Below are 243,793 nucleotides of genomic sequence, written 5' to 3' on the forward strand. Positions count from 1 at the left end.
TGTTGCCAGGAAGCTGCAAACAAATAAGTCTCTCTCTCTTGGTTCTTCTACTTGCTGTGTTCTTCTGTTCTATGCTGTGTTGTGAGCTTCCCCTTCTCCAGGAAGGTGTCCTCAAACTGTTCTTCAGTTGCTCTGGTTCCTCTGAATGAGACCAAAGGCATATCGTATTTTGGGCTAATAATCAATCCTCCTTACTCTGGTACTATTATGTATTGTATCCATTCCATTTTTTCCCTTAGTGGAGAGAAGCTAATCCCTGTAAGTTTTATCTAGTGCCTTATAATTCACGTTTTCTTTCAGTGTTAAAAGTATTTCTTTTGGCAGCATTTTAGCTTGAGAGCCAGTATCCAATTTAAGAGTGACAAAGGTTTAATTTGCTTTCAGTCCTTTCCTCTGGAATTTTTTTGCCCATTGCCCCATGAACATTTCCTCTAAGCCACTGGTACTGTTGTCACCTTCTTTGTTCATGGCATACACCCGCTATTGGCACTCTCAAACTCTTAAAAACTGATGCAATCCATGGCGGTTCCTTGAACATTTTCTCATTCAAGGTCCGAGTTCTAACTGATTGGCTTGTGTAACACGAGTCTCTGTTCAACGCTATTCACTCATGATGGCTCTTAAAAATATAGTTCCCAACTGGAACCTGGGATTTTTAAAACTACCTAAGGGTATGTGTATCTTTACTAAATGAAAAAAAAAGCCAGGGAGTGAATTTACAGCATGTTCATTACTTCAGCGTAACTGCTTGTGATAAATGTGAAGTAGGTCACCGTACTTTTATTAAGGGGCAAACTTTCTCTCCCATTTAGCACAGTACAACTGTGTGTCCACAGGCAGTTGCTGTGGAGTAGATCATACATTGTAAATTCATGCCTTAAAACTTACCTTTCAGTCTTAGGAATATCAACTCCATGCAGAGTTAATGGGGTTTTTGTTCCTAAATCGCATAGGCACAGTGTAAGTCTGGGGATAAAGGCCACATTGAAGGGAAAGGCCAGATTATTCTACCTCAATCCCATTCAATGGGACAGATCAACACTGTTCATTCTGCTTGTGATGCTCTGGGAGTACAAAGCAGATATAAACCTTGTCTCAAGTAACCAGTAAAATATCTCCCTTGCAACAAAGAGCAAGGTATAGAAACCTCTGTTTAGTTTAGTACTTTACACCTTTAGTTTAGTACTGCCACAACCAATATTGTTTTTTTCATTGTAATTCAGAGTGTAGTAGGTGCAAGTGTATGAGGTCCCTTCCCCCAGGATATGAGAAGCAAAACCGTAAAATTCCCACCAGAGGAAGATAAGAATATACAATGGTAAAGATATTTTCAGCCGTGTCTTCTGTTTTCCCCTTCTTTGCTCTGCTTATTTACCCCACAACCACAAATAAGCTCCTTTGATCTCCCTTACTGGTCCTGACTGCCTGTCTCTGTTGAGTAGAGCAGCAACTTTCCTCTGCTTTTCATCTCTAGCCAGGCCACTCTGAGCTCTCAGTTCTGACTATGCTGGTTTTGTCTAGCTTCTCTTTTTTTCCCTCCTCCCCCAGCCCGCCCCCAACAACCAAGGGGAAAGTAAACATGCTGCCTTCATGCTCAGCGATGAAATGAAAGCGTGGCCAAGAGTTTTTATGTTTTAGCTGGTGGCAAGGATTCCTTATGGCCTACAACCTGTGACTCTCCAAGCACTTTTGTTAGGAGAGTTGTTCTCCTCCTTCTGTTCTAGTTCTTGTCTAAATGGTCAAAACCAAGGAGCTGTGAAAGGTAAGCCCCTGCCCTGACAGTGACCTTGCTGTATATTATACGTTGGAGGGGTCAAAGATACGTCCCATGAGCTGAATCTAGCCCATGGATCCCCACCATCCAGCCGTGTTCCAGCTGCTTGCCAGGCTTTTGCTGCAGCTGTAGCCCCAGGAGGCCCCCAGGACCCCTCTTCTGCTTCAGCTGGGGTAACTTGCATGCCACAGGCAATCCCTGGGGACAAGCAGTAGTGGTACAAGGTGTACTGCTGCTAGTTGTCCCTGGGGAAACAAACGTCTGCACTCATCTAGATGTGGCCATGGTGTTTAGAGCCTGTCTGTCACAAGCTACATGCAGCATAGGGGCTGAAGCCAGCATGCATACTGCATACAATAACTGAGGTGAGTCCAGGGTGCATGCTATATGCAGCCCAGCGCCGGACTGGCCCTGTGTGCCAAATCTGGCATGTGGGGTGAGTCTGTGGCTTTGATTCTGGCCTGATGCTGCTCACCTGGCCCCGTACTGCTCACCTAACCTGTGGGGCTGGATGAATTTGACACCCCCACTGTAAATGAGACAAGCTTCCAAGGACTGGGCTCTCCTCCATTGGACCAGAGCAGAATACAGCAAGAGATGTAACAGCAAGGAGTTCATTCAAAACTTGTAATTAAAGACAGAGATGCACAAGATCAAAGGTTCACATGATGGAGATTAAAAAAAATAAAGCCTACCTAGACCACATTTGCCTCTTGAGTAAAGAAGAATATGATTTTGGACAGTTCTGTGCACTGGTTCAGGGAGCCTCTTACCTCTGGTTTGAATTTAACCTGAGTCAGAAAAAGATGAATGTAGTTACAGTCCAACCTCAGATCCATGACGTGGGTTTCCGACTTCAATTTCTTTCGTAGCTTTTGAAACGCTGGTCATTGAAGTCAATCAGAACCTTTCCATTAACCTCAGTAGGTGTCAGATCATGTTGCTAGAGGACCCATTGGGTCCGCAACATTAATTGTCATCGTCACAGTTGGAAGCATTTGTTGAGCAGCAGACACACCAGAGCCTGACTGAGCCTCTACAGTATCATGGATACAGATGATTCTGCCAGTTCAGTTATGAGCTAAAGTCTGCTGGTGACTCGGCGTAAGAGAGTATGCCCTACTGCAGCCGGACTTGTAGATTTGAACACCAGTGGAGTGTCCATGCTGTACTTTCCACTGGCACTAGAAGCTGCTGAAGCCAAGAGAGCACTGAATACATAGGGCAGGTCAGTGTTTTGCATATTCCTGGTACTATGGAGGAGGAGCACTGGGACAAATTTAAGCCTAAAGTAAGCAAGTATGACTCATACTAGCTTCAGTGGGAGTAGCAGCTGTTTCAACTAGTATAGAAACTGGTCCAGTGTTTAGCATGAGATATTTTCTGAATCATAATGAGAATCTTCACTTCCCCTGAGACTGTTCCATCAAGAATTCTCTTATGCCAGTTCCTGAGATTTCCCACAACCCTAATTCAGGGAGGCGGTTCACAAGGCATAACACACAACTCCAGAGTATCTAGTAGGAGATAAGGATATGAGGCAAATAAGCGGAATTCAGAGAAAAAACGCATACTTGATTTTGTTGTTGTAAATTATTCTATATTCTTCCTATGTAATGCAAGTTGCCAAACCATCCAGATGGATCCTGAGGGCAAACAGATGTCCTTAGTAACTATTGCCTAGTCTAGTTAAATCTTAGGCCAGTTCAAAAGTCAGCAGCAGTAGTAAGGGAGGCAGTAGCAAAGTGAGGTGATTGTACACGAACGTACATATCAGTGCCCAAACTGGCCTTCCAGCTTGCAGCTGTTTCAGAGCAGTGCTAATGATTTCTGAGCTCTGAGAACAAAGTGACAGATTTGAACATGCATGTCTATGGACTGAACTCTTTCTGGGCCAATTAAAAATAATACTTTGAAATGCATATAGCAATTGAAAACCATGCCTTCACAGCTGTAAAATCTTTAGATATACTAAATCCTCTGAAGTCCTTGCTGCTTCATTGTTTCTTCCCAGCCTCTGCATACACTGAGCTTTTTCTTTTTGAAAGCAAGAGCAATAAAAAATACTAATGTCTTCAACAATGCTCCAAAGTGGACCTAAATCTATAGCTTCAGACTCCACGCAGAGGTTTTTTCTGTCTTTCTTGATCTTAGCACAACCACTTTGAGTGCTCAAAATTCAGGAATGTGCTGTACATCCAACTATACTAGTAAGGAGCAGAGATACCCAGGCAAGGAATAGGAATGTTAAGAATGGCAAAACATTATGAAATCAAGAGCATAAGTCAACTGCAAGAGCCTACCGCAAATCTGAGGCAAATTCACTTTAAATGCCATCTAGTATGACTTCCAGTTCCTAACATCTTAGATGGAGCTCCAGGCAGACTGTTCATACCAGTGTTCAGACCCCTCTGATTATACAGGACAGCATTAGGTAGCCTTGAAGAGCTCGAGAGCTGTGTCCTCATTGACCAGAGTTGCAGAGAGACCCACCACAATTCTGCAAAGCCCTTACAGTACTTTGGAGGTCAGTGCTCCAGCATTGGACAACAACCAATCAGTATCTCCATGCATGCTTGCAATATCACCATGTAATGGTGGGACTCTTCTTTGTGATTATTGCATTATTATAGGGTTATGGTATCCATCTTTCCTGGACACCTCTCTCTCCTTCCTGACTCCTTGCTCTCTCAGGCTAGGTACAGACATTCAAAAGGCCCAAGCTGGGATCGATCTCAGTTACATCGTTTTCTGTAAGTGGCATAGTTTAGATCATTAGCAAAGAACATGCTATTGCTCTTGGGGGAGTGGGGGTGGGGAGGGGGCAAATTTTACACTGATTTCTGTCATTTTTAAACCAGTCTGTGTGCTGAACTTCTGTCCTGCTACGGGGACAGACCAGTTTTGCATGCCACGCTTCTGTTCTGGTATGGGTACGGACTGGATTCTGATCACTTATACTAGTCAAAGCGTAATGTCTACACCTGGCTTCAGTGCCTCTGTTCAGTTTCTTCAGTGCTGTCTCCACAGTTACAGCTACTGAGGATGTGGCTGTGCCATTTGCTGTGACTAAGCCTGAATGGCTTGGATCAAGAGCCATCACAGCTGCAACATAAGAACTGCAGTGAAGCCTGGATTCCTGGGGAGAGGATCACCATGATAAAATATTCAGTGCTACTTCATCACATGAGCCACTACTCTTCCAACTTCAGCCCATGTATGTACTGCCCTGTTCTAAGTCCTTGGGCAATTCCCCGACTAACCAGAAACCATTTCCTGAAGAAGCCATGACTTCTCTCAGCTGGGGATCATGAGTGCTGTGTTGTTTTCAGGCTTTTGTTTCTGCTAAAACTTTAAGAATAATCCTCCCTTCTCCATTAGATAGCTCTTAAATGTTAATTGCTGGTTTATTGGATTGCTTAGAATTGTTTCATTGTTTACACAGCTGAGCTATGTATCTCAAGAAAAATAAATGCCCTTTCCCTAGGAAAATTAGGTGGCAGACTTGCAGGTGGTGATCAGTTTGTACTGGTTTAGAGCAATTGCCTTTTTCAAAGGAATGATGGGATAGTTCTTTTTATTGCCAAGTCACCCTAGTCAAGGGGGCACAGGACACTTGCATTTGAGTGTCGCAGAGCCTGGGCCTGGGTGCAAGAATCCTCCAGAAAAGCTCGTCGAAGCAGAATGTTTACAAATTAACGGTACAATTTCCAAATGTGTTAAGGAACATGTCACAATTAAAGTTGTTGTCACCAGTGGCAATGCACAGGGGGTGCACGGGGGTACACATGTACCCCCTGAGAGCACTGGCACATCCCCTGACAGCAGCGTTCCCTGCTTAGGCGACAGGCAGGGGGGCAGGCGAGAGCCCTGAGAGCGCTGTCTGGGGAGTGCCAGCAGTGTGCCCAGAAGTGCCAGCAGTCACTGACTCGCTGCTGGGAGGGCAAGTGCCCTCCCTGACTCAGGAGGCACCAGTCACCCATGTGTGTCAGCTTAATTCTCTGCTTCCTCCCCTCCTACCTTGTGGTTATGGATTATAAGTGAGTTTTTAATTGCATGTGATCATGTGCTGTTTTTCCCAGAAGACCCCTGCCTCATGCAGTGCACAGGATGCATCTGACTTTGAGATGAGGGAAGATTGCATATACCAAGGAAGGGAGCTTTGTTTATGATTCCTACATTGTTGCTGCAGCTGCAATATGTGTAGTGAAAGAGGCATGGGACTGCAGAACAGGAAAGGTGTCTAACATGTAAGGCAGCCAAATGCTGCAAGAAAGAAATGGCTTCTATCCCTGCTTTTCCTACAGCGGACCTATGTGACATTTAGCAAGTCACTTGAACCAAACTTTTCACAGGTGACCCCTAAGTGAGTGTTCCTCATTATCATTGGACTAGATGATTTACTCAGGTCCCTTCCGACCCTAGAAACTATGAAACTATCTGGATGCCTAACTTGAAGCCCTGGGGTCTGATTTCGGAAGTGCCATGTACTCACAGTTGCAGTTGAAGTGAATGGGGTACCATGATGTGGATACACAAAGTGTTACATATAATGCTAAGTGCTCTGAAACATCAGCCCTAGTAAGGTAAAAACGGGCAATCAGAATTTTGTCACTTGACGTTCTTTCAGTGCCTCGGCCCCTTGGCTGTAAAATGGGCATCATCATAACCCATGGAATCCACAAGGGTTTTGTAAAAATGAAGTAATTTATGTTTGTGAAGGACTCAGATACTGTAGTGCTGGGTACCACAGAAAAACAAATGACAAAATTAACAATTCTAACTTTAGAGCAGGGCTTGACTGTAGCAAATAAGGTCTGAGGTCACATGTTGAAGCATGAGAATGAAAAAAAGGCATTGTCTAATGGGTCGTTAACTGAGTACTACCTATTCTGGGCACTGAATGAGGCAGGGCTCCTATGGAAAGATAGGAGGTTAGTCTCTAATTAAAAACAGCATTATAATGTGTATGAGCAAAGGATTCTCAGCCAACTATCTATGAGGGAGAAATTTGGTTTCTTATTGTATAATCTACAAGACAAAGGTAAAATAAGATCCAGGCTATGTCTACACTGGTAGTTGGATTCAACCTTAAGACTGCATCTGGGGCCATACCAACAGCCTGCACAGTAAACCCCTAGGCTCAACCTTTGATGGAGGTGCAGCCTGAACAATTCTGCTGAACTTTGGGGGCCTACAATCAAGTCTCCACCTACCCCCTCTCCACCTACCCTGTCCCTCCTTGCTGTATGTTAGGAGCTCACTTGGTCTCTGTAGGCCTCCACCAGTAATCCCACAATACACTGCACCTGAGCAAATTGACATTCTAGGCTGCGTGTAGATAAAATGAGAGGCATGTGTGCATGACACTTTAAAGCGGGCGAAATGGTTTTGCACTGCTTTAATGGTGTCAGTGTTTGCAAGCCTTGGCAGCGTATTGTGCATTAATTCCAGCCACTGTAGAAAATTCGGCAGTGCACTGCGCTTTAAATGACTTGGTACGCAGCCCCTACAGCTGCGGAGCAAAGCGCTGGGCTCCATGCAGCTCCGCAGCTCTGCAGGAAGCCCTGCAGGTAGCCTGGCAGCCTGTGGTGATGCATAGGGGGTGCACAGTGCGCCCCCTGAGAGCACCAGTGCACCGCCTGACCAGCTGCGCTCGCTGTGTAGTTGACGGGCAGGCGAGAGCACTGGTGCCCCCCCTGCAAGCACCAGCAGATCGCTGCAGCCACTCCTGTGATTGGCTGAAGCAATTGGCCATGGGGGATCCCCCCCCCCAGTCAGCAGGATCGGCCATGGGGGACCCCACTCCCCATTCGGCGGGACTGGTCACAAGGAGGACACTAAGGTGGCACCAGTTGCCCATGCTGGCAGCAGCCCAGGAAGGTAGGCTCCACACAACAAAAACAGCGAGCCTGATCTTTTTTCCCCCCTCTGCTTCCTCCAATGGAGCCTGCCAGCCTGAGCTGTGCGAAGGCACAGCGCTTCCCCACGTGGCTGCAGTGCCCCTGGGGACCGCCTGAGCCGGGTACTGCCTGTGGCTGGGCGGAACGGGCTGCTGCTGCCAGGGAGGGAAGCACCAGCCCCCCTTGCAGCCCAGGGGGCTGCTCCACCTGCTGGCAGCTCGCCCTCCCTTCCCTGCCAGAGAGGTAGGTAAGTGGGGGGGGTGCATGACATGGGGGTTTACTTGGCCCTAAATTTAGGGCCCCTGTTTCATTTACACATGCCCCTATATGTCACTTCTTGTCTCTGTTGCTGTAAGCAGAGCCAAGCAAAGGAGAGAGAAACATCAGGCATGCTGGTTCCTAGAATGGCTCCACTCAGGAAACAACAGGTAGCCTAGGTATGGCTGTAGTGTAGGTCCCAGAACAACTTATAAACAGGGAGGATTAGCTTCTGTGTCTGGTGCTGGTTGAGTGATGCTTGGCGGCAACCCTAAATAGCAGTGTAGATATACCACCAATGGCTATGAACTGAAATCAAACAAACGCAGAGTGGAAATAGGTGCAAATATTTAACAGGGAGAGTAAGCAACCACTGTCATAGCTTCCTTACTGATGTAAGGGCTCCTCTGTCTTTGGGGTTTATACATCTTAGTTAGATGTCCCTTCAACCAGAGCCTACAGGCTGGAAGCAGGAATTATTAGGGGACAACTCCCTGGCCCGTGAAATGGAGGAGGTCAGGCTAGATGATCATAATAGTGTCTTCTGGCCCTAAGATCCATTAGTCTGTCAACCTTGTTCCTGACATTTCCTAACTTTGGACTAAATAATTTATTAATTTAATTCTGTGTGTGATATAAAAACACCTATGTGACTTGTCACTGGCCTGATGTGACTCCAGTGGAAAAGTTCCTATTGTCTCCAATGAGAGTCACAGGTTCTGTTGTGCCAGTCAGTCACTGTCTCACATTGGAGTCACTGTGCATCTAACCACCCCAGAGAGGGCAGGAGGAGGGATGGCCTCCTGGAGAGAGGGGCAAGCCTCCTGGAGTGTCTAGGTATACAGGGGATTAAGTTGTCCCACAAGGGAATCCCCACTCTCAGCCTTAATGGGCCCATCCCCTGCCCAATTGAGGCACTTACAGGGGCCGTTCTGAAAGTCTGGCTAGTGTCAGTCTCCCCCTGGCAGGGTGTAGGGAAGAAGGAAAGGATGATATGGCTCTTGGGGGCTGGGAGCAAAGTATGAACCATAGAGACCATTGAATGAAGAGGAGGAAACACCATGGGTGTAGGAAGCCTTGGCCCAGCGGGGGAGAACTTCGCCCCAGATCCCAGCTGGAAGTTGTCATGAATTAGGTTGAGCCATCTCCCAGGACTACATGCAGGAGGCCTGGCCTGCATAGGCCCTTATAAGCCCAGAACAGCCAGGAGCAAGGTGTTTGAGCCAAGACTGTTGTACCTCTTGTCTGGCTGGACTGCCTTGTTCAGCTCCTGACTTCATCTCCTCAGCCCAAGACCCTGTCTCAGCTCCTGGACTGTACCCTTGTCATCCAGGTGACCCACCCCGATACCCATGCCCTGCTTCTTACAATGGGCCACTAATCGCTCTCCTTCCAAATATGCTGTGGAAATGCTGATGTAAACAAAAGCAGGCCCCTGAACTGAGGTGGTTGCACGTCAAAAAGAAAACCTGTGTAATAAAGGCTGGTGTGTACCTGAGAGAGCATGAGAGAATCCTTTAAATCTGAGTCAAGAAATTTTAAATATGAACAAATCTGTGATTAAACACTAATAGTTCAAAAGTAGGTGGGGAAAAATTCTGGAAAATATACTGCAGGGGAGGAGCTGTGTAGCTGGCCCTAATGGGCCAACAGGGGACTAGATAGTTACAGAAGACCCAGCAAAATGTAGAAAGAAGCAGTTAGCCATGTTGGTATGAAGGTAGGCAGAAGGTGAGGTATCTTAGGTGGTCTCTAAGGGCACCTATACATGTGCTGGATGTTTGCTCCAACACATGTTAATTAGCACACGTCAGTAGACTCGATCAATCAAGTCTGCTGGAGTGTGCTAACTAGCACGCTCCAGCAGCCTGTGTGTCCCATGTATTCAGTGTCACCGTGCCTCAAAATGGCGGCAGGGGTGCTTTAACTAAAGCTCATTAAACCAGCTTTAAACCACCCCCACTGCCATTTTGAAGTGTGTGACACTGCGGGCGCTTTAATTAGAGCGGCTCTCAGAGGTGCCAAGAACCTTCAGAGGATCTCACAACCCCCGCCAGTGCCACACAACCCTGCACAAGAGCCGCTCTAATGAAAGCGCTCCCCACTTCCACCGGCACGTGTATTCAGATGCCCTAATGTGCATATCTACCCTGCCTTCTGTCAGCAAAATGTGCCAGGCTGCCCTTTTGTGCTTGCCAGTAGAGTGGCTAGGTTTGCAGACTGATGTGTATTTTGCAGGTAGATTTGCAGCCACCAGCTGCAAATGCAGTTCTTTCCCTGAGCTGGCTTCAGAGGCACCAGCCTCTCCAAGCTGCCAGTGTTGTTCTCCAGTCCTGCTCAGGCCTATTTGGTACGTGTGGGGAATGCAGGCCTGGGCCCACACAGAAACTGTTACCCCCTTCTGTTATCAGAGGGGTCACTAAGCGTATACCAGCAGAATTCTTGGGACAGCTAATGCAAAACCAGGGACAGGAGTGGGGATCAAAGGTTCAAAGTGGGGATCAAAGCGAGTGCTCCGGCTGGGACGCCAAGCAGAGCACGCCAGCTAGTGCCTGCTGGCCTTTGAACAACTACAATCATAGTCAGGAAAACATTGCTTCCTGACAGAGGTCTGCAATTGCATGATACCCAGGTCCAAGTCATCCCACTCTTGGCTCCATGGGCGTAGTCAATGTTGCTACCCCATCCCAGGCTAATGGTAAGTGAGAACAGATTCTGTGCTCTGAACATTAACTAGCTGCTATTCCCACCTCCACAGGCTGGGCTGTCTTCCCACAGCAATAGGCAGCGTGCGGGATTCAGCTGCGGACATGGCGATCCCCACTCTGTCTCCTCTTGATTCATTGTTCATTGAAAGAACCGTTCCCTGTTTACAAAAATTGCAAGTACTTTTTGCCAGGAGCGGCTCCACCCTACTCCCTTTTCCTCTCCTCATCTCTTCCTAGCTCTCTGCTCTCTGAAGACTGCCTCTACCCCAACTGATTCAGAGAGGAAAGCTGCTTCTAGGAAAAGACAGAAATCTCCTCTCTGCTCGGAGCTGCTGCCCCTGGAGTGACAGGCACGGGCCATGCTGAGAGCTGTTCAGAAGCCGGTGGCCAGGGCCAGTGCACACAGGGCTGCCTGGCGCCTGAAAGCCGGCTCCCTCCCTGTCTCTGTCTTCCTCTCTCCAGGCTTGGGAAGCACAGGAGGGGCAGAGCAGGGGATGAGAGAAGGTGCACATCTTCTGGTCCCGTTCTTTTCTGAGGCTCTGGTTCATCATGAAAATAGGAGGCTTTTGTTTTGGAAAGAAGCTAGCTGTCTGCAGCTCCAGCTCTGTGCCGGGTGGAGCCGGGAAGCCCCATAAGAGCCGAAGAGAGACAGACACTGGACTGGAGGCGGATTCGCTGTCCCTTGACTGCAACCCAGTTTACTGTGTTCCAGCATCCAAGGGTCCCCTGAGAAAGCTGCGCTCCTCCAGTCACGTGTGGCAGACAGGCTCTGCTTCCTCAGCCGGCCCACTGAGACTTGCACTTGCCTCTTCTGCAAACAGGGCTTGTTACTTTTTTCAGCTCTGTCTCAGAAGAAAGCCCTATACAAACTGGGATCTCTGTGCCTTTGCCAACATAAACCAGAATATTTTTCTAGCCACTCAAAGCAAAATTTCAACAGGAGTCTTCTCATAAAAAACGTATAGACTAGAACAGAAGCTCTAAGATTACAAGTGAGGCTCAGAGAATGGTGAACTTTATAAGCGGCATTAAAGGGAAAATAGTACATTGTCTACCTTTATGGGATTTCACTCTTGAACAAATGCTTTGATGCCCAAGAAATACAACCTAAGGGTTTGAGTTTGCATTGAGTAAAGCTCTAACCACGTTTCATTTTATTGTAAAAGTAAAACTATACCAACCTTCTGTAAAAGATAGTGTTCTTTAAGCAAAGCTTGAACAAGCCTGAATCTATGTTGCCTATCAACGTATTATGGGTGTCAGCTCGTATAAATCAGCTTAGCTCCAGTGGCATCAGTGAAACAATTCTATTCTACATGGCAGAAAATTCTATCCTTTATTCATTGGTAAAATAGGTGAAAATGCTGCAATTCTAATTTTGTAGCATATACAACCCATTTTGTACTGTTCTGTGGTGTAGATGACTGTTGGTAGAACAGCAGAGGAGACTCAGACTTCCTATGTTTGTATCACAGAGTTGTTATTATTTTCTGGAGAGTCACAAGAAGTCAGCAAATGAAAAGTTGGAGGTTGTCACCTGTGGTTCCCCCCTTTTCTTTGGGCTACTGTGACAACCATCGGTCCTCTTGGATCATGGTGTATGCATGAGGACCTCCCAGTCCTTCGATGCATATGCCTGGGCAGGAATTTTGGAGGAGGGGAGGCTGCCCACACCTTCCAGCCTCCTTTTAGGCTACTGAGACACAACTGAGTCCAGATGTTTGGTGCCTCCATGGAAGTAGTTGTATAAGTGTCTAGGACTTGAATGCAGGTCTTGTGTGTGGGAGACAAGGATTCAACCACTGGACCACAGAGGGCTCCTGAACTACTGTTAAACCCAAATATATCACTTATTTCCATAAGTGTATATGTGAGTATGCATGGGTTTTCTTTTGTTTTCATGATGGTGAACTTACCAAACAAACCCAGGCTATGGGGGCAGGGTTCAGGACTTGAATGTGTAAATCTCTGAGCATTCTTTCTGAGACGCTTGGGTCTAAGACTCACTAAATTCTTCTTCACCAAATTAGTAATAGCAGCCTTAATCTGCTGTGCATAGATTCTGTCTCTAAAATCACATTCCTTTTAAGCATCAAGTAAAGCAGCAGTTTTCAACCTTTCTAAACTCAAGGCACCCCTTAGCAAATGCCAGCTCTTGGATTTCACACATTTTTTGACTATAGAAAAATAATAAAGCAATTCTTCCATTGCAAAGAACTCAAATTCTATAACTGGTCAAACTGCTTTTGCCACTAGGGAGTCCTGTTTGAAATCTTTGGATTTATCTTGTGAATTGTGTAGGTGTTTGTACAGCTAACAGTGCTAATGTTCAGCATCGACAACCTTCAGAGGATCTCGCAACACCCCACGGTGCCACAAAAATCTGATTAACAATCACTGGAGTTAGGTGTTAATATTTTTGGTGGAGTGGAAACCCGACAAATACCTTTGACATCTAGATTGGCTGCGTTTCTTGTTGGATCTGCCAAGCATTCTTCAGATGTCAAGGTCTGGGATTTATATGCTGGGAAGCTTGTAAGATTTTGAGGGCGTAGAATTGACCGTTTTGCACAAAATGTACTTGGTTACGTAAAAGCAACGTGAATTTAGTGCTCATGGGAATGCTACTGACAGAACTGGAAACTGCAGACCTCTTTTAATCCACAAAACTTGTACAATACAGGGTGTCTAGAACTCTCTACTCTTAATGTGCTACTGTGCTTCAACCCTCACCTGGAGGACTCGGCTGGAAGATTGCCGCCTAGACTTTCCATATCCACTTCGCTAACAAGCTGTGGTAGTTTCTGAGTTTTTTCCCCTATTTTAGGTGGTTGGTTGAAAATGTGATTTTTCTGTACTTTGCGACTTATGCAAAAACAACACCCTTGTACTCCTTCCCCTGAATCTGTTCAAGCCCTAAATGCCACTCAGTCTAGTAAGCTATCTCAGTGCCTTGGGGTCTTGTTCGTGACATGAACATCACACCACTAGAAAATACAAAGGGTGCCAACACCTTTCTTCTTCAGTGTTGCCAGTCTGAGGCATTCAAAACTCCTGAGGCAAGCCCCCTCAGAAATTAGATTGACTTACCTTTTATTTTCTTTCTTGGTTTTTTTTATCTTTAAGGCTTCAGGATGCACCTAGGACACATTTGCAGCATCATATGCATGATACAACTTACTTTAAGAATGATACAGAAGCTGAGATTTCTTCAATATCACATGACTCCAGCAGCTGGAACAAGTGCTGGCAGTGCTGCAGCTGGCCTAGTAACAGATAGCTCTGACAGGAAAGGATGCATCCATCCTCTGAGGATGCATCCATCCCCCAAGCCTCTTGCTGCCTAGACTGCAGTGTGAATGAGAGCTTGTGCCCTGAGCACAGCAGTTTGGTCCCTGCTGGAGTGGAGGGTGTTACCAGCAATGGGAGCAGCTGCTGCTGTTTCTCTGTTTTTTTACTAATATAAGTCCCCCCAGCATTCGACTGTCACTATTTAAAATGAGACAAATGGAAATTTTAATTATAATAACAAGCTCAGGAAATTGCTTGTGTTGGGGAAACCAAAGTGCATGGCATACAGAGGTTGACTCTTCCCCATCCTTTTAATGTACGTGCCCTGTGGCAAATTGTGGGAAAGAGGCCGCTTGAAAGGGAGCTGTGCAAGCCAAGTTGCAGAGGCTGTAGCTTGGGGGAGACGAGAGCCCTTTCCAGGAATGCCGTTACTTCAGAAAATGCTCTCTTCCGAGCAGCGCAGCTTTAGAGCCTTCAACAACATTATTAGTAAGCAGGCCAGAAAGGCAGTGTTTCAGCAGCCGACATTCCTGAGCCATCTCTTGTGTCCCCTGCTGCGGTGATTTCAAATGAAGTGCGAGATTAATGAAAATGTGCATTTGGAGAATGACATTCCCTCCCCTGCCCCTCACAACCGGTCCTTCATTTGTCTGAAGAGGATCCATTGAGGTTTATTGTGATAATAAGTATGTAGCTGTTGTTTCTAACACAGCCTTCTGTGTGCACATATGAATGTAGATTGCAGGAGGGTGCTTGGGACAGAGCCACGCTGTGCCTCTGCCCTTGAGAACAGACAAGTGGGAAGGGCACAAGTTTTTCCCTCCCTCTCTTTTCTCTCCCAGAGTTTTCTGAAGTAGGACACTAGCTCTTCACTGGAGGAGCAACACCCATCAGGGCCCTAAGCAAGGTTTTAAACCTCAGACCTTCCACACCAAAGCATATGTCTCACTCACTGAAGTTTGAACTCTAGCTGTAGATGGCTGTTTTGTATGTAGACTATCTGCCAAAGGGGAATGCGATGCATGGCCATGCACAGCATTGTTGTGGTGCTCCTGTACCTCTCAAGTGAATTTTAACAAACCTTGTAGCAGAAGGATATGGCCATCACAGTCTTGCTGCCTTATGTGTGGTGGATGAGCGTGTCATATCTTGTAGTTGTGTCAGGGCTGACTGACTAGGGACAGACATTACACATAAGCTGGTTCAAGTGATCAGAAACTGGCTTAAATCTGTAATAGAACAGACATTCAGTGCACATAAACCAGTTTGAAAACAGCTAAAACCGGTTTAAGTAAAACCTGGTTGAATGTAGTATCAGATTTAGCTGATTTGGGTCAAACCAGTTTATGCAATGTCTGTCCCAGACCCCTTCCTGGTTTAAGTTAAACCAGACTCCCACAGCATCCTGGCACGGTCTCTGGGCTGGGTGGGGCTCTCTGCTCCACAGCAGGGCTGGCCTCTCCCCTCTTCTCCCTTGCTGGTGCTCCAGCAGAGACTTGCAGGCACAGAGCATCTGCCTGGCTTCCTCCTGCTCCCCCCCACCCCTCCCTCACTGCTCACAGCTCAAGTAAGGATCCCTCTCTCCTCCCTCCCACAGTATGGATGGTAGTCAGCATGTGGTATGCTAGCTAATGCTGAGAGGTCTGTGTAAGGCAGACAGGACAGTGTGTTTAGGGCTTTTTGGAGCTAATCAACAGGTCAGCTAGTAACTGGAATGTTCCCTTCCTTGCAAAAAGTTGTTTAAGAAGAGCTTGAACTAATGAGAGCTTTGTTTTCTGATGGGGTGTTAAATGCTGATAACAGAGCTGATAAATGCTCTATTATCAAGGAAGGAGGAGGAACCCCTCCCTAATTAGAGCATCTTGCTGAGGCTTGGCCACATACCCCTTTCGCTCAGTACTGTAGAAGGGAAGGGAACACCCCACCCCCAACTTCTAGCCTGAGCCACTGCAGGCACGTGCCTGCACTTCTTCAGTCCAGAGAGGATGTCTGTATGGTTACAAACTGGTTTAACCTAGCCACGTTGAACTAACCTCTAAAGATTGAATCAATTCAGGCTCAGGCTGTTTGAATGTCTGTCCCTAGCCACTGTGTAGTTGTACTAATAGGATGGACAATGGATTTGGGGTGGTTTGGGTAGAGATGAGCCTGCCTCTAGCAAGGGGTTGGACTGGATGACCTCTGGAGGTCTCTTCTAGCCCTATTTTTCTATGATTCTGTGACTCCTTGGGTGCTAGCTGGGCCAAAGTGGAGAAAAATAGAGAAGAGGTAGAGCCATCAAATTGCCCTGCTCCACACTGGCTGATAACCAGAAGGCTAGTATTCTCCCTGAACTCCAGGAATCCTAGCACCTCCCAGAGTTCTCAAAAGATGCTGGACCATTATGTAGGCAAGAGAGAATAAAATTTAATCAGCAGTCATTTCATGCAGAACTCTTCCCATGGAAGCAGTGGGAACATAGCAAAAGGTGGGACTGAGCAGAAGCAGCAAGTAAATAAATTCAGTAAATATAAGTTTGTAAAGAACTAGACTCCTTTTCAAAGCAAATAGTCCTAACTGTTCACAGTCTCCACACCTACTGGGTAAAGACCTCATAGTGAAAGGGAAGAAACAGTGTTTTATTGTTCATTCCTGAAAACAACTCATTGAAGCTGAGTTATTTTACAAGACTCAGACAAAAGTGGGTTATTTTATACCTATTATAAACCTCTTGAAAACTCTTAAAATAAGGGTTTATGGTGGCCAGACAGGCCCTTAACTGTAGTGTCTTTACTAGCTGTCGTTAAAGCACATGCAAGACAAAGGGGATATTTTTCTGACCTTATTTTTTTTTAATGGAGAGCAAATTATTCTTAGACCATAGCTAGGGGAGTTGAAGCTGAGGGCATCGTCCTTACCATTGACTTCTCTAAATTGCTTCAGAGACGTAATTGGAGTCTTTGTTGAAGTGGAATTTTAAAAGACAATGTATTACCATGTCCCTAGCCCGAAAAAAACAAACAGAATTTGAAATATTACTCGGCACTTTCCAGAGAGGAAAGTCTTCCTTTTTAGCTGGATGTAGATCCACCCTGCATATATCTTTTTTATTTGTAAGAATGCTTCCTGTTTTTCTTATCATAAGCTTTCAAGCGTAAATTAAAATAAAGAGTCAGGGTGTGACTCAGTTACAGGCTTTTTAACCAAGCGATGTGAGGAGTTCTTTGCACAGAAGATTTCATTAGAATAATAGTTGGATAATTATTGCAAGGCAGAATAAAGGGAGAAGAAATCTACTGCTTTTTGGAACAATTCAATTTTCAGTGTAACTGCACTGTAAGAGGTGGAGTGAGACCAGGGATGAATTTGATCCCAATTTATAGTATATTTTGTGTATGTTACAGTTGTAGGACACCCCACCTGCTGTTGGATTATAAAATGCTAAATAAAAGATGTCCCTCATCCATGCTCCTTTCTACTGCCTTGAACAGAAAGAAGCTGCTGGTTATGACTCGTATATGTGTAAAACATATCAGGATGGGGAGAAATCAGGGCCAGGAAGATGCAAGTTGAGAGGTGTAGTCAAACTCTCTCTCAGCTAGATGTATGGGTGAAAGCAGAGTAAGCAATACCGTTGCGTGCACCATAGTTTGTATCTTACACCTGTTGGGGGTGTAAGATGAAGGGGGTATGGGAGATTAACTTGCTCTCAGGGGAACAACGATCAGGTAGGATTGAGGGCATGACTGGTTATATGGGCCTCCACAATGACACCCCTTGCTTCCACTCAGGGGTGGATCCAGGATTTCCCAAAGAGGGGTGCAGGAGCAGCAACCCACACTGCAGGAGCAGCTGTACCACCTGCTCCCATCAGTACAGGTAGACCATGCCCTGGGAGGCTCTGGGGACTGTAAGTCCCTAAAGCAAGTGAATATCTTCCCTCCCTTCCCTTCCCTGCTCAGAGGCATGACCCCTCCTCTCCTCTCTCCCTTTGCCCTCCACTCTCCTGCTTGCTGTTGCTATTTTATCTACTGTTCGGGGCGGGGGGGATCTGGAGGCAGTCAAATGGGGCCAGGGCTGGACTTAGCTGGGGAGGGGAGAGCAGCAGCAGGGCAGCTGGAAAGTAGTTCCCCCCCCCCCACACACACACTTTGCAGGTCAGGGAGAGGGGAAGGGGAACCCCCGGCCATCCCTGTTGCTGTTTGTTCCTGTCCCCAGCTGAGCCCAGCTCCTGTATGGTGATCAGGAAGGGCTTGGTGCTTCCCTGTCCCTGGGAAGTGGGGGAAAGGGTCAGGGAGGTAACATGCCTTTGAGCAGGGAGGGGAAGGGAAGAAGGATTTTCACCTGCTTTAGGTACTTTAAAAATTACCCAAAGGCTCCTACAGTGTGATGCAATCCAAAAGGGGGGAGAATCCATACCATTGCCTGCTTCTGGCTGATCTCCAAAGATGTATATAGACTTCAGGGTGGGAACCATCAGCTTCTCTGAGGGGAGGGCACAAGTTCCTCCAAGCTGACAGAAAAGTCACAGGAAAACCTGCTGCTGAGGTTTTTCTTTTCCATCCCCTGCTGGGTTATTCTCACCCAGGCAGAAGGCAGACCACCCTAGACATGTATGTGTGCAGACTAGCACAGTTTCCTGATATATCCCAAAGTGGTAGCAGGTGTTGATCCTGCTGAGAAAAGGTTAAATGGTTTCTGCCTGAAGCCTGTTTACCCTCCCTGCATCCAAGGTAGGTGGGAGGGATTTATATGGGCAGAGCAGTCCAGAGCAAAAAGCAGCCAAGCCCTGGGGAAAACACTAGAAGTAATCTTTATATTAATATTCATTTCCTGTTTAATCAAGTGAAACCCCGCAAAAAGGAGCAAATTTGACTTTGCCTGGTGAAGATGGACTGTATTTTTAGTGTACCGAGGGAAGAAATGTGCTTATTAACACAGCACCACAGAGGTGCCGTCGTCTTGGAGTGAAGTACAAGAATCAGCCATCGCATGACAGTGAATAAAAAGAGGAAACTTTGGCTGAAGACCCCAGGGCCACCCACTGGACTTCAAAAAAGTGCCCTAATGGTATCTTTATTGGGATCTTCCTGAATTAGTATAATAAGATCTTCTTGTCAACCTCTGCTCATGTAGAGGACAAGAAGTTATATGGAATGCAACCTGGTTAACTAATAAATCCTTTGATATACCTAAAGGGTGGGGCCTTTCTCCCAGAGCCCAGTGCTTTTATGCTGGCTTTCTTCCCAGAGTCCAGTGTTTCCATGATGGCTTTTCAAATCATTGCTGCCTCCTTTGGCTTGCATGTCAGCAGGAGTCTACAGAGGCTGTACTGCTAGCCGCTGATCTCAGAACTTCCCTTGATATGGGCGTGGGTGGCTGTAAGATGGGGATAAACATTATGCAACCCCAAAGGTTAATATTGAGAACAGCACCACAGCTATAGCGCTGTTGGAAGGCCTGCAGCCCTTTGTTTAAACAGGGATCTGGTGCACTACTAAAATGGTACAGCAGAAGGTATCTAGCAAAGGAGACATCACTTGTTAAAGTCTGATCCAAAGACTGATGCTGAGTGAAGGGGGCAGGATTCCATTGTTCTGCCTTGAGACTATTTAGGTCCAAGTCGGCCCCATAAAATGGTGAATCTGTGGTTCTTGGCACTCAGGATTTAAATACTAGGAAGGTATGTCATGTATTTTAAGGTTATCTGGAACCATTAGGATGACCAGGGATCCTGGTTTTCTCTGTTTAAAGAACTCCAAATTCTCTGATTTAAAACCCCCCAAATCCACATTTTTCCACAATTAAAATGAAGCGCCACGATATATATGTAGGTATCAGTTGAGCACAATGTTTTATTGATAAATATTGCAATGTTAAAACAATTTGGAGGCCTACCGGTGCCTCAATCATTATATGAAATATATATAAAATATATAAAATAATAATATGTGCAAATATATAAAATAATATATTTTGGTGTTTGATCTTGTTTTTTATCATGGAAAATCACAGCTCCCCATGCCCACTTTGCTCACAAGGATGTGAGTCCAGCTGTGGCTGTTCTGTTCCCCCTACCCCTCTCTGCTTTTGGCTCTGAGCAGCCCTGATATGGCAGTGCCCTGTCCCTGATCATGCTGTTGCCCCTCACTCCCAAGCTACAGCCCCCCCGCTCCCCCTAGCCCTACCCTCATTCCTGACTTGCAGCCCACTCCCCCCTGCCCTGCTGGAGGAGGTCCCCAGCTGCCAGGGCTATAGGACCTGGCAGCTTCTGTGGCCAGACTAGAGCACAGAGCTCCCCTCCACCTCCTGCAGTGGCATGGCTGCAGCAGAGCCAAGTGGAGCCCATGCGGGGCAGGGGAGCATGCAGGCTGCCCACTGAGGGCTTAGGACTTCCCATCCTGCTTCCCTCCCCCAGGGGCCTCCTTGACCTAGCAGGAGCACAGGAGACAGAGTGGGAGGGGAGGCTTAGTGCTGCTACCACTTCTACAAACCCCCATGCCAGCCACACTGCTACGGCAAGACATCCCCTGCACACCTGGCAGCATCAGAGGTGGTGGTGAGGAGTTGTGCCCCTTGCTGCTGGGTGGGCAGGGGGTGCCTTGCCTTAGCAATGCAGCTGGTGCAGAGCTCCCAGCAGTGGTGGGGACAGCAGCCGAGCCTCTCTGCCTTCCCACACCAAGTCCCACCCACAGATGCCCCCGGGGAAGGGCAGCAGGGTCCGGAGCTCTGAGCCCACAGCAGGCAGTCCGCATCCTCCTCTGCCCCATGCACAAATCTGTGTGAGTGTGTGTGGGGGGGACATACACCCCCTGCATGCCCACCCCCCTGGGAGTCTGCACAGTGGTAGGGAGCCAGACCTGCTGCTGTACCCTGGACAAGCTACCTGTGGCTCCGTCCCACTCCCCCAGCCAGCCCCACAGCCACACATTTCAACCCCAGCTGGACAGAGCCCCCAGCCTCAGCCACCAACCCTGCTCCACTCCCTCCCTCACCATGTCTACCCTCCTGCCCCTCACCACATGTTGCCCTTGCCCCCTCCCTCCCCACAACAGACTTACCTGCAGGCAGATGGGGGAGCTGCTCTCTACCGCTGCCTGGCTGTATTGCTGGTCACGTGCATGTGTGCACTTGAACACATCCACATGGTGACCTCTGCATATTGCTCCTCCCAGCCCCTTGCAGGCTGGAACTCTGCCAGCCTGCAAAGGGAAACCCACATTTTTTTCCTTTGAAGGGGAAAATCCATGTTTTTCTGCAGCAAGCAGAAAACCCAAATCCCTGAGGATTGCTTAGTTTGACCTCCTCATAGAGTTATGTCCCATATTATTTTTTGTATTGAGTCTATCACTTACGTTACAGCGTATCTTTGAAAGCAACCGCATGGGTGCATTAACATCAAGCCCAGACTGTGCTAGGAAGCACCCCCGTGAAACCTAGAACACCACTCAGCATGTACCTAACTTCAAAACAGATGTAACCTAGCTGCCTTAGAGTAGAGGTGGGTGTGTGGCAATAAGCTCTGTTTTGGATACATTTTACTGACACATGCCCAGACACTGTAAGATGACTTCTGTCTTGGGGTTTTGCTTACCTGAAAGGGGCATCCTAATAAGCTTAACTGCTGTGCTCCCTACTGAGGTCAAGAAGAGGTATATATATGCCTCTGATCTTGAATCTCTCCCGTCCCTAGATACATTGTTCTAATAGACGAGTTCTCAACCTTTTTAGATTGAAAGCAACCCGCCCCCCCTCTGAATTTAGCAGCTCCCCATTTCAAAAATGTAATTATGGTAATTACCTCCTCACACAGGGTTAGGGTGGAGATGAGCAAGTGCTTTCCTCTTTGCACCCCAGGGCACCCTGGCAGAGAATCGCTGTGCTAATAGTTAATTACTTCCACTGTTAAAAATGCAAACCTTCAAGTCTCTAGCTTTATGTAACTTCAGCATTCAGCTCTTGGATTCATTATGCCTTCTTCTGAAGTCAGTTATTATCACTAATATCTTCCCTATGTGGGTTTATACAGATTGTGATAGATTCACCTCCTAACCTTCTCCTGGATAAACTTAATCATCAAATTTTGTAAGTTGCTTATTGTAAGGCATGTTTTCAGACCTTAAATAAGTTTTTAACCTTTCCCAATTTTTCAACAGCTTTTTTGAAGTGAGGACAACAGAGGTAGAGAGAGTACTCCAGTAATGGTCTCACTCATGTCAGATGCAGGAGAAATACCATCTCTTTCTGCTGAAACGTACGGGAAAGGGGGGATAAGAAAGTGACTCTTTTGTCAAAAAGGGAGTGCTAACAAGGTCTGGAAATACAATGTGGTTTTTACATCTAAAATCATGGGGCAAGTTCACCTCAGGAAAAACTAAGCGCAACTCCATTAATTTCAAAGGGATTTCAAGTGCTGATTTAGACCAATGATGATAAAATAGTCAAAGCTAATGGCTTAGATGGAAAATAGAAGGAAGGCTGGTGTATTAAATCCACTTTAATAAGAGAACTGAACAAATGACACAATTTTCAGCATACAGGCTCCTGGGATATCAACAATCATGGGGATATTTTTCTGCTCTGACCCCAAATCAATTGCTAATAAAACAAACTAAAATGTGGTGAAATAAAATGATCAATTCTGCCCACCAAGTGAAAACCAGAGGAAAAGCACAGTTCAGATTAGTTCACCAGCTGTTCAACACAGAACTTTTTGTGTGATCAGTTATAAGTCAGGAAAAAATAGAGAAATAGAAAGTTGTTTAGCCTTTTTCTGGGTTTTTTTTTTTTAAAGATACAAACTTTGTTAAGCACTTTATTACAAATCCTGGAAGTCAGTTTAAAACTTCCACTGAGATTGGTTCACTGATAGAATGAGTTGTCAGTCTGTGTACAGGATCATGTAGTGATTTACATGTGGGGAAAATTATCACCTGAGGCATATAAATGGGATGGAGATATTATTTACATGCTGCTGTGATTCATTAATTGCAACTGTGATTGTCTAAATTCATTTATCAGGCCTGAGTTTGGAAGATGGACTGCAGATAACCAGATGGAGTTTGCACTATTGGGACTTAAGTCCACCCTTTGTGACAGATGGATTCTGGAAATGATACTTGAAGGATTACTACCAGTAATATAATTGTTAAAATGAGTATAGGCCCACATACCTACTGCTTTCTAGGTAGCACATATATTTGCAGCAGGCTGCACTGGGATCTTGGCTTCTCATCAAGCATTATATGAATATGATTGTGACGGGCTAGCTGGCAGTGACCTGGCCCAGGGGTTTTGAAAGGGGAGAAGATGATTGGAGGACTTGGGATTCCCTTTCCTCACCAATCTGGTAATGATTTGGCCCAGGGGTTTTGAAGGGGTAAAAGATGATTGGAGGACGTGGGATTCCCTTTCTGCACCAATCGGGCCCCAGAAACTCACCCCCCACGCCCATGTCCCCTGATTGGCCCCTTGGGTCCCCTGGAGGGGAATAAAAGGGGCAGCCTGGGCAGGAGAGACCAGTGAGGGACAACAAGGAAGGAGCTTTACAGAGCAGAGCTAGCAGGGTAGGAGCAGTGCCCTGAAAGAGCAGGATCTGCAGGCAGCAGTGGGACCCTCAGCAGTGTGGTGTGTGGCCGGCAGGAGAGGCTCCCCGCTGGGCTCCAGGATCCCCGAGGAGCGGCTGCAGCCAGCAGGAGAGGCTCCCCCGCTCCAGGAAGGATCTGAGCAGCAACCTGAGAAGTTCCCAGCTCTGCTTCCAGCTCCTCCAATCAGAGGCCAGGCAGCTTGATGTGAGGCTGGGGCACTGGGAAGGTCAAGATCCCTAGCAAGCTGGAGCATTGTCACCAGTGGTGGCTGTGTGGCAGTCTTCCTACCTATTGTATGGGAAACCTGGGTTTAGTCCCCAGCTGTGGGGACTTGGGGTGAGTGAGCTAACAAGAAGCAAATCTTCTTGCAGTGGAAAGGGGCCATTGTGTTTTCCCTCCTTTCTTCCCCTCCAGGTACTAAAGTCCTATATTTCCTTGTCACTTGACATTTTGCATTTTGTGCCTCTTATATTTCACCAAGTGGTATTGTTTGTTCTGCTGTCTGTTTTTTATATTTTGTTAACCCTGTTTTTGTCAATGATTGTAAGTGTCTAACCTTTGTTGAATCTTGCCCCCTTGAGGCATTGTAGTGTCTGCTATACCCTCTAATTTATGCCTGGCAAGACTTCCAATGACTCTACAGTACATGTAGCTCAGATTCCATTGGGAAGAAACCGCCATGCATTGATGGTGACCCCTGGCACAGTTGTGCAACCCTGTCCTTGCACAGCTACAAAACTATCACTGGAGTTCACTGAGGAGTAGTCCCTGCTGGGTCTTTGCTATGTGGGAAAATTTCTCAGTTCAGGCCCTCAGTCACCCAAGCTACAGTATTTCACTATGGTTATCTCATACCAGTTAATGCCCATCACACTTTCACTCTCATACACATGCAGATACACATTAGTCACAGGTTGAACACTGGGAACTGAACTGGACAGGGCATATCTGGAGGAAATCTGCTATCGCTTGAAGAGTATCTATGATTTTGGAATTTTGTTGCAATCGTTTTCCTCAGACTGGCACTTTAGATGACAGTCCCAAGCCATGAAATAGCTAATTAGGCTTCCTAAACCCAGTTGTCCAAAAGAGTAAGTAACAAATATGACATCATAAAAAAGCAATCAAGAAATGTTCTTTTAGGAAAACTAGGCAGATTCACTGCTAGCAGGAGACCCAGGGATGAACCATTGACTTCTGTGCTACTTGCTGGGAAATCAGAGTGATTTGTGAGTCACTTGCCTCACTACTGCTGTCGTCATATCTTCCTGACAAGTCTGCCAATGATGACACGAATCATGGATCATGGAAAGCAGCAGGAGTAAGGTCTTTTTAGCTACATAAAGGAAATGTTCATGATCCCAGCTGGATGGGTTCTCCAGCTGTGGAATTCCTTTTTCTGGTGATCATAAGGCCAGACTGTGGCCAGATTGTTTGAAGAAAGAAGCAAGGGACCCAGACCCATCTTCCCTAACTTTTGATCATAAGACTTCTTTTTCAGAAATAGAAATGAGTTAATTTAGTACTTACTGGCTCAGCTGTGTTGTGAGAGGACCATTGCAGAGGCAAAATACTAATTCAGTCACTGGCCTTCCTGCTGAACCTGCCTGTAAAGCTACTAATTAATTAAATAATTAACTGTCAGGTCAATGACAACAGTGGCAGTGCTTTTGATATTAGGCACACCTGATTTCTAGGGATTGGTGTCTGGCCATATGAGTCAATGACTATTAACAACTTCTAATTGCTCAGACACAGAGACATAACTGGCTAGCACTGTGCTATGTGCAGTTCTCCTCCATCCACCCTCCCTATACCCTGCACCTTCCCTGCAGCAACTCCAACTCTAGCAGTGGGGATGGCAGAGAAGGGCTGGAGCAGTGACCGGAGGTTTTCTGTTCCTGGGGAAGATGCCACCTCCTTCTTTTTTTTCTTTCTTTTTTGTTCTTTTTTTGGCTAGGGATGCTAAAGCCTCCCTCTTGCACATAGACACTCCTGCCCTTCTGCTGCTGCTCTGCACTCCCTGTTGCCTGTGTAGGGGCTTCTGCAAGGGAGAGCGAGTGGACAGGAGAATGAGGCACCCTACTAGCTCCATTCCTGGGTGTAATAGGGAGCCAGAGGGTTCCCATTACTTTTATAAGAGAAGCTACAGTAATCTGAGGTGGCTTGAGGCAAGGCAGGTAGCTAATATTTGGGCAACCAGATTGTATTTGATCAGCTGGCAACCATCAGGCAGACTTGTAGCTACATAAGAGGTAGCTGTTCTAGGGAGTAACTTCCCAAGAGAATAGCTGCGGAGCTATAAGTTGCGAACAGGGCATGTCCATAGGCAGTAGAAAGCCCAGAGCTGCAGGCAGCTAAGCCAAGCCCTAATAGGGGAAAAAAATACAGCGAGAAATTACCCTGGCAGACTAGCCAGCTAGCAAATCCAACCAGAGACACCTCTGTGTGGCTGAGGAGCCACATGACTGATAAGGGCAGGGCTGGAGAGAAATATAAAGTCTCAAAGTCTGAACCAGGGAGTCAGTCTGGTTTGGCAAGCTCTCTGGGAAGAAGCTCTGACCTCAGAAAGCTGTAGTTTGAGCAATGGACTGAGACCCTATGACTATGGGCAGACTCAGACACAGGCATAGGCAAAGTGGGCAGCTGCTCAGGGCCCAGACAGAAAGGGGGCCTGAAAACAAAACAAAAAGTTTACGTTTGCAAAAATAAATTTCCATATTGCGCATAAATGGGACTGGCAATGTTATCAATTGAGAATGAGCTATTTAAAGGCATCGATACCACAGATATGATAAAGACTTTTGCAACAAAAAATCATCATCTCTGGTGAATGGGGGCCCAATATTAGAAGTTTGCCCGGGGCTGCCAAGAGTCTAGGTATGGTACTGACTACGGGAACTGTGAGTAAGGGACTAAGAGCTTCTAAGGAGTTAAACCCAGGGTGAGAAGTGCTTTTCCATGTAGCCAGCATGCATAGAGTTTTGTATTATAGTCGGTGAGCTAAATTTTTGTTCTGGTTTATACCAGTGGACTAGGTTGGGACTGAAGGACAGGTGGAGGTCCCAGCAGTGCCTGAGGGGTACACAACTATTTTGAGCCTTACCAGGGGCTGGACTTAAGGTGCAGGCTGGCAGTGATCAGGAAAAAGTTTGCAGCCTAGAACAGGGTCAGGGGGCCTAGTGACCTGGAAGGGCAAGAACTAGGGCCAAATAGGGTGAGACTGGGACTGGGGCCTAAGAAGCCAGACCAGTACAATGGGTCTAGGCTAAAAAGGGGGCAGCCAGAGCAGAGGGGAAAATGTGAGGAAGTCTAAGGCCCCCAAAAGGGAGCAGAGGCCTGAGGTGGCTTAGTGGGTTTTGGGGCAAAGTGTCCGTTTATGTGATGACTGGTAACACCTGTGAGGCATGGATGTGGTTGTAGAGGAGGTCAGAGCCACAAGATTAGTCATTGAGGAGATTAGTGCCCTGGGGCACGGATGGGCCAGGAGGCCCACCTAACATTTGAAAGCTCACTCTGGGACCCTGGGAAACCTCCCTTTCTCCCAATAAGATTATAACTGCAAGGCAGGGCAGGCAAAAGGGTAAAAGAGGGAGGGTACCCAGGAAGTCAGAGCACAGCAGGAGTCATGAGGCCACCAGAAGATGTCACAGCCATCTTTGGGGCCCAGTTCTATTACATGGGGGCCCCCAAGACTTGTGCCTTGATTGTCCACCCCTCATAGAATCATAGAAAATTAGGGTTGGAAGGGACCTCAGGAATTCCAGCCATCTGCTGAAAGCAGGACCATCCCTAAATATCTCATCCCAGCCAAAGGCTTTGTTTAGATGGGTCTTAAAAACCTCCAAGGATGGAGAATCCATAACCTCTCTGGGTAGCCTGTTCCAATGTTTTACTACCCTTACACTGCATCCTTACGCCGCTCTACTTAGATGTAAATGATGCTGAAGTGAGTGTCTAACAAGCAAAATAGAGATACAAAATGGGTCCTATAATGTTTATTAAAGGATACTTTTTCCTCCCAAGGCTCATAGCCTTGATGAGGTAGAAAGGCTTGTGTGCCACCAATGATCTGGAGTTTTGAACTTCTAGTAAAGTCATCCATGGTGGCAAGCTTGAGAGCAAGATTTCCAAAAATTAAAGGTCCTCCCAGGTGGAACAAGGTAAAGAACAAATACTTCACAACAGTTACAAAGTTAGATGAAGCTGTAGCAGAATAGAAACTTCTAGTCATCTAGGTTTTCTTGGCCATTGGATTACTTTTTTCTTCCTGCAAAGTATCCTATAGTTGCTCATTGTGCAATAGCATCCCTACCATGTACAGACTGTAACAGAGGATCTGGGGATCTCTGTTCCTTTAGAGAGAGAAGCAGTCCAGAGAGGAAGCACTGAAAGCCAGGCAGGGCACAGCTGCTGCAGGTCACCACAGCAGTTGGGCAATGAGGCTAGTTAGCAGGCACCTGCAGGCAGCCCAGGGTAGTCTCTTGACAGGAAGAGGGCAGGGCCTAGAAGGCATATAAGCCCAGTATCAGAGCTAGTAAGGGAGTTTAGCCCTGTAAGCCACAGGGGTATTAACTCCTGGCCAGGCGAGCTACCAGAGAATGCTGGAGGGACTGGTGTGGCCTTTGGATCCCCAGTGAGGCTCAGGGACATCACAAGGACATGGCTGGGTGGTTATCCTGGCAAGAGGTGAGGGAAATTTTTCCCTCTTAAAAGGACTTAGGGCTGCTTCCCCTTTCAGGTTGATGTTGATGAGCCCAGATGGGACTGTTTATGTTATAGCCTGGGGGCTTATAGCTTAAGTTGCAATTTAGCTCTGGTGGCTTGGGTTGGGACTGTAAGGGGCAGTATATGGCGGTCTCATTTGTGCCTGAGGGTCGTACAATTGTCTTGGGTCTTGAACCTACCCCTAGCGGGGCTCAAGCAAGTGTTGAGCCCAGAATGGGACAGAGCATGGGGTCACAGAGCCAAACAGGGGCCAGGTGCCCAAGAGAGGTGCAGTCAGACAGGGGCCAGGGGCCCAAGGGAGGCACAACTTAACAGGGGCCTGGGGCTTGGCAGGCAGGGGCCAGGGCCCAGACCCCTAGTGAGCTAAATCAGAGCTGGTAGCTCAAATCCAGATCCAATACAGTAGGCCGGGTTAGAAGGCCTAGCTAAGAGGAGAGGGATAGTGTTGGAGGAGGCCAAAGCCCCAACAGGAAAGTAATAATACCACAACACCCACGAAACTTGGGGCATGGTATAGGGAAGGAATAGAGCCACACAATTAACCTTAAGACTGTAAGAGCCCTGCAGTGGCATGGCTAAGAGAAGACCCAGCCAAGGACCTGGGAATAGTGAGGCAGAGACCAGTAGGGTGCCAAGGAACCCCAGTGTGGATTCAACTGGACTGGGGCCCACACTAAGGCCCATGGATAGCCTCCCTTTTAATCCTATTATTATATCAAGGCATAGCAGGCAAGGCAGAAGGCAGTATACCCTAGAAGTAGAGTGGAACATGGTTGTGGAGCCACCAGGGACCTCAACATGGTACACAGACCCCTAGTCATGCACCTACAGGGAGACAATGATTGCACAATGGTCATTTTGTACTTGGAACTGAGACATGCGTGCAACTCAGCAACTGCAATCATGACTGAGCAGCTTCCCTGCACTGGCCCTGGCCAGAAGGCGGGAATGCTCCATCAGCCTCCAAGGAGGCTGCTGAACTGCCCCTTTCCCTGCCCCCTCTCCAGCTCTGGGGCTGTCAGCACGGGTAGGGAGAAGGGAGCAACATGGAGCTGCTGGCTTGCCTGGCCTGAGCTGTGGAGGGGTGGGTCAGACTCCAGTGGGTCAGGCAAAGCAGTCGACACCTCTGCTGCTACTCTCAAGAGGCCTGTCTGGGGCAGGGGTGGTGTAGAATGGAGCCCCCTCCTCTTGTGGGCCCAGCCCAGCTCCCCCCAATACCCCAGCCAGGGTTGCTGGGGGGAGAGGAGGCATGAGGTAAGGGGGCTCCATTCCACCTCCCCACTTCCCTCCAGCTCAGCAGCAAGCAGGTAGCTTTGTGTTGTTCCCTTCTCCCTCCCTCCTTGCTGACAGCCCCACCTCTGCATGAAACATTAACCCTCAAAGGAACACAAGGGGTGCACACAGAAGTGCAGCTCCCTGCTGTAACTGAGAACACTTTGCCGGAAGCCTTCTAAGTTGTAACAATCCCCCAGACCAAACAGAAGTTCACTGTTGGTTCCAGGTGGGAGGGGAATCTAGTTTCCCTTCCCAATAGCTCATGCTGTTTTCAGAAAGGGAGCAGAGGGAGCTGGCTCCCCAGCCAGCGCTGGAGGGTGGGTGTGTGAATTGGAGCCATTCAAGGGGTGGGCAAAAGAAGGACACCTTGAAGGTGAATCTGATGAAATGTAATATTAACATCAGTACATGGGAGATTCGAGCACTGAATTGTTCCCAATGGAACTGTGAAGTACAACAAGGCATCAATCTTTTCAACTTAACAAACTTCACTCTGGAGGCCAATAGATAATAAAGGGAAAGGGAAAGAGCTGTGTCCCAACATCAGCAGCATCTACTCTTTCCTCCTGGATCTGTTTACCATATCTGCAGTTGAATGTGCAGATCTCAGATTGGCCTCTTCTGTCAAGTACAGACTCTCCAAGGATTTCCTTCTCCATTTACTGGAACTCAAGTCGTACCAAGGGACTGTTAACAATGAAAGGTTATGTTTTATTGTTGATTTATACTCTACATATCAGGGTGACAAACAGAAGGCATCTTTATGCTCAGCACAAGTGCCCTTCAATTAATCAATATTGTTCTTGTCTGTCTTAGTTTAGGAATAACATATCCTATATTCTAATCCTATAATTCTGTGATGTTTATTTTTCTTTTTGTGGCACAGAATAATGCAAGGCTGACAGAAATAGATGTATAAAAGTACAAAACAAAAAGGATAATGCAAATAGAAGAAAGTCCCTTCAAGAAATTGTGACCTTCTGACCCTATGTATTAAAATAGTACAATGAAATCTCTAAGGATGTCCTTTGCACCCACCTTTAACCCTGATAGTCTCTTACTGTTGCATTTTTTAGCCAGTATGCATGGTTTCCCCATAGTGCTTAGATATATACCATACTGAATTCTTCTATTTGACTAGAAATACATAGTTCACATCCCCAATTTTCACTGTGGACCAGGTCCCAAGTCCATTGAAGTCAGTAGGAAACATTCAGTAGACTTTAGGTCAGGCCCTGTGTGTCATGCACGCTGGAATCAAACTATAAGTGGTAGGAACACACTGAATTTTCCATTCCGTAATTTTTTCTTTTTCAAAGGACGTACAGTGTGTTCTAGGTTTCTTTTTTTAAATCATATATACAAGTGCATCCTGACCAAGTGCAACTTCCTCTAGTGTAGACAGAGCTACAGTCTGTGTCTGTAGTTTGTAAGTGTTTATATTGCTGGGGCAAAATCACAATAAGCACTGGTGAATTCTTTTTATTTTCCCTTTAACTTTCTCCAACAACTGTTGGTCAGTGTTTGGGGTCCACATACTCAGCTACACTTGTGCAAATCTGAACTGATTTAGGTATTGTTCTAGATCAGGTTATGGATGCTGCATCTCACTAGTCTCCCTGAAGAGAACAAGGTTGGTTATACTGGAATTTCTATGTAATCTTTTCATTGGATTGGTCTCGTAAGGGGGGCGGGGGCATGAATGGTAGATCTCCCTTCTGAGAGTAATTCTTGCGTGTTCCCCTTGTGGTCTGGTCTGGTCTGGTCCGGGTGGGGAGGGGAGCAGTGCAGCAATGCTCCCAGCCTGTTCTGCAGATCAGGAACTACGCAGTTTGGAGGATGAGCTCCACTGCTCCTCCTTCCTTCCTGAATTGGTTGGCAAGGAGAGGGATGGTCAGGCATGCTGCTCCCACTGCTCCCTGCCTCCCTCCCCAAATCTGGGAGCACCAATGGGGTAGTGAGGGTGGTGATATCAGGGCCAGGAACTGAGCTTGGGGAGACTCCTCCCATCCTGGTTGCTGGCCCTGTAGGCTTTAAATGCTGCATATGCCATGCAGCTGGCCAGTGTATGAGATGGTTTAAAAGCCCACAGGGCCAGAAACCAGGGCTGAGGAGGCTGTCCCCCCAGCAGCATGGCAATGTTCCCCACACTTCCCCAAGCCTTCTGTGAGGAATGGGCTGGGGGCTTTGCCCACTGCTGCCCTCCCCAACCAGACTGGTCTATGGGAGGGGAATGGAGGGGTAGGGAACAAGAGGAGCAGAACAGCCACTGCCCCCATGCCTTCCCCACCCGCTATCACCCCAGCCTGGGGAAGGGGAGAGGGGGCAGTAGCAGACTGGACGCTGTGCTGTTCCCTCTCCTAGAAGCACTTTCTCAGAAATTTCAGCTGCTAAAAATGGACACTTGTTCATGGCCTCAGTTTATTAGTACAGTGATGTTCAAACTTATTCCACTCGGGCCCCACTGAACTTAGGGCTCAGCTCCTTGTGTGTGCAATATATCAGCTACTCATACATGCCTAAAGCCTACAACAGGTACAGCAGCCTTTACCTGGGCCTGCCCAGCAAGATGGAAGGGCTCTTTTCTCTACACAGAGCTAAGTGGAAGAGTGACTAGATGTGACAGTTGAATGAGACCTGAGTCCCCAAAAGGGAATATAGACTCTGAGGACCAGACTCGTGGGATGCTCAAAGGCGCCTGTGTGGTCTAGCCCAGCCACTTAGAGAAACCTCCTCTTGCCCCGCTCATGTTCCACCAAGGAAACCCTGAGGTACTTGGCTATTGCCTGCTTCCTTCGCTCTCCTTCCAGCTCCACCTGGGTTGAGAGCCAACAGCGGGGGCAGTAATACAGCAAGAGCAAAGGCAGTTTTCTTGCTTTCAGTGTCAGCATCACAGCAACCCTCAGTGTCCAGAAGTGCTGGCAGGAGTCCTTGCTCAGTTCCTGAAGCCTTGCTGAAGGGATGAGAGAAGATTTTGTTGGAGCAGATACAAACATATGGGTAATATAAATAGAAAATCCCATGCAGCCATTTCCATCTGCATGTATGCAAGATTGTAAATAAAAATATAAATCTCAGGTCCTGCCTAGATGTTTTCCAGGAGCCACCTGGTGAGGCATATTTAGTATAAATCTATGTTGCTGTCAGTGGTGGGACTACAGTTTCTCTAGATGCTCCCAAACTAGTGTTAAACTACCTAGCTCAGATACCAATAATAGTGTCTGTAGCAGCCTCGAGCCCACCACAGGCTGCAAAGCCTGCCTGAGAACCAAGGGTAAATCCTTGGACAGTTAGCTCTGTGCTCCCATGGCTACACTGCTCTCAGTACCCAAACGAACTAGTTCATATTTTAGTTATGTCTACACAAGGTATTTATCTACATACATGCTCAGATGTAGTGAAGACTAAAGTGCAAAAAGTTTTGATTCATGAGCTGCTGTTTTTGCATGACGCTACAGTGATAGTCCACACTGAGAACGACCTTCAAAGCCTCATCAGTTGCTTTGCTGATGCTTGCCAAGAGTTTGGTCTTATAATCAGCATCAGAAAGACCAATGTTACGGGCCAGAAAACTGATTTACCACCAACGATAACAATAGGTGGAAACACATTGTATGTTGTAAGTAAATTTATGTATTTTGGCTCCATTGTAACCAACACCCTGTCACTTGAGGCTGAACTGAATAACTGTACAACAACCGCTGCTTAGCGCTCTTAATTGGTTCTGGAAAAAATGAGCAGCTAAGTGAAATGGTGTTAAGTGAAACCCAGTTCCTTGTAGGATTTCATGTAAATAAATATTATTGGTTCTGCACAACTTGCTGGCCGAGACCCCACGCAGTGGAGCTCCGGCCAGCATGGGGGAAGCAGTGGGGCCACCTGCCTGCCAGCGCCCATGCCCTACTCTGCCCAGTGTGGGCACCCTCCCGGGCACCTGACATTGGAAATATCTGCTGCCACTGGATTGCCTGCAGGCTCAGGACGGTTTCCATGCCCTGCGGGTGAGTGCCTGACTGGAACGGGGCACGGGCTGCAGCCCAGGGGTGTGGGGACTGCAGCCCAGGGGCAGGAGGGGCTCTGCAGGCTCAGCACCACTGTGGCCTAGAGCGGGGGGCAACGCTCATGTGTCCTGCCACCCCAGGCCTCACTCTCTTGCCAGCCTGGGTCCTGTACTCCTGCTCCCTGCCCCTTCTTGCTGTCAGCACCCCTCTTCCCCACCTGCCTGACCACCTTGGGCTCCTGCCACACTCCTGCTGCCCCACCCTGGGCACCCAGGCTATGTGGTCATCCCCCCCCCCGGACTTTCTCACTGCCACCGCTCCTCCTAGCCAGCTCCAGCACAATGTGTAGGAGCAAATCCTGCTCTCCTGCTGCCCGACCCTGGGCCCTTGCTGGCTGTCACTCATTTCTTCACTCACTGCCACCACCACCACTGCTTCTCCCCAGCCCCACACTGAGCATTATAACAAAATGCTCTGAGCGCTAAGTGAAACCAGGTGCATATTTTAAATGAACACTATAGCAAAAACTGCGGTAAGCGAAACTGCATTAAGCAGGAGTTGCCTGTATTGGCAAAGCATCAGGTATTATGAGCATGCTGAACAAATGGGTATGAAACAACAAACTAACTGTTAAGATCAAAGTCAAAGTATGTCATGCTTGTGACATCGACACCCTTATGTACAGCAGTAAATCCTGGACCACATATCAACTCAAGAAAAGCACCTCAACATCTTCCACCTATGTTGCCCTTGCTGCATTCTAGGAATTTCCTGGCGGGACAGAGTTGCCTATGCTGAGGTCTTGGAACATGCCAACATTTCCAGCATCCATTCTCTTCTTACTCAGCATTGACCTTGGCTTTGTCCTGCGTAGAGAATGGTGGATGACCGTATACCTACAGATCTCTTGTGTGGAGAACTCTTTACAGGAAGAAGATGACATGGGTGTCCTTATTTCTGTTTCAAAGATGTTTGCAAGAGAGATGTAAAGGCAATGAACATGGAGCCAAATGACTGGGAGAAAATTGCTGAGGATCAAAGTGCTTGGAAACTTTTATTCAGCACGGAATGAAGGCTGTTGAAGAGAGAAGCGTCTAACATGCAAAGGAAAGAAGAAACCTCAGGCAGAACCACACACCACATTCAAGACTGTTAGATATGAACTTCATATGTAATAGGTGCAGAAGGGCCTAACATTGAAGAATTGGGCTCTACAGCCACACTTGCAGATGTTCAACAAACTGATGCCTCACTCAGTGCAAATCTATTGTCTCATGAGACAGGTGCCTATTACACAAGTTCTAATTGCACATTTGACCACAGTGAAACATATCCTTATATCCATGAACATATCCATACATATTCATGAATGCATCTAGCCACAAACTCTATACATTTCAAAACATTCTTCCTGGCACAGCTGTGACAGGATCAGTACCACATGCTGAAAGCTAGGAAGTGCCACCACAGGAAGACTTTCTGTCATGTGCACCAAATGAACAGTGGTGAGGGTTGTTAGCAAATACATTCAGACAGACCTGACTCCACAGGAAGCTTTAAAGGATTCTCTTTGTAATGCTTCTTTGGTGCTGCTCAGCAACATCTCTTTCCCTTCTTTCCTCTTACATTTGACTATAATTTTACTCTGCTATTCCTAGGTATATTAGATGCATACATGTTAGGCCTTTTGGGCCATACTGAAAAGCAATTCCTACCTTTGTTTAGATGGAAAAAACAGGAGCAGACCATCTATGAGCTAACAAGGGTGGAACTAACAACCCTTCTGTTGTTTGCCCCCAGATTTTAGCTTTGTTTAAAAATAAAGCAGGAGAAAGGGAGAAAAAGGAAGTGGAGATGTGTCAAGTATATGAAAACAATATTTTTTCCAAAGCTTTCTGTTTTAATACTGGACAAATTAGACCTACCTCACTGGGCTAATACAGGACAGCCAAAAAATGAAAGTAGCCAACCTGATTTAATCATGTTTGTCAAGAGAAATACACAATGCAAAGAAGAACTAGACCCCAAGCTCCCGAATCACCTTTTATGCCATTGTTACTCTGGAAAACATCCTGCTTGCTTCATGGAACTTGTGGCCATGTAAAAGCCAAACAAGGACCTCAGGATCTATTACGATGAACAACATTTATAAAAATAAATTAGACTTTAAATGGCTTCGCTTCTAATCATCTAAGCCCTGATTGTCTTCCATTTTTAATCATCTAGGCCAAGATCTTATATTCAGATCCAGAGGAGGGGACCATTTTGACTCTGAAGGGACTCATCTGATTCAGTGGAGTTCTTTATGGGCATGAGGGTCCACATGCATGGCACCCACTGCAAAGGAAAAACCCAAGAACAGGATTAATTAGTAGCACAGGTAAGAATTATTTTAAATGAGTTTTGTAGAGACACTCCTCAATATCATCAATTTCAGCACTTCCAGGCTTTGATGCAGCAGATGTTTAAACGTTCCAATGGTACTTCTTGCACAGGTAAAGCTACTCACATATGGTTTATAAGATTAAGATCTCAAAATTTAATTTTAGGACAGATTTTAAGATTTCCTTTTCTTCAGTTAAATGAGATCCCTCATCTGTTTTTATGAAATATTATTCCCCCCCCCCCCCAAAAAAAAAACACAAACACCTGGGCTCAGGTGTGTGCCTCTTAAATATGACCTTGTAGTAACTAGAGGGACAAGAACAATGATTTTTCAGTGGAACTCTAACAGTCTCTGAATGGCAGGAAAGGGACCGTGCCAGCTATGAAGAGTCCTTTCTTTTTTGAGTTTGTCAGATGCTTTGTCTGACAAGCCAAAGCAGCCAAGCAGAGTAGGCCTTAAGGGCTTGGCCTACAAAGAGCAGGGCTTCCCAAATGGCATTACAATTAGAGCATATTTTTTTATAAAGATGGTCTAGTTGCCCTTCCCCTTTGCAATCACATAATAGCTTGCACTCCCACAACTGCCTAAGTAACTTAAGAGCCCAAGACTCATTTTAAAGCCTTACATTGGTACTTAGATCAGCATGTGCAAGCCTGGGACACTGGCTCTGCACAGCTTTTGAGGCTGCTGTCAAAAAATAATCCTGCCCTTCCACTCCTGTTCCATATACTCCCAACCTGGAAATGTGGCAGTAAACTGTGTCCCCACTGCCACTCTCAAGCCTGCCCAGGAACAAGGTTCTTGCAAGCAGTGATGAAGGAAAGACTCTGGAGCATCCTCACTACCTAATTTTCAGGTTTGGAGGCTGCAAAGCAGAAGCTGATTACCTTGAAAATGGCACAGAGCCATTGCAGACACACTCATAGACTCCTGCGTCACTTTTGAACATGAAACCTGGGTTTATAAATCACTTTTGGACTTACAAACCTAGGCTTTTGCAAACTTACTTCAGTAGGTGCAACACACATTGACATGGGGAAGTGATATTAGGGTGAGTGTACTCCGTTTATTTTTAGCTCTTTTGCATACAGTTTATTGACTGGAAAGAAGAGCCAATTTCACATATCCAGGCAGTTTTCCATTAAGTGACAGTAGTGCTGACAGATGTGACAGTTTGTTGCATGATCAGCCACTGGAAGTGCTATACAGCCATGCACTGACAGAAGTTCATGGCTGCAGAGTGCTTTAAAAATGCCTGATCAGGCAACAATCTGAACCTTCATAATATGAGGACTCAGATGAAGGTGCTCCAAAGTGGAGAGCCTTCCTTAACATTTGTCAGAGCAGCTGGGAGATGGGCTTAGCTGACAGCTAAGCTCTGCTCCCTGCACTGTCTTTGGAATGGGAGAGGGGAAAGGGAGCAGAGGGAGCTCATTCTGGGGGTTGCCCAGCTGGCACTGGAGGGTGGGGTGGCTGGATTGAAGCCCCCCCCACTTCAGGGGGATCCAATCCACCCACCCCACTCTCCAGCACTGGTTAGGCAATGCCAGAATGAGGTCCCTCCACTCCCTTTCCCCAGTCCCCATTCTGAAGACAGTGCTGGGGTTTGGAGTGCAGAGGAGTGGGGCTTGAGGGAGAGAAACGGAAAAACACAGGTGCTCTGAACTGTAGTTCATCTCCTATCCCTGGGACCCAGCAGGGAATGTCTGTTGGGTCCCAGGGATAGCTGTAACTCATGGTGCTTCCTGCAAACCGTCATGAGTTTCAGTGGGAAGTTGCACGTCTGTTAGCACCTTGAATGCTTGTTATGTAGGGGATAGCACCTCCCTAATGAACCTGTCATTAATGCTTCCCCTACGTACCTACACTGGTTATACCACATCAACATGAGTGGAGCTGAAATTTCATATACTCCAGCTGATCCTGAGGGTGAATTTGCTGCAAAATTTAAGACTCAGAAAAGGTGTTTGGGGACATGGCATTTTGCAATTGTGACTCTTGCTCACCTTTCAATTTCAGCAATTTTTTCTTATTGCTAAACAGTTGCACAATAGGTGCATGTCTCTTGTTGCACTTCAAGGGACACTGTAAAAAAAACCCCAAAACAACCAGTGTCTCATTTCTGGCTCAACTCTTTGTGTCAGCTCTTGCTCCAGTTAAAACCTAGAAGGAAGACAGCAAACATAGTTCTATTTTTCAGTTTACTTAATCTGAATTAGACAGTGTGCTTATGCATGGCCCAGAACATGGTGGCACGTGCCACCTGTGCCATCCCAAAGAGGCACAATACAATGCCTCTGTTCTCTGCAATTTATTGCTGGCCTTTTCCATGGCAGTGAAATCACCTTCTACCCTAGAACTCGCTCTTTTACTCTTGCCAGCAAATAAATAGGGGAGTGGACCCAAAGCTTGGTCCATTTCCTGGTCCTCTTCAGAGAAGATGTGCTGGCAAAAAGCCCACCTGACCCCTATGGGCCTGGATCTAAGGTATCCCAAGGAGAGATAAATAACAGAAGTCCCTTACAGCTGCATTACTAGATGTGGCAAGGCTGGGGGATTTTGCTTTTCAATTCTGATAATATTCTGATACTAGCCATGCATCAAAGCTTGGCAGATTCAGGCCATCTGTTAGAACTTTCATCACAAAATAGCATCATTTGAGAGGTGAGTGGGAAGTTGCATTGCATAATAAAATCATAACTGTGGGATTATTCCCTGTAGATGTTATTTCAAAATCATCTCAAAATGGCAGTAGCAGGCTACAATGCTCCACATCTTCTGGGATGCAATTTTTTCCATCACCCAGGCTAAGAGAGAATTCCAGTGCCCGACACACTCATCTACCGAAAAAAGGAAAACCATCCAAAACTGAACAAGATTTGCACAGGGGATGACACATTGTACATAGTGACTCTCCAGGAATCCCACGTTCTAGAAAGCAGCTTTGTTCAGAATGACTGGAGGATACAGCTCCATGATGAAGGCTGTGGACCTGGGTCATCATTCAGTTACATCAGTTGGAATCAGTGGTGTGACATCAGTGTGAGATTTATGTGACAAAGCAGTGAAGCAGGGTCTACCCTGTAAACCATGGACCATAACAACAGCAGCTAATGGAAACCCTGCAGTGTTCCAGCTAGCCAGATTCAGGAATCTCACCTGCATATCTTTAATTATCTTCTTTCTTTTGAAATTTTTCTAAGCTGCAGCAACCACTGCTAGGAAACATTGTAACATCCCTGTTCTTGCTTATCAGGATAATACCATGCTATCTGATACACTTAGGCAAAATCAGTTCTAAAGCGATCGGGAATTCTTTGTGGTAAACGTAAAAATGTGTGACAATTTGGATTTCATAAATGAAACACAGAAACCTTCCTGACTTTGCAGATAATATAGTTCCTGGGGGTTTTTTGTTTTCTTTTTTAAAGATGTTTGATCTCAGGAATGAGGATTGTAATGGGTAAAATACAGGCAACCCCCACTTAGTGCTCTTAATTGGTTCCTGAAAAACCGAGCATTAAGTGAAACTGAAAGTATTTGATGACCCAAGATGGTGATCACAATTGTTTTTAATGACCCAAGATGGCGACTGCAAGTGTTATAACAAAACTCGCTGAGCGCCATTTGCAATGTGTAGGGGGTGCACGCGGGTGCACGTATGCACCCCCTGGAGGCGCCAGCCGTGAAACTGGAAGTGCACTTCAGGTTTTGCCACTAGCTCAGTTCTAGTTCCCCACCCCCAGTTGGTGATCAGCTCCTAGAGGACCCCTCCTCCCGGTCAGCGATCAGCCACTGGGGGACTGCCCCCCATCGGTGATCTGGCACCCTCCAGACTTGGGAGGCACCAGTTGTCCCTGCTGAGTGCTAAGTGAAATCAGGTATCAATTTCAAATGAGCGTTATAGTGAAATAGTGCTAAGTGAAACAGCATTACGCAAGGGTTGCCTGTTCATTGTCAATGACTGGGCTGACACCCAATCAGGTCTATGACAGGGTACTTGAAGCACCCTGCCATGAACAGAATGAAAAAAAAACCAAAAGAGAAAAACTTACCCTGAGGAGCCAGAGAAGCTGTGGCAAGCCTGGAGACATCAAATGCCACACTCAGAACAACAGGAGGAGTCAGTGGGGGCCACGGCAGATTAAAAGCTGCCGCAGCAAACCCAGCCACTGGGGTTTAAGCTCAGGAAGAGAAAAACGGAGAGAAAAAAAAAGAGACTGCACTGGAGAGCAAAGGACAATCACCTGGGTTCAGACAGGCAGTGAATGGGAAGCCGCCATGATAGACCCAGCTGGAAAAAGGAAGATTTAAGGGATGCCGAGGAAGCATCCAGGGGGAGGAAGAAAAAAGAGAACAGAGAGGAGGAGAAGAAGAGGAGATCGGAAAGCAGGCAAGGGGCCCAGGAGCTAAAGTAAAAGCTCTGGCCTTGGGACCTACCTGACAAGACCCAGTGGGAAATTGGATCTGCCAGAGAGACTTGATTGGTCGGTGAGTCCAATACTGGAGGGTGGAAAGAACCACTCCAGGGACCTAGGAGAAGAGGAAGGCATAGATGGAATTACTCCCCAAGGAGGGGGAGAAGAAGAGAGAAAGGGCTGCAGTCACAGGAGAGCAACAGGGGCAACAGAAGGGCAAGAGATAGCTGCCTTGGGTCCCGTGCAGGGAAGAATGCAGCAACCAGCCACTTAGGCAAGGACCCTAGCTGAGGGTCCTTTGAACAATGGTAGCAATTGATCTAAGAGGCAATTAACAATGCTCAGAACATCAGGTGTAGTGAGGGCAGGGGATGGGGATGGTGGAGCCCTGTGAAGAGCTGCCGACACCTTGAGTCCATAGCCATTCTCAGTTGCCTTCCAGGAGTACATAAACATATCTCCCATAACACTGAAAGCATGACAGGTGATCTACAACAACAAAGCACTACTATTCCAGCCAGGAGGCAACATGACTCTGGGAGGCTCGACTACCCCCTTACACAGTCCCCCAGATTCTTGCAGGCCCTCCTGTTATACTGTGTGGAAAATGTCAGCAAGAAAACAAAGATCAGAACATAAAGATTGTCTCAGCAGACAGATTAACCTTATTTTAGTGGCTTATAGACCAGAATTTGGTTTTGCCTGCTCTCATACTCAAGATATTACAAAGCACTTTACAGATCAATGCATTAGAGTGGTTCAATTATCTCTAGCAAATGGAAGCTTAGAATAGAAAAATTGGCCTTTGTGCATGAAGACAGAATCTGGTGTTAGTATTTCAAGATGGGAAATCAAATGTGAGCAGGGAAGTGGGAGGATTTGTAGATTCCACCTGTACATCAAGTGTCTGGAAAGCACTTGGAGAACTTATACTATCACAGGTTTCCCTCGATTGATGTGAGTTCTTTATATGCTAATTCGCTCTTGGCAATGAGCATATTTAGGCCCATTATTCATTATATGCAAGGTAAATTCACTCTTGTACAATCAGCATAGATGCACCCCCATCCAAGCAGGTAAGTTTGTGGGGAAAGGGGAAAGGGTCGTGGCCCCACTCACCCCAGCCCCGGCTGCAGCAGCCCCAGGACTGACTGGCACCAGCTGTCTGCAGCCACTGGGCTGCACCATGCTCTGCCTTTCCCCCCACCCTGGGCATACCCCAGCTCCTGGGCTATGCCGTACGGTGGTGCAGGCAGCTGGTGTCAGCTGCTCTTGGGGCCACTGCAGCATGGGCCGGGGTAAGTGTGGACAAGCAGAGCCCCGAGCAGTGCGGGGAACAGCACTCACCCCAGCCCTGGCTGCAGCAGCCCTGGGAGCAGCCAACACCAGCTGTCTGCATTAGGGCATGGCACAGCCCAAGAACAAAGGTGATTGGGGACAGGAGGAGCACAGTGCAGCCAGCTGGCACCAGCTGCTCCTGGGGCCTCTGCAGCCAGAGCTGGGGTGAATGCCACTCTGTTTGCTCTGCTTTGCTGCCTTGTGCAACTCCAGGAGTGCACTCCTCCCCTCACCCCTTCCCTAGTCCCAGCCTCCCTCCCTCCCTCCCTTACCACCATGGGAACCTATCCCTATTTGTTACATTGCAAAGTGGGTTCGCTTTATGCAAATTCGATTTATGCACCATTCTCCAGGAATGCATGTACAACATAAATTGAGGGAAACCTGTATTTAAAATATATATTGCTGCAACAATGGTTTCCATTTACAATATTTAGATTTTAAACAGAAGATTCCTGGAGTGATTAGAAGAAGTGATTAGAACCAGTAATTTGGTCTGATACTGAATAAAACCAAAACTATGGATTAACAAAAAGATGATTTCCGGTGTGAAAAATAGGAAGCTAGAATGGAAGGGATGACAGCAAAGATTATAAGTAATCAATTATTTTACATGGCCCTTTCTTTTGCAGGATGCATAAAGTGTACACTTGTAATTTCTATTGGAAGAGCAATAATTCATTCTCCTGGTAGAAATGTAATGCCTAACTCCCCTGTGCTCTTGAGGAATATTTATGACCAGCCTCTGCAGTATGCAAAGCTTGTGAGAAAATCTTAAATAAGGGTTAATCTAGGGGAAAGGAGCTGGTCTGTGATAATCCTTCATCTAAGGGAGGGCAGGATATCTGTTTCTGTCAAGCAGACAGATAGGCCCTTGGTTAAAAAACTGTTCTACTGACCAGGACAATCACTTGGTATCTAACCCTTTCATTTGGGACAAATGAACAATGATAGCAACAGAGCTCTTGAGTAATATGGAATATATGATGTTCTAGCATCCCTATAAGTTGGGTTTCTGTCCTGGTTATGATGTGGACACTGTGGATTTGTGTGTTTGACACCCCCCTAGGAATGGCAAAGACTAAGTGTTAACGTTGATTTTATATTCACCAACAGCCTTTGATTCCTCTTATCACAAAGCTTTTATGGCTAGACCCTGCAAGATTTGCCTAGGACTGCATTGAGTAGTTGGCATAGAAAGCAGGCTCTGGTAGCTAAGACTTTGAACAGATATATTTCCCATTCTGATGCAGAGTAACACCGGGACCTGGGCAATTTACTTAGACTCTCTCGGTGAAATCTCTACTTCTGGTTCAACCCTGTTGAGCTATGTAAAAGGGCTAGGTAATGACAAGGGGCTCTAAAGGGCCCATATCCAACCAAGGGGAGGGGACGGGGATTTCTGTCAGTCAGGCATTGCTGACTATGGTCATATGGCTTCCTCTTAAGGACCCTTTTGCAAACCTCTATATCAGGGTCATGGCAGAGATGGGGTGGGGCATATCAGGTGTGGGACTGCAGCATGCAACATTGTAGTCCACAGGGCCTAAGTCATGCTGGGAACTTTTGCTAGAGCAGACCAGGCAAAGATGAGCATCATAATCTGTGCTTTCCCTGAGCTGCATCTCCAGAAAGTGCAGCTCAGAGCATCACTTCATGTGCCTACAATACATTCCCCCCTTTGACAGGGGAATTGGAAGAACTATTAATTAATTTGTGATGGCTGATGAGAGAGTAGACTTGTGTGCGTAAGGGGGTGTTGCATGTAAAATATTTAGAGAGAACCAGATACTGTTTCATAGTGTGCATGTGCTCTGGGGCTCCCAGGAGGCAACCATGGCAAGCAATATCTTTTTTTAATTTGAATCATGCTCAAAGACTGTGACTGTTTCTCACTGATGCAGACCTCACCTCTTGTCATCCATATCATTCACACCTTTAGATCATATTACTGCAATGTACTCTACATGGAGAAACCCTGAAAGAACATTTATTACTTCATTCAGATGGTAGAGGCTTGCCAGCATAATGGGCTGGCTGAAAGGAGAATTACACCAGGGATTTACCTGGTTCTTATTCACTCCTGTGAATTCCATCTCAGTCTGTGCGCAGTGAATTCAAGTGTGGAAAAAGGAAATATGCTTGTAAGCAATGCATGGGGAACTCATTGCCACAAAGTGTTACTGAAGGCAAGAGCTTAGCTGAGCTCGTGGTAGGTATAGTGCAACTCAAAATAACTGGTATATTATGAAATATTATTAACTGAAGTGGAATAACAAAGTAAAACAGTGTTAGTCCTTGATGCCACAAAGACTTCACTTCATGCATGTGAGTATTACCATAGGGAGCAACAGGACTACTCCAGTGTGTAAAAGTAAACACATATGTATACAATTATGTAAGTATCCATGATTACATTAGATATGATAAAATGTACAAAAGAGAGAAACCCTGTTGTTTCTGGGCACAAGCCAATAGCAAACTAACACAGGGTAGGAAGAGCTGTACACACACATCACTGTTGCATCATTGACATTAACAGACTTTACTCTCAAGCCTGTGGTCCACACCACTGTTGAAGTCTGTGGTCCTGGGCTCAAAATCTGGGATGAGGAGTCTAGGGTGAAGAAAGGAGTGTTATTGGAAGTGTGCATCCCCTGCTTGCAATGGTGACTGATTTTGTGTCGTTGGGTCACTCTGGAAATCAGTTCAACAGTTTTCCTCACATCTTTACCAACCAGCAGGCATGCTATATGGTCAAGTATAGGTTATTGCTAGTAAGTTTTTACTTTCATTTTCTTACTGAATTGTGATGTTTTTCTCTCTCGGAATTTTGGCACCACCCTAAAATAACATTTGTCCAGATTTTTATTTGCTTAATATTGGTGGCTCTTATATTTTCTTTTTGTTTCCTTTTGGAAATGCTGTACTGTAATTTCAGTTTGAATGAAGGCATACCTGAAATATGAGAGACATTGCCAAGACTAAAATTGCACACTAAATCCCTTTGCTTTATTCCGAACAACTCATTAGATTATTGAAATGATTCTTTTTCATTTTAAAACTATATTTTACAGTTAGGCTTTGATCCTGTACAGACTTAACAATGTACTTACCTTTACACACTGGAGTAGTCCTGTTGCTCCCTATGGTAATACTCACATGCATGAAGTGAAGTCTTTGTGGCATCAAGGACTAACACTGTTTTATTTTGTTATTCCACTTCAGTTAATAATGTTTTATAATATACCAGTTATTTTGAGTTGCACTTTACTCCATGAATAATCCCACATAATTCAGGCTGAATTAAAGGAATCAGAATTTAGCCTTTAGTTTGAGGAACCTAGTCTGTTTAGTTCATTTCATTTGTTGGCATTATATTATAGCCAATTTCACTTGTTGATATTCTCACTGTAATTTGTGCAATGCTGTCGTGTTTGGCTTTCTCATCCTGCAAGGGGATAGTCACACTAAACCATAAAAATGTTTACATTTATGAAAACATATGTTTCTCTTACAAAAAGGTAACACTTAATTTAAAAAATCAGAACAAAATCTATATTTAGCTATTGCATGATTTACTTAAATCCAGGCAGCTGAAGGAAGGAAACAAATGTGAATGACTGGTATAACTGGCAGGAGCCCACAGTAGCGATGTTATTCTGGTTCTTCCATCTCACAGGTGTTCATTCCAGCTAGCTATTTCCACAATAATCTTTGGCCCACCCTTGTTTGAGCTATGTAGGTTAAGACAGCCAGAATCTTAAAATATGTTGGATGTTCCTGCCTCCTCTCTCCCATACATTTGGCATCTTTTTTTCTTCCCCTGCCTACTTGCACAGGAGATATTAATAGTTGGGTGAAGCATGGAATTTTTCCAATGTTTTTTCTAATCTGTAATAATAAAATCCTTACACTTGAGCATATATATATATGTGTGTGTGTGCGTGCACGCGCACTCAAATGTAAGGATGTTATTATTTTTATTTTAGTAAGTAATTATTGTTGAATTTCTGATATTATATAATATGAGAAATACAACAATACTAAAATTTTAATCTCTTCTCCTTAAACAATGTAGTAAGCATAATGGCAAAGCACTATTATACCTCCTTATTAAGCTTGAGATGTTTTATCACACAAGACTTGATGACTAAAATCTATACTTTATGAATTGCTGAACAAAATCCAAGTGACTGGATTCATGCTAATGAATGACAAAGGGATATTAGTTATCTAACCCTGATAAAAAGAAAAAATACATTAATAATGCAAAAACCACAGACCCCCTCAATCCCATATTTCACATTTATCATACCCCTCTAAACTTAAAAGGCTACAAAACAAAGAGATGTTGCATTAAAGGAACTGTTACTAGGCTGGTAATATGAAACGAGCATGGTAGAAATTCCTAACAACTAAACAAGTTTGTTTTTCAGAAAGGCAATTCAACTTAGCTGCAAACTAATCTTGAGGAAAAACTTCCACATTAAAATTACTGGTAAACAAAATACATCGTTCTGCCTTTATTTAACTCTGAATTACTATTATTGATGATCAGAGTAATTTAAGCAACGCTTCCCACACTAATACACAATTTGAGGCAGGCTTGCTTAAATCTGGGAAGTGATATCCATGTTAACAGAGTGCAACGTGCTCTACAACAGATGCTTGGACACTTGTGTGCCTTTATTCAGGGTCAAATATTTGGCCTTTACCCTCCTTTGGCAAATCCCTCACTGAGATGATGGGAATTTTATTTTTAGAAATATCATAAAATTTAGTCCCTGTATTAAAGAAAATCTAGAGTGGAAAGCTATGTTTCCTGTAGAACTTTTCAAATGACTTGGATCAAATTCTGTCAGCCTACTCATACTGAGTAGTCTTTTTCCCTGTGGGAACAGATGTTAATTGCAGTATCTCTATATGGAAAATTAGGTTCTATTGATGGTTGGGAACAGTGGAATTATTTGGTTTGTCAACTTTATGGCTTATTTTGCTTGGTTGCTTTTCTATATATGCAAACTTCTAAAATGCTGTTTCCTTGATGCATATGTCCTATACTTCATTATAAGAACAGCTAGTAAGTTTGTGAGTTTGGTTTACTATCTCTTACATAGTAACCCTTATTATCACCATAATCATTGTTTATATGATCATAAGAGCTAGGATTGCTAATCATGGATATGGTCCCCATTGTGGCAAGTGCTTGCAAAAAAAGAACAAAAAGACAGCCCCGCACCCTAAGAAGCGCACAGCCTAAGAATAAAACATGAGGCAACAGGTGAATAGACTGATAAGGAAGCACAAGGAGACAATACCAGTCAACATCATGCGCAGTAGTCTCAGCAGATTTACAGCTTAACTGTTGTCAAGTTTTCTGTAGGCCAAGTGGTAAAAGGAAGTTTTGAGGAGTGAATAAAGGAGAGTGATGAAGCACTTCTGAGATCTTCTGAGATGCTTAGAGGGAGCTTCTCTGAAGCATGGGAGAAGCATGGAAGTGCTTATTTGAAAACCTAACAAGGAAGCTATAGAGGCAAGTGTCACGGACTGGCATCAAAGGCAGGAGTCAACCTCTAGAAACTGAATGAGAGATGATGGAGAGGCAGGGTGTGTCATAGAAGGCCTTGAAAATTAAGACAAGTAGGTTACGTCTAATGTGATAGAGAAGTATAAGCCAAGGGAAGCTGGTAAAGGAAGAAATTACATGGTGCAAAGTGGTAGGCTAGGAAAATTATTTTTGCAGCAACATTCTGGATGGATATGGGACAGTTTGCATTGTCAAAGCCAGAAAATGGGATGTTGCAGTCCACTGAAATGATTGGTGGGACAAAGAGAGCTTGGACATGAGTTTTAATTGTGCGGATGGATAATGAAAGATTAGATCTTAGCTGTAGCCTGCGTGTGAGGACCCAGAGTGAAATCTGAGTTGAAAATGATGCCCTGAATAAAAGGGCTGAGTGACAGGCAGGGCAGTGATATTGCCCACACTGATCAAGTAAGGAGGTTGTGGGCACCTATCCTTCTGGGGTGTGTGTGAAGAATAAGAGTCATGTTTCAGCGGTGTTCAATTTGAACTAAAGGTTAGGCATCTGCAAGGATGGAGGGCCTATCTACATTGTCATTGTGATACTTTTCAGACTGCTTCCAAAAAGAAGGTGGCCTGTCCACCTACTCTCATTCTGCATGCTGCAAACTTGCCCCTGAAGCAGCGAGGACTCTTTGTTTCTCATTGCCATTCTCCATGTCTCTCTGGCTCAAGAGCTGTGGGGGGTGGTCCCCCAGAGAGCCCTTACAGCCTGTGTTCTGGTGCTACTGAGTGGAACCACATAGGAGGAACTTTTTTTTCAGCAGCAGCAGCCTGGAGAGCACACAGAGGCAGTGTAGACATACCCTGACATTTTACTTTGAGCAGAGGCACTGGAACGTTCATGAAACTGAAGGTCTACAAAGCCATCATTCTCCCGAACCTCCTTTATGCCTGCAAAACCTGGACCATCTATCTACCAGTCATGCCAAGAGACTAAACCACTTCCACCTCTGCTGCTTGTGAAAGATACTAAAGATCAAGTGGCAGGACACGATTCTGGATACCGAGGTGCTCAGAAGATCAGCTCCCCCCAGTATCCACACACTACTGAAACTGGTGCCGCTAAGATAGGCCGGCTACCTTTCAAGAATGACCAACACTCGCATGCTGAAGCAAATCTTCTATTGTGAACTGCCAAATGGAGTACGCTTTTGCAGCCCACCAACGAAGAGGTACAAGGACACCCTAAAGAGTTTCAGCATTGACCAGGAGTCGTGGGTGCAAATCACTTGTGATCATCTATCCTGGAGGTCATTGGTCCAGAGCTGCTCATGGCGGAGGCAGTGAGGAAGTGTGTGGCCAGGAAATCGAGGACCTCTTGTGTCCAGTCCTCGTTGCTCTCCTGCCCCTGCTGCAGCAGATTGTTCAGGGCAAAGATTGGGCTTATATGTCACCTGTGTACTCACGCAACCTAGCCTCCACCCCCTTCCTCTCTCTTCTTTCTCCTTTTTCCTCATCTTCGCTTGTGAAGGACAAACAACAGAAGACAGGTCTAGAATAGAGGGTGAGATCTGTGAGTTGCCTGTAAAGCTATGGGAGCTGAATTTGTGTTTGTGGTTGAAGTCACCCAGCGATAAGATGCAGAGAGAAAGAGAAAAGGACCAAAGACAGTGCCCTTTAAAACTGCCACATAAAGTTGGAGGGGAGGATGAGGGGATCCTCTGAAGGACATGATGAAGAGAGGGAGGAAAAGAAGCAGTCATGGAAACTAAGGGAGGACAAGATGTCAACAGGAGAAAGCACAACTGATGGTGTGGAAGGAGGATGAGACTGGAGTGTTGTTCTGAGATGTGGCCTGGAAAAGCCCATTCCAAACTGGCAAAACCTGTCTCATCTGAGCACACAGGTTGAAACTAGGATGGAGTGGCTCTAGGATGGAGCTGGAGAAGAAGCTAGGGTGAAGGGGTGAAAACAGCATGTACAAAGAGCTGAAAAACATGAAGGAGATTGAACTGCAGCGGTGGGGACTGACTGGAGTCAAGTGTGACAGGTGAAAGCTGCTTTGTTGTGGGTGGGAGAGGAAAAGAAAGAGGTTAAAGAGAAGAGTGAGGGAGAGGGTATAATAAGATTTGGGGGATGGGACAGGGTTACTAGATCTCCTGGAAAAAAGGCAAAGGAGGAAAGTGTCTCTCTGACAGGGGGTAGAGGAGGATAGAGAAGGGGAGGAGGAAAGGCCACATTGCATGCGAGTTGTCTCTTGAAAGGCCCCTGGGCAGAGAGACAAGTGGAGATGGGAGATGGTTAGAGAAATTAGTCAAAAAGGCAGCCGGGATTGAGACTGTGGAGCCTGGAGGCGCGTTTAGCTAGGAAGACGGCACAACTCACGAGTCACAAGCCACCGAGAGCAGCAGGAGAGCAGGGCCGAAGGGAGAGGAGGGGGCTGCCTGGGTGGGTCTAGTCAGGGGTTGGTTACATGGGCAAAGCTGAGGGGAGCAGAGAGGCCGCAGCAGGGGAGATGAGCGGCCCCTAAAAGTCAGCAGCACTGTCTAGGGGGATCACAGAAAGGCTGGTGGGGGGAGCTGGTGTGAGGCCGGGGGAGGCAGTCGCCCTCTCCCTGCCAGGCCCAGGCTCTGCCAGGGCCATGCCCGTGCACCTGCGCCCGAGCCAAGCCGGGCCGGCCGCCTCCCGAGCGAGGGCCAGAGGCTGCACGGGGCGGGCCCGCCGCCGTCCCCGCCCCTCAATCAGTGCCGCTGCTGCGTGCGGGTTGCGCGGGGGCAGGCGGCTGCGGGCTGCGCCGCGCCCTCCTCCCGCCTCCGGCCCCGCCGAGCTGCTGCATCTGCATCGCCTCCACCCGCCGTTGCCGCCGCCGGGAAGCAGCGCAGCCCCAGCGAGGCGAGGTAGGGGCGCGCGGGGACCCGCCTGCACGACCCCCGGCCGGGAGGGAGGCGCGGGGGGCTCGTGCAATGGACGCTGGGTTTGCAGTGTCTTGCTCAGTCATGGTGCTGGCGCGGGGGGTGTCCCCCGGGCCTGGGGTGGCAGCGGGGGCGCCGCAGCCGGCGGCGCAGGGATGCAAATAGGCGTGGCCGGGCCCGGCTCTGCCCGCTGCGGGCGTGCGGCGGTGGGTGGGTGGGTGGGTGTTTGTGTGTCCCGCCCGGCACGGCAACAGGTTTGTGCATCCAGCCCGGCTGGGACTGGGGCCGGGGGCCTCTGCGCGCTGCAAGCTGCACTTGGGGTGGGGGTCCCCAAGGCGGGGCATGAGGGGAAGGGGGCTGGGGGTATGGGGGAGACTCGTGTGTATGTGTTGGGGTGGGGGGTATGGGGCTCACTGGGGGATGTTGTGTCTGAGGGATGGGTTTTATTGTGTGTGTGTGTGTGTTAGGTGGGGGCTGTGGTGGTTATTGGGGGTGGGGGTTGCCTGCGGCATGGGGGCTGTTGAAGTGTGTATGTGTAATTGGTGAGGTGTGGGGGGAAGGCATGGGGGTTATTGGGGAGGCTTATTGAAAAGTGTGTGTGGGTGTGGGGAGGTAAGGGGGTAACAGGGGGTTAGTGTATGTGTCTGTCTGTCTGTTGGGGGGATGTATGGGGAGGTATGAAGGCTACTGGGGGGGGGTGTTTGTGCCTGTCTGAGGTATGGGGCTTACTGAAGTGTGTGTGCGTGTCCCCTGGCGAAGCCCGGGTGCTCTTGTGCGACACACCGCTCCTTCCATGATGTCTGGGCGAAGCGATGCAGCACAATGCAGTGCTCTGACCCCCTTCATGCCGTGCTCTCTGGCTACATCTCGCAGGAATCCCCATCTCCCTTGTGCACTAAGCAAAAAACCCCACCCAACCAGCTGGGTTGCCTGGGGTTTGGGTTTTTAATGCCTGCTTCTCATAATTTTTTTCCCGTCTCGTCATTGTCAGGTTTTGGGGGGCATCTTTTTTTCTTTGGATGTTGTGCCCAGGGGGGCTGTGTGTGAGGAAGAGGCAGATGGCAGTTTTGCATGGAGATGTTGGGTGGGTTTGCTGGTTTTCTGTTTTTTTTTAATTTGCTTGCTGCCAGTCTGTAATGGGGGGGGGGGCGGTGGGGAGCTGTGCGATTGCAGTTCTGCAGCTCTAATGCGGTCAGATGGAGTCCAGCCTGCGGCTGTGGAGCATTAATCTGATACTACAAAAGTAGCAGCATTAGGGAGGGGTTGCAGGAAGAGTGTTTATTGTAAAGGAAAGGAAGGAGTGCACCTTTAGACTGACTGGGGCAAATGTGTCCAGATGCTGCATGCACCACTGAAACCCAGACTTGTGCATCTGCTGGGTGCATTCAGGCTGGTGGGTGTTATGTGCCCTTTTGTATTGTGAAGGAGAAGGTATTTGGTTTTTTCCTTGTGCCTCTAAGGTACAATAAACCTCAGCAGTCCTTGTACCCATTTTCCAATAACAGTAACATTTACTGATTTGGGAATGGAGATTTTCTGCTTTTTTTTTTTTTTTGCTATCAGCAGTACTTTATTCTTTATTAAGTCTACTCTTATTTGGCTCCCCCCAGTTAAATGTGTCATTGTCTTTCAGATGTATTACCGAATGCAGTTTTCTATATTTAGATGTGAAACGTTGGTTGTTTGGAGAATTACATCCCTGCCTCTTATTTTTAAATGCATACCACATTAAGTTGCAAAATAATAATCCTTGGAGGTGTTGATTTTTTAAAAAATTTTTCATTTAATGGTTGGAAAGGGTTTACGGCTGTGAAATGATGATATTGAACACACAATTGAACGGACATCATAAATGGATTTGGTTTCATTATGTTTTCCACGTAGATGTTGTAGATATGGGTAGGCCTGCTTTAATACCAAAAAAAATGGCAGACTTATGCCCAATATTGCAAGACTGCAGTATCTCTGAAAAATCCATCTTCCATAGCGCTGAATCCTGACTTTTTTTAGTTAAGACAACCTGCTGTTTGTCAGAAATCTTTGATTTTTTTTTTTTAAATGCATAAAATATTAATCTGTTGGATGCCTGCCGTGCCTGCGAAAGCAGAATCAGCAATTGAATATAGTGTGAATACCATTTCAGTTTGCTAGTTGTGAGGAAATTTGCACATGTACAGTGAAGAGGGAGGGAAGAGGTCTTTCTTTATAGATAATGTCTACACGTAATCAAAACTATTGTCCATAGAAATATGTTTTTAATAATCAGTGTTGAAAGAATATCCTTTAATTTCAAATAACCCTAAACAGTCTAGGTTTATAAAATTGTTTGAAGCATTAAATGCAGCATTTATGATCTGTTAGGACTGGGGATGTTGAAAAGTCTTTTTACATAGCTAGGTGATTATTTTTCAAAATTATTTTTGACCTTTAGATGTATTAATTCATAAAGGCATCTTGGGGAATAGTAGTTCCACACCTTTAAAGATTAAGGCAGTTTGCATTCATTACTTTATTTAAAGAAATATCAATGTAGAAGTGTTGCAAGGAATTTTGACTCATCAGGCAAGTGTGAAAACCTGATTGGAAGAAGATCTTGCATGTATGGGGAAGACTCAGATACAAGCTTACGATGGTATTGTTGATCAAGAGAAATAGGTGATGAAGGAATTAGTTACTGTTACTAAACTCTATTCTGCTGTTTAACAGCCTCATCAGCCAGCTTTTCTGGATAAAATATGTAAAAATGGTTATTGAAATGCTGACATAACATGGCAACAGTTGATGGTGTATAGCTGGTTGGTAATGTGTTGCAACCAATATTGGGATGACACTAAATAAAATTGATAGAGCCAAGTATTTTTGTAATAGTAAGTGGCATGGTTTATTCCTTGGATAATACAAACTTGGTACCGGAAATAGAATTGGGTTGTAGAGCACTAGCATTTATGTGCTTTTAACACATCATCGGTGAAGTAATTTGTCTACAGTAAAGAAAGATGCAACAATTCTGGACACAAGAAGAACATGCAGTATTCATCTAACAAGGATCACAATGCTGTTTCATCTGTAATGGGGGATGAATCCTGCAACCCTTGGGATTACTGTAATGGGGGATTACTGAACACTACCTGCTTGCAAGAATGGCACACAGAGGCTGTGAGACATTCATACCACACCTGTAGGCAGCCCAGAGCATTGCTGCATGAACAGATTTCAGGCACATGTCCCTTTGTGTCGGACATATAGCTTCAAAAGAAATGGGATGAAAGATTTCTTTCCTTCTGCACCTAAATCTGAAACTCTTAGAACCATTTTTTTTATTGGAGTGCCCCATGATATTTAAGTTACATTGTATAGGGGACATATTTGTAATCACATATGTGATATTTATGATATATTTACAAAAAAATTGTAATTTGCTTGTGAGGAAATGCCCACCATAACCAGCTGTTTGGAAGGGAATGCCTGGAGCTCTAGGTATTAGGCATGACCTTAAATTCTGTTCAGAAGTTGGTATATGTCCCAGTGGCCATGCATCGTCTCTTGGATCTAAATCCCAGAGAATGCCTGACCAACAATCAGTTCTCTACTCTGAATTTATGAAGGCCTTTACAAATAGATGTACTTTTAGGCTAAGAGATCTGTCTGCTCTTGGACCAGTGTGAGGAGCTACCGAGAAGGTCTTACACATCGGCTACTCTTAGACTGTAGAAATGTTGAGTAATACACATCATCACAATGGCTGCAGTATTTCCTGGCAACCATTTAGGGTTTGATATACAGCATTCAGTGAGAATTTTCAATGACAGCTGGACTGTGCTCTGTTAATACTTGTAATCTAAAAAATGCACAGGGTTTTCTAAAGCTGAAACCTACCCCAGTGACCTGCTTTTATTTCTGGGCTTGTATGCTAGACCTGTGCCCAGTCTGTCTAGAACTGACTTCCACAGTGAAACCAGGAACCAGGATGGCTCAGTGATGATAAAGATCACACAACAGACTCATTCCTTTCTCCTGTTTGTATTGTGGGTTTACATCTTCACCTCAAAAATCTCATTGTGGTTAACTATAATCCCTGCCAATACTCAGTGCTTGCCTGGTAACAAGAGTGCTAGAGGGGGCAGTGTATATCATACAGGTATAATGAACTTTCTGCAGATGTGTTCTATGCCTTATTTTGTGTGTCTTTTCTTTGACATATGGTTTTCATTTTTCAGATTTTATTATTACTCTTAAAATGATCTGTTGTGAATTTTGTTTTTCTAATGAGCATGAGTATTGTGTAGCAACAGTTACAGCTGGACATATCAAAGATTTACTTTTTCTTTAATAACAAGTGGCTATTGCACATGAGAAACTTTTAGCGCTGCTTAGTTTTATCCCATGTCATGGATGTAATTACTATTACTCTTAAACCAATTCTGCCTATTTAAGCATACAACTCTTTAAAAACATTTTTAGCTTCTTCGTTTTTCAGTTTATTGTTTGTTTAAAACATCAGTTTTTACTTTCTTTTCCCTGTATAAAAAGCCTGGTTTGTCTGTAGGAAATCATACAGTTGAGTTCATAGGAAACTTTTCAAGTTTCTTTATGGCTTGCTAGAGAAAGATGGATTTTTCTCATTTTTTTTTTATTGTGTGAAAGAGCATGGTTTCTGTATAATTCTTAATATAAGTTCCAGTAAAAAGATTTCATTCTTCTGTAATCTTGCTTTCAGGGCTGGTGTATGCTTTTTCTGTGCCCAAGGACAGATTAAGGTTGACGAGTAACTTCAACTGAGTCTTTAGCACCATTAACATTTCTTTTTTTTTCTTTTCTTTTTTTGACTCTCTCCCTTATTAGTAATTTTTGTTGGCCTGAAACTACAACATAAGTTTAGATGCTTTTGGTTGGATTGATCTTTTGCTTTTCTTTTATGGTTTTCTTATATTCTCCACCATTTTAGGTTTTCATCAAACTGCATCACTTTCTGTTGCACAGAGAAATTCCTTTGAGTTCTCACAACTGCTGCAACAGAAATGAATTATGTTGCCATTCCACAATCTCTTTAAATGTGCAAAAAATAGGACTTAAGTTAAAAAAAATAAAAGCTACATTAGTTTGACTTGTTCTTCAGCCTTACTACACCAGGAAAGTGGCATAAACTGAACAAAAGGGCCACTCAGTTTGAAAACCAAATGTCAGCAAATGTTAATTCACACCTGTCAGCTACTAGCAATAGACTAGAAGATCATTCCAGTCATGTAATTGAAACAGAAGGTGTGCCATTTAATCTACTGTTTAGAGACATAAAAATGCATTGCAGTGAACCTATTGAGAGGTAAATATTCCAAATTAAGTGGCATTTCTGTTTGTTAGCGCCCTGATAGATTTTTACCATGGACAATTCTTTCCCTGATGAAAGAGGCTGGATGTAAGGTTCATTTTGCAGGATCCTGGAGTTGTATTAGTTTATGTGTGCTGAGCAACTGGACTTATGCAGCCAGTAAAATCGATATTTAATTTGATGGAGATCTCAAAACTGATATTGTAGAATTTGGTCTCCTGTTCTGCAACACACAGCATGGAGGACTAGGGAAGAAATGTCTCATCTCTTAAGATTGATGTGATGGTGAAAGAACGAAGTCTGAAAGAGAAAATACTATCCTGTGTCAATGAAAGGAGCTGATGCTTCACTTCTAGTAGGGAGGAGACTAATAAAGAAATATTATTAAAGTAAAAATGATTATGACTTGATTCCCTTGTCTTACTTATCTGTGTTATCATGTTTACTTGAATATAAGATGACCCCCCCAGTAATTTCTGTATATAATTTTCCAGGTATAGAATCTAATTATTGGAGGTTTGCCTTGAATTTTCCCCTTCCCACTGCTACAGCAGGAAAAATTAAATCTGGGGGTCAGGTAGCCCCTTTGCACTCTGCCCCCCACAACTTCTTCCCACTGTAGGTTCTTCATTGCCTTTCCCATCTCTTACTGTCAGACTCTGCTCTCCCTAAGCACATGGAAGTGAGGAACACATTTAAAAAAAATATGCTGAAATGAACATAACTGTAATAATTTGCATTTTGTGCGCATAGATTTAGTTCACTCAGAATTAATGCCTGTCACCTTTTTTGAAACTGCTACAAGTTATAGCACAGATACTCCAGTTTAACTGGTCCTTTGGCATCTACTTATACATAGCACAAACTTTTCTTACAAAACATATATATATTTTTTTTAGTTCCAAGCCATGAGTCAGTCCAGAACCATAAGTGGCCCTACGACTTCTACCCCCACCAGGGGCTTCAGATATTTTCAGCATCTTTTGGCAGTTATCCTACAGGCAGGTCTAAGCCTGGAAGCTGGGGGTTCAGATACCCCCAAATTTCACCTGTCCTCAGCCGTATAGCTGCAGGAGCAAGCCCCAACACCTCAGCAGGTACTAAACCACACCAGAAGAACAGTTATCCCTAGGGGGGCTTAAGTAAAACTACCTTCTTGGACCTAGATATATGGTGTTTCCAAACATAACAGTAGTCTAAAGCCAGAGTTCATTGGGCTTGGCTGCATGAGAGTCAACAGCATTTCAAGCTACACCACAGTTCAGCACTGTTCAGAATATGTGTGTAATCCAGGTACCTTCCACAAAGGATCCCTGGGCTAATTAGTCCTTTAGTCATAACTAGAACTGGGTGTCCTTGTCACAAGTCCTAAGATGCTCCAAAAATTGATGTGCAGATGAGGGTCAGGGTAGTCTGGTCTGGCTTTGCCTCATGGAGAATGCGGCTGCACTAATCATATGCGACAAGCTGAGAGGGATTCTGAATAAACTGTTTGGTGATGTTTGCCAGATACCTAAGGCTGATGAAGAAACAGGATTCATTGGAAATGGGGAAGAAAGGCATATCTCAGCTGAGGGAGTGTAAGAGAAGTCTAATATTATGCAGTATAGTGGCTCACCATGACTTGAAAAAGAGTAGATGCTGAGAGGTACTGTGCTTAATGGGCACAACTATATCTCAGAGGTGGGCAAAATGGCAGATCCAGCCAGTAGCTGGGCTCCATTTCCCAGCAGTCCATGCCTCTGTGGCTTGTGCCAGTCTCCATGGAGACCCTAGCTGCACCTGTGGGGGAAAGCTCAAGTTGGGGTGCCATGGAGACCAGCCTCAGTGCAGCAGAGCATTACAGTGGGCCACTTTGGAATGGCTGGGAACTTAGGATGGGGGTGGCTTGATCTGGAGCCAAGGCAGAGCTGTGATCTGTAGCCTACATGCTCTGGGCAGGGTGCACAAGCAGGGCATTGTGGCTCTGCCTTGGCTCCAGACCAGGCTGTCACCATTGCAAGGAGCTGGGGCACAGCTGCAATCCCCTGCTTGTGCGCCCCTGCCTGGAGCATGCAGGCTACAGATCACAGCTCTGCCCTAGGACTGGAGCAAGCTGCCCTTGTCTCTAGTTCCCTGTGCTGCTCTGCCGCATGCGCTGTCCACACAGCTGAGGCTGATCTCCATGGCAACCCCAGCCTGAGCTTTCCTGTGCAGGTGCAGCTGGTGTCTCCATGGAAACCGGCACAAGTTAATTATGATTTATGCCAAAGAAAGAGATGGAGTAGTGTGAGGCTTTAAAAGATACTTTACTTTTGCCGGTCCAGAATTGTCGATCAGAAATCTCATGGGTAGTTATACAGGTTTATGTGCGGATGTGCAGTCATAAATAGGCAAGTGTTAGTCTTGAATTAGCAGAGGGATGATCAAGAGTGAAGATGTATAACTGGTAAAAACAAACAAACCAGACAACAGTCTTCATCTGTTTCTTTGTGGTTCAGATGAACTAAACAGCCTGCAGGTTAATGTATTGATATAGAAATAACAGGTTTTTTCAGTCTGATACATGCCACTATAAAGCGCATATGCACCATGCATTAAGTAATGTAAAAAATTATTGGCTGGCTGTGGTGGTCCTATCTGGCCTTGCCGTCTGCAAATGTGAGTCATCCCTTTCCATTTCGGGCCCTGACCATGTTCATAACACTTGCATGTATTTGGATGTTCATCCCACTAACAAATGGCTGTTTTGGTCAGGAAACATGTTTTTTTAAATCCTCTTTGATTCATAATTTGGATACTGTGTTAGTTTTGTTTCATGATGTGTTTTATTTTGTAGACCTTCTGAAGGGCTGGAGCTTGCCAGTGGCTGCAAAGGGGATACTGAACTGGTGGGCCAGGGCTCTGAAATGGTACAAAAAAATCCTTCTAGTTTGTAGTATTTTCACTGGGAACTGAGGGCTCTCAAAACTGATTGTTTCCCCTGCTCAGTATCTAATGTCCTCTGTCAATGCTAAAGTGATATACTGTTAAAATGCATTGTGAAATATATTTCAGGCTCTTCAGTAGAAAATGCACCAGTGTTGTTGTATTTCCTATTGCAGCAGAGATATTGAGTTAATGTTGTTATTACATTAACAAATTTATATACCTTTGAGTATCTGATAATCAGGAGAGGAGCTTAATTGGCAGACTAGTTTCCACTGCAGTGAGTCAATGTAATGGATTCTGTGGTGGAGTGCGATTAAACCACCTGCCTTGATACTTACTGCTGTGTTGGTAAAGTGCAATTTTGTTGTATATAACATCATGGTAGACCTAAATATGCCATGCTTCATTCAACACTGATTGCAAAATATTAGTTGACTATAAGTCCAAGACCTTAGCTAGAATGGGCCTGTTTCCTAGGTATTACACCCAAAAAGAATAGACAATGTAGTTTTTGTGAAACTTGATTCAATTTTCTAGCTATGCAGTGCCATTTTGTTAATGCACAGCTACACGTAGCAAGTGTGCATCATTATGGCCAGTGGTTCCTGCAGATGCTTGGTGGTTCCGCAAATGGTGGCTATTTATTTAGGAACTTTCATTTAGATTTAGTTGCTTGTCTGAGGGCATCCAAGTTTGAAAATGTTGGCCTTTATATGTATTAAGTAATTATGAAGGATTTCCTTGACTCTTCTGTAGATGAAAAATTGCTAATTAAGGTATTGAAAATGTTCTGTAGCTGGTATCTGCAGATGGAATGCTTTGCAGCCTCATGGAACTTGTAGCGGGTAGCTCAGGCATGCTAATTAACTATACATTTATAGCATCAGTGGAATGCAACATGAAGCTAATCATTCTAGTTTGTTCTTGAAGAAAGCAGTTTTTGCTATATACCAGTAAGTTATTGATTGCAGTGGTTTTTGAAGGGTACATTGGGCCTGAAGGAAATGAGTGGGTGTTTTGACACTGAACAAAGTGGAAACATCAACCAACATGCTGCCTTTATTAAAGGCCATTACAGTCCAGTAAACAGGGCATAGATATGGAAATTCCATCTGTGATGCTTAACTTTGCACAGGTCACCAAGGCTAGGGTTTCTATAAGGCAACTGGGATTTTGGGTCCCCACCCTTATAAAAGGCTTGATTTATCTGAAAATACCTGCCCTCTGAAAATCAGAAATCAAGCTAGGTAGTCAGTCACTCATTAACCCTCCCCTCCACTTGTCTTTAATGTAATTGAGTTTAAAGTTCACTACAGAATGACAATGTTTTTTGTTTTGTAAATTGGTTAGAGACTCATGCATGGTAAGTGTAATGGTGGTGATAAAGATTTCATAGACATCAGGGCTGGAAGGGACCTCGGGAGATCATGGAGTCCAGCCCCCTGCCCAAAGGCCAGGAAGTCAGCTGGGGTCATAGGATCCCAGCAAGACAAGCATCCAATTTACTCTTGAAGGTGTTCAGTGTAGGTGCTTGAACCACCTCTGCTGGCAGACTGTTCCAGACCTTGGGGGCTCGGACAGTAAAGAAATTCTTCCTTATGTCCAGCCTGAAATGGTCTTGCAGGAGTTTATGACCGTTCGACCTCGTCATCCCTTGGGGCGCTCTGGTGAACAAACGTTCCCCCAGATCCTGGTGGTCACCCCGATAAACTTATAGGTGGCCATCAGATCACCCCTGAGCCTACGCTTTTCCAGGCTAAAGAGTCCCATGTCTCTCAGCCTATCATCGTAAGATCTGTTTTCCTGACTTCTGATCATGCGCGTGGCTCTCCTCTGGACTCTCTCAAGCTTCTCCACATCCTTTTTGAATTGTGGAGCCCAAAACTGGACGCAGTACTCCAGCTGCGGCCTCACCAAGGCCAAGTAGAAGGGGAGAATGACGTCCTGGGATTTGCTCGAGAAGCATCTATGGATGCAAGCCAGCATTTTGGTCGCTTTACTAGCCTCAGCATCGCATTGCAGGCTCATGTTCATCTTGTGGTCAGTGATGACCCCCAAGTCTCTTTCTTCTGTAGTGCTATCTAACGTAGCACTTCTGAGCCTATAAGGATGCTGCAGGTTTTTCCTCTCAAGGTGGAGAACCTTGCATTTTTCGGTGTTAAACACCATCAGGTTCTCGTCCGCCCATTTGCTGAGCTTGTCCAGGTCAGCCTGGATCACCCGCCTATCTTCTGGCGTGGATGCTTTGCCCCAACGTTTGGTGTCATCGGCGAACTTGGCCACTCCACTCCTGACTCCAGTGTCCACAAAGATATTTATTACCATCTTGTATTTTTCTTTTTTCTGTCTTGAATTAATTAAACTAACATTCAGCATACTGTATACATTAAAAAAAAATGTGGTTTTGTAGGCACAGCACAACAAACAGTTTATAACTAGTCCCCGGTAGTTTCTTTCTTATGTTTTAATCTGATTTCCAAATCTCTTCTGAATTCTTTTAACCTTGTTTTGGAGTTGCACGTTCTCCTTGTTGTTTTAAGTACATGTAGTAGCCAGCTTCTAAGTCTACAATCATTTGTAGGCTTCAGTGAGGTTACTCTTGATTTATACCTTCTGAAGGTCTGCCCTGCAGCTTTTAAGTTTGTTAAAACTTTTTCTGGAACCTATTGTAATTACTGTCCTTTGTACTTTTGGACTCTCAGGGAAGTTTATTCCAAATGTTTTTCACATTTACAAGCTACACTTGTGAAAAATGACCTCATATGAGTGAAGGGTGGGTCGGTTTATAATGTGGGAAAATCTTAGTCAGTGTGTCTTAGTGATAAGCAGGACTGAATCCCAACTAGACCTGTGCATTAAATGCTGGAATTTGCTGGAGACTTGGCAGCAGATTGGAAGCAGGACTATGTGACAGACACTAATGCAGTCACACTATACCTAAAATAGGACACTGGATAACAGAAAACTTGGACGGTTGTCACTTACCTCATGTTAGCACAAATGTCTGCCTTTAAGAATGGGGCATGAGTCCTGCAGCCCATCTTGGGCAAGAGAGTCCACTGCTTTCACCAGTCTGAGAATGGAGTAACAGTGTGCCTCAGGAACTTGCATGATGCCCTTCAATTTGGCTTCATTTGTATGCAGGTATAAAGGCAGAGACAAGTCAGTCAGATGGACACCAAAGTTACTTGGAGTAGGTGTTAGGGGCAGCATTCAGGTTTAAGATTGTGGACTTGAGCAATCAATATTGGATGTTAAAGATGAATGCTGGTTTACCACCAGACATTGTAGATGTTTTTATTCAGGGGTAAAAATAAGTTTATACAGTTTTCCACTCCATATCAAATTTGTCAGCAGAACAGTTTGATCCTGCAGCTTATTATTTGGCATGAACAATTTAAACTTAAAACCTGTGATGCTTAAATTAGTTTCTTGTGGAAAGAGGATGAGTTAGCTTCTAAAAGTGTACCCTGGATAAAACAAAGGGGTGGGGCTGATCCTTTGGAACAACAACCTTGTAATAAGGAGCCAGCATGCGATTCTGGTCAGCACTAGTGAACTGTAGGAAAGCATGGAATGAAACACCCATTCTCCTCACACACATTTGTGTTGCTGTGGGGACCAGAACAAGAAATGCCATAAAAGGAAGAGTCAAGTGGAAATAAAATGGAATAATGAGGATACAGAATGAAATGTCCATATGTAAATCATGACCTTTGGATTTGTGTAGATTTCAGGCCTAAAAATTGGGACTGCATTTAAAAAAACAAAGTCATTAGCTTTATTTGAGAGAAATAACTTTGTTTTGAGCTGCAGTTAACCAGGCTAGTTTCAAACCTGGAGTCAGGGTTGAGGCAGTACTTTTGTTCTTGGTGAACAGGAGTGGCCTGCCTCCAGTTTTTTGTATCACAGTCAGTGGTGTCAGGAATAGGGCCTCTTTGGGCTGTGCTTGAGGCAGAGGAAGAGGCAAAATGTGGCTTCACTCCACCTTTGTACCCCAGAAGTCATGGAGATTTTTTCAAAGTGAGGGGTTGATATAGCTCACAGCATAATCCCCAGAAGACTCAATGGTGCTTTAAGTAATGCTAGCTGGTAACATCCTCAAGGGGCCCTGACCAAAGGGAAGGCTGGAGCCCAATAGTGTTTTGCCCATGCCTTCTCACCTCCTGTGCTGCCAGGATCCCCCAACTGTTGCTGACTGGTAATACCAGCTTTGTGGGTTTGGTTCCTTTGAGTATTGCAAAGCAGGATCTGGATCAGTAGAATTGCACCCATATGAAGCTGTGGTAGGAAATGGAGAATAAAGGTGAAAAAATCAACTTGTGTTTCAGTAAACACTATTATTGTGCCCTTTCTTATTTATTAGAAATGTAGCATTTAAATAAGCTATGTAAGTCACGGCTAATAAAACATTAGGTTAGTCTGAATTAAAGGAGTTGAGAAATAATGGTAGCGAATTATTTTTAGAGATGTGTTCCAACTGTATGCAAGACAAACAGGGGTAAGATGACTTCCAGGTAAAGGAAAAATTTAACAAAGAGGATTAAACATATTTGACCCAGACAAGTATTTAAATAACATTAATGCAGTAATGAATATTTGATGGATTAGTAAGTAAACTCTCACCCAGACTTTGCTTTACATGCCTCCTAGCCTAGCTGCAATACTCTTGTTCTCTTTCCTGCTTAAAAATTAATGGGATGGTTCTTTAGCTGGTTTGCTGCTACATAACTCCATAGAAATCTGTTAAGATTTGTTAATTTTAACCATTTAAGGGTCTGGCCTGGACTGTAAAGTTCTCTCAGTATAAAAAAAAGTGGGTGGATGTGTTTTGGGATATGTAGTGATCAGCTAAATTTCAGGTCAGTGTGAGTAATCCGAAAGTAAAGATTTGTTAATACCCAAAACTGAAACAAATTCTTGAGGATGAAGGTTCCTTTCTTATGGACAGGTTTGATTGATACAGAATACAAAGCTCTCATCTTATCTGTGTTTTGAGTCTGAAAGTAATCTTAATTGTGTAGTAAATCCTGTTTTGGATTGTGCCATTGAAGTATGTATAACAAAGATCAATATTTTGATACATCTTAGGTGAAGAAACAGGTTTTCAAGACTCTTGTTTGGATGATACTTGATAGTGATGGCTCTCATGTAAAACCAAGGGTTGAAATTGCTTTGACCACCATTTTCTTCTAAACAAACTGACAGCATTTCAGAAACAGACATCTGCTCACTGATATGCAGTTGGACAGGTGAGGACCACATGGACATACCAATAATAGGTGGAGCTGTGTGTTGGTGTGTGATATGCCAGTCATTTTAGAGATGTTTCTACAGCTGTCGTCAACTAGCTGACAATAATGTAAATCACTTGGGATTGCAATAGTTTGGCTTGCTGAGAGAGTTCAAAGAATCAAAAAGTTCCTTAGATTCCTGGTATGGCATGGTGAACCTACATGTCCTCTTGAGGGCTATTTGCAAAGTAATATTTTCAGGTTCTTTAAGAGAGTCTTCAATTGTAGTGGAGACAGTACAGCTGTTTTCATTTTTAACTTATGGTTGTCATAAGCGGTGGCATGAGGCCAAGGAGCCATTGAAGGGATTTGGGCCTGAAATTAGTTTTCGCCCAACCTGATTACAGTGGCGCCTGCTAGCACTCTTATAGCTAAAAGGTTTATGCATTTTTTAAGGAAAAATACAAGTCTTATTTGTAGGGTAGTAATATGGCTGTAAAATATCTCAATGCCGTAATTTGAAATGGAAGGTAATACACATTTATAGAAGAATTGATTGTTTACAAGGAGTGTGAAAAAATATATCTTGGAGGCATTTAAAAATGTAACTCCAGAAGTCTGGGGTTTAAAAATTAACACTTTAATCAGTTTATAAAAGACTGAAGTGATAAATGACCAAGACCTGAGATGTTGAAGACCAGTTGCTATACACATGACATGATTTTGTTAAAAAGGGCTTACAGATTGTATTACCAATGTATATTTTATCAGTAAAAGGGTTGGGACTCTTCATCCCTGGCTTTACTCTACTGAAGTGGTGTTTTGTGTCCTATTGTTACAGCTTATACAGCTTGTACAGCTTAGTTGCATACATGGACAGAAATAGTTTTTCTTTTCTTCTAATGACAAATCAAAGTTAGTTTTGAGTAGGAGGCAAAATGGGGATGGAGCTGAGGTAGGAGGGGAGTCAACTAAAGAAAAAGAGACAGATTAAGGCTCAGAACCTGCAATGTACTCTACACTGTCAGAATGCAGGGTTAGGCCCTTACAGCTGAAGTTACTCCACTTCTTTGTGCCTCAGGACAGCAGTGTCTATATAACTGTGCAGTGCCACACACGGGTCAGAAGCATTGCAACATTAGATGAATAGATCTCAAGGGACGATGTATATTTATACTGAATGTCTGTGACCTTTGGGTTTGTTCACATGTAAATCTTATGTCCAAGGACCTGACTTTTTTCTTTTAGGGTAGTAAGCACCTCCTATGAGAGGAGATGGGAGCACCCAGCAACATTCAGGAGTACTTTTTGTGTGTACAGGGTTGAGGGCCCCAAGCTTTCAGCCATTTCAAAATGCATATGGGTCCAGCAAGTGCCATTTCCTGAGCAGTCCTGCTTTCAACAGTCTGTCGTGCTGTTGTAACGAGCAGGCGAGTCTCCACTCTTGGAATTCGAGAATCTTCCATGTCTTCAAAACCTTCTTCTCTATTTCTCCTTGTCCTGTAACAGGAGTGTAGGGAGGATGGCATTTCCTTATTTCTCTGGCTGTTATCAACATACGTGCTTTTTAGTTCTTGTACAAGAAAGCCCAGTTTACAAACTGTTATGTATCTGAGCAGTCTTAGTGACTTTGGTTGGCTTTGCTGTGTGAATAAGGACTGTTAGCTTCCACCTGGCATTACAGTTTACAGTATTGCTTACTGAGATAAAAAAAAAGAAAAGAAAAACGCAAAATGCTCCTATGACTTCATCACAGAATAAAGCTTTGTTTTCATAGCTTTGTAGATTCAAGTGAACCCTTGTAGGAGGCACAGGCCCTAATTTTGAGAGCAAGAATGTATTATGTTACTACTATGCCATTCCAAACTGGGGAAGTGAGGTTCCTGAGTTAAATTGCAGAGCTGTGTAATTAATGATTTTAATCTTGACCATTCAGTGCCCTCTGCCTACTAATCTGTCTCCCTCAGGATTTTTACTCTTAACATTCCTCCCCCTGAATAGCTTCATAAAGCTGCCATTAACATAAGAATCAACATGCTACAGGATGTTCCTTTATTCTTCTTCCAAATAGAGAATAGGTCCTAAAAATAAGCCCTGCTTGAGGCTCAAGATGGGCTAGATTTACTTCTGGGCCACTAACAACTTTTCTGTACATAAAAACAGAGTTAATTTTATCTCATGAACCTCTGGGGCTAGAAATAGGGCTTTAATCCTATTATGGGTCCCTTACTGCAGCCCTGGAAAGAGCTGAAATATTGCATTTTGAAGTCATGACACTTTTATGTATAGGAAAGCTGTAGTGGGTCGGTCACTTTTATGCTCCCTCTGAACTCTATAAACTTGGACTTTTCGGGTCTGCACCTGCAACACTGAAGTCAGAGAGACTTCAGCTCTAGCAAAAGTAAGCTTTAAAGGCAGTGGAAGAATGATAGAAATCTCAGGAAAAAAAATTAAAGCTTTGTTAAAAAGCCCTGAAATATTTTTTTCAAAACATGTGACACATACAGATGTATTGATATTTTATTGGACTATATTTAGGATGGCAGTTTGGGCTTACCTTTAACTAATGTCACATGATCTTGTAGCATATATAAATTATAAAGAGAGAAATATGAAAGAATTGCATTTCTTTCTTGCTTTCACCCTATGGGAGATTCTCAAATGTTTGTTTGTTTAGCTTAATTTTTCACAACTTAAATCTTATTCATTCTATTTGAAGTAGAAGTGGATAGAGAAAATGTTACATTAGCCTGAGCAGAGAAGTTAAATATCTAACTTATTTTTGTGTATTTTAATATTTCCTCCCCCATTCAGTTTTCCATGAAAGAAAAATTCTTCTGTTGTATGGTAATGCTAATCGGCAGTGAAACCGAAGTGTTACTTGACTAGCAGCAGACAATGGAACTGAGTTATTAAAAAAAAAATCTCCACAAAGTATTTGATTTAAATACAGGATCAGCTCAGCAGGGGTTTTTTATGGTTGATGGTTTCCAAAACATTCAGTAAATCTAATTGTGAAAGCTTTCACTTGATGCCTATGCTGCTTGTGCCCATGAGAGTTTGGGATAGTCTCCTCCTACTTTTAATAGTTTAATGACATGTAAGTTTCATTGGCAGAAGAACATGAGATGCATTCAGAAGAAGCATTTTTGGGTAGGTTTAAATAAATAAAACCAATTCTTTACTTGACTGATTTTACAAAGGAATAGTCATATTTTTGACTTCTCAACTGTTGTTTGTAATTTTTTCCCCTCTGTATTGACCTGAATGCATAGTGAGATACCAGAATACTTAATATATTTTTCCCCCTGAGTGTGCTATTAAAATTGCAGGTAGCTTCCCATTTTTTAAGGTCATTGGGGAGTGATGCGTTCTTGTTCCTTTTTGCAAAGCTGCCCTTCCTGTTTTCTTACTGTCATTATCTGCTGTCTGGAAAATGCTGGTATTTCTTTTCACTGGAGCTGGAACTTTTTCAACATTCAACCTGAAGGGCACAGTATATCTTTGGGAAATGCTGATTGGAAGATTACAGCATGCTGAGATCGGAACATCCACAGTTTTAACATTGTTCAAAACTGATGTCTCCCAAAACCAAGTGCCAGGAAAAAAAATTGCATCATCCTTTTGTACTCTGGATAAAATGAAAAAAAAATGTCAAGTAAAGTTTTGCATATTTGTATAAAATATACACAACTAGAACAAATACAGTCTCTTGTTTTAAACCCTATCCTTTTTCATGGTGATCCTCATTCCTGATATGGTGTAACACCACGTAGCTAATGTTCTCAAGACACTTAGGAATCTTTTCATCACTCCTTGACTAGGTAAGTTAGAAGTATTATCCCCATTTTACAAATGAGGAAATGGTATTGTAGAGAAGTGAAACAGTTTGCCAAAGATAGTACAATATCTATCTGTAACAGAGCTAAGTATAAAACCCCAGAGTCCTGTGGTCTACTCTCTTGATAGTACCCTTGGTTAAGGATAATAATATTGTGTGTATATGCACATGTGCACATACACTTTTAGTATTGAACTTCCTTTTTTAGTGATGTTTTAAAAAACCCCCCCAACAAGACTGGACATGGTTTCAAATCTAGCAGTCCTTTAAAATAGTAATAGATGCTGACACTGTTACTGATCTTCAGTGCATTGTATTAGCAGAATAACTAAGAAACCAATTATGGCAGTTCCTTTTAAGATGGAAATTTTCTTGACCCACATGTAGCATGCAAGTGTATGTGGCAATACCAGAAAAATTGTATTTGTGGAGATGATACAGTGTTTTTATTTTGGATATTAGCAGTGAGCTGCTTTGAGTGTTGATGGTTGTAAGGGGTCCTAGGCCTCTTTGATAACTGAGCATTATCGTCTGCCCTTAGAAAGCAGGAGTTACCACTTCACAATCCCAGTGAGCATTTTTGGTCATGGTAGTCTTGAACGCATGCAATACAGCCCTGAGAGAGGCTATAGGAGAAGTAATAGGATTGATTTGCATGGTCAGTGATGTAATTGGCTTAATTAGTATTTACACTGTACTTGACAGTATATTGTTTAAAGTTTTAGTTTCCTATTAGGAAAAAAAAAGTAAACTTTCCTGGCTCATTCCTGAGTTCTGGTCTCTCTAGAGTGAAGCTACAGGCCATCTGTAAAATGTCAACAAAAAGGGGGAGGAGGCCCAGTAACTTGAGAAACCAGGCAAAAAAAAAAAGGGCTGGAGAAAAGCAGCTGAGTGAAATTTTTTTGCCTACTGATTGTTGAAGTTAACCAGTTTATTTTCTTTCACCTTTCTTTTCAGTTGGTGAATGTATGTTGAGGTGCATGAGAAAGGAACCAGTAGCCTGGCTGGTCTGACATCCTGCAAATTTTTATTTTCCCCATCAGTTGTGGCTCCTTAATCTTGACTTAAAGCCACTGGACAACTGTGGTTCTGGGATGCCTGGACCAGACTGCTAGGAGTGATTCTTTTGTAGTTTTTACTGTATGGTGCCTTTTTTTGATAACTAGAATAAGTCCCACAAGCTTCATCTCCACGTTCAAACCAAAGTAGGATGTGAAGTGTGGTCGATAATGCTGGAAGTCTGGCACTTAACTTGCTGTGCCAGGTGCCTTCCATTGTATTAAAGTGCTGTGATTGTCAGTCACCCATAGGTTTGTTTGCCTGGAATAGTGGTTTTCAACCTGTGGTCTGCAGACTCCTCGGGGTTTTTAGACTATGTCTAAGGGGCCTGCAAAAAATGGCTATGATCAATCAAAATTATGTGAATACCCACACTTACAATTCAGAGGGGTCTGCACCTCTAATCAAAAATTTTTAGGTGTCTGCAGATGGAAAAAAAAGTTGAAAACCATTGACCTTGAGTTCAGACTACTGGTTTGCCAGATAGCAAGCCAAGTAAAACTTGAAAGTTACCAGTAATCTTTTCCTTGCCACATGGGCAATTGTTGCCACCTTAGTCAGGTGGAGCACATGCCCCACCCAGTGACCAGTCAGCAACCCCTGTGGCAAATCTTGCTGACGGCGAGGGCATTTCCCTGCGGTCAACTAAAATAACACTGACAGGGGGCGGGGGGTCCCTTGTGGCCTATCAATCACTGTGGCTGCTTCTGGGAGATCTGCTTCCTGCCTGGTACTTGCAGGGGGGCACTGACGCTCTGCCTGCCCCCCTGCCATCACCTAAACAGTGAGCGTGGCTGCTCAGGGGGTGCACATGCAACTCCTGTGCGTCACCATTGGTCTGCCATCGATTGCACGTGGAGTGGATGTGGAGAGTGTTTTATTAATCTGATCAGCGAAATTAATAGTACAGCACTTCTGTGCCCTTGCAGGTCAGTGGTGAAGCTAGGAGTTGAACCTAGGTTTCCTGACTTGTCTCATTAGACAGCATTGCCACCAGCTGATATGGTGAGTGGGGGGGATGGGGAGGTGGATCCTAGAGGAGATTAAGAGTAGAATGAGGAAAACAATGTAATCAGGAGAGCCACAGGAAAAGAAGCAAGAAATAAAATGAGAAAATTAATTCTTCCCAGAATAGGGTTGAATAGAGTAGGGGATGGGTTCAGGTCTTGGCCTATGCAGATGGGTCCAGGCAGAGCAGTGATTCAGAGTAGCAGGCAGTGTAAAATATCACTCAGGTGGCTTAGTGGCAGAGGGGTTAAGGCAGGTGTGGGCAGATCCAGCCCACCAGGTGATTTTATTTGGTTTGTTGCATGTTCCTCAACCTGGCTCAGCTCTGGTACTTGGGGCAGTCTGGGCTGTGGTGCGTGTGGTGGCAGGACTCTCCTTCCCAGCACTCCTGGCAGTTGTGGCTTCTTTTGGCTGCTGCTGCTAGTGTTGCCGCTGCCACCAGATCTGGCCCTCCAGCCGGGCGCCCTGGCCCGTCTGCCCCACACCTACCACTGGGGCAGTGGATGGAGTAGGTGGGCAGGTCTCCATGGACACTGGCCAGGACCCCTACAGGCAGGGCTGGGCAGATGGGATGAGGCCACAGGCAGGCAGGGAGCAATGTCGAGGAGTGGGATAGGTGGGCACTCTCCTACCCATCCCATTCCTGGACACTGTTCTCCGCCTGCCTGTGGCCCCGTCCCATCTGCCCAGCCCAGTATCCCCTGCCTGCAAGGGGTATGCTTGGTCTCCATAGAGACCCTTCCTGTCTGCTCTGTCCAGTGCCCCCCAGTTGTGGGTGCAGGGCAGATGTGCCCAGGCCAGATAAGACTAACTGCTACACCTTCCCCTCCCTCCACGCATCACACTGGGCCAAGTTAGCACCCTTTTCACCCCCCAACCCTCCACTCTCACTGGCCCACAACAGCTTACCCAGATTCCTCCATCCAAAATGATTGTCCATGCCCGAGTTAGGTCCTGCCATCCTGTGCCTGGTGGTTGTGGGCTCAACTTCTATGCGACTGTAATAGGCGGAGTGAAAATTGTAGCATGCTACTAATTGCTTTTGGGAAGCCATCTGCTGGGCTGTGCCTGAGCTGCCCAGGCTGAAGACTTATAAATTGTGAATGCACATGGTGAGTGATAACATCCTTACCCTGCATGCCCTGAGACTGAGTAAACTCAATTTGCTTTTTTTTTTCCAAATGTTCTTGTGCATTAACTAAATGTAAAGTCACTAGGGAAAAATATGCCTGAAAGAAGAATTTCCTCTGAGATTATATAAAGAAAGGGCAAATAAACAAAAATGACAAATGGTGATTTAATGAATGAAAGAAATGTGTTTTTCTTATGGCTTGAAGGAGTCAAGTACATCTTAACGACATTAGTAGGACAAGGGAGGAAGCAAACAATGCACAGCTTTTATCATTGAAAGGGAGTCCAGAAGGCTTTCAGCAAATACTGTGCAGCAAAATGAGTGGCTGAAGCACCCTGACTTGTCATCTGCTGCTCAAGGAAATTTCATTTGTCCCTGTGCTTCTGCTGAGCCAGGTGAGTGTAGGAATGCTCCTGTGCTTTAATTATCATTGAGTTTTAAAGGGAAAATGTGTCCTTTTTCTGTCCTGTTTTCTAGCTCCTATTTTGCGGACAAGGATGAGACTAACAGTAGCAGTTCATTTACTGATTTAATCTTTAAAAACAAAGTGGCAACATTCCATTTGAAATGGATTCGGATTAGTTTACCTACATTATTATCTGCTGTCCACATTAAAAGTAAAAAAGAAAGGGGAGAATTTCTTAGCATTTTTTCAGGTTGTGTGGTGACTGCCAAGAGTACTTACCTAGTACTTTTCAGCTCTGTCTCCCGAAGCACTTTACTAAGGTTGGTTAGCATTCCTGTCCTCACAGTGGATGCAGTGAACCCGAGGCACGAGAAGCCAAATGATTTCCCAAGACCGCATGCCAAGCTAGTTGCAGAGCTGGAAATAGAGCCCAGGCCCCAGGACCCCAGTCCTGGTGCCCTGTCCGCTAGGCATGCTGTGTGACCCTACTGTTGACACTGTGCCTGGTACTCTTCACACAGAGGTGAGCGCCTTTTGGTTATTGACTGCTGGTTGTGGGCCAGATGACATTCCAAAGAACAAAAGCCATTATTAGTATTATTATTAGTAGTAGTATTATTTAAGTAGGAGAGTGACTTCCGTTACTTGTTGCGCTAGTATAATTCAGAGATTTATCAGGTGACTCTAATCACTCCAGTTGAAAAAGCAGCTACACCTCGCCAGATGGGAGTGTGATCTCCTTTGTTCTGGCTATCAGAGGGGCTTGGTAACAGTGTAGAGCTAAATCTGCAGCCTGCCCAGTCGAATGTCATTGGGAAACTGAGCATCTGTGGCTCTGCTAGGGTGTGGACACACATTTACTATGAAGCATATTGACTTCGCTCTGTTCACTTCAGCAGAAGAACTGGCAAGGTTAATTCTAAGTAACTCCCTTGGCTTCCATGAAATGGCACCAGGTATGAATTTGAGCCAGTCGCCATCCTGCTTTCTATCTTACCAGTGAACTATGTGTAATTTAGCAGCTGGATTTTGGAAGGTAACTTGAAAAACAAAGGTTGGTTGTTATAAAGATGGTTGTGCAAATGGAACCAAAAACAGTATTTCCAATTCATAGATTTCATAGACATTAGGGCTAGATGGGACCTTGCAAGATCATTGGGTCCAGCTATTCAGTATATCCTTCAAAACAGTGGCTGCATCATTCGTATCTTAAATCCCTCCCACACTTACCTCTGTTGACTACTTGGTTAATACGTGGTTGCACAGTCAAGCATTAAATTAAAACCTTTCTGAACAGTTCTTTTTTTTATTGCAATTAATGAAACACTTCACTGAAATTCAGTAATATCTTGAAAACATTAATGTTAAAGTTGTTGCCACTGCATTCTTTACCAAAGCAAAATTCACATCAGGTTAGAAGTGCCGGATTGGCTCTCAAATAGATTTTTTTCAATATTTTTATTTTCTTTTATGTTTGATCTTTTACTTACCAGGTAAAAGAAATATGGCTGAAGGGTTTGGCTTTGGATAGTGCAGACTGTGGTCTGTGCATTTTCATGAATATTTGATGAAACTGTACAGTTTGATTAGTGATGCATCTTCAGATATGCGTCCCATGTGTATAACAGCTATAGCCTTATCTCCATTTGACATCCACAGCATTTTCTTTTGCCTCATTTTGTCTTCATGTAAATTGATTTTGGAATATTGGGAGGTTTTTTTAATGGAGGGATTGAGTGCGTCTGAAGGCTGCAGAGGGGAAAATATCAGTGGGAAGGCTTTAGAAGACATTAGTAGTTTTAGCCAGTTAACTTCCACATCTAATTTCTGCTTGGAAAACTCTGGTTGCACTGATCCCTGGTAAATATACAGTGGCTAGCCATCTTTAAAATGTCAGCTTTTGTTGACGCTACCACATCTAGAGTACTGCAGGTTTTTCAGTTTTAAGTGTAAGAAAAACTACAGCTATTCTAGGGAGGCACCTGATCTTCAAGACTCATTTTTCACTGGGTACCTCTGTAAGCCTTTAGAAAATAAAGTCTTTTTCCCCCAGAATCAGTCTACATTTATCTTCAACAATAATATGATATGTTGAAGAAAATGATTCTAAATAAAGAACCAGTAATAAATAAATAACAATATTTTCTAGGTTACTTATAACACTAGTTGCATTCTCACCATGTATACACATCCTGTCTTGTAAGGAGTTATGCTCATGCTTAAAGTTAAGCATCTGAGTAGTTCCACTGATCTCATGACTGCTCCAGTGTTCAAAGTAAAGCATCTGCATAAGTCTTTGTAGGACTGAGGCTTTAGTTTGATTGACTGAATCTTGGCTTCTGAGTTACGTTTCCTGCCTTACTTCAAAAAACACCTCATTTTTCTTTACTGTAATCTCTATGATTACCTTGAAACCTGCCTGTGAAGGGCATGTCACAAACGGATTCAGTATTTTAAAATAGCTTTATTTGTTGTCTAAAAGTTCAAGCTGCTGGTGAAATATCAGCTTACCTAAGTGTAGCCTAAACACAGAGATGGATTGATACTTGACAGAGAAACTCAAAGAGGTATTTTGGTGGGGGTGAAAAATGTCTCCTTTTCATCGAGTTGCTTGGTTTTCATAAGTGCATACCTCACATTTTCAAAGAGCTTAAAACCAAAACCAGCTTTGTGAAAGTGAATGAAGAATAGGGAATGTGATGGAAGAGAGCAGTTATTATTTTGGGGAAAAACAATAAGGGACTTTGGACTCCTGATTTGACATTCCCCTTAGGTCTGCTCAAGTGTCACTTATCCAGGGACACTGCTGCAATCAGCGGTAGCTTTGCTTCAGGAAGGAGAGAGATCCTTGTCCCTTATGTGGGGAAACCTGCCTAAGGGCCAGGAAACCCTGAGTCCTTAGCTTCTAAGCTTACTGGCCCATAACTGAGCCTCATTGCTTCTCATGGTGGCATTGATTTTTGGCAGTAGAAGGGTGCTGTCAGCCTTTTTTTAATGCACTGCATACATAATATAAGGTGGGGGAATGGGGCAGGCAAAGCCTTGGGCCCTTTGGGGACATTCAGGTAAAGGCACCATGGCCACTGATGCATGATCCCATCAGTCATGCTTCCCGCCATGCTGTATGTTCATGGTAGGAGGCACAATTGTGGGACTGGGGATCAGATCCCCATTACGTCATACTGTTGGTGCAGGAGAAGCCTGGGATAATGATCCTGGACTCCTCCTACACTGGCAAGTAAGAAGCCAATCAGATAATTCCTGTTTCCAGTCTCAGGAGCATATTGGAATCCAGGGCTCTGCTGTGCTTCTGGGGTTGGAAGCTTCTGCTCCCAGTTGTGGGTGTGCATAGGAGATCTTGACTGTCATGTGCACCCTAGGCTGGGAGCCACAATCAGCCTGGCCATGTGCAGTTTATGGCTGGTTCCCATCACACCTTAGAGTCACTTATAATAATATTATATTATTTATAATAACTTTGTGGCTTATTCCTTGTTTTTATCATGCCGTTAGTTGCATTAACATCTGGCTGAGTTACTACGTAAGAGGTGATTAACTGGTTAATCACCTCTTAAGTGTAAGGTTTGCCAGGGGCCTTGGTGTTCAGGGAGTGAAGAGACTTTCTCTTGCTACTACCCTGAGTGAGGGATACGTATAGAGAGGGCCATGACCAAGACTGCCCTCTTCTTCCCCAACCATTAGAGCTGGCTTGGTGTCAGGAAAGGTGGGCCACAACACCTTAAGATCCTACGCTTTGTACTATGGGGCTTAGTCAAAACCTGTCCTTGGGCTCTTCTTGTGACAGTACAACTCTGGCTAAAGGCCATAGTCTGGTGAAGGCATGACTAATTGTACTCCTGGATTCTCTGGGAAAATCCCAGAGGATCCAGTCTTTGTGCTGTTCATGGAAGCATTGTGCCATGCATGGAGGCTGGGTGTTTGCTGGTTGACTTAGTACTGACCATTCTCCTTGGGCCCCTCTCCCCAGTGAGCTGTTGTCTCATGCCCTCCCTGTTAGCAGTTGTTCAAGGCCTTTTCTCTCTGGTGGTAATAGGGAGTAGTTTGCAGAGGTTTATAATGAGGGTTAGATTTTTGAGAGGTTTAGAGGTATATTCATTGAAAAATCTCTGGGTGTAGAGTGGCTCCTCCGTGTTTCTCTACAGGGAGCCTTTAGAGTGGACTTGGAGCAAAATCGTCTGCAGAGATTATTCTTCCCTTTTTCCTGCCAAGAGAGGTTGACCCATGCAGGTTGGGGACAAAGATATACACAGGGTATGCATTTTGCTCCTCAGTCCTGATTTTTAGTGGTGCCAGTTCTCCACAAATCTAGTTCAAATTGCTTTTAGATGTAAGTATCTCTTATCTCTGGCTACAGTATAAAGGGAGCCTGGCATCTGGCAGCTGTTTTTTGAAGCTCCTCAGTATTCAAATACTAGATACTTCAGGTATATTTACAATTTTTAAAAATTCTCTATTTTAAGCACGCCCAAATTATGGCGTGCTTAAACCTGTTTGGTTTTTTAAAAAAAGAGATCGTTTTGGGTGTTTTAGCCTGCTCTCTGTTACCAGAGAGATGATAATCCTCTTCCTTTTTAACCAGGCAACTGGGGTAGTTGCTGATTCAGTTGGTGCTTCTGTTCCTGTGCAGTTAACACACACGATTCCCAGACACCATTCCACAAACTCCTGCTGACTTTGATTGTGTGTGCATGGAGAAAGGGAGCCAAATAACATCAGGCAGTGCTGGCTGTTGTTAATGGAGAAGATCAGACATTTATTTTTTTCAACAACAAATAGAACAAACATGAGCAGGGAAAACTGTTTTTATTAATGTTTGGATTAACAAGAGAGGAGAAATACACATGAAAACATCACTTTATAAAAATCTATCTTAAGAAAGGATGTAAAGTGATGACTGTAAAGTTTTACATCTATTGGTGACAGAAGAAGGTAAAAACATGTAATTTGTGCCACGTATTTCACTATTGCTCTTGAATTATTGCATTCACACAAAATGCATAGTCAAGGAAAAATATATTGATCTCTGAATTTCTGTAGTTTATTCTCTCCAACGAATTTGAGATTTATCTTGATCAAATTCATTCTGGCTTTTGAGTTGTACTAAGTCTGCCATAGAGTTATTCTCAATTGCCACCCATGTAAGTGAGATCAGACCCTCTGCTTAAAGTTATTTTATATAGGGAGTAATGCACCTTCTGACATATGGATGCATCTGTTAATAAAACTTGATTTTGTCTGATAAAATGTCAAATCCTGCTATCTGGCTCGATAAGTTTAGGAGGGAAGGCTGTAGTTGGCAACTGTTTGCCTATGAAGAATTTTTGTGAATGTCTGAGCCTCTCTGTAATTTCCTTCTGTTCCTGGATTCCCTTCTCTTTCTGTAACCCCACACCCTTACACTTGCTTGTTCTGGTTTCAGCCAGTTCAGGGTAATGCCTTGCTGTGCTTCATTTACTGCTGTGGTCTGAAAGCTTTGCTGAACAGCACAAATTCATCTCCAGTGTAACTCGGTTGAAGGTAATATGGGTACACCAGGATTGAATTTGGCCCACGATGATGATACTAAGACTATGCATCTCTGGAACTGTGGTATAATATGCTTCGGGGACATATGCCTCATTTAAATCAAAGACCATGTTCAGTGCTTGTTATGTACTTGTGAATGGATTCTCACCCAGCATTAACTCAGGATTGGATACTCATCAAAAATATGATAGTGATGGTCTATTTTTACCCCTCCCATATTCACTATGCTAACTTCTTTTAATCTCATGCTTCACTAGGGTTGGGTATTTGACTGGTCAAATAAAGTTCAGTCAATCGACTGGTTAAATATCAGTCAAAAATTGTAAACAAATTGCCAACAGGTCAAAATAATGCACAGAAAAAGCACGTTTTCCATTAAGAAATGTGTCAAAAAGAATTTTAAAAATTGTGTTTATGCTATACATTTTTGTAGTATTCTTGACAATCTTGCAAAAAAAATCTTTGATCAGTTAAAAAATATGCAGTCAATTGACCAGCTTGCCAACCTTATGCTTCACAGGGTTATAAAAGAATTTGATAGTTGCTACTGGTGAAATGAGCAAGAAAAATACAAAGAACTTTTGTGTTAAGTGTCTTGTGTCATGTATTTTGAGGCATTCAGCAGCTTTTAATAATGCATGGTTTTCATTATAAATCATGATTTGTATTCACCTTTCAATGAGCTTACTTTGCCCTTGGTGCACGAATGCAGGGAGTAGCTGCAAATTGACAGTGGAAGAATCTAGCACCAGAATTCATTCACCTTCTTCACCTCCTTTGCTTATAATGGAATATGGAATAAACTATAAACTGAAATATATAATACAACCATGAGTTGGATTGTGGTTGGTTTGGTTCTGTTTTTTTAAGTCTGGGAAGATTCAATTAGAACTTTTGATCACTCATAACTTTGACCTTGATGTTTATAACTTGCATAAGAAGTGTGCCTTGACTATTATGTGTGGCTCTAGACATGAATATATTAGTCAGCACAGTATATTTTATCCAGGTTAACCACAGTATTTTCACGGTGTTTTCACCTTTTAACAGTTAGTTGAGCTTCCTACTATGTGAAGGGACCATATTGCAGTCAGTTGAGGAGTAAAAAGTATTAAAGTTGAGTAGTTCCTTGAGCTGATTTTCAGTTCATCTGCATTAATGGGCAGAGATTCAATTTTGTCTGCCTGAGTCTTGCACCAGTTCTATGGAACCATAGAAAATAATATTTTTTTAAAAATTACTGTTGATTGCTGTGTTGCCTTCATCAGTTTGTGTAAATTACAAATGCTTCCTTTTAAATGCTGGAGGAATGGAAATAATAAAAAAGAAAAGCTATTTGTTAATATTGCAGGTAACCTTTTCTTTTGTGGCATCTTTCCAAATCTAAAATGATGCAGTGAAATACATGTCTGCAGTTACAAAGGAAGCAAAAATATGACTGTGGCCTTACTTTGCAGCTCCTGTCTGAATGGAAGAAGCCCCAAATCATATGATAGCTCTCTGTATTGTCAGGATCACTTCTAGCCTGTGTACTTGTCTCACTGTACTTGTGTACTTGTCTCTCCATTTTATGTAATAGGTATGGCTATCCCTGTTAGGCAGTTCCCCAGTGAGGGGTATAGGCTCCAAATCTCTTCCTCCCTGCTAAGATCCCCATGGCCACTGGTTGCTCAAAAGGGGGTGGGATGAGAGTAGGACCAGGATCCTTCCCTGAATCACAGAGGACAGCATACCATGTGAAAGGGGAATCTCCTGGGCCCAGTTTACTGGCCTGTGTGCACTGTGTAATAGCCTCCAGGAGGAATTGTGGGGGGTAGGTCAACCTGAAATCCTTCCAGAGGCTTTGTTGCAAGTAACAGCTCCTTCTACAGTCTGTGAGCAGATTGTGGCCCCAGAGAGATCTGTCTGAAAACAGAAGTCTCGTTGTGAGGAAGTCTTCTTCCCTTTCTTCCCCTACCCCCGCCCCCCCCCCCAAAAAAAAAAAAAGGGCCTCATGCTTTTTTCTGAAGTAACAAGTAGTCAAGCACATCCATTCTAGGATAGTTCAGAAAATTCAGCAGTCTAATGTGCTCAGTCTTGTTTCCATTCCCACCCTGACCTTTAGAAAGGTCTCTCTGCTACTGCATCTGTGTGCTTTATGCCAAACAGTTCCAGCTCCCAGAACAGAGAAATGCTGCTGAATGTGACGTGCACCATCATCCTCTGGAGACAGAATACTAGGTAACTGTGGATTTTAAAATGGCTTCATCCTTTTTTTGTGAGACATTGTTTCAAGATGGAGTTGGCCAAACAGTTGATTCAGGCAGGCAGTACAGGCGGTTTGGCTAGCACTTGCAGGACTTCTCTGTATATGGGGGTCTGATGTCACCATCACTATCAAATGTTTTACTAAGATCCTTGGCTCTTCACACTCTCTTTTGGCTTGCCACAATACCAACAGCATTGCACAATTAAAGACTACACAGCAATATTAGGAAAAGGAGGGGCTAAGGAGTGAGCATTTATTACTTTTGTAACCCCTTCACAAGGCATATATTTTTAATGGAGAGCTATACTAATGAAAAAGCCAACATAATGTAATCCCAGGATTTATATTAAAGCTTTTTTACTAGCGCATTATTCATTTCAAATTCCCCCATTAATGTATTCACTTTAGAAGAAAATGTGCTGATACATTTATTTTCTACATCTCTCTGTTTTCTGCTGGTACAGTTTATTATCCCAAACAAGCCTGCTTTAACTTCCTCTGACCTGATTAAACACAGACTCAATTGATTTCATTTTAAGTATTGATTGCCATGCATTGGTGTTGTTTCTGGCTTTTTCCTGTAATAGTCTCCTCATACAAATCTAATTTCAAAATCTGTGGCTCGCTTTTCCTGCGATCTCCCTAGGATGAGAATATTAGGAGGAGGACTCTAGTTGATACCCACTGAAGAATTACACTGTGTGTTTTCTGTCAGGATTTGTTTGTTTGGGGTTTTTTACAGCGTAAGTTCTTCACCATAGGGATTGCTGTTTATTATTTTGAATCCTACAGCACCAGTCACAGTCAGTTCTAAATAAATAGTAATGGCATACATCATTGTATTACTGTGTCTTTCTGGTGCACCATGTACTGTGTAGAATGACTGTGACACTGAGAGGTTAACTGTGCCTTGTCCTTTCACAATGGGCGCAAATTCCAGAACAGTGACAGAATGCCCAGGCTGGCTTCAGATTTACAAATGGGTGTTGTTTCAGACCAGCCATTTGAAAATCAGCCCCTGGTTTATCTGTCAGGATCAGTCTGCAATTCTGTTTTTCCTGCAGCAGTTTACTGAGCCATTGGTACTCAAGGGCTTATCTGTTGCCTCTTTCTGTCTGTCCATCCTGTGCCTGCTAGTGGAATGCTTGAAGCCACTTCAGTATTCGTGAAGGCATAAACAGTAGCAGAGAAACACGGAACCCTGATCTTTTTATTTTTTTAGTTTATATATTTTTCTTTGCTTTTACATGCTGTTACCATGATTGCCCTGTTGATGGTACATTAGGCTGTTGCCTGGGACACAGTTGCCGGCCTTGTTTCCTGGGTCAGCAGGGAATTACTGTTGAGTCAGCACACTGCTCCAAATGGGTGGAGGACCACACAGAGAAATCTTAGTTATGAGTCTAGTAGACATTTGATAACCTTGCAATCAGCAAAGCCAGAGCAGCGTGTGAGGTCCTTGGAAGCCAACGATAACCTTTTTTTGCTCGTGCTGCATGAACTAATGAACTTTTACACTGCATTTTAATTTTTGTCATATTTCTTCTTCCGCTGTGTGCAAATAACAGTCTCGATGTGGAAGTAAAGCTATTTGTGGAACAGGAGTAAAGGGAGGAGGAATTATTCACAAGTAACGATTCTGTTAATCAGCTTGGTGTGAGATACTAAAACAAACTTCCACTAGGGGCAACAGAAACTTTAGAGCTAGTTATTTCTCTTTTAAACAGATAAAATAGATGGCCATTTTGAATGCTCTCAAAAAGGAAAGATTATGTCTTGTCCCTATCCTACCTTCTGTTTGCCAGTGGCAGTTTTAAAGCTTTAAAAAGCTTAATTTTTGCAGGCAAAAATAAAACGAGGGTTTCCCCAGGGAAGTAGAGCTTTTAGAGTTTGAAAAGGTCACAAAGTGAACATTGTCTTCTTGAAGTTTGTCCTACCTTCAGATGGATGTCTGAATAATGTGTAGGAGAATGGAAAGGAGAGAAGAGCTGGAGAGTGTCCAGACATCTAAAAGGGCAGCACAATATACAATTGTTAGCTGGAGAATTTGTTCTTTCAAAGTTAATTCAATGCTATCAATTCTTGCAAGCTGGTTGTAAGTTGTAATATGTAGTCTTTTCTCCTTAAAGCTCCAGCATCCAGATTCACGTGAAGCTGTGAGGATCTCAGTAAATATTAAAAAATATATAAACAAGTTTTCCTCGTGGCTGCAAAAAGAACAAAGCTTGTAAATGAAGTTTCAGTATACTCTAAACATTCAGAAAATAAAAACAGGCAAATCAAAGGCATCAAACATTATTGAAAAACAAAAACATGATGTTTCAGAGCCTGGTCAATGATTTTAAGAGAGAGAGGGTTTGAAACCCTTCTGTTTTGTAGAAAGAATCCTCTTGAGAGGTATGTTTTCTGCCTGTCGTCTTTGCTCAGATGTATGTTGTACAGCAAGTGTGTTATTACCTGGGTCATCGCTGCCAGATATTTACCAAATAAATAAAATAAGGTAGTTTTAGTAATTACATATGGAAGTTGGAAGACTGGTCTGCAGCGGTGTGGTGTAGTGGTACAGTTGGACCCCCTATTTGATTCCTGCTCTATCTAAACTTTAAAACAAACTGCCTGGGAGGGGCAGCAGCATTTCTCTTCAGGCAGAGTCAACTGACGTCATGGCTTATTATAATAAGCAGTTTCAGTACTTTTAGCCATTCCTGGTAATATCTCTGTTCTGTTTTTAGCTAAAAACCTTAACTCACATGTGAAAATGATTGACAGTGACGTGTAGGATCAGGGGTGGGCAGTTATTTTGGCTGGAGGGCTGCTTAATGAGTTTTGGGCTGCAAGGGTAGCCCACCCCATGCCAGGTACACTGCTACCTACTTGTCATCTGGTGATCGGAAGTCCCACTGTGTGTGTATGGGGGGGGCAACCCCTGACCTTTGCCACTGGAAGTCCTTCCCCTTGCCCCCAGAAATACTCCTTTAGGGAAGGGGATTTGCCATCTTGGAACTGGAAAAATTCAAATTATATACTATACTAAAAATCAAACATTGACAATAATTTTTTAATTTTATTAGAAAAGATATATTCTTGTCCCAATTTGTGTGATTTTGCGTCACTTATATAGAAGTGATTGCATAGTACCTTAAAATGAAGTTTGCAGGGGAGTGAGGGGGTGGGTATGGGTGTTTTGGGGAGCTATGGGTGTATGTCTGTGGATATGGAGTGTGGGGGAGGGTTTGGGGGTATGTGTGGATATGGGTGGGTGGATGGGCATGGGGTTTGTGGGACGTGTAGAGGGGGATGGTGTCTGTGGGGGGTGTGGGTGCGTGTGTGGGGTAGTGTATGCATGTAGCAGTTATTGGGGCTCCCTCTAGAGGTGTGGGGGATCCATGTGGGGAGGGGTGTGTGACTTGTGGGGGGGTCTGGGGTGTGTGTGGGTGCGGTGTTTGTGGGGTGTGTGATTGTGTGGGAGGATGTGGTTGTGGGGTTTGCAGGGGAGAGTTCCTGGTTATGGTGGTGTGTGCATGGGAGCCCCCCCCCCCCCACATTTGCATGGGAGACCCACCCCGTGTACCCCTGAGCCAATCAGCACCCACCCTTGCCCCACAACAGCCTAGAGGCTGTGTGCTCTGCATGGCCTCCCCACCACCACCACCACCAACAGAGCACAGCCCTAGCCACACCCCACTCCCACTCTGGACTCGCCTCTGCAGGAGCGGATCAGCCAGAACCTGCTTTCACAGCCCTGACATAGCTCACCCTGCGCCTGTTCTGCACCACTCACCTGTGATGTGCCCTGCTGCCCCCTGGGCATGCAACAGGGCTGGGGCGGTTCTACGGCTGGACTGCCTTTCTAGGCAGCCCAGACAGTTGCCATGCCTTCCAGCTGCTGCTGCTGCTGCTGGCCCAACCTGCATGATACTGGTGGGGACCCAAGCACACAACCCTGACTCACCTGTGCTGAGCAGTGGTGGTGCCTGGGCAGAAACTTCCTTGGTTCAGGGGAAATGCACCTCCTCCCACTTGCCGCTGCTGGACCCTTCCTGCTGCAGCTGTCCAGAGCCCACGCTGGATTGCGCTGTGTCACCGCTGCCTTTGGGCTGCCTAGTGGGGAAGTGCTGGCAGCGTAGAGCAGCTGCAGGTACATGCAGTGGTGGGGAATTCCCATGCACACCCCACCATACCCACAAACCCCACAACTACACAGTGTTGGAGAATGGTGTGCAGGTGTTAAGGCTGCAGCAGGGTATGGGGGGTAGGAGGGAGACGCCTGCCTCTCTGGCAGGGGAAGGAGGTGAGGGGGTCCTTTGGGGGTGCAGGGGAGCTGCACAGCCAGGCCAACAATGCTGGGGCCCTATTCTCACAGGGGCATTGTGGCGTGGCCAGGAGACCCTGCCTATGGAGAGCTGTAGCAAGGCTGTCTGGCATGGCATGGGAGTCCCAGCCCAGGGCAGGGGGTGCCATAGGCCTCCCTTTCTCCTTCCTCCAGCCTGTGTTGGAGTTGGACTCGCTCTGCCACTGTCCACATGAGCTCAATCCGCTGCAGCCACCACGTTCCTGCCTTGTTCCAATGGGGGCAGCTGGGGGGAGCAGGGGGCTGTGGATTGGGAGTGAGGGGCAGAGGACTGTGGATCAGGAGTGTGCCCTCCCTCCAACCGACATCCTCTTTTTTGGAACTGGAAATATGGTAACCCTGGTATAGCATAAGGCTTTTACTTTACTAGATAGCCAGACTAGTTCTGCTACATACCTTGTTTTCTCAGAGTCTTGGCAAGGAAAGGATTTTTTTTCTCCTCACAGCATTGATAGAGAAGTTAAGAAGGATGTCTGTGATGTTTTCCTGAGATTTTCTTCTAAATTAGGATATCAGAGTCTCCCTCCCTTCCCCTTCATGATCTTTTCAGCTAGTGCCTGCAAAAAAACCCTCCTTGTACGCCTCAGTCTACAAAAGGAAGCCTTTCCAAAGTATTTGAATCTCATCTGAGGTGTCCCTAATGTTACTTTCTGCCTTCTTAGGTTAATACTTGGATTTTTCAAAAAATGATCACTAGTTTTTTTTCTCCACAACAAGATCTCTTATGAATGTTAACCTAGGTCTGTAACCCTATTTGGAGCTAATGGGTCAAATTTAGACCTGGCATAAATGAGGTTAATTCCATTAAAGAGTTGAATCTATATGTGCCAAGTCTATGTTTGGCCCTGTGTATCTGGACAGGCATATGAAGATAATAGCTTCTGTGCTTCTTCTTTTCTGAGTTAGGCATTAAAGTTGCACATGATTAAAGTTATATGTTTGAAAGGAACAAAAATCTGAACTGAACTGGCATAGGAGGCTAGGCCACCAAACTATGTGTTGGAAACGTGAGTGGGAGCATAGTCAGAACTGTTGAAGGAGCCAGTAGTGAGTGAGCATGTAGTCATTTTCAGAAGCAAAGAGCAGCTGAATCCGACATGACTCCTCATAATGGAAAGTGGAACTTTTCACTGTTCCTCTTCATTTTTCACCTTCACCCTCACTTTTTACTTCTTTTGATGTTGAAAAAAGGAGGGAGGAAGACCACAGAGGTGTCCTGTATCCTCCATGGCTCTTCACAAACCTTTAGGATAATAGGAAGAGTCATTTAAATAGGGGAACTTTTTAAAACTTTGTGAGCCAAAAGGACAAGGGTAGCTGTGACTGATGAAATCTGTTGCACAGCTGTGGGAGAGCAGGCTCAACCGTGACTGATGAAATCCGCTGCCCAGTGATGGGAGGGGTAGGAGAGAGCAGGTCTTTACGAACTCTTTTCTGGACCTCCAAATTTGGAAGAACTACTTTTTCAGAGGGGCAGTACATGCTTACATCCTTTGGAAATCCCATTGCTCTAGAATTCGCGATATGTAAGTACTTTAGAGGAACGGATGAAATCGTATTTCAGGAAGAGTTTATCAGCCTACTGTGGACTTGTGGGAAAGATGAAAAGAAATGTCAGGTTATCCAGCAGAATCACAAAACGTACTTGGAGTGATGAGGGATGGGCTGGACTGTAAACTGCTTGACTGACAGTGTGAGGACAATTACTTTGGTTTGCTCGCTTGTAGATTTCCAAGGAGGTTTCCCCTTCTCGTGTTTGTGATTTATTTTCTTCTGTAAATGTCTACTGCTTTAGTTTTTGATTTTGGTGAAATATCATCAGGACAGTCTCTTATTATGCCATTACATATTTTATGTAATGTCACCAAAGGTGTAACTTGAGTTGCACAGGTCTTTGCCCTTATTTTATTTTCAACTTTGTATTATTAACACTGCAGATTGCAAAATATGCTTTTGGGAAATAATTTTAATTAAGCAAAAAGTTACATTTTAGAAATCTGGCTTTGAACTGCATTACTTAAGTTGGCAGTGTAACTTGAGTGTTACTGATAAATTCAAGTTCAGATATAGGTTTGTGTGTGAATGCAGGCCATTAAGTTCACAAATAAAACTGATCTCGTATAATGAGATTTCTGTTGTCTGACATATAGATATTTTGTACACCATGTATGTTCTTTGTAAATCTGGTAAGCATGTCTGATAGAAAAAAATCTGACTATTGCAAATAGATGAGTGCGGCATGCGAGCACATGCCAATAAAACATGTAATTGGCATGATTGTTGAGGTTGATTAGCTTTTTATCATAAATTATAAATGCTACTTTCCTTTGAAATGTGATTAGTTTTAGAATTTGGGGAATTAAATGAAAATGAAGTAATATGGCTCTGATTGCTTTCAGAAGTTGCCAGATAGTAAAAACAATAGTCAAGAATTTATTTAAATATGAAATTAATAAAACATGACACATGCTAAACTATAAACAGAGGTGGTTTTTGAGAGGAAATGAGTGGAGTTCAAAAGTTATTTGTCTTTTGAATAAGAAATTCTATAATAGTCTTCAAACATAGCATGAATAGCTAGCTACCTTATTAAAAACTCCAAAAGCAAACAGGTGATAGAAACAATATGTAAGATACTGTCCATTGGATAAACCTTCATAAATCTTAACATCTGTACCCAATTATATAGCCTCTGTGGAGGGTTTTTTTTTCTTCCGTAGTCCACATTTCTCACTATGAACTAATAGTACATAATACTGAAATCTTGGAGGTTTGCCAGCACAAATAGAGCTTTGGCTAACTTTTAGAGTGTTTGTGGAAGTAGAAAAGAAATGCAGCTGTTGGGTTGGCTGCTTGCCAACTGAGGATACATTTTCCAGACAAAAACTCAAATCAGAATGGAGTAGTAATCACATACTTTGCATAACATGGTTTTGTGTTTCTCTTCAGTTTGTGCTGCATTAAGTATTGTGACTATATCACATTTGTAATAAATATATTTGCTGTTGTCCCGGTTAACCAACCACAACTGAGTAACCATAGAAAAACTATAATGGATTTGTTTATTTTTTTCATAAGTATTTAGGGACAGCATAATCCCATTTTGACATCTTTTGTCTTTGGATGTGTATAGCTCAGATTATTATCTGTCTTCAAAATACATTTCCCATGTTTCTCCTTGTGAATTTGCTGCAAAGAAACCTAAAATGGTAAAATAAAAAATGATGGAGTAATCTTTTTTTCCCCCTAGCCTCAAACCAAGTTCCACTCAATCTGGTCTTTAGGTAGGGAAAAACATTGAATGTAAGTGAAGCAGTCTTTATTTGTTGCTAGAAGCTATTTATTATAAATTACCAAGAAATATTTATCAACAGTAGCTAGGTATTTAGAAAAAACAACTTGCTCCTTTTGTTTATGTGCCTCTTGTTTAGTGTATTTAGAGAAGCAGTGTATTTAGAAGAAAGTGACTGAAGAGGGCATCTAGATAGACCACAACAGACATTTTTTTCGACATGAGGAAGCTGTTACAATGCTCCAGGTGTTGTTCTAAAAGGAGCGGTAACCCAGAAGATACTTTCAAGTCTTCCAAACTAGACAGATGACTCAGCCAGTTTGGGTGTGGAGCATTGTGTTAGCCCATGAGGGACAGGAGCACCTGTAGCCACACTCTGGCCATTTCTGGAGTACTGACAAATGCAAGCACCTGGATTCTTGAGGGCAGAGAGGAAGGAAGGAGGGAGGGCAAAAACTAAAATGAAAAATGGGACTTGGAGAGCCCTCCAGGTTGAAATGGAAGAAATGCCCAGGGCACCCTCTTTCATTTCAGATAAAGCTTTTATTAAGATTATGTGCAGCTCAGGCCCTTTAAAAAATGTATTTATGAGACATTCCTTTTGAAGACAAATAATACATTGTGTTTGGGAAAGCAGATTGTTACTAAAAAATGACCAGTTGTCTTATATAACTACATATAAATTATGTGTTTTCCTATGATGGTCTCCTTACAGAAAATGTAAGAAAGCTCAAGAAACTATTACAGATATGTCTGCTTATCTTCCGTAAGAGCAGCATATTTTTAAGGGCCATGTCTGTATCATATAAACAGAGACAAATGTCCACCTTTTAAAATATGCAGTGTGTTAAAATAAGTGCAAAAATAGCCACAAAAGACCTGGCCATTGTTAAAACATCAGAGAACTACAATAATTACTTAAGTTATTTAAGACGTGTCTTTTCTGGAGCATACCTTCATCTTCTTTGTCCAGTCTCCCAAGAGTTCTTCAGCTCTTTATTCAGGTATGTGTGTGTTTATTTTCAAGTTATTCCTCAAACTGTTCACTTCTAAATGCGCTGAATAACAATTTGACTTAAAGAGATTTAGTGTCATCTAAATTAACCAATCCCTGAGGACATGGAGACATTGGAGACCTACAGGCATGTACCTAAAATTAAGGCAGTAATGACATATATTACTTTTTCCTGACTGTAAATGTCTGACTATTTTATCTATGCATCTTATGAAAGTTTAGGGGGAAAGGTTTCTGTTTGTCTTGTTGGGAGCTGGCTAAAAGAATGTAAGGAATGTAGAAAGGAATCAGCAGCTGGTGTCCATTAAAAGCTTCAGTATGGGCAAGCATAGCCAAAAGTTTAGTTTTACCTGTCATCTTACTCGATATAAGGTTTGTTTAGAACAGAGGAGGCACTGCTGATTAATTTTTTCCTTCTTATATCAAGAGTTCAGCAAGAGCTGGGTAATATCAGCCCTTTTTCCTCCGGGAGGATTAAAAAGAATAAGAATTCTTTGTTTAGGAAACACTGTAACAGCTCCTCTTGCTTTACTCAGGCAAGTAAACTTGTTGGTTTCTGTGGGGCCACTCGAGCTGGGTTATTACTCCTGGATAGTTTTCAGTCTAACCTGTAGGCTCACTTTTGAAAACAGTGAAGATGTGCCTACAAAATACAAGCTTGTACATAGAAGCCAGAGTGAAATTTCACCTCTTTTTCTGAAGGTACTTCTTAGACGGCCATCATCCCAGTTTCCTCGGTGTCTGCAACAACATAGAGAAGGGTTGGGGTGGAGAAGGGAAATGCGTGATCCTGAAATGCTAAAGAGACATGATTAACATAAAAGGCAGACATGAAACCCTAAACTAAATGGTTCTCTCCCAGAGCGATGGACAATTAACATAAAAACATTTATTGATCGTGCAGTGCTTCCAGAAAGGAAGGTGGCATCCCTTTTGACATCTTTAGCCTACTTCTCAGCAGTGCTAAACACCCACTGTTCTCATTTATAATTTTTCAGTGATAGAGGCACAGTTTGCTTGTGCTGAAAATGAGATTTGCTGCTTAGTTGAGGATTTAAGCCTGGCTTTTAACCTGGATCTTCTGCAAAGATGCATTTTATAGTCAAATGGCTTGCACTTGTCCTCAGCTTGCTTATGCTACAGATTGTTTGGACAGACAGACAAACTGCTTTCCATTGGTGTTTTCTACATAATAATTGTACAAGTTTTATGATACACAGGTTGTTCAATAACTCTGTTTATCTTATTAATAGCTAAAAATAGTACAGTCCTTTTAATAGGCTGCGACCCCAAGTTTGCTTTAGCCATATAGCAGCAAGGTTCCTCAGTGCATGGGCTGCCACTTAGCATCAAGCACCTAGAAGGAAAAATTCAATCCAGTGCTTTCTTTGCGTTGCTTTTGAGATACTTCTTCTGTCCGGGATTAATTCCTTTACTTATTTTATTTAGTTAGTCTATGAAGTTGCATATCTGCCTTGCCTTCTGACAGACTTCAGACTAACGTGGCTAACCACATCTGTCTTCCTTTACTAGGTCATAGTTCTGAGCTAATTCCTCATCCACAGGTTAGTGCTTTCATGGATTGTTTCTGGTTAAGAACTGGGCTAGCCTAATGGGTTGGGATTCCCCAGAATACATTCCTTGTGATCAGAAGGTGACCTGGAAGTCTAACAAACCCAGTACTGAGACCTATGTGGAGCTGTCACAGCAGTCGGGCCGTTGAGCTGAGATGCTCCTGGAACTGCCTGTAAGCCTGCAGTGATTCTTCATTTAATCACTGTTGGGCCTCTTGAGCTGTGGTTTGAGCTGGCTGTTGCTTAGCTGCATGTGTCATATACTCTGTCTACTCTGTCTTTCCATTTTTGTTATAAGGGAGTTTGCCAACCCAAGTTCTACCAAGCAGGCCAGTAGGAGAAGGCTGAGACCCTGAGACATCTTTTCTCCACTGGCCCTTTAAATTACTTTCAACCCTCTCTGTCTGGCTGGCTGCAAAGTCTCTCAAGTAAACAGAACTTGAAACAAAAGTCTTTGCAACAAAATATCCTTTTCTCCCAGGGGTCCCTGCTGGGTGCGGTTTCCTGTTGCTCCTCTCCAGTTTAGAGGCAGAGTCCAAACAGTTTGGTCTCATTCTTCCTGTTGTGGGAGGTGTTAGGCAGTATCTCTTATGATGACGAGGCAGATTGGATGCTGCTTTCCATTTCAGAATTGACTGAAAGAGGATGGGAGCTTTACTTGATCTTAAGTAGAAGGCTCTTGGCTCTCAATGGAAAGTTCTGGGTTTTTCCAAATACCAGGTATTACCCCTGGGCTGACTTCCTCTCCCTGTGTGTGCCTGATCATTTTCTGAGTCCTTGCTTGCCCCTGAACTGCTTGAATGGGGTAGTCTGCTTCCCAAGTCTACTTCTTTTGGCCTTAAAAGACTGCAGTACCTATTGCCTCTTTTTCACAACAATAATGCAATGTCACAATCTGAGAAGGATTGAGGAAGAAAAAATTAATGGCCAATTCTACAGCCTTATATCTGTCACATTAAGCTGCTCTGCTAAAACTTTACTTTGGAGCTGGCAGCAGTCTACTTACTGCATGACAATAAATCCACAGCAGACTGCAGCTGGAGAAACAGCTGGAATTGACACTTGTTTTTTGTGTGTGTGTGTGTGTGTGTGTGTGTTAGAGAGGGAGTAGTTCAGGTGAATTCCTTCTTCTGGGAGGAGAACCATTCAGTGGATTATAAGCCCTGGGAATTAAATACAGGGAATCAAGGTAACCCTGTATTAGTCTCACTCCTGATGAGTTTGGGCAATGGTTCTCAACCTGTTTAGACTCAGGACATCCCTCAGAAAATGCCAGTTGTTAGTTTTTTCTCATTTTTTTGGTTACAGGGAGATAATAGAGCAATTCTTCTATTGCAAAGAACTCAGGCCACAACAGAACTGAATGCTTTTGATGGTATGGTTTCCTGTTTGAAATCTGTAGTTTAATGTTGTGAATCACGTTGACACACACCACAGTGCTAACAATGTATAGTGCCCAACACCCTTGAAAGGATCTCAAGACACCCCGGTTGAGTATCACTTAGCTAGGGTTTTGACATTTCTCATTAGAAAAACCCAGCTTCCTCACCCCCAAAACTATGACTGCTTATCAGTCAGTGTTTAAAAAATATTACAGCTAGCACTATTTCAATCAAAAGTAATTCTTTATGGAAGCTCTTCTTTTGTTTTCTGATCCTACATAGTGAAGATTGTCTGCCTAATGACCCGTTAGTCAGACAATGGCAATGGATAGAACGGCAGTGTTTTGGATCTACTTAAAGTGCACCAAGGTGAAGAAAAAATCATGGGCTGCTCACGGCACCTGTCGCCATTTGTGTGGTCTTTTTGAGATAAGCCTCTTCTTCCCCCATTGATTGGTCAAGAGGCCCCAGCAGCCCTGCTCCTCACCACTGATTAGCAGGGGGCTGCTATTCATGCAGCCCCAGCCCTCAGTGCTGATTGGCAGAGAGGGACAGGGCTGCATGAAAGGCAGCCCTCAGTTAATCACTGGTGGAGGAAGGAGGGAGGGGCACAATCTTGGCTGCTCCCCTTTGTGCCAATGGCTCCCCAACCTGGCGGGCTGCGAGGCTGGGCTGTAGCAATCATTGGCTCCCATTGGGGATCCAGCATTTTATTTTTGGTAAGTTTCCCCTGCCCCTCCCAAGTAATTCCATGCAAAACTGCAAAAAATGTTGTGTTTTATGGTGTTTACAGAAACTGTCATTTTTTGTGATTTCAATGAACGTCACAAAATTGTGATTTGAGTAGGTCCTTATTTATGTCTCTGGCATTTCTTTTACAGACTCTCTTCTTGGCCATTGCTTTTGTCCTGTGGCATGCTGGCTTGCTCAGCTGGTCATGCATTTCATAAATATTCAAAAGAACAGTTGGAATAAAACCTTGTAATAAGATTAGGATGAAGGAGAATAAAAATTCAAGAGGGAGACTATAAACGCTAAATCTATAGCGATTTCTGAGCTAGCAGAATATTTAGGACTGTTTACTTGGCAGCTTTCCTCTTGTAAGGAGGTAATAGTTATCAGATCTCAGATTCCATGGAATGTGACCAGACCATAGAGAATACATTTTCTGGCCTTCACTCAGTTGATCCTGGGTTTAAAACTCCCTCTTGCAATATCCAGTCTTTAATTTGTCCTTTACCAGTGCTCATTCCAAAGGCAGGCCTGTTTGTATTCCATTAGCATTGGCCACTACCCCAGAATAGCTCTCCCCACTCTAGATTTTCTTTGCTAGCTAGCAAAATGAGACAAAGATCTTTCAGGAACCCTTGGATTCTAGCATCTGATTTAATGAGGAATGCTTTACCTAATTTACATTTTATTTATCCTTCCCCAGAAATTTTCTTCTGACAGGAGAATATGATATGGTTTTTAACATACATCTGCTGATCATATGAATATTTTCATTATACCATGTACACGATTATGGTATTTACTGAATGTTGAAATAGTTTGTCATAAACGTGAGTCTCTTAGGCTGGGGACAGAAATTACACATAAATTGGTATACGTGATTGGAAACTAGTTCAAATCTGTAACACAACAGAAGTTCAGTGTACATAAACCGCTTTCAAAGTGATCGAAACCAGTTTCAGATAAACCTAGATAGATGTAGTATCAGACTTAACTGATTTAGGTTAACTTGGTTTATTGAACTTCTGTCCAAAATCCCCTCTAGAGTCAAGTTAACTCTCAGTCCCCAGCATCCCAGGATGCTTTGCAGCTCCCCTGCAAACTGCCCCTCACAGGGCAGACTAGCTTTGGCCCAAGCTGTCTGCTTTAGCGTAGCAGGGAGGTGTGTTCTAGTGCCTTCCAGCTTCTAGCCTGGGCTGCTACTGCAGGCATGTGGCTGCATTTCCAGAATCAAAAGTGAATGTGTGTTCACTTGCTTATCAGTTCAGTTTATGCAGCTTAGACTAACCTGCAGAAATTGAATCATAGTTTCATAGTTTCTGGGGTCGGAAGGGACCTGAGCAGATCATCTAGTCCGACCTCCTGCCATGGCAGGAAAGAATACTGGGGTCAAATGACCCCAGCAAGATGTTCATCTAACCTCCTCTTAAACACCCCCAGGGTAGGAGCCTGCACCACTTCTCTTGGAAGCTGGTTCCAGACTGTAGCCGCCCTGACCGTGAAGTAGCGCCTCCTGATATCTAACCTAAACCTACCCTCTGCCAGCTTGTGACCGTTATTCCTGGTCACTCCTGGCGGTGCTCGCGGGAACAGTGACTCCCCCAATGCCTGCTGATCCCCCCGACTAGTTTATAACAGGCCACAAGATCCCCCCTCAGCCTTCTCTTTTGGAGGCTGAACAGGTTCAGGTCCCGCAGCCTGTCCTCATAGGGCCTGGCCTGTTGCCCCCTGATCATACGAGTGGCCCTCCTCTGGACCCTCTCCATGCTGTCGACATCCCTCTTGAAGTGTGGCACCCAGAACTGGACGCAATACTCCAGCTGTGGCCTGACCAGTGCTGCATAGAGGGGGAGGATTACCTCTTTGGACCTGCTCGAGATGCATCTGTGGATGCATGCCAAGGTGCAGTTGGCCTTCCTAACTGCCTCTCCACACTGCTGGCCCATGTTCAGCTTCAGGCTTTTTGATTGGCTGTACTTAGTCTTTAATTTCTTCTCAGTCTTGGCTCTTCTTAAGTCTAATGCCTGCTGTCTCTATTCAGATTACTGCCTATTATATCTGCAAGTGGCAGCTAGAAACCTGGTCTCCTGCAACTTGTTGCTGCCATCTGATGGGTACCCTAGATTTAGAGGGCTGTTAAAGAAAAAAATGGGCCAGCTTGAGGAGGTGCCTGGCTAATTTCATGGGCAGATCGTGAGGCTAGCCACCATTTTTGAGAGCTTATCATGGCCAGGGCACCCCCATACCTCTGATTGGATGAGGAGCCCTAGTGGCCCTGCCCCCCACTGCTGATTGGTAGAAAGGACTGTCTGTTATATGACCTCACCACTGATTGGCTGAGAGGGCTGTTGTCATATGGCCCCAGCCCTCACTGCTGATTGGTGGAAAGAGGCAGCCGTCTCAGCCAATCAGCAGCGAGGCGTGGGGTTGCAGCCATGTTGCCTGCTCTCATGTTGACAGCCCCTTCTCCTGGGGTGGGCTGTATGGCTGGGAGGACTGCTGGCTCTCACCGCGGAGCCAGCATTTTATTTTTAGTAATTTTTTCCCCCCATGAATCTTCGCAGAAATCACCCTATTTTCACGATTTCCAGGAAATACATGCAATTGCAGTCCCTACTTATACCAGTATGAGTGTAATGTCTATACCTAGGCCAGGAGTCCATTCATACAGATGGAGACAGAGATGGTTTTAAGTAAAATTGCACTTCCTTCCTTCTCCATCATAACAATACATTTTATACTGCTCTTGCAGAAGCCCTGGGTGGAGTAAATAGCAATTTAATTAATGAAAACCTGCGCAGGAAAGGCCTGGTACAATAATCCAAGGGCTGGGCTTCCCTAGCTTCCATTGATTTAACTCCAAATAAGTTTTATTTTTATTCCTTATTTACTTACAAGCACTGTAATTTTCTTGTATGATAAAAATTTTATTAATGTCTCTTTTTTCTGTTGTTTATTTAAAAATTATATGATACCAGTATGTGACAGACCATTTATTTGTATTATTTCTGCCATTTATATTTTATATGACTATAAACTATTGCATTAAAGAAGGGAGAATTACTTTAGAAAATAAATTTGCTTACCTATATTATTACAAATAAAAACCATAGGCAACAAAATCTGAAAGAGTTTTAAAAATTTATTTTAGTTGTCATTATGGAAAAATGTAAAAACCCCAAGTTATAAGTAAGAATGCTCTTACGCTAGTCAGTATATAGGAGACGGTTCCTGATTTTTGCTGTTTATTTTCTACTTCTCAGTTTGGAATGATTCTATCACGTTTGCTTTCGTATCATCATGTGCTAGCATAGGGCTGCAGTGTTTGGGCTACAAACCCTGCAAGTTTTAATTAAAAATATGTCCATTGGCTTTTCTTATTACTGGTCCTGGGTTTTGTAGAAACTTATAAATTGTGTGCCTTACTTCTCCTGGCATTGCCCCTATAGGCAGAAATGTAATTGCTTTTAAAATGTTTGCAGGAAAATAATATACTATGGTGCAGAAATTGAGTAATCATATGTGCAGAAAGTGGAAAGGAATTTAAAGCAGTATTGATAGCTCATGGTCATCCATTATTTTCCTAGATGAGGCTTGTATTGGCAACCTGCCCAGAACCTATGGGCTTCTGCTCTTAGTTAGCCAGTGATTCGCTTAGCCAGATGACCATAACCCAATGCAGAGTGGAGGAATGATTTTGAAAGTGTTCAGATTTGGCTTACTGCTGCTCACATTGAAGTCTGTGTCAGTTTTTCATTGATTTCAGTAAGAGTAGAGTTAGGTTGACCTTGAGCACTTTGGACTATCCTGCAGTATAAGTCCCTGCACTGATGTTTCTCAGAACAGGACAGAATAGTGGATGGATGCTGAATCTGCTTATAATCCCCATGACAGTGGTTCTCAACCTTTTTTGTACCAGGACCTATCTGTAAACATCAGTAGCCAGCCCTGACCCAATGCCCCTCACTCCCAACCCACTGCCCCCCTCCCCCACTTCCCCAGTGTGTGGGGTGGGGGGTTATGTGCATGTGGCGCACAGGGGACCCCTAGCAGGGCACTCTGCCAGCCTGCAGGTGAAAAGCAGTGGCTTCCCACATGTCTCTCCTTTAAAGGAGAATCCATTTTTAAAGTTTATTAATCCATTTTTAAAGTTTATTCACGATCCTTTCATATGTTCATGAGACCCACTTTTGGGGCATGACCCACAGGGTGAAAAACGCTGCCCAATGGGATGTAACCCTTCATTAAAACAGAAGGGTTTACAACTTGTATAGGGCCTCTTTTGATGCATGCATCATACCTTATCACTGTGGAATATCCTATGTGCTACCCTATAAGGGTTATGAACCAATTAGAACATATAAAAATCAGTGAAAGGATTTCCATTGACCCTTGGACCTGATTCTTATTGAAGCGGTATAAGCTTTTCAAGAAAGGCAGTAATTCCTAAATGAAAACAAATAAATAACAGAAGAGGTTTAATATTGTATATTTGCTTAAAAACTTTAGTAAAGGACTCGGTATTCTAAAATATTCTCAGTATTCCCTGAACTTAAGCAGATGGACAAAAATTGTTTTAATTTTAAATTACTTTGAAAACACAAAAGGTTAAATGTTTTGGGATGTGGTAGTGACTTAGGTTGTATCTTCTTTAGTAATATACCATTCCAGGTCTGATTTTGCTCTCAGCCTATATTAAATTTCACTGTGCTTATGTTCTTATTTTGAAGTTTCAGGTTACTTAGAATAGGAGTCTTATGAGGGTTTTAGAACTAAAAACCTTCTATTTGGGGAAAATGTCCTGGTGTATCAAAGGCCCTATCCCAGATGAGAATTTGATCTCGTAGTTTAAATGGCTTGTTTTAAAATCTCCAGGACAAAGTCCAAGAATCCCTACTTCTCTAATGAAGTAGCCCAGGGGTAACTTGAAATTGTATAGCCTGGGTTAGGTAGGCAATCGAGCCAGATGATATAAGCTTTCATCAGGTATTAAACGCAACAGCATAAGCGTGTGGGGGCATCAGGATTCTCATCCCAGTGGTTTTACTAAGTTGTTTTTAGTAGTTATGAGTGACTGTGTGCTCTAGATTAGGAAGGCTTTGAGATGAGTTTTAGGTGCTGTATTTGCTATGATAGTGTGAAGTTTTGTCTTATACTCTACACTAGTGTTTTCTCAACCTTTTCTAGCCCAAGGCAGACTTACATTAATAAAAATATTTTGTGGCACACCTGTTAAGGCATTCCCCATCCTCATATCTGTTGTAGCTCATTACCATGGCAAAATGCCATGGCATACCTGTTCATTTCTGATGGCATACTAGTTGGGAAGCACAGCTCTACACAAAGGCTAGAAACAGAAGTTACACACAAACCTGTTTAAAATGATCAGAAACTGGTTTAAACCTGTAACAGAATAAAAGTTCAGTGCACATAAACCAGTTTCAAAATGGCTGACACTGGTTTAAGATAAACCTGGTTGAATGTAGTATCAAACGACTGATTTGGGTCAAACCGGTTTATGAAACTTCTGTTCCAGACCCCTTCCTGGTTCAAGTTAAATCACAGTCCCCCGGCATCCCAGCATTTTGCAGCCCTGGGCTGGGCTGTACTGTTTGCTCCATAGAGCAGGGCTGGCCGCACCACTCTGCTCCCAAACTGGAGCAGTGAGGGCTGACTCACTGCCCCCTCCACTCCTCTAGATAAACCCCTGATGGGGTCTGAGGCCAGGAAGGGGGCGTAGACTTCCCTTCCCCCAAGTATGGATCTTCCCTGCCCTGTTGGCTGTGACTGTGGACTACAAATCCCAGAAGCACCTGGAAACAGGAAGTGGAATTGATGAGCAATGCTGCAGAGTCCTGCTGTTGTGATTGTGGACTGCAAATCCCAGAGACCTTGGGGGCAGCAGAAAGAGAAAGTGAACACAGCCCATGCTGGCTATGTGCTAGAGAGCCATGCCCTAGTGACCCCTGGCTTCTGGCCTGAGCCACTGTGGGCATGTGGCTGCATTTCCTGAATCAAAAGTGAACATCTGTTTATTTGCTTATTAGTTCAATCTTTGCAGCTTAGACTGACCTGCAAAGACTGACTCAATTCAGCCTCAGGCTTTTTAACTGTCTGTACTTGGCCAAATTGATCACAGGTGCCTTGAAACTACAATCTTGAAAAATCTGTGGGTTTACAAGTCTATTGTGTGCTACATCTTTGTTTATAGTAAACTACCGAATTTTTCTACAGTTATTTTTAATACTTATCAGCACCCCACCTAGAATGATGTATCCTGGGGAGGCAGGAACAAAGCCATTTAACTCCAGATTTTCCTGGCTTTGAAATGTTTGTGTTTTGAGACTTGGAGTATAGGCTCCACTTATGTGGGAACATAAGCTGTGTGATATTTATGGCCTGTACACACCCTTCCTGTCTGTATCAGGGAGGGGATGGTTTTCAGGACTGTTTGGCAAACAAGCCATTACATAAATGTGTGTGATCCACATGCTGATCTCTTGTCTGTCCCTGAATCATAGAGTTTCTGACTAACATTCACTAACAGATGAATAGGAGAAAATGTGGTGTCTGTGCCATAGAGAGAAAGAAGACCTCGCCTCCATCCCCTATGTCAAGCATATAATGAGTGGTGCCTTCTGCATCATCAGTAGATCTAGATATACAAGGTGTTGTGGTATCCAAACAGTGTACCATGGAGGTAAGGAGAAGTCCTCACCTTCAGCTGAGAAACATTCACAGTTTACAGGCTGCTCTGCAGTTTATTTTGGATTGAATGAGTGGGCAGAGGGGTGACTAGCCTGTTCAAAGTAAATATGGCAAGTGTGTCAGTATAGAAAAGCAGTGTAATGGTGATGTTGGACATGCAGCTGAATTTTTTAGGGTTGGTTTTCAAAGTTTTCAGATGCATAAGATAGTGTATAGATGTTTAACTGCCAGGTTGTGGTCCTAAGGTTGTATATCCCTTTTTGTGTCTGAAGTGCCATTTTCTAGCCAAGTAAGCGATATTCTTGGTGCTTGTTTCTAGTGAGGCAGAAACTTCCCTAATGCCTTGCTTGCCATCTGTTTTGTCCAGTGACTGTTTAAATGCAAGGTGCAGTGGCTCAGCTTCAAAAAAGGGAACTGGAAAGAGGGGACTGCTTAGTGCAGAACCTTTGGTTTGGTTATGGCACAGTGCTATATGGTCAGATGCAGGTTCAGACCCCCACTGGCTGGGGGGTGGCAACTGAAATCTTGGTCTCCTGTTTCCTGGGAAAATTCCCTAAGCATTCAGCTATTGGTGGTAAAATAGGAGGGCCCTTCTCTTTCACTGCTTGCCCCACTCCCTTATTGTTTTATCCTGGATTTCCATTGAGGTACACGTGTATATAACCATGGATGTACCTAGACAGTTGTTAGCCTGTTGTGCATAGCTCATGCACATATGCTTCTGGGTTCACAGAGTGGAGGCAGGAACAAAAATAGCAAGGTATGTGGCTAGAAAATTACTATTTAGATTGGGTGGGCAGTTATTTTGGCTGGAGGGCTACTTAATGAGCTTTGGGGACTTGTCAAGGGAGGGCCTCTTCTTTTTTCTCTTTCTTCCACTCCCTCCTTCCAGAACCCAGACAGAGCTGTACTTTGCCAGGAGCCATGAAACTCAGCTGTGGACCCATATCGAGACTTTGGCTGTGGCGGGCAGGTGGCGGCATCAGCTGTGGGTGCAGCCAGCAGGTTCTGGAGCCCCAACAGAGAAACTGCCAGCAGTGTCATAGCTGACATTATTGTCCACCCAGTGCTGCAGAAGCTCCTGCCTGCTGGAAAGTTGCAGGTGGGGGCTCTGGGTGGAGCTTTCATTATGCTGGGAGGGCAGTGGCGTCAGCTGTGGATGCTGCTAGCAGGTTCTGGATCGGGGCTCCTGAATTCCACCACCTGCCCCCTGTGTCCATGTCCACAGCTGATGCTGATGGTGCTGGGCAGAAGCAGTCCTGCCCACCTGGTACTATGTAGTGGCTGCTAGCCACCTGCAGGCCAGATCCAGTGAGTTGGTGGCCATCCACCCATGGGCTGGATCAAATCTGTTAGTGGGCTGGATTCGGCCCATGGGCTGTATTTTACCCACCCCTGATTTAGATGCATAAACGGAAATAGATTGTTGTCCTGCTTTTACAATCTGTAACTTGTTTTTAGGTTAATGTAGATCTGCTTGCAACCTAAACTTTCTCCTAAAGTAAAAGTTTGGCACCAGACAAATTGTGTGTTTCCTGCAGAAACAGAAATTGGTCTTTGGAAGTGGCACCTTTAAAAGCAACCTCAGGATCTGTTTTGCTTTTCTTAGATGAAGGGACCTGAATATTAATCAATGCCCATATGAAGTTTAATTACTATTAAATGTGATTTTCTGTCTTTTTAAATTGAGATTTGTAAGCTGAATGGATTGCTAAAGAACTGGACTGACAAGCCCTGAGGTTCAAGTGTTTTGTTTGTCAGCAGAAGAGGATTAGTCTGGGGAGTGGGAGAATACGCTTGTCCCTACTGCCCCAGATGGACGTCTTGTGAAGAAAAGAGGATAGAAGATTCTCTAAGCACAGCCAGCACCTGGCCTCTCTAAGGAGGCTGCCCAAAAAAGGAGGCTAGTTGTGATACTAGTTTCTGTATCACATATACCTGATGTGTAGAAAAATGATAGACACTCATTGTCTGGACAATAATATTCTTATGTTATCATATTGTATTATGGTACCATAGTACTCTAAAGGTCGTAGCTGACCTGGGTCACATTTGTTCTGGTAACCTACAGGTGGAAGTCTCTGTATCTTATTTCCAGTGCTTTCAACCATCCAAACCTACATAGTTTATTTAAAGTATGTCAGGCAAATACAATTGGTTGAGTAGTGTGTTAACCAGGGAGTATTTTATTTACATAAGTAATGAGACCATTTGGGATTGATGTTCAAAATACAGTTAACTGGATCATAACATCAGAAAATCTCTTGGTAGATCCTCAGGTAGTAAGAGCAACCTGAAACCGGCTATAGCTTAGGACATTTTATAAAGGCATAATAACTTCTTAAAGTAAATATTATTTTGTCAAGACAAATAGAAGTCTTAGGAAGTAAAGTGAGATGTGGTTTTGCCAGAAGTATAGTGGCTATAATCCTCGTCCTATTAAAATACAACAATCTAAATTACCACCAGTAACCAGGATTTTTAAAAAATGAATTCTTTCTTCAGATGGTCTGAATAAAATTGCTTATATTCTGTTTTTTGAGAAACAAACACAGCAGAATCTAGTTTATGTATGGAAGTAAATACAAAGGGTCTGACCCTAAGAAATTGCTTTTGAAAGTTGTATGAGAGATGTTCTTCCTGGTAGTTGATTTTGTTTTATAAGCCGTTTATTCTTTTTGAAGGTAATGCCAGGAAAAGAAAAATGTTTATATTTTAAAGAATGCCTTGAAATGAAATGGCTTGATTTATTTATTTATTTATATATGTTCTGTTGAAATCTTTTTGATACTAATGTGAAAGTTGGAGAAGAGATGATAATGTTACATTTGATTATTAAGACAGGTAATAAAAATTCAATAATTTTTTTTGCAAATTATGGTCAGGATTTAGTATCTGAGATGTGAAGCTGTATATTTTAGGTTCTTTGGCAATTCTGCATCATTTTCTTAGTTTGCCATCAGATGGAAAACTAGAAAGTTATGCATGTTGTAAAAATAATTTTACTTGATACTTATGTTGAGCGGGGAATGCGTTAATGAAGTATGAATATCAGAATGTTGTTAAATGAACAAGAACAAGTAAATTTCCTAAATGAAAATGCTCTTTTGCAAGTTGTGTAAATCTTGATTGCATTCTCTAAAATGCAACTCTTCTAATACATGCTAGATATCTGGTAAACAAAGATGCCTGACTTCTGTTAACTCTGAGAGGGACTTAGCCACATTAGTCTGAAGTCAGGCAGAACTTCTGCCTCTTTTATGAACTTTTAATTGGTACATTTGATCAGTATTTAAGGGTGTGTACACTGTGCCATGTCTGTAATGCTTTTGGGGAGGGGTGTTGTTGAGCGGGCCTCACCCACCTGGCCCTGCTGGTGCCCCTGCCACAGCCAGTAAAATAGAAAAGCAACTTCTGTAAAAGGCTCGGGGAGAAAATCCTTAGGGATACTACACATGTAGAACTGATTCCAGTTTGATAACGTGATTAATTTCAGTCATGTTTCTGGTACATATCAATCTACCTGCAAATGTTAATACTAAAAGGAGCAAAACTGAATATCGGGGATGAAATCATAGTCATGTGGAAGGCAGTGTAAAACTTTTGACTTAGGTAGGACCAGGATGTCCTCCTTGATATCTCCTATTTTGCCTCTAAAGCTTGACAAGAGCATAGGTCTAACATAGGGGTGTGCAGGGCACAAGGTGGGTGGGAAACCCCTGTGTCCACCTCCTATCCCTTTTACAAACCCTATGGAGAGGACTCGAGCATTCTCCCTAGAAGTTATGTATCACCAGTGTATGCACTCCAAGTAGCAGTAGCATAAAAATGAAAATCCTTCCATCTTGAGGAGGCATAGGGCCAAGGTCTCTGTTAAGTCTTTCTCTCAGAGTACTTTTATTTATCCTAATCTGTGTGTGGATATGTATTTCTGAAGTTCTGTGTAGTAAGGATACAAGTGATATTTGAGAACTAAATCGATTCTGTTCTGCTCTTAATAAAGTACATTGCTTTGCTAGATTGGTATTTCAGTTTAATGCTGGGATGTTTAGGGAGGTTGTATTATCTGCTTGTGCAAAATCTTTCTTATGTTAAAGCACTTCCTAGTGTATCTGGTATCTAGGTTGTAGCCGTATTGGTCTAGAGGCAAAAGGAATCATAACTCGTGGAAGAGGTGATACCTTTTATTAGATCAACTAGATCCATCCCCAAAAGTGACTCAATCCAGCCTGCAACATGGGGAATCAGCAACAAGCTGCTGGACCTGATGGATCCCCTTCCCTGTCCTGCACTGTGCTGATCCCTGTTGCAGCTGGCAGGTAAGCTCTCTTGGCCTCTCCCTTTTCCCCTCCCCTACCAGAGAGGAGTGGTGGCCCGCAGCGCAGCTGGGTTGCAGGCATCCAGCCTGCAACTGTCAAAGGTTGAGCTCCACTGTCATATACTTTATAATGATTTTGTGTGACCATTTTACCAGACATACTTTACACGTGATTGGAGAGTGCTGCAGTAAGCTAATGGCAAACAATACAACTGCCTCCTGTTTTATGCTGACAATATAGTTCAATCGTGCAACTCTATGCTCACAAAACACTTGCTGAAATCATCAAGCAGTGGAGAGCTGAGTAATTGAAATGGTCAAGTGGAAGCCTTGTAACAATAACATGCTGGCATTGAAATATATATTTTAAGCCTTTTCAGCATGTGTCTGTTAAATGTTCGACTGTTATTATGAGTGAATGGTCATGTTATGTGTAAAATTATTGATAAACTCATACTTCCAAAACACCAAAAGTATTTTCAAATATTTTTCTGTTTTAAATACAAGTGACAAATACTTGTGTTTCCAGTTTTTGAATAGGGACTGATATCTTTTAGAAGTAGAACTTCTAGTTTAGGAATGCTAGAGTGCATCTGAGTATAAAATAAAAAAACGCATAAACTCCACCTCACTCTCCTAGTTAGCTTCCTTCCCTAGAATCACTCATGGTTTAGTGCTGGACCAGTGCTGCACCTGGAAACACAGTTGCTTGCACAAAAATATACAAGGAAAATGATTATTTGTACGTGTTTTTTCCTCCCCATAGTAGTATTTTAAAGAGCTAATGGCTGCCAAATTAGTTGTGTCTTGAAATTGAAGCAGGTGAGAAACAGTTGTTCTACACTGTACCCAAACTAAAATTTCTGCTTGTAGCACCAGAGAGCTTTTCATAGATTTCATAGACATTAGGGCTGGAAAGGACCTTGAAGATCATCAAGTCCAGCCCCCTGCCCCAGGGGCAGGAAGTCAGCTAGGGTCAAATGATCCCAGCAAGATAAGCGTCCAATTGTTTCTTAAATGAGTCCAGGGTAGGTGCCTACACTACTTCTGGAGGGAATCTATTCCAGGTCCTGGGGGCTTGGAAAAGTTTATGACCATTGGTCCTTGTTTTTTCTTGGGGTGTTCTGAACAGACGTTCTCCCAGGTCCTGATATACACCTCTTATGTACTTATAAGTAGCCACCAGGTACCCCTTGAGCCTACGCTTTTCCAGGCCGAAGAGTCCTGTGGCTCTCAGTCTCTCTTCATAAGGCCTGTTCTCTTGCCCTCTGATCATGCATGTGGCTCTCCTCTGGACTCTCTCAAGCTTCTCGACATCCTTCTTGAATTGCAGAGCCCAGAACTGGATGCAGTACTCCAGCTGCGGCCTCACCAAGGCTGACTACAGCAGGAGGATAACATCTTGAGATTTACTTGAGAAGTATCTATGGATCACCTTTTCTGCAAGGTGCTCTATTTTTTTCTCTGCCATCTCTTTCCTCTGTGTGCATTTCTACCTGGCCCTATATTACTAAGTCTGCATGCCAGAAAGAGTGCTTTCTGTGAGTGAAATGCCTCTTTTAAAAAAGCCTGTTTTATACAGCAACCATATGGGAGCAGAAGGAAGATGCAGATTGTCCAGTCGAGAAGGTTTGAGATAATGGGCCCAACTCAGTCTTAGAACAACTTCGCCAGGAATATATTAGGCTCGGTTAATTAAAAAGGGGGACATGGGAGCATGAAGGATACATATTAGGTGTTAGAAAATCATTCAGAATTTAAACTACGTACATAGTTATACAGAGGATACAGAAATAGATTCAGTATCCTAGCCCTGAAAACGTATGGTAGATTAGTATGGAATTAAGTTGAGCTGCTCGAGTTCACTGTTTTTATTTCTGTGTTTAGAATTGCTGCTTTAAAAAACTGTGTTTATGACCTTTGGGGAAAGGGTCGTAGTTCTGAGAACTCTGCCAGGAATGAGGCAATTAGGCTCCAGTTTTGTATCCGAGAGACCTGGGCCAATGTAGCTGAGATGTGGTCTAAATTGATGCTATGTAAAACATTTTTCCCCAGCTTTCTAGTCATCGTTATGTTGGTATAATTGGACTCCGTCTTCAGTAGGTTTAACTATGATTTGTGTTTGTTGTATAAGCTTGATCTAAAGCCTGCTAAAGTCAGTGGGAATCATTTGTTTGGTTCTGGATCAGGCCGTAAGTGACATCAGAATTAGTTTCCAATTATTACTGCATTCTTGCCACATGGTGTTATGCCTTATCTTTCTTTTCTGTCTTCATTCTCCCATGTGTCCACCTACTTATGGGTTGCAGTAGAAATAGCTTTTAAGTTTCTCAAGCTGAGAGAGATCCATTTTCAGAGTTTCCTACTGGAAATTGTCAGCTCAAAAATATAAAATGCAGGAACATGATTTTTAGAAGGTCTTTCTAGAACACATTGTTTCAGTGGGCGCATCTACAAGTGCGCTTTAGTGCGCATTACAGTATCACTAAAAAGCTGTGCTATTTAGATAACGCGCATTAAAATAGGATAATAATGCGCATTAAGTGTCACTTAAAAAACATGCTCTTTAGTTAATGTGCATTAAGACAGGCTAATGCTTATTTTACTAGTACCTAAGGGCTTGTATAAATGTGCAGGGAGCCTGCTCCAATGCGCTGAAAATCCAGTGAGTTGGAGCAGATTCAGTCAAGTCTGCTGGAGCATGGAAATTGACGCGCTCTGGCAGCCTTCCATGTCATGTATATCAGCATCCTTGTGCATCCCCATGCTGAAAAAATGGCAGCAAGGCGCTTTGAAATAAACAAGTTCAATGAGCTTTAGTTCAAAGTGCCCTGCTGCCTTTTTTTCAGCTCAGGGACATGTGGGGACGCTGATGCATGTAACGAATGGGCATTTTTAATTAGCACAGTTCTCTAATTAAAGTGCTTGGCGCCATGTCCCAAAGCACATGTAAAAATGCCTTATGGGTCCCAGAGCATGTGTAAAAATGTCCTGTACACAAGCAGAGAGGCTGCTTCAGTTTGCTGAAATACTAGCAAGTCAGTGCAGAGTCAGTCAAGTCTGCTGGAGTGTGGCAACTACCACACTCTAGCAGCCTCCCATGTCTCGTGTAACAGCTACTCTGTGCTACAAAAATGGCAGCAGACGTTCAGCATAGGGACATTGATACACGAGATGCTCTGGGTGCTTTTAATTAAAGTGGCCCCCTTCCCCCCCACTCCTGGACCATGTGTAAAAACACTGTAAGGGCATGTCTACATGTGCATTACCATGCGTTAGTTAACGTGCAATAAATCTAGTACTTCCATTGTGAGGTACTAACAAAATGTGCATTTACCTATGTTAATGTGCGTTAACTAAAGAACACGCTTTTTAAGTGATACTTAGTGTGCATTAACCTACTTTAATGTATAGTAACTAAATAGCACATTAATTAAATAGCACAGTTTTTTAAAATGATGCTTTAATGCACATAAAATAGGATAGTGTGCATTAAAGTGCATGCGTAGGTGCGCCCTAACAGTGGAGGTACTTGATTAACTAAAGTGCGTTAATGCATGTATAGATGTGCCCATTCAGTTTCAGTGTACTGTATCTAAACAGATTCCTTCCCACCTTTTACAAAGGTTGAATAGCTTGTAAACACTCTCCAATAATAGTTTCTTATACAACAGATTTAAATGTGGTATCCTTGCCTTTTGTGTAAAATAAAGGGATTACTTTTGCAAGTAAAGACCAGAGGAAACCTGGAGTGTGTGATAATGGAAAATGAAAGAGACATTTTATCCTAGCACAGTTGTCTGGAAAGTTAATGCGTCTAATTTCCAGAACAGTAAAGGTAAATATATTTTTCCGTGAAATGGATTTTGGAAGCTTGCAAAATGTCAAAACTTGAAGGAATGATTCTGGGTCTGGTAAAACCATCCATATATCCTCAAAAATATTTTGGGAGATTTTATAATCTGGCTTCACAGTAGAGCCGTAATCATCTTTTGCATGTTTGTTGATACTGCATTCCCTTTCCAATTGCCAGTAGGTGGCACCAGATAGCTAGACCAGTCTGAAGGCATTGGCTTCAGTTTTGTCCCTGGAAGGTTCATAGAGGGTTTTTACTATATTGACCATTGGCTGTAGGTTTTAAGTATTTCTTTCCTGACTGCTGTGTCATTTGGAATCCTTTACTATGTGAAAATTATGTGACAATAATGATAGTCAAACTCTGTGTTGTCCTAAAGCCCTGTAAAGTCTGTCTGTGGACATTTAATGATGCTTTTGTAATGTCACAATAAGCCTAAAATATGTAAACTTCATCCCAGTCCACTCTTGCCTATTGAATTATTAGTTTACACTGTTGGCCTTGACAGTGCACTCCTTACTAAGGTAAGCATCCATTGAATTTAAAACCTGTAGTGCCAAGGGAGGACTTCAGGCTTCGAATAGTAATTGGCTTGCTATTTTGTTACTGGTGTAATGCAATGGGTTATAGAAATTGTTGGTGTAGTGGTGGTGAAGTCATAAAACTAGAGAGTTTATTAAGTAATTATTAAGGCTTCCTAGCCTGATATAATTCTGATACCCTGTTTGTAATCCTGATATCCTATTTGCATTGGCTTTTGTCCCTTCTTTATTCATATTTTCATGCTTATAGATTTTATCGCTGTCAGTGTCTTAGGAAGGGAATTGTGCATTGCCTTTTACCTTTCTTTTTGATCTTTTGCATGTTTATTCATTGCCTTGTGCATGTTGGGCACAGTTCAGGAGAAATGTTCTGCATACGTCTACACAGTTCATTTGTAAATAATGCACTTTTCTTGGTAAAGTGTGATGTGTATGTTATATATACACTATATATAATAGATGTATATTATTATATTATGTATTTTGTGTGCATGGTTTTTCCTTATCAAAAGCAGGTGTTACACTTGCACTTTCCCAGTGGTACTATGAGAGGTAGCTCATCAGGTCAGATTTTGGCTTGGGCAGCACAGTAGTAGATGGGCGTAAGTAAGGAGTAAGGATTTATTTTGTTGGGGTTTAGGTTTGGGCATCTTGGGGTAACCAAGCACTGCAGAGTTGCTACTGCACCCTAAGCAGGTGGGGGAAAATGGGTAGAGCCTTGGTTCCATACTGCCAAACCAGAAGTTACTGATGCAAAGTGTGTAATAATATGCTGCTAGTGTAACAGTCAATAGGATGTTTGGCCTCCCCCCCACCCCCCGGACGATTTAACATCTTCCTTGTACTCCTTCTTGGGTAGCATCATGTGGCTTGGTGCACATGGGTAAATGCTAGGGCTTTTTGTGGGCTGACTGCAGTCAGCATGCCTTAGTCTTGTTTCATAAGCATGTCATGCAGACCAGTGTCTATGAAAATAGAAACTGTGAAAATTGTGCCATTGCTGTGTCTTTATTGTGCCATTCGGCAGATGCACATTCTCTTTATATGTAAAGAGGTATGAAGGCTCTGCAAATGCATGACCAGCTACTGTCATGGGTGAAATCTTAAAATTCTTTCAGGAAAGCAGTACCTTCTTTATGAAGTTACAGGAAATAAATGTTTTGCTGTGTTTCTAGACTGGGAAGCTTTTGTGTCTTCTGAAATCTACAGGGGTTAGCTCTGATGCTTATGAAATAGAAGCAATAGTTGTTTTTCTGTTTTTTGTTTTGAAACCAAAAGCCCTGACTTTGTGTCTGTTTGTTTGTTTTTTTTCCCCTTTCAACAGAATTTTTTTAAGGAGAAGCTGATGCTGAGGTCAGGTTAGAAGTGTTCAAGATGACGACGACAGTAGCAACAGACTATGACAATATTGAAATACAACAGCAGTACAGTGATGTCAACAACCGGTGGGATGTCGATGACTGGGACAATGAGAATAGCTCTGCGCGACTGTTTGAGCGATCTCGTATTAAGGCCTTAGCAGGTAAGGATTCAAGTGATGAGACCTCATTGTAGTTGGGAGACAAAAAGAGATTTCCATTCACTAGATACCTGATGCTATGAGTTATTTAATGCTTGGCATGCTTTTGCAAAACAATATATATCTTTGAAATCTTGTTATAACTAAACCTGAAATTTTGCCAAGGTCAAATAGAGCCTGGTGGTGCAAAATGCTCCATTCCCATTGAGATGCATTTCTCCTGATTCCAGTGAGACACTAGAGGGGGCAGTTATTAACAGCATCAAACCCATATTCACAGAGACTTCCTTATTTATTATATTTTGAAAAGTCCAAATATCAGACTTCCCTCCTAAGAAGGGCTTGGAATACACAGAGGGAGGGAGAGATTTCATTGATCTATTTTTTGTTAAAAGATTGTTTTTGCAGTGTGTGTGTGTGTGTGTGTGTGTGTGTGTGTGGGTTTCAGTTCAGTCTTTTTCAGATACGTTTAGGTTAAAATCATTTTAAAATGTGCCCCCTTCAGTTTTGCGTATATGTTAAAAGAAATGCCCAACAAGCCTGAAAGGACTAAAATCTTAGACCAAAAACCCTTAATAGACTGGGGGGGTACTCTGTATTTTGTGTTTTTTTGAAGCAGAATACTTGCAGTGTAGGCCTCTATGACTTGAATAAAGAAACCTGTTTATTTCAGTAGCATGACACGGAAGTAAATAAAATATAGATAGGTTTGAGCCCTGGTCATTCTTTCTTAAAGTGCTGGCGGGTCCCAGCCTGGCTTTATTTTATATGCTTTGTTCACTGATGATAACAAGATAGCAATAGCTGTTTTTTATATAGTTCCTCTATTTTTACAATATTGATGATGTAACATGAATAAGGATTAGTAGCTACTGTACTTGTATACCATACTGTCTTCGGAATAAAAAAGGCACGGTAGGCCGCAATAAAATGGTATGGTAGGCTGAATCATTTCCTTTTTGGTCTGTTTTGGCCTATTTTCTCTCTCATCATATTCATTCACAGTATAGAAAAAAAGAGACCCAGTAATGCCTGTTAACAATATATATTTTAGGACCTGACTTGTCAGCTGAAGTCAGTGCGAGTGACCCTAAATCCTTGTTGGAGTTTAAACCTCATTCCAGAAAGGTTGCCTGAGAACTTTAAATTTTCAATTTTGTTCAAGAGGAGGGACCAGGGAGTTAGCTCAGTCTGTCTATATAAGTGTAATTAATTTGCAAGATTGTGCTGTCTGTTGAATGCTTATGGATGTGTATAGATGTTGAATATGTATAAATATGATGAACTTCTCATCATTATATGTCTTCACACACCTTGATGATGCGCAAGGATATCCTACATTCTTCATTTGGGTGTAGACATATATATTGCAATTCAAAATAATATGGAAGAGAGGCTCATAAGTTTTAGAAGTAGGGATTTATGGCATAAAAAACAGATTTCCTCTCGGTTAAATCATTGTGACACAAGAGCAACTTTGTGAAGTCGGATTGATGTAAATGCAACTGACAGCAGTATCTGTTTCTATTCAGTTTGTTTATCCAAATGCACCTAGCAGGTTCTCTTAGGCAATGGGGAATTTCTGAACTGCGGGTGTAATGGTAACTGTTCCATCATCACTAGGACACTCCAGTAGAGAAACAGACTATATCTTTGAAAGAGCCACCTGGTTACCTGCTACAAGACAAAAAGCATCCCCTACCTTTCCGGCCCGTGACCACACAACCATGGTAGTCACCTACCACCCCGCATTTGAACGAATTAGAAGAATCATCAAACAAGTGCAGCCTATACTCAATAAGGATCAGACCTTGAGAAATATTTCCAGCCCTTCTGCTGCTGGGCCTCACACTTCAAGAGGGATGTTGACAGCATGGAGAGGGTCCAGAGGAGGGCCACTCCTATGATCAGGGGACAACAGGGCAGGCCCTATGAGGAGAGGCTACGGGGCCTGAACCTGTTCAGCCTCCACAAGAGAAGGCTGAGGGGGGATCTTGTGGCCTGTTATAAACTAGTCAGGGGGGATCAGCAGGCATTGGGGGAGTCACTGTTCCCCCGAGCACTGCCAGGAGTGACCAGGAATAATGGTCACAAGCTGGCAGAGGGTAGGTTTAGGTTAGATATCAGGAGGCGCTACTTCACGGTCAGGGCGGCTAGGGCCTGGAACCAACTTCCAAGAGAAGTGGTGCAGGCTCCTACCCTGGGGGTCTTTAAGAGGAGGCCAGATGTACACCATGCTGGGGTCGTTTGACCCCAGTATTCTTTCCTGCCATGGCAGGGGGTCGGACTAGATGATCTGCTCAGGTCCCTTCCGACCCTAGAAACTATGAAACTATGCTGGTTTTCAAACAGCCCCCTAAGCCTGTCCCACTCATGATGAGAAACAGACTCCTTACTGGTCAGCAGGCACCAAATGGAGTGCAGCCTTGCCTTAACAATAGATGCAAAATCTGTCAACACCTCTCCACTGCTACATCACCCTCCACAGTGAACCCAGCAGAATCCATGCCTTTCCTAAAATGTGATACATCTGATCCAGTGTACCAGATGCCCTAATGGTAACCACGTGGGTGAAACTAAACAGCAACTACACAGCAGAATAAACTCATACAGAAAAAATAGAAAGGATAGTGACATACAGACCCCAGGAGGAGCACATTTTTCTCAGAACAACCATTCCCTTTCTGATCTTGCTATCCTTGTGCTAAAGGGAAAGCTACCAATTGCTTCAAAAGGTGATCCTGGGAACAGAAATCCATAAGCTGGCTGGATACTAAAACCAGGTACAGACATTACATTTTTACCAGTTTAAGCAACTGGAAACCAGTCTATACCTGTAACAGAGAACAAAGGTTTAGCCCACATAGGCTGGTTTAAAAATGGTGGAACCTGGTTTAAGATTTACCCCTTTCTCCTCCCTTGCCGCCTCCCCGCAGGCAAATGTGTGTCTGGTTTGTAAGAACCAAGGATCAAACACTGATATTGACTTTATGACATATTATGATCTACCTGATTCTTGAAAATTGTTCTTCACAGTACAGGTAATAATGATGCTCTTAGCTTTTGAAAGTCTTGATCTCCCACTAATCAAGCTATCTTTAATTGTTCATCTGTTATCCCTGAGAAAATTTCTCTTCTCCAGTTTCACAGACCTCCACACTGTTTTTAATTGTTGTTGTGTCTGCTGCTTTGATGAAAAATGCTTTACATTAAAAATATGTCTAAGTCTATCCCAGCCATGCAGTTGGTTCAATAAAACGTATCACCCACAAAAATCTCTGCCTCTCTCATAGTCTCATAGAAAATTTAGCTTTCTTACTGACTTTCTGAATAAACTGTTTTGAAGTGCAACTCATAACCCAGGGTTTAAATTTCTTACAAGGCAGGTGGTCTCTGATGTGCTATTCACATGCCCTTCTCATTTAGAAGACCATTTTTGATTGTGTTTAAAGCAATATTTTGTGTAGTCTGTTATCAGAATAAATCTCAAAATCAAAACTTCTTGAGTTGTATAAATCAGCTATGAACCTCACAAGTTCTTTTTAAAATTATGGCATAATTTTCAAGTTGCTTTGATTTGTGATTATAAAACTTATAATTCTGCCAACATGACTAATTTCTAGATCCTAAAGGAATTTAAGGGACACCATAAACTTTTCTGTTTTCCAAGCCGTCCTCCTGGCAAGACTTAAAAATACAAGCTTTAAATTACTGAAAGTATCTTTAAGTGTAGAAAGCTCTATCATTTTTGGTACTGAGTTATGACAAAGGTGTTAAATTTATCTAAAGAAGTAACCTTTCTGAATATATATGCCATGCCCTGTCTAACAGCATTCTGCTCAACATTCAGATGGTATTTGACTTGATCTTCCTTTGTTTGGTATGCATTAGAAGCTGCACATTAACCAAGTATGTTTGAGTAGCAAGGAGATGATGTCATGTCCTGTCCTATCTGTGGCACTGTACTGCAAAGTAATTTTTATGCACTCTGTAAATGATTTCCCGAATCCCATAGTAGCATGCCCACATTCTTGATCTCTGAACAAAATGCCTCAGTCATGTGGGACACTGCGAGCAGGGAAAACAACCTCAGAATGTATAGAGCTTTCTGGTTACTGAAACTTGGATTATAAGAACAATGATAAAGAAAATAATTGTGATTTATTTTATACTGTTTCCTTATTAAATTAACATTCATGAGGCAGGAATGCTACCTGCTATCATGTAGCTGACTGGACTCTTGAGTTAGGCCGCTGATGTGCTGAGCTTCCATGCTCCTCTTAATGAAGTCAGTGGGAGTGGAGGGTTTACAAAGGTTGCACGCATTGCATAGGATTAGGCTTGGACCAGTGTGACAGGTGAACAGAATTGTCAGTGTAGGTAAATCTAGGTCAGACCTTTTTGCTCTTCCTCATGTCACTTACCCTGTTTAATAAAGTAGAATATTCTGGGAAGGGCTGAAGAATTGGAAACTAATCTAAATGTTTTAAAATGTTTCTGTTTTCAAGAGACCTGCATCAGCCCAATGTGAATTTGGGATCATGAGCAAAATGTCTGACCTAATATGATGAGGTTCCTTTTTAGTAAATTAAAAATCAAAATATGAGGCCTGATTCTGCTGCTGTACAAGTCAGCAGTAACTTCACTCACATCAGTGATATGACATCAGTAATGCAGCCTTTGTAAAGTGAGATCAGAATCAAGCCAAGAGCCCTTTAAAAGTTGAAATGACTCAAGGTTAAATAGCATCTTACTGTTACCAAGTTAAGATCCTCTTGATATTTTACTTCTCTTCATTAAATGCAATAGTGTTTCTTTTGCAAGCAACACTGGCATGAGATAGGTTGTTGATCCAGCTACTGAAATCAGCTGTCCTGTTGACTTCTATGGGAGCTAGATTGCTTCCCATTTGAGCAATAAATAATAAACGCGAAACAATCACTTAAAGGATATATAATACAAGAGAAGTGCTTAAATTATTTAGGTAACCTAAAAAGGCACCAGTTTAAAAGAGGAGAGCCTTGATGTAGATTTGATATAGAGCTGTATTTAACTATTCACCTGCAGTTGAATTTTATAGATTTTATAGCCATTCTGTAGAACTGTAATTTTCGTATTTGGCTCTGTGTTTTACTGTTGGCATTGTGAGTACTTTGTGATGCAGCGTGTTGGCTCAATGTCTTCACTGCTTCAGCATTCCATAAAATCCTCCTCTTAACACAAAAATAGGGGGAAAGGACACATTTTTATTTCCAATATAAGATTATAGTTACTGTCTGAACTAGTACTGCAGACAGCAACTGATATGCATCTTCTGCTTCTCTGCCTCTTGGGCTGTCTTACAACCTCCCAAGGCACAGAGGCAGCTTCAGATTCTTAACACGTTAGGTAATTAACCATTACAGCCAAATACAAGGGAATGCAGGGGAATCTCTATCTTCTGGCATTTTGAAATCTAAGTGGACTCTTCTTCTGACACACATACTCCAGCTCAGCCATAAGGTATTGAGCCAAATGCTTGAATTGCTGAGGCTGCAAACAGACATTGCCTTGTGGCAACTCAAAAAGATTTGTGGTGGGACAAAACAAGCATATAGATGTCCTAACCACTTGTTTCCCACGTGCCCAGAAATGTTTCTGTGACTGTACTTATTAACAGTTTGTCCTGCTCTATTGTGGTGGATGTTTATATGTTTATGGCACAACAGTGTTGACTGAATGTATTGTCAAAGTGCCTGCTGCACAGAGCTCACTTTTACTTTAAAAAAGGAGTTGGTAGGGTCACCATATTTCCAGTATCAAAAAAGAAGACACCTGGGAGGGAGAACAGTGGGGGAGGGGCATATGATTGTAGGGGGCGGCAGCCTGCCTCTGTCCCTCACTCCCAGTTCACAGCCCGCTGCCCCCCCCAGGCCTGCCAGTGCCCCTCACACACACATGCGCACCTTGCCCACTGCTCTCAGCCCCAAGCAGCCAGTCTGGGAAAGCAGAGGCAGAGCAAAATCGTGGACATTCGCTCACATTTTAATTAAAAACCTACCCAGACGGGACCAAAAAAGAGGACATGTCTGCGAAAACCCAGATGTATGGTAACCCTAGGAATTGGGGAACTTGAATAATCCCTACCCAGAGCCTGGGAGAGAATGGGCCCCGGAGAAACATAAAGAGCAAGCAGCAGCGGCCCAGATGTGGGGGAGTGTGAAGGAAGGAGATCACAGTACATGCTCCTGAAGAACTGTTCAAGCTTTAAAATCCAGGAATCTATAAATCTGGCCATCTGTGCCACCACTTTTAGTCTAGTAAATATTAACTCCATTTCACTCTTGCATTTCTGCAGTGTTTGCAGAGGGTGTATTTACTGACTAGCAGGTCTGTTGGCTGAGTCAGTCATTGCCATTGCTGCAGGACATGATAAAGAAGAGGAAAGATGGCAAGGATCATAGCCCATACCAGGCCCTTTTTATGACCAAGCGTAGCAGGATGGATGCTTTTCCTGGTCTGACTCTGAGCAGCTTGCAAAAAAAGTCAAGTCATAAAAATGGAGACAATATTAAATAAAATGATAAATGATGAAGCAATTCCTTAATCAGTACCCCAAATCTTAACTGTACCTGCTAAAAGTCTACCCAAATAAGAATGTCTAACAGTGCTTCTGTAAAATGTCCATGCTTGGGCTATGATGGGGCTTAAGGAGGAGGGAGATCCAAAGCTGAGAAGCAGTTACTGAAGATGACTGTCCATGTGTTTTTGTTGGATGAACTTGGTGCACAGATGGAATTTGCTCTCAGATCGCAATGCAACAAAAGAAAAGAAGGCATTCTCTGAGGTATATAGCCTGGGCCCCATCTCCAGTGATGGGTATGAAGAGTCAGTGGTGGCAGAGAATGTAATTTCTATCACAATAGAGGCCTGAAAGAGAAGAGAAATATATCAGGTCTTCTTTGTCCATCCAGAATCTTTCAATGTTCTGATCCACTGACCACTCAGGTTAACAGGAGTTAACAGGAGGCTTTCCACTGAGAGTTCCCTGGGCTTTGTGCACAGTTTCCCCATTATGAGTACTCCTGCTGGTGCAAAAACCATTTATCTACATCATACAGTGTGTTGTAACACATACCTTTTGATAAAGTTGAAACTTCTTGATTCTCTATCTTCTTTTGAACTCAATTTGATTGTTGTTCAAGGGTAGGTCTCTCCAGTGTAAAAAAAACCCCCAAAAAACCCCTATTGGGTAAGGCAGGAATTGTTTTTAATAGTCTACAAGTAAGTTCTGTGGGTGGTGGCCACAATTTAAAACTACACCCTGAAAGATTGTGAAGGAATAGGTATCTTTCCCCTGAAGTCTAGCTGCCTTTGTTAAAGTGGTATGTCTAATATAAAAAGCCAAAAATAAACAATTGGTTCAGAAGGTACCATGTTCATGTGATGAACATGATCTGTCAATGTGAGGAAGCGGTCAGTAAGGCTAACCGTACCTTGTTGTGCATCTACAGATGCATCACAAGCAGGTCCAGGGAGGTGATCCTTCCCCTCCTATGAGGCACTGGTCAGGTCACAGTTGGAGTACTGCATCAAGTTCTGGGCACCGCACTTCAAGAGGGATGTAGCTAGCATTGAGAGTGTCCAGAGGAGGGCCACTCGCATGGTCAAGGGACAGTGGGGCAGGCCCTATGAAGAAAGGCTAAAGGGCCTGAACCTATTCAGCCTCCGCAAGAGAAGGCTGAGAGGAGATCTGGAGGCTGTTTACAAACTCACCAGGAGGGACCAGTGGGAACTGGGGGGGGCTCTGTTCCCCCGGGCACTACCCAGGGTTACTAGGAATAACAGCCACAAATTATTAGAGAGAAGGTTCAGGCATCAGGAGACATTACTTTATAGTTGGGGCTGCCAGGCTCTTGAATGGGCTCCCAAGTGAGTTGGTACTCTCTCCTCCCTTGGGGGTCTTCAAGAGGAGGCTGGACAGATATTTGGCTGGGGTGATATGACCCCGGCACCTGCTCCTGCCTGGGGCAGGGGGTTGGACCTGATGATCTGTTTAGGTCCCTTCCATCCCTAAGTACTATGATACTAAGGTAGAAAAATAAATTGGGAAGGTAATTTTTGGTTCATAGCCAGATTTCAGGAGAACAATTCATCTAGTAGGTAAAAGAATAATATTGGAAAATCTGTTTTCAATGAGAAAGTAGATATGAAGACACATACGCTCAGATTTGCTTCCAGTCATGTCTAAGGCACCCTGCAGCTGATATGAGAAGAGAGCAACTGATCCTTGCTTTGTAAATTATCTTTCACCTATCCGTGTCCTTTAAGGTTCTTTGAAAGGTATAGCAAGAAGACCTGGTAATTCTAACTGGTCTCTAACAGTCCACAAGGGTTTAGTGTTCAAGAATTCTCTAGCATTATATTTCTTTTACTGAGGACAGTTAACTAACAAGATTTGCTATAGACCACCTTTGCTGATAGGGCTCTTCAGAAAGCTTTATATGGAAGTTCAGCATTGTTTTTTGCTACCTTTTTTTTTTTCTAGACACCTTGTGCTGGTGCATACAGTAGCTTAACGGTTAAGACATTCTTTTGAGTTGGGTGAAGAAAAGCACGTCACTCCATTTTTCAAAACTGAATGTGATTAAAGAACTCTGAGATCTCTTTCTGCTTCTGTGCTGCTGAGAGGGTCATTTCCCAGCCAGTAGGTGTGCTGGATATTTTTGCACCCTAGGTGCAGCACTCTGCACTTGTCCTTGTTGTACTGCATCCTGTTGTGTTCTGCCACTTTTCTAACCTGTCCAGGTCTGCCTGCAATCATTCCCTACCCTTGGGAGTGTGCACTTCACCCCACAATTTAGTAATCTGCTGTCTACATTAGACAAACAAGGCAATATCTACATGTTAGAATGAGTGAACATTGATCTGACATCAGCTTCAAAAAGAAACAAAGCCCTGTGTCAGAGCACTTCAGCCCCTCTGGACATTACAACGTGGACCTTAAGATTGCTGTTCTGGGCAGCAAAATTTTATAAACCTATTTGAATGGGAAATTGTGGGATAAGAAATTACCCACAGACTGTATTCTGTTAAGTATGGTTTAAACTGGGACTACAGATTCTAATCCTGCTACCTGGGTTAACTTGTGTGACCTCTTTGTACCTACGGGGTCTTTTCTTTTGCTGCCCCTGCAACCCTGCCCTGTCCCTCACCTCCCTTCTTCTCCCTCCTTTCCCACCTTTTGTATTCAAATTACTTGCTGTCTGTCCTTTCACAACATCTGATGAAGCTGAGCTCAAGTTCACAAAAGCTTATGCTCTATGTATATCTTACATCATCAGTCTGAGATGCAGATCTACCATACTACCTCTCTATGCTTAAAAACTGTAAAGACCACCAAGGGAGAGACTTTCATGATCAAGAGAGCTTCGTTAGGAATGCGCTTATCTGCAGCCTTGCAGCGCATGGGTAGATGAGCAGTCTTTCAAGTAAACCTCTGGGCTTGTAGCTCATAGTCAACAAGTAGAATCATATCCACAAGCAAATGGATAGTTAATGGAGTTGTGAAGGAATTTATCCTATTTATGCATCTTTCTTTTTAAAGTTGGTAACTCATGCTTTTCAGGGTTAGAGAACAGAGAAAGTCATACCAGAGATGGTGCTATATAGAACTTGAGCTCTCTGGCCTCAAACCTGACTTTGGAGCAGTTGTGTTTGTCCACAGAGTTCCCAGATAACTACCTATGGCCTTTTCCTTTAACAATGAATCAACTCCAGACCAAGAATGAAAAACATAGACCTTCTTTGTGGTATGTGCATTATTTTTAGACATATTTGTTTGCCCTTGTTGTTTAACCTTGTACAAAGGTTCCTGCTACTTCAATATAAGTACACATTAAAAAAAAACCCATTTAAAATAATGTTCAGAGTCAGTCAGATAACACAGAGAAATGATATAAAATTTGGTGCCACAGCAAAACCAGAAAAGCTCATTTTTTTATTTAAAAGAAATCACTAATATTAATCTGTTTTACAAACCCACAATAGTTGAGATCTGTGGGACTTTAATAAAAATAAATGAATTGATTTTCCCAAGAAGCATTTAAGGGAAGTAGATCTTGCAGTATATGGATGCTTCTAAATAATGTAGAAGCACTTAGGGCTGAAAAGACAAATGGAGGCTGGGTATGAAAGACATTTGAAGGATTCACTTGATACTAAATAGAAACACAAAATGTTCAGCACTGACTTAGCAGATTAATCTTTTTTTGTTGTGTGTTTAGTCAGCTGGAATCTTAAGATCTGCTCAAGTACTGAAGACTGTATAAAAGTGACTTTCCGTGCTGTTAGGGAAACTTGCAGCAGTAATAAATGGCTGTACTCAACCTAAACTGAGCTGGATCCTTCCTTCCTAAGTCATGTTGAATAGTTTCTCACTCTATGTATAGTGCCATTATTTCAGTATTGCTTTACCCTCGTGAACAAAAGTACTCCTCAGTATGAGGAATGGTGGTAGAAACTCATCTCCCAATTATTGCAGTTCTGCAGCTTGCTGAAATCAATGGGATTAATTATGTGAGAGAGAATGGCTTGCAGGAATAAGCATTGCAAAATTGGAATCCAGAGGTTGCTTCTTTTGGTCCTTCTTAACAGAAAGACCATTCTTAAAAGGGTAATATGATTTTTGCTAGCAAAGTGAGAAAGATAAGGGATGCATATGTTTTACTATTGGTTGCTGTTCTCCCTATAAATTAATGTGCAATTCTGATTTGTTTTCCTCATTTCCTGAACCTGATTCCTTCCTATTTGGCTCCACTATGCTAGTGGCAAAGCTGCTCATTAGTAACGTACCAGAGACCATCTACTCACAAAGAGAATGTATACAGATGATGCATCTTTTTGTTGTTGCTCTTACACATTAAATTCCTATGACACAACAGGGAAACCAATAAAAAAAGGATCTGATTCCAAAACTCTCATGCTGGTTTTTAATCTGTGTTAACTGCACTGACATCAACAGAGTGAGTCCTGATTTACACCAAAATAGCTGAGAGGAGAATTGTACCTTTTCTCTGTAATTGGTGGAGTATGGTTCTATCTAGCTTTGTTTTCATTACCCCTAAATCCCCTGGCATTTGAAGACAGCAGAACACTGCAGAGGGATGTGCTTTTGGTTGCTTTTTTGTAGTGTTAAGTGCACTGTAGCTTTCTGCATTAATTGGAGCAGGGAAAGACTCTTGAAAGCAGTAAGGTGATACTAATTTCTGACAGTGTAAGAGTGATGTAGCCCTGGTGGTCCAGAAATGGAAAAATGGAAGAATGTCTTCCATTTAAAAGCCTTGTATAACTTTATTCCAACTACATAGTTGGTCCAGTAACAGATAGCACCCTAAGAAACCCTATTAATTTATAAAGGAGAGTAAAATACTGCCATCCCAAGTGCTCAGACAAGAAGATAAGAGCGCTCACGGTAAAAAACTTTTCATAGAGGACAACAGTGATGCTTGCCAGACACATAGCTAAAGCACTGTGTAGCTTGTATTAGAGGGAACAGAGCTGACACACAGGCTATAGGAGGGCTCTGAATCTATGTTAGAAGAAGACTGAGGTCAGACCATCAGCTGGTGTAAAGTGTCATTTTCTGTGCTGATCTTATCTGTTATGTACCACTTTGTTGTTGCTATGACCATTTTAGGTGTCTATATAGCAGGTTCTTGCCTAACTTAAATGCTTTCCTCAATCATGGCTGAAGGGAATAAGGGGTTTTGTGGGGTTTTTTTTGCTACTGCTGTTGAGAGTTGCCCAGGTGCCAATAAATTGGAAATTTATTGTAATAAAGGAAAACAGACCTTACGATGACAGGCTGAGAACCATGAGGCTCTTTAGCTTGGAAAAGCGCAGGCTCAGGGGTGATCTGATGGCCACCTATAAGTTTATCAGGGGTGACCACCAGTATCTGGGGGAAAGTTTGTTCACCAGAGCGCCCCAAGGGATGACGAGGTCGAACGGTCACAAACTCCTGCAAGACCGTTTCAGGCTGGACATAAGGAAGAATTTCTTTACTGTCTGAGCCCCCAAGGTCTAGAACAACCTGCCATCGGAGGTGGTTCAAGCACCTACATTGAACACCTTCAAGAGCAAATTGGATGCTTATCTTGCTGGGATCCTATGACCCCAGCTGATATCCTGGCCTTTAGGCGGGGGGCTGGACTCGATGATCTTCCGAGGTCCCTTCCAGCCCTAATATCTATGAAATCTATGAAATTAGTCATGTATCTGTAACCTCCATCAGATATGAATTTAGTGCATAGTGCTGTGTGCAGATCAAAATCCGGTCCTGAACCTCTGACTGAAAAGAAATCTATCTGCATTGTGTACGTATGCAGAAGAGAGTGTTCTCTTGTCTCTCTTAGCTTCTAACTAGCCAGATTTCTGTATTTATTTAGCTATTTCTGCAATATGCTTTGCAACTCTCCTTTTTATTTGTTGCTTGGATACTGCATAGAAGCACTCCTTATTGTATAAATAGCATCCACCAGAATATATTGCAAAATGAAATTCAATACAGGGTTTTTTTTAAATGTTTCTTAATGTCTACTAACCTCAGAGCTTTTCTAGTGGGGAAGGATTAGTGACTAAAGCACCCCTTGAAACCACAAATTTAACTCCTGTGAGGTAGTAGCGTGGATGCATGTAAGCCTAGGTTGCCCTGAGAAGAGGGGTGGAGGAGATGAAGCTGATGAAGTAAAAGGAGTGTGGGAGTAGGAATGAAGATGGGAGAAATAGAGCAGATGGTGAAAATCCATCTGTAGCATAGAGGTAGTTCTATAGGCCCCCTCATAAGAATGCAGAACTTCTCCATTGGGTAATCCAAGTGTGGGTGTTGGAACCATAAAGATGCAGTTGCTGCTGGTGCATATTAGCAGGTGACTGCTTTAACCTCCATCCAGGATGCAAGAAGGGTTGAAGTTGTTTTTTAAGATGCAGATAGAGGCTGAAACAGAGGAGCTCTTAGAAGGAAGAGTTAAGAGCAATCCACTGGGGAAGAAAAATTAAGGCTGAGATTTGTACACATGCAGGCACACATACCCATACCTATATGCAGTTACCCACTTGCAAAGTTTTACAGGTAAATTTGGGCTATCTAATTGCTACAGCACTTCTAGCACATCACTAGATATTATTGGAATGATAGACAGTTCTCAAATTACAGACAGAGAAGAAGGTTTTAGAAAATAAGGAAATGGAAGTTTAATTTATGTTGGCATTAAAACCATCCTTTCCAGTGGCAGTTGCTGCATTTGGGACTAAACAACCTCCAACAAAATGATTTTTTCCCTACCTGATTTCTCCCTTTTCTCCAGTATTTCATTTTGAGTATACTGTAGGGTCAGTGCAGCCTGCACTGTAGTTTCTGCCAGAGCTTTGGCAGAAGAGCTGCATAGTACCCATTTTAAATATTTTGGTATGTAGGCCCAGAGCTCCTGTAATTCCAAGTGTCCCTGGTCACTGGCTAAACATGAAGGCACATATTGTTTCTTGCTGAGCACTGGCTGGTAATCATCAGGAAGTGTAATGTATGTCAAACAGTAAGCACAATATACTCTGTATACACTGAATAGGAGTGGATAGGAGGGAGAGGCTGGAAGAAATAACATCTTTCACTTCTGTGTTCCCACCCTCTCCAGCTAGTTTCCATTTTATACAGGAGCAGGTAGAAACTGAAGCTGACTCCTATGCCTGAAGCATGTAGTTATGATACAGCAGTGTGCATCTTTTCCTGGCCTCTGTGGGAACTGTGGATATTTGGAATTCAGTTGCGAAAGAGTAAAACTGTTGTGTTTTATATAATCCCTAAGGTTCAAACTGTGGCTTGCTTTGCATTGCAATGGAAGGGGAAAATGGCATAGGGCAGCAGTTTCAAACCTTCTGCAGCTTCTAACATTCACAGAACAACAGAAGGAAGAATTAAAATGCTGTAATTTCATTGCTCTGTAATGGTTCAAAAATTAAGGAAATCTCAGAAAACAGTTGCTACTGGGAAAAGGTTGACCACTTTCCTCCCCCCCCCCCATCCAAAACCACACAGCATTCATTTAGTTGGGTTCACCCTCAGTTTAGTTGGATTCACCCTCAGCATTCATTTAATTGGATTTACAAAAATTTCCATTTTTTTCTAGCTCTCAAAAATCTAAATCAATTTCACATTTTTCCTGCAGATAATTCAGAGTTGCATGAAGCATTCTCATTCCAAAATTCCACAGGAGAAAAAAGGAGAATTCTTATGTTTGGGGGAAGGGTTCTTTGTGGGAGGATGGGGACAGGGTATCGATGTCTTGAGTTTTCAAGCAGCTTGAATAAACAGTAAACCAAATTTATGCCTGATGTAACTTCCGGAATTTTAATGGTGTTTCACTAAGGTTGCATTTGCCTGGGATTGCTTATCAAAAGGTGGTAAATAAAGCAGCCCCACAGAACTCTGGTTTGTCTACAAGCTGAACTTACATGAAAGTGTAGAGTGCTAGTAACTCTCTAGATGTGTTTCTTTGCCTGCATAGACAGAGTGAATGTGATGTAGTTCATAAAAGCATGATGGGATTTCAGTAGGATTACTGACCATGTGTTTTTTAACCCATCAGTGGGTTTACATACCTAACAGCCATTCCAGCATGTCTTCCACTACTGCCAGTGCTGAGAAGGTGCTGCTACAATGATAACCTCAACTCTCCACCAACATTTGGAGCTTCATAAACTCTTAACAATGCAAAACCTAAAATCTGGCAGAACTGTCCTGATTTCTCTAGGAAGCTGATAGGTTAGATTTGTCAAAAGGTTTGCAAGAGCTTTGTGTGACTGGCCTGGACTTCATCTCTAAAGTTTGCATGGTCATTTTGAGTGTACAGGGTAAAGTGTGTGTCTGACGCTCATGGTGAAGTTTTAGGGGTACCAGCATAGATATAGAGTGATACCAAAGCAAATGGCAGGATGACTTTTGGGAAAACAGAAGTGGTGCATTTTAGATCCTTGGATTTCCCAATTGCAAATGCCAACATTCGTGAGAATAGACAAGTGTAGGGACCTTCAAAGGACACACAAGGACTTACATTTTAAAAGTAAATACATACATACTTAACATTGAACACTAACATGGGGTGTTTTTGCAGGAATGGGTTCAACTGCAGATTGGTCAGAGTTGAATTTCTACTAAAGAAACCAGGGCAAATAAGGCAAGAAGCACAGAGATGGCTGAGTTTTATTGTTCTTACTTAATCAAAATGTGTATGGCAAGCCTAGGAGTCTTAGACTGGGCTGCAACTAGCAAGTACCATAGACAAGTAAAGAAAGACAAATGCTTCTCGGTTGTAATAAAAGTAGCACAACCAGGGACTAGAAATATAATTAGTTTTATAAATGATAAATGTGAAGAAAAGAGAAAAGAAGAAAGCGTATCTCAACAAAAATCAAATCCTTGCGTCTTCAGATGATTTAAAAACATCTATTTACAATAGCATTATTAGGACAAACAGAGAATTGTAAGCAAGTAGAAGTACTGTATAGCAAGACTTCTCAATGAACCAGCATTCGTCTGCCATGTAATGTTTTCCTAGAAAAATACACAGGAAAATTAGCTTAACTCTTACAAGAAACATATACTGACTTCAGTGGTGTAGGACCAGTCACAGAATAAAAAAAAACCCTTCAGATTTTGATGTAAAGCAAAGTAGGTGAGGATTAGTTGCTAGGAGAATGATTCTAAATAAAAAAATAATATGTATTTTAAGCCTAAATACTAACCTTGGAGCTGAATGGACAAATATGCATTTGTATTTATTTTGTTTTCATATGATAGATATTTATGAAAATGACATGTTTGCTGTGAAATGAATTTGTTGGTTATAGTATCTTACTACTGTTACCTGCAGAAGGAGAGAGAGGGAATTAAGTCAGTGCACTGATTTTAAGATGGTACGCATCTGATTTTCTTCTGTTCCTGCTGCCTTGCCTATGATACAAAATTTTTTTTTTTTATAAAAAGCAGGCAGCTCGAGAGTTAAAGTTTTAATGCTACAAATAGTTTAAAATATAAGATGCATAGTTATTTTTTAGATATTGCATTCCAAAAATTATTACTTTGGCCAAAACATCTACTACTTTAGAATGTATGCAGCTAGCTTCTACTCTTGGTTACACTGGTTTAAACCTGAAGTAATACCCATAAAGTCAGTGGGATCAAATCTGGCCCAGATGCAATGGTTTGTTGCTGTTATGCTAAATAGGTTAAATCTTTACCCTTTTAGGGAGAGTAGGAACTGTTATGTGACTGGCATGGCATTTTAAATTAACAAATCACCCTTGTTATCATTACCTAGCTAAGTAGGTAGCAAGGAGGGAATTTACAAGGGCAAACATGAGTGGAAAGGAAAGACAGGGATGATGATTAACTAGAAATCTGTAATTACTGTAAGCTCTAGCTTGCATACTGCTCCCCTCTACAATGGTAATTGCCTTTTACTAACTTATGATTTTACTGGTTTATTTCACAGGATGAGGGGAGAAAAAATGCGTATGTTTTATGGTTTTAGAATAGCTAGGGGTGCCTTATGCATTAGCGGTGTTCTTGAATAATGCAATTGAAACTGAGTACAGGTTTCCCTCGACGTATGTGAGTTCTTTATATGTGAATTTGCGCTTATTTGGTGAGCATGTTTAGACCCATAATTTGTTATATGCGAGGTAAATTCACTCTTATGCTATCAGCATAGATGCCTTCCTGCCCAAGCAGGTAAGTCTATGGAGGGAGGGCAAAGGGCCGTGGCCCCACTCACCCCAGCCCCAGGAGCAGCTGACACCAGCTGTCTGCACCAGGGATGGTGCAGCGGTGAGTGGGGACAGGCGGAGCACGGAGCAGCCCAGTGGCTGCAGGCAGCTGGCACCAGCCGCTCTTGGGGTCGCTGCAGCCGTGGCTGGAGCGAGCGCTGCTCTGTTTCCTCTGCTTTGCTGCCTTGTGTATCCCTGGGAGTAGCACCCCTCCCCCCACCCCTTCTGTAGTCCCAGCCTCCCTCCCTCCATCCCTCACCGCCATGGGAACCTATCCCTATTTGATGCATTGTAAAGTGGGTTCACTTTATGCAAATTTGATTTATGTACTGTTCTCTGGGAACATATGTACAGCATAAATCGAAGGAAACCTGTACATACTTTTTAAAGATGGGAGAACTAGATCATTTTTCTGAACCCTTAGGTGTCCCTCATACTAGTTAATCTCATTAGTGACCACCAAAATATTAACATTTTATTCAGATCCTTAACAGTTGGCATAGAATTTCTGGTTGTTTTGAAGCTGGCACAAATGGGGCAGAGTTACAATAGTTTGAGTAATATTAATCATGCATGCAGCTTTGTGGGTAGTTTGTGAAGAAAAACTTGAAATAGAAACTTAATTTGGAATATTAATTTTTTCTACTTTTATGGAAAGAACATCAGCTGTTCCCGTAAAGGGTTTTTTATTTTTTGGGTGAAGGAAATGAGACATTTCTTCAACCATAACTCGGAGGTAGCACTGGGAATTTCCTTATATTTTTTTAAAGTTTAAGATTTATTTCGGGACCGGATTCTTTACAGACCTTACACTGGAACAGTGGCATGTCATGAAAGCTATGTAGGTCTGGAACTTGTGTTCTGGATAGCTTCCTGTCTCTGTCATTTCTACCCCTTTGTCATCAGCATGGGGTGACAACTGTTCTGTCCATCATGAGGTTTTGTAAAGCTTCAGTTGGGCCGTGTGCAGTTTACAGTGTACATCCAAACTGATCCATGCTGCATATATATGTGTGGCTAAGTGGATAATCCCCCATGTTTACTTAGTACCTTTAAGAACAATGAAGATGCCCAAGTTATTACTGCTTGTGAAAAGGGGAAATGAAATTTTAAGTGTGGGTCGATTTGTTTATGAAGGATGCTGCCTGGAAGATTGTAAGGAGGATCTGTAAAGAAATGAAGTTGTCATTTAAGAAACCTGTTGCATCTGAAACTCAACATGCCATTTGCTCCACATATCGCACAAAAACCTCAAATCGTGATGAGCTCTGATATGCAGAATTTCAGCTCAGTTGGATTTGATTTTGCGTTAAAACTGGGCCTGTACTCAGAAGTTGTTTTTAACATTAATTGTGAAGTTATTAGTTCCCCTCTATAATATACCACAGAATTAGTATTGCTAAGAATTTTTGTTCAGTTAAAATGAACAACTGTTGAAAAATCTGAAAATGAGAAGCAATCCAAAGGCTTGGTGCACATGCTAGCCTTGTGGTGGATTCAGTGTATTGCCATATAACAGCAGTAAACAAGTACTAGACTAGCTAATTTTGGAGTCAAGAGCAAATTAATGTATTAGGGTTTCTATTACTAGAGCAAAATTGGGAACTGGCACAATTTCCAGTTGTGAGAAATCTTGCTCCATCTGGTATAGAGCCTCAGAAATACAGACAGAATACATTTGCTTCTCACTTTCTGTTGCTTTATCACTGAAGTGCTAAATGGAGCCTGTAAATATATATATATGCATTGAACCTAGTGGAGCATAAATAATACTTCCGCAGCTGACTCAGTGGCACCCAGTGATCAGTGCCATCCAAACAGCTAATATGTTTATTAATCTATCATGTACATCACTCAAAGACTTACCAGACTGCCCACCTGGCAACTTGCATGGCAAGAGGAGTGAGGGCAAAATTTTAAGTAAATGAAGTCCAGTTAGTCCTCCAGAAAGTACTAGTGTATTTTTCCATAACACATTCACATATTAACTTAATGAAACAAACTGTTTAGAACTACAGGCCTCCTTCCACTTCCAGCAGACCCCTCCTTGAGTTGGTGCTTAGGAAGAGGTACCGTAGAACGTGTATTGCTCTATATCTGCTGCAATTTCTGCTTTTTTAGGCAATTTCACCTTATCTGGTGTTGGATAGACTGAGATCCGGACCTTGACTTGTAAAGGGAAGCTAGAGTACATCTTCATTAGGGAACACCTGTTTCCTTTTCACAGTCTGACCTACCTGAAACCCAGTAGCTGAGCACTTGGAATATTGCATCCTTTGTCCTGGGTTTTTAGCTACCTTGAGGTAGCAGTGAAGGGCATGTTATGAAACCAAATTCAGTGAAATCTAGATTGTTTTGGCCTGGAAAACGCATCTTACTATGAAAGACTTTAATTTTTTTTTCCCCCCCAAGAAGTTTACAGAAAGATAAATACCCTGAACAGGAGAACAAAAAAAAAATCAATACATAAGGCATTTACATTAACACAATATCATTACCACCACTGGGGAAAAATATAGGCCATAAGGGCTCTTCACAGATGATGATTTAGCAACTTATTTAGTATACTGCAGACATTATCACATTCTAATCACTAACCAGGACCCATGAGACAAGAATGTTTCATCCACTACAACCTCGGGGGTATTCCAGGGATGAAATTCAGGTGAAATTTAACAAACTCAGAACTGAGCCCCACAGGAGACAATCAGGAATTTACATTTGCACTTTTGTTTCTAATTGTTTCTGGTTTCAACAGTATTACTCAAGTAATTGTCTTCATTTTTAAATATGTCCCTGTTCTCTTATCAGTATTGAACTTTGGTATAGCAGTCTAGGTTTGCATAGCAACACCTGTTTGTCAAAGGTGGGGCTATAATTGAGTTGATAGGCCCAGGGGTGTACGCATTTGCTTTTAGACTGTGGGAAAGGTTTTTGTGAAAGTGTAATGTATTGGTCAGACTTTGCAGCCAACAGGTAAATTATTGTAGAAGGAAAAACTGTAAGAAAAAAAAAATAGTTGAGGTGAAGACAGGCCTGTACACGTATAGTGGGAACAGACCTCCTTGAACTTCGGGAAAGATCAGCTCTAGTTACAGATTTCACAGCCCCAACCCATCTTGTGATTTCACACTTTGTTATCGTTAATTCTTCTCCTGTGGAATACACACTTTCATTTCTCCTCCTTCCCTGCACGTGAGATCAGATGGTTGCCACTACACTGTGTGCATTTCATACAGCTTTGTGTACATTTCAGATGTGGCTGGCTGGCTGTACAGCTCAGGCAAAGGTTTTAGCAGGAATGCAGTATTGGTCTTAGTGGTAGCAGAGCATTGCTCTGTCAAGTTATGGTGTCCTTCCTCCAGCAGCGTCCCAGAGCTTTTGAAGAAGATGCAGCTTTCCTGGCACTGTTGCTATAGCCCCATTGCATGAATATGTAAACCTTCATTCATGCAATACTTCAGGTTAGATAAATAGACTTTCCTAGCCCTCACGGGCAGTTTATTCCCTAAACCCAAAATTCTTTATACTTATATTAGTTTACATACCTAACACTTACTTATTTATAGACATTGATTAATCCCATTCAAATCTAGTATGTGGTGCTACAAGCGTACATGGTTCTCAGAAGGCAAAGGGCAAGATATTTAAAAGCACTGAGGCTTGCATGGAGACCAGCCCAGGACCCATGTGGGCAGGGCATGCTTGGCCAGGCAGATGGGATGGGGGTGTGGGTAGGTGGGAAGTAGCATCCACCTGCTCACGGAGCAGGACAGGCAAGCTGGGCATGGGATTGCATAGTGTGGATAGCACAGGGCTTGGGTCAAGGGCAGAGTGGGGAGCAGATCATGGGTGTGTCCTGAGCTACACCCACACTGTTACCACCCTGTGACCCCAGCCCTGACAACCCATCCAGCTCCTGGATGGTGTTCCTTACCCACTTGTGGCCGTATCCTATCCTGCCCACGGGGGTCCAGTGCCCTCAGTGGTGGGTACAGGGTGGATGGCTTGGGGCTGGGTAGGACCAGTAAGCTTGCAGCAGCTCACCGAAACTGCTTAAGTGGCCCTCCAGCCCAGATAACTGCTCAGCCCTGCAATAGCAGTATAACCTCTGCTGTAGGTTCAGTTACTCCAATACAAGATCATCTATATCTGCCTTTATATTTTGCTTTGCCAAAATAAGCTCTACTTAGATCAGTAGTTTGATGTATTACTGCTGTAACAGTGCCTAATCTAAAAGCACTTTGCCAGTTTGACTATGCCAGAAAACTGTCAGTGAAACTTTTAAATGTAGCCAGGACCTGGGGAGCACATGAACTTTCAGTTGGACTAATGTGGGTGCTTTTGGAAACCTCACTTTGAGGTTTTCTTGCAAGGGGCTGATGAACATCGCTCCTGTGGAAGTCTGTGGGTATATAGCACTGTTCAGGATCAGACCACTGGGCATTTGTTCACAGGTGCATCTGTTATGGCTGATTGGGAGGAGAACTAGGGCTTCACAAAGTCTGTGGGAGTAGGTGGGTTTTCTCCTACAGAATGTGTTCTCGCATTTACTGCATGACTAAAAACTTGTAAAACGGCAGAAGCAAAACAAAGGCAACATTTCAAAATGCTAAACAAGGGATGGGTGTGAGAGGAGGAGGGAAAGGAATTTGGAAAGGCAAGAAATTAAAAAAAAATGCTTGAGTGAACATCATCAGCATTATTTTTTAAAAACAGGGAAACATGGGAATGCCTGTGGGGAATTTGGCATTGGAACTGAGGGCTGCAACTTTCTAGTAGAGAGAGGTGATGGCCGTGAGAAGACTGCTGCTGAAGGAAAGCTGATACACCATATCTAATACTATCCATGATCATTGGGCTTTGAGAAATGCTCTTTCTTCCATGTTTATTGTTATTCACTTATAGAATAATAGAAAATGAGGGAGAGTTAGAAGGGAGCTCAGGAGGTCATGTAGTCCAGTGCTTCTCAAACTTTTTTGTTCTGGGACCCATTTGCCAAAATTGATGGCTTGTCTCAACCCATACCCCCCTGGCCCTGCCAGCGCCTGACCCAAAGTCCCCTGTTGGTGCCCCTTACCCCCAAGCCACAGTCCCCTGGCTCTGCTGGTGCCCCTCACCCGCAAGTTACCCTGCCAGCCCTCCCAGACCATGCTGGTGTCCCTCACTCCCAATCCGCAGTCCCCTGCTTCTCCCCCAGCCCTGCCAGATGGGGCCTCCAGCTGCTCCCATCCTGCTTGGGCCAGTGTGAGCAGTGAGTGTGGGTCCCTGTGTGTATGGGCACCAGCCCTGTGCCACCTGCCCCAGCACGCAGCTGCCCACTGTGAAGAACTGCCCCCACTGAAGGGCCAGGTGCCTTCTCCTCACTACTCCCCTTGCCCAGCCTCTGCCCAGTGTCTGGCCTCTGTCCTCAGCACAGACACAGACAGACACACCCTGTCCAGACAGTCCCCTAGACTTTCATCTTCTGCTCCCCAAAGGCTTCCCTGCGTCCAGCGGCTGGGGCTGCTCCCATGCCCTGGCATTGCCTGTATGCTGGCTATGTGCAGTTGTGCACACAGATGCATGTATGCCTGCCTCCAAAAGTAGTGCTTGCAGGCTGGAATGCTGCCAGCCTGCAAGGGGAATCCCATGCTTTTGCAGGTTTTTCTGGGACTTCCTTGTAACCCTTTCAAATATTCTTGTGATCCACTTTTGGGTCGCGACTCACCAGTTGAGAAACACTGATCTAGTCCCACCCCTTGCTCAAAGCAGGACCATCCCCAACTAGATCATCCCAGCCAGGGTCTTTATCAAGCCGGGCCTCAAACACCTCCAATGATGTAGATCCTACCACCTCTCTGGGTGACCTGTTCCAGTGCTTCACCACTCCTAATGAGAGAATTTTTCCTAATATCCAATCTCAACTCCCCTTCCTGCAACTTGAGACCATTCCTCCTTGTTCTGTCACTTATATTCTGGCAGTGTCCAGAGGCTCCAAACCAGGCAACAAGACACCCCTGGCTTGATGTGAAAAATAGGAAGTGCTTCTGTTGCACTTCAGGTGCATACGCTATGGAGAACAATTAGTCTCTCAGTATATAAGCAGGCAGCTGGGAGAAGGGACCTCCCATTGCAAAATGCAGAGGAGACCTTCAAGGAAAGGAATGAATAGACGGAATGGAGAGGGTTTGTTGCTTCAGGGGTGTTTCTGCCAGGGATTTCAATGTGGCTTGGTGCTTCTGGGGTGTTTTTACAAGGGGTTTCACTCGCCCCCAGCCCTGGTAAGCCTGTATGTGGAAGGCCCAGTGCTAAACACTGAAGGAGTGGTGATTGTAGCCATGTTGGTGTAAGCACTAGGAGTGCCAACTCTGTTTGAATCTATTCTGGGAGGTTTTTGGAATGTCCAACTGCTTGCAACACACAACGTGAACATGCCCATGTACTTGTGTATAATGGTTATGGATTATGGTGCATAGACTTTGTCAGGAAGGCAAATGCACATGACTATTACATTTTAAATTGCTTCTCAGCCTCTTGAAGGCTCAGATCAAATGTAATCTATGCTTATGTGGCAAGGGAAACACCGTGACCATGAAGGCAGTCTTCCTAGCCACACTGGGGAAGACTGCTTTCCTGGCACGGGGATAGTACCTGCTAAGATAATAACCTCCCGCTTAGCTGCTGGACTTTATGGAAAGGGGAGACTTCTCCTTGGCTTGCCCCAGGGGCCTTATGGTTGAGGGCAAGCAAAACATGGGGCATCCAAACCGCAAGCCTCTGGGCGTGGGGCTGCAGGTAGGATACCTGCCAAAGGTTTTGGGAACATCTGAAGCCCCAGATGGGGGCGGGAGGATGTTTGGTGGTAGTAGGGCCACTTATGGTTCTGGACTGACTCCTGGATTTGGAATTTGTTTTGGCTCATTTGGTTTGGAATACGGAAAATTAAAAAATATATATTTTAAATCATGAATAACCTGTGCCCCCAGAGGCTGGGGTGGGGCACGGTGACTGCTTGCAGGTGATGGTGGCCAGTGGGGAGCTCCTACAGGTGGTTGCAGTCATGTTGGTGGTGGTGAGGGTGGAGGGTGAGTGCTGACTGGCAGTCAGTGACCACCCACAGATGTAATGGGGGGGAGGGAGAGGGTGGTGAGTGGGGACCCCTGCAGGCACTGCTGGCAGTGGGGGAGGGGAGGGATGGTGAGGGGCAACTGCCCATAGGTGCCGCCAGCATTGTTGGCGGTGCTTGTTTCAGGGGGTGCACCCCCTACGCATTGCCAATGTTGTAAAACTTCCTGGCCTATTGTATAAACCAGATGCAACATATATTTATTTTAACAAATTGCCTTATCATTTCTCTCCCGGATGCTTCTTACCAGCCTCCTGGAGATGGATCTCCAGTCCTGGAGGCCTGGCCACCCTAGTAAGGGCACAGGCATGGAGGAGGTTCTCGGGGTTGATGCGGGATCCTTTATTAGCCCGACTAGCCGGCTGCTCGGGGCACCAAGGGCTTGTGCGAGGCGGGAGAAGCGCTCTGCTCTCCGGGCCGGAGTAACCCGAGCCCTGGCGGTGACATGAGGCGCTTAACAAAGAGCTGTAATTCCAGCAGCCCGGGGCGGGCGGCGGCGGCGGCGGCTCCCCCCGGCCCTCGGCAGCGCCCCGCTCCCGCCTGCCTGGCGCGCCCAGCCCGAGGGCGGGAAGGGAAGGGAAGGGCCGGGCCTCTGGGCGGCTCCCCGCCCTCCCGTGGTGCAGCCGCCGCTCCCGGCCGCCCCGCGCCTATGCTAATGCCGTGACATCAGGAGGCGAGGCCCTGCAGGCAGTGGCTGCAGCGCGTGCTGCCAGCCCGGGGGTGTGCGCGGGGCTCCACGCTGCCTCCTTGCAGCCCGGGCGCGGCGCTGGGTACAGGCGCAGGGGCAGGTGTGCGGGCCCGGCGGGGCTGGATGCCGCCCTCGTGGCTCGGCTTGTAGATGGAAGTGCAGAAAGCAGGCGGCATGCCCGGGCCGCTGTCTCCCGGCTACGCCGCGCAGGTGCCCTACAACTACAACCAGCTGGAAGGGAGGTTCAAGCAGCTGCAAGGTAAGAGGCTGGCGGGGTTGCTAAGCTGCGCGGCCTCCAAACACGCCGGCTGGGAGGGGAAAGGGTGCAGGGGCTGTGTGAAGTGGGACTACTGCCTGCTCTGGTCTTGCACATCGCAGGCCAGAAAGGATTCCCTCCCCCCCGGCTGTAGAACAATAGGAAGATCGGGGGGAGGGGAGTGGGCTTTTGTTGTTGCTTTGTTTGAAGCCCCCCCTCCCCCTTGCAAATTACAGCTGGGAACCTATGGGGTTTTAACCTGGAGAAGTGCCTTCCCGTTCCTCCTCACAGGGCCTCGTGGGGAGAGGTGTAACCTGTCATTTTCCAATCCCGAAAGTCCCTTCCAAGGTGTGGGGGGTGGCAAATCTGTGGGAGCTGTGTTAGGAGAAAACACCTACTGGGACCTTTCTGTTGTTTGCAGTGTGTCTCTGATAGCACTTGGGGGTTGGGAGCGTGTCTTTTCATGTTGATTTAATTCTTTGTGTGAAAACAGGAAACAGGCATTTGTTTTTAGAAGTAGTCTGTTTGTCACAGGGAACAGGCCTTTATATTTTGAGCACAAATCAAGGGTATCACCAGTGTAGTAGAAGAGAAGCAGGCTTGTATTTCTCTCTCCCTCTCTCATGGCATAGAGCTAGGCGCTGTGTGTAAAGCATGGTTCAGGAATGAATGAACCATGCAGACTCTTTGGTCTGAAAATCGAAAGGGATTCACCACTCAAACCTCTTCCTTTTGCAAATCCATGCAATTTCAGTAAATGATCCCTGAGCTGCCTAAGTGCACTGAAGTTCAGCTTTGCTGTACACGTTTCTTAGTTTAATTTGTGCCACAAGTGTGGTCTCGTGGTTCCTGTCAGAGGGGGAAGAGCCTTGGCTGAGAGGGGGAATGTTTGTATTTGTTGGGATAAAGGGCAAGGGTGAGAGGGGAAAGCACATTCTTTCATTCATCAAGTTTGTTTATCTAGTAAACTGGCTCACAGTAATGACTGGGCTCTGGATCCAAAGAGATAAAGTGACAACATTTTAAACGCTAGTAACTAGACATTCCTTTAGCAGGGCCGGAAAAATCCAGGCTCCAAGTTTACAAGGAAGGGAATACCTTAAAACCTTTAGTTGAGGCATCTGTCAGATCTGCAATAGTTACTTTCAGAAGAACAAGGTGAAGTTGTGATGTGGGGGTGATGGGGAAATAAATGTTGGTTCATTTCTCTTCCCGTGGATTAGCTAGAAGTCTAACAATGCAGATTTTATCGCTGTCAGTTTGGCCAGTTGAGGAATCCATGATCAGTTTGTTTACATCAGGTTGAAGCAGATTGCAGCAGTCAGCCTGGAAAGTGCATTTTCCCCTGGAAGGAGTGCATTGTGTGTGTTGACTTTAGAATACAATTCACTGTCACAAGGCTCCTTGAGTGTGCTGCAATTTCCTCCAAAGAATGAACAGATAAAAACCAAGGAATTTGTTAGTAAGTGGAGGAAGGGGCTTGGCAGCAGATGCTCATAACAAAGGCTGTTTATTCACAATGCTGGGGGGGATTTGATTTGATAAATAGTGCTGACCATCTTGTGGGGTGGGGTGTAAGCACAGGAAATGTCTTGTATTATGCACTAAATACTGCATAAAGTTCCAGGCAGCAACACCCAGTGCCATGTGATGTGAAGGGGTGGTTTGGCTGGGCTGACACAATGGGGTTAATGCCTCACATTGAGAAACATTCTGAAAGTTCACTTGGCGACTGGTTTAAAATGTTAAAGTGATTCTTACCCTCCAAAGTGTCTCAAAATAATATACTTTTTGGTCAAAGTGATGTGTGCTGGTAGCTGCTTAGTGTGGAAATGGAAGTTCAGGACTGCCTGTAATGAGCCCAATAATGACAGTTTTTGTAATTTTACGCTTTCATGATGTTTGCCCTTTCCCATTACAGAATGCTCAAAAGCAAATAATAATGACCATGGCCGTACCTTGCTAATCTTGCAGTCGCAAGAGAGAAGTATCACTCAAATCTTATTGCTCTTCTTGTTTTGGGTGTTCCCTCTGCTATGCTATGGGTTACCAAATAGATAACAGAAGTGATACTTCTCTTGAGATGCATCTGCTCACATAACAGAGACAGAACAGAATAACTTAACTTCCTTTGACCTTCCTCTGATCCAGAACCATGCCGCTGTTTTCCATGATCTAGAAGGTTTCCATTTTTGGGTGTCCACATCCAGTTTTGCTAGATGCCATTCAGTTCTGAAGAATTGTGTCGCATCCCCTGTAAGAGGTACTCAAAATGTAGAGCAAGTGCCCAGGCTCTGTGTTTACCTACCAAGATGTGGGTAAATTCAGTGATGAGGATGACTGTGTTTTGATCTTGCCTCATGGAAAGTAGAGGAGGCCGTGGTGATGGAACTGGAGAAGAGCAAAAGAGCAAGGTGGCAACCTGAGCCTGCCCCTAAGATGAGTACTGATTCAAACCCCAAATGATGACTACATGCCCTTCTAATCAGCTATTTAAAATGTAAACAAGCGTCTCAATGGTAAGCTCAAAGCAATTCTACTGATAAACTTGACTATGAGGCTGAGAGATTTTTAGATGCTTCTCATTGTGTTTCAAGGTTGTTTAGATGATTAGATGCCATATCTGTAGATAACAAGGGTACATTCAATCTGTGGTAACATCCCACCCAAGAAGCTCTTCTACCTCTCATGAAGAAGTTGTTATGGGATGCTGATGGTTGTGAGGTGAGGGCACTTAACCCTATCCATGCTTGTGAATAGAGTCCTCAGGCAGCAGAGGCATAAGGAAAGAAACTATGTCAAACTGGCACTAATAGTACAAGTAGCATTAAAATGCAGATGCACATTAAGAAAACTGAAAGTGGGAAAGTTTGGTCATCATCTGTAGACTCAGAAAACTTTGTTCTTCAAGGTCATCATCACTCATCAGCCTGCCATTGGGAATAGCAGTGCATGTTTAGAGACTGAAGAAGTTTGTTGCTCAAGTTCCTTACTACTTTTTTTTTTTTTTAAGTGTCTGTAAGGGTCAGTTTGTAAGTGAGAAATAATATCACTAGTTTTGCTAGTCTTAAATATGGTGGATCTGTTCTTTATGGTCAGTTATGCATTAAATGGGAACCCTAAGGTAGTGAAAGAACTGACCACAAACGAAGACAGGCCTCAGGCAGGGTCCTGCAGGAAACGTATTCCTATTTAACCCAATTAAGGTATTGCAGTTCATATAAGAAATTGGTTGAGAGGCAAATAAAAATGTGCTATTACTAGTAAAGGAGCTTATTGTCTTTCTTGTTCTAACCTTGTGGGATTCATTGATATGCTTGATGGGAGTGTGGAAGATGGACAGTAGTCGGGGTGTAGAAGATAGATAGTAGTCAGGGTAGATTCACACCTCTAGGGTGCTTATACACATGCAGTGAGGCTGCTTCAACATGCTGTTAAAGCGTGTCGGAGCAGCTTTGATTAATCGACAGATTTTCTCTCTTTTATACTTCATCATCAGACTGTCAAGTTAGGGGCTTCATTTTTACTTGTATATTTTTCAGGGGCTTTCAGAAACAGCTTAGTTTCCAAGATACCAGGCTTGACCTAACACCCACAAGGCAGCCTCCCCTCACTCTTTATGGACTTCAAAGGAATTGAGCTCAGTCCTTATCTCTGCTTTATAGTTAAGTGGTTGTGCTCAAATGTCCTCTAGGACAGTGGTTCTTAACTTTTTTTTGTACCAAGACCTATTTGTAAATATCAATGGACAATCCCCACCCATTGCCCCTTACTCCCTCCAAGCTGGAACTCTTGCAGCCAGTTTCCCATCTTTTTGTCCTTTTACAGAGAATCTGTTTTTAAAAGTTTGATCCATTTTTAAAGTTTGCTTGCGACTGTTTCATATATTCTTGTGACCCACAAGTTGAGAAACACTGCTCTAGGATGAGAGTTTCCGAAGCCTCGAGGTGGAATATGATGGTTTCCTCTTTACACTCAGTCTTTCAATACCAGTTCTGTAGGGAGGATGACCAAGAATCAGACCAACAGAGGAGCTTTATTTTGGATTTAACTTATAACTTTTTGTAAGGATTTATTTTAATAGGGAAGGAGTTTGAGTGAGTGAATGTGTTTAGTGAGCAGGAGTACAAGTGAAATATGGTAGTAACGTATCAGTTGAGTTGCTCACAGTAAGCATCGTATTAAGAGGGAACCTGATGAAGCAGCTCTACCAAAGCTAAAAAATGAAAATGATCTTCTGATTGTGATGCATGTTCTCTGCAGCAAGCCTTGCCTCGAGACCAAAGCCCCTCAGCCCTACTTAGGTGTGCACCAGCCTAGATTAGACAGGTTTGGCATCTGGGATTTGAGTTTGGCAGGGGAAAAAAGCAAATGCAGTTCTCCATCTTTAAGTAATTGAAGGAAATTGTCTTTGATGGTGTGGTTACGCATTATATTCAGATGTGAACCCAGCCAAGCTATGAGGCTGCACACAGCACTGCTGTCAGGAATCCTCACCCCCCCCCCCCCCCCCCCCCCCCCCCCCCCCCCCCCCCCATGGCCCTTTATGTCTAAGAAGTTCAATAGATGAGATGCACTGGCCTCATTCCTCCAGTCTTCCATGAACATAGGTGGGGAATCCCTGTGGAAACTGCACTTGTGAGAGTTGTGGAGGGCAGTTTGACCTGGCACAATGGAATCCCTGCATTTGTCTACGGCCAGGACCCACTGGGGAGTTAAGAGTCTGCTCAGGGTTTGCCCTCTTAGAATTTGGTAGAGAGAGATGTTTTTGTTGGTGCAGAGCTTCAGTTCTGGAGAATTTCATGATCTGCATAGCTATAGCCAGTGATTAGTAATGGACACCCTATTTTAACTTAGCTACTAGCTTTCCTTGTTATGCTAATTGCTACTAGAAGTGAGGCAAAGGAAGTTAAATTTAATTTCAGATAAAATGTCACTCAATTTTACATTTTTCCCCCCTTTTCTTTTTTTTTTTACTTCGAACCAATTTGAATTGCAAATCTATTCATGTTCTTTAGGTCAAACTCTGCCTGGTACTCAGCCCTTTGCAGCCCCTTTACTCCTAATATATGCTGGGGACAGGCTAACACAAGTTATACCACTAAAGGAAAGGAAATGTTTGCTAATTCATTGAATTTTCCTTAATGATATGTTTGGGGTATTTATTTCTATGAAGATTTTGATTCTGTTCCTTCTGTTAAAAATAGTTCTGCAAAGCACATTCAGATCCTAGGCTTGTTTTTATATTGCTGTTTTGGAAGGCTAAGAAGATGGCAATTGAATATTCTTGAAAGCATCCTGTGTTTAGATATTCATTGAAAATATGTCTATGTATGCAACTGTTAAAAGAAAAGGCTTTAAAAACACTCAACTAAGTGACAGGATTATCTAATTTGGGGATTTAAGTCAGAGGAAATGACGTGCTCTGGGTTGTAATTAGGGCATCCAACTTCTCCATTAAAACTGACTTTAAAGCAAAGCACCTGCTGGGGCTTGTGTTTAGTCCCTGTCTGTTCCTAAAATTAACTGGCCAAATTTAAGCCAATTTTGCATCCTTGTGTCTCCTCTTGTCAGTTCTTTGCAGAGTTGTGATGAAAACTTGAGGCAGAGAAGCACAGTGGTACAAAGTAGATTAAAACTTCCTTACAGTTTAGGCTTTTTTCCAGAAAAGTGCAGTTGCCATATTCAGATTATACCATAGTATTTACATAATACCCTGGAAGTCTTTACCTGAAATACTGTAGCAAGGTATCTAGATTCTGGGGCACTACATTATGTCAGACTGGAGCTGGCATGGCAGCTTCATATACATTAAGAAGGGGAAGCTTTTATTTAATTTAATATGAAAATAAATATTTGGCTAGGAACTACCTCTTGTGTTGATTTGATATTAAATGTAAATGGCTCTGCCTGCACAGGTTTCAGTGCTGCAGGATTTTGTAGTGTGTGTACATAACTTCATCAAACAGGTAATCAAGAGAAAGCTGGGTAGGTGGTACTTTTGGTTCTTGGAACCTATGCAGATGTGGGAGGCAGTTTAAAAATGTAATACAAGCATGTTAGAGGGATGTTTCTGCAGGGAAATAGCCTAAATCAGGGGTGTTAAAGAGATGACTCATGGGCCAGATCCTTCCCATGGAGCCTTATCATCTAGCCTGTGGTGCTGCCCATGGGTCTCATACCAGATTACACACTGCGCGTGACATGCTTTGAACTGGCAGTGTGCACGAGCCCAGCTTTTGTGTGCTGCATATGGTATGAGAGACTGATGTGGGATGTGCACTGCATATGGAGTGCAGGGCTAATTGGGAGCGCTCCATGAAGCAGCCACACCAGACTGGCCCTGCACACTAGATTTGATGTGTGGGGCCCATCTGTGGGCCTCATCCTGATGAGTTTGATACCCCTGGCCTAAAATGCTAGCTAAAATTGTTAGATGCAAGAGTCAGTGTAGCATTGGGAGAACTTGGGAAACTTCACACCTGTCAGAGCTTCTGTTTCAGACTTCTCATAAAAGGCTCAGTTGGTTTTACATTTGCAATGTTTGCTTTTAACCATGTCGGCTTGAAACTGACTGATTTCATGCAGACTTGCACTAGCTTCAGAGTGAGCCCTTCGCATTTTTATATTGTGATATATATATACAGGCATACCTCGGAGATATTGCGGGTTCGGTTCCAGACCACCGCAATAAAGCGACTCGCACGAATTTTTTGGTTTCCCAGTGCATATAAAAGTTATGTTTACACTATACTGTAGTCTATTAAGTGTGCAATAGCATTATGTCTAAAAGAACAATGTACATACCTTAATTAAAAAAATACTTTATTGCTAAAAAATGTGAAGTGAGCAAATGCTGTTGGAAAAATGGTGCCGATAGACTTGCTCGAGGCAGGGTTGCCACAAACCTTCAATTTGTAAAAAAACGCAATATCTGCGAAGCGTAATAAAGTGAAGCGCAATAAAACGAGGTATGCCTGTATATATTTTGGCTAAATGTAGTAGAGGATCCAGAAGCAGACAAGCGGGGAAGCGGGTTTCTGTTTTAAATAGGTTTATCATCCTAGTCCTACTCCATCCGATTGCAGTTTTGCCACTGACTTGGAATGGAGAGACGCTTAGCCCTGTTAACCCGAAGTCAGGCAGAAGGCAGGGGGAAGAGTCTTTTGAGCAACCAACCCACTTTTTGCTTTAGTTTGCAGCTCCACCTGTTTGTCCCTTTCTTTTAAACCTTTCTTTCTGTAAGTCTGGTTGTATCTGAGGAAATAGGCAGCAAACAGCTCATGCCTCCGGTACCTTCAAGATTCTTTGAAGGGGTAGCAGGAAGTGTGAGGAGATAAGCAGATAAGGGGAGGCTCAGGCTCCAGGTGTGAGGAAATAAGCAAATAAGGACAGGCATAGGCTCTCCATGGCCTCTCTGCAAGGAGATAAGTACTGTAATAAACATTAGTTCTTGGAATGGCATGCTGCTCAATTCACAAAAGTTATGGTGGGGGGGTCTTGAGTATAAAAAAAGTTGAGAACCATTGCTCTAAGGTGATACCCTGCCCTGCTTTCTGACTGACTTGGAGTGAGCTCCTGACAGACTGTATCCAGTTGGAGGTCATCGTAAAGAGCCAACGCAAGAAGCGTTTTCTTAACTAATTTCTGTCTTAAATCTGTGTGGTCCTCACTAACTTCTTTTTTTTTTTTCCTTTCTTCCTTCAGCTTTTCTTTTGCCTTTTAAATGTATGCCGTGAACGTAATTGGAATCAGCATAAACTGAAAACCTTAGAAGGGGTGAGAGGAGAAGAAATTACAGATTTGCAGCATAGCTCACTTTAACTGTTTGCTGTGCTCACCTGCCATTCTGTCTGTTAGAGCAGCACATCATATTGTGTTTAATAAAATGTATTGGAAATAGAGCTGAAAGTATGAAGAAGCGGAACCTTTTTTCTTGATGCTGATTGGAGCCAACTCAGTGAAAGGCTATTTAATTACTACCATCTCTTCAGGCTTTTTTTTGTTCCTGTTCAAGTTGATGTGAAAGTATCAAATATCAGTTATTCAGTGTCAGTGTATGGGAATGACCTGTTTTTCCCCACATGAAAAATGAGCGATCTCCGCATTGAATAAACAGCATTAAGAAAGTTATTAAGCAAAGTAGTAGGAACTGGTTTCTCTTAAGTTGTAGAAGCAGGAGGAAAGAAAAGAACTGGGTAAGAGGGTGGACCAGAAGCCGCTTTGTACTTCAGATACAGTGGAGTCAGAATTTAACTTGTGTGGCTCCCACACAAGGTAGCGCTTCTTGTTTTAGTGTCATCCTTCAATCTGACTGATTTACTGTCTTCAGAGGTTACTAAATGGGTGTATGGATGAAAAGGTAGTCTCCTATATACATTTTTTTGTTAGCACTGTCAAAGTTGGGCTAAAGGTCATTAATGGAAAGAATTAGAAATCTGTGGATTACACCACATTACTGCTAACCCTTTATTGTTATACAGTTCTGGATTTGTTATGTCAAGACCAAAACAGGAAAAGTGAATACAAAAGTCCAGAGGACACACTGTGCTCCATCCACTGGCATGAGTGCAAGTAGTTTGAAGTGCCTTTCTGTTCTCCCCAGTTTAAATGGATTGTTGACCATATGGTGGGGGGGGGGAGAGAGGGAGATGATGAGAATGTAGTTAGCCTGAGTGTCCAATATGATTTCTTTCTCCTTATGCCCTTTTGCTTCCCAGAATACATACTTAGTGTAGATGAAAATGGCCCATCTGAACAATCAAAAATGTCCAGTGCTTGTTGAAGATGTTCATAGCAGAAGTCTGTTTCTTTCAGACGAGGGAACACAAGATGGATGAGGATCAGTCATGCTTGTGACTTTTGATGTAGAATCTAAGGTCATAATGGCAGAGAGAATCTATATTAAAACAAAGGACCTCGTACAGTTGCTGCTGGAACTAGGCTATCTTGAGCTGAGAGTGTCCTTTGTGAAGGAAAACTACTGTAGCCAAACTAATATTAACCAGTTTCCCTAGATATGCTGAATGCCCCACTGTGTTTCCTTTAGAAAAAAATTGATGTAAAAGGACCTACAGTGTTCAAGAGGAACAGTACATTTAAACAGGCATATAGTAAATCACAGCACAGTCTAGAGGCTGCATTTGTGTGGTGGTGTTTTTTTAAAGGTCCTGTGAAAGATTTGGCATTACTGAGTTGCCTTTTAATCCTGAAATAATGTAACTGGAAATCTAGATAACTTAATGTCCTCTCAGTTTTTGTTTTCATAAAAATAAGAGCAGGAGATCATTACAGAGCACACACTTGGCTGATAATAAAGTCTTCTGTGTGTTAGGTAATTGTTCTTTAGTAAAATGTATTTTACTCCCAATAACGGTACAGAATTATGTATTATCCATATGTGTGGGCTCAAGCATATAGTCTATCCTAAACATGATCTGTGAATTGCTAATTAGGCACATGCCTTTTCATCTGCAAACATGAGATATCTAATTCCGTTTTGTTTCATAAGTATGTTGTTAATAGTCCCCAAACCAGAAAGTCCACCAACATCTTCCTCTGGGAGTTGTATCTCAGACATGTGTGCATGTAAAAATTATAGGGCAGAGGTTTCTAATGAATTCTGCTTTTAATGGAAAGCCAAAGGACTCTTACTTACTGTCTGTTGTTAAAAGCAGTAGACAGATGTTCATCTCAGAAGAGGATTACGTAACTTGGAAACGCTGTAGAAATGCATTGCAAATGGCTGCAAGGTGCAGAGGTTACAGTACATGCTTTAACATTGCATGCTAATCGTAAACAACGGAGATTCTTTTTCATACTGTGGCTTGATGTAAATTCAGCGTTGCTGTGCTACATGGCATTTATGAGTTTTCCCGCAGATCATCTGACAAATAGAAATGAAATCACAGCAACGCAGATTTGTTGCAAGAAAATGTTTTGGTTTCCAAAAGATTTTTGAGGTAGGTTAAGGCCTAACATGATTGTGAAGAGGTGTTTGGAGTCGGTTGATGCCCTCAGAGTAAGCTTCTTGGGTGATGCATGTTTGGGATTGCTCCATTGCAGCTAATGGAGCTACATCATTGTACAAAGCTGAGGATCTGCACCATTGAGCATTCTCTCTGCACTGTAGGCTCACTCCTTTGTTTTTCTCACAGTTCTGCTGCTTTTGGGTTGCAGCTTCTCTGCACTGATATCACGTGTTGGGTTTTCCCCTTGAAATATGACAGATTTCTTTGGGTCTTTCTATTCTGATAACATTACTGAGTTTTGTGTATGATTTGAACATGACTAAAGTCTCACAAATAAGGAAAGTAAAAATATATCCAGGTTTCCTAGGTGTTGCCAAAAAAACTGAAGTCAATTTACTTGCAGTTAGCTAACTCTGCCCTTGGTTGGGAGAGTAATTTATTTTGCACATCCGTGAATATCTTTTCATAACAATGGTAATTGGGAGGGAAGCAGAAGTATCCCGTTAATACCGAAGCCATTCTTTTTGGGGTGTGTGCATCTTTTACTTTTTTTTCAGATTGTACTGTAGCTGCGGATGTGAGAGCAGTTTAGCATGAGTAAAGCTCATTATGCTATAGCAATTAAACCAATCGTGCATAAATAGAGGAGGTGCTTCAAGAATTTCAGACATTTGTTTTATGTTGAATTTTGGACAGTTAGAGCTGCCAGAGAGATTTGCTTCTGTGATCGGTAATTACAGTTAACCTGTCTCTAGTTTTTTGAGAAGAACAAAGTTCCTCTTGAGCATGAATATATGCTCCAGATAAGTACACAGGTGAAGTTACATGAGCCAGGAGCTTAGTGGTTATGAGAGGGGAGCATATCTGCTTTTTGTATGTTGTACAGGTGAGCTCCGTGTGCCAGTATTGAGTGGAATGAGGGGCCAGGGGATCTGCTTAAATGGATCCAGTGGCTTGAAGAACAGGCACTGATGACATGAGCGGACTGAAGCTATATTCCAGTTATGTCTGCGTGGATTAAGTTTTGCCCCTTCTGGGATTAGTTTACTCCCATCAACCACCATGTGCTTCACTTAGTCTTTTTTGTACCCAGTGTAACCTGTTCTTTATCCATGTTGCCTTATCCAGTAAGAGGAGGCTGAGTTTGGCTTATAACGTAAGGAAGCAGTTGTGCAATAGGGAAGTTGAACAGTTCCGTAGTTGTTACCCAGGTAACCTTTTCACCTACTGTCATTTTTACAGGTGCGGTAATAATCCAGTAGTCTCTAATACCTGATTATGTTCTAATTGCATCTGAGCGTGGCTGTTCATAGCTTTTGCTTAAGTTACTATTATAAGAATGCATATAGTGAGACAGGATGTGAAATGGAAAGTGTGGCACATTTCTCCCTTCAGTACTAAGCTGCAACTGATTTAACTCTCTCTTTCCTTCTACGTTTTCTGGGAGTGGTGCCTCTGCTGGGAATTTTATACAGTTTTTAGGATAGAAATAGTTATGTTCTGTCTGTAACTAGACTATAAAAACAGCATTGCCTACAGAAATTTGGCACAAGCCCTTTCTGTCTGAGAAAATTAAAGATATTCGCAAAAGAGTATAGATAGTGCTGTAATAAAAAATAAAGCATGGAACCCAGAGACCTTTTTATTAGGTCAGATTGTGTGGAACTGTCAAATTTGACAGAGATGTAAAAGTGTAAAGCCACCCAGAAATTAGCAGGTTAATCCCCTCATTGTTTAAATTTATTATTTTCTAAGTAATATGTGCTGCCGATGGTCCCAGAGTTCCCTTGCCAGGACCATTTGGCCCCTCTCTCTCCCTTCCTTGACCAGTCTCCTGCTCAACAGGGAGGAAGCACAGGGTATGGAGGGCACCCTCTCCGGACAGTCTGTGCTGGGCTTAGGACCCGAGGGGAAAATGTAAAGTGTTCCCGTACTGCAGAATCTGGGCTAAGGTGAGGAAAGCGACACTGCTGTGTGATCTTTGCAGTGCCCAGAGCAATGTGTTAGGCAAAAGGTTGCCTTTTATTATTGATCTCTCCTGAACTCCATAGATGTGGTGTGCCAGACTCTCAACATTTGTTAACAGAGGTATATATAACATATATTCTGTCTGTCTCTCACTTCTATATGTGTGTGCATGTGCACATATGAATTTAGTGCTAAAATGCCTCTTACCCTCCAAAGAACTTTTTCCATCTTGTCCCCATGATTTTACGTAAACAAACCTTCATTTTTGGTTTGTTCCTGTTGCTAGGTTTAAACTACATTTTCCCAGAAGCTGCTGTAGGTCATGCTGGACTACTTTTTTAAAGGGCAGGCAGAGAGCATTTTCACAAATCAGAACTGTGTAGGTGCTTGAGTTGGGTTTACACGAGTTCATACGTACATGCATAAGAAAATCCTTATTTAATAAGCATATGTCAGACATTAAGAATACAGAAGTTGGGTAGGTGTCCACAGAGCCCACACATGCCCTTTGAAAAGGCCTGGTTGTAAATACAGTTTTACAGCATGAAGTCTTCCATGCTGTCTGTGTGCATATCTACACATCTCTATTAAGCGCCTGATACTTCCAGGTAGTTGAGCACATTCCTGACTTTGGTCATTTCAGTGGCTCCAGTGAGTTCAGCGGGACTATTCACAAACTTGTTTAGAAGTGTGTCTTAGTACTGTGCTAAACTGGGGCCTAAAATGGGAAGGCCAGTATACATCAAATAAATGAATAGGGTTTTTTTGGTCTTAAATACCATTAATATCACTTTAATATTGATAGGTGATGACTCACTTCTTGCATTGATATTGATTAATAAAGCACTTTTGTTTGGAGAAGTCAAGATTGTTTGTCAAATATGTACTAAGTTATACGGTACACCTTTTTTATATTTCATGACATATGTTGATAACAAAATAAAGTATTAAGACTTAATTTGACAAAAAGAACATAAGTAGCTACTTAATGTGCATCATGGCTAAGGTGATATTGCTGAAATGACCATAACTTCTAGAATTTTTAGAGTTTTTGAGCACTTTACTCTCTTAAATGTTGGCTCTTAATTTCCTTGTTTTATTTAAGACAAAAGGAAATGGAAAAGAAACCTGAAGTTATGTGGAAAGTTGACAGCTCTAGTTTTTATGGCAATCAGGGCTTGTGGGCAGAGGTGATATCTTCTATTAGACCAACAAGATTTTTGCAAAAAAATTTCTTTAATTGCAAGCTTTGGGGCACAGACACCTTTCATCAGGTAGAGAGTAGAAAATCCTTAATCTGATTCACTTAAAAGGGTTAGAGAAGGTACGTGTGAGAAATGGTCTGTTCTTAATCCAAAACAAAGCACTACCTCAGTTTCCTTCAAACTTGCCTTGCCTTTTAAGTCTGTGAGATTGAGAGAACAAGTCAAAGATGAACTTTCTAGTTTATGGCCGCTTCTACAATTTAGGAATGAGTTCATCTGAGCAGGAAATTACTGTATCTTTTACTGGATTTATGGGTTTGTTTGTTTTTTCTCACTCTTACAAAACTCAAAAGGTTGAAGTGAATTTGCTTAAACTTCTCCATTCTACCAACACAAATAAGTAAATCATCTTTGGGCTGGAACAGAGCAAGGGAATTTTTTTATATGCTGAACCAAAAATTCTGAGGTGAAAGATTAGAAGGAACAGCAGTTTCTAGAGAAATTTAAAAGAGCTGATACAACCAAAATGACGGGATTTATAAGCTTCAGTTTTGACCAACCATGTCACTTTTATGGGTGATTTTTCATTTCAAGTTCTGAGTGACTTACTGAAACATAACCAGCGTAAATTTTCCCCAATGGAATGTAATTTTTTTATGCAATTTTTTCTGGAGCATTTCTTAAATATGTAACTGGTAAATGGCTCTGTTCTGCAAACCTTAAGCAAGGAGAATATTTGGGACTTCAGTGGCAACTGTGCAGGCTTTCAGGGCTACACATAAAGAACAGAGAAGGTAGCTTTTCTTTTTAATGTTTCTTATTGGCAACCTGCTTCAAATCCCATTTAATGTCATTTACATTTTTAAATCTCTTTTTGAAAATGGCTTTATGACATGAATTGTCTAGAGTCTCCGGTTAGTAGAAGTAATTTTTGCTGTGGCCTACACAATTTTTATTACCATTATACTTTCTGCTTTCATCAAGGGACACCTTTTGAAACTCAGTTCAAAACAGTAGCGTGCTGATATTCATTGCTATTACTTGTCAGGTTACTGCTTTTTATTTTGCAGTCTTTCTGTGTATTGGTCTCTCTCATTATACCACATAGCCTATAATTATCAAATGTAAATTACTCGGTGGCTATGGAAACTAAATGAACTGAACAAATCGTGCAGTGAGATTATGAAATCTGCCCAAAAATTGGAAATATTATTAATTCCTAATTGACATGTTGGTTGCTTAAATATGTGTTTTTAATTTAAAATAGTGTAAAAAATAAATATATAATTTAATAGCTAACGATTATAAAAATAACATCTAACTTCCAGTTTTTATATTTCCAAATGTTTAAATGCATTCTTGATGGGTTTATTTATTGTATCAAGTGGTTTATTTATACATTTAGTCATTTATATTGGCCAAAACTGTAATGGCCACATTTTTCATTCTCAGAAGACTTACACTAGAGGAATTTTGGTGATTTAAGGCTTTTATGATTTAAGACATAGGATTAGATTTGAGCGCTAAGATTATAGTCCTAGGAGAGGCAGCGAAAAAGAAGCTTGCTGCCAAAATCAGCCTAGCACACAACACCAGACCTCTTTCATCTGAGCAGGGAGGGTGGCTGAGGAGTTTACACTGGCCAGGAAAAGATGGTACTACCAGGAGGGCCCAAGTGTGAACTTTTGCTTTCCCTGGCAGTGTATGAACTAAGGGAATGGGCACTGAAATCCATCATCCACATTTTAGCAGGTCATATTGGCCTATATTGAATCCTGACACCCCTACCAACTTGTCTGTACTTAACAGTGATCAGCTCTCTACACAGTAGACTAGTAGTTCTCAACCTTTTTTGTACCAAAACCCCTTTTTAAATATTGATGGCCAGTCCTGACCCAGTGCCCCTCACTCCTGACCTGCTGCCCCTTGTCCCCAGGTCCCAGCCCTACAATGTGTGGGAAGGGGAGGGGGGAAATAGGGACAATGATGTGGGGAGCCCTAAGAAACCCCTTGCAGGCTGGAACTCTGCCAGCCTGCAAGGGAAAAGCCCGATTTCCCACATTTTTCTCCTTTAAAAGAGAATCCATTTTTAAAAGTTTGTTCATGACCCTTTCATATATTCTTGTGACCCATTTTTGGGTTGCGATCCAGAGGTTGAGAAACACTGCAGTAGAGTACCTCTGAAACACCTTGACGTGCATCAGTATGGGCACATAGTTGAATTATAGAAGTATGCTGCTAAGTGCACTTCTGCTCTGTCACAAAGAGATCTGACACCTGATTTCATTGAGGGTGCTGACCTGGAACCAATGTTACTGCAGTTGAGGGGATAGAGGAGGAGAGCAGAAAGGAAAGAAAAGGATATGGTGGAGGAGTTGATAAACAATGCCTGTCTGACCCCACCCCAAGGCACCCTCCATTTGGCTTAAAACTGTAACTATTTGGTTTGGTGAGCAGGAGTTACCCAGTGATGCAGCATCAGCTATTTGCAACTGATAAGAACAAAAAGCTCTTCAAAAATCAGATATTTATTTATTTTTTCTTTAAAAAAAAACAAAAAAAAATTTGAAATGAGATTTCAGTTTAATGCAAAATAAGTTAAGGCTGACATTCATAATCTTCTAAAACATTTGCTTAATAAAAATGTGTTGAATCCATGAGCCTTTATTAAAAAGGTTGTGTTCTAGGTGGCATGCCTTTCTGGATAAAGAAAGAACTAAGGGTGAGGGGTGGGGGAATCCAGCTTTTGAGATCAAGCTTTATAAATGTGGCACAGTAGGTCAGATACTGTATTAAGGGATTGGTCCTGTGGGAGATCTAAAGGCTGTGTTACTAGGTACAAGAGACCTAGGTGGTCTAATGCTCCTATTCTGTGGGTTTTCCTTAGCTAAGCTCTGATTTTATCTGTTAATTTTTAAATGCTGTTTTTGTGGTTAATACCATTCTAATTACCATCCTAATGCAGCTGCTTGACAGGCATGATAAGCAAAAAAATTTAATTACCTTGTAAATAAGCAGTATGCCATTTGCCATTTTCTAAATTACAAAATGTAAAAATAATTATCTGAAAATATTAACCTATATAATTGCTTACATAAATGTAAATAGTTATTGTGTACTAGCTAAGGTAGCAAAAGCATGGACTAAGTCAAGTGCAAAGGCTTGGTTTAGTCTCATTAAATGTATTTTGTTCTCTTATTGTAAGCTGCTCTGAGCTTTTGTTGGGAAGGGTGGCATATAAATCGAATGAATGAAAAAATAAATGTTTACCTATCTCAACCCATGCAAATGCACCTTTCTTTAGGAAATAAGTTAAAGTACAAATGGGAAGGTGGATTTAAGTCAGTGATTTCAATTGAAGCTTTCCACTTGGTGATTTAAATTGCTTTGATTTAAATCAATGTGCTGTGCAGCTGCATGCCTAGGAAGTTTACAAAACAAGCCCCTGCCCCTGCTATCAGCCTTAGTAATACCCCTTTAACTTGCTTATAGGTTAGGAAAAGACTTTTTTAAAACATTCTTGGCACTTCCCTGCATTGTACTGGTCACCAGTGTTTTTCTGGAGGAAGCTGCAACGGCCATGTAAGATTGTGCGCGCTTTAGAGCAGTGGTTCTTAACCTTTTTTTATACCAGGACCCATTTGTAAACATTGATGGCCAGTCCCGATGCAGTGCCCTCACTCTTGACCCACTGCCCCTGGCCGCCAGGCCCCAGCCTCCCTGGTGTGTGGTGCAGGGGGTGGGTGCATGTGGTAAATGGGGGCTTCCCAAGCAGCCCATTGCAGGCAGAAATTCTGCCAGCCTGCAAGGGAGAACCACAGTTTCCCACATTTTTCTCCTTTAAAGTAGAATCCATTTTTAAATTTTGTTTACAACTCTTTCATATATATATTTGCAACCCATCTTTAGGTCATGAAGCACTGCTTTACAACACGTCTATGACTTCGGACATTTCTGTTGTTCTTTGGTGGGGTTTCAGAGATGGTATCATGGCCTAAGTCAACTCTTGTTCTAGGACCTTTGTATTGAAGCGATTTTTCTCTTTCTTGATTGCAACTGCAATATTTTTTTCCAAGGTTCTTCAGCACTGAGGGCTACAATGGTTTTGCTGAATTTTTATGCTTGATGGGGGGTTTTTTTATGTTAACAGACAAGAGATTTTCATTCCATTTATATGAACTGTTGTAGTCCAGCTATATGCATTGCAATAGTTATGCCAGAAATTGTCTCTTCAGCAGTTCTGTTCAGTCTGTTTTGATGCTCATATGTCTCTAGTTACCTTTCTCAGGATGTGATTTTTGGAAATGAGAATTAATGTGAGTTGGCCTCACTTATGCATGTGTTTATGCTTCTGCTTTACTTGAAGCATGTGACTAGTCTTGAGGACTGGTCATGTGGTTGAAGCTAAGCAGGAGCCTGTGTGTTTGGAGGAGTGGCTTCCATAGTGCTAAACAGTTTTAAGTCTCCAGTATAACATTTGTATTTCAGTACATGTCCTTCGCATAATATAAAATAAGAGCTTGTTGGCATCCAGGAGTGCAGTTATTAATAGGGTTAAATATCTGATTCTCGTTGGTTACTCAATCTAGCAAGCATGGTTCAGAGGCCACTCCTCTCTGTAAACCTGCTTCAATCTGATTTTTCCTTTTGTAGTAAAAATGAACTAAGATTTTTCTAGTTGGAGCTATTAAAAGTGATCTGTGATTGTTATATGTTACATTTATTCCTATGTGACTTTTCACAGATTGTCAGAAACATTCCTGTATGTAGATCTGAAGCCGACTTTGAGGGCTTATTTTTATATTGTAATACTAAACAATTTCAATTCCATGTGAAAATAAAGACCATGAAATTACCTGTTTTACCAAACTCTGTAATGCTTGGCTGGATTGACATTGTTTTATGCAGCATGTTATGGTTTGGTGAGGTTTAGAAACATCAGAGAGAAAGCAACAGAACTTGTTTGTTTGTTTGTTTGTTTGTTTGTTTGTTTGTTTTAAATCAGTTTGCATTTGTATAATTTTTCTTTCTCATTTTAAGTCCTTTTGTGAGCTTCTGTGTGCAGCACTCTAGAGACTCCAGGCAGTGCAGCCCAAGACGAGGGAGGCACAAGGGTGGCTTAAAACTACCTTATTCCCTAGCCCTTTAGCCTCCCTGCAAGTTTTATGCTGTTCCACATAGAGAAGCAACAGCACATCTCGCCCATTATATTTAATGCCCTTATTAAGTACTTTTAATATAAACAGTAAAGTCTGTAGATTGTCCTAGTGAATATATTTGTTCCTTTGGCTCCATCTACACACACAGGTAAGGGCACGATTGTATCTAATGTGTGATTCACACAGTTATGCTTCCTGCCATACTACACACATGTGGTAGGAGATGCAATTGTGAGACTGCTCATTAGATCCAATTGTGCCTTATTGCTGGTGTAGGGATTGGCAAAAAGCAGACTCCCATGACTGGGAGCCCCTTTTGCTGAGGGGGCTCCCAGTTGTGGGGGCCACATGGGTGCTGCCAGGACTGAGAGCTATGTCAGGTGCAGAATTAGGTCCCAGCTGCCCATGTGGTGCTGGAATTGTCAGACCCAGCTGCTCCCCACAGGCAGATAGGACTGAGAGCCATGTCATCTGCTGCAGTTTTGCAGCCAAAGGGATGTGCCCTCCCTGGCCCCCTGCAGCTGTAATCTCCCAGCCCCCCCTCCAGATGTGTTTTGCTTCCCAGTGCCTGGGAGATGGCACCAGGTGTCTGCCTATGTGTGTCTCAGACATCTTCCTGAATAGAAGATCCATCAGGAAAAGCTGGAATTTGTGTGTATTGATTTTTGGCAGCTTGATTCCATATACTTGCATCTGTGAGGAAACATTAGACCAGAGTAATATGCCTCATCCTGAATGCCTGAGAATAATGTGACCATTGGCCTATGAAAGAAAGTTCTGTTTTCCTCCCTGCACTGTTGACCTGAAATCTTACGATCTGAAGAAAGTTGGGATGCTGTGGATATTGACTACCGTAAGCAAAGCCCCTGAGCCTCGAGCAGCGCTATTTGATTGCCAGTACAGTGTAGTTAACAGTTTTGTGACAAGCATATGCCACCTCTTTCTTTACTGTGGTGCAAAAGAATATTTTGAACCACAAAAATTAAATTCATTTTGTAAAGTGAAGGAGACTTCAGTCTTCAGGAGTTGTAGCCTTTGCAATTAAGGATGAAAATTGTCCTTCAGTTACCTTGCTTGAAGTAACTTTCAAGTCTACTGTGCCTTCCATGCATAAGGTATACTTCACATTACCTGGCACAGCAGGGAAGATTTGAGGTGAAACTTTAACCCTGTTTCAGAACATTCTGTTCTTACATTACTGCTATGTGCTCAATACACATTGTAGGGTGAAGCATCCTGCAAGCTATTGTTAGTCAGATTCTTAGTCAGACACTTAACAGTGCTTTTATATTTTCTCTTTGTACTCTGATTTCTTTTTCAAACACATTTGCACTTGTTTTAAGGTGTGTTGTCCCTTTTGCAGTTTGTCAGACTGAATGTAGCATCTTCTGAAGTGTGAGTGGTGGTTATATGGATTTAGGAACTAGAATGCTTCTGTTTGAGCTGGGTTGAGAGCAGTGCTAACTGAGCAAGCTTAAATCCCATTTTAAATGGGATCAGCTCAGCCTGTTTAAACCCAAGTTTGTAGAGATTGGAAGGGGGAAAACCATCTTGAAACTGCTCCAGTACAGGTTGCATCTGAAGCCACAACAATTAATTGCCCTTCTTTAGTAAAGAAGTTGTGCCCAAATTGTTTTGCACACTGGGGCTGAGGTTGATTTGATATGCTTTGTAGCTGCATGTTGATAAATGCATTTTCTGCTTACTCTCTTGAGACAAATTCTCTAATATTCTGGTGCAATCTCATTGACTTGGTTCAGTTTGAGTGTGCCAGTGTAAACAGAGCACCCAGTATACTGTAACACTTTCAATTTTAAGAACACTTTGACATTTGAAAACCTTGCTCAATATTTAAAAAAATGCTTACACCTTGGCAGTGGTATGTGTTAAGGTAAGTAAATAAAAGAGTTTTCTACCTGTTCCTAGCTCAGTGATTTTTTTAACCTGTGTCATGGCATCCTGGGGTGCCTTAAGATCCTTTCAAGGATGCCTCAGGGTCACGTGATGTTAAATGTGCAAATACAATTCACAAGGTAAACCCAGAATTTTCAAACAGGAATCCATACTGTTGAAAGCATTCTGACCTGTTGTGCTCTTTGACTTGCAGTAGAGGAGTTGCTCTGTTGTTTTTAGGTAGTCAATAAGAAGAAAAAACCAAGACTAAGAGCTGGCTTTTTCCAAGAGGTGTATAGAATTTATTAAGTGGTGCCTCAAGTATAAAAAGGTTGAGAACCACTGACCTGGCTCATATTAATTTACTAGGCACCTGAAACAGGTCAGTCCTTAACTGAATTACAAGCACTCCCACACCATTGTATTGTCATTGGTCTTTCCGTCCAAAGGAAACTTCCTTCCTAATGTTGCCTCAAGATAAGTTGGAGCTACTTCCGTTTTCCTGCTGTGCAGGTTTTACATGATATACATTTGTCTTCACCCCTGGGAAATAAATGTTTTCACAACCTGCAAGGCAGTTGAAACTCCACCCATATCCTCTGCTTTTGAGTAGTCTTCAAAATCTAAAAATATCTCTTTGAAGTTAAGGGTATTTGTCAAAGCGATCACGTTTGTACCCAGAACTTACAAGTCGTTGTGAGTAACTACAACCAGTATACTCCAGTGCCATATATATATATTAGCTTTATTTGGCTGTCATTACAGTATTCTAATAATAATGGGAATGACTGTGGTTGCAAAGCACAGACGGGGAAGTCTTGTGGAACAAACTTACAGTGCAGTCGAGAGCAGAGGCTTGTATAGCAGAAAACCCAAAAGGTCTGTGGTATGTTATAAACTGTGGTTGGTTATTATCAGACTATTGGAAAGCAAGCCTTGTTGTTCCTCACTTCCTGTTTTTTTGCCATATCATAGTAAGTCTTTCACAAACAGGAAGAACAACTGCTATCAGTAACATGGGCTGTCAGGCTGAACATCATATTCATTAATGTATGTAGCATGGTATCCTTATAATGATATAATAAATTAGTACACTTTGTTTTTGAGTAACAGTTTACATTATAAGAGTAACAGTTATTTTCTATGTTTACTTGCATTTTCTGTCTAAAATATGCCTCAAAATAAAATTTACAGCTTCTGCTTGTTTCTGCATGTTTTAACCTCAAAGAGCAAAAACATTTTAAAAAAAAAATAGTTGCAGCTTATTAGTTGCAGGTGGTGGTGAAACAGTTGCAAAAACCATTTCATTGCTGTTTCATTGTGAAACAGCAAGCAGAAACAGCATAGGTTTTTATACTCCCCACCATGCCCCATTGAGGTAAGCTTCTCAACAGTCTTCACGTTTTTCTCAAATTATAGGCAGGACTGAATATGTTAAATGACACATTGTTAAAAACACCTGCACCACTCCTACCTACAAATGTTTGTACTGATGCTGCTATCAACAGAGCTGACCCTTTCCCCAACATTAATGCATCAAGCAAGAAATGGAGAATGTTTTTGGTGGTGTAGGGGGGAAATGCAGGCTGGAAGGGATTAATTTTGGGGCATCTTTCCTGGACAGTTTGCTGGCTGTCCTAAAAGTTGGCATTTAGCAGAGTGCTGTAAGGCAGTGTTGGAGCTTGGCTCTTAAGCCACCAAGCTGGGCTTTTTAACTGGAGCTGGAGGATGCACTGCTACTTGACCTTCCTACTGGCAACCACCTTTTTTCCATTCTTAGTGCTGGATCCTGGTGGGTAGGAGGAAAGGCAGAACTGAGGGAATGAAAAGCAGAGAAGGGCTAAATTGGATCATTTCAATGCACATAGAGTAGGCTGGTATAAGACGCACTGTAGGGAAATGAGAGATTGTGAGTGCACAAGAGAGTGCTTTCCTGTCTGAAAACAGCATGGCTGCAGTAACGGTAATGTTTTTATTGCCACATGCTAAAGCATTGTGAACAGAGGAAAATCAGGGAGCTCTCAAGGGAAGGAGGAAAACTATGGGAGCCAAGTGAAAAATAAGAGAAAATGGAAAATAAAGAACTGGAAAGTTAAATTCCACCTTTCCAGCGGAAAGGGGAAATAACGACAGTCACACTAGGGAAGACAGAGGAAATGAGAAGATGAGGAACAAAGGACCAAGTGTCCTGAGATGTGCTTGAGAGTGCGAGGGAATCAGCCAGCCATCAGTCTCCTAGGGAAAAGGTGGAAGGAAAGCCTTCCTTTAAAAAGTCTGGGGTTGCAAGTTTGACATTGCTTTCCCACTTCTTGGTTTTGCTAACAGCTAGTAATTTCAGGAAGTTCTGGAAGCTTCTTCGAGATGAATGACCTGAAATGCAGCATTGATTGAACTGCCCAGCTACTGCCTTTCCTTTACTGTAAACCAGACCCTCAGGTGGTGTGAATTAGCGTAGTATCTGAAGCTAACACGGTCTGCACTAGCTCAGTGGCTTTCAATATTTTTTCATTTGCAGGCCCCTAAATTTTTTTTGAATGAAGATGCAGACCCCTTTGAATTGTAAGTGTAGGTATTCACATGATTTTGATTGATCATAGTTGTCTTTTGTGGACCCCTTAGATACAGTCTGCAGACTCCTAGGGGTCCACGGACCACAGATTGAAAACCACTATACTAGCTGGCCATCTGGCCCAGCATATCGCTGTATTTATTGTTGTGTCTCTGCAGCCTATTGCAACTTTCTCAGGTTAGGCCATATGTCTGACCCCTCATCTCCCACCTGCCTGAGCCCACCCTAGTATCTGCTGGTTTGCTTTTACCATCCGTTACATTTTTACTCTAACTCTGAGGTAAGCTGAAGAAGGTTGACAGGCTTCAGTCCATTTCCAGAGGGTTGATTACAGATATCTTAATAACAATATTTTATAGCTTTCTTGAGGTTATAACACATTGAGCACTCAACCTTATTTGTAGGATATTCTCAGCTACCTGTATTTATCTGTAGAGCAACTATAAAAGGCAACTCTGAATACTACATTTCTTTACACAAAAGGCAGTTGTTAGAAGAATAAACATAATGTGGCATTACTGGACACTTCTCAACTTTTGTATAAATAAGATATATAGAAAGCTATGGCAAATATTGTTTTAATACTTTAATACACGTAGGGTAGTGCAGATTTTCTGTTTTGTGTATGACTTTTGTTTCAATTGCTCTTGACTTAAATCATGAATTAGCAGATGAACAGTTGTGCAGATGCAGCATTCTCAGGAGCTGGCTATAAATAGTTCTTTAAAGGTATGTTTAAGGTTAGCAGAGACTATATTGAATGTTTTACTTGAATAGACTGCTGTTTTCACTAGCCAGATGTGACTTCTTTTCCTGCTTGGTACAAGATTTAATGTGGAGCATCTTGGATATGAGAGGCTGAAACCTTTAACTATCTATGTTTGTTTTTGCAATGTTCTATTACTGCCACAGGGTCAGTTTTATCTAAGAAGATAGCCAACTTCTGATTCGGGTTGCTTATTAGCAATATATATTTTGGCTTTATATGGCTGTCATTATGATATTCTAATAATAATGGGAATGACTGTGCGGTTGCAAAGCACAGACAGGAAAATCTTCTGGAACAAAATTACAGTGCAGTTGAGAGCAGAGACTTGTATAGCAGAAAACCCATAAAGTCTGTGGTATGTTATAAACTAGGGTTGGGTATTACCAGAGTACTGGAAAGCCAGCCTTGTTGTTGCTCACTTCCTGTTTTTTGCCACATCATAGTAACTCTTTCAGAAAGAGGGAGAAGAACTGCTATCTGTAACGTGGGCAATCAGGCTATTGAAAATGTATAATTGTATAATATAAAAGGACTTTTTACATCACTCCAAATTCTGCTCCTTTAATTGTATGCTTGTTGCTCCCCCAAATGTGTAAGTCATTGTGTAATTGGAAGAAAGCTGCTTTTCAGCTCCAGTGAGTGAGTTCTCAGGTATTTTCTTACCTCAGAGGGGCATTACAAGAATAAATTCAGAAACCCATGGGACGAACTAAAAAACAGTGGTGATGGAAGTCTGATAATTAGGCACGCTTCTGTTATTGCTGAGTTGTTACTTCTTTGTTATTATTATTAGTTTACTTTATTGCTATTTTATTTTTTTACTCTCTCATTCCCCTTCTATTTAATTTGTCTTTTTTTTTTCTCTCCTTCCATCCCATGCTACCAGTATCATAATTCTGCTACTCTCTGTATGGTCTGGTGGGAGTGGAGAGAGAAAACTAGCTGTGAATGTCCCAAGTTCACAGTCCTGTCCATGCCAGAAAGCACTCTTTGCAGGCATTATAGCTCTTTTTGGAAAGAATTCCCACATACCAGGGACTACTGGACATTCAGCGGTGATGCTGTTCTGCATGGCATTTCAGCTTCTCTACTTGCCAGTTACTGTTTCACATACTTAAAATACTGTGTCTTGAGCATTCAGATCTGGATGCCTAAAATTAGAGTTTTAAATCCTAATTCAACACGTAAAAGTTCCAACCAAGTCAGTGGCAGTTTCAGAAGCTCCGCGTCTTAAAAAAGGTGTAGGCACCTTTGATTTGGGTGCCAATGTATGTACTGATTTAGGAGTTCAACTTTAAGCACCTAAGTGTGAAAGGCCAAATTTTTCACAATATCTATAGCTTAGTAAAATACTAGGATTTCTTTTCATAATCTGCATAATGTGATGTGAATAAGGCCCTGATCCATATCCCACTAAAGACTGTTTAAAGTTGTGAGTGCCTAAGAGATGCAATGTTTTCTCTCAGAATGTCATTTGATACTCAGCAGACTGCTCCTTAAGAGTTTCTGAATTAACGTGGTCTGTAGTGACCATACATGTTCATTGAACCGTGTCTCTGCCCGCAGTTTTCCATATAAACAATTGTGAAAGTTCCTGGGAAGGGTAAGATGAAGAATTTGGGTTTTCATGGTTTCATGTAAATCCATGCCAGATATAAATATTTTTATAAATGTTTGAATCCAAAAATAAATACAGTAATCATAGGGGAAGAAATAAAGTAAGCAAAAGACATTGGGATTACATTCTTCTCTCACTTGCACCAATATGAATCCTGAGAAACTCTGTAGATTTCATTGGAGATGCTCTGGTTTTCTGCTGCTGTAAACAGAAGCAGAATTTAGCCCCTTATCTCCAAGTTGGAGGATAACCAACATTAACACACGCCCTCTTAAAACTGGAGTTTTACAAGTGACCTAGGTGTGCCCTAAGAAACAGATACTTATAGTGGTCACATCCTGAAGTTTATACTCAAGTCTTATTCTTCAGACTGTTCTTGGGCAAAATTCACACTGAAATGAAAAGAATAAGAAAAAAGGTTTTATTTTGAAGAAATGTCCAGTTGGCTAAAATGACTTCTCTGTAGAAACAAGCAGGCTCTGTAGTCAGTATATTGAAAGATGGATTTGAACATCCTCTTTTCACCCATGTGCATAGGTTTAATGTTTTTTGGGGTGTGTGGTGTTTTTGGTTTTTTTTGAGTAACACTGCTTTTTCTTTTGACCAGATGAACGTGAGGCAGTTCAGAAGAAGACTTTCACAAAGTGGGTTAATTCACACTTGGCACGTGTATCATGCAGAATTACGGATTTATACACTGACCTTCGTGATGGACGGATGCTTATCAAACTGCTGGAAGTTCTTTCAGGAGAGAGACTTGTAAGTTCTATTTATTGATATTCATTGGGTTCTCTTTTTGTCATTTTATTTTTAAAACAATAGGTGATATCCTAGCTCCACTGAAATCTGATAAAACTACCACTGACTTAATTTGTATTTCTAATAAACATTTGTAAATGTATTTCACTTAAGTAAGGGCCTGATCTAACTCCCATAGCAATACCTTTCTGTTGACTTCAATAGGAGTTGGCTGAGACTAAGGGTTCTAGTCCATCAAATGCTAAGTGCTTCTAGGAAATGGGTGCGTACCCTGTGCTTCCACTGAACTCAATGAAAGCACTCAGGAGTGGTGCATGGTTTTTGGGCTTCCTGTGTTTAGGAACATATACAATATTTTAAATCTTATGGGACAGATTATCTCCTCATGGTTAATATGAGAATTTGCCATTACTACTGGGCCTGTGAAAAGGTGTGTAATAAATAAAACCCTTGTTAACAACTGGTGCTACATAACTATTAAAACTGTGTTTATAGGAATGATGAGAGATCACTTCCCCCCCAGTTTAAATAAACAGTGGCCCAGCTCACACATGTGTAATTTAAAAAAAAATCATCTCCATGTACACATTTACTTGTGATGCAAGGTTACATGAGGTTGCAACCGTGTAGTTGGATGTCATTAAATAGTCTGGAGTTTTGTTAATGGAAGCTTATGACTTCATAGTTTCATCATTTGTAGGGTTGGACTCAAGACCCTGTGTATACCCTTACATGTTGTGTTAGTACTGTAAAGCAAGAAATAAGCATTTCCAAATGTAGCTTTGATGGTAAGTAAACCCTGAGGTCTGATCCTTTATTAGAATGTCCACACTTGGATGAATTTCATCTTAAAAGATTACTTTTCCTTTTATTAACTAACAACATTTTTAAAAAAGATGACATGACTCTTCTTTTGCAGTTCCTAGGTTTTGTAGTACTGTTTGGGGAATGTTGTCTCTTGACTGTTGCAAGTTTTTGGTTTTTTTTGGATAGGGTGAGAGAAAAAACTAATAAATAAATGTAAATAAATAGATCAGCATTTGTACTGAGGTACCATGCTTGGAATTCAATATATTTAGCTTATGTATTTCCTTTATTTTGATTAAAATACATTTCTCTGTGATCAGTAATGTATCCTTGTGTGGTGTTAATGTTTGATGTATTCAATGCAAACAAAGTTTAGACCAGATTCTGCTTTTAGCTTTTCAGGAGTGAACCTGAGATCAAAGTTAGCCGTTACTGTAAATTCTAGACTGTTATTTTAGGGATCAAAACTGCAAACTCTTTAACAAAGTTTCATCTCCATCTCAGTTAAATATTCACGTTTACCTGCTGTGAATTGAGTTTTGGAGTCCTGTTTACCTTATCTGTGGGGAAACTCAGTCAAGTCATGTGATTTCATTTATGTCATTTGTTTATTATTTTTCACACCAGGGTTTGAAAAATGTGTCCTGTATTCAAATAGGACACTTAATTGTATTGAAGATGGTGTTACAAAACCAGCAGTAGCATCATAATGAGAATGCAGTCATGTCACCATTAAAATATCACAGTGGTGTGTTTGGCAACACTGCTGCAAATTCTTTTTAACCTCGTTATCTCAGCTTTATAATGTGACTACAGGAATATTTGCTTAAACGATACATTCTAGCACATCTTCTATAGCAAACAGGAATCTGTAGAATGTAATTCACTATTCCTTTAGTCAGTTTTGCCAGTTATGGAAAATGTATTTCTAGGATCAGCATGTAGCATTTACTTGCCGAAGTTCTACAACATCTTCAAATGCTGCTCTTCATAATTTGTAAATGCTGTATACTCAGTGCTGTATCAGCACAGATACCTGGGCAGCCTCTTCTCCAGGAAAGCTGATAGTCCTAGCAAGCCAAGGCTGTTGGGATAATCAAAAGCTATCCTTATTTTCTTTTAAATATGTTTTTTATATTGATTCAATAAAATATACTCATTGCAAATTCTGTCCATGCTTGAGCAGTTCTTTTAACATTGTATAGAAAAATAAACAGTTAAGCATCTTAAAGCACCTCACATTTTGGATGTCCCAGCTGATTTTATCCAGAAGGGTTGAGAACCCTCTCTCTGCAAAATAGAAGCATTTAACACATCTCTCCATTTGGGAAACTCAAAATAAATTTAGCAATTGGTGTTGGCTTGAAAATTCAACAATTGTTCTGGGAGGAGCATAAACACCCACAAATCTCCTTCAGATCCGTGCATAGCACACTCTTCTCCTATAAGCCTTCCAGAAAACTTGACAGCTTGGTTTGCCCTGTCATGCTGAGTAATACTGTTTTCTTGTACTCCCCAGCCTGTCTGTATGTATCTGTCTCCTTCAGCCTGGTATTTAGATTGCAAACTTGTTAGTATAGTGCCTGGCAAGCTGGGGTCCTGGGTCATGATAAGGATTCATAAGCACTGACCTTACAAATAATCAATAATTACTTCATTGTAGCAGCATTTCCCATCTGGTGTGCTGCGGCTGGGAGGCAGGTCCAGGTGTGCTGTGGAATTTTGAGCTGGAGCCACACCCCCACCAGCTGCCGCTGTGGACAGACAGACAGATGGGGGGGCATGGCTCCAGCCAGTGATTTGCATCCATGTGCTGTGTTCAAATGCACTCTGCGCCTGGCCGCTTGCCACCCTTCCCTCCTCTCCCTCCAACTCTGCATCTGGCCGGTGTGCTGTGGGATGGGAGAGGCCTGGTAGGTGTGCCACCAGAACCATAAGGTTGGGAAATGCTGTATTATAGTTAATTTTTCTGTACATTGGAAGATAGTAATGACCGGTCTGTAGTTCTTGAGAACACTGGGGACCCTTTTTAAAGACAAGTGCAACCTTCCATTCTTTATTAAAATCAATTTTCAGTACTAGTTTTCATTCTGGTTCATATTACATGAAGTCTTAAACATGCCAAATTTTTTAGAAGAAATGAGAAAACTTGCCATAATTCCACTGAACAAAGCAGGAAAGAATGTAGCCAGTATAAAAAACACAATAGTCATTTTGGTTTCATACACTGTTAACCAGCTTCTCCCAAACAGAAAAAATAAGATGAAGTATCGTTGTATAAAATAGCATTTAGTTCAGTTTCCGCTGTAACTGAATAAGAGTTCATTTATGTCTTTATAATGGCTGTAAGCTTAAATGTCAAATCATTTAAGCAGATCTTTTGTGTTTATTTCTTTCATGTTGTTACAGGGTGTTGTCTCTCCCCATCTTGCTTGGCAACTCTCCTGCCATGCCTTTGATGGGAGAAAATTGATAAATTAATCCTGTGCGAGTTACAAATCAGGTGGCCTTTGTGTGCATAGTTGTCTTATTTATTAGTTTTTTCTGGACCAGGCAAGAAATAACTGAGAAACAGAAGTAACCAAAACTATCTCCATCTCTGGGGAACCTGACCGTGTTAGGGCTCGCCCCTCCTTTACTAATTTGCCTTTTCAGGTGGGTTGGGTCTCGTTCCCCGGACCATCTTCGCTGCAGCCAGCCACCATGGTAAGTAGAATCCCATCTCTCACCTCCCCTGTGTGGTGGAGCTCCGTCGTAATTAGTTCTATGTTCAGTGCCCTCCAGATTAGGGCTCTCTCCCATCCCTTGCTGTCCTCTTGCTCCCTCTCTCTCAGTACCTTCCAGGGCCAGTCATCTTTTCTCAGCTGTTCGTTCTTATTGCTGCCATCCCTCACCTCCATGTCATTATCCTTAACTCTGTGCTGGTATGTAATCCTCACAGCCAGCTATCCTTAACTGCTGTCCTTTTCCACCCTTGAACCTCCATGGGGGGAGTGTGTGAGGGTCCCCACACCCCTCACCCTCCCTCGCATACACACGCTGCCCACTCGAGTTCCGTGCTGTTGCTGCCCCCCTACACGCGGGCTTCTGCACTGCCAGCAGCCCCATGCTCCCACCCAGCTGCAACCTGGCCCCCCTCTCTGTGCTTCCCAACCTGCTGCTCAGAGCCAGCAGGAGATTGTGGGGGGCGGGGGGGAAGCAGAGCAAGTCCCGGTGGCTGCAGTAGTGGCAGCAGCAGCAGCCCCACCCATAAGCTGTGTTCTGGCTGGGCTGCACTATTCTACCTACGAGGGTGGGAGCAAGGCAGTAGAGTATGTTTGGGGCTGTATGTACATGTGGGTGCCTGACTTCCACCCTTGTGGGCAGAAGGGCTGGGCAGAGTGCAGTTTGTTGGGGGCACCGTGGGCCAGATGCAAGTGCTTGGTGGGTCGAATCTGGCTCATGGGCCATATTTTGCCTGGCTTAGAACCATGATCTGTGAATTCAGTAACCTGCTGAACAATGGGTGGGTGGAGCAGAAAGCAGCCATTTATTTTTGGCCTAGTCAGTGGGTGAAATGCACTCTGGCCTGATTCTGGTGTAGTGGTTGTAATAGTATAAATCAGAAGTAGCTCCTGAGAAGCCAGTGAAATGGGACGGGTGTTTCAGCACCAGTGCAGGTATAAGCAAAGGACAAATCATTTAGTGCTAGTATAATTCTTTCTCTCTTGCATAGAATAGTAGCTAAACAGTGTGCCATAGATTCCTTTGCCATGAATATTCTTTGGTTTTAAAATAGTCAAAAATAGAATTCAGTTAATTTTTTTTAAAACAAAAATGTACCACTTGAAAAGACTCTCAGGCAAAAAATCATCCTCTGCAGTGAAGAAAGTGAGTCTTCCAGTATGGGGAATAGTTGGGGAAGAGCACCAGCAACTTGGATGTGTAAACTACTGGCTACCCACTTTGTCCAGGTAGCATGGATTAAAGATGGCACTGACCGAGAGCAGGTGCACTCGCTTGCTCTTGAGTGCTCTTGCCTTAAGATGTTTCCAAACAAGAAGTATATGAGTCTGGGTGGCGTTGCTTTAGAATGGTGCCCTTATGTTACCATTGGCTGTCAGGGTCTTGGCTTTTGTTAAGGGAAGATGTTGTTTTAACTGCTTTGAAGTTTCTTAATAAGTGGTTTTTTTGGTCAGGTTGCCCCAATTTCACTAGTGGTTTATTGGAGCATACCTGAACCTATAAAATCTCTTGAATTATCTAGATCGGTGTTTTTCCAACCTATTTTTCTTGTGTGGACCCCTAAAAAATTTCAAATGGAGGTGCAGATGCCTTTGAATTGTAAGTGTGAGTATTCACATACTTTTGATTGAACATAATAATCTTTCGTGGACCCCTTAGATATAGTCTGCAAACCCCCATGGGACCGCAGTTGAAAACCACTGATCTAGATTAATAGTTTTTAAGGTCAGAAGGGGGAGTCATTGCGATTGCATAGTTTTTTAGTACTTACATGACTGGGGGCAAAGCACCTGCCTCAATGAATTGCATATCAAGACAATGACCACTGTGTGAGCTAGAGCATGTTTTTAGAAAGACATCTAGTCTTCATCTTAAAGACTGTATAAAGAAGAATTCACAATCTTGCAAAGTAAATCTGTTTCAATGGTTTATTAGTCCCATTATTAAAAATATCTGCCTTTTAGCTTCTGACTCCTGGATCAAACTGTCCCTTTTCCTTCTAGAATAAGGAAACCTCTGTTATCAGAAACCTCTTTCTCCTGAAAGTCCTTGCAGATTGTGATCAGTCACCTCCTAATCTTCCCACAGATCAACTCAGTGCACTGAATTTTTCCTCCTTCTCTGTAAGACTTGTTTTCCATTCTTCAAAACATTCTTGTAAACCTTTTCAGGACCTGTTCCAATTTTGTAGCATCCTTTATGAATTGTGAATGCCAGAACTAAACGCAGTATTCCGGTGTTAGTATTACTAATGCCACATCCAGAGGTAATATCACCCCCTTTCTCCTACTTGATCCTCCTCTGCTTATATATCCAAGGATTGTGTTTCCCTCTTAGCTACAGCATTGCACTGAGAGTTCATGTTCCATTGGTTATCTGCCATTAACCCAAATACCTTTTCAGAGGCACTGCATTCCAGGACACCGACTGTCATTTTTGTAAGTTCTTTGCTCCATTTAGCTGAGTTGAAAGACATGTTTTTAAAATGAGTTAATCTTAGGAAAAAGAAAAATTGGCATTGTCCAGGTAGCCTGCCTGCCCACATCATTATTTACCACTTGCCTGTATTTTTGTCTATGCAAATTTTGCATATAATTATATTATATAATTTTTTTCTTCCACATCATTGATAGAGAAGTTGGCTCAGGAGCATTAGGCTGAGGGCACACCCCTATGGGACACTAGTATGTGGAGGACATTTCCACATTTACAAGTACTTTTAGAGAGCAAGCAATCAGCTTTTATTTAGTTTGATTGAGTGATGGTCATTTTTGCTGGAAAACATCAGGGCTAAGAAAAATGTAACCTAGATATCTTATATTGACACGGTTGTTTTTACCAACCTAATTGTACTCTCATCAAAAATATTGACAAGTTTGTTTGACAAGACCTATTTTCCATAAAAACCACATATATTAATGTACTGTCATTTTTAATTCCTTGCTGAGTGTATTTCATTGCTCTTTTCATGATTTGCCTTGGATCAGTTTTTGGCTAACCAGTCTATATTCGCGTAGGTCATCCCAGTAACTCACTTTTTAAATATTGGTGCAACTTTCCTGGATTCCAGGACCTCTTAAACATCACCCTTAATAGTGCAGAGTAGGACTGTGTGAGGCTTTGAACCGTGCTTCAGATCCGGAGAAGCTTCTCCGGATCAAAGCACTGGCTTTGTTAGGTTTCCCTAAGCGGTTTGGAGCTTCCAAAATGATTTGGAAAAGCTTCAGAGCCGTTTCGGAGATCCGGCCATAGGGTATAATGGGGAATCAATGAAATAACTATAACTTTGTAGTTTGTCTGATTTGGATGAAGTTTCAGGGGTGGTAGACTCTGCTGAGAGCACAAAGCCTGTCAAGTTTCAAGGAGATCGGTTCAAGGGTTTGGGGGGAACTGCACCCCAAATTCTTGAAAGCAAAACTCCTGTTATGTCTATATGTTACAACGCAGGGGTGGTGGCCCCTGGTGAGGCCACAAAGCCTGCCAAGTTTCAAGAAGACCAGTGCAGGGGTTTGGGGGGAACTGCACCTGAAGCTGCAGGACAGCCAAAACTTGTGACACAGATGACCCTGTGCGTGTTAAGGTGCATTGGGCTGAAAACTGCAGGGATGGTGGCCCCTGATCAGGCCATGAAGCCTGCCGAGTTTCAAGGAGAGAAGTGCAGGTGTTTGGGGATAACTGCACATCAAGCTGCGAACAAACCAAACTCGTGACATGGGTGACACACTGTGTGCGTTAAGGCGCAGCAGGGTGAAAGCTGCAGGGATGGTAACCCCTGCTACGGCCATGAAGCCTGCCAGCTGTTGAGGAAATAGGTGCGGGGGGTTCTGGGGCCCTGCACCTCTGGCTGCTGACAGGCAAAACTTGTGATATGGGTGCTGTGCAACTGTCTGTTTTGGGGGGGGGGGGGACACTACTGCAGGCCTGGCTGCTAAGCTACAGTGTTACCAGTTACCAGTCAATCATGATTCACTCAGGTACCAGCTCAATACAGTTGCTAGCTAATGTAGCCAGTTAATTAACATCAATTAACACGTACAAAACCAGAGACCAAGGAGAGGAAATAATCAATACAGACAATCAACAGCCCTAAGACAGAGACAGTCAGTTGCACAAGCACCCATGTCATGAGTTTTGCCTGTCAGCAGCTAGGGGTGCAGGGCTCCAGAACCCCCCTGCACCGATCTCCTCAACAGCTGGCAGGCTTAGTGGCCTTAACGGGCCACCACCCCCGCAGCTGTCACCCCGCTGCGCCTTAACACACATGGTGTCACTCATGTCATGAGTTTTGCCTGTCCACAGCTTGAGGTGCAGTTCCCCCCAAACCCCTGCACTTATCTCCTTGAAATTTGGCATGCTTTGTGGCCTGAGCAGGGGCCATCATCCATGCAGTCCGTCGTCGTCCCGTCCCCCCCCACCCCAGTAACACATAGATGTGACATGAGTTTTGATTTCAAGATTTTGCAGTGCAGTTCCTCCCCAAACCCCTGCTCCGATCTTCTTGGAACTTGACAGGCTTTATGCTCTCAGCAAAGGCTACGACTCCTGCAAGTTTCACCCAAGTAAGAGACAAAACAACAAAATTATAGATATTTCATTGATTTCCCCATTATACCCTATGGCCAGATCGCCGTGGCGGCTCCAAAGCTTCCGAGCCACTTCAGCCAGATTGAAGCAGAAACCCGGTCCAGAACTTCGGATTGGATCCCTGGCATCCAAAGCAGCCAAAATCGATCCAAAGTGGGATCGAATAGCTGCCTGTTTGCACAGGCCTAGTGCAGAGCTCTGCTTGGTGAATTTTTTTACTTTTGTGAGTACAAGTTATCTGGTCCTGAAGATCTTAAGCAATTAACCTGAATAGTTGCTGTGTAACAGCCTCGCTTGTTGCTGTTGTAATTGAGAGGATTTCACTATAAGATATGAATACATCATCCTGATTAATGATTATAAGTGTCATTTTGCGGCATCTAGTAAAAAGTGTAGTCAGGGTCAGTGTGGCACCGTGATGTTTGCCTTTTCAGTGGATCCACCTGGTACTCTGGGTCCAATTTACTACATGTTATCTTGTATTTCACAAAATCTTTGTTTTGAAGGCAAATCTTGCATATAATTTGGTGTCTTGGAAGGTTGTTTCCTTGGTTTTTTTTTATTCTCTGGCTATGTATTCATGTGCACTTTGGAAGTAGACAGTTCTCTCAGGAACTCATTAAAATACCATTAGTGAATGCATGTTAACTCTTGGGTGCCTGGTTTTAAGAGTGTCTGATGCAAATAGCCAAGAGCGCTAATAGATGTGGGGGGGGAAAAAAACAAACTAAAACATCACTTTACTGGAACAGGAAGTGCATTAGTTTGACCCAGCTCCCCAGCATCTGTGTGGATTAGGCACAAGGCTTTTAGGTGTTTCAGTGAGGCTTTTTGGCGCCTTTGTCTGATTCAGTCAGCTATTAGATAAAAGCACCAAAAAGCCCCAGTGAAGCACCTGATGATGTATACAGACATTGAGTGAGCTGGGTCAGACTAATGCAGTTCCTCTTCTGGGCATGTGCTGTGCTTGGCATGAGAGTGCACCAAGCTTTAAAATGTCATTTTGCAGGGGGGAGAGGGTTGATGAATTACTTTCAACTTATTTTCCTCTCATTATATTGAGACATTAGAGCTCAGTCTAGCTACCACTTAGGTTAGTGACAAGACTGCCACTGATGTGAATGAATTTCTCTTGGACAGCATCAGCATAGCAATGGTATTTTTTTTGTATGAATACCACAATAATCTTCAGGAACCTTGTATAAGCTATAAATATAGCATTTGGGAAGTGAGTTTCACTTACATTTTACTTGCACCATGCCCTAGAAAGGATATGCCCTTCTGTTTATGGGTCCAAAGCTCAAAGCAAAAAGCTAGAGTAAATCACATTGTGGCAGCTGTGCACAAACAAACAGGCTGTACGTTTGAAAATGTGAGAGAGAAGCCTGTGGGGCACTGAGAGGCAGGCATGTGAAAAAGGGACAGATACATCCGCCAATCTAAATTTGCAACTGCTGGGGCAGGGCTAAGCTGCTTTTGAAGGCATGTCATGTGCTAACAGCTTTTTAAAAATTGGGACAGCTTAACTTGCCACAGGCTAACTCATTCAGGTATCCATACTGTCAGAGTACAAATGCGATATATGCTTACTGGGGCCTTTTGCACAGCCAGAGTGCTGTAAACTGGTTGTACTGTACCTGCAAATCCAGTTCCTGGAAGTGTATGCAATTGACCAGATTTAATGCTGACTTTCTTTTCCTTGTTACCGTGCCTGTCCCCACAGAAGAACTTGTGGTCTCCCAAATCTGGAAGTGAAACTAGTGAGTGCAACATTAGTGTCCTAAAGGATATCTTTCTAGCAAAGTGTTTAACGCGTATGACAGATGTATTTCAAACCAGTGTTCCTAGGAAACATAATATACTTCTGGCTGAAACTTTCTGTCTCTTTGAGTACACTCTGAAGAAAGAATTTTGCTCAGACTGTTTCACTGGCCAGTTCACTGACTAAATTAAAAAAAAAAAACTTGTGTTGATTAGTGTTTTGGTGGAGGGGTTGCAGTGATGTTCTGTTGAGCACTGGATGAGTTTTCCAGGTGTAACATTTATCCACAGCACTGACTTTTACATGATGTTAATGTATTCATGGCTTTTCCCATTTACATTGGGTCTTGATAAAAAATGTATTAGTCTTATATTGCTGGCTTCATTTTTTTTTTTCCTATGAAGAAATGTATTCTGATATTTTCATAATCTGCCTTACTCTGAGTAGCTTAAACAGTTGTGAAATTTTTGTTTTCATGGTGTGTCATTGGTTCATTTAGGACCCAAATTATAGCTGTGTTTTAAAGTGGTTATGTGTTTGCAGATGTCATGCAGATTTTGAACCATTTCTCATTGTGCGTATTTGCTGCTACAATTGCTTATTTAATGTGTTATTCCACTGAAGCAAATAGTGATTATGAAAAATCCAGCATGTATTCTAGAGAAAAGGTCATGTTAGTAAAAGGTAATAGGCATGTTATTCACTCTGCCTAGTCATCATTTATCTTTCACCTAGCAAATGAAGGTGTAGGACTGAAGTAAAAAGGGAGGGAAATGTTTTGATTATGAGTTAGAATGAAGTTTGCTTCATTTCCTCCTCAAATGCCTGATCCTGTACTCAATGAGGTCAATGACAAAATTCCATTGATTCAGTGCATCAGTCACCTAGTCCAGGGGTTGTCAATGGGGGGTACCCCCTGGGGGTACTTTGGAAGGTCTCAGGGGGTATGCAGGGGCAGGAGGGGATAGAGCCCTGCCACCCCATGTTGCTGCCTCCCAGGAGCAGGGCTGGGTAAGAGCAGGGCCACACAGATGCTGCGCTTCCCCCACTCGCCATGGCCCTGCTCTGCATTTGGCTGTGCGCCACCCTCCCCCCCCCGGGGGGTACATTTACTAAAAAGGGGGCTGCTGGGGGTACACTTATTAAAAAGGTTGAGACCCCCTGACCTAGTCAAATTAGTCTTCTGCTTCAGTCACACCTGGCTGTTGTAGCTAACAACAGGCTATCTCATTGCATAAGCCAGTGGTTTTCAAACTTCCAGAAGTCACAGAACCCAACCTGTTCATGTCACTTCTTCTGCCGTGATCCCTGCCACCTCTGGCTCCACAGGCCGCGTGAGCAGACACAGAGCCAGACAACCTAGCCCGGCAATGGTGGTGCACTGCCTTCTGGTCTGCTCCAGCGTTACCCCTGATGACGTATCATGGAGCCCTGGGGCTCCATGGCACAGTTTGAAAACCACTGGCGTAACCAAATATTGCTGACTACTTGCGGCTACAGTAGTTTTCTGAGCAGCCTGGATGCATGTTATGGGCACAGGGGTGAACATGAACTTTATTTTTTTTTTAATATTTTTTTTCCCCAAGGAAAACAACTTAAAGAAACCAGGAAATCCAGTTTCTGTCTGGTTCTTTTTCCCTTCACAAGGAAGATATATTTTTGTTATAGAGAAAAGGGCTAAAATAAAATTCTGAGGTCAGAGACCTGGGACCTAAAGATAGTTTGCTCCTATATACTATGAGTTAAATTCTGTTTTCAGTGGTAAGTGTCATTTATAGAGAAAGCATATTATAATACCAGCGGCACACTTAGTGAGACTGAAGGAGGAAGCAACTTTTTGCAGTTTCTCTAATACTGATTTCTCTTGTCTTTGCTTTCCCTGGTAGCCCAAACCAACCAAGGGAAGGATGCGCATCCATTGTTTGGAAAATGTTGATAAGGCCCTTCAGTTTTTGAAAGAACAAAGAGTGCATCTAGAAAATATGGGATCCCATGATATTGTGGATGGGAATCACAGGCTGACTCTTGGCCTTATTTGGACAATTATTCTGAGATTCCAGGTAAAAACATTGTCTTTGGTTCTATGTGTTTGTTCTGGGTGGGTCTTATTCTCTTTGTGACCAGAGTCCTGCTGAGAAATGCTAACTGCCCCCAGGTCCCACTGACTTCAGTAGGAATCAAGAGGGTTGAGTGTCCAGCAGGACATACTAGTTTTGCATGATTACATCCTTGCTGAAGTGCTGATCAGCAGCCTAAAGAGAATAAGTGAGTAGGAATTGTGAGACTACATTCTCTGTTCCTTGAATCAAGCAGTTGCTTTTTGATATGTAGGTAGATCCATAGCCCAAAGAACAGAATAAACCCTCTCACTTCCTTTTCCCTTGAGTTTTAATTTACAAAATATAAGTACTTTCAGTCACGGCAAATTGTTTGTAAAGATATCAAGAGCTCAGACTTGACCAACAGTGCCCATATGTGAAAAGCTTATCTCGCTTGTTAAATAACCTTGAAAAACAAATGAGGTTTTTAAAAATCTCACTATTTTAGCTTCTTGTAGCCTAACCTAAAACTTTGTACACGCTGTGAAGGAGCGTTTCCAGTGCTTTTAAGACAGACAATCATACCTATGTCAAATCCCATCTTCATGGAAGGGAATGTAATTTTCAAAATTAGATGTCTTTTGAACTATTCCAGATGGCCTGTATTAACATCTAGGAAGTAACATTTTAAACTGGTATATTTCTTACTGTTTTCCCCCCTATATATTTTATATATTCCATATATGTATAGAAATGTGTGTGTATAATAAACTGCATGCAAAACTTGACAGTTGTGGTGCTGTTAGGTTATTTTAAAGAATTGTCTTAAACTGACTTCCTACAGTACAAATTAGTAGGATATAACAAGACACGTTTAAAGTAGTTTGCATGACCCTGTGTGCTTATAGCTCAGTTACTCATGCCATAGCTTGATCCAAAAAGAAATTAATTGTTTTCATTGTATTTTTTTCTTCAAATAAGTGTTGTATTCAAACCCCAAAATCTACTTATGGTAGATGCTTTATGTACAACATATTGTAAATGTAAGTGTGTAAATGACACCAGTCAGAGGTATGCAGAAGAAACACAATTAGCGTGCAGATCTGTGTGCTAAAAACTCTGAAGTAAAGCTGTTGGACATTTTGAAGTTTTAAGTGTTGGTAAGGTTGGGCCTTAGGCTGTAGGTGTGGAACCTGGGAACTGTCTGTAGAGAATAAGAGTCATAATAAAGTAGCGTGATTGATTAATGCCTGAATACTCTGACAGTACCTGGGGCCTTGGTTAGAAAAGGACTGGAAATCCTTACTGTGGAAACCTCTTAAGTGCAAATCATTCTTTGAATTTTATTACTGTTTTTTCTTTTTCTTAACATGAAAGAGCCTGGTTTAACTTCCACGGAGGTCAGTGCAAGTCTTGATGTTGACTTCAGTGGGAGTTGAATGATACAATACAAAACAAAATGTACTGCGATATAAACAGGAAATCTGAAGGGTTGTGTTTTTTTTTATTTTTAATTAAAATATTTTTGCTGCACTTTGTCTTGATGAAGCTAAAGACTGACAAGTTGTGCTGCCACCATTTATTTAAGTACAACTAAAAATACAGATTTCAAGAAACTTTGCTGTGTGACTACTCAGGACAAGGATCAGGTTCTACTGAGCTGTGTCAAGGAACCTACACCTAAAACGTCCCCCTTAAAAGATTCTGAGTGCCTGGTATGAGTGCTGTGCGTCCTTAACTCCAACCGAAATAGCCAGCACATTGCAGAAGGCACAGAATGCCTTACAAGAGTGGGCCAGAACACTATATAAATCAGGGTTTAAAAATGGAACAGTGTGTTTAAGTTTCACCAGAAAGTACTTGTCCATAGACTTAAAAAGAAAATGTTACAGTAATTTAAAGACAAAGAAAACTGTTCATGATGATCTTCCTTTGAAGTAAATGAACTTAAACTCAGGAAATGTTTTGTACTCTCCTTTTCTTCTGTTTTGCTGTTCTTCGTTTTCTCTTGCTGCTTCTGCTGTGATTTTAATTGCTTATATTTCTTTGAAAACTTAAGTACAGAACTGGCTCAGTACTGACATACTGTTCTGATTCAACCTGATTTGTGACTCTTAGATCCAGGATATCAGTGTTGAAACTGAAGATAACAAAGAGAAGAAGTCTGCTAAAGATGCTTTGCTATTGTGGTGCCAGATGAAGACAGCTGGGTGAGTGTGGATTAAAAAATTACCTACATAGGGGTTTTCACTGAAATAATTTTGGATACATACAAACATTCATCTTTTCTTCAGTCGCCTGACAAAAGTAAGTTGTCAAAAATCAACTGATTTCATACTAAATCTATTATTTATAGGGCAGTACATTCCAGTTTATTTAGGTCTCTATCATGACTTCCATATGGTGGACACATGAATCTGAGAATCCAAGAAGGGTACTAGGTCACCAGACTCTTGCTAGTCATATTGGGAGATAATGACCATATTCAGGGAACTGTGCAACCTCATTTGACCTTTTTTGCATGTGTGATTACCCTTAAATTCAGTAACTAGCATCTTAACTGTTTGAGAATCTGGTGGAATTTGGATGAAATATAACATTGTTCAGATCTCTCGGACAGAATCGTGGTCTTATTTGTAATTCATTCAATTGCGTTTTTGAGACTGCAAGAACAATTCTGCTGTATATAATCTTTGGTTCCTGGTGTTGTCAAGTTTTTGTTTTGGAAAGTACACAGGAATAGTCCTGTTTTCACTGAGTAAGATCAAAGCTGTCTTGGGAATAGCCATAACTTGAAAATGGATACAATCTTTTTGAGTTTATATATGTTTGTTGAATAGAATATTTTTTATTTTTTCCCTTTAAAAACTTTTCTGAGGTTCTATCTTGAAAGAACAGAACAAATCAAAGGACTTTAGAAGTCTTAACAAATACTGTATTCCTTCAGATACAAAGCAGCCAGGAATTTAAGACACATTCTCTGCTTGTAAAAAGAAAAAAATGCAGGCTTTTACAATTACATTTTTAAGATCCAAGTCTTGTTTTTTAGAATAAATGTGGGGGTTTTTTTCCCATTAAAATATTTGTTAGATATTTGAAGAAATATGGTAAATTATTCTCCTTAATTATTTTTGAAAAAAGGCATGGGTTGGACACTACTTTTTGGTTAGAATAAAATGAAAGACCTGTGTTAATCTCCAAAGTTGTTACATTCAGGGCATGTCTCCATGTGCAAATGATTCAGGGTGGGTGGGTTTATTTTAGAATAATTTACTCTAAAGTAAACCCACCCCAGGCAGCGGGGTCTAAACGTGGGGAAGCAGGCGCAGATTTGCTGCTCATGGCACCAGTCTGCTCCTGGCCCTGCACTGGCCTCCTGCAGCAGACAAGGGGAACTCTAAGCTGTCCCTGGGTGCTAGGCCAGGGGCTGGTGGGGAGCATGGGGCCAGGAGAGAGCTGTTTTCTGGCAGGGGTGGGGACATTGTTCCCTGCCCCAGGGAGCTGCCTGCTGCTAGGGTGGGCTTTGGCACCAGAGCCCAGGTGGGGACAATGTACCCCTGCCCTGGAAGCAGGGAGTTCCCAGGCCCTGCCCCGTGATTGCAGTCACGGAGCTGGGAGATTCTTACCTTGCAGCCCTGGCTCAGTGACCTCCCAGCCTCCACTCTGCAGTTGTGGAGTAGTGGGAGCTCCCTGATGCTGGGGCAGGGGAACATTTTTTCCTGCCCAAGCACCAGTGGTGGAGCCCGCCCTGGCAGCCGATGGCTCTCGTGGGCGGGAAGCAGTCTCCCTCTCCCTGCTGCCCAGCTGACTGGGAGGCCGTCTACATGTGCTGTGCTGTGCAGTAATTACTCCCAAGTAAATTTGCTACTTGTGTTTGCATGTGTAGACAGTGATGCTTACTGTGCAGTAATTGGCTCTAATCTCGAGTAAAGCATCTTGTGTAGACATGACCTCAGAGGAATACATTTTTTGCCTTCTCAGATTCCTCCTGCCCTGCAGAACTAAAACGTCTTCTCTCAAGGAATCCAGCGTTATGCAAAGGAATTCCTTTTGCATAAATGATAGATTTCTAAAGTGTGAAGGATTGTGGCACATATGGGTAAAATCTTGTACTCTTAGACCAGACTCCAATGGCAGTTGGATTTGGCCTACAGAATACCTTTTGAGGGTTGCAGAGAAAAGAATATCTATGAGAGGAACTGATTCTGTTTTGCTGAAATGGACTTCCTGCTGTCCAATTATGTTTGAAGTGGCCACACATCCTTTAGAGAAAGTTTGGAATGCATTAAAAATTAGCATTTGGATATTTTTTCCACATTTCAGAAGAGGTGTGCTCATAAATAGAAGTGCCTCCAAAATGCTTCTACAAATGGTAGCTCTTGTATAGCTTTGGATATCCATTATTTATAGAAATTCAGTATGTTTCCTTCATGAAACTTGAATGAATGCAAAGTGAATTGAGTACTTCTAAGAACTTCTAGTAAAACTTTGACTTTTGTCTCAGAGAGTTCCTTTGAAATTGGGTTTGCAAAGAACCTTAATTTTTTTTGGATATTTTGAAAAAATACCTGAACCAGAACTGAAGTGAATTTGGTTCTGCTTGATCTATTAGCTATCAAGTTAACCATCAGACACATGGCCTGGGCATTTGTTTGGAAGTCACTGTGGAGAGAGTCATTCTTTTGAAGCTGCCCATGGAAAAGCTTGTTAGCTGCAAGGAAAAGCTGCTAATCCACCACTTTCCTAATGCCATCTATTAAAGGCCTGAAGCCCTTTCTTCCCTCGCATTTCCAAAAATGCCCCTCACCTTCCTTTTCCACCTGCCAGTCACCAGTATAGTCTCCAGGAGCTCTGCTTCTTGACCAACTGTTATTCCTTTCCAAAATTTAATCTTCTGTGTATCTGAAGATAACACTTGGTCAGTTGCCCAGGTGAGAAAATGGATTTGAATTGGCACAGTTGGATCCCCACAGGATAAAGATTGGGAATTAGAAGTTAGGAAAATGGTAACCAGCTTATTTTAAAAATATAATTTATAAACTCAGGCATAAAATATATATCAACTCTTTTAGTGTTATGTGGGAAATGAAAATGTTCTTGCCCCTCTCCTTTTGATGTGCTTTAAAGGATCATGGTTGTGAAACTTCAGGAGCTGGTTGATAACATTCCTCATCTGTGCTTATAGGAACTGTCACTTCTGTCCCACGCTTTCAGTGACAGTGTGCAAAGCCAGAATGGGGATGCTATAGTGATTTACATTATTTTTGTTTTTTGTTCTGTCAGTTATCCCAATGTCAACATTCACAACTTCACTACTAGCTGGCGGGATGGGATGGCTTTCAACGCACTAATACATAAACACAGGTATGTCCTTGTAAAATACCCTCTAATGGATTTGGAAATCTGGATATGTTGCTGTGTGCACAGTTTTGCAAGAGTTAGCTCTTTGATGTTTAAGTATGTGGGGGTTGAAGGTGAATTGGAAAGAACATTTTGGAGTCCCTCATGCAAACATGATAAGTAAGGGTGCAGCCTCCAACTTGGGAGTCTTTAGGCCTCTACATCCTGGAGTTGATAAGGGGAGAGAGGCAGGGGCTGGATTTGTTGATACTCCCTGCCTAAATACACTTGACCATACATAACATCTACTCTGTCACTTTGAGCTACAGGATACTGAGCTCTTTGGGTCTGTGGTCTGACTTAGCATGACATCTCTTGTGTTCTTCTGTTCTTAACCCTGTTGAAGTTAGGACAACCACTTGTACAAGCAAGTGACAATGTGTAACCCTAGCCCTAAATTGTTTGACTTCAGCCACATTCATCCCTGGTCATTTTTCTCTGGTTTGCCAGAAGCCAGATTTAGCCCTGCTGGCACATGCTGTGCAACTCCATGCTTCCTTTGTGGCCCCACTGAAATAAGTAGGATGATGGGAGGAGTCTACTAGAGAGCAGTGCTTCTCAAAGTGGTGGTCCGCAGACTGGTGCTGGTCCATGAGCCACCAGTCACCGGTCCACAGCGACTTGCCAGGAAAGAAAGCAATATATTTTCAGAAGCATAACATTAATATGTCATAGCACCACAGTTCATACGTTCCAACACTCCAGGTGACGTCACGTCATGCAAGGTGAGGAAAGAGAAGGAAACTGCTGGTCGCACATTTGTGTAGCGCTGTTACGCTCAGTTGCTGCACTGGCTGAACTGGGCACCGGCCTCTGGCCCACTGGAAAAAAAATTGCCTGTCTGCCAGATCAGATAGTTTGAGAAGCACTGAATTAAAGGACTGTGTGAAGAAGGATGGGAAAACCTGGTCCAAATTCATTTCTATTGAAGTTGCTTCCATGGGTCATCACTGCTATTTGGAGTGTTCCAGTTTTTATTTCGCTTGTTCATCTTCAGGTGGCTCATTTATATGTTAGAGAAACTGAGGGTGCTTCTCTCTTGTTTAGGCCTGATCTGATTGATTTTGACAAGCTGAAGAAATCAAATGCACACTACAATCTGCAGAATGCTTTTAATCTGGCAGAGCAACACCTTGGTCTTACTAAGCTTTTGGACCCAGAGGGTAAGAATTCCTTCAGTTACGACATGGGCTGGCTTTCTGTGGAAGAATGTTATTTCCTCGGTTACACCCTTCCATGCTCCAGGGTTCGGTTTTTTTATGTGGCAGCATTTTAAGTCGAAGGGCACCTGGATGCAGATTTTTCTTCTAGTTGTAGAGTACCTTGCCTGAGCAGAAGGCAGCAGAGTGATCACCAGTGACAAATACAAGAGGTTCCTTTTTGTAGTTAGCTGAGCAGGAAGTTAAACTTCAGTCCCTGCCATGTGGCAGTACTTTGCTGTTGCCAGACTGGCCATGTATGTGGACAAGTGAAGAGCCATAAATCCCATCTATGCTGGGAAACACTTTCTTTAAGTTAAAATGAAATTGGCATGTTTTTCATAAAGCACTCTCAACATGTTTCCCAGCTCTCAAACTAGTAGTATTGTTCTGATGTGTATGGATATTAAAGTGTGAGCAATACTTACAGGACAGGAGGCTTTGTTGGTAGGGTACAAGTAAAAGTCACATCATTGGGCAGGTATCACCCTTACAAATTGTGTGTGTAATTGTGGATGATTGTTGTTGGCTCCTTGATGTTGGAGGCTGGTATTTCCTCCCTCAAATACAGATGCAGTACATTTCTTCTAAGTGCTTGACAAACATTATATCTTGCAACTACCTTGTGAAGACAGGCAAATATCACTGATCCTGTATCCCAGAGGCACGCAGAGACTAAAGGGCTTGTTCAGCTGTGAACAGCTGCTAGTCAGGGCCAGAATCTGAAACAATACCCAGATGTCCTGACTCCCCATCCGGTGTTTTAAACACTGTTTTCTGTCTCTAAGATTAATGCAAAATAGAGGAGGAGGTTTATAACTTCTAGCATCAAAGAGCTGGAGACTGGGCCAAAGCCACTGAATGTATTTTTGATTAGTACACAAACCAAGACTTCAAAGCCCCAGAAGCTGAAAGGTGAGGGAAGCCATGTCTCTCAGTCTGAGTCCTACTTAGTGGATTGTCAGCACTGGATGCATTGTTTTAAATTGCATACCACGCACTATGCTAAAGTAACTCTTATTTGGTTTTCAGATATCAGTGTTGACCATCCTGATGAAAAGTCAATCATCACCTATGTGGTGACATATTACCACTACTTTTCTAAGATGAAAGCTTTAGCCGTTGAAGGAAAACGTATCGGAAAGGTTTGCCAGCTAACATTTTATATGTGATGCAGCCAATTAAATATTTATTTTTATGTACAATGTCAGTCCTTTTAGCAGCCCTGTTGCATATTAGCTTTAGTTTGCTTTTAATCTTGGATTTGAAGACCTTATATTCTGATATAATATGGAAAGTGGTTAATCTTTCCTGATGTTTCCATCTGTTTCTTAATGCTAGCTGATGTTTAACTTTGCTTCCTAACTTTATCTTGTTAAGTCTTTTCTCTACCATTAGCTGCCCCTCTGTCTCTCTTTTTGGAGCTGTAAGGAGCCTTCAGTTTAATAACATACCCACACTGTTCATGGTAGCCAGCAACTTACTGTCCAGAGAGACAAAATAAGAATGCCTTTGTAAACATCGACCTTGTCCCCTTAGTTAGCTTGGGATTGTGGAAATTTGCTGCAAAGCAATGCAAAGAGTCCTCACTCCTCAGTATCTCCAGCTTCCTTCTGTATTCAGGAGCAAGTGGTTTGATCCATAAATTAAGTCCCTCTGCGCAGTTTCTTTATGGAGATGTAGGCTTCTGAAGAGGTCTGGCCTTGTCACTGAATTGTTTCGTGTTGCAGGTGCTTGACAATGCCATCGAAACAGAGAAAATGATTGAAAAATATGAATCACTGGCTTCTGACCTTCTTGAGTGGATTGAACAAACCATCATCATCCTGAATAATCGCAAATTTGCTAACTCACTGGTTGGGGTGCAACAGCAGCTGCAGGCATTCAACACCTATCGCACAGTGGAGAAACCACCCAAGTAAATTTAATCTTGCCTTAGGAAAATAGGGTCTTTTTTCTTTAAAAAAGAAAAAGGGAGGGAGGGAAGGTGGGGGGGGGGCAACTTTTTTCACCTTATTCCTGATTGTTAATACTCTTGGATGGGTTGCTCCTTACCACTCAACCCACATAGTAAACAGGAAATAATGTGCTAGGGACAGCATCTCAGATCCTGAGAGATACCATTTCAGTGCAAGTTGTAATAGCTCAAAGTGAAGTAGTACAGATGGCAATAGTGTGTTGCTGTTAGGTAATAGTATCAGTAATAATGCATGCCAGCATTATGCAATACTCACGCACAGCTAATAATAGAATATCATAGGTTATCCCAGATCAAGAGTAAATGTATCTGGTATTACAAAATATGACATAATCTACAAAGCTGCATTTCTATATCTGTAATGTGCTATGCAAAGCTAAGATCACAACATACTTTCTAATTAGCAATTAAGGCTTTTTCTGTTAATGTTCACCATCTAAAAGCATTACAAGCAGCCAGATTCTATTTTAATTGCTATTGATTTCATTATGCCTATAAAGATTGTGTATTTTTCGGGAACTGCTCTGAAAACCTGATTCAGAGCCCATTGACATCAGTGGAAAGAGTTTCATCGACTTTGAGCTTTGGATCTGGCCTTAAATTCTTGAGTCAATTAATTTAATGCCATACAATGCACCTATATAAAAAGTAGCCCATTATTTCTACCCTTCCTTCCCGTCCCCCAATGGGTTTCATAGAATCAGAAAATCATGGTTGAAAGGGACCTCAGGAGGTCATCTAGTCCAAACCCCTGCTAAAGCAGGACCATCCCCAACTAGATCAGTTCAGCCAAGGTTAACTGCACCCTAATACATTAATGGATTTTGTGCAGTCTTTGCAACATTTAAACCAGTTGATTCTGAACATGTGGACTACTAGTCTGTCACATGAAATGGAGCTGTCTGGGTTACCATACTATGTATCACATAAGTTGTTTAAGAAAATACTCTCTAGTTCCCTAGGAGCAGTAAAATACTTGTTTTTAACTTTCTTCTGTTTGGGGGAATTTTTGTTTAGATTTACAGAAAAAGGAAACCTAGAAGTGCTGCTTTTCACCATCCAAAGCAAAATGAGAGCAAACAATCAGAAAGTGTACATGCCAAGGGAAGGCAAACTCATCTCGGACATCAACAAGGTATACCCTAGCTTTTCAACTTCTCGCATACATCTTGGGCATTTGTTTTCTTCTAATCTTACTCCCAACAAGTGAGGGTGTCAGTGATCCTTCACACCAAAGCCACTTCTCCAGGACTGACCCAGGGCTCCTGGTTGACTGGGAGGGATGGGATGATCTTTCCTGTGCATATCACTTGTGCACAACTAAGGTGGTTTCAAAGCTGCATCAGCAACCTTTGCATTGGCTAACTCTATGGAAGCAGGCAGTAGTTCTCTGTTGTTACAAATCCACTAATCTTCCCCTACTCCCCTCCCTGGTATAGACCCCAGCCTCTCTTTTTGCCCAAGTTCCACCTCCCCACAAAGACTCCTGAAGCCAGGAGTGCGAGGGTGTTGTGTAGAGCAGAGCTGTGGTGTGCAGGTCCTCAAATCCTGTCCTGTTCTTCTGCACAATAGAACTGCAGGGGCTCCTCCATCTCCTCCACAACCATAAAATGGTGGAGCATTTACCCCTAAAGCTTCTCAGTCATAATATCCATGATGAGGGTGATATGGGGAAAAAAGGCCTGTGGATAATTGGAGAGCAGTCTCATTCATTTCAAATCAAAATTTATATGACCAGTTATCCAGTTGGTACAGCTGGCTGAACAGTAGCAGGTCTGACAAGATTTCTAAGGGGTAGCAAACTACTTTAAACAGCCACCTTATTTTTGGTTTGATCATGCTTAGACTTCCCAGAGCAGCTGTTGCTGGTGTCAGTGGCTTCACTCTCCATCCTAGAGAGCAGTAAACTTCACAGCTCCCCTATTTGTCTTAAGCTCCTGTGCCTGTGGTTTTAGGCAGTGGCACATCTGTTAGGGTTCAGAGGAATGTAGAATAGTGTGTAGTTAATTGCTGGCATTTTTGTTGTTTATGAGAGAGATCTGTAGGAGCCATAAGCTTGATTTTGGCCATGCTGTTAAAACTTTTTATGGCAATAGGTTAACGTATGTGAATAGTTTTTTTTACTTTTAAAGGGAGGCTCTCACATACAACACAGTGAACATCTCAGTTCTTTACTCTTTTTTAAAGATCACTGTTCAAAAATTATCTTGGGGGAAGACCAAGCAAATCCATATTTTCTCTTATTAAGAATAAAGTGATCGCTTTTTGGCAGTAAAACTCATAAAACACAGCCAGTCCCATTCATGCACATTCTAAGCAAATATTTTGCATAAGCAGATTTAAAGCGAGTAGATAACGGAGATCCCCAGCATACTTTTGTGAGTCAGGTCAGTTTTATACCCATTTCACAGAAAGGAAAGGAAACTCAGTGTGGCCTGTTTTGGGTAGATCTTGGTACAAGACTTAGGCATTCTGAGTGTGAGTGTTCTGGGTGTGATTTACCCTTTTGGTTCCTCCTTTGTCCACGGTGAATTTACAGTAGGGATTAACTCTGATCTGTAATGTTGATTTCAAGCAAAGTAGACGTGCATTTTCTCATAATCCTGCAGAAATGTGAATCTAAAGAACACGATGCCTTTTTTTTTTTTTTTTTTTTTAAATCTTCAAACTTCTTCAGGCCTGGGAAAGACTGGAAAAAGCTGAACATGAAAGAGAACTGGCACTGCGAAATGAGCTCATAAGACAAGAGAAACTGGAACAACTTGCACGTAGATTTGATCGCAAGGCAGCTATGAGAGAAACCTGGCTGAGTGAAAATCAACGTTTAGTTTCTCAGGTGGTGTTTTCGGAACTATAAGTATGACTAAAATTATTACTGTGAGTAATTATGGGCTACAGTTTCTGTGCACAGAGCATGTCTGCTCCCTCTGGCTAGGAGCCCTGCTGTTTATCCTGTATGTTCTAAATTCCCTCTCAACTAGTTCAGCAAGCCCATGCTTAGTAGAGAACGGTATAGAAACATCTACTCATAGGCAGTATTTTCATGAAGTTGTAAGGCCATGTTAATATCTAGTGCAATCACTGGAATTGTACAAGGGCTGAATTTGATTCATTGACAGTAGAGATGGAAAAAAAGACCAGCTGCATTTCCATGTCCCCAGGCCAGTACAAGATTTTTCCCACAATATGTCTGCTGTTTTTATCTGTGGAAGAATTTTCAGAGTACTTTGAAACTCCACATTTGTTAGCAAATTTGTGTTGCGAAACCTTCCCCTTCCCCCACCCAGAGCAGACAGGTTTGTTTGAGTGAGAGCATGTTGATGCACAAGCCTTGTTAAAATGGAATCTGTGTCTTTACAGGATAACTTTGGTTTTGACCTTCCAGCAGTGGAGGCTGCAACTAAAAAGCACGAGGCCATTGAAACAGACATTGCAGCATATGAAGAACGAGTCCAAGCAGTGGTTGCTGTTGCAAGGGAGCTCGAGACTGAAAATTACCATGATATCAAACGCATCACAGCGAGAAAGGACAATGTTATCCGTTTGTGGGAGTACTTGCTGGAGCTGCTCAGGGCGCGTAGACAAAGACTGGAGATGAACCTTGGTCTGCAAAAGATATTCCAGGAAATGCTTTACATTATGGATTGGATGGATGAAATGAAGGTAAATATCATCCAGATAAGATATGGCAGGAAACTGCTTTGGATTAGAAAGAGTCTGTATGTAGATCCTTTATCTTGTAAATTAGGTTTGTTTTACATAGTTTGCTCCAAAGGATCTAATATAACCACATTCACAACTGCTGACCTGATTCTTGCTGCACAGTGTCATGATGGTTAAAATATAAAATAAAAGCAGCTAAAATAACCCCAAGTCTCTCACCTGGTAACAACACCACTTTTGATGTTGCTGGTCTGTTTCATGTGGGGAGGGTTTATATTCCATATGGCATCAGTGTTAGACCCCTCAGAAGGTTGCACATTTGGATTGGTGGCAGGGGAAAGGGCCTTCCATGAGGACTTGGAATAACACACTCAGCACTTCCCTTAGTCTCCTCCAGGGGGAACAGAGAGGAGGCAGGGCTGTGGTACCATACATGCATCAGCAAACAGAGGTGGGATAAGCAGAGAAAGTAGGCTTTACCCCACAAAGCACTGCAGTATCTAGGGACAGCACATGGGAACCTGGGGAGGTAGAACACTTATTTATGTTCTGTCTGAAGTAACACAGCTTGGCACCATCTCAAGCCTAAAGCTGCATGTAGGTGACATGGATGAGCTTTTTACATCCAACAGTGTTAAAAATATTGGCCCAGATGCATCTTCAGCTCAGCCTTATTCACGTTTGTATTTAAACTAGTGTGACAACTGAGAGCATAGTTCATACATGAAGTACTTGTTTTAATGATGAATAATTCTGATTACACCTGGTGCTTTTAACCTTTCTCTTCGTTTGAGCAGGTGCTGCTGCTGTCTCAGGACTATGGCAAGCATTTGTTAGGGGTAGAAGACCTGTTACAGAAACATGCCCTAGTGGAGGCAGACATTGCCATTCAGGCTGAGAGAGTGAGAGGGGTCAATGCATCTGCTCAGAAATTTGCCACAGATGGGGAAGGTAACTCAAGCCAGCACATCATCTTTGATTTTAGTTATGCATCAGATTTGAAGAGACACTAACTTTAGTCAGATCATTATCAAGATTCATTAGCCATATAATGAATGTGAGGCTAAATTCACCACCAGTGTAACTGGGCTGAATTCAGTTGCTTCCAATTAGACCCCTTAGGCAAGCAGTGAATTTGGCCAACTGCCTTTATGGGGGTGTTCATCATGGCATCATTTTGCCTCATTGATTCTGGTCACCAGCAGCTGCTGTAATTTTAAAATAAACATTCTGCATTCATTACAGTTCCCCCCCTTTTCACTGTTTCTAATGGATACAATTCAGATGCTTGCTTCTGATCTTATAAAAACCAAGAATAATTCCACTTAGTCAGTGAACTTACACAAGCAAGGCATAAAGATTTAGTAGAATGTACATACCTTTCCAGATTCTTGTTTTGAACTTCACTTATGTGAATCTAGAATAACTTAGGATAACTTTAAGTCACTGGAAATACCCAAAATATTTATCAAGGCAAAGTATAGTGTAGACATTTTTCCTCGCATCTTCAGTGTGTGCATTTTTCTGCATTTTATTACCATGTGATGTGATGGAGCTTAAATAGCTCGTATATAACACTTTGGAAGCTTAGCAATTAATAAACTTTAAATTTACAGTATAGCGCTAGTGACCAAGTATTAAGAGCCTTGGGTGGGTATTGTAACTTCAGATCTTAAAAATAAGCCAAAGTAATATATTTCCCTGTCTGAACAGGTTACAAACCGTGTGACCCACAAGTTATCAGAGACCGAGTAGCTCATATGGAGTTTAGTTACCAAGAACTATGCCAGTTAGCAGCTGAACGCCGGGCTCGCCTGGAGGAATCCAGACGTTTGTGGAAATTCTTCTGGGAAATGGCTGAAGAGGAGGGCTGGATCAGAGAAAAGGAACAAATCTTGTCATCTGATGACTATGGGAAGGATCTAACAAGTATCATCCGCCTCTTAAGTAAGCATAAAGCATTTGAAGATGAAATGAGTGGTCGTAGTGGCCACTTCCAACAGACTATAAAAGAAGGTGAAGATATGATTGCTGAGGAACACTTTGGGTCAGAGAAAATCAAGGAACGAATCAAGGACATTCGGGAGCAGTGGGCTAACCTTGAGCAGCTCTCTGCCGTTAGGAAAAAGCGCCTGGAAGAAGCCTCTTTGCTTCACCAGTTCCAAGCTGATGCTGATGATATCGATGCCTGGATGTTGGACATCCTTAGGATTGTCTCCAGCAGTGATGTCGGTCATGATGAATATTCCACTCAGTCTTTGGTCAGGAAACACAAAGATGTTGCTGAAGAGATTGCAAACTATAGATCTGTCATTGACTCTCTTCATGAGCAGGCGAAGGCTCTGCCACAAGAACATGCTGAATCTGCAGATGTGCAGGGCAGGTTGTCTGGAATAGAGGAAAGATACAAAGAGGTGGCTGAACTGACCCGGCTCCGTAAGCAAGCGTTACAAGATACCCTTGCTCTGTATAAGATGTTCAGTGAAGCAGATGCATGTGAACTATGGATTGATGAAAAGGAGCAGTGGCTTAACAGTATGCAGATTCCAGAGAAGCTAGAAGACCTGGAAGTGATCCAGCACAGGTAAGAACAGACTTAGGAAGATGTACTTTTGTGTACCTTTAAAATTTAAGTTGCCCGTGACAGATCGTCCAATGCCTTTATGGTCTTTTCCCCAGATTTGAAAGCTTAGAACCAGAAATGAACAATCAGGCATCCCGTGTTGCAGTGGTAAATCAGATTGCTAGACAGCTGATGCACAGTGGTCATCCAAGTGAGAAGGAGATCAAGGCACAGCAAGATAAACTGAACACAAGGTAAGTTAGTGATTGGCAACATATGAAAACTTGACATTAGTTGAAATGGCTGTGAAATTAGGAGCGATCATAGGAGAATAAGGCTGAAAGGAAACTTGTGAGTTTTTGTCCAACCTTCTTGCACAAGGCAAGATCAAGCCCTGACTAAACCATTCCATCCTTGTGTTTTTCTAGTACATATGTATTTCTGATATGTTAGAGCCTGATTTTCATCTAGTGTTAACTGGAGTAGTTAGTTCCGAGTCAAGGAGATGACCTGAGAAGTTAGAAAAAGCATCTTCCTCTCCTTACTGTCTGATCAAAAGCCAGAGTTTTTCCCATTGGCTTCAGTACACTTTGAATCCAGCCTTAGTCTAGTACTTACAAATCTTTAACAGCTGGAGAGTTACCATACCATATGTTTTGTGAAAATAAGATGGTACAGTATATCATACACACCTGCTAATTGGATTCTTAGTGTTCACACAGGTATACTTTGAAACCATGCAGCAAATCCAGATCTGTAGGAGACCTACAGGAAATACCTGATCCTGGGGAACACAGAAATGTTTGTAGTTAGTCTGTTGATATGTACTGTTTTCTGACACACCCTGTAGCGACAGAAATATGTGAGCAAAAACTACTTGTGTAATAAAAAGCACCAGGACAAAACAGTTTTTTTTAAGGGCTCAGCAGGCCTATTTCAGCAATTTTCTCATGGAAAAAATAGTGACATTGGGCACTTTCTCACATGTGCTTGGGAGGGGGGAGAGGAGGGGAGCTTTAGTTAGAGTGGCTCTAAGAGCTGCTCTAATTAAAGCACCTCAGTGTCTTGTGCATCAGTGCCACACTTCAAAATAGCAGTGAGGATGCTTGAATCAAAGCTCAATGAGATGCGGGAGGTTGCTGGAGCACAGTAATTACCATGCTACAACTCACTATAATTACAGTGCATTGCAGCAGGCTCTGTACTCGTATATAGGCACCCATTCAGCTTGCCATAAGTATATAAGAGCCTCAGTTTCTGAGGCCCTGCTTTCCTTTCCTCTTTCATTTTAGGTGGAGCCAGTTCCGAGAACTGGTAGACAGAAAGAAGGATGCTCTTATCTCTGCTCTAAGTATCCAGAACTACCATCTGGAATGTAATGAAACCAAATCCTGGATTAGGGAAAAAACCAAAGTAATTGAATCCACACAAGACCTGGGCAATGATCTGGCTGGCGTAATGGCTCTTCAGAGGAAGTTGACGGGTATGGAACGTGATTTGGTAGCTATTGAGGCTAAGCTAAGTGACCTGCAAAAAGAGGCAGAAAAGCTGGAATCTGAGCATCCTGACCAGGCCCAGGCCATCCTGTCAAGGCTTGCGGAGATCAGTGATGTGTGGGAAGAAATGAAAACCACCCTGAAGAACCGTGAAGAGTCCCTTGGAGAGGCAAGCAAACTGCAGCAGTTCTTGCGTGACTTGGATGACTTCCAGTCCTGGCTGTCCAGAACCCAGACTGCGATTGCCTCAGAAGATATGCCAAACACATTGGCCGAGGCTGAAAAGCTCCTCACTCAGCATGAGAATATTAAGAATGAGATTAACAATTATGAAGAAGACTACCAGAAAATGAGGGACATGGGTGAGATGGTAACACAAGGGCAGACTGATGCACAGTATATGTTCTTACGCCAACGTCTGCAGGCTTTGGACACAGGATGGAATGAGCTTCACAAAATGTGGGAGAATAGGCAAAGTCTCCTCTCACAATCCCATGCTTACCAACTCTTTCTCAGAGATACCAAGCAAGCAGAAGCATTTCTCAATAACCAGGTAAGTGCACAATGGCTGCATTCTTTTACCCAAACTCAACACAGTTTATTGTAGCTGCCTCATGAAGGAGAGTATTGCAGGTGAGTTGAAAATAAGTATGTTTTTCACAAAAATAGTCTTTAATCAAATTTGTCTCCAATAATTTTGCGGGGGGCACTATATCTAATTTGTGTCTGCGGAAATGCTGTCAGAACAGATTGATTTTTATTAGTAGATGTTTTGGATGGGGAATCCAGAAAAAAGATGACAGCTGATATGGAAGTACAAAGCGCCCGAGCGAGGGACTAACAATAAAGGGATGGGGGAGAGGAGGGGAACACGACTATTACACCTGCAAAACTTTTCTTTGTCCTTCATTTATCTTTGTAACAAAAAAGGAGTATGTTTTGGCACATACTGAAATGCCCACCACCTTGGAAGGAGCAGAAGCTGCTATTAAAAAGCAGGAGGATTTTATGACCACGATGGATGCCAATGAGGAAAAGATCAATGCAGTTGTAGAAACTGGCAGGAGACTAGTTAGCGATGGGAACATTAACTCTGACAAGATCCAAGAGAAGGTGGACTCTATCGATGACAGGTGAGCTTTGCTCAGTCTTCTAGGAACTGTTTTGCACTGAATCTCCCATCCTGCTCCTTCTTTCTTGAGTTTGCCATTATCTTTTGCATGGTGAAGATTTCCTAGTACAAAGTGCTGGTGTCCACTGGATTAGTATTTAGATACAGAAAATTCTAGCTTCTCAGAGTAATGAAGCAAGCAGAAGTATAGTGGAAACTGGGACTGCTTTTTTTTTCGCTTGATAACAGTGTATATAAATACTCCACTGAAATCAGCAGACTTACACCACTGTAGCATTGACATAGCTGACAAGAGACTGGAGTCCTTTTTGTTTCATGGTTTCTTATCAAAAGGTCAAAGCAAAGTGACATGTTAATAGATACCGAACAATGTGTTTTCTTTGTCCTATGAAAAAAATAAATCAGAATTCTTCAAAAAGGAATTGGGTTGATTTAATCAAACATGTCCTCTGCCATCATCTGGATTCATTAAATAGTGAGCTCCATAACTTTAAGCATGTTTTCCAAGGTATAACAAAATGATCCCTGGCCCTTCTGCAGTCAGATTAGAAAACATTGGTACAGTATCTTTTACTCTCTCAGATAAGGATTTTTCTTTTTCTTTCTAAGTGGTACAGCAGCTACTGATTTTTAAGAACTTTCCCCTTTTTAAAGCCCGAATATTAGTTTTGATGGGGTGAAACCAGTCTTTGCCATAGTTTAAAAATAATTAGCTTTTATGTAGTGCTTGCCATCCTTAGAGCTCAAAGCACAGTAATAACCATACTTAACTTGCACACAAATTTTATGCCAAATATTATTTGCCCTGACTACATACATCTCTACTTCAAAGCTGAGAAGCTCCAAGCCAGCCAGTTGCTCTACTCTTCAGGGAAGAAGCAAACTGAAATGCTGTAGGACAGTGGTTCTCAAACTTTTTTTTTTTTTTTTGGTGAACCACTTGAAAATTGCTGGGGGTTTCAGTGGACCACTTAATAAACTTTTTCTTGTTCTACAAATCAAAGCATACAACTCATATTTTAATATCAGTAGTCTTACCTTTCTAATACAATGGATGTGCCTGTTTTTTCTGAGCAAAGTTCTGGGAAGTTGGGTGTAATGTTTGCCAGCTTTAGCCGTAGGTCACCTTTTTGCAGACCACTTGAATGGAGCTTGCAGACCGCAGTTTGAGAAACTCTGCTCTGGGAAATGCCAATTAGTTGTTTACCATTCTCCCCTGTCAAGTTCAAGCAAACCCCCTTATAATCTGTGTGTGTTCTGCTTCAGTTATGTCCTACCGGGGCTCTGTAATGTAGCTCAGAGTAAATCAGAATATTCCTATTGCTAGAGAATCTTGGGAGTCTTTGGCCTCTTCCTTTTATGACCTTTGCTGTCCAATGTCTTATGTTCCTGTGATCTTCTCTCTGACCATAGTGGAGTGGATATAGCTCCCATTTGATCCTGCAGTGATGTTCCAGGAAGATAGGGTCACATGAAAGTCATCCAGGTGTATCATCCTCCCAGGTTCTGAGTGTGCTGACTTTTCAGGGCTCCCTGCCTTTCCAGCCCTGAGCCTGAACTCAAATATGTGGTGTGATGGCCACTAGAAAGGCCTGTGAGTACAGCATGACACGGATATCACTGTCTACTTTCCTAGAAGGCTCTGTGTATGGTTAAGTGAGGCATTAACATTACTTAACGATACCACTGCCAAATTTGCCTCCTTAATCAACACCAGAGTGAAGTGCTTACTGTGTCATACTCAATGTAGACTTCATTCTTAGTCTGCCTAGACCTAAACAGTTGCAAGGATAAAGCCTCTAGCAGTGTAGCCACCTGGCTTCCATATTTTCTGCTTATTTATTTCTAGCACCAAATATGTTAGAGAAGAGTGGGATATGTTATGGGCCAGTGGGATAGTGCATTGCATACCAACACAATGATGGAATCCTAAAAGGTCCTGGCAGTCAGTGGCCCCCAAATCTTTACTCCCCTAAGGTGAGACTTACTTTCACTCGCAGAGTCTTCAATAAAACGAGGAAAATAAAAAGCGGTGTTTGGAAACATAGGGCAAGCTTCCTGTATCTGCTTGTGGTAGCATCTTCTGGCTTGATTCTCACTTAAATTTCCTGTTGTAAGAGATCATCTGGTCTTTTAAACTCATTTTAATATGCTGTTTACAGTGAAAGCCCTAGATGTGTTAGCACTTGAAAAACGACTTATTCAGTTCTGTCTTCCCAGTTACCCCAAGCAAACAAACCAGGTAACCCCAAACCTTCTGACCTTCTCTATTCTTCACCTTATCCTTTTCCTTACCTTCCATTTGTGAAGGCAGGACTTTGTGTTCTGATGAGCCAGCCTCTCCTTACCCCCTCCACAACAACCAGAAGTTGCGGACAGGGGCATAATGATATTTTCAGCAGTCCTTAACATATCAGTAGACAGCTGCAGTACGGCTATTCCAGGCCTCCTATTTCCATATATAAAGAGGTCTCAAGCCTCAGATCTTTAATTCAGGTGGCTGTTTCTTGCAAAGGAACTCATCTTCATTATTCATATTGTTCCCTGTCACCGTAGATGGCCTCTTGGCTCCTCCTGATTCCATGACATGTGATGTAGGTGTTCATGCTTGGAATGTGTAAGCAAGCCCTAAAAAGCTCTATTTTTATCGGACTTTTGTCCACACACTTCCTTAAATTGCAAAGCTTATTTATGTGAAACACTGCAAAAACCATCTAGTATTCTGCTGTTCAGGAAATCTGTGTATAGCTATTAAGTCCCAGAGGTGATGGCCCTCAAGAACAAAGGCTAAGATTGTGGGGTATAATAGGAATGGTATTAATGAAGGCCTCAGGCTTACAAAGTACTGTCTCCCAAACAGACTCCAACTGGGTCTGAAGAACCTGAACAAACAAGTACAAATCTATGCCACTTCTGAGTAGCTGTTGAGGAGAAGCAAGTGACTTCTTTGTAACTGTTACTGCTCTTGTTCTTATTATTAATTATGTTTATTACCCTAACTAAAAATGGCAGTGCATTGTCCATTGGCTCAGTAGATGGTCTCTACTCCAAAGAATCGAGAGTTTGTATGTAGAAGACAGGCACAGGGAGGGAGAAAGGGGGCGTATAACAACCAGAGCGAACAGTGGGATGACATGCCACAAATTACTGTGAAATGTAAAACTCTTGGTTCAGAGATGATACTTTTTATTAGACCAACTAAAAACTTGCAAAAATTTGTGGGTTTATTTATGAATGGATAGTCTCAATGGAAGGAAGCAGTTAGGAGAAGGAGGGGTAGAGAGGTGGAGTAAACCATGAGTCAGCAGAGAGCTGAGTAGTTGTAATACAACCATAGAGCAGTTATTCTCAATCAGGGTTTTGTGACATCCTGTGGTACCTTGAAAATCCTTTCAAGAGTGCTCCAGGGTGTTGCAATTTGTTAGCATTTTAAGGCCTATAAACATGATTCACAAGATAAGATAAACCAGAGTTTTCAAATAGGAATCCAGAGTGTTAAAAACATTCTGACCTATTGTGATCTGAGTTCTTTGCAATAGAAGAATGACTTTATTTTCTGTAGTCAACAAACAAAAACTAAGAGTTGCCATTTCTGAGGGGTGCCTTGAATCTAAAAAAGTTGAGAACCACTGCTATAGGGAGTTCTGTGACTGTTGGAATGCTCCTGTGTCGGCTGCTTCTACTTCCTGGAGTCTTATTGCAGCTGTTTCTCTAAGGTCAGTGGGCAGAGGCCTCTGCCCACTGTCTTACAGTGTGGGGTGAGGAAACTGCACACCTCCGTGCATAGTTCTGGGTGTGCTGGATGATGGGAGGGCCGAGGTTGGGTCCCATTTCTCTCACGCATGCACACAGTCCCTGTTTTGACTTCTTGTGCAGAGCTCCTACCAGCTGGCATAAAAAGTTTTTTCACTATAGCTATTCTCTACCAAGGGAAGTTCCAAGTTTCCAAGTCAAAACACCAGCTGGCCTGACCTAGGACACAATGGCTCTATTTTTGCCAGACTTTATGCTCACGCAAGCTTCTACAAGAGAAGGAGCCTGAGTAATTTCTGCTATGATTGTTTCAGCAATGCTCATCCTATTCTAAGTATTTCTCATGGAGGCACAATTCTTTCCTTGAAAGAACCTAAATGAGCAAGAACAAACTGGGGCCGTTAGAGTCATACTGATTTGTATCTCAGCAGGCAGTTGCATTTCCTTTTCTTCAACAGTTTTGCTTTACTGGTATCTAAGACTTTCTGTTCCTGCTGATGCTTTGTAAAGCCCACAGGTTAGCAGTTAGCCCACAGTAATTCTTTCAGGTCTTTGAACCATGAGAGTTCACTGATGCCCTAACATATCCAAGCATTTGGAGAAAATAACCAACCCTCCAGAGTTAATTTCATTCATGCACATGTAGGGATTTACCCCATTTCTATTTTCATCCTCTGTCTTTTCATTACATGAGTCTTTGCTTGTTTCACTGGGGTCCTATTTTTGATAGCGTTTTAAGCGCTAGAGCAGTGCAAAATAAATACAGTTTTAAGTTTTTGAACAAGCATGTTAGACATTTATATGAGTCTTTCAAAGAATTAATGATTGAAGAGCAGATGCTTTGAAAGGTGCAAATGTTGAAATTCCTTCACAAAATTTCAGTGAGTAAAAATCTCAGCATTTATCAGTCTGAGTGGCAGAAATGTTTCATAAAGTGAGAAACGTATCTGTCCTGGTATGCCACCCTTGTCCCCATTGTGTCTAGCACCATACATATGTAAGGGCCATAAAGAACTGTGAGGCTTTCTCCCCTTGCCCTCACAAAATCAGAAAGTTGTCATAGATCTTCTTCTTGTGTTCCAACATCTTTAATACTATTGGAGAACTGGGCATCACAGTTAGAAGGCTACCTGCACTTGTGTTACCTCTGGATGCACCTATGAATGTCAGGCTGTATGCATTTATCAGTCTCCTGGTGTCATTTTGCAGCTCTTTCAATCCTAGATAAGGCTACAGTACCTCAGGTATCAGCCACTGGCACCATCCAATATTGGCTGCATTCAAGCTCCCTCTGGGAGCTTGTGATCAGTCAACCTTCTTAAAAGCAGAATACAGGTTAGTTTAATGGTAGGAACAAAACATTTGGCGTCAGAAGGAATTTAAAACAATTCCCACACATTTATCTTACCTAAATTCCTACTGTCTTGTGATGTAACTTAGGCAGGCCTTACTCTCCAGACAGCCAACAGCAAAGTCCTGCCTCAGCTTGCTTCCTCCAAGCAGTTACTACCTTCCCCACTGCCTTCTCTTTCTCGCTGTGCTCTTTAAACTTCTCTTCATTCTTTTGTTCCTCTGTGTTTTTTCGCTATTTGTTCAAAATAAAGCCTGTAGGCTCAGCAGAGTTGGAGCCAGACTCCTCGGATCCAGTGAGTTTGGTGTTGTCACTTAACTCACTATAGCGAGCTTGCTGAGGGGTGTTGTCTAGAAACGTGCTTCTCCTTCCTGCCTGTTTTTCTGGATGCATTTTGGATCAGTTAACTGGATATATTCAAACAGTAAACATTCTAGTATTGAAGCCAGCATTTCAGCATTCATAAGTTATTACAAAGTCGTTTCAAATCTGTCATGCCAGAGTGAAGAGAAGGGACTTCCCATTTAGTATTGAAGTCAGGATTGTCATCCTTCTTTGCGGAAGAAAGAACAGTACTTGTGGAAGAAGTTTCCAAAGCCAGGTATCAAGAAGGATTTGACTCCAGCACCCATCTTAAATACCTCAGAAAATGAGCCTGTCCTTCAATCATACGTTACTTGAGTACAGCACACTCCTTATTTACATCTCGGCAGCATCCATGTCCTTCACTGAAGTTATTATGTTGGTATAATTGAGAGGAGCAATTATCCCTTCTTTTTTTCTTCCTCTGCAGACTAAGCCAGAGTGTGAAGAGTTAACAGAATCTTACCAGATTGTGCCTTTATCAAGGCTCTGAACTGTGAGGTGCTGAGGACATCTTGAAAGACACAAAGCACCCTTAAACCCATAGGAATCGAAGGCACTTTGCCACTCTTGGAAGCACCTTTACTTACAGCATAAAGAGCAGAGGCTTTTTATGTTATTAGAGAAATAAAGCACTTATGTAATGATAAGTGGAATTTCTATATGATTCACCTAGGTGTTGTAAACCTTGCCCCATCTCTTACCCTTCAGACAGCCTCTATTTATAGAATTAGAGTGCCTTTTTTGAAAGTCATGCGTCATTTCAAGAATGTATTTCACGTCTGGTTCCTTTGTGGAGAGGGATAAATACTCCAGTGTGCTACAGACCTCTCCCTTCATGTCCTCTCCCTAAATCTTGCGGACTTGCTGTATTTGTGTTTTGTCCCAGAAGAACTGGGAAGCTGGCCCAGCCATTGTAACTGTGTGGCTTGCAATCTGCAGAAAGCTTTTCAGTTTTTCTTTGGAGCAGTTCTTCATTATATTTCCTCCAGGGATTTCTGCTCAATTGTAGTACTGGCAGCATGCACTGGGACCACCCTCTATAAAATTGTTTTCTAATTTCTTCCTTTTTAATGTTCTAAAAAAGGATGCCAATCCTTTTACTCAAGGATCATGTACAATAAAATATGAACAAATTCTACTCTGTGGGTCCATCTACATGGAGCAATAAACTCTGGGACAGTTTGCACTGGAGTCAGCAGTTCCCAGGGGCAGTGGATACATGTACACAGAAGTGAGAACTGGGGCAGAGCATCCCTGGGCTAGCAGCAGGCTTGTGGGGTGAGCCCTGGGCTCCAGGCCATGGTGTCAGGTGGTGGAGGGGCTGGCAGGGGCACAAGGGTGCTGTAGTGCAGAGCTAACCAGCATGTAAGCCCTGCAGTGTAGCACCCTCAGTCGCCATCTACACATGGGTTAAGGCAGCCTAAATTACTCCACCATAGGATAGTACTTGTCCCAGGCAATATTATCCTATGGGAGAGTTAATTAAATAACTACACCCTAATCAGGGATGTGAGAGGTTAAATAATTGTTTAACCAGTAAGTGTAATGATGACCAGTTAGCTTACCAATTATCCTTTAGCAGGGGCTGTTGCAATGTAGCGGGGGAAGGGAAGCTACCCGGGAAGTCCCAGCAGGAATCAGAAGGCAGCAGGAGGGAGGAACGAGAGGGAAGGGGAGTGTAAGGGGGACTAGCACCCATAGGAGGGTTCCTAAGAGGAAAGCATTAGGAGCAGCCTAATGACTCATCAGTTAAACAGTTAGCTGCTCAGTTCATAGCTGCTCCCTCTTTCCTAGCACAGGGCTTCATGTGGGCTGTGTTGTCTGGCTGGGCTTGCCTCCTTCCACCCCTGCCCCCAGTCAAAGGTCTCCCAGAACTGGGACCAGCTCCCAGCAGCAGCTGTTAGAGCGGCTGTGTTATTGGTTAATCATTTAACTGATATAATTAGAGGACATTAAATAAATACATTTTTAAATTATATTTACATTCCTAGCCCAAATACATGGGTACATGTGTAGATGGTGATGCTTTGCTGTAGTGTTAATTGGTTAACTCTGCAGTAAAGTGCATGTGTAGATGTACCCAGTGGCTAATTAAGACCTGTACTCCAACTTCTGCCAGTCGCATTTAATAAATTCACTTCCATTTAACTTACCCCCTTCTCAGAAGTGAAAGTATAATAGATGGATCTGGAAAACAAATGCAACAGATTTCTGCTTTACCCCAGATCTCTTCAGAAATGCCTGAGGAACCAGTGCAAATGGTCTTGTAGCCATATGAACAGAAGCAGTATTATGTGGCTGACATTAGGTTCTTGATATGGTGATGGTGTGAAAACCGCATCAGTTACCACAATCTTTAGGCCCCTGAACACATTCCAAGGGAAGTTAACCCATACAGCAGGGCAAAGTAATCTTTGGTAGTGTTGGAGTGATGTTGTAGCCAGTGGTCCTGGAATTATCCAAGAGACAAGAATTTTTGTGAATGATACCTTTTATTGAACCAGTTGCATGATTGGGATAAAGTTAGATAAACTTTCGAATGCAAGGCATTTTTCATCAGGTTCCAGCTTTGTCTAATTGTATCCCAGCCATACAGTTGACCTAATGAAAGATAGGACCTGCAGAAATTCTTCCCTCTAAGTAACATGTCTTTCTTCCACACTGAGTTTTGTTCCAGTAAATAGTATTTCTAGATACAGAAAACTTTGGTTTACAAGACAATGTAAGTGTGGTCACCTGGTATAATTTGTAAACACAATATTTGACACTCCTACAGCCTGGTCTACTAAAAGCAGGTTTATTAATGCTTAGTTGAAAGTGAAAATGTATGCAAGGATGCAGCTGTGTGTTTAGTTCTGGTTGAGTAATGTGTGACTGAATGCTTATGAGGTTTTTCTTTGAGTTTTCTTGTTACGAAGTCTTGACTTTCGTATGGTGGTAAAAATAATGGACCGAAATCTGTACTGAGATGCACCTGTGATACTCCATTGACTTTGTTTTTAACCTAATCCAAAATAGATCAAAAGATGCATAAGGAGTTTAAATAAGCATATTATCTAACAACCACATTTAAGACCTAATATCTTCCACTGGAAGAGCAGTAAAAAGCAGCTGTCAACATATCGGTACTCAAGGCAGGTATCCTAAAGCAGTGTTTCTCATCTTTTTTTGTACCAGGACTCATTTGTAAACAATGATGGCCAGTCCCAACCCAGTGCCCCTCACTCCCAACCTGCAGCCCCTTGCCCCCCAGGGCCTAGCCCCTCAGTGTGTGGGGCAAGGGGTGGGTGTGTGGGAGAAAAGGGGGGCCATGGGGTTCCAAGCAGCCCCTTGCAGGCTGGAACTCTGACAGTCTGGAAGGGAAAAGCCACGATTTACCATGGTTTTTCTCCTGTAAAGGAGAACCTATTTTTAAAGTTTATTTGCACGGTCCTTTCATATATTCTTGCGATCTGCTTTTGGGTCGTGGCCTGTGGGTTGAGAAATACTGTCCTAGAGGCCACAAAAACAATAAAACTGTAGTTTAGCATACAGCATGTATTTCAGGGTTTTTTGTATTTTATTTTCATTAAACAGACATAGGAAGAATCGTGAAGCAGCCAGTGAGCTTCTGATGAGATTGAAAGACAACAGAGATCTTCAAAAGTTTCTTCAGGATTGCCAGGAGGTAGGTGTTGTCACATCACTCTGGTGTATAAGAGCCTCAGTCCATGGGAGGAAGATCTCCTTGATGTGCACATAATGGAAGGGTAGACCTTTTATTAGGTCACAGGATCAGGTCTTGAATGTCCATCTGATGTATATTGAACAATCCAAAAAGCAGATATATTCATGTAAAGTTAATCCTTTCCACTGTTTTACTACCTGAAGATTCTGTCTTTGTCTTCATTTCCTCTTTGATCGTAGTGCATGTAGAAGAAGAAAGCAACACCAGCCCTAAACTGTCATTAAACTTTGTCAGAAAGAGTCTGGAGGGGCTTAGCACTACTGTATAAACTGCCACACCTGTGACTGATTGTCTGTGTGTATAGTTTGTCTGCCTGGATTTGATAAGAGGATTTACCAGAAAGTAAGAAATGTTGATTGAATAGGAATGCACTGGATTGTTTTTAGTGTGGCATTTATTAAGCAGGGTTTTTTTTTTAATAATTATTATTATTAGACTTCCTTAAAAAAAACAACATTTTTCTCTAGATTTCATAGCAACTGTTATAGCTTTTTCACTGATGGCAAAATTTAAAGTTGGAAATAATCTTGCCTGTAACTTGTGGAATTAATTAGAGTATTATTGAGTTCTTTCATGTATCACTGGTAGCCCTTAAACGTTTTAGATTTGGAACAACAGAGAGATCCCTGGGGACCTCAAGATTCCCAGCATCACGACTATCTTCAAGAAATAGGATGAGTCTGTGTGTAGGAACTAGTGAAGTGTATCTATTGATCTCCTTTCCACAGCAGGAAAATTCCTTGCCCGCATCCTCCTGAGCTGTCTTCTACCTCTTGATGAGGAAGTTCTGGTGGAATTGCAGTATGGTTTCAGACCATCCTATGGGGCAATAGACATGATCTTTGTGGTCCACCAAGTCCAAGAAAGGTGTCCAGAATAACATGAACACTTGTATATGGCCTCCATTGACCTTACTAAAGTCTTTGATTCCATCAATCATGAAGCTCTTCGGCTTGTTCCATGACCAGATGGAAACAGATCCATTTCACCTGAACTGGTGTCAGGCAAGGATGCATCATTGCCCTAACCCTGTTCTCCATTTTTGGACAGTCATCCTGGTTCGTTCTCATTAAAGACCAGCTTCCTTCTAGAATTGACATTGAATAGATGGAGGGAGCCCTGAATGGATGGAAGACTTCTTAATCTGGGTCACTTTTACTTGAAGACCCAAATACTCAAAACAACCATCCTTGGTCTTCAGTACACTGACAACTGCACCACCTTCGTGCACACTGAGGAAAACCTCTAGACCATGCTGGATCTTTTGGAGAAGCTTGCTGAACTTTGGGCCTCTCTTTCAACATTGAGAAGACTAAAGTTTTTTCTGTCAGCCTGCTCTGGGCCATAAATGTAACACCCCCCCCCCCTTCCCCTTCCCAAATTACCATCAAGGGAAAGAGACTGGAGGTAGTCGAGCACTTCCTCTACCTTGATAGCCACCTCTCTCAGAGTGAACGTTGATGAAGAGATCCAGCACAGGATCTGGAACCGCAAGTACCTTCTTTGGGAAATGGCTTCAGAATGTCTGTATTCATCACAGTCTCCAGAAAGACACCAAGATCCAGGTCTACACAGCATCCCCACCCTCTTCCACAGATGTGAAACATGGGTAACCTAGTGTCATCTCAAGAGCCTGGAGAGCTATTACCAACAATGCCTCTGGAAATCCTCCACATCAAATGGGAAGATCACCATACAACCCAACATCCTTGCTGAAACGAGTGTTACCAGCATTGAGTTAGTGATCCTCAAGCACCAAGTTAGCTGAACTGGACATTGTGTGCAGGTGCCTGACTCAACTTCCGAAACAAGTGCTCTACTCCCAGCTTGGTTGCAGCCCAAGATCTCACAGCAACCAGAGGAAATGCTAGATGGACACACTGAAGGTGGTATACCTCAAGAAAACAGATGCTGACATCAAGAGTAGGGAGGAGCTGACTGCCATCCAATTCCAGTGGGTCTGCAACCTCAACCAAGTGGCAGCCCCCTTTGAGGTAAAAACATCTTTTCCTTGAAGCAGAGATGAAAGAGCAGAGGAAGAAAAAAAAGAAATGCTAGCTTACAGAACCTCCTCTCTCTTACGGAAAGACATACAACTTCTGTGGAGATATCTGTAGCTTGAGGATGGGACTCTTGAGTTGCCTTAAGCCCCATCTGTGAGTTGTTGTAGAGAATGATCATCCTTGAATTGAGGGATTGCTGACGATGATGGTACCAGCAATGGTGTGAATTTCTCTAGTTCATCTCAAAGTGACATCAAGTTTGAAGCTTGATTAGAGATCTCCCTTTTTAGAAGCACAGGCAGAAGTGGAGAGACTACAGTTGACCAGTGTCAGTTTGCTTTTCACATGAGCGTGAATACCAAATGTCTAGGTCTTGATGGTGTACCATAAACAGGAACCAGGCGACAGTAACAGCTGCAAGGTCTATACTCTTGGGAATGCAACGACTGCTCATTCAGTGCAAGCCATGCTTAAGAGATATGGAGGAGGCAGGGCCACTCTTCCCTCTTCACTCTGTCAGCTGATAGAGCACATCAGAAATCTGATGTGCATTAGTAGAGTACATCAGGGCTTTTGGGAAGGTTTGTGTTTTCCTGAGTTACAGAACCACTTCTGAAGTGTTGCTGCTTCATATTGCTTACAATGTAAGACTAAGAAAGAATTAAGAGACAGATCTGAACCCCAGTTCTCTGGATTCTATCCCAATACTGTCAGTTGTAACCAAAGGAAAGAAGGAGATTTTTCTGTATAGTGAATTTTTCACAGGGCAAGTATTCTCAGGATTAGTCACCAAGTCTATTATGCTGAGTCTGTTCTATGATGCACATACTTCTTGCCTTCTAGTTCATAAGAAGCACTGCTATGATGAAGAAGGTTCAGTGAAGCCCCTGAAGATAAGGAAACACTTACAGAGATAGTTTAGCTACAAGGACTAAAAGACCTATCTTTCTCTAGGCTGTAGAGGAAAGAAAGGATATCCCAGGTTGTTTTTTTAAGCAGTTAGGTTTACTGCCACACTGTTAATTACAGGCTACCTGTCTGTCTGTCTTATGCATACTGATGGATGTGTCCAAGAAATCCGGTGAATGGATTAAATTAAAATGTGACAAGTGGAAATTCTCAGAAAGTGGTACTGAATCTTAGAGGTTTCATTTTCTTCAAATCACTATTCCTCAGTAGCCTACATCAAGAGACTTAAAGCTGAATTTCCAATCTGAATACTTAGAAGTTTGAATGCTGTCCAGTCCAATGTCTTTTAAGACCCAGTGAAAGAAAGATGTGGCATCCAGCCCGAAGTCATCTATTCACTGACTATGCTGACAGGTTTTGTCATTCCTTATAGACGTTTATGAACCTTGCACCTTGAAAGATCCGTTGGTAATCTCCAGATTTACAACGTCTGGGAAGAGAGATAAAAACAATTCCAAGTTCTTTCCTGATTTTTCTACAGTTACATGCATCTGTGCTACTTGCCTTTCTCTAAATTTGTATCTGTGTTTTCTCTATTTGCAAGACACGATTTGAAATTCAGTGTTATGAGGAAGACACAAGCTGTGAGGAAGTGTAGCAGACTAGCTCCCATTGCCCTTAAGGACTGAGTCCTTACTTAATTGAAAACAATGGCAAAACTCCAGTTGACTTGAACAGGATATGAAGTTGCCCTTAATGGAATAAGGCCATATGTCAGGGAACATAGTACTACTGAATTATCATTATATTTGTATTGGCCCAGAACACACTAGGTTCCAGTGGCCAATAACTGTCTCTGGTGTGTTTAAAAAAAAAAAAAGCTTTTAATGTTGATGCCTAGAATGATTATTTAGAGATCTTTGTGATGTCAGAAGAAGGAAAGAAGGGCAGTGGGAATTACAAGACCAAGGTATATCCTGATAACTGCTCACTATATTCCATTTATTTATACTTCAGTTTACCCCAGCTGTAAAATGTAGATGCTAATACCCTCCTTTGGAAGGTATTTGAAGATCCTTGGAGGGAGTTAATGTGACAGTTGAGTGAAAACAGATAATGGGAGCATTGCAGTTGTCAGAGTGGACCATTTATCTCTCTAATTGGAAAGTCAGGAGAACAGCCACCAATTCAAGGCTATATAATCATCCTGAATCAACGTGTTAATTTTTAGATTCCCTATGTTCCCTGCCAGCCTGCCTGTTACAGCTGTAAACTTGGATGCTCATAATGTTTCCAGTAAGATTCATGTTTTTAGAGTCAATGGAAAGGTCAGATAAGGATTGGATTTTTGGGGTTTGGTTTTTTTTTTTTTTGATTCTCCAGATAAGTTTTCCTTTTGTTTTTGTAGAGCTCAACAGTGCTTTTAAAATGACCTTTAAAATGTTCATGAATTATGAATGGCCATTGTTCAGGAATGCTGACTGAGTGGTGGTGGACTGGCAAGTTTTACTTATGTGTTCTGTTACCATATGATGTTTTTATCTGTAGGATGGTTTGTACTGCAGCAGTGGCCTGCTTAGCAACAAAGCTGGGACTTGTTTAGATATTTTCCCCTTGAGTAGGTGGCTCTAAAGATGCAGAATAGGCATCTTCTTATAAGCTATTTTTAAGGTGTTTTGTGCTTTCTTCCTAATTTTTTAATGTCAAGACCACTCAGATGCGAGCTACTCAAGAGGCTTTTTAGAGTTAGTAGTAAGCCTTGCTTTCACTCCTATTACTTCCTATGCTATTACTTTTTTAAAATGCCCTCATTTCCTCAATGTATTTTCAATTTTACTTCCTATTGCTACGATTTAGGAAAATCTGAGCAAAAGGAGCAAAGTGAGTTTATAAAATGTAAAAAAAACAATTTTAGTTTCAGTTTTAAATTACAGGAGTTAGTTTAATGAATATTGGAAAAAACATTTTTATAAATAGAAGAAAAATTCCTTTATTTTTGAAGAATTTTTTAACATTGAAAAGAAATAGGGGTGGGTGTGTGGGGGGGTGTAGAAAGAGTTGAGGGAAGGGTTATAGCTATAGTATGAAAGTGGTATGAAAACATTACTTATTTGTAAGATTCTCTTTTGATATAGGTGTGTATATATAGAAATTCTCATTGAATATATCAGTTAAGAAAGTAAAACAAGGCCAGGGTGAATAATTTAGATGCAGCTAGAATGGACTTCTACATCTGTTCATAATCCTATTGAAGTCCATGGGAATCTATTCACATACAGGATCCACATTGTTGGACCATAATACAGAGTCAGGGTCCTGCACGTGAAATTACAGAGAATTCTAACTGCTGTTCTGGTAGCATGCAGGCCTAATATTTGCCTAGAGAGAATTTGGGGAAACATTATAGATACAGGTATAGCTGGGTGCTTGGGGCAGGGGTAACTTCCAGTTGCTGGTGTGGCTTTGACGGCAGCTGTTATTCCATTTCCTATTCCCCCCGCCCCCCAGCAAATTCGGTGTCTGGGGCTGCTGCCCTGGTCACTCCACCTTAGTTATGCTACTGATTGTAGATGCTATCATTAAATAGAACACATGGTCCTAACCCTGCTGCTGTTGATCTCGGTGAGCTTTGCTTGTACTTTGGTGAATGGAGCTATTTGTTTATAGTTTCATAGTTTCTAGGGTCGGAAGGGACCTGAGCAGATCATCTAGTCTGACCCCCTGCCATGGCAGGAAAGAATACTGGGGTCAAATGACCCCAGCAAGATGTACATCTAATCTCCTCTTAAATACCCCCAGGGTAGGAGCCAGCACCACTTCTCTTGGAAGCTGGTTCCAGACCCTAGCCGCCCTGACCGTGAAGTAGCGCTTCCTGATATCTAACCTAAACCTACCCTCTGCCAGCTTGTGACCATTATTCCTGGTCACTCCTGGCAGTGCTTGGGGGGACAGTGACTCCCCCAATGCCTGCTGATCCCCCTGACTAGTTTATAACAGGCCACAAGATCCCCCCTCAGCCTTCTCTTGTGGAGGCTGAACAGGTTCAGGCCCCGTAGCCTCTCCTCATAGAGCCTGCCCTGTTGTCCCCTGATCATATGAGTGGCCCTCCTCTGGACCCTCTCCATGCTGTCGACATCCCTCTTGAAGTGTGAGGCCCAGCAGCAGAAGGGCTGGAAATATTTCTCTCAAGGTCTGATCCTTATTGAGTATAGGCTGCAATTGTTTGATGATTCTTCTAATTGGTTCAAATGCGGGGTGGTAGGTGACTACCATGGGTGTGTGGTCACGGGCCGGAAAGGTAGGGGATGCTTTTTGTCTTGTAGCAGGTAACCAGGTGGCTCTTTCAAAGATATAGTCTGTTTCTCTACTGGAGTGTCCTAGTGATGATGGAACAGTTATCATTACACCCGCAATTCAGAAATTCCCCATTGCCTAAGAGAACCTGCTAGGTGCATTTGGATAAACAAACTGAATAGAAACAGATACTGCTGTCAGTTGCATTTACATCAATCCGACTTCACAAAGTTGCTCTTGTGTCACAATGATTTAACCGAGAGGAAATCTGTTTTTTATGCCATAAATCCCTACTTCTAAAACTTATGAGCCTCTCTTCCATATTATTTTGAATTGCAATATATATGTCTACACCCAAATGAAGAATGTAGGATATCCTTGCGCATCATCAAGGTGTGTGAAGACATATAATGATGAGAAGTTCATCATATTTATACATATTCAACATCTATACACATCCATAAGCATTCAACAGACAGCACAATCTTGCAAATTAATTACACTAATACAGACAGACTGAGCTAACTCCCTGGTCCCTCCTCTTGAACAAAATCGAAAGTTTAAAGTTCTCAGGTTTACTTGTAGGGAAGAGTAAAAGCCCTTTAAGTTTTCCAGCAGCACCCTAAAAATGAGCCTCTAGATGTCTGTGCAGTAGTGATAGACTACCAATACCATATGCTCAATGTGCTGAGCATAAAGTGAATGTCAGAGCTCTCTAGAAGGGTGCTCAATCTATCTACCTCTTTCATGTGTGGCTTCACCACGGATGCTGCCAAAAGCAAGCCAGCTGGTAGTTAAGGGCTGAATGTAAATTTGGTAATTAGCATATCCCAGTGAGGGCCTGATCTGTGTAATGTGTGATTTGTCAGCTTTCCCAAGTATCAAATACTGTGCATGAGAGCAATGAGAGGTATGCTGTCCTTCTGTGAGAAGTAAACATACATGGTCAGAGCCAAAGCTCATTGGAGTCAGGCAGTCTTTCCACATGCTTCAGAAGGTTTTGGAGCTGGCCTTTTCTCTGTGCAGTAGAAACTGGTTATTTGTGTTGTAGAGGCTGTAAAAGAGATGGACACAGCCTAAAATCCTGAATTTAGACAGCCTCAGATATGATCCAGCTTCTCTCCGTTATCCTTGTAATGGGTTCATTCCCGTCAGCCTTGGTGCTGAGTATCTTCCAGTTTTCCATCCTCTCCCAGTTCCATTACAGAGACATGCTTAACCCCAAGCAACCACACTTTTTTTTCACATTTTACAGCTGTCACTTTGGATCAATGAGAAGATGCTTACAGCCCAGGATATGTCTTATGACGAAGCAAGGAACCTACACAGCAAGTGGCTAAAACACCAGGCGTTCATGGCAGAACTTGGATCCAATAAGGAATGGCTGGACAAAATTGAAAAGGTAACTAATTCCATAAACTGGCTCTCTTCATAAAATACAGTTGCATTCAGATTGGAGACTAAAAATGTTACCCTTATACTGACCAGATTTGCTTTGCATCATCTCTTCAGTTTTACATTAACTAGTTCTCGTTACTTCAGAGCAAATAAGGCTTTGAAAAACAAATCTGCCCAGTTCATCCTCTGTCCCATCTAAGTGGTTTTGTTTCTCTCCAGTCTAATCTATTTCATCTAATCTGGGTGCAATAGAGCCAAGTTTTTACATTGTACTTAGTGACCAGTTTGCCAGTTTTTTTTCCTGTTGCCAAATGATGATGGAAGGAGAAGGGAGAGTGCAGCTTGCTTTTCAGATCCTGGGCTGAAAAGCACAAAAATCTTTTTGGCTAGTAAACGGCACACACTTGCTATGCGTATTGTTGAAAGAAAATGTCTGTAAAAGCCCAGGTTACCATGGTGACTCACTGTTTTGGGAACATAATCCCACCACCTTTCAAAAACAAACCTCATGTGCAAAGGTAAAGCACAGACAGTTTAGTGAATCATTAACATCTGCACAGAGCGGTACCAAGTGATTTTAATAGCATTAATGTGATGTGATGTACTCTTTTTTTTTTTTTTTTTTTTTTTTTTCCATTTCGCATTTGAAAGGGAGAACACCGGTACACTAAAAAATTTCCATCCCCAGCCCTTAAAGTGGATTTCTGTTCACTGAAGTTAGTTTAATTGCTCCGTTCCTTTTCCACTATGGCACTCTTTGTATCCCATTAGAGGCTTTTCAGTGATCTGCACATAGTAATACCTTTTAGTGGTGTGATTGAAATACTGCTTTCAGTAGTAGGAGTGCTTTTTCAGCACTACTAATGTATTATCATCCTTTGTCCTTGGAAAGGAAGATTGCAACAAAAAGTAAAGTGCCTGCACCAGAGTTATGTATTGAACCACAATTCCAGATGACCGAATTACCATTAACAGTATTCATGTGCTTTTGTTCTTTGAGCTGTTACCAGTTCCAGAGGTATAGAGTCACTTAGTAGTAGAGACAATATCTCTGAAAGTGAGGTAGTCTTTCTAAAGGAAGAAATATTTTGCATCCAACCATTCCATTGGTGTTTTTCTAAACAAGGGGCCTATTTTCCTGTATGGATTCATCGATTCATATATTATAAGGCCAGACGGCATCTCCAGAAGATCATCACATCCAGCCCCCTGCACCAAGCAGGAAAGATAACTGGGGGTCAGGTGATAACTGGGGGTCAGCAATCTGACTGTCTAGTCTCCTCTTGAAGATTTCCAGGGTAGGTGATTGCACCACCTCTAGAGGGAGCTTATTACACAGTCTGGACACCCTGTCGGTGAAGAAACTTTTCCTAATAGTTTCATAGTTGGTAAGGTTGGAAGGGACCTGAGCAGGTCATCAAGTCTGACTCCCTGCCATGGCAGGAAAGAATTGGGGTCAAATGACCCCAGCAAGGTGATTGTCTAGCCTCCTTTTGAAGACCCCCAGGGTAAGGGTGAGCATCACTTCCCTAGGAAGTTTGTTTCAGCTCCTAGCCACCCTGACTGTGAAGTAGCGCCTCCTGATGTCTAGCCTGACCCTACTGTCAATCAGCTTATGGCTGTTATTCCTTGTAACTCCCAGGAGTGCTCAGGGGAATGGGAACTCTCCCACTGCCTGCTGGTACCCCTAGGCAAGTTTGTAGGAGGCCATCAGATCCCCCCCCTCAGCCTTCTTTTGTGTAGACTGAATAGGTTCAGGTCCTGTAGTCTCTCCTCACAGGGCCTACCCTGCTGCCCCCGATCATGCGAGTGGCCCTCCTCTGGACCCTCTCCATGTTTTCCACATCCCTCCTGAAGTGTGGCGCCCAGAACTGAACGCAGTACTCTAGCTGCAGTCTGACCAATGTCATATGGGGGGGAGGATCGCCTCCTTGGATCTGCTTGTGATGCATCGGTAATGCATGACGGTGTGGTTAGTCTTCCTGACTGCGTCCCCACACTGTCAGCCCATGTTCATCTTGGCATCAGTAATGACTTCAGTAAGATCCTTTTCTGCCTCTGTGCTGACAAGAAGGGAGTTCCCCAGCCTGTAGGTATGCTGCAACACCTTGCACTTGTCCATATTGAAACCCATCCTGTTCTCACCCATCCACCTCTGTAACCTGTTGAGATCTAGTTGTAGCTTGTCGCTCTCTTCTAGCGTGCTCACTTCTCCCCAGATCTTAGTGTCATCTGTGAACTTGAACAAGTTGCTTTTCACCCCCTCTTCCAAGTCGCCGATGAAGATATTGAATGGTGGGGGCCCAAGGACTAAGCACTGGGGAACCCCACTGCCCATGTCCCTCCATGTTGAAAATGGTCCACCACCACTCTCTGGGTATGGCCCTCCAGCCAGTTGGCGACCCATCTAACTGTGGAGGTGTTGACACCACAGTTACCTAAGTTTTTAGTGAGGATGGGATGAGAGACAGTGTCGAATGCCTTCCTAAAGTCCAGAAAGACTGTCTACTACAACACCTGCATCCCGGGCTTTTGTGACCTGTTCATAGAAGGCACCCAGGTTGGTCTGACAGGACCTGCCCCTAATGAACCCATGTTGATTGCCTCTAAGCATAATCTCTCCTGCTGGTCCCTTGCAGATGTGCTCCTGGATAATTTTCTCAAAGAGCTTTCCCAGGACGAGGTAAGACTAATGGGCCTGTAGTTTCCTGTGCCCTCTTTCCTCCCTTTTTTGAAAATAGGAACCACATTGGCCCTTTTCCAGTCCTCTGGCACCTCACCAAAGCACCATGAGTGCTCGTAAAGCTGTCCCGCAATGACCTCTACCAGTTCCTCAGTACTCTGGGGTGGAGATCATCGGGACCTGCTGATTTGAACATTTCTAGTCCCTCCATTGACCCTGGGTCTGTCCGGATTCCCAGTGGGGGGATGTCCTTGTCCCTGCTGAGAGAAATGGAAGAAAAGAAACTGTTAAAGAGATTAGCTTTGTTGCCTGATGCCACCGCTAGATTACCAAGCATGTCTTGCAAAGGTCCCATGTTACTTGGTACCTTCTTTTTACCCCCTATGTATTTAAAAAAGAACTTCTTGTTATCCTTGATCTGGATCACTAGTCCCAGTTCCATCTCTGCTTTAGCCTTCCTAACAGCCCCCCTACAATCTCAAGCAATGGAGGTATACTTCTCCTTGGTGACGTCCCCTCCCTTCCATTGGGTGTACGCCTCCTTTTTGGCTTAGAGACGTTCCTGGATGCTTTTGGTGAGCCATGGGGGCTTTTGAGCGCTCTTGCCCCCTTTGATCTGTTGAATGTTGAACCTGAACTGATCTTCCAGGAGTTTGTGGCTATTACTTCTGGTTTTCCTCTTGGGTGCTCTGGTGAACAGTTGCTCACTAAGCGCTTGATGTGCTCCCCTAGTGTAGTGGTAAGCTGCTACTAGGTCCCCTCTCAGCCTTCTTTTTCTCAGGCTGAGAAGTCCCAGATCCCTCAGCCTTTCTTCCATATGGCTTGCTGTGTAAGACTCTGATCGTATGGGTGGCTCTTTGGAGCCTCTCAAGCTTGTCCATGTCCTTGTTAAAGTGTGGTGTCCAGAACTGGATGCAGTTCTCCAGCTGCAGTCTCACCAGTGCTGAATAGAATGGAAGAATCACCCCCTTGGCTTTTCTGGAGTTGCATCGATTGATGCATGCCAAAGTATTATTTGCCCTACTGGCTACAGCATCATGCTGCCGGCTCATACTCATGCTGTGGTCTGTTATTACCCCCAGATCCCTTTCATTCATGGTGCTAGCCTGTTTGGTGCTGCCAAGCCTGGAGGTACGTCCATCCTGAGGTGGAGCACTTTACGTTTCTCAATGTTGAACGTCATCAGATTCTAATCCACCCAACTTCCTAGCCTGTCTTGTTCCCACATGGAAGGGAAACTAATATGCAAAAGAAGCTAAGACTTTGAAGTCTGTCTATCCAAACAGAGTCCCCCTTAGCATGACTGTCTTCACCCATCCTCCATTTTAGAGCACAGCCATGCTGCTTTTAGCTTAAATTCCCCCAGACCTTTATAAAATGTTCTGTGGTACTGCAGGGATTCTGTACAAGTTAGGGCAACTTTTTTTTTTTGGTCATCACTTCTTCCTTGTTGTGCCACAGGTCTCTTGGGAAGTGTGCCCCAATTCCAACCAAAACATGTAATCTGAATCCCTACATAACCATCATGAGGGACATTCCACAAGGGTTAAATGAAAAGTAGCAGCATGCAGCCAGTACTCTCCACCCATCTGCCCCACCTTCACCCCACACGCACACAACTCCAGTGCCTACAGAAAACCCTCTCCTGGAACTGGAGAGGACTTGGAAGTCTTTGCCCTGAAAAGAAACCTTGAGATGAGATTGATAGAACTGGGTGGCTAGTGCTGCCAAACCAAAAGGGACTCTATTACTGAGATTCATTTAATGAACAGAACTATGATGCTCCTGCTTGATGTTTCATTTAATTTGCTGTGTACTTTACAGGAAGGGATGCTTCTCATTGCAGAGAAGCCAGAGACTGAGGCCATAGTGAAAGAAAAGCTGACAGGTCTGCACCAAATGTGGGAGGAGCTAGAATCCACTACTCAGACCAAGGCTCAGCGACTCTTTGATGCGAATAAAGCTGAGCTGTTCACCCAGAGTTGTGCTGATCTGGATAAATGGCTGAATGGCTTAGAGTGCCAGATACAATCTGATGACTACGGAAAGGATCTTACCAGCGTCAACATTCTGTTGAAAAAACAACAGGTAAATGAGATGTGGCATGTGTAAAAGAGGGAGAAATGGCAGCTCTACACAAGCTTAGGAAGAGACAAGCAGTGCTTTCAATTTAGAAAAAGATTTAGTTCATTCTTCTTTCTTCTTGTTAGTTTTTGCCTTTCCTTAAACAAGAAAGGACAATCAGAGACATGCTGACCCCAAATGCTCAGTGTCACTTCCCCTCTCCCTCCCTCCCCACCTCCCATTTGCCTGTTTATACTGTTTCTCACCCTCAGGATGATCCTCCAGTATTTGTTTGCCCTTCACTTGGCATCTTCAAGTTGCTTGCTCCCTAATTCCCTATAGTTAGAGCCATGAGCAAAGTCATTCTGCCCCTACTGTTTATCCTGCTCCAGAATTGTTAGACTGAATTATGAGTAGCTAGTAAAGAGTAAGTTCTGGTGACCAAATTCACCCCTTGCACAAACAGATACAGTAGCCCTTGTGACTTCAGTGATGTTAACCCCTGTTGTTCAGCAGGGAACCTGGCCTTAATGTGCCCTCCTTGCAGGTGCCTTCCTCCAAACAGGAAGGATGCATTAATACATATGGGCAATACTTGTGACATTTTAAAACATGTTCAAGTGTCCCAGTAATTACCGGTGTAAGGCAGATTCCTACATGCTGAGATTCATCTTTTGTTCTGGTCCAACATTGTGAAGGTAGTGACATTTTCCAGTCAGACAAATTACATGTAATAAGTGTATGGGGATTTTTTTTTTCCCAAGTCCTGATGGCATATTTTCTCCTTTTCTAGATGCTTGAGAACCAAATGGATGTTCGTAAGAAGGAGATAGAAGAGCTACAAAGCCAGGCACAGGCTTTGAGCCAGGAGGGGAAGAGTACTGATGAGGTTGATGGTAAACGTCTTATTGTAGAGCAGAAATTTTTGGAATTACTGGAACCTTTAACTGAACGGAAGGCAAATTTATTGGCCTCCAAAGAGATCCACCAGTTCAACAGGGATGTAGAAGATGAGATTGTGAGTATAAGCCGTGTTCCCCTTGTAAACAATCAGAACAGTCGGGCATTTGAAACTGGTTCATCTCTCACTGATATGTTAGACCAAGGGTGTTTAATTGACAGCCCGCAGGGTTCCCCACAGGCCCAAAAATTTGGTGGCAGCATTAATTGCTACTTTAATTGCTGCTTCCCAGCTGTCAATCTCTAGATCTGTGGTGAACCCTATGGGTGGATAGTGTGGGTTCTGCATGCTAGATCAAACACACAGGGTTAGGGCAGCACAGGGCCTGATCCAGGCGGGATGAGGCAGCATCTAGACATGGTGGGCCCAACCCCATGTGGGATCCAGCCCATGGACCAACCTCATGCCACGCATCCAACCTGTGGGGCTGAAAGGTTGAGCACTACTGTGATACTGTTGCATTTCCAAGTCCCAGGTCTCCTAGATTTCATCTCTCCTCTCCTCTCCTCCTCTCCCATCTATCTAGGATTTCTCTATTAATGAAGTTGTTTTGGTCATTTCTCTTTTAGTTGTGGGTTGGCGAGAGGATGCCTATAGCAACATCTACTGATCATGGACATAACCTCCAGACTGTTCAGCTACTAATAAAGAAAAATCAGGTGTGTACTGCTTTCAGAGGTACCTATGTTGTGTTAGCTACCTGTTCTCAGTATGCAGTAGAACTTTACTGTGACAAATATTTCAGGAGGCTTTGCTTGGGAGGAGTTTGCTCAAAATGCTTAGGCCGGACCGTGGATGCTGCAGAGTGAGTGTGCTGGGAGTGGCAAAAGTGCAGAGGTTCCCTATCCCTCTGATATCTTTATGCAGGAGACAGTCTTCATTTGTCAGTCAAACCAAGGCAGTCCAGACAGCTAAGGTGCCTTTTGCTACATTTGATTCTGTCCTTCTTGGATGACAGCCTTGCTGGGCCTCGTCATTTTCACAAGCATTTGTTTGGGTGGAGTTTCTAATGAGCTCATTGTTTTCCTGTATAGACACTTCAGAAAGAAATCCAAGGGCATCAGCCTCGCATTGATGACATTTTTGAGAGGAGCCAGAATATCCTTACAGACAGCAGCCCTAACGCCGAAGCGATTCAGCAGCGACTTGGTGACTTGCAGCAGCTGTGGAACCTCCTAATTGAGGAGACGGAGAAACGCCACAAGCGCCTGGAGGAGTCTCACAGAGCACAGCAGTATTACTTTGATGCTGCTGAGGCTGAGGCCTGGATGAGCGAGCAGGAGCTGTATATGATGTCAGAAGAGAAGGCCAAGGTGAGCAACTTTACAGTGAAACAAGCTTGCTTTTTAATTGCTATGAGCAAAGAGTAGGAAGAGGCATAATACAATATGTCATAAACACAATAACTGAATTGCCCTCTTGAGGCGGAGTCATTTCACAAGACATCGTACTGGGTGGAGCTCCCAGAGAATTGTTCTTGCTATATCAACTCAGATTAACGGTGCAGCAGTCTCAGATAATAATAGTACCACCATGTATTAGCACAGGATGTGTGGCGTATGCATGTTTTTCTGTATGCTGGTATAAGGTCAAATTGTCCAGCAGTTTGTCATCACTGGAGGAGCACAAAGCAAGCAGACCACATTGATAATCTAGCCCACAATTTCAGAATCCTGAATACTCAGTTAAGATCATGCTGCTTCCACGAAGTCACACACATCAGAGGAACAGTTCTCCAAATCTGTCCTAAGTTCAGTGTTTATCATTGCTCCTGCTGTTAGAATGATGATGATGACAGAATGCATTGATTAATCTGGTGAAATGAATAACATTTTTACACCCATGTAACAGATCCATGGGCATTCTGTTTCCAGATAGCATAAATTTCCTGGTTTTCTAAGCTAAGCAAATGAAAAGAATCTTCCTTTACATTCCAACCACAAACAGTCAGTCTACCATAATGGCTAAGGGTGAAGAGTTTACTGGTGATTTCAAGTAGCATAGTGAGCTGGATTTAGTTGTCATTTTAATTACATACTGCAAGCTTTGAGACAGTTGCTTTGTTGGAAGCAAGTTTTTCCATGCTGCTTAGAATTCCTTGGTTTTGACACAAGCTTGTAAGTGCAAAGCCAGACAAATGACCCACCTAAAATGTGTTAATTTTCTTTGGAGCCCTGCACATCAACAGCATTCTAGAAGCTTGCCTAAGAGCTTCACAATTTAAGGAAATGTAGCATGCTTGATGCATAATGGATTTAATTTTGCTTTGGATACCATCCTTCCGCTTGTAATTTCCTTGTCTGTGGTTACCATTTAATATAGGCTCAACTAGTTATGTACCATTATCTGAACAAATGTCTCCAAGTTGTGTCTGAAAGCAGCCTTTTAGCAATTTCTTAATGCTGGCAAGTCCACTGGGCTTTCTTCACACACCAACATGAGCTCGTTGTTGCTGCATACTTCCATGGAATAGAGGAACCAGACTAATTTCTGTCACTGTTACAGGATGAACAGAGTGCAGTATCCATGTTGAAGAAGCACCAGATTTTGGAACAGGCTGTAGAAGACTATGCTGAGACAGTGCATCAGCTTTCTAAGACCAGCAGAACTTTGGTTGCAGACAACCATCCAGAAAGGTTAATACTGCTTATTAATTAGATTGTGAATTAACTTTTAATAGTTCATTGTCTTGGGAGAAAATGAAATATAAACAGTAAAGCAAAACGGTGCTGGAATGGAACCAGCTTATTTGGAGATGGCTCAGTCTCCACCTTTCTTTAACTCAAAAGCACTCCCTAGTGGTCACTTTAGAGCAGTATAATACATGTTTGAGATTTAGTCTCTGGGCTCTTATGGTTCCGCTGGTTGCATACTGGAATATTGTAGTAATTTATAATAAGGCAGAGGAAAGGCATATTAAAAGGGAGTTTTGCAGCTTACAGGAAATCAAAGCAAAGAAGATGGCAAATGGAACTTTCACTTTCCTGTGGAAACGCTGAGTCTTGGGATGAAAGACATCTGTTGGTGCTCTTGACTGTCAATTTAGAATTAACTTCTAACAGAGAAGGAAATCCTGTCTGAGCCAAGCAAATAATAACTCGGGTCCTTCCTCTTAGTTATGGGACAAGTCCACTGAATGGTCTCCAGCCAAGACAAATGGCCAGCTTTGTTCACTTTTAGCATTTTCCACAGTCCATGCATGTTTTAGGTTTTTACGTGTTGGGCTGAGCCTTCAGCTAATGTATTCAGCACAGTTTCATTGACTTTCAGTGGAGCTGCATGAGCTAAGGATGTAGCCCAGGATGTTTTGTGCACCCTAGAGAGACATGTTCTAGGAGCCAAGCATTCAGAGAATAATTTTTTCCCTCTTAGATTTTGTTGTTGTTAGGGTTTATTTTCTTTCAAAACCCTGGTGATGTGTCAGTACAATTTTTGCTGTTTTGTTTTTTCTCTAGCGAGCGCATCAGTATGCGGCAGTCCAAGGTGGATAAGCTGTATGCAGGCCTGAAGGATCTAGCTGAAGAGAGGAGGGGCAAACTGGACGAGAGACACAGGCTCTTTCAGCTTAACCGGGAAGTGGATGACTTGGAGCAGTGGATTGCTGAGAGGGAGGTGGTGGCTGGATCCCATGAGCTGGGACAGGATTATGAACATGTAACGGTGAGTTCTTTTTGGCCTTGGCTGTAGACTTGTCTAATTTTTCCGTGAGTTGCACACTGAAGTTGACTGATTTAAATCAATGGTAAGTTTTGCATATTTTATCGGCCAAATTGTAAATCTATACCAGTATGAGCTCTTCAATTATTTGCTTTCTGTTTGCTTACTAAAAATATAAGTGGTATATCATAGGATTTCTGAACTGGCCTTGAACTGCCTCTGGTTCTAGTCTGTGGATTACAGCACTTGGAAGACTTGCTGTTATAAAGTTTCTGATGATCTGGGGCATATTCCAAAAGTGATAGAGTACGTCATAGCTGCATTGTATTTGTAATTCTAGATGATGGATTAACAACAAGAAGGTCAGTACAAACAGCAGTGTTTTTACAGTTGTTGTTTATACACTTTTATACACTTTTCAGATGCTACAAGAGCGATTCCGTGAATTTGCTCGAGACACTGGAAACATTGGACAGGAGCGGGTTGATACTGTTAACCACATGGCCGATGAGCTCATCAATTCAGGACATTCTGATGCTGCCACCATTGCAGAATGGAAAGATGGTCTCAACGAGGCGTGGGCTGACCTGTTGGAGCTCATTGACACAAGAACGCAGATTCTAGCTGCCTCTTATGAACTGCACAAATTTTACCATGATGCCAAGGAGATCTTAGGACGTATCCAAGATAAACATAAGAAGTTACCTGAAGAACTTGGTAGAGACCAAAATACAGTGGAAACACTACAGAGAATGCACACAACGTTTGAACATGATATCCAAGCTTTGGGCACCCAGGTGTGTATTAAGTGTGCGCTGTTCAGTGTGTGGATATAGGAATCTGGGAATTTGAGTTCTGCTCTTATTTCTGCCCCCAAGTGGCTGGGAGATCAAACTGCAGTCTGCTTTTCAAAACGCATCTTTATGTGAGTAGCTTCACATGAGTTATTCTTCCTCCTTTTCTTGTAACTTTCTTTTCTAATGACCAATGGTGGGTAAATCTGCAGGTGTTCTTAAAGCTCAAGTTATTCTAAAGGTATAGATAATTTTCTGTTGAAATATACCATTTCCTCCCCTTGGTTAGGAACAAAAGAAGTCAGGGGACTTATTTGTTGATTCTGAGGACAAGCAGTGAGGTTCAGACTTTCACCTCCTATTGCTGGGGAATTAGCCATGCAGTTCCTGTTTTTAGTGAGTAGTGTACCAGTATGAAAACATGGAGGGAACGGGGGATGGACAGATCAAACCAGCCCCCCAGAAGACCTCTGTTATATTGTCAGCGTTAGATTGTCTGGCTCATTTGTTTGGAAAATAAGCTTTTAAATAACCTTCTGATCTAAATTAAATTGAACTAAACAGAACACCTCCTAAGCACTTTCAGAAAAAGGCATTGAACTAATGGTAAATCTGTCAGGGTGTTTTATATCAGGAATAATTTTCAAGTACAGACTTCTGTGCCATAAACCCAAATTCTTGGGGTACAGTGATAGTAGGTATCTTAATGAGATGCAAAGGAAGTTGTCTGGGTCACTGTGGCCATATTTAATTTTTTTTTCTGAACATTAGGCAAGCTTCAGCTGTTCAGTGGATGAGCATGTTCCAAACAGTATGTGGTGGGAGAGTGGGGGCACAGAATTTAAATGACAACATTTAATCGTCTCAAAATTTTCTCATCCTTGGTATTATTATTTCTACTTATTGATGAAGTGTGTAGACTTTTAGCTGCTATATAGTCAGTCTAATAACTAGCCTTTTTATGACTTCATTACTCCTTCAACATTCCTTTTTTATGATACGTTTTAAAAAGTATAGATGAGGAAACTTCTGACAAAAAGGCTTAGATATCATTTGGGAAACACACTGATGCCCTTGTCTCTCCAGCTCTGTTTTTATGAGTTTTTTCATTGTAGAGTGAATGGTGATTGTGGTGTGCAGGAAGGGCCGAAGTGGATATTCTTATGGCTGTATCTGAGCAGATGTTTGTTGCATAGTTCTCTGTAATCACAAGTGACTAGGCTTGATAATCTTTCCAGGTTCATGTTCCTAATAGACCATCCAGGGTCCTATTAATAATAATTATTATTATTTTTCATAGGAGGTAAGCTTGTGGCTAATTTGTCTGGGCCCAGTTCACTATTGTTCTGCAATATGTGTGTAGTGTACACCAGAGCAAAGTGGGTATAACACTTCTTCTATTCTGGTAGTGCTTTACACCCATGGAATGCAAGTCCCATAAAAAGATGGGAGACCGTCTCAAACAGATGTAGGGATTGTGATGGGTAGCTAACTGAAAATGGAATCTCAGTGCAGTGGTGTCATCAGGGGAGCGCACTCTGTTTGGATATTTAAACAAGGGAATAGGAAGTAGGAGTACAAAAGTTACCTGTACATCTTGATCTGCGTTGCTGGAATCCTGTATGTAGTTCTGGTGTTAACCCTTCCAGAAGGGTGTTGAAAGAAGTGGGGAAGAGTTCAAAATATTATCGAAGAATGATTTGCACTTTAGTAAAACATGCCTTTTAGTGAGGCAGCTGTAAAACAATACTTAGTTTAATTTAGAGAGTATGATTTGATTATGGCCTCTCTGGAGAAGAGATTTCTGATGGTACAGGTCTCTTTAATTTATGAATAGAGGCATGGCAAGATCTAATGGGTAGACCATTTGGACATATTCCCTCTGGAAATAAGTTGCAGATTTTTTAAATGAGGGTAATTAACTATTGGAACCACTTACCCAAGGGGAATGATGGTTTCTGTATCGTTAAGTCTTTGTATCAAGATTGGATGGTTTTCTAAATGATATGATGAACGTCAACTAGGAGTTACAGGCTTGTTATGGAAAATACTGACCTATGCTAGCAAAGTCAGATTTTATTATTGGAAATGTCCCTTCTGGCCTTAAATCCGTTAATCCCTTTGTATTGGTGCAGGTAACAGCGTGCATCTCTTTCCTATGAGGTTTATTAACCAAAGGTCTCTTGTTCTTTATGTAGTCCCTCTCCCCCTTTTCTAAAACAGAAAGCTAAGAGAATATTAAATAAGGCTTTCAGAATGGTAAATTTTGTATTTAGAAGCATGAAAGTATTAGACATTAAGAAATGGTTCATGATATACATTTACATCTGGAATGTATTTAGACTTCGGAGTAGCAGGCACATGTGAGTTGAGGTGTTGTTCTTCTTCACCCTCATTAGGTGAGACAACTGCAGGAGGATGCTGCACGTCTTCAGGCTGCCTATGCTGGGGACAAGGCTGATGACATCCAGAAGAGGGAGAATGAAGTCCTAGAAGCCTGGAAAGCTCTGCTAGATGCCTGCGAGGGCCGCAGGGTTAGACTGGTAGATACAGGGGACAAATTCCGTTTCTTCAGCATGGTTCGGGATCTCATGCTTTGGATGGAAGATGTTATTCGGCAGATTGAAGCCCAGGAGAAGCCAAGGTAACTTGAAAAGTTGGAGAGGTATATTGCAGGCTGCTTGGTGGGTTGAGGGCTATTGGGCAGTTAGGAGAACGGAGAAGTGGGATGCTTCCAGGCAAGTGGAACACAGTGGTTATTTGGATACTTTGATTAGAAAGGTTACTGAGGAGCAGGGTGACAGCCACCACCACATGATTAGGATGTAGAGCTGTGCTTACTGACACGTTGAAGGAAACGCAGAGCCAGCTGCAGAGAAGTATATAAGGAGCCACTAGGGCATAGCTGGTATTGGAAAATTAATGTCACATGATTTTGCACATGTAATCTGTTTCAGACCAAAAATAGGTTCATTCTTAACAAAGACGTACACAACCATTTCATTCCTTCATGCAATGGCAGACTAAAGAACCACTGATCTAGAACTTAATCCCATTTTTTTTTGGACTTGAAGTACCTCTCCATACCCTTTGTGAGTTGAGTGGCACCCAATTAAAAAAAAATTGTTCATATATTACAGTGCTTATTACCTCCTTGCAGAGGGGTCAGGCAGTGGGGGTGGGGGATTGAACCAGCAGGGACAAGCTTGATCTTGCCTTTATCTGTTTATTTTCTCACACCTCATGGTGCCCTCCAAATGATCTATTGAAAAGTAGTATTCTGCATTTCTACTTTATCTGATTTACTTAACAATATGTTGACTCAACAGTGCTGTTAATTTGAGAGCATACATTTCTGAACTATAGATGTGTTGTTTTAGGGATGTCTCATCTGTTGAATTACTAATGAACAATCACCAGGGTATTAAAGCAGAAATTGATGCCCGCAATGATAGTTTTACTACCTGCATTGAACTTGGCAAATCTCTCCTGGCAAGAAAACACTATGCATCAGAAGAGGTAATGTGCTTTCTGACTACACAGAAGCTGCAGTGCAGTGCAGCTATGGATTTTGTTTTGACTGTAGAAGGCTTGCATTGTGCAATCTGTTGCCTAATGAGATGTTCATTTATAATAGCATGCAGTGCTTCAGGGTCCATTGTGCTTGCATTTGTGAGATTGCTTTATAATTTCACTTTTCCCATCTATGTAGGATAGAGAAACTGTCCCCAGACTGATACCTAAGCTTATACAAAACCTTTTGTTCCAGGGAACACACAGAAGTGACTCATACCCTGTTTGGCTAGAGGGGAGGATTGTGAACTGTAGAATTATGAATTCTTTAAGCAAGGGGAGAGGCAACGAGGCCAGCTCTGTCTTGTACCAGGTGCTGCCCAGCTGGGGCAGGATGGAGCTGCAGGCAGCTGTCCGGGAGGGGGGCAGCTCCCCGTCCCTGCGCGCCCCTTGAGGGGGGGCATGTCGTCCCCCCCCCCCCCCCCCGGATTTGTGCATGGGGTGAGGGAGAACTGCATACTACAGGCTCGGGGCCAGGGGCTGTGCCACCCTCTTCCTGGCGGGGGCGCTGGGCTGGGGCTCCACTCAGGGTAGGCGAGTGGTGGTGGTTGGAGGAGGGACTACGGGGTGGCCTATAGCTACCCCAAAATTACCTGTAGTGTCATGTGTCCCTCCCAGCACCACTGCTGCCTGCCCCGAGCCTGACCCCCCTGCTAGAAAGAGGCCGGCGCAGCCCACGGGCCCAAGTCCACAGTGGGCTGTCCACCCTCGCCCCATGCACAAACCCTGGGGGCAAATGAAGTGCTGGGGAGCTGCTTCCCCTTCCCATGCCTCCATGTCTCCCAGACAAGCAACCTGCAGGTCTGTCCTGCTACCCACCTTGGCTGTGCAGTGCCTGCCCCAGCCTTCCTCCTCCCCGTAGGGGCCTCGATTTGCGCATACCCCCCCCAGTGCCCCTTCCCCCGCCCCCACAAACATACCAGCCAGATGCTAGTCTCCAAGCTGCTGGGCTGCATATTTGCTATCCAATCAGTATCAGACCATGTGGCTAGTTAATAATTGGCCATCGGTATTGGCCAAAAAAACCTTTATTGTTGCACTCCTAGACACAACTAGACTGTGTAGCCAAAAAGATAGAGGCTCAGCTCTTACTTCTTTGCTGCCTCCCATGGGATAAAAATATCATTGCTACATAGCTATACATCATGCTATATGGGATCGCTACATATAGAGGAGACTGGTATTTTCTGTGCCTGCATTACAAATGAATACTGTGGCATGTTCTCAAAGAGACATTTTCAAACAGTATGCTCGTTGAGAAAAATGGAGGGTTCATGTTAGGGTATCAGTGTATTTTGGTACTGTCAGCATAGTTTGCTATGGGCAATGTCCCCTCTAAGGAGCAGCAGTCCATGAGCATCCCGCCTCGGTCCGTGAGCACGCCGCCTTTGTTCGGCGTGGGACACTTACCAAAGGGGGCTGGGAGCTGGGGACCGGAGCCAGGGGCCAGAGGCTGGGGGCCAAGGCTGGGGCCTGGTGCAGGCTCCACTGGCTCTGGGGAAGTGCTCCATTTCCCTACATTGGGGCCGGAGAGTGGAGCACTTCCCTGGAGCCGGCAGAGGCCCGCGCTGACCGCCTGCCTGAGCCTCCGTCCCTGCCTTGCCTCACCTGGGGGAGGAGCCGCTGCCTGCCCCAAGTAAGGCTCCGCCGCCTCCAGGACACGCCCCTGGAGGCCATGCCAGGGAGCAGGCGGTGTTCTGGTGCCAGTGGAGACTCACTCGGGGCAGGCAGTGGCTCCTCCCCAACGTGAGGCAAGGCAGGAATAGAGGCTGGGGCTGGTGGCTGGTGCAGGCTCTGCTGGCTCCAGGGAAGTGCTCCACTCCCTGGGCCTGATGTGGGGAAGCGGAACACTTCCCCGGACCTGGTGGAGCTCGCGCCAGGCTCCGGCTCCAGCCTCTCCTGGTGCATGGCCTTGAAAGGGCTGTGCGCGGCCGCACTTTTAGTTGTGCGTGGCCGCACATGCGCGCACCTTAGAGGGAACCTTGGGTATGGGTATTTAGCAGGGTTAGTATGTGGATTATTTTCCAAAAACAGGTGAAAGATGGATTGCATGGTTGCATCAGATGGATTTTTTGGCAAAAATAAGCTGTGTCTAATTTAGATTTTTATTGAGTATTCCAAAGTTTGGCTTTTTAACAAATGTATGAATTCATGGAAATGGCATCTTTTTAATTTTGGAAGTGCGCTTCTAATCAGGATTCACAACGTCTGTTTGTTCTCATCATCCTAAGAGAAACCAACTACACTCTCCTCCATGAAGCCTTGCTGACAGCCTTGTACAAAGAATCCTGTTTGTGAAAATTGGCACCTTTTTGTTTGCAATACCTTCTTATGCAGGGATGATCTTGTTTTACTTGGTACTTACGTAACCTTCCTTCATTCTTTTCTGAAATTCAGATCAAGGAAAAGCTACTGCAGTTGACAGAGAAGAGGAAAGAAATGATTGACAAATGGGAAGACAGATGGGAATGGCTGAGACTCAGTAAGGATGCATTTTAGTTCCCCTTCAGCAGGGTGACCTGTAACTACATGCGCATTGGTGTCTTTGTAACCAGTGAAAGAAAACACAGCAATTTAACTTTTTGGTTTGGATTTCTTGGGGGTGAATTTCCTTGTTAGCCATAACTGCTGCCTCCTATGATACAAGAACTGAGTAAAGACTCAGGCCTGCACCAGAAAAGTTCAGATTAGATGAAAGTTTACCATTGACGTCAAGGAGGGCAGAATTAGAGCCCTCCTGGACTATGGATACATTACTTGGATTTTTTTATTGACTACACAGTAAAATAACTCAGTTTACTGAGTTTCAACAGAGGAAGCAGTAACAAAAAGGCACTCTTAAGACCAGTCTAAGATGCTCCTTGTGTGCAGCACATACTTGCATTGTGTAATGTAAGAGAGACTAGATCTCTGGAAATATATGGGTTAAGAAATGATGTACTACTAAACTTTAGAAACCTCTAGATTTCCTACATTGGAAACAAAAAGCCAGCAGTGGTGCTACCACTGCATCATGATATGGTCACTAGGGTCACATTTCACAGATTCTTAAATAGATCCAGCTAGGTGATGGGGTCAAATCCTCAGTCAATTTTCTTATTATACCATTCTTGTGTATTATGTTGTTACAGAATTTTTATTGACTATTCCCTCTCTTACGAGCTTTCATGTTTGAAAACACACTAGTAAGAATACAAAATTTACTAACATCTTGGAATCATTTAGGTTTCCAGGGAATAGTTACCTTGTTATTAATGGATAGGTAATATACTGATGTGTGGGTTCTTGAGTCTGTGATGCTGCCCTTGACTAGTTGCCAAATTCAGTGGGAGTTAAATTGGGCCCTGCACCACTAGCACATTTAGAGAAGCTCATGGTGTCGGATACTTGCATATCTCAGTGCATTAACTACTCATTAATAAAAGCAAGCACTAAAGAGAGCATAGTATAGTTATTCTCTGGAGCACCATACTGCCACACATTCCTTCTTCACTCCATCTCCAACTGCAAGAGGCATTGAGGCATTCTGCAGGATATGTCTTGTCTGCTAGTGTCAGGAGCAAACCAGACTGTGTAAGGAGCATCCCTAAGGGTCTTAAATAGTCTTCCCCCTTACCCTGTCAGATTTTAAAATCACATTCTGAAGAGGCCTGATCACACTGTGCTGTTTCAGTGTTGCTAGACACTGACTTCTTTATGCTTTTGCTCAGTTTTGGAGGTACATCAGTTTTCAAGGGATGCTAGCGTGGCAGAGGCCTGGCTGCTGGGGCAGGAGCCATACCTATCCAGCCGTGAGATAGGTCAAAGTGTGGATGAAGTGGAAAAGTTAATTAAGCGGCATGAAGCATTTGAGAAATCTGCAGCTACATGGGATGAAAGGTTTGCAGCACTGGAACGACTGACTACGGTGAGTACTTCATAAATCCCCAGAGGCTGCTTCCTTTTTGTGCTTAAGCTCACTGAAGAGGTCTCTGCTAAGCCAGGCCAGTTGCTTGCCACACTTGCTATTCTTCCTGTGCATTGGGATGGTTTGTTCCTGCACCCTTAGTAAGGTTTTGTTAAAATACAGCCGGCAATCCTGGACTCCTTTCCCCCTCGGACTCTCTTCCCAGGGGATCCTGCCCATCAGTTCCCTGAGGGGGTCAAAGTCTGTTTTTCTGAAGTCCAGGGTCCATACTTTGCTGCTCTCCTTTCTTCCTTTTGTCGGGACCCTGAACTCAGTCATCTTGTGGTCACTGCTGCCCAAGTTGCCATCATCTACTACATTCCCCACTGATTTCTTCCCTGTTTGTGAGCAGCAGGTCAAGAAGAGCGTGGCCCCTACCTAGTTGGTCTATCCAACACTTGCACTAGGAGGTTGTCTCCAACACTCTCCAAAAACTTCCTGGATTGCCTGTGCACTGCTGTATCACTCTCCCATGAGATGTCAAGGTGATCGAAATCCCCCTTAAGAACCAGAGCCTCTGATCTGGAAACTTCAGCTAGTTGTCTGAAGAAAGCCTCATCTACTTCATCTTCCTGGTCTGGTGATCGGTCAGACCCCCACCATGACATCACCCTTGTTGGTCTCCCCTTGACCCTAACCCAGAGACTTTGACAGGCCTATCTCCAGTTTCATACTGGAGCTCTGAGCAATCATACAACTCTTTTACATAAACCACAACTCCTCTTCCTCTTCTCCCCTCCCTGTCCTTCCTGAACAGTTTGTACCCATTCATGACAGTGCTGTGGTCATATGAGCTGTCCCACCAACTCTCTGTAATTCTACTCGCATCATAGTTCCTTGACTATATGCAAGGACTGCCAATTCTTCCTGCTTGAAGGAAGCGTGTACAGATACCTGAGGTGACTAGCTGATTGCCTTACTTTCTCAGGAAGAATGAGGCCTACCCTGTTGCCCCTTCCTGCTTGCCCTTCTTCCCGGTCCCCTGCTATCCCACCTACTTCAGGGCTTTGTTCTCCATTCCTCTGTGAACCTAGTGTAAAGCCCTCCTCCCTAAGTTAGCAAGCTTTGATTGGCTGTAACAGCTGCTTTGATTGGTTCTAATGCAAGCCAACTATTGGAAGTGCCCCAGTAAAAGTACGGAGAGCCAGAAGAAGGCTCTGGAGCTCAGCTGCGATGTCGATAATTAATACTCGGAGAGCCTGCTATTATGTTTGGAGAAAAATTTATTTCAGTCACTTAAATGAAAGTGGGTTGATTTTTCACATGTGCTGAGAATCGCAGCTGCTGCTGCAGTTCATGGGAGCTGCAGTTTCCAGCACCTTTGAAAATCAGGCTGTTTTTATTTAGATGGATAAATTTAGACAGTGAAGTTTGGTACTTGTTGTCACAGTGTATGTCAAGCAAGTAGGTTATCACTGTGCTCCAGGCTCTTAACAGTTTGGGATGTTTTCTGTATATGTAATGCAGTGCATTTGTTTTGAAAATAGAAACCATAGGCAGTAAACAGTTGCGGAAACAATTGTGGATGCTGATGTAGACAATAATAATAATTAAGGACCTGATACTGAACACCATCATGTTGACTGTAGGCTGACAGCTCACTTGAGTATTGGTGTGCAGCATCAGGTCCTACAGGCTTGTTTCAGTAAATTTTGATACTAGTGTTGTATCAGCAAAATGAATGGGGATATTGTTAGCTTCTAGAAATGCTTCTGAAAAAATGTCTGAGCTGCAGGTCTTTAACATCCGCAAATACTTTCACTCTCCAGTTGGAGCTACTGGAAGTACGTCGACAGCAAGAAGAAGAGGAGAGAAAGAGGCAACCTCCTTCTCCAGAGCCAAGTCCAAAGGTCACAGATGACGCAGATTCACAACAGCAATGGTAACTCAAACAATATTAATTCATTTCTTCCCTTCCCCAGCTCCCATCCCAAGGAATGGTAGCTTTCTTCAGACAACCATCAGGTCTGTTGATATATCTGAAGGGAGGACTCTGTGATTAAAGCTTATGGTGTGCCCTTATGTGTGATCCTTTCTGAATTCTGTGTTTTAGAGGAGGTAAGGTAGGACACAGATGCAAGCACCTTTTATCCACTCAGCTTACCGTTGCCTGACCTCATCATAAAGATGCAGCGTACCCAGTACTGAGGTAGTAGTTACACTTCCACCTTAGTGGAAGGTGTACCATCTTACTTGCTGTACAAAAGTGGTAGGATTGTCTCTCTCAAAATCAGCAGGGAATTCAGAGTTGTGGGGGGAAGAATCCCTAGCACCAACCAAGTGGAGGGAGAAGGCTTGTGCTCTGTTGTTGCTTGAGTTGCTTGTAAAATCAAACCCCAGGATGGGGATTAGTTTGCCCTAAGCCCGTGTATCCTTTGCTCAGAGTAAGATGGGGACTCTCCATCTGTCTGCAATGATTAAATGAAACCAGATGAACTCAGTCCACTGCTCATGTAATCATGAGTTCAGAACTAAAGAACCAAGAAGAATTCTGGATTTAGGAAAAATGCTCACAAGGGATATTGTTACGATGACCAAGCCACCCACCCTTGTTTAATGTGTAACTAGAGATCTCTGTGCACCTGCAAAGGTTTTGGCTAGAGGTGCACTGATACGTTCATTGGTCCATATTGTATTGCCACCGATAAAAGGAAAATTGACATTATTGGCAATTGGCTTTTTTTGGCTGATGTGGCTGATAATGTAGCTGATAAATGCTGTGTGCATGTGTGCAGCCACAGCGTGCATGGGGCCAGGAATGCAGCCCAGCAACTTGGACACCAGCATCTGGCAGGTAAGACTGTGGGAGGGAAAGGGCATAGGGGGCAGATAGAGATGTACATGGTGAAGGAGAGAGTGGGGCTGGGGCAGGGGACACGTGCTGCACAGCCAGCATAAGGCAGGCTACGGGACAGAACCATGGCTTGTCTGGAGGGTTAGGGCAGGGGTAGTGGTTCCTGCTGTTGTGTGCACCCCAGGAGAAGCATGAGGGGTATGTGCCCCCTGGATGTGTGCACAGGGTGAAGGTAGGATACCCACTGCATGCTCAGGCCCAGGCCCAGGCCCAGGGGCTGTGCTTTAGCCAGGTGGGGCAGGTAACAGTGGCACGGGGGGACGGTGTTAATAATTGGCCATTGGTATTGGCCCAAAAAATCTTTATCAGTGCACCTCTGGTTTTGGCTTACCTGTTTAGGCTAACACACTGATGCCAAATTCTTAAGATCACTGAAGTAAATGGAGAGATTCCCATTGAACTAAATGAGCTTTAGATCTTGTGAAATTTAAATTTTTGGTTTTGTTCCTAACATGAGACATGTGCATTAACTTTTGAGACTTTATAAAGAAACCTTATAATGGGCCTACAGTAACAGTTTAAGCTGCACCTGGAAAATAACACTTATTAACATAGTTGTTTTTGGGATGGCAGAAAAATTCTTAGGTTACTGTGGTAAAAGAGGCACTGGGTCCACTTCTTCCCTCGGTTACAGTATTTTGACACCCTGGGGTCTTTCTGCTCCTGCTTACTTTAACAAAGTTAGAGGGAGATCTCAGCCTTTATGCAACAGCTTGCTTTATATTGCTTTATATTGTCATGATGCCCAACATTTGGTATGAAGACTTTTTTTAACAGGGAAGAACAGCTTGCTCCATTTCATACAGTCTTGTTTCTGTCTTCAACAGGGATGGCACAAAAGGAGAACAAATTTCCCAGAACGGTTTGCCGTCAGACCAGGAATCTCCACGGGTTAGTTACCGCTCCCAAACCTACCAAAACTACAAAAACTTTAATAGCAGATGGACAGCCAATGACCGGCCTAGGTCTGGACTGTGACATACCAAACCATTTGCAACAAAACCCACCTTTGTTCAGTATTAGTTTAAATCTTTGGCTTCAAAAGCCCCTTTCTGCTTTTCTCTTTCCCCAGCCAGTGACTTTTATTTAATCAGTAGCACTTTGGATATATATATCGCTTCACTCTAATCCTTTCTTCTTTGAATCTCTTCACTGACACTCAGCTGCTTTAAAATGACACATTTATTTCATGTTATTTACTGTGAGTTTTTCATGTCATTAATAGCATTAAGATTTTACAGCTAAACCATCCTTTATATGAGTAATTGAGATATAATGAGATTACATCATAATGAAGAAGAGAACTGTAAACTGACAGGTATGACGCATCCAGTTATACTAACAGGTTTCAGCACGGCAACATTATTAAATCAGCTGCATTAGCAAGTGAGTTATTTACAAGCCGAAGATAATATATGCAAGTCAGCTTTGCAATCAGAAGGCCATGGGGGAGGGGAGAATTATAACTACCAAAAATAAAAGCCTAAAGGTTAGTTGTGTAACATTCCATGCAGAATGAATGCAATGGCTGAAGATAAAAATAAAGAGAGAAATAGAACTGGATTTATCGTGGCATTTAGTCTGTATATGAAGTTTTGATCTTTCTGCATAAATGTTAGTTTTGCCCTCGTTTCTACCCAGTTCACACTAGAGTAACTTCATTATCTGAAATGAAGACATACCGGATTTGCTAGAGTCACCTTGAACATATATTGGCCCATGAGTGGAACTGCAGTGCTTTCCTTAAAAAAACAAAACAAAACAAAAAAACCAAATTGAGGTGTCTGCATAAGATCTCGAATGTTTGGTTGGATGGGACTTGAATCATTCTTGCTGTATTTATATGAGTATTTTTTGCCACCAAGCAATGTCCCAACGAAGTCAACAAGAATACATGTGAATAAGTACAGTAAGATTTAGCTTCCTATGTGCAACCTTTAAAAATTGTCAGTAAATGCATCTATTTTTAACAACAAAATGCTTGAAAATCTGTTCACCTCTTGGATACCTTTTGGGAGAAGTCTCAAGTCAGGTGTCGTCTTCTGGAAGACTTTGATTCCATAACCGCTCAGAGTAGGCCAAAAAATGTTGCTGCTCCCTGTTATGACTCTTGGCATGAGCCTGAGGGCCAAGGGCCACTTTAAGGAATTGAGAAGAAAAGGCACCTGACAGGTTCAGGCCCACAAGCATTAGCAGCTGCTATAGACGTGCAGGGAGCTTGCTCCAATGCACTGAAAAACCAGCATGTTGGAACAGACTTGATTTAATTGAGTCTTCTGAAGCATGGAAATTGACGTGCTCTGGCAGCCTTCCGCATCACATATCAGCATCCCTGTGCATCCCCACTCTGAAAAAATGGAGGCAGGGCACTTTGAAATAAAACACGTTAAATAAGCTTTAGTTCAAAGCACCCCATTGCTGTTTTTTCAGCGCGGTGATGCATGGGTGCTCTGATGCATGTGACATGCAGGCACTTTAGAGCATCCCAGAGCATGTATAAAAATACCCAAAGTTTGTAATTAAGTTAGCAGCAGAATGCAGAGCCCTGGGCTCAGGCTGTTGCAGGGAATAGCTTTTAGTATTTTATCTTTAAAATGCCAGTCCTTTCTTTTGGGTCAGCATGCATATTCTTTTAATACTCTGAGATGTCAAGCAGTTTTTCTGTGTTCTTCTTCCTCCCTATTTAAATAAAGCACATCAGTTCACCTTTCTGTTGGAATGACAAAATGATCAGATGGTTTTAAAAGCCAGAGCTGCATAAAGTGAAGTCGTGATTAAAAGTGGCAGGGATTTCAGAGGGCCTGCAGTGACATGACAAAACTTCTGCAAAGAACCTGCCTTCCAAGGGCTTACTATAACCTCCTTCATCTTTTGTTTCAGTGTTGTTTTTATTACTTGTTATCTCTATATAATGCATCTTCATGTTAGTTTTCCCCCCTGCAAGTAGATCTGTTAAGGAGAGCTTTTTAGCCCACAATTTCATGAACCTTGTGTTGTGATAAAGCAAATGTATGCCAGTTTTGCTGTTTGTGACTAAAAGTTGGTATCTGCTGCTGTCAGTTATCTGAGCAGTGCAGCTTTTTTGGCTGAGTTTATAAAGTCAGGAAGACGACTAGATAGGATGTTCTCCAACAATTGTACTTTTGCTATAACTTGTCTTTCCATTTCATGATGCATGTCTTCTTTTTTTTTCTTTTGTCAGGATAACAGCATATAGCTTCTTAATGCTTTATTTAAATTACTTTAAAATATAAACAAATGTTCTCATGGTTACCCTACACAAGTGCTGGGTCTCTTGTGCCTTTAAGAGTATTAGAGTCCATATAAAACAGTGCTATTGCTTCACATTTAGCAGGTGGTAGAGCCTTCCAAGTATATTCTGGTTAAGAATGGGTACATATAAACCGGTTCCATTTTTTTATTCCTAGAATTGAATGCAAGGCAAATGAATAAAATTGTAAGGGAGGAGTAAAAGATTTTCACATATTAATTATGGCCTACATTTTTTCTTAAAATCTGTAAACTTTCTCTACCAGAATAGTTTGTAAACTGTAATTTAGTAGCATTTGAAAAAGGCACATATGTCTCTAGTCACTGAGCTGCAGTGCAGACTCGAGATGATGAACTCAGTATAATGTTGCTTCGTGCACTATGAAAATCAAAGAGGTGTTTCTAGTCATATCACCAGCTGTCTTGTTGCATGTCACAGTAATGATTTAAATACCTCAAAAATAGAAGCTAGCCTCTAAAGTACTTGCAACTAACCTCCCATAAACATTCACCCTGAAGAAAAATGTATTTGTGCGTGCTAACTGTTACATTGTTGTAACCAGTACAGTTTGCTATTAACGTTTGTCCTCTGTTGTGTTGTCTCTGCATGCTTGAAGCATGTTTCCATTAAAGTTTATTTAGCTTCCATTATTTTTTCTATTTTCATGGCACATTCTTTGCATAAATGTTTGTGGTTCATGTGTAATTTATTTTGCTCACTTTGTTAATTTTGGAGAATATAGGAAAGAAAAACAATCCCAGTGAAGAGCATCTGAAAAGCTTTCATAGCCTAGCCTAACTGTAGTTGTTTTAGTTTGCTATATGTGGGTTTTTTTAATTTCAGTTCAGATATTAAAATCAGTAGCTAAATTATGAGTGGAAGTAGATGGCTCTTGTTGTGTAATTAAAACTGACAGTTAGCATTGAAAACCACAGGATTGCATACTGCATCACTGAGTTATTTCTCTCTCCCGTAAAATCATTCTAACTAGACTTGCAGTGGCTTTACTGAAAAATTGCCTGCTTTATCTAAGATGAATAGATAAGAGTCCCTCTATCTGTGAAATTCTTGTATCCTCCCTGTACTTACTACAGAATATATGATAAATTCTGCAAATGCTGAAGCTAGCTTATAGTTAATTTCATAGTGTTATACTGTACAAGGATAGGCAAGTATTTAATTTACTGTTATCTGCAATTGTATATAGACTGTATACAAGTCCCATGATTTATAATAATTATTCCCTAAAATGTCATAAAATCCCAGTATACAACAAATCTGTCTCTTAAAAATAAGAATTTGTTTGAAGTTCAGTGATTAAGATGTCACTAGTGAAATAGCCTTTTCCTTTTATTAGACATGAACAGATTGTTGGCTTGATTTGCTTTCCATCTGTATCTTGGTAACCAAAGAGGATAGCGTTAGGATCTTTTTCTTCTGCAACATATTTTGTTTTATTTTTATACTTGTTTAAAAGTGGTAGTCACCAATAGTGTATATTTCATACAGTTTTCAGAATAAGTGCTGGAGACAATTTTGCTAATGTTAAAAAAAAATACTGATGGGGAAATAGAAGCATAGTCTAAAGTGGATATTCTCAAGTGGCACTTTTTCCAAAAAATCAGGCTACAGGATTGTATGTCTCTAGTGATAGATTTCTGTAGATTGAATATACCTGAAATCAGTTGTGATTCTTTCCCTGTTTCAGTGGTGTAGTGTCTGTACTCAAGATTTAGTTTGTTTAAAGGCAGTTAACCAACCCTTCCCATATGCATAACAAGTTTACACTTAGCTTTTTCTAGGGCTCTGTATTTAAAGTACAAAGGTGCAAGATGAAATATTCCACAGTTGATAGGTTCATGAAAATGGTAGCAAATTTAGAATTTGTCACACAATTCTGCTGCTTTTGAATTGTTTAGACCTATGCGGCAGTAGGAATGTCTAATTATTGTGCCATTTACCAATACCTGCTTGTCTGCATAAAAATGGTACAGACTGTTTGTAATCTACTAGAGCATTAGCAGCACTGAGCTTTAGTAACTCGCTAATAATAATGCTACACACTGGTTGTGTAACTTCTGGGCTGCTACCAATGGCTCTACGCGTCTAAGTAATGGTACAGGGAAAAATAAACCTGGGATCAAGCTGCATTTCAAAAGCACATAGCCATTAGGATTCCAATTTAAAATGAGTTTTGGACGAATGGCTCCTGAAGACGTCGACAGCTTGACCAGTCAGAGCTGCTGGAAAGTTGGCTGCTGTCTAGGCTATCTCGATCACAGTGCAGCAGGCAACGCGATCAACAAAGCGAGTGATGGGCAAGGCCTTGGTTCTGTCTTTGTTTGGGGGTAAATAGCTGTGTGATGTTGAGTGACTGTGGTGGTTTCCAGTTCCTTTAACATAAATCCAATTTACCTAATAAGAGAGTCTGAAACAAACTTGATCAATTGACGTTTGACTTCTCTCATTTTCCCTGTCTTTAAGATCCAAATCCTAACTGGGATTGTGGACATTAAATGCATGGTGTAATCTTCCTAATTTCTGCATGTTTTGATTATGTTGTGTCACCTGGGAGGAGGGGAGTGGGGGTGGGGCTAAAGAGCATTTACAGAAACCAATCAGTTGTACAAAATATCTCAACATAGCGTTTTTGTGAATGCTCCTGAATAGTACAGAAGATACTTTCTGTTGAATATATGTTTCTAGTTTATTTTATTTTAAACTTACAACATTAATGTTAAAATGTATGTAAGGTGGCTGATGTGTATAACTTCTTGTTTTCTCTTATGTTTACAGAAGTGTGATTGTTACTGTTGCAAGTCTTTGAGCACTTAGCAATGGTATCAAGTCTCTTATTTAGGAGGAACAATATATATAAAAAAAAAATAGAGATTGAATAACTGAGCAAAGTGCAGTAAAACTCACACTGATGTTTAGTTATTCCTGTTTCTTCACCTATAAAATGGGTACTAATCAATTCATACCTTCTAATTTCCTTGGCCTACTGTGTCTTCATGAAGTGTGAGAATGATTTTACTGGACTGTCTCACTGTATAGATAAAGTTTATACACAGCCACATTGTGCAGGAGAGCAAATTAACTGCAAGAGGGTGTAACTTTGTGAGGCTATTCACTGACTGGTTTTCTTCGCTGTTCCTAGATGGCAGAAACAGTAGAGACAAATGAAATGGTCAATGGAGCTGCAGAGCAGAGGACAAGTTCAAAAGAATCTAGTCCTGTTCCTTCCCCAACAACAGACCGCAAAGCCAAGACTGCCATTCAGGCTCAGACCGCTGCTACCCTTCCAGCCAAAACACAGGAGACCCCATCTGCTCAGATGGAGGGCTTCTTGCACCGTAAACATGAATGGGAGACGCACAGCAAGAAAGCCTCCAGCAGGTAAAGTAACTAGTGTTTAATGCAAATAAAAGTTTTGCATCTTAGTAAAAACTGTGTTAGGTGAAGGACATAATATAAAGCCCAATGTAAAAGCTGTCTCAATTGAAGCAGCTGTCTTTATTTAAACAGTCACAGTTAAATAGTTATCAGATAGAGAAGAACCAAGTCATGATAAGTTACTTACTATGTTTTAGGCTGTTTTTGTTTTAGGCTGTTTTAGTTATTACTTTGTCTCTTCTCTGGGATCCCACACGATATCCATTTGCCTCTTCTTAGGAGGTCCTATGTTGCTTCAGCTATTTCCCCACTGTTTACATATATCTCTACTATATCTTATGTACATTTTCCTTTTGATCCAATCAGGACCCATTGTAGTTTACAAAATACCTCTCTGTGTAAACTGTCCAACATTTTTGTAAACAAAGCAATAGCTTCTTATCTTGGGAATGCTGCATTCCCATACAGTTTGAGTAACATTCTCCTGCTAATCTATATTTTGCAGATCAGATAGACCTCTCTTAGGGGTTAAATAGATCTCCCAATAAAACAAGGAAACCTAGAATTTAGCTTTATTTTTTGCTGCAAACATCCAAACATTCTGGGAGCCCTGTTCAGCTTATCATAATGGCCTCCTCAGAACAACTACAAACACTCAGACGTTTTGGTTGACATGACCCTTAATCATTTGTTATCCAGCATGTAGATCTCCTTGTTGTTTGTATTACAGCAGCTACTAGAAGCCTCAGCCAAACCCAGAGGCACCGTTGTTCTAGGATGGCTAACCCACGGCATGCATGTTATAAGTAAAAAGGCAGCTAATGTTCTGTGGCATACAAACCCTGAGCATGCAGTAAATAGAAACACCAGGATGGAGCCAGCAGGGGCCTTGAGCCACTGGCTTCGAGGAGCAGAGTGGGAGCACCATGCTGCTGCAAGAGGAGGTGTCAGGTGCTACCACCAAGAGCCAGGTTAACCCTTCTCTGGTCATGCAGCCTTACCAGATTCGGGTCTTTGGATCCTCACTCACCATATAAATCTGCAGTGATTGCGGTGATACCTCACTCCCAGCAGCATTTTGTCTCTGCTCTGATCCTCTGTGCCAGTGTCTCAGGACATATATTAGGTATGCCTTTGGGGGTAGAGATGAGAATAGCACTGGGGGAAGAGCCACAGCTGAGCTTGTGGCACACCTGCCAGAAAGGTTGGTCACCACTGGTATAAACACATGTTAAAAGAGAGTTGCCTCACCTGAAGATTTGACAGTGTAAATAGATAAGACAGACAAAGGTAGAAGAAAAATGTTGTTGTCCCCCATTTTAAGGACAGACAACACAAGAACCAAGAAATGAAGCAACTTGCCTGACTTCACACACAAAAATTGTAGCAGAGCTGGGACTTGATTTTGGACCTCTCAAATCCTACTGTAATGTCACAGCTAGAAGTCCACAGGAAAAGAAAAAGGCATCAGAATATTATTCAGAGCTTCCAGGATTGTAGCCATGTACATGCTGGCCCCTTCCACCTATCCTGTAATCTCCTCGGAACAGAACCACTGGTGAAAATGATTATATCTATCCTCATTGATTCTAAGGATCTGGCTCTGCATTTCCTTTGGAGCAAAGCTCTTGTTTGCATGTGGCGGCAAAAACTGATGCTAAGTGATCACTGAGGGGAAGTACTGTGGAAGCCAGGGCTATAACTTTACTGGAAAGTATTGATGGAAGTTGAGAGTGGAGAGTTAATATGGAATATTGGGTAGTAACCAAGGGGGAGAGATTAGAATTACAGTATAGTGGCTGTTTGGGGGCACGGGTGGGGGCAACAGCAGTTCCTCAAACAGAAGCCCACTTCACATAGGACAGCTATTTTTGTGTTATGCTATTCTTGGAGAAAAGGTTATTTGAGAAAATCCACAGTAACTTGTCAGCCTGTAAAACTTCATGAAGATGGTTAGATATTGGATAATATTCAGGTAGCCTTGTTTCTACTATTTCTTCTTTGCCACATCATTAAAAAAAAAATAAAAATCTAAAGCTACTTGTGCATAAGAGTCAAGAATTTTATATACAGGCCCTCTACAAATTTTATAGTGTTAGAAAAAATCTGTCTAAGAGTGTGTACTCATTTAAAAGGTCAACTAGTTCCCTTTTCAAGTATGTAAACTCTTCAGTCTTTCAAACAGTACTTTCACTGTATGCTAGTGTGATATTACTAAGAGCCCTACAAATCTCAGGTCCATTTGGCACAATATCAGCAGTTTTGTAATGGCCTAGAGCTTTTATGTGAAGATGCATGTGACCTCTTATCACCAAGGCAGTATGCTTTATCCACCAGCTCAGACTGAATGTGTGTCACTTTATAATTGTAAGATAATACAAATAGATATAATTAAGTTAAAGGTATAATTGTAGACTCAGATAATTGAACTTTTTTTCAGGCAGATTTATGATCTAGTGAAGAGAATTAGACTTGCACTTGTCTTGATTACTTTCTCTTTCTTGAAGATCCTGGCATAACGTGTACTGCGTTATAAACAACCAAGAGATGGGCTTCTACAAAGATTCCAAGGCTGCCGCTTCTGGCATTCCTTACCACAATGAAATCCCTGTCAGTTTGAAAGAAGCAGTCTGTGAAGTAGCAGTTGATTACAAAAAGAAGAAACACGTGTTCAAGCTAAGGTAAAGTGGTTGGAGCATCTTTCTGTTGGTAAATAGCTTTTATGGAATGTAGTCTGTCCCTGACACAGCACTACAACCTACTAGGTAGTATGCGTGTGTCTACAGTGCTGTTTAGGGGCAACTCACTAAGATCAGCCTTAGACTGTCCAGTCCATGTGAGCCATTTGTATTAACTTGAAGCAGTTGTACCTGAGGATCAGAAAGAGACAAATAGTGAGCAGGCTGATACCAAGAAAGCCAATGCTTGAGAAACAGGAAACTGAGCCCTTCTAGGAATCAGTGTGCCCTCTGTCTCCTTTTGTGTTTGGTTCTAATTAAGGGCAGTGAGACAGGAGGTATAGGGTACAGAAGGGTTTCACAGACTCCCTGTGTATGTGACCTTTGCTGGGGTGAGTATTGATCACACTGCAGGCAAGGGGTCAGAGAGGGAGAAGTTTGACTTTCACCCCTGACATTGTAAATATAGTGTGGACTGTGCCAGGGGATGAGTGATGAGGTCCAATATGTGGGTGTTCAGCAGGCTTGGGGCTACAGTCTTAAGTGGCCCAAAACAATCCTGACTGTGCTCAACTCCTGTAAAGGGATATGAGGGTATGCTTCCCCCAAGCTCTGTCTTTGGTCTGGGTGTTGCATCTTGCAATGTGTATTATGAGATTTGCTTGTTTCACAGTTGTCAAAGAAGATTAAATTCTCTTTCTGTTAGAGGTGCACTGATACATTGGTCTGATATCAGATTAGCAGCGGTATAAAAAAAATCGATTGCATCAGAAATCAGCTTTTTTGCCTGATGCGGCCAGTAATTTGGCTGATAACTGCCCCGTGCATGCACTTAGCTGCAGCACATAGGCTGTGAGGAGCACAGCCCAGAAGCCTGGAGAGCTGAGTACAGCTGGTAAGTCTGTTGTGGTGAAAGGGGAGGGGAGGGATGTGGCGGGACAGATCAAGGCTCCTACAATGAGGGAGGGACTGGGGCTGGTGCTAGGGCAGAGCAGAGCATGGAGCTGCGGGGGGGGGGGGTGCACTCCCACCACTGTGTGCACCCCAGGAGGGCATGCGGGGCACGGGCCACAGGCTGCACTTGGGGTGGGAGGGAAGGGCTACGGCAAATTTTGGGTTACTGTAGCACCACCGCTGCCTACCCCTAGTGCAGGCTGACCCAGCCCCCACCAGGAAGAGCCTGGTACAGTCCTGGCCCCAGCCCGCACAGGCATCTCACTCTGCCCTGCCCAGATCCGGGGGCATGTGCCTTCCATGCCATCCTGGGATGCACGCAGCAGCAGGAGCCACCCCCACTCCACGTGCCCCCTGGACAGGCAGTGGTTCCATTCCTTGCCCTGCCCTGCCCCAGCTGGGCAGCCTCAGCCCCGCTCCTTCTCTCATTGCGGGGGCCTTGATCTGCACCCCCATGCCCTTTCCCTTCCCCTGCCCCTTCCGCCACAACAGACTTACCAGCTGAACACTGCTCTTCAAGCTGCTGGGCTGTGTATTAGAAATCAGATCAGTATCGCCGGTGTGCCTCCTTGAAAATCTCTTATCGGTGTACCCCTAGTTTCTGTTGTTTATTTTGGATTAGATTCTGTCCCTTCCCCTTATGCTCATTGTGAGCATTGATTAAAGTGTCAGTAAGGGGAGCAGGTGCTGCCTAGCACTGAATACCCGGCATCCGTTTTACTGAAGTTAAACCTGTATGAAGTGCACACTGTTTCTTTCCATTGGCCCCAGTTCACCACCAAAGATAGGGTCCTATTTCCTTTTGCACGAACATCAATGCTTGCCTGCTTAAAGGTGCGTGCACACTGAGTACGTACTGTGCTGACTTAAGCCATAAGCCATCAAGGAGAGAATGTTAGATGCTCAGCTGGTATAAAACAAAGGAGCATCATTGTCTCCAGTGAAGTTAGGCTAATTTTCCCTGTGAAAATCTGGTACATGGTGGTAAATACACATCATAAGTGCATGTAGCCACATTGATTCAGTAGTGAGTTAGAACTGCAGCCTGTTATCATACAGTCTGAGCACCACGTTCTTGTCCACCTTGATTATATCTCTGCATCTTACTTGTTTGTCCATCTTTCCTCAGTTTAACAAAGAGTAGTGGCTTCAGCTCTCCTAATTCTTTTACCTTTTTCTGTCAACTAGATTTCTAGAGTGGATACTTGGTTTTTTTTCAGTGTTCAGCCCTGATCATGTAATTGGTTCCATGCAGGCAATCCCTCCTGAAACAGTGGGGACACAGGTCTCCAAAGGCAAATTCCTTTGCAAGGTTGGGGCCTTTAACTAGTTAAGTATTTGGGCTGTAGCAGCTGGGCTTCTAAACAGGGTTTTTTTAGCACTGAAACAAGATTGTTTTTGAAACTCTACTGCCAGGAGACAGGATTTTAAAAATGTCAGTACATAATGTTTACATTTTGGCCAAGACTTTAACAAAGGGTGCACAAAGTCTTGGGCCTTATTCATTTTCCATGTCTAGTTAAAAGTTGTAGTGTTACATAGCTTCTGCCAGTGTCAAAGGGAGAGCCAACTCAGCATGACAAACAGCATCTCTCTAAAGTTTAAAAAAAAAAAAAGAAGAAGGGGGAGGAAAAAAAAAAAAGAAATATTCACAGAGGGCCCAAAACTTTGAAATTTGGAGGAGATCCAGTGATTACCACCATGGTGCAGGACCTCTGACAGGAAAGTGGAAAAATTCTTCTTAGGCCCCTGGCGAAAAGGTACACTTAGGATGAGATGAATATGTTAACCATGCCGTAAGTAGTAATAAGTCCAGGCAATTAATGGTAGGACAAAATAGGAAACCAGTCACAAAAATATTTCCCAAAATCTTTGCTACATTTTTTTGTGCCTGGTTTCCATTCTGCCTTAAATTAAACATGTTGTTGGGTAGCCCCACCCTGCAGCTTGATACTGGCTGTACAGTGGGGCTTGATTGACAGCTCCCCCTGTCACCAAATGGCCTATCTCTGCGTGGGGAAACAAAACCCAGGGTACCTAATCAAGTGGAGTTCAGCTGAGCTGGGATTCAGGGAGCCTCAGGACTTCCCATGACCCAACATGATGCTTGCCTTGCCTCTCAACACCCACCAATGCTTCAGGGCAGGGTAAGCACCATCCTAAGTTGTAGGGAGCCACAGGGCTCCCAACCACCCAGCAGATTGGCTGCCTTGCCCTGCAGCTCCAGGGGGGCACAGGACTGGGAAGACTTTCTGCTCTTGAGGTCCCTGCTCACTGAGACCTTAAAAACAAGCTGGACATTTGTTTTTTCTGACATCCTTACATGTGATCCTGGAGCTTAGACTAACAATCAGCTGATTGTTGGTTCCAGGCTTGAGGCCACACTGGAGTATGGTCTCAAGGCTGAGAGTTCAGTGAAGTCTCAGCCTGGCTCTGGTGTGGTCTTGGGGTGAGGGTCAACAATCACCTTGTGGTTAGTCTCAGTTCTGACACTGCACTGGTTCACCCTGGGCTGCCCTCACCCAACTTTCAATTTGCCCATGCAAAGGGTGCCCAGGATCATGATTTTGGGGTCCCCCTGCACTGGCAGGTAGTAATAGTGCAGTTGACATCTGATCCCCAAATTGCACGTCCTGCCATGCATTTGTGGCATGGCAGGAGGCACAACTGCTGGGAGCAGCAATCTGACACTATTATGCCATTATTTGAACGTGTGCCGGCGCCGTGGCCTTTTAAAGAAGCAATGAAGTCATAACTATTGCCAGCAGGTGTCCACCTTATTGCCCATTAGATTGTCATACCACGTCCATAAACATCCCACAGGTCATGCTTTTCATCTGTAGGTCTCACAGTGGCTTACAAAGATAGTTTGAATTTTTATTTTCCTTTTACAGATGGGACAGCAGGAAAAGTGGTTTGCAAGGCCCCACAGAGGGCCACCACTGCCCTCACCTCCATGGCCCTGCTTCTGGGCATGGGCACGAAGACGCACTCTCCCCACTTCCCGCCCCCCCAGCCTCTTCCCTCTCCCTGCCCCACCCTTTCCCCACACACACTTACCTGCTGGGGGGAGGTGTGTCTGTGTCTGCATCTGTGTGCGTCTGTGTCTGCATGTCTGCAAGTGCTTTGTCTGTGTCTTTGGTATGCATGTGTCTGTCCCCTGCCTGCCCGGTAGCAGCAGGCACATTGTGTTGCATGGCTGTTGGGGCAGCGGGACACAGAGTCCAGCCTGCAGCCTCCACTCCACACACACACATCTGGGGGACGTGTGCCCCCCTGACTCCTGCTGGGGTGCACACAGCGGCAGGAGCCTGCTCGCCCTTCTTTACCCCCCCACCCCACATCCCCTGGACAAACTGCTCTTGCAGCTCTGTCCCTCACTCCACCCTGGCTGTGCATTGCCTGCCCCTTAAACAGGAGAAAAATATAAAGGGGTACATGGACTGAAACTTTGAGTTAGAAAAGGGTACACTTGTTTAAAAAGGTCGAAAACCCCTGGTTTAGGCAATGCTGCCTGCACCATTCTTCAGGTTGCGGAGTGGCTTGTATATTTAATATACAAGTAATATAATTGAACCCCTCACATCTAGGTTACTGTTTTGAACCTAGTCTAGCTAAACAGTGGTGGAAAAGGTCTAAAATGTAGTTTTGTTCTCTGCCTAGTTCCTAATGAGCTGCTAACATATTTGTTTGTAGTCAAGCAAAGGGGCCAGTGAATTAAATGGACCTGGAGACTTACCTTAAAAACAACATAGACAGAGCAGTATGAAGAGAGACTATGCCACCACGTGTGCTGCACTTATGCTATGAACCTGGCACCTTGTACTGGAACTAATTTCATTTCTGGGATTTGGAAGGATAGAGAGGGAATTCCAGCCTTGTGTAACTTAACTGGTTCTGCCACCTGGCTTGTCCAGTGGGTTTTGTCACTGTCACTCCTCTCTCCAGTGGCTAATGTTTATCATACAATTTTAGATTAAGTTACTAAATGTGTCCTAGGTAAAAGTTTTCAGCATAAAATTAGTAGAAGTACACCAAGGGAAAATGGACACAATATAGTAGAGAGCCAGATCCACGATCTCCAGGTGGAAGAAAGCTACTAATAAACAATTTCAAGGACACTGAATGTGTCATTGCCTGTAAAATGTCCCACTCCCTTGAGAGAGGTTTCAGAATATTGCAGATAGCTGTCGAAACTGTGAAATCATGCATTTCTTGGTTTTCCTTTATTTAAGATTTTGGTCTTTTAAAGTAGTTAGTGAGCTTCCAAGCTGGTTTCACAGTTGAAGTCACAAGTTTTAAAAGTCTCTGAGCTCTTACTCCTTAAAAAGTTACAAATTAGCAAGCATACATATGCTTGTAGGTTGCTGTCTATGTAGTGTGTGTGTGTGTGTGTGTGTGTGTGTGTGTGTGCGCTCTTGCACATGCGCACACGCACCCATACCCTCCCCTTTCGCCCACCTCCCTCCCCTGCAACAGACATGTTACCTGTAGAGTCTTGCATCTTCACCTGGTATGAAAACCTGAAAGGCCCATTGATGTTTGCATTAGATAAGTGGACAATTTACACCCAAGTGAAAGCGAGAGAATTGTCTGAGATCCACATCTTTATCCTTTCAATTCAATATTTTTCTAAGTTTCAGTAGAGCTTTTATATCATTACACAGCTTCATATAATCTGCATAAATTACATGTTTATCTTTTATTTTGGAACTTAAATTCTGTAGAGACTATCAGATATCTAAAGTGTACCTTTTGTAGGTTTTAAAGATCATTTTCTCAGGACTTGCCAAACCAAAAATGATGCAACTTCTCCAGATCCTGATACGAAAGCTGTCACGGTATAAAATGTGGAATCTTCCATGTCTAGTGACAAAGCTGCCAGTGGTAACCCTAATGAGATAGTAGATGTTATACCTGCCACTGGCATAGTTGCCCAGTCTGTACGGTGGGGGCAAGTTGGTTTGTTTTTTAAATGGCCTGCTTTAGAGATTTTGACCGTTGATCGTAATCTCCAGACCCATGGCTTATAGGCAAAATGGAAGCAAGGTAGTAAGAGAGGCAAGGGAAAAAAACAGGATGATGAAATTTACTGCTCTCCATTTTGGTTCAGTGCAGTTATTTGGGTCAAATGAGCAGAATTTGGTCTTGTATGTGGTACACAGTAAGATATGTGATGGTTGTTTGTTTTTAATTGCAGACTAAGTGATGGCAATGAGTACCTCTTCCAAGCCAAAGATGATGTAAGTTCTTTTCACCCTCCTTCTTTTCCCTTGTTTTATGTTGTGTATGTCATTATTCTACCTCTGCGTGATAAGGAAAAGAAAAATCTTGGGTAAAATCGTAGTCTCCATTATATGTGCATGCCCCTATCCTTATAGGTCTACTAGCATTACAGTTTGCTCCTGAAAAACTCATAGGGTTAGGAAAGAAGGGCTTCTAAGGTGCACGTTGTAATATTTGTATCTTCTGCAGTAGTTAATCCACACCTGCAAAGTGTAGGTGCAGGACACATGCATACTTTAGGAGGATTACAGGGCCAATTTCTCTTTAACTTCCTACTTCCGTATCAAGTGCCTTGTTGAGGGAATGATGGAAAAGTCTGATGCATTGATTTTAACTGCAATGTAACTTTGTTTGTGGAAGGAGGAAATGAACACATGGATTCAGGCGATCACATCAGCTATCTCCTCTGACAAAATCGAAGTGTCTCCAAGCACACAAAGCACTCCAGCTTCTAGTCGTGCCCAAACCCTGCCAGCCAGTGTTACAATAACCAGCGAATCCAGTCCTGGCAAGCGGGAGAAGGACAAAGAAAAAGACAAAGAGAAGAGATTCAGCCTTTTTGGTAAAAAGAAGTGAACTCCATCTCCACACACACCCTGCACTTCTCTGACCTTTCCAGTGGAATTCCAGCATGCAAGCTCAGAACCAATACATTACTATCTGTGCCTAATGTTCCTCAATGTGATTTAAATTTTTTTATTTATAGAGCATTTAAAAAAGCCAAGAAAAAAAAAATCTAAAGTTACAAATGTTTGAGGTGCATTGGGCAGCTTCTGTACGAGAGGGAGGACCAGATTTTGTTTTTGTTTTTTTTAATGAAGTTAATGTAGATTAGATCTTAATATTTAAACTGTTCCTCAATTTTGTGAGGCTGTCTTGAAAAATAACCCACTTCTAGTGATATTGGTATGCAAGGCAGCGGTGCTTACAAATTACCTGTGCACATTGAAGACAACTGTACAAATTTTCAAACATGTTCACTTCCATTTAAGGTTGTTATGCTGAGTCTTGACTAGTAGAGCCTCCCATTACAGTTCTAACCTTTATTAAAATGATAGTGTATTATCTTTGCTGTAACAGAGTGCAGGTATATGCATTAACTTACGGACAAACCATTTGTATCCTGGCATCAGTTATTAACACAACCTGAAGCTTTTCTGCATCCAGTACGACAGTTAAGAATGTTGGTGTACAAGAAGGATTAGCATACTGATACAGTTTTAAATAATCTGTAATTTCGATTTTTTTGCTGAAATACATTATATTGTATGTTTCAGATAATTCTAGTACAAAGTATAATAAGACTAGATGTATAATAAACCCTTTAAAAATCATTGATAAGTGTAAAAGTGGAACTGAAGCATTTACTGGGAATCAAAAGTAATGTTACTCAAATGGTTACTTGCTTGTCAGCTACAGCACTGTGTGTTATAATTTTGCTACATTACCTTGCTATTTGATACATAGTGTGCATTCTCTGTCACTGTAACTATTGTAATGAAAAATTTTCATCTTACTGCACAATCAGAAACTACATTTAATAGGAATGAACTCTCAATGACTGGGCCTGTAGTCAGGTAGTACTGGAACTGGCTTTCAGTTGTATGGAACTGTACCTCTAGACTTTTACCCTATCTGTTAAATATATGCTATGTCATTAAATGCTTTTAAAACTAAATACACTAGTAGTTGTTTATTTTGCTTCTGACCATGTCAAACAGTAATTTTGAAACTGGATCAAAGGAAAATTATTTCAAAATAGCATCGTTCATTTTGGTAATGAAGGTAAATGGCCTGTCTGTTTAAAAACTGTATGCAAGGATGTTTCAGAATCTAACAGCAATTTCAAAGTAAAACCATTTTGTGTGCAATGATTGTTTACTGGGCTACATCACATCTCTACATAGTCGTAAATGATCAGGAGCTTCAACAAATGCCACCACCAGTGTTCCTGGCTGCTGTTTGCCATTTGCCATTTTGCTATTAGTTTCTGAAACGCGTGTGCATGTGTGTGTGCGTGTGTATGCGTGTGTATGTAATCCCTTATTAGGAGTTCTTACAAAAGCCAAAAAATCCCCAAAACAATGCGGTGGTTGAAAAGTTAAAGCCTGTGAGGAATTCCCTACCTGTAAAATGTTGGAAAGTTTCAGGTTTTTTCCTTCACTAAAAGTAAACCCAGCAGAATCAATTTACCTAAGCTTTGTAAGGCAGCCTGCAACTTAAACACTAGAATCTGTTAGTCTATTTAATTTCATGCCTTATTATTAAGCTTTAAAAAAAACAGTTTATCTTGAGATAAAGCCACTTGTATATTTGAAGTTATTTTAAGGCTCCATGTTCAATGTGGTACATAAAACAAAAAAAGTCAAAGTTGTTGGGTAAAATGAAGATCCCCTTTTAATGCAGTTAAGATCCAAAACCAGAACTTAGTAATACACTTTAGCACAGCCTTATCAGATGGTTATTTACAACGTACTGTTTATTATCTCAGTCCTCTTTTTTTTTTTATGACAGAGGCTGTAACAACCTCAATTTTTAAGAATATTCATCAAGTGGGAAGCTACCCAGAGCAATCAACTAAAAGCAGTATCTCCAGGAAGCTCTAATCCATATTAAGGGAAATATTTTTAAGAGGTCAGTGAAAAATAACTAATCAGTTTTTACATCTGAAGGATTA

General features: G+C 42.8%; 1 protein-coding gene across 2 annotated transcripts; it reads left to right on the forward strand.

The window, feature by feature from the left end:
• The first annotated feature begins 49,917 nt into the window (after nucleotides 1-49,917).
• Nucleotides 49,918-242,794, forward strand: SPTBN1 (spectrin beta, non-erythrocytic 1). 2 transcript variants are annotated; one of them, XM_090049501.1, is made up of 36 exons: nucleotides 49,918-50,073; nucleotides 107,894-108,091; nucleotides 158,700-158,851; nucleotides 170,615-170,788; nucleotides 172,886-172,977; nucleotides 176,051-176,131; nucleotides 177,215-177,330; nucleotides 178,399-178,511; nucleotides 179,097-179,284; nucleotides 180,362-180,479; nucleotides 182,022-182,180; nucleotides 182,705-183,007; nucleotides 183,805-183,958; nucleotides 184,721-185,591; nucleotides 185,687-185,824; nucleotides 186,863-187,619; nucleotides 187,997-188,199; nucleotides 197,245-197,335; nucleotides 204,857-205,003; nucleotides 209,507-209,770; nucleotides 210,540-210,764; nucleotides 211,277-211,366; nucleotides 211,742-212,020; nucleotides 213,213-213,343; nucleotides 214,163-214,367; nucleotides 214,787-215,161; nucleotides 217,558-217,802; nucleotides 218,539-218,677; nucleotides 221,129-221,213; nucleotides 222,442-222,638; nucleotides 224,447-224,559; nucleotides 226,359-226,422; nucleotides 231,963-232,201; nucleotides 234,706-234,879; nucleotides 241,031-241,073; nucleotides 241,477-242,794. In XM_090049501.1, the coding sequence occupies exons 2-36, from the start codon at nucleotides 107,944-107,946 to the stop codon at nucleotides 241,690-241,692; spliced, it is 7,089 nt and encodes a 2,362-aa protein (XP_089905627.1). In that variant the 5' UTR covers nucleotides 49,918-50,073; nucleotides 107,894-107,943; the 3' UTR covers nucleotides 241,693-242,794. The 2 variants fall into 2 exon arrangements, with proteins under 2 accessions (XP_089905627.1, XP_089905637.1); XM_090049511.1 differs by lacking the exons at nucleotides 49,918-50,073; nucleotides 107,894-108,091 and adding an exon at nucleotides 132,693-132,943.
• The last annotated feature ends 999 nt before the right edge of the window (nucleotides 242,795-243,793 follow it).

This window comes from Crocodylus siamensis, chromosome 1 (genome assembly GCF_052110815.1).
Source record: "Crocodylus siamensis isolate JL-2025a chromosome 1, ASM5211081v1, whole genome shotgun sequence".
Taxonomy (NCBI): Eukaryota; Metazoa; Chordata; order Crocodylia; family Crocodylidae; genus Crocodylus; species Crocodylus siamensis.

Coding starts and splice junctions, on each gene's coding strand:
- SPTBN1 (XM_090049501.1), top strand. CDS start 107,944: ATGACGACGACAGTAGCAACAGACTATGACAATATTGAAATACAACAG. Junction 108,092..158,699: donor TCGTATTAAGGCCTTAGCAG/GTAAGGATTCAA, acceptor TCTTTTGACCAG/ATGAACGTGAGGCAGTTCAG. Junction 158,852..170,614: donor TTCTTTCAGGAGAGAGACTT/GTAAGTTCTATT, acceptor TTTCCCTGGTAG/CCCAAACCAACCAAGGGAAG.